General features: G+C 43.5%; 1 long non-coding RNA gene and 1 pseudogene across 1 annotated transcript; both read right to left on the minus strand.

Annotated features, from left to right (window-relative positions):
- Window positions 1–53,140: 53,140 nt before the first annotated feature.
- LOC135966122 (uncharacterized) lies at window positions 53,141–201,118 on the minus strand. The gene is made up of 3 exons (XR_010579226.2): window positions 201,007–201,118; window positions 154,542–154,690; window positions 53,141–53,376 (listed from the first exon to the last, which is right to left on the minus strand). It is a non-coding gene; the product is annotated as an uncharacterized lncRNA (long non-coding RNA).
- Window positions 201,119–239,992: 38,874 nt separating this feature from the next.
- On the minus strand, window positions 239,993–240,390 carry LOC102120111 (ubiquitin-ribosomal protein eL40 fusion protein-like; annotated as a pseudogene).
- Between the last annotated feature and the right edge of the window lie 47,968 nt (window positions 240,391–288,358).

Here is a 288,358-nt window from a genome sequence, read left to right on the forward strand (position 1 = left end):
GTAGCTGGGACTACAGGCATGCGCCACCATGCCCAGCTAATTTTGTATTTTTAGTAGAGACGGGGTTTCACCATGTTGGTCAGGCTGGTCTTGAACTCCTGACCTCAGGTGATCCATCCACCTTGGCCTCCCAACGCGCTGGGATTACAGGCATGAGCCACCACTCCCGGCCTCTATTTTTAATTTTCTGAGGAACCTCCGTACTGTTTTCCATAAAGGTCATACCAACTCTGCTGTTATTTTCAACAATGAATTAGCTGATGGCAAAATATTTCTGCATATTTATTTCTTCAGAAAAAAACCTAAAAGTAGAATTAGCCAGTTAAGAAAAATGAATGCTTTTAAGAGTTTTGCTATGCAGTGTCAAAATGCTGCCATAGAGCTTATACCAATTCAGATTCCCATCAGCATTCTATGAATGTCCATTTCATCACACTCTCACAAGAATGGTAAGTAGGTTTTAATCACAAATTTGAGAGTAAAATATGTTATTGCAATTATGGCTTGTGTTTCTCTGGTAACTAATGTGTGTGAATATATACAGTTTTAAATATTCATTAGCGAAATTTTCATTCCCTTTCACTTATTAGTTTATGTCCCAGTTCCATTTTATTTTCCTTTGGGGTTTTAGAATTTTGCTTATTCTATGACTGCTTTATGTAAAGGAGCACTTAACCCTTTGTTGAATACATATGTAGCTAAAATTATTTCCAGTATGTCACTTGCCTTTTAGTTATCTTTTTAAAAATAAATAAATAAATGATACTGGGGAGATCTGAATTGGTGTAAGTGCTAAGGGAACAATTTGACAGTGTGTATTGGAAGTTTTTAAAACTTAATACTCCTTGAGTAAGCAATTCCACTTCTGGAAATTTTTCCTAAGGAAATCCAAATGAACCTGCCAAAATATTCAGGGACCTGGTTAATCATTGTAGTGTTGCAAATGATAGCAAAATGAGCCCTTTATTTTATTTAGTGAGACCTGCCCATTCTTTCTTTCCTTGTGTTTCCTTTTTATTGTTTATATTAACGTTATACTAAGAGACATAAAGATGATGTCATTTTAATATTCTTTGAAGTTTTCTTTTCTGCTTAATTAAAAGTGGATAGATAAAACAAAGATGGATAGCTAGATGATAGCAGATGATAGACAGGTAGGTAGATTAGATAGATAGATAGATAAACAGCTAGATAGATACACAGATAATAAGTAGGGTGAATGGATGGGTAGATATCATATATATAATTATGTATATAAATACTGTGTATATAGATACACAGATACATATTGGTATGCATGTATGTATACACACACACACAGAGCGAGAGGCAGAAAGGGGGAGAGAGAGAGAGACAGAGACAGAAACAGTCAGAGAGAGACAGAGGGAAAGAAAGACAGAGAGAGAGATCCTCTGGTTCCCTATATTGAATGTACATCAGGATCACATGCAGAGCTTTAGTAACTTACACAAATCTGGGGTTCCTCCTCCAGAAAGAATGATTCAGTGGTGTTGGGTGGGGCCCAGGCATGGAGGAAAGAGCGTGAGCAGTGGTACTAGGAACAGAAGCCAAGAATCAGAGGAAAAACAAGGAGGCAGCTGAGTCACCTCTAAAGCAGAGAGCTAGAGTTCAGAATGAGCAAGCTCCTGCCTAACTGAAAGTAAAATCCACACTCCACAGAATGGCACTGAGGCTCCATTCCCATCCGGCCCTGGAGCATAGAACAGAGCCCACCTTGTCCCAAGCTCCCCAGCCTCAACCCACCCAGTTCCACTGGCCTTTGTTTTTGTTTCCCCAAAGTGCCAAGCCGGTTCCTGTCCCAGGACCTTTGTTCCTGAGCTTCTCTCTGCCTGAGACATAGCTGTCTTTCATTATTTATTTAACAAAGTACAAAAGGCACATCCTCAGGGGCACCCTTCCTGGACCTTCTCTTCCAAACACCACCCCAGTTCCTTGTAACCAGGTACTTCCTGCCTCACCACCACATCCTGGGGCTCTCTCCTCCATCCCTCTCCATGGCTCAGTTCTCTCCATCTCTCTCACCTAAACAGGCGCCGCACCCCCCTCACCTCTTCAGCTTCTGCTGTGGGTTGTCAGTAATTCAGGTCCATCAGGCTCATCTCTGGAAAGGACAATGGGGATGGTGTCACATCACCTTCCAAGTATGACTTTCAGTTTCTCTTCACCTATCGATGTGCTATTACGCTAAAAGCCTGCCTGCTCGCTCGCTCTCTCTCTCTCTCTCTCTCTCTCTCTGCCTTCAGTTGTATTGCCAAATGTGCCTTTTATTGCCCTATCCTTGGTGTATGCCATTCTGAAATGCGGGTGGGAAATACTGTACCCCACATATGAATTGTTCCACTGATCCCTTGAAAACCTAGAGTGAGAATATATTGAATGCGGACCTGCCGTGTTCTAGGTATTGTGATGGGCAATGAAGATTAAGATGTTCTCCCTTTACTCAAGGATCTCTCAGGCATTCTTCAGTTTGCCATAGTCCCTGCGACTCCCTATCGTTACCCTTAGTCTGCTTTACACATTTCTTACTTGCCATGACCCTGTCACCATTTGAGATTCTAATATTTGTTGTTGAAATTGTTAAGAAGTTTACAGCAGGTTTTAAGCAGAGATGTGACAGAGATCTGTTTTGTTATTTATAGGGGAGATAGACATGTAAACACAATTCCAGTTATGTAAATGTCATTAATCATGTACTATTTGTTGAACACCTTCTATGCGCCTCGTCCTATTGAAGCCCCGGGCACTGTTTTAGGTGCTATGATGAGGGTAAGGCAGAATGCCTTAAGAATGTACCAGAGGATTCCTTTACTCACTTCAAGGATTCAGATGGGATTTCCTGATGGAAGATGGTGACTAAGAGCGAAAGAGTCTGCAAGGGATAAAATGCTCCAGGCAGAAGAAATAGAAAATGCAAAGCTCGGGGTTAAGAACATGGGGAGTTTGAGGAGGTAAGAGCAGCTCAGTAGGCAATGCAGGGGGTCATAGGAATTAAGAATCTGGAAGGATAAATAAGGGCCAGTGGTTCCAAACTGCAGATTCAAGAGCCAGATGCTACCTTTAAAATGTGTGTTTTGGGGCGTTCGTGTACTGTTGAAAAATATTTTTGAAATAGTTATCATTTAAAAATTGGCAGATTTCACATAAACATATAAACTTTCAACTTATTTTTTAAATGGGGGAAAATCTGGCCACAGTGGGCCCAGATTTGCATGTGTCACCTGTCAGCCAGGAACATGTATCTTCTACTTCTTATCTCTGTAATTTGCCATAGTCTCCACCCATCTCTACTGCCTCACACTTGCCTTCCACTTCTCTTATTTATATTCTCTAGCTGGTCTCTGCACACAGTTGTGCTTCTGATACCCGTTGTTGGGATAGAGAAGTCAGCAGAGGCCAGATCCCCTAGACCCTTGAAGGCTGTTTGGTCTTTATCTTTAAAGCAATGAGGATCTGTTAAATCATTTGAAAGAGGGGAACAATTGGAGTTTTGTGATTTGAAAAAGAACTCTCTGGTGTATAATACGCTCACCAGAAGATAAGACCTAGACTAATCATAGTAGTAGTATTTATACGAATTCCTGGCTGAGGTGCGGTAGCTCATGACTGTAATCTCAGCACTTTGGGAGGCTGAGTTGGGCGGATCATGAGGTCAGTAGTTCAAGACCAGCCTGGCCAACATGGTGAAACTCTGTTTCTACTAAAAATACAAAAATTAGCTGGGCATGGTGGCATGTGCCTGTAATCACAGCTACTCGGGGGGCTGAGGCAGAAGAATTTCTTGAACCGGGACTCGGGAGGCAGAGATTGCAGTGAGCCGAGATCACGCCACTGCACTCCAGCCTGGGCTACAGAGCGAGACTCCATCTCAAAAATAAATAAATAAATAAATAAATACATACATACATACATACATAATTTTTTATAATTTTATAAAAATCAAGAATTCCTAACTGAAAACTGCCCAATGCCTGCAGAATTAAGAAATAATTGAATAACTGTGGCACATTCACATAATGAGTCCTATACAGAGATGAAAAAGAATGATCTACAGCTAAACACAGTAACACAAATGACTCTCACAAAAATAAGATACAAGAGAGGGCATGCCTTAAAATTCCACTTAGGTAAAGGATAAAAAGAAATCAAACTAGTTTATTGTGTCACAAGTCCAGATACCAGTTGCCCTCAGGCAAAGAGGAGTACAGGGGTTTGATGAGGTTCTGTTTCTCATGGGTGCTGGTTACACGATGTGTTTAGTTTGTGACAATTTATTAAGCTGGACACTTGAGACCTGTGCCATTCTCTGATGGCACATGAATTTAAATATTTTAAAAATGACCTTTTTTGGTACCATTTTAGAAATACTGGTGACTGGCCCAAGATAGTGGTTCTCAAACTTTTCAAGAATGGAGTTAAAAAATGATAAATAGGAGATAAAACCTCTAAACTTGGATTTGCAGAGATGAATGATGAATGGGGGTAGAGGGAGATTTGGGGGCAGGAAAAACATCATGAGAACAACCACAAGAGCTGGAGATTTCCAGGTATGTTCAGAAGAAAAAGGGAAATCATTCATCTCGACTCTATTAATAAAGTGGAGTGAGAATAGCAGGAAACTACACAGATATCCCCCTACACCAAGCCAGGGAATCAAAGGAACTCAAAGGAAAAAGAAATGCAAGATTTTCTGACGAAACATTTACTTGCTTAAAAATGTCACATGATTTAAAAACACATGTAATAAGAATGGATGTGTGCCATGGAAACTTGTCCCGCATAAATTTCCTCTAAAGGTGTCTAAAGTACCCTTCCCTTCCTTCAGATACCATCTGCTTTAGGACTCTCTCTGCTTCCTCCTCTCCTCTCCAACCTCACAAATATCTTTATCAAATTCTTGTTGAAACATGGAAAAGAAAAATATTTCCAGCAGTGAAAGCTTTAACTTGTCACCTCCTGTTCTTCTCGAATTTCTAAAGCACGGAGGCCCAGAGAATATGTTTCCAATATCCTCTCGTCTCTCTCTGTTAGCATTTTGCTCCCTTCTACACCAAGGAGGTTCTGACCCCTGGCGTCTCTTGGGGACGAGGGGTTTGGAGTGGGGTCAGGCTTGTCAGAAAGGGAGAATCCACGGCCGCCTTGAACAGCCCACGTCCCCCCGCTCCTTTAATACATTTAACCTGGAAGAGGCATTGCTCCAGCCAAGATTAGATTACGGGGTTGGTGAAGGTGGCCTAACAAATGGCAAATGGTGGCATGTGAGGCTGAGCTAATCTCTGTTGACATGCATCTAATGCAAGGCCCGTGTTGAAGGCAGCGGGTCCCGTCTGCAGCTCCAGTCTGCCTTGATGACCAAAGGGGGAGGTGAGGCCCAGGGAAAGCCACTGAGATGCCTGTCTCTTTCAATCTGAGAGCGCCTGGAGTGTGCACGTCATTATTTAAAGGTCTCCCGGTACCAGCTAAATGTCTCTGCTTCCTATGGGCGATGAGGTCGATTTCATCTTTTCTCAGAACGAGCTTTTGATGATTGGAATTCTCTAAAATGATGTTCATCTCCCTGGAAGTCTGGGAATTATATCATTCATTCATTCAAAAATTTGGATTAATTTCTCTTTTGTGCAGAGCCCTCATAGAGGTGCATCAGGCTGCACCTCTTTGTTCCCTGTGAAAGTCACATAGATAAATCCAACTCTACTATCTCCTATGAGAAGTTGGACAGATTTAAATTTTTCAAGTCTCAGTTTCCTCATCTAGTGCTTGTCTGGCTCCTACATTTACTCCAGGACCCTTGATTTGGATTTGTGTCCCTGCCCAAATCTCATATTGAATTATGATACCCAGTGTTGGAGGAGGGGTCTGGTGAGAGGTGATTGGATCATGGGGGTGGATTTCCCACTTGCTGTTCTCATCATAGTGAGTCCTCACAAGATCTGGTTGTTTGTAAGTGTGTAGCACCTCCACCTTAGCTCTCTTCCTCCTGCTCTGGCCATGTAAGATGTTGCCTGCTTCCCCTTCACCTCCCATCATGATTGTAAGTTTCCCAAGGCCTCCTCAGAACCTGTGCAGCCTGCAGAAATGTGAGTCAATTAAACCTCTTTTTTTGGTTTGTTTTTTGTAAATTACCCAGTCTCAGATAGTTCTGTACAGCAATGAGAGAATGGATGAATACAGCCCTGCACAGGCTAGTAACTATTTGTAGAACAGGATCATCTATAGAATAAACACAGCTAACTAGAAATACCAGTGCACAGCAGAATTCAGTAGCCTAATCATGTATCCAAATGCCATCTACACGTTATATTTTGTGGCAAAAAGTTTGTCATCTCTACTTTCCCCCTGCTTGCATCCCACTAACTAGAATGTAAGATCCACAAAGGCAAGGCTTCTCAAACACCTGGATTAGTGGCTGAATTGTTGTTAGGAGTATAATAAAAATTTGGAAAGCATCTAACAAATAGTGAATTAAATTAATGAGTAAATGAATGGATGAATAAATGAATGGAAAATTTTCTTGGATCAGTCCTCCTGGAAGGTGGACCACTGACCTATTTAACATCTCTGCATATCATTTTATTTCCCTTCTTTGTTTTTCAATAAGATCAATTCTTCTGCCTTTTAAATATTAATTAAGCTACTGCACGTTTGGTACCATGTACCTAGGCTCTGTGGCCAGACAATCTGGGTTTGAATTTTACCTTCATCACCTGTTAATTGGGTGACTTCAGGCAAGTCATTAGGCCTCTCTGTGTCCAATAACTCAGTTGTAGAATGGGGGGAAAATACCAACTACCTAATTAGGTTGGTGTGAGGTTCAAATGAGTTTATATATGTCAAGTGCTAAAAACAGTGCCTCACACATTGGTAGCTGTTACTAGTATTCATAAGTATTGAATAATGTTGATATTTAGTAAAGTAAATCTATTTGAGAGAGGCTGGGTGTAATGGCTTATGCCTGTAATGCCAGCACTTTGGGAGGCCAAGGCAGGAGGATTGTTGAGCAGAGCCCAGGAGTTCAAGACCAGTCTGGGTAACATAGTTAGACCCTGTCTATACAAAAAAATCACACACACACACAAAACTAGCTGAGAGAATAAAGACACTACAAATAATATTAGAGAAGAGAAAGAGAAAAATATAAACATGAGGGTTAGTTTTAATCACTTTAATGAGGTATGATTGACGTTCAAAAACCTGCACACATTTAATGTATACAACTTGAGAAGTTTGGAAATAGGCATACATTCGTGAAACCATCACCACAATCAATGTCATAAACACATCTATCACCTTCAAAAGTCTTCTCCCACCCTTTTATTTGTTATTACTATTTTTTGTGATAAAAACAGGTAACATAAGGTCTAATCTCTTAACAATTTTTAAGTATGTAATACAGTATTATTAACTATAGGCACTACACTGTACAGTAGATCTCTAGGACTTATTCATCTTATATAACTAAACTTTGTACCCTTTGACCAACAGATCCCCATTTCCTTTCCCACTAACCCCTGGCAATCACCATTGTACTCTCTACTTCTATGAGTTTGACTATGTTAGATTCGTCATATACATAAGATTATGTGGCATTTGTCCTGCTGTGCCTGGCTTATTTCATTTAGCATAATGTTCTCCAGGTTCATTGATGTTGTCATAAATAAGTCTCAAAAAAAGTATATGTATACACCACATTTTCTTCATGCATTCATCCATCAATGGGAATTGAGATTGCGTTCATGTCTTGGCTATTGTGAATAATGTTGCAATGAACATTACATTGTAATGAAGTGCGGACATCTCTTTGAGATCTTGATTTCAATTATTTTGGATATATATTCAGAAGTGAAATTGCTGGAGTTTATGGTAGTTCTATTTTTAATTTTTGGAGGAACCTCCATATTGTTTTCCATAGTGGCTGTGCCAATTTACATTCCCACCAACAGTGTACACAGGCTCCCTTTTTTCCACATCCTCACATTTATTATCTTTGGAGTGAGATAATAAGTAATACATAAAAGATAACAGTTGTGAGATGCTGTCTCATTGTTGTTTGGATTTGCATTTCCCTGATGAAGATTAATGATGTTGAGCGCCTTTTCACGTACCTGTTGGCCATTTGTTTATCTTCTTTGGAGAAATGTCTACTCAGATCTTTGCCAATTTTTTAATCAGATTATTTGGTTTTGGGTTTTTGGTTTTGGATTTGTTTTACTATTGAGTTGTAGGAGTTTCTCATGTTCATTTGTTTGTTTTGAGATAGATTTTCACTCTTGTTACCTGGGCTGGGGTGCAATGGCCTGATCTCAGCTCCCTGCAACCTCCGCCTCCTGGGTTCAAGTGATTCTCCTGCCTCAGCCTCCCGAATAGCTGGAATTTCAGGCATGCGCCACCATGCCCAGCTAATTTTTGTATTTTTAGTAGAGATGGGTTTCACCATGTTAGCCAGGCTGGTCTTCAACTCCTGACCTCAGGTAATCCATCCACCTTGGCCTCCCAAAGTGCTGGGATTACAGATGTGAGCCACCACACCCGGCCTATATGTTTTGCATGTTAACCTTTTATCAGATATATGGTTTGTACGATGATAATGTTTAAAATAAAAAGCACACTATATAATTATACACACATAATTTACATCACAACAAAATAATCAATATTCTGGAAGTAGAAGTTACCAGAATGAAGAAACAGAGGAGAAGTGTCATTAAACAAGCACCATAGAAGACAATATTCAAAAACTTCATCCCCCAAAAAGATTCAGAGGCCAATTTTAATAGTCAGTTTTTCAACACGGACACACTGGTAATTTTCATGCCATACATACACATTTGTTTTAGACCATAGGGAAAGATGAATCACTGCGTACTGCATTCTTTGCAGCTATGACAATGGCAACACAGCGGATGACCAAATTGATATAAGAAAAGAAAGCTACGGACTAATCTCACCTAGAATCATAAATGCAAAAATCCTTACTAATTAACTTAAATGTTACATTAAAAACACGAGTCTTCATGTTCAGTGAGGGCTTATGATAGAATACAATATAAAATAGCTCATCTGTATATCAAAGTAAAAATGTATAATAATTTCAATAGATGCATAAAAAGCATTTAAAAAACATCAACATCATTTTACCAAAACATCTTTCAGAAAAGTTAGGATAGGTATTTTTCATAAAACATTCTAAAGATTGCCTATCTTAAAACTACATGCAGAATGATATTTAATAGTGACTTGTATTTTTGTTAGAATTTAAATATTAGGTTGGTGCAAAAGTAATGGCAAAAACCACGATTACTTTTGTATCAGCCTACTGAGACAATGATGTTCACTATCATCATCAGCATTTAACGTCTTTCCCGGGAGATGTAGGCAACATAAGAATTCATAAGACAGAAATAGATTAATAGACATAAAAAAGGAGAAAAATGACATTTGCAGTTGATATAATATTCTACCTGGAAACACAGAGGAAACAATGGAAAATCATCAAAACCCAATAAAGAGTTCACTTGCATTGCCAGATACTACATAAAACATTCAGAAATCAGTAGTTTTCTTAAACGGCAACAAATGGTTAAAAAATAAAAGGGACCCAGCTTTAATAGCAACCATTTTTATTAAATGCCTAGAAAACAATACAAAATGCATAATACCATATGCAAAAAATTACTAAACATTCCTAAAAGGCATATGAAAATATTTGATTGAATGAAAAGATTCAACATTGTAAAGATGTCAGTTCCTTCCCATCGTTTAAGATGCAATGCAATTCTAAAACAAAATACCAGTGATTACTTTTGTGAGTTGCGACTAAGGGGTGGGAGGGTGTCAAAGTAGTTTTCAAGTTCCTTTGGAGAAGTAAATGTACAAGTTTAGCCAAGAATTTCTTCCCAAGGATGAAAGTATTTGCCTTTCCAGATGATAATGTTAACTAGCAACAATAATCAGATCATATGCATTGGAGGAAGAGTTGAGAACATGTGCTCAAAGAGATAGAAGAGTGAACACAGAAATAGGCTTTATTCAATGCTTTAGTGTTTGATAAAGGTGGCAGCACAGATCAGGGGAAATGAAGGGTTATTCAAAACAGGTGCTGGAGCAATAGATCTCTGATAGGTCCTCATCCGCTCTAAAGGCTGCCTTTCAGCTTAATCATATTGCATTAACCTCCATGGTATCTTTTGCAGAATCTGCCTCACCAAATTGCCTTTTTTTAGGGCTTTTCAGGGGTACAAGACGAAAGATAAAGAGAGAAAGAAGAGCAAGATCCTATGAGGGTGAAATGCTGACCTCATTGCTTTTGCTGGTTCTCATTTCAGGTCATTTGAGGCAGCAGATACTCAGGTGCTAAAAATCTCTCCAAACATCTCAACATTTCCTCCCCACCCCCTGCCCGGGATTAGCATGGTGTCATGGGAAGAAGCGTAAAGAATGAATAGCGTGTCCAGCCATCCCACCCCGTCTCCAATCAGCTTCCCAGTTCTACAAAACTGGACTTCAGGTTGTCATGTAAAGAGGTTTTCAATCACTATCAGCTTTAGTCTTTCACAGTATTCAGCAAAGAACTAGCCCACATACTGTAGTGAAGACACCCTTAGATTACATGACAGTATTTGAGACTGGAGATGCCACGTAGTGAGTTTGTTCTTTTGGAAATGAGAAGCGAGACATCAACTTACGGGTAAAGTACCCATAGCTATTATTTTTTCCCTCCATTCTCCCCTTCCTTCACCCCAGCTAAAGACAGAATTTGACTTCAAATTAATTTGAGGCCATGTTTTTCATACTGTTAGTTCTGAGAGAAGAAAGGCAATGGCCTCTCACCCATGTTAACTTACAGTGTCTCTTAACCCAAGGAATTAATACTGTATCACTTAGTCCTGGGCAGAGAGAGTAAAGGTAGTTGCCTGAATGAACTTTTGGCATTGATTTATCTATGGAACCCTCCAAAAACAAAATTCCTATTGAAGGAAACCTGTACAACACTGGCTTGTACCTTGCACCTATTCTGTTAAAGTCATTCAGAGCAGAATATATCAGAATAGAGAAACATATTTTGGTCTGCAATTAGTCTATTTAGCATTAATTGCCTCAGAAAAACAATAAGAGGGAGAGAGATAGAGAAATACATCCAGAGATATCATAGGATTTCTGGAAAGAAGGAGAAAAATTATCTCAGTCATATAGCATGGTCTTCCTTCCTTCAAAAAAAAAAAATGCCTCTCAGAGCTAGACATTACCATTGAATAGCTCTATTAATGTTTTTCTCCCATGAGAAAATGTTCTGTTGGATTGGATTTCAGGCAGTGAGAAGTCCAGGTTGCCAGAACTAGCTTGAGGCTGTAGTGTGATAGGGCTGGGGGGAAAAAATCAAGAGAAGTATTGGAGCACTCTCCCGCATGCACAAGCTGCTCCTGCCTCACTCTCCAGGCCAAGGTAAACGTGAAATCCAATGCTCAGAAAAACCTGAATGCTTGGTCATTGCTCTGAGAGAAAAATGTAACAGGTCCAGAAAAAGACTGCATTCACATTCTATGGGGAGCTTATACATTCAAGAAGCATGTACTGAGTAACTGGCTACATGTTCCATGCTGTTTGCATTCACCCTTCACAGATGAGAGACCATCTACTGTCCACGTTTTACAGATATAAGTCAGAAGTCAGCCAGTCCCATGTGGTTTCTCTGTTTTAACTGATGTCAGTGCTTGTGCAGACAACTGCTTGTATCAAAAGCATTCAGTGGTGAGCTATGTAGATTTTGCTGAAGTTTCCACAGGGCAAAGGGCAGAGGATGCTTACCTCACACATTCACAACACACACACACACACACACACACACACACACACACACACACACAACAAACAAAAAACAATGAAAGCTCCTCATTGGGGAAGTCCTTTCTATAGCTGACTCCTCCTTGTGCTCCCATCAGTGGAAAGTGTTCTCCATCCTCTGCCCAATGTGGTACCTGGATTCTTTCCCCTTCCTCCTGCATTTCCTCTGATGGAACCTCAAATGCCTCTTCTCTGTATTATGTAGTACACTTCACCGCCATCCTAATTACACTTCCAAGTATGTGCACCAACTCCCATCACAGGATTAACCAACCCTTCCTACTAAGACATTCCCCACTGTACCTGATATGGTTTGGCTGTGTCCCCATTCAAATCTCAACTTGAATTGTATCTCCCAGAATTCCTATGTGTTGTGGGAGGGACCCAGGGGGAGGTCATTGAATCATGGGGCCAGTCTTCTCCATGCTGTTCTCGTGATAGTGAATACATCTCACGAGATCTGATGGGTTTATCAGGGGTTTCCGCTTTTGTTTCTTCCTCATTTTTCTCTTGCTGCTGCCATATAAGAAGTGCCTTTCACCTCCAATGATTCTGCGGCCTCCCCAGCCATGTGGAACTGTAAGTCCAATTAAACCTCTTTTTCGTTCCAGTCTTGGGTATGCCTTCACCAGCAGTATAAAAACGGACTAATACAGTAAATTGGTACCAGTAGAGTGGTGGTTTGCTGAAAAGATACCCGAAAATGTGGAGGCAACTTTGGAACTGGGTAATAGGCAGAGGTTGGAACAGTTTGGAGGGCTCAGAAGAAGATAGGAAAATATGAGAAAGTTTGGAACCTCCCAGAGACTTGTTGAATGGCTTTGACAAAAGTGCTGATAGTGATATGAACAATAGGGTCCAGGCTGAGGTGGTCTCAGATGGACATGAGGAACTTGTTGGGAACTGGAGCAAATGTGACTCTGATTATGTTTTAGCAAACAGACTGGTGACATTTTGCTCCTGCCCTAGAGATTTGTGGAACTTTGAACTTGAGCAAGATGATTTAAGATATCTGGCAGAAGAAATTTCCAAGCAGAAAAGCATTTAAGAGGTGACTTGGGTGCTGTTAAAAGCTTTCCATTTTAGAAGGGAAGCAGAGCATAAAAGTTTAGAAAACTTGCAGCCTGATGAAGCAGTAAAAAAGAAAAACCAATTTTTTTTAGGAGAAATTCAAGCCAGCTGCAGAAATTTGCATAAATAGCAAGGAGCCTAATGCTAATCCCCAAGACCATGGGGAAAATGTCTCCAGGCCATGTCAGAGACCTTCCCGGCAGCCCTTCCCATCACAGACCGAGAGGCCGAGAAGAAAAAGTGGTTTTGTAGGCCAGGCCTAGGGTCCCCGTGCTGTGTGCAACCTATGGATTTGGTGCCCTGTGTTCTAGCCACTCCAGCCATGGCCCAAAGAGGCCAATGTACAGCTCAAGCTGTGGCTTCAGAAGGTGGAAGCCCTAAGTCTTGGCAGCTTCCAGATGGTGTTGAGCCTGTGGGTGCACAGAACTCAAGAATTGAGGTTTGGAACCTCTGCCTAGATTTCAGAAGATGTATGGAAATGCCTGGATACCCAGGCAAAAGTTTGCTGCAGGGGCGAGGCCCTCATGGAGAACCTCTGCTAGGTCAGTGTGGAAGGAAGATGTGGGGTTGGAGCTCCGCCCCCCCCAACACAGAGTCCCTACTGGGGCACTGCCTAGTGGAGCTGTGAGAAGAGGGCCACTGTCCTCTAGACCCCAGAATGGTAGATCCGCCGACAGCTTGCACCATGTGCCTGGAAAAGCTGCAGACACTCAATGCCAGCCTGTGAAAGCAGCTGGGAGGGAGGCTATACCCTGCAAAATTACAGGGGCAGAGCTTCCCAAGTCCATGGGAACCCACCTCTTGCATCAGCGTGACCTGGGTGTGAGACCTGACATCAAAGGAGATTATTTTGGAGCTTTAAAATTTGACTGCCCCACTGGATTTCCAACTTACATGGACCCTGTAACTTCTTTATTTTGGCCTGTTTCTCCCATTTGGAACGGCTGTATTTACCCAATGCCTGTAATCCTATTGTATCTGGGAAGTAACTAGCTTGCTTTTGATTTTACAGGCTCATAGGCAGAAGGGATTTGCCTTGTCTTAGGTGAGACTTTGGACTGTGGACTTTTGGGTTAATGCTGAGATGAGTTAAGACTTTGGGGGACTGTCGGGAAGGCATGATTGGTTTTGAAATGTGAGGACATGAGATTGGGAGGAGCCAGGGGTGGAATGATATGGTTTGGCTGTGTCCCCATTCACATCTAAACTTGAACTGTATCTCCCAGAATTCCCAAGTGTTGTCGGAGGGACCCAGAGGAAGGTAATTGAATCATGGGGGCCGGTCTTTCCTGTGCTACTCTCATGATAGTGAATAAATCTCATGAGATCTGATGGGTGTATCAGGGGTTTCTGCTTTTGTTTCTTTCTCATTTTTCTCTTGCCACCACCATGTAATAAGTGCCCTTTACCTCCCACCATGATTCTGAGGCCTCCCCAGCCATGTGGAACTGTAAGTCCAATTAAACCTCTTTTTCTTCCCAGTCTCAGGCATGTCTTCATCAGCAGTGTGAAAACGGACTAATACAGTACCTTTTGGGGATTGGTGTGGGTAGAGAGGCAGAGTGGGGCATGCTTGTCTCTTGCCAAGCTGAGTAAACAAAGGCCAAGAGGAGGGAGGCAATTATCTTGCTGTTAGGGAATAATAAGTTTTCAAATTCAGACATTCTAGTGTCTTTCACCTCTAGATCAGCCCACCTCTCCCAAAACTCTGTGAAATTAAACAATCATGATTCTGGAAAAGAAAACAGAAAATAAAGGGTAGGGTATAAAAATGCAAGAGTATTAAGACATCAACTATACTAGATCTAAAAGGGAAGTCAGAGGTCAACACTGGTACACAGTCTAGAATTTCCTTTAATAGCCAAGCACATTGGTTTTTGTGCCTTGTCTTGGATACTCCTAGTGGCAGAGAGCTTAGTATCTCTTGAGACAATCTATTCCACTCTTGGACAGCTCTGGGCAATTTTTCCTTTTCACTGAGCCAAACTCAACTTTCCTTCAACTTTAACAATTGCTAATTCTTCCTTCTGGATCTATATAGCGTAAATCAAGTGCCTGTTTAACTTGATGTCTTTCTAATATCTGACGGCAGCTAAGCCACGTTATCTCATTCAGAACCTTCCTGACCTTCTTGTGAGGTAGAGGTATTTTTCACACCCATTTTACAGATGAGAAAGTAGTCTAAGTGAGGTGAGGAATATCTGAAAACTTAGAGCAAGGGAGTCTCAGAGGCTGGGCTTGATCCCAAGACACAAAGATTTGAGTCTCACAGCAAAAGGCAATTTGAATGGCTTCTCGATCTATTATTGTAATTAGGCTAAGTTAACTTTATTAGCTGTTCCTGATGTCAGTAAAACTGAACCATAAAGGAATGTGAAGTGTTTATGAAAAGCATTCAAATAAGAAAGGAAGGAAAGAAACACAGAGGAAAGAAAAAGAAAGGACACAGGCAGAGGCAGAGAAACTTTAGGATGTAGATAGAGAAGAGAAAGAGAAGGAGAGGAAGGAGAGAGGGAAGAGAAAACTAAGACGCCAGTGATTCAAAGATGGTGACCAACCCTGAGGCTGCTGGAATCCTGGAGGTCTTCTGAAGGTCTCCGTGACTGGGGATTCCAGGAATTGAGACTTCTGCATCAATATCAAGAAAAGATAAAACGCTTACAACTTCTGGGTCCTGAATATCATAAATTTACAAAAGAAGGTAGAATATGCTTTTCTGTTGGACACAAGTAGAAGACACTTCAATTTGATATTGAAGAATATTTTAAAATACATGGGTATTATTTTCCTCTAAAACGGGGTTCTTAATATTGGATCCATAAATTAAACTTCTAAGCTAAAGGGGTCTTTGAACCCCCCAAAATTATGTATAAAATGTTGTATGGGTATTCAATTGCCTTTCTTTGTATTCTCAAATTCTTCTTCTTTTTTATTTTATTTTATTTATTTATTATTTTTGAGAAAGTGTCTCATTCTGTTGCCCAGGCTGGGGTGCAGTAGTGTCATCTCGGCTCACAGCAACATCTGCCCCCCAAGCTCAAGCAATCCTCCCACCTCAGCCTTCCAAGTGGCTAGGACTACAGGCATATGCCACCACACCTGGCTAATTTTTGTATTTTTTGGTAGAGATGGGTTTTCGCCATGTTGCCCAGGCTGGTGTCAAACTCCTGAGATCAAGTGATCTGCCTAACTTGGTCTCTCAAAGAACTGAGAGGCATGAGCCACTGTGCCCGGCCTCAAATTCTTATTTGTTACATGACTTTGTGACATTTCCATGATGGAGTCATAACTGATAAAATAGAGCAACCCCAGAGTTTTGGAAGAATAAGCCCTGGATCTCAGACTTCAGTGAGCCACTCACTAGTTTCAGTTTGCAAAGTGAGACTTTTGCAAGTCATTCCTTCTCTGTAGGAGCAGGGCATGAACTAGGACTACTTAAAATGTATTAGATGTTGTTTGGGGTGATGCTGGGAGCTTCCACCAGTCCCCCACTTTCTCCTCTCCACTTCCAACAAGGGTACTTTGTTGTATAACAGTTGTGCATGTATATGTGACCATATGGCGATGTCATAACTGATTAAAGTAGGGCACACTGGATCCTCTCTTGTTGGTATTTGGAATGGAATTCAAAGATACTGGTCATTCTCCACTGGTTGGTGAAACTAAGCAGATGGAGAGGTGAGAGCTATGGATTAGCCATGCTTAGTCCACATGGAGAGCACAGACGCTGATCTTAGGAGTGGAAGAGAATACAGATGTGACAAGAGGATCAGAGAGAGTGTATGGGTGTGAGAGTGTGTGTGGGAGAGAGAGAGGGAGGGAGGATATGTATCATATGTATATGTGTGCATGTGCACACAAGAAAGCTCTGAAAAGATAACACATCAAGCTAACAATAGTTACTCTGGCTGAGAGATTGAGTGATTGAGTGCTTTTTATCCTCTTCCTCCTATTTCTCTGTATTGACTGCAATTTTTTTTTTTTTTTTTTTTTTTTTTTTTGCAGCAGGCACACATTAATTTTATAATCAGCAAAAACGATGAATCTATTTCCATTTGGGAAAATTTTCTTTAGAAGGAATGCATCTGGGGATACTAGAATTTTCCCCATGCAAAGCCCAAGGGAGAGAGGGAGCCAGGGCTTAGGCCTTTGTAGTAAATATCTCCAGACCACACTAAATCCAATCTTCTCATTTGGGGTTATTTGCTTTCCGGACGGCAAGGCTGTGATGGATCCCAGATTCAGTACTCGTGGCATCTCAATCAGCTGTGTTTAGATGCCGCTGTGACACAAGATTATGACGTTTTGATGGGATTAGGAGATAACTTTGCTTTAATCTATAAAGCCCTGTATGCTTTGGGATCTGATTACCCCGGCAATTCCCTTCCTCGGCCCTAGCAATTAAGATTAGCCAGAATGCTCCTGTTAATGATCCCCATATTGAAAACTCAGGAAATCAGAAATCGGTGGTTTTGTTTTGAGTTGTTTTTACTGGTTTTGTTCTCCCTTTTCCTTTTCTGCGGAAGGCTCTGAGCTCTCTCTAAGGCTCTTGTCTTCACATCCTAGTGGGCTGTTTTACTTCCTTCTCTGTTTCTAAAGAAGCCATCTTTGGGAGCCCTCCTTTGTGTTCTTGTTTCACTGGGAAAAGTTTGCTTTTGTTTTATGCAATCAGTGGTCCTTGTGCTTGGTACAATTTGTCTCAGCAGTGATGAGTGAATTTTTAAATCCATCCGGAAAATGACAGAGCGTAAACTTACAAAGACTATTTAACAAAACTCCTGTGCCTAAGGAGGTTTCGTGGGTCCACCATAACCGCATTGGCCCCAGGTCATATTTTCCAGAGAGATCTGCTCCCAGAATCTTTAAACTACAGGAATTTATGGTCTGTGGTCAAAATGTTGTTAAGTTTGCCCACTCTCTTATTTCTACTGAAATACAGTTGCATAAATACAGTACAAAAAACAACCATTGAAAGGTGCCGGTTTAATCTGTTACCATTTAAATTAGGTGTATATGAGAGGCAATAGGTCACTATGCTGCATATTCTAGCTTACCTCTCCAGCTCAACCCTGCACCTCAGCTTCCACCCTGGAAGGCTGTCCTATAAGGTCAACAGGAACAGGATACCTTGTCTTCAGAATTCCTGTTGTGTTTGACCAATGGCAGCCATTCACAGGGAATAGGAAGGAGGAAGAAGGCAGATATCAAAGTGTTTATTCCCTCGGTTGTCTCCATGCTGCGTCTGGGATGGGCAATGACTAAGGCAACATATCTTGTCTGGAGACCCTTCCCTGTGGCTGTTGCTATGGTTCTGGTAATGTCTGCCTCCCTATACTAATGTCTTCTAGCCTAGAGTAGGTAACTCTTCAGGCTGTCGTCAATCCCAGGTTGTTTCACTAGGCATATGGACTTCACCCTGCCCACATTTTTTGCAAATGTTCCCTTAATTAAATTTTCTTCCATTTCTCTTGTGGAGTAAGCCTCCTCTCTCCTACCAGAACGCTGACCAATAGCAGCGTTGTGGTTGGCAGCTTCGTTTCAGGAAACCTTTAAACCTAGGGGGTCCATCCCTTCCTTGATACAAGAACTTGGCAAGTGATGTCACATTCCTGAACTTCAGTTACCTCTTCTATAAAATATGCACAAAAATAATACTAAGTTCACAGGATTGTTGTGCTAGTTAAGTGAAATAAAAGGTGGTAGCGTATGGCACACGGTAGTCATTCACTAAATGTCAGATTCCCTCCACAGCTTTCCATACCCAACACCCCTTTTTCTCATTAGGCCTGTTACCCATTCATTTAAGTCTTCCCTTCTCTGAACAAGTTTTTTCTCTAGCACCTGATATGATGATGACAAGCTGGAACCACTGAGTAGCATATGGTGAAAAATGAGGCAAAAAAGAAAGCGCATGATGGGTCATCCAGAGGGCCATTGATTGCCCACTGACTTTTGCTAACAGACTAAACATGAGACTTGTCAAAATAACAATAGTGATTATTTATCGAATATAGCTCTTCCCAAACTGAGCCTATCATTCCTTCTCTATGTAACCACAGTACTCTGTACATTGCCAAACTTAGCACATGTTACACTGGATCATAATGTCTATTTTTTGTTTCATCTACTGTCTTCACTAAACTTTAAGATATTATGGCCTGGGATTTGTCTTCTTCTAAATACTCAGTGCTTAGCCTAGAGCAGTGGACATTCATGGAGGTGCTCATAAACCCTGTGAAAGAGAATGAATGAATGAAGAAACAGATGACAGAGAGATACTGAGGCTTGAGACTTTAAAGATAGGTGGTATGGGAAGGCTTCACCAAAGAGATGTAGGCTGGACACAGTGGCTCACATCTGTAATCTCAGCACTTTGGGAAGTCAAGGCAGGAGGATCACTTAAGCTCAGTCGTTTGAGACCAGCCTAGGCAACATAGCAAGACATCAGCTCTACAAAAAAGAAAAAAAAAAATCCCCTATCTCAGCATCCCAAGTAGCTGGGAGCACAGGCATGGTGGGATCGCTCAGGCCCAGGAAGTCAAGGCTGTAGTGAGTTGAAATTGTGCCACTGCATACTCCAGCCTGGACAACAGAGCAAGACCCAAAAATCAAAAACAGGCCAGGCATGGTGGCTCACGCCTGTAATCTCAGCACTTTGGGAGGCCAAGGTGGGCAGATCACGCGGTCAGGAGATCAAGGCCATCCTGGCTAACACAGTGAAACCCCATCTCTACTAAAAATACAAAAATTAGCCGGGCATGGTGGTGGGCAGCTGTAGTCCCAGCTACTCGGAAGGCTGAGGCAGGAGAATCACTTGAACCCAAGAGGTGGAGCTTGCAGTGAGCTGAGATCACGCCACTGCACCCCAGCCTGGGCGACAGAGCGAGACTCCATCTCAAAAAATAATAATAATAATAAAACAGAAATACAAACAAAGAGATGCCACTTAGCTTGGGCCTTAAAGATGAATAGTTTAAAATAGGAAGAAAGCAAATGAAGATATTCTAGGCAGAAGACATGTAAGCAGTAGTGGGGGAGATGGAAACTCTTCTGAGCAGCATAGAGATTTTTGAGTATTAGAGTGGAGAGAAATGTGACTGGAGATATATATATATGTTAGGGTAGTGCTAGTTGCTGTAATAAACCCTCAAATCTCATTGGGTCACATCAATAAAGTATATTCTGATCTTACATAAAATCCAAAACAACAGGTATTATTAAACAGCAGGCAGCTCACTTCCAAGAGGGGATTCTAGAACCAGGTTTCTTCTGTCCTGTGGATTTCCCATTGTCTAAGGTCACACAGAAGAACTAAAAAAAAAAAGCATGAAAGCATGGTGGACCCCATATGAACAATGTTTATGGGCGATCCATATGGTAAATGCCACTTCCACCTATATTCATTCTGTGGGTCAGAACTCAGGCGCATGACCCCACCTCCCTGCAGGGAGGCTGAGAAGTGTAGTCTAGGTGGGTGGCCAGGAGGAAGAGAATATGGCTTTGGAGACATGCTGGTCAGACTCTCCCACAGATTAGTAAGGTTGGAAGAGATCCCAAAGAACCTTGAGTACCAGGCTTGGTTCTACACATTGTATGACTGGATCCCATCAACTAAGCCCACAGCTCCCACTGCCAAGTGATGTTTCGGAAAACAGAAGCTGACACAGGAAAACATGACCACAAGTAGAAAGGAGGTCAGGGAAGAGCTGAGGAACATCCTGGGAAGATCCTAAGCCCACAGAGGAGCAAGTCTTCTTTCGTGCATAACCTTGGCATCAGAAAGGGGCTTTCTCTAAACCCAGGCATTGTCAGTTCTAAGTAGTTCTTGATTCTCACAGAAAAGTCACTGCTGGCCCAATCTCTTCTTCTGCAGTAGAGCACATGGGGAAGGAGGGAAGGAGGGAAGGAGGGAAGGAGAGAAGGAAGGAAGGAAGGAAGGAAGGAAGGAAGGAAGGAAGGAAGGAAGGAAGGAAGGAAGGAAGGAAGGAAGGAAGGAAGGAAGGAAGGAAGATGGGAGGAAGGGAGGGAGCAAAGGAGAGGAGGAAGGGAGGGAGGGAAGAAGGAAAGGAAGGAAAGAAGGAAGGAAGGAAGGGGGGGAGGGAGGGAGGAAGAATAGAAGGAAAGAAGTGGGGGAGGAAGGGAGAAGAGAGAGGGAAGAAGGAAGGGAGGAAGAGAGGGAGGAAGGGAGGGAAGAAGGAAGGGAAGAAGGGAAGGAGGAAGGGAGGGAGGAAGGAAGGAGGGAGAGGAATGGAGGGAATATTATTCTTTAAAAATGCTCGGAATTTGTAGTACCAGGGTTGGTCTCATTGTGTCCTCTCCTGATTATAGGACATCCTGGTTTTTAGGAGCCTAACGGGTTTCTCAGGACCTGGGACTTTTAGTGCCAAACCTGGGAAAGTCCCAGGCAAACTTGGACAAGTTAGTCAACTTAGCTCTGACATCAGAGGAACACGGGTCCAAATTGTAGCTCTCTGCTTGGTAAATGTGTGCATTTGGGCAAGTGACTACATCTCTATGAGCTTCCGTTTCATCCTCTTTAACGTATGGATGACAAAATGGCCATCTCCCTGGGTTGGTGTGAGGATTGAATGAGATAATGCATGTAAAACACTTAGCAATGTGTCTGGCATATTGAATACACTCCATCAGTGTTGAATGAGGCTCTCTTCTTACTTTAAGTGGATCTTGGTTAAGCAGAGCCCCTGAGAGATGAGATTCTTCCTGGGAAGAAGAGGCAGGGGTACAGCCAAGGACAGAGGCCTTGCTCTCTCTTCGGGTCCTGGGGGTTGCCGAGCAGGTGGTGCTCAGATGTACAGGGAATCCTAGCTGCACATGGCTGTCAGCTGCTTGTCAGCAGGGAGATCAGGGCGAATAGGGCTCAGATGAGGAGAGAGGAAGGAAGGCAGCCTGCCCAAGAGTTTCTGATCCCAACTCTCACCACCAAGGGAGGAAAGCCAGGGGGTGTGGGTGACACAATAAGAAGGCCCTGAGGAACGTTCAGAGTTCGCCCCTTCCTCCTACAGGAACCAAATTTTAATAGCCAGAGCCAGGGAGTGAAAGAGAAACCAGAGAAGTGAACCATTAGCCTTTAAACAGGCCACATTGTCTTCAGAAGCAGGCTTTGAAATTGTGCATGTGTAACCACAGTAGAGAGGCTTTGGGCTCCCTCTGTTCCTGCCTGAGGGTAAGCCAGAAAAAAGAGAAGAAATGAAAGGGAGGAAGAAAAGAAACTAAAGGAAAAAGAGGGGTCTAGGAGAAAGTCATGGGAGAGGCAAGAGAAGAAGAACTTCAGTACACAGGAAGGAGCCAGCCATGCACTTCTATATTCCAGCAGGTCACGTGTTTCTCAAGGTTGTTGAGGACATTGACGATGCACAATATTTTCTTGAGCAGTGCTCTGGGCCGTCATTCCTGTGCGTGATCATATTCATCCTCATAGTCGACTTCCAACATTAGAGGTGAGGACACTGGGGCTCAGTGAGCCTCAGTACCTCATCCAAGGATACACAGTCAATAAGTGGCAAAGCCAGAATTTAGACCCAATCTGTGCTGTCTAGTAATAATTTTGTAAATGTGACAATCATTAATAACTTCATCATCCAGGATGATATAAAGGCAAAAGGGAAGGATGGATGAAACAGTATGGGAATATCAAAGAGAGAACATAACGAATGTCCGGTCTAAAGCAGGGTTTCTCAATTTCTGCACGATTGACATTTTAGCTGGGCAGTTTTCCGCCGTGGGGGCCTGTTCTGCACGTGGTACGACGTTTGGCAGCATCCTTGCTCTCCCCACACTAGATGCCAGTAGCGGCCCCTCCCCCAAATGTGGCATGACAACCAGAAATGTCTCCAGACATTTTCAAGAGTCTCCTGGGGACAAAGTCAACCCCTGTTGAGAACCATACACATAATAGTCATTAATATGTGCAGATGCAATGCTCACCCCTATAATCCCAGCACTTTGGGAGGCTGAGGTGGGCAGATTGCTTGAGCCTAAGGCTTTGAGACCAGCCTGGGCAACACAGCAAAACCCTGTCTCTACAAAAATATTTTTTAAAAATTAGCCAGGCATGGTGGCATGTGCCTGTAGTCCCAACTACTCCAGAGGCTGAGATGGGAGGATCACCGGAGCCCAGGAGTTCAAAGCTGCTGTGAGCCATGATGGCACGACTCTACTCCAGCCTGGGCAACACAGTAAGACCCCATTTGAAAAAAAAAATTAATTAAAAATAAAATAAAAGTAGTAATTACTATGAATTGAGAGTCAACTAAGTGTCCTGTAAAAAGCACTCAATTTCATTTAACATCTCACTGAATCCCCTACAAGAACCCTATGAGGTCGGCATTCGTGCTTCCACTTTCAAGATGAGGTAGCTAAGGATCCAGGACCTCACATAACACGCCCAGGTTCACACAGCTGGTAAGAGAGAGAGCTGGGATTTAAACCCAGGTCTATGCACGCCTTTCTCCTGTACAGATCAGAGAGGGAAACAAAAGATGGGAAGGGAGTGAGCCCAGGAAAGAGACAAATTATCGCTATGCCAGGTAGTCAGAAAAGACTCCGAAAATGCAGGGAGAGATCCACCATGTGGCCTGGTAATGTTACACCATTGCCGGGATGAAGCCTATTTAAGCTGCCATATCCCAGGCAGCCCCCAGTTCTCCCCTCTGACCCCAACCCACCGCTTCCTGTGCAGTGTCCTGCACGTGAGTCCACCCTCTCTCTTCCCTCTCTCATATCTCATAAGAAGAGACAATGTATTCTCAATGCCGTGATTTATGGGGAACAGCTACTTCCCGTGACCATCCATCTCTCTTCGCAGGGACACATATGTTGGGTAGCATCCATCCCAGAAACGACCCACATTCATTTTCTGCCAGGAACCAATGGGCTGGGGAATTCAAGAAATGCCCCTAAATTACAAACGAGTGTGGGGGGACCTTCCTCTAGAAACCTTTTCCCCAAGCCTGAGCCTTACTATAAATCACCCTGTAAGCATCACACACCGCCATAAACTGCAGATGTGTGGGGAATGGCAAGGTGAACATCCTCCAGCAAGAAAGCAAGCAAGGTTGACCAAGACCTTGGAGGGGGCGGCTGCTGGAGGAACTCACCTTGACCTTCCCCACTTCCAGCATCCTTTCACTGGATACTGCGTGGCTGTTACCTTTAGTGTGAATAAATTTCACTCAAGATTTTTTTTCGGGGGGTAATCACCCACCCCACCTTTCCAACTTCTGCAAAACAGCATGAGCATTTGTTCTTAATCTTTCAGGGGATGAAGGTTTCCTTTGAAAATCTGATGAAAGCTATGGACTCCTCCCTTCATTAAATAAATGATTGTTTACTTGTGTTAAAGACTTCGAAAATGGTTAAGACTAGTTTATGGTGGTATTTCTAGGAAGATAAAGGGCTTTCATCCCCTGTCATATAAAAAAAGCATTTTTTTAATGTATTGACTTTTGGGGAAACGTTTACTGATGTATAACACGCATACAGAAAAGTGCACAGATCATAAATGTTCGGCTTAATGAATTTTCACGAACTGAACAAACTGGTGTAACCTGTGCCCAGATCTTGAAAGAGCATTCCTGTGCATCTGGAAGCTTCCTTACAGCCCCTTCCAGTTTTGCCTGGTTTTCTTCTTTCTATAAATGGAATTATACAGCATGGTTCTTTGTGTGTAACTCCTTTAACTCACTGTTACATTGGCGAGACTTATCTGTGTGGTCGTGTCTAATTGTGTTTTGTTTATTCTTATTAGCATATGGTTTTCTATTGTGAGAATATGTCACAACTTATCCTCATTCTAGTGTTGCAAGTCATTGGGGATGTGTTCATTTTTACGGAATTGTGTTGAGCTTATGTTCTTTAGAGTTGTAATTTTAACCTTTCCTATGTGTGAGTGTGTTTCATTTTCCCATTTATGGTAGGAATGCATAGTAAATTCTTATTGAAAAAAAAAATCTAACGTTCGGGGAAAAAAACAGGCAGTGAAATTTCTCTCTGATTTCTTTTCGTCTCCCTCCCAACCCAATTAATTCAGTTTCACTGTTACTCGTTTTCTGGGCACCCTTTCAGACATTTCTCTGTGCATCTGTGCACTGATAAATGCAACATTCAATGTGACGCTTCATTTTGTTTTTACATAAATGCAATTGTTCTGCAATTTGTTTCACTTATCAATGGGTCCTACAGACCTTTCTGTAGATTGTTCTCATTGCTTAAGACTGCCGGGCATGCGTCCATTGCATGGACGTGCCATGATTCATTTAACCAGTCTCCTACTGGTGGGTATTCAGGCTGTCTCCAGTTTTCTGCTGCTGCAAGCAGGGTGGCAATGCACATCCTTTTACGTGCTTCTTTATGAGCATTGCAACTATTTCTCTTGGAGAGAAATGGAAAGGTGGAATTGCTGGGTGTACACATTTGCCTTAAGGCGGCTTTTATGAGGTCAAATAGATTGCCCGTACCCCTGTGAATTCCGGATATAGCCTGAAACTTATGTGAAGGCATTTGGCAAAAGGATCGAAATTCACTTGGGTTTTCAAAGACTCGATGGTTGCCTAGAATTGGGGAGAACAGAAGAGGAAGCTCTCTTAGCTTTCACTTAATGACAGTTTGCCAGCACCTCAACCCCACGGGATGCTGATGCTAAACAGCGATCCCATAAGGGAAGAAAGTACTGCCAGCAGATGGTAAGGAGAGTTGGAACTGGGATGTCTGAGACACAAGGGACAGCTCTTTGAGAACAACTGGAATAATCATGATAGTAACACAGCCAACATGCCTTGAGTACTCGCTATGTGTCAAGCACTGCTCAAGGATTGTCTAATTCAATTCTTACCAGCCGGGCAACACAGCGAAACCCTGTCTCTACAAAAATATTTTTTTTAAACTTAGCCAGGCATGATGGCAGGTGCCTGTAGTCCCAACTACTCCAGAGGCTGAGGTGGGAGGATCACCGGAGCCCAGGAGTTCAAAGCTGCTGTGAGCCATGATGGCACCAATGCACTCCAGCCTGGGCAACAGAGTAAGACCCCATTTGAAAAAACAATAATAATTAATTAAAAATAAAATAAAAGTAGTAATTACTATGAATTGAGAGTCAACTAAGTGTCCTGTAAAAAACACTTAATTTCATTTAACATCTCACTGAATCCCCCACAATTTGTTAACTTCATTTAACATCTCACTGAATACTCCTACGGGGAAAGTACCACATTGAGTCCCATTTACCAGCTGGGAAAACTGAGGCTCGAATAAAGTCACCTGCTCAAAGTCACACTTGTTCACTATGTGAATTAATTGCTTGGAGATTAAACAATTGAGCAAGCTCAACATGGCTTTTGCCGCCAGGCAGCTCACTGTCTATGGGTGGAAACAGATAAGCCACCAGGTGGTTACAGTGCCGCTCTGCTTGGAGCTGTGCTCAGCCAGAGCAGTGTGCCCTGCAGACGGCTTAGATACACGACCTGGAGACAAAGGGAACCTAAAACCACTCCTATGAGGAAGATAGAACCTCTCTGGCTCTCTTGTCCTTCCATGTGGATCACACCTCAACACCCTGGCCAGGAAGGCAAATCTTAAAGCTAATTAATATTAACGTCACGTAGCAGGTGTCAAGTCCATGCTAATCGCTTCACCCCATCAATTCTCGCAGCAGGTTTTTTAGGACACTGAGGCTCAGAGAGAAGTGACTTGTCCAAGGGCCACAGTTAATAGGGTAGAAGAGCCAGGATTTGAGTCTGGGTCTGTGTAATATTTCTGAAGCCTGGAACCTCTGAGCATGCAGCCCCTACCTTCCTGCCCTTTAGAGAGTCACAGTCCAACATTCCTCAATCAAAAATATTCCAGGGCCAAATCCATCCATCTGTGTGTGCTTTGGCAGTGGAGTGTGCTGAGAGCACACGTCTCTTGGTTCCAACCCCAGTTTACAATCACCTCACTTAACAATTAAATATATAAAGTCACAGCCCATTGTCCTCATGTCAGATTAATGCATTACATCTTTCTCCTTTTGGATTGATGCCTCCAGATTTTCTGATGTGGAAACGATTGATTATTACAGTTTTTAGGTTTTCTTTTTTTTCTTTTAATTTTCAAGTCAGTGAACCAGGCAATCATCCACACTGCCCGCGCATTATGGGCCTAATTCTGCAGAGGTCTGACAAACCTGCCCAGAGACAGAAGATTAAGCTATTCCAAATTGCCCAGACGGAGGCAAGCCCAGATTGGGCTCTCTGGGACAGAGGTGGGGGTGGGGGGACCTTTCATTTCTGCCCTTTGGAGACCTCCAAGACTAAACAGTTTAGGCCACATCTTGAAGAAAATTGCTTTATCCTTTCACCTTTAAGTGGATTCCGGTGCAATCAGTTGATTTGGGAGCACGTGGAGGTCAGCACACACACGCCAGGACGGGGGTGGGGGGTTGTGGGCAGAGTCACGAGAAGACAGGCGGCAAGTAAAATAAAGGAGGATGTAAAAGCTAGGGCGGCCGGTTTGTAACCTCTAACATCTGGCGCCAAATAGGAGGGTACACGGGAAAGTATTCGAACCAGGGACGGGGGAGTGAAGTGGAGAAGGAGATCGGGCGGGGAAGACTTTCAAAGGTTGTAACTGTGACAAACCAGGATGCTAGCCCCTCTCAGATGTCACAGGAGGAAGTGAAGGAGGGAGGGAAGAGGAAGAGAGAGGGAGGAAGAGGTCAGGTCTCCAATCCCCATAACTAGAGGACATTCAAATGCTTGCAGATGGGATGCAAGGAAGGGTAGAGGTAGAGAGTAAATTGTATCTGGCTGCCTGGGAGTACAGCACAGAGAAAACTGATTTTCCTCATGCTGGCAAAGCCCCCTTGCTGAGAATATCTCCAACTCCAGCTGGCTGGTAGGGAGGGGCCCTCAAATCAGAGGAGCTCCCTCTACCCAGTTTCCTAGTCTTAGCTTCACTGCCCCTGGCCGGGTATGATTTCATGAACCCTCCCCTTATTGTGATGGTCCTGGCATCCGAAACTTGCATGCTGAGAAAATATACCAAGGGAGAGGTGCTCATGCTTTCTCAAGGCAGTAGGAAAAGTGTTTCGTCCTGCTCTGGCCTGAGTGAGAACCAGACATTGACTCGGATGGCCAATTTCTACACTGCTATTATTTGGGAGGTTCTAGATTTGGATTGTTCGAAAGCCTTTTATCATTCAGTTCCAGCAACCACATTCAAACCTCTTCACTCTATTCTCCCAGCACAGTGAATAGTTTGCCTCCACCTTCTCCTTTTGCCACTTCTCTCTTTTTTCTTTTCTTTTCTTTTTTTTTTTTTTTTTATCATGATCAGGCAGTTTTCACAGGGACTTCCAATGCTTAAGAGACCAGAGACTAAACTTACATCAGCATCAGTTAGGATGCCTTCAGACGCAATTAACAGAAAAGCCAGTTCACCTTGCATTAAACCTTGGAGATGTTTAATTTGGACATCTTCAGACACCTATAGACAGGCAGTTGCTTTCCAGGTTTGGGGCAGCCACTCCACTGGACATCAAGGTAAGCCCTGCCCATTCATCTACTCCCCCAAGCTCAACGCATTCACTTCCCTTCCTGTTCATCAACTCATGCCTTCAAAATGGTGGCCACAGCTCCAAGCATCATGAACTCCGTTCGAGGTAGAAAGTCTAGGAGAGAGGCAAGACCTTCTTCTGGAATCACTTTCTCCTTCGATCAATAAATAAGCAACATTTCTAGAGTCATCATAGCCTCCATCCAAGTCTCATTGATTAGAATTGGGTCACAGGCTCACTTTTAGAGAACAGTCCAAAGCAGGGGCAAAATCTGTTTGTAAGAAATAAAGGGAATGGCTGCTGGGAGGATAATCACAGTATCTCCTCACCAGCTCACCTCCAGGTATTTTCTTTCAGTGTCCTAATCTGGTGAATGGTTCAGCAAGCAGCATCCACATCACCTATTCATCAAGCCATCTCTGGATCTTCCCTGTCCTTCACTCACTCCTTTCCCAAGTCCTGGCCTGTAATACCCCTCTCTGACCCTCAAAAATCCCTCCTAGGATACTGGACACACAGCAGGTACTCAGCACATGGCAATATTCATTTTGCTGCCCCTATCATCCTGCAGCTCTAGAACCAAATTAGCAAACTAGAAAATTTCCTTTGAGAAACTCAACTTTCTAGGCTCCACTCATTATTTCAGAACAGAATACTGGTTAAATGAGCAGGTATTGGAATCATAGAACCTGGATTCAAATCTCTGCCCTGCTGTACCTTAGCTACTATGGCCCGGGGCAACCTGGTAAGACACTCTGAACCCCAGTTTTCTCATCTATAAAAGGGAAATAATTATACTCCATACTTCCTAGTGTTGCTGTGATGGTGAAGTATGATGATGCATCTAAGCACTTAGCACAGTGTCTGGTACATGGGAAGGGATGAGCAAACGCCTGCTACACTTGCTACCATTTCCCAAACGGTCAAGCCCATTGTCAGTGAGCTTTATCTTCCACTGCCCCACCAAGTCAGACTCACCTCAGGAACTTTTCTTCCATCCTGATTTCAATGGATGTTTCCCCTGCCCAACCCCATCTTAAGGACACAGGGGACTCTAGGCAAGATTTAGAGAGCCACTGGCTTCCCCTTGCGAAGTGGAGATCACACCCCAGTCCTCACGAGTCCTGGGGCCAGCCCGAAGCCTCAGGAATTGCGTCTGATTTCTACTGGTTTAGATGGAAATCAGGCAAGAGACTTCTCAGCAGCGTCTTTTATATTTATTTCTGGTCAGATCAAAGGTCCTGTTGGCAACCTGTCTTGACATCTTAATTCCTGTTTTCCTTAATTTTTTTTTCCTGGATGGTGTTCACTCCAAATAAGCTACCGAAAGGCCCTCTGGGGGTGAGAGAGAGATAGACAGAGACTGAGTGGGTGGAATTTAGTTATGTCTTGCTATAAATAAGTGTATAGAATTATACAGATCTCGATGGCTGGAGATCAGTCACTTATTTTCATGGTTGGAAAAAGACAAGCTTGTGGTTATTTCCAGATTCCTAGTGGTGCCCAAACTCACAAGGACACCCAGTAAAGACCGGCTTGATAAAATTCTAACAGGGATCATTTATTGAAAGGGAGTATTAACTATAATTAAGGACATGAAATTTGGAGTCTGGCATCCTGTAAATACTGGCTTGACCACTTACTAATTGTGTATCCTTGGAAAAGTGATCTCACAGCTCTGCCTCAGTTTCCACGTCTGTAAAATGGGGACAATAATAACACAACCTCATGGACTTGTTGGGAAGATTAAATGAGTTGATAAATGTAAAGTGCTTGGAGCAGTGCCTAGCACACAGTCAGCACATATGAGTTTATTAATATCTGTTGAATGGATATTGGGCATACATTATTGTGTGTTCAATCCATACAACAGTCTTTCATAACAATGTTGCCATCTATAGGTCTAATCTACTCACAGATCATTTTGCAAGAGAGGAACTAGAGAAGCATAGAGACTTGAGTAATTTGGCTACAGGTACTAAGTAGCAGAATCGGAATTCATAACCAGGTTTGCCTGATTACCAGAAGAAGCTCTTCACACTCTGCCTCACCTGGTTAGGCAGGACCAACTCTGTCAACCAGATAACCAGCAGGATGCCATCTCTTGACTGAGGGCAGATGGAACAAGGCTCACCTTGCCTGCTTAACTTTGAAGGGGGTTACCCCAAGCACGCAAATGAGTTGCTTTAAGCACCTCACAGCCAAAGAGATGAATCACTCCTTGCCCATCATCTCCAGCTCCCTGATGATGTTTGCAGGCAAGTTTTGGGCCTGTGTAAACGTGAAGTAGGTCAGGCCACAAGCCAAGTCTGCAAGGAGCACAAGGAGTGACTGACTGCACAGTCAGTGAAAGTTTTGGACAACTTACCAGTTCAGGAAAACTACACCTACAACACACTGGTTGCACCACCTTGGTTAGAACGAGCACCCACTGCCTATACCACTCATGGAAGTGCTGGAGTTGACATCTAGGAAAACATCGAGGCTCCTGGGGACTTAGGAAGGGGACACGCTGGTATGTTTACGTGTTCCTTGATAAAAATACAGCCCAAAAGACATGTTTACCACTGAACTTCAAAACCGTTCTGAAGATATCAGTCACTCTTCTACTACAAAGTAGACCTTTGAAGACTTCTCGGAGAATAAAATCTTGAAGGGCCTCAGTGTTCTCTCTGGGGATGTCAAAGATACTTGTCAGAACTGGACAGGGCAATGATGAAGCAGGCTGGGATGTCTTCCTATACCCAGGGGGAAAAAAAAACCAACTTTGTTTTGTTTTCTGTCTTTTCTTTCCCTGATTTCTGATATGAGCATGTTCCCTGTGATTCGTTTTTTCCCTCTTAAAAGATTTCTTTGGCCACCTGTGTTCCCATGGAAATAGCAGCCACGCACATTTATTGAGCAAACCCTATAGCTAAGAAAAATGCAAATCCCTTTGTATGTGTCATCCCCTTTAAATCCACAACATTCCAGGCCAGGTGAGGTGTCTCACACCTGTAATTCCAGCCCTTTGGGAGGCCGAGGCGGGAGGATCACTTGAGGCTGGAAGTTTTGAGACCACTCTAGGCAAAAAATCAAGATGTTATCTCTACAAAAAGTACAAAAATTAGCCGGGCATGGTGCTATGCACCTGTAGTCCCAGCTACTCAGGAAGCTGAAGTAGGAAGATCGCTTGAGCACAGAAAGTCAAGACTGTAGTGAGCTATGATTGCATCACTGCACTCCAGCCTGGGTGACAGAGTCAGATTCTATCTCTTAAAAAAAAAAAAAAAAATGTGCAACATACCTGTGAGTTGGTACTAATGGGTAACTGTGGCCATTTTACAAATCAAAACACCAAGACACTTGCCCAGTGTCAACTCAGCGCATGAATGGAGGTGCTAGGTTTGGAATCAACATCTATCTCCAAAGCCCATATTCCTACCCTCTGCTATCCTGTCTCCTGACACTTTATTCAGATCTGTTTTTAAAAGTCCTAACATAATATATCATAATTTTTCCTATTATGTGTCTGTTTCATTTGGTAACAGTAAAATTAATTCTAACCACCATGTATTAAATAAGCACTTACATATATCAGGTACTGTGCAGGTGAATTTATACGCATTTTCTCTGATCCTGCTGACGGTCCTGTGAGTTGGGTGTCAGGTGTTCCATTATACAGATGAGCAAACAAGTTCAGAGAGGTTAAGTGTGTGGCCCCAGGCTAAGGAGCTGGTGAGTGGTAGAGCCAGTTTTATGAATCAGGTTTGATGGGCCCAAGGCCCATGTGCTTTGTCCTGTGCCTTAGCAACTCCCACTGGTTGTCAGCTTATCAAGGGCTGGGCTGGCATTTTATGTTCTTAGTGTCTCTGGAACCCAGCAAAGTGTCTGGCTGTGAACTAGGTGGACTGCAAAAAAAAAAAAAAGTAGAATCAAGGGACCAAGTCAGTCATCCCAGTGCTCTACTAAATGTAGAGTTTAAAGTACAAGATGGTACATAAACAGTGGAAAAAAGGATGTATATTTTTTAATGGATCAATTAGAGAAAGTTGAAAATAAGGAATCGTGCTCATCTCTTATATGCAAAATGACTGAGTCCTGGATATGTACTGGAGCCCAGCAAATACCTGTTGAATGAATACACTCATATAAAGAGATCAACACTCAGATATTTAGTAGGCACCTCAAACTTGCTATTTCCACAACTATACTGATTATTGTCCCTGCATAACCACTCCTTCCACCATCTACCCTATTTCCATAATTGCAAACTCTATCCTTCTCATCATCCTCAACTCCTCTTTCTCTCACCCCACATTAATCCAGCAGCAGGTCCTACCTGCTCTACTTTCAGAATATCACCTGAAATCTGACAACGTCTCATCTCTCCCACAGCTACTTCCCTGGTCCAAGCCATCGTCACCTCTCACTCGGGCTGTGGCACCAACCTTCTCACTGGTCACTCTGTGGCATCCCGTATTCTCCTCTTCATAGCCAGGGGGATCCTGTTACATCCTAAACCAGACCATGTCTCTTCTCTATTCAAAATGAGCAGCATGCTGCAGCCTCATGACATTTGCACTACAGCCCCCTCTGCTTGGAATTCTCTGCTACAGAAATCTGAAAAGCATGCTCCCTCTTTCCCTTCCTTCAGGCTGCTGCTCTGCCATCTGTCACCTTCTCAGTGAGCCTTCTCTGAATACCCTTTATAAAATAGAACCCTCTCCACACCCCAGCACCCAGCCTTCTCTATCTTCCTTCACCTGCTTTCTTTTCCCCCATAGTCATGTTCCATTTGTATCTATTTAACACCTATGATGTACCAGCACATAAACTTCACAAGGACAGAAATATGTCTATCCCAACAAAATCTTAGGCACCCAGAACAATTCTGGCAAGGAGTAAATATTTGCTGAATGAATGAATAGTTTCTCTTTGCTCTGGAATGCGTAGGGGTTAGTCCAGAAGGGTACACTATTACTGAGAGCAAAGTTGTTCCATAGAACTTTCTAGAATGATGGAAATGTTCTACATCTGTGTTACTCATCCAATACAATAGCTACCTGTCGCTATGTGGTTAGGAGCACTTGAAATGTGTGTAGGACAACTGAGGAACTAAATATTTTTTAAATTCATAGACTTCACTTTTTAGAGCAGTTTTAGGTTAACAGAAACACTGAGCACAAAGTACAGAGAAAAGGCAGTATTTTGTATTTTGCGTTACTTTATTTGAATAGCCATATGTGGCTAGTGGCCACCATACTGGACAGAAGTGACTTAGACTGAGACTAGGAAGGAAGGCTACTACCTCCCTCACCGCCTGTGTATGCATCAGTCCCAGGAGGGAGCCTATGGAAGGTCTGCCAGGTTTTCCTCCTGAGGACTCACCAGGGCCCCAAAGGCGGAGTCAGTCTTCCAAGCAGACAAGTTTGCAGATCAAACTTTAGGAAAGAAGGAAGCAGAGAGTGCAGCATAGAGAATCTTCAATGAAGATGTGCCAGTTGCTAAGAGAGGCCCCTGGCCAACTCAAGTACATGTATGTCTTCTGATGATTCAGCCTTAGTGGGCCCCATCAAACTCATCTTCTTCCCACATCATCCTCACCCCCTTCCACTCCTTTATGCTCTTCCTCTCATCTCTCCTCATCATCCCTGGGGCCCAAAATTGTTTCCTCTGCTTCACAGCTGGGCTAAGGGGTACCTTGGGCCCTTCTGCTCAAATCTGGCTTTTGGTTTCCATAACAACCAGTAAAGCACACAGCGCTAAATACAACAAAGATTTCTCTCTCTCTCTCTCTCTATATATATATATATATATACACACACACACACACACAATCACATCTATATATATGCACACACATATATATAGCACACACATGAATGAATGCAGACATACACACACACACACACACACATATATTCACTCACATATTTAGGGTAAAGTGTAAGATGGGTAGGAGGACTGAAGTCCAAAAAAGAACGTAAATAAACCTCGACAACAAATAGAGACCATTCTAGGGAAGAGCAAAGGAACATGGAGCTGCCTATAATTAGCAGCTGCCACATCCCAAAACAAAATCAGACATTCAGGCCTTGCAGCTTTGTTGCCATAGAAATGGGGCCCCAGATCCCTCAGGCTGTCTTCCTAAAGCGATTCTGTCCCTGACCATGCCCACATCAAAGGGAGCCTCCCCAACTTTCTTTGTGTTGTAGATGATACCCAGGACCCTACCATGTCTCCAAAAGGGGCAGGCAAGAAAAGGAAAAGACCCAGTAGAAAAAAAATTAAGAAGTGTCTCAATCCAGACAAGCTGGCTTCTCGTGAGATACAGCAGGAGAAGGATTTTGCCAAGTAGCATCTTGGGGACTTTCTAACTTGTGGATATGTTTATTGATTATTGGAGGCTGCCACTGGTCACTTTTTTTACATTTGTTTTTATTCTTTTTTTCCTACATACTACAAACAAGCTTCCAGTCATATTGTTCTTACAGTTTTACTTCCTATTTTTACCCATTTAATATTAGAAAGTAAATGTTGCCACATGTTACATGTATTTTTGCATAGCTGTCTCTATCAGTCAGGGTCCAGGCTAGAGACAGATAGTACCCCAGTTATTTCAAGAGAGTGATGTGGTTTGGATTTATCTTCCCGCCCTAATCTAATGTTAAATTGTAATCTCCAGTGTTGGGGGTGGGACCTGGTGGGAGGCAATTGGATCATGGGAGTGGATTTCCCCCTTGCTGTTCTCGTGATAGCAAGTGAGTTCTCATGAGATCTCGTTGTTTCAAAGTGTGTAGCATCTCCCGCTTCACTCTCTCTTCCTCCTACTCCAGCCATGTAAGACATGCTTGCTTCCCCTTCACCTTCTACTATGATTGTAAGTTTCCTGAGGCCTTCCCAGCCATGTTACCTGTACATCCTGCAGAACCATGAGCCAATTAAACCTCTTTTCTTTATAAATTACCCATCTCAGGTAGTTATTTATAGCAATGCGAGAACGAACTAATACCAAGAGAGAATGTAACATAAGGAATTGTTAAGCAGGCAGTAGAGGAGAATCTTATGTATCATGTCAAAATTACTTTTACTCTCTCCTGGAGGTGGCTAGCTCATTGACTGTCACCCCAAAATTTGCTAACTCACCAGCAGCAGGAGAAGGATAAAGTTTTCTCTGCAATGTGAATCATCCTACATGACTTATTGATCAATCACAGTAAAGTGAAAAGACATATAAGGCATAATGAGCTATCACCAAGATAGCCACTTGAGAAGCAAACAAAGGAAAGATGTTGGTACCATTAAACTGGATTTGTAAGGCTAAACATAGGCACAGCATAGCAGAGACCCAGACTTCTGAAAATAAGGCACGATCTGGATGGTTTACTGGAATCCTTGAGGAAGCCCAGTGAGATTAGTTCTGATAGAGTGCAACACAGCAAAGTCGATTCAGAAGCTGCTACTGAAATTAACCCTTCGACTGGGGTGACTCTGACAGCAACAGCAAGCAACCAGGAAGAAGCAAGACTCTTCTTTTCCTCCAGGCTTCTCATTGTTTTTCACACCCACCTACTGACACAACTTTTCACAGAAAAGTGGGTACACAGTCTTATTCCCAGGATCACAAAGCCAAACATAGAAGGATGGGATTGAAGATGAGAGGCAAGAGCTCATCATTAAGCGGATGTTACATACTTTAACCAGTCCCCCATGTTGAACATTCAGGTTGTCTCTAACTCTTTGGTGTTATAAGTTGGGTTTCAGTAGGGCATCTTCTGCATCGATAAAATATTATTTCCTCGTAATGTGTTCCCCAAAGTAGAATTAATTTGCTAAACATTATGGGCATTTTTAAGGTTCTTGATACCTATGACCAAAACATTTCCCTTAAAACTATCAACTTCAGTTCTATCTGTCAATAACCATTCTAAATCTAAATACATTATTGTGAAATTATGTAGAATTTCACAAAGTAGAATTAATTTGCTAAACATTATGGGCATTTTTAAGGTTCTTGATACCTATGACCAAAACATTTCCCTTAAAACTATCAACTTCAGTTCTATCTGTCAATAACCATTCTAAATCTAAATACATTATTGTGAAATTAATTTACTGATGCAATCCTTTCAGGTCACCAAAACTTAACTGCCTTTCTCTGCTTATCACCAGCCCACAGTAAATGTTTCTCTTCTCTGAATCTGCATAATATGGTCCCTCTTATTCATTTGCCACTCACTTCATTCTCTGTGATTCTACTTTTCTTATTTCTCTAACTAGTCAGCCAAGCACACTGTTGTTAAGAGAGCTCTGAAGCAGACTACCAATTTGCATACTAGATTTCAACCTGTACTGGCTGTGTGACTGCAGGCAAGTAACTGATTCTCTCGAAGCCCCACTTTCTTGTCAATATAATGAAAAGAAATAGTTCTATGTACTTCAGAGGATTATGAGGGTCAAATATGATATTTGAGCAAGGAATCAGATATAGCATGATTTCAGTAAATGATACCTATTGCTGTTGTAATTTTTGATATCATTCTTATTAGACAGCAAACTGATTGAGGGCAAGAATCATGTCTTAGAATTCTTTTCTATCTCTTTTCTTATCTTAGCAACCTTTTATTAGATTTTAAGAAACTGACACTCAGACAAGTTAGCTTAAGCAATGAGGGTTTATCATAAAATTGAGGAATCTCAACAAACTCAATTTTAAGAAGCAGAATGCAATTCTATGGGACTGTCAGTCTTTCTCTTATGGGTCATGTGTTTGCTCATCTCTGCTGTATCACACTTTGATTTCTCTTCCCTTGACCAGGTTACTTTATACATTGGCTCTTTTTCTGCATGCTCTGAGCCATCAGGAGACATTGGGTTCAACCATGCATGACCTTACAGACTCTTTGTCCTTAGTCCCATGTCTCTTAGTTTAATTCCTGAAAAGAAAAAGAAAGATTGACTTGAGTTGTATCTATAAACTATCACTGGCCCAATCAGATAAGGCCAGGGATCACAGATACCTGGCACAATTATGGATGCCTCAGTTTACTGTGTCAGGAAAGGTGGGAAAATGGTCTTCAGGGATGCTAATTGACATGCCTACTTCTGTCATGCCTCATCCAGAACACCGAGGAAGCCAACACAGTTAGATTGCTTGGGAGTAGCTAAAAACAAAAAGAAGCAGGGCCTCTCAACAATCAGCACACAGATCTCAACAGCTCACTTGCAGTCCCAGTGGAAGACCTGTCCTTGACCACTGGCAGCAGGACCACGTGTCCATACCCTCCAGGAAGAGGACCACCTGCAGATGCCAGCAATAGGCCCACCAACCTGCAGACCCCAGCACCAAGCCCTACCACCTGTGGGTCCAAGTACTAGGCCCATTTGCCTACCTGTGGCCCTCAGCAGAAGACTTGTTCGCGCAAAGACCCTGACAGCAAGTTCACTTGCAGAGGCCAGCAGCAGACCCACCCATAGACCCAGGCACCAAGTCCATCTGCCCACCCACCTGTGGATCCTGGAAGTGGGCCCCACTGTGGTCTCCAACAAACAGCTCACTCAGAATCTTTAGCCAGGCTGACTAATAAAGGGCCTCCCATTCCAGACTGTAAAGACTGAAAGAGGTGACTACTTCTTCAAATGCACAATCACAAACACAAGACTACAAGGATTACAAAGAATTAGGGAAATACAACACTACTGTAGAAATAAAATAAGTCTCCAGTAACAGATGCTAAAGAAATGAATATCTAAAGAAATGAGAATGTCAGGTGCCTGACAAAGAATTCCAAATTGTTGTCCTAAAGGAGCTTAGTGAACTGCAAGAGAACACAGATAGACAACTGAATAAAATCAGAAAAGCAATACATAAGCAAAATGAGAAGTTCAACAAAGATAAAGAAATAATTAAAAGGAACCAAACAGAAATTCTGGTGCTAAATAATACACTGACTGAACTGAAAAAAATTAATACAGAACTTCAACTGTAAATGCAATCAAGTATTTGAGTTTAATCAGTGAACTCAAACAGAAGTCATTTGAAATTATCCAGTCAAAGGAACAAAAAGCAAAAGAGTGAAAAGAGTGAAGAATATCTATGGGACTTTTGGGACACTATCGAACCAAAATAATTATGGATTATTAGAGTCCCAAAAGAAGAAGAGAAAGAGAAGGAAACTTTATTTAAATAAATTATGACAAAAAACTTCCTCCATCTGGTGAGGGAAATGGGCATCCAGATTCATGAAGCCTAAAGAATTCCATATAGGCTAATCCTAAAGAGATCTACACAAGACACATTAAAATTAAATTATAAAAAATCAAAGACAGAGAGAGTTTTGAAAACAGCAAGAGAAAAGAGGCTCATTTTGTACAAGGAAATCTGCCTGATACTATCAGTGGATTCCTTAGCAGAAATCTTGTAGACCAAGAGACAGTGAAATGATATATTCAAAGTATTTTTAAAAAGCTAAAAAAGAATGCCATACCAAGATAAACTGTTCTTTAAAAAAGAAGGATTGATAAAGACTATCTGACAAACAAAAACTGAGGTTTATCACTTCTAGACCTGCCGTAAAAAAAGTACTAGAAGTTTCTTTAGTTGAAACAAAGGGAAGATTAACAGTAAAATAAAAGCATATGGAAGTATAAATTTCACTGGTAAGGGGAAACATATAGAAAATATAGGATAATGTAATACTGTAATGGTGGTGCCTAAATCAGTTTTTAACTTTTATACTCTCATATAAAACTTAAAGGACAAAAGTATTAAGAGTAACAATAGCTACCAAAAAATGTTAATGGATACACAGTAGAAAAATAAGTAAATTATGACACCAGTTATACAAAGTTGTGGCAGGGGGACAAAGTGTAGAGTTTTTGTATGCAATTAAAGTTAAGTAGTTATCAGCTTAAAATAGACTGTTACAATTATAAGATGTTTTATGCAAGCCTCATAGCAACCAAAAGAAAAAAAAACTGTTTCAGATACAAAAAAGATAAAGAGAAAAGAATCAAAGTATGTAGCTACAAAAGCAAAATCACAAAAGAAGATAGCAAGAGAGGAAGGGAGGAGCAAAAGACTTACAAAACAAACAGAAAACAACAAATATGGTAAAGTTGCAGGATACAAAATCAACATAAAAAATCAATAGTGCTTCTATACACTAACAATAAACTATTCAAAAAAGAAATTAAGAAAACAATTCCATTTACAATAGTATGAAAATAATACTTAGGAATAAAGTTAACCAAGATGGTAAAAGACTCATACAGTGAGAACTATAAAACACAGATGAAATGAATTAAAGCAGACACAAAAAAATGGAAAAATATTCCAAATTTGCAGATCGAAAGACTTGTTATTGTTAAAGTACCCACACTACCCAAAGTTATCTACAGATTCAATGCCATCTCTATAAAAATTCCAATGTTATTTTCTTTCTACATTGTTTTACAAAAATAGAAAAACAATCCTAAAATTTATAGGAAACCACAAAAGATCCCAAATAACCAAAGCAATTTTGGGCAAGAAAAATAAAGCTGGAGACACCACAGTTCCTGATTTCAAAATATATTACAAAACTACATTAATCTAAACATTATGATATTGGCATAAAAACAGATATATAACCAAATGGAATAGAATCAAAAGCCCAGAAATAAACCTATTATGTATGGTTGACTGATCTTTGACAAGGGTGCCAAAAATACACAATGGGGAAAGAACAGTTTCTTCAAGAAACAGTGCTGGGAAAACGGAATATCCACATGCAGAAGAATGAAATTGGACCACGATCATACAACATTCACAAAAATAATCTTGAAATGATTAAAAATGTAGTCATAAGGCCTGACACTCTAGAGGAAAAGATAGAGGAACAGTGTCTTGATATTGGTCTTGGCAATTATTGCTTTGGTATGACACTAAAAGGCAACAAAAGCTCAAATACAAATGGTGCTGTATCAAATGAAAAAGCTTCTGCACAGCAAAGGAAGCAATCAACAAAATTAAAAGAAAGCAATCAACCAAATTACCTCTGGAACAGGAGAAAATATTTAGAAACCATATGTTTGATGAAAGGTCAATAGCTTGATACATAAGGAACGCTTACAAACTCTCCACACACACACATATGTAATATATATACATATCATATATATACACACATCCATATATACATATATATAATTTTTAAATGAGCAGTGGAACTGCATATACATTTTACTAAAGGAGATACACAAATGACCCAGAGATACATGAAAAGATGCTCAACATCACTAATCATCAGGGAAATAAACATCAAAACCACAACGAACTATCACGTTACACATGTTACATCTGTTTTGGCTATTATCCAAAACAGAAAAAAGTACAAGTGTTGGCAGGGATGTGGAGAAAAGAAAGCCCTGGTATACTGTTGTTGGGAATGTAAATTGGTACAGCCACTATAGAAAACAGTATGGAGGTTCTTTAAGAAATAAAAAGTAGAACTACCATAAAATTTTGCAATTCTCTTCTGAGTATATGTCTAAAACAAATAAAATCAGAATCTCAAAGAGATATCTACACTTCCTTGTTCATTGCAGCATTATTTACAACAGCCAAGTCATGGAAGCAACCTCAATGGCCATCTATGAATGAATGGATGAAGAAAATGTTTTATTTTTATGAAATATTTTATATATATTCGAATATATATTAATATTATTTGGCCCTAATAAAGAAGAAAATACTGCTGTTTGCAACAACATGAAAAAATCTGGCCCATCTACTTTATAATAGAATTAACATGTCAGCTGCTTACTATTGAGTAAAACTGTGTATTACTTGCACTACACAGTGCAGGTAATTTATAGGCTATCAAGAAGTGGGGGAAGAACCTTTATCCTTTTTGGTCACCATGGTATTCCCTATTCCTTGCACAAGATTGAGCACATTGCTGATTAACATACCTATTGGGTGGAAGAATAAATAAACCAGTGAGTGAGTGAGTGAGTGAGTGAGTAATGGACAGATGGACGGACGGATGGATAGATGGATGGATGGATGGATGGATGGATGGATGGATGGATGGATGAGTGAATCAGTAAGGAACTATGAGTATTCCATTTTGAGCTGCAGTGATTTAAAGTTTAGCCTGCTCACCATCTCAATTCTCAGGGTAATTTTTTTGTTTTTCCAGAGCTGAGGCAAATAGTATCCAAACCAAGGAACAGCTGTGATACTCACCAATGACCTCCCTAAATATAGATATCCTTTCAAAGGAAGAACTGAACTGAGGTCCCATAGCACTGTAATCCTCTGATTTCATAATATGAAAAGAAATAAATGTGGTTTACATATGCTGGGCAAGCCAACAGAGAGAGGCTGGTTTTCCTCTTTTTCCCAAAACCAAGAGGAAGATAATGGAGGAGGAGGGTGAGAAGAGAGAGGTAAAGGAACAGAGCAGAGAAGGGAGAGTGAGCAAGGAAGAAGAGAAAGATGGAAACAGGGCCATTTCCTGAGCTTTCTAGATGTCATATGCTGTACACATACGATGTCATTTATTTACTCAGCAAATACTTCTTGAGTCAGGCAGTCTCCTGTGGCACTGGGGACACAGCAGTGAATAAAATGAATATATTTCTGCTTCCATGGAGCTTATATTTTAGTAGGAAAACCTGACTTTGCTCCAGTAAGACCTGAACTCAGAAAGCTAGATTTTAAGTGCAGACAGCCTTCACATATGAGAAAACCAAGATACAAAAAGTTTAGCAACTTGCTAGGATAATTATCAAAGCCTTTACAAATGAGCTATACATAAGAAGAGAAAAAAATTGTGTGAATGCATAAACGAAGGAAAAATGCATTCATGTCCCTCCTTTCTATACAGAATCTTACCTCCTTCAGGGCAAGGATCAAGCTCACTTTACTGTATAGATCACACACACACACACACACACACACACACACACACACACACACACACACTTCCTGCAAATAATCTATCCCTGTTAAATCGACAGTGTGATGGTAGGGAACTTCATATATTCCAAATAAATTCATATCATTTTGGCTCTGACTTGACTCCCCCAGGGAGATAAACAACTTTTCTCTGATTAAGCAATACTCACACTCTTGATTGTTTTTAGATGAAATAATTAGCATCAGCAAAATGACACAGAGATTTATTTTGCACCCAGGCCTTTTCGACATGCTAATGAAATCTTTACACAGTGTGTTAATTGGGCTCAGTAGCTAGGCAAATCCTGAAATGTCCTGCCCAAGGGAGGCGAAAACAACCCCATAGAGAAGATGGGATCGAAAGGCCAACATTCACATGAGCCTTCAAGCTCCCCAGACTGATCCAGTGGTTCTGATTCCCTTAAAAGACCCAAACCACCAACTTCTTCCTTCATTTCAATAGATGGTCCTGTTTTCCTCTGTATATGTCTAATCCGTCATTGAAGCCTACCCACTCGACCTCAAAAATATTCCTTGAAAGTGTCCAATTTTCCATAAATCAACTCTCACTTCCCAGTCCGAGCCACCATGGCATCTTACTTAGCAGCCCAAGTGGTCTCCCCACATTTGCCTTGCCCTTCCAATCCATCCTTCACACTGCAGCCAGATGGGCATATTAGAAAGCAAATTTTATTAAGCTCTGCACTTCAATTTTTTTAATTTAATTTTATTTTAAGTTCCAGGATATATGTGCAGGATGGTTACATAGGTAAATATGTGCCATGGTCATTTGCTGGATCTATCAACCCATCACCTAGGTATTAAGCCCTGCATGCATTAGCTATTTATCCTGATGCTCTTCCTCCCCTTGCCCCCACCCTCACAGGCCCCAGTGTGTGTTGTTCCCCTTCCTTTGTCCACGTATTCTCATTGTTCAGCTCTCACTTATAAGTGAGAAAATGTGGTGTTTGGTTTTCTGTTCCTGTGTTAGACTGCTGAGGATAATGCCTTCCAGCTCCAACCATGTCCCTGCAAAGACATGATCTCATTCCTTTTTATGGCTGCGTAGTTTTCCATGGTGTATACCATATTTTCTTTATCCAGTCTATCATTGATGGGCATTTGAGTTGATTCTACATTTTCGCTATCATTGACTCCTCAGAGTCCCCAAGATAAGAGCCAGAATCTCTTCCATGGCCCATATGGGACTGCAAGACATGACTGGTCTTACCTTCCTGACTCAGTTCTCATCACCCTGTATTCATTGCATCACACTGGTCTTCCTCCATGTTCAGACTATTTTCTTTGCCTCCTACATGCATATGGTTCTCTATGCCTGGAACACATTCTTGCTCACTCTTTGTATCCGTCAGCTGTGCTGCATAACAAATCACCCAGAAACTTCGCTTAAACAAAAACTAAAAGCAAAATACATTTATTATTTCAAAGTTTTTAATGGCTCAGGAGTCTGGGCCTGACTTAGCTGAGTCTTCTGCTTTGGGCTTCTCAAAAGGCTGCAATCAGTTTGTCACCTAGGACTGGAGTCTCATCTGAAAGCTCAGCTATGGGAGGATCCACTTCCAAACCGTTGGGCTTTTGACAGGATTCAGTTCCTCATGCACTGTTGGACTGAGCCTTCATTCCTTGCTGGCTGTTGGCTGGAGGCTACTCTCCATTCCCTGCCACATAAGCTTCTCCAACATAGTTGTTTCATCTAAGCATGCAAACCAAGATGGTAATAGAGAGAATCTGCTTGCAAGACAAAAGCTGCAGTCTTATGAAATGGCATCACAGAAGTGCCACCATGTCACCTTGGCCTTATTCTATTAGTTAGAGCAAGTCACAGGTTCCACCCACATTCAAGGAGACAGGATAACATGAGGTATCCAGAGGCAGGGATCACAGAGACCATCCTAAAGTCTGTCTGCCACATGTCCCATTAGCCTGACAGGAGAATTTTTCCCCTTGAATCTTTTCTGACATGTCACTGCCTTAGAGGAGCCTTCCCAACTAAAATTATTCCCATCTGTTATATGCCCATGCAGTGGTCTGTATTTTCCTTCAATTACACCTGTGTACTTTTAATGACTTGCTTCATGGTTGTCTTCAGGGAACACATCTGTTTAGAGCTACATATCCAAAGTCTAGCTCAGAGAGTAACTGCCCTATTCTGATGCTCAATGTATATATGAATGTGCTTTTGAATGAATGACCAAACAGAAGTGTCCTGAGTGTCATGATCTGTTCACACATTTGTCCTAAACTGAGCAACTTAAAAACTACCCAGACACTCACATACTGGCCCTCTCAGTATCTCTGCCTGACTTGGTCCTCCCTACTCCATTATTAATACTACGGTGGGAGAACAAGATCCTGGAAAACTTTAGGAACATTCCAAAGTAGAATTATTCACCCTGGGAAACACTCCCATGCTCCGTCTTAAAATGTATACTCTTTCCTATTCAGTGATGTTGATACATCAATCCATACATTGAAAGGAAAATTGAACCCATTGTTAACTTTCAGTATTAGTCCAGGAAGAAAAGAGAAGCCCAAGTCACTCCTGAGCGCCTGCCACATGCCCAGCACCATGTTATGTTAATACTTGTGAAATCTTTGCAGATAAGGACTTATGTCTCCATTTTTCAAATAGGAAAACAAGTTGAGAGGGGACTTGAATTTTGCAGTGGTGTGCTGGTAAACTTGATGGTGTGAGCGAGCTTGATTCTAGTCTTTGCTGATTTTCTCCATGCAGATATTCTCACCATGGCCAATCTTAACCTACTCATGGCTTCACAACTAACTCACACAATTCTTGAAAATTTTTCCAGCTGATTCTTGCAAGCCCATGAATGCTGGCTCCAGCTTACCGTTAGACCTCTTTAGGAACAGGCCAGTGGGTTAGATTTTTTGTTTTTGTTTTTGTTTTTGTTTTTGTTTTTCTCATCTCTCATCTTCTACCAGATGGAGACGCCACTAAGATATTAAGCTTCTGGAGGCTGAGGGTTTGCCCAGCCCAGAGCCTTGCTAGAGAGTGATGCTCAGTAAATATTTGTTCTGTCAGTGTAACTGGAATTTTCAAGGGCAGTCCAGAAGAAGCCAGATCACCCCCTGGCGGGATCTAAATGGGGACACAGGACACTGCAGGGACAAACACCTAGTGATACTAGAGAGCTCCCTGGTGATGACCTAGGGGACAGACGCCTGTGACAACGGCCTTCCTCTGGCTGAAGCAGCTGAACAGGAAAGAAGAAAACGAGGAGATGCCAGCTTGGTGGGGGATTGGCAAGTACACCTCTTGCTTTCCTGCCCTCCCAGCTCCTGCTGCCTCTGAGCTGTTGCCTACCAGGTGCATTTGTGGACTTAGTATCTTGGGAGTCCCAGAGAGAAGGCTGATGTCTCAGAAGTACTGGAGACACACCTGGAACCTTCTTACCTGCCCTAAAGCTCCAGAAATAATGAAGCAGAAGGAGCTAAAGCGAATTTTCGAGAGCATTCATCTCTTTGTTTATTCATTCAGCGATCACATATTGAAGGTTAGATGCTAGACAGAGTGGAGTAATGACGTTAGGCAGAAGTAGTCTTTGCAGATACCTGCACTCCCATGTTTACTGCAGCATCATTCACAATAGCCAAGATATGGAATCCACCTAAGCATCCATGAACAGATGACTGGATCAGGAAAATGTGGTGCGTATACACAACGAACTATTATTCAACCATAAAAAGCATGGAATCCTAACATTTGCAACAACATGGATGGAACTGGAGGACATTATGCTGAGCATCTCAGTCACCTTGATTTGATCATTACACATTGTATGCATGTACAAAATATCACATGTACCCCATAAATATATACAACTATTATGTATCCACAACACTTAAAAACAACAACAGGCCAACAGTAGTCCTTGCCTGCAATGGAGTCTACTATCTAGTAGGAAAGAGAGAAATAAAGTATAACGTTAGGATATTTCTGATGCCTGCTAACCAAGGTAGCGAGGGAGGACCAAGAGGGAGGCATCTCAAAATCCAGTCTATAGCATCAGGGAAGGCTTCCTGGAGGAAGTGGTGTCTCTACTAAAAATACAAAAAAATTATCCAGGCATAGTGGCACGCACCTGTAGTCCTAGCTACTCAGGGGGCTGAGGCAGGAGAATTGCTTGAACCAGGGAGGCAGAGGTTGTAGTGAGCCAAAATTGCGCCACTGCACTCCAGCAAGGCTCCATCAAAAAAAAAAAAAAAAAAAAAAGGCTGGGTGATTCCATTGCAGATCCTCAGTTTCTCAACAAGCAGAGGCTCCATAGAAACCAGAAAGCCCAAGTCAAAGATCTAATTCAAATCTCAACTTCATACTTCATCTTTGTGAACACAAGGAAATTAGCTTCAGTTAATTTCAGCTCAGTTCATCAGTAAAATTGGAATAAAACAGCACACACGTTGTAAGAATGTAGTGAGAATAAAGGAAGATAATGTGTGCAAAACCCTAGCACAGTGCCTACCAGAGACTTTTAAAAGTCTGTCCCCCATTCTTTTACATTTTTCAACTTACTTGTAATCCTGCCATCTTGAGGAGTTCGTATATTTACGTACGAAGCTTTATGGTAATTGGCTTTGGTGAGTTGTTTGTGTAATTGGTTAGACACAATTCTGTATTGACTGTTAACAAGACTTTTTTTTAAATTCAGTTTTTAACCAATTCTAAATGAAACCATCCTTCTTCCCTTACCTGAACAATAATAGATCATGCAGACACTCAGTCCCCAAAAGAGTCTTAGCGTGACTGAAGAAAACCCAATGTGAAAAATCCAACTATCGTAGTTCCACACATCTTTAAGTCCTTATATTTCAGTTCTGAGCACTAGATGTCAAAATCTTTACCTCCCTGGCAAAATAATTATTTTCCCCTTTCTTTGGATGCTGTCATTTTCTCATTCTCAAGAATTCCTTTTCAGTTCCTCAACATTTTCCTTCTCCTCTTAGGTACTTCTAAGTCTGAATTCATTTCTAGAAAGGAAAATCAGTGGGCCTGGAATCAAGGCAGAATTCGACCGAGGATTTATCCAAAGTATCTTGGCCTGAAAAGTCTTGAGGCTACTTTTTTTCTCTTGCCGCAGTCTACTGCCTGTCTCTTCCACAACCACATTTCTAGTACACCCCATATTTGTGTTTTTGGGGGTATGCACACTTAGAAACGTGGCATTTGTATGGTTTTACTTGGGGAGAATTTAAGTTGAAACAGCCCAACAGCATGACTTTAAAATAAAACAAAACACCAGCTTCTGAGGGTCTGCAATGGTACCGAGGCAATGTTAGACAGAAATTAAATTATGACCATTTTGAAGGAAACGTGAGGAGAATTCTTTGGTTTATCTATCCTTTGAGAGAGCCTTGCTCCTCAGCTGGGTGAAACCTCTGGCCTCATTCCGAAAACACTGCAAACTTTGCTTGGTACATATTTGCTGAGGAAAGCACACGGGTGTCTGTCCTCTGCTCAGCCTAGAAGCAGCATTAAGGGACAATGATCAGCCCCACACGAGTCATGAATTGGACTCCCTGCATCAGTAGCTGGGGACATTAGTTCTGCTTTGACATGCCTGCTCAAATTCGAGGCCACCTCTTTTTTTATTTTAAAAAAGGAAACAACCATGCTTACCTTTACTCTGGAGACTTCTGGAAAGATGGGGCGATGCAATAAGATCTCTAAAATAGTGTCTCCAACTTTAATGTGCACATACATCTCCGGGGGATCTTATTAAAATGTACATTCTGACGCAGTGGCTCTGGAGTGCACCTTGAGATTCTGCATTTTACCTGGCTTCGAGATGACACTGCGGCTGCTGGTCAGGGACCACGCTTTGAGTAGCAAGGTTCTAAAGCACTTCAGTGATGAAGGATTGAGAAAAAAACTTTGAAGTCCCTTGCAAATCTTTTCTCCTTAGAAATACTTTCTCCTAAATGTTGAATATTTTCAGTAAAGCTTTCGAATCCATTGTAGCTTATTTCATAAGGCAGACTGCCTAAAAGTGAGCAACCAATCACCAATCAGCCTGCAGTCTTCCGAGTTCCGAGGGCACCAAGTCTAAGAGTCAAAGCTAGGCAGCAAGCTGAAGGACTCTTCTCGTATGTGTCTGTCTTCTGTGGCTGCTGTGACAAATAATCACAAGCTTATTTGCATACAACAACATAATTTTATTATCGTACAGTTCTGGAAGTCAGAAATCTGGAAGTGGGTTACACTGGGCTAAAAATTAAGGCATTGGCATGACTGCATCCACTCTGGAGTTTCTAGGGGAGAATCCACTTTTTGCCATTTCCAGTTTCTTGGGGCCTCTCATGTTCCTTGGCTTGTGGACTTTTCCTTGATTTTCAAAGCCAGCAGTGTAGCATTTTTCTAATCTCTCTGTGAGCCCTGTTTCCAGCATCACATCTCCTTCTCTGACTCTGACACTTCTGCTTCTCTCTTATCCTCTTCCTATCTCAAGGTTCTTATCTTAATCACATGCACAAAGGCTCTCTTGTCATGTAAGATAACACAGTCACAGTTTTCAGGAATTAGGATGTGGACATAGTTGGGGGCCATTATTGGACCCACTATGTCTTATTTCCATTGGTGAATCCTAGTGGAATAGTTTTGCTCGAGACAGGGCTAGAGTGTATACAGATCCTCTAAGAGGTCATCTTACAGCTTTGACTTTAGGAGTTCTGGGAAATATCTTCCTAAAACTAAAAACTCCCCAAGAGACCAATTTATTTGATTTAAAATCAGGTGGCTGATTGTTTTCCGAACACAACAATATTTCCCATTCTATATGTTCTTCTACAATATGACCTTGCACCCTCCCATCCAGCAGTTGAGGTTTGTGTTCCCATCCTTTAGACCTGGATGGGTTGTGACTATTTTGACCAGTAGAGTCTAACAGAGTATGGCAGAAGTTACATTGTGTAACTTCTTTTTATTTTTAATTTTTATTTTTTTGAGATGGAGTCTCACTCACTGCTCAGGCTGGAGTTCAGTGGCACGATCTCGGCTCACTGCAAGCTCCGCCTCCAAGGTTCAAGCCATTCTCCTGCCTCAGCCTCCCAAGTAGCTGGTACTACAGGCACCTGCCACCATGCCCGGCTAATTTTTTGTATTTTTAGTAGAGGCGGGGTTTCACCATGTTAGCCAGGATGGTCTCGATCTCCTGACCTCATGATCCACCTGCCCTGGCCTCCCAAAGTGCTGGGATTACAGGCGTGAGTCATCGCACCCGGCCTGAAGTTATATTGTGTAACTTCTAAGGTTAGGTCATAAAAAGCAATAGAGCTTCTGCCCTGTCCACTAAGACACTCGTGCTAGAACCTCAAAGCACCATGTACGAGGTCCAACTAACCCTGAGGCTGCCACACTAAGAGGAAGCCCAGGCCACATGGAGAGGCCATAGGTAAGTGCTAAGCAATGGTATTTTTAAGTGATCCCAGCTCCTGTGAGTAAATCTGCCTTGCAGATTTCTGTAGCAGAGAATTCGAAGCAGAGGGGGCTGTAGTCCATGAGGTTGGAGTGTGCTATTCATGGTCTGGTTCAGGATTTAACAGGTCCTGGGAGCTGGGATCATCTAGAAATGCCTTCACTTAGCACCTACATATCCCAGCCATTGAATTCTATCCAGATTAGACCTTAGACATCTTGGAGCAGAGAACACCTCTCTTCACCTTCTCCTGTCAAAACTTCTGAGTCACAGAATCTGTTAGGTAATGAAATGGTTGTTGATGCCATTAAGTTTTTGGACACTTTGTTACACAGCAAAGATAACTGGAACAAAGTGGATCTTTTTGGATTGCAAATGTCTATCAGTATGAGAAGTATAAACAATCAGAATTGCAGAGTATATATTTACTTATTTATTTATTCACTTACTCTCTTACATGCCTGTTTATGAACACACGCATGCTCTCCTAATTTATTCATGTACTTATCCAAAAGCACGACACATTCTCACTATGTACTGAGATACCCTCTGAGAGTTCACTTGGCAGTGGGGATTCATTCATTCATTTCATAGATATTTATTGCCTGGGAAGTGTTCCTCAGAGATGCATCAAAATAGGAACAGAGAGTCTTTCCTGCTTTGGTTGGAAAAATCCCAGGGAAGGCACCTCATTGGCTCTGTTGGATGGTGTGTCCAATGCTGCACCAATCACCCAGTCCAAGAGGGTAGGGAGCTAATCTGGGCAGCCTCTATTCAAACCGTATGTTTAGAGAGGAAGCAGGAGCAATTTATCAAAGGAGTACCAGTCCCTGAATAAGTGAGAGTGCTGCCAGGTCAAACAATGGCTGTCCCCTACGGAAGACCTACCTTGCCTGTTCTCCATTGACATCGTGCACCACCTTCGGCAGCTACCAGTGTTTATCCATCTGCTTTGGCTTTAACTTCCAAACTCTAGAGGCATTTCTAATACTCAGAAGCAACAACTCAGATTTTTAAAAGCTGCTGCTTGTATCATTTACCATCAGATCAGCCAGGCTATTAAAAAGCATTCGAGGATTCCCAGAGGATGAGGGAGGACCAGAGGTAAAGAAACTCTTATTTCCCTAGGCAAGGCAAAATGTCAACCCTCTGATGACTCAGTTCTCTGGTGTACCTCGACTGCAGATGACATAAAAATAAACCTATTCTATATCTCAGTCCAGTGACATCATGGGAATACCAGGAATTTTTTGGCTGCACACAAAATTCCTGTAAGATTCTTGGAAAACCTTACACAAATCTATAAGTAACAGGGACTTGATTATCTCAAGGCATCTTAATCAACACCAGGGGATAAAAGGAGAATATATTTTGGAATCAGGCAGATCTATACTTGAATCTCCTTGTTCTGCTAATTATCAGCCATGTGAACTTGGGCAAGTTACTTTTCTCTAAGGCTCACTCTTTCTATCTTTAAAATGGGCATTATGATGCTCACTTCAACAGTGTCCAAGGGCTGATATGAAAGAATTAAATCAGTTAATGGATGGAAATGTGTGTCACGAGGTCTTGCACACGTCTCGGTTATTATTATTGTTGTTGTTGCTATCACTTTTGCTGATAAGTCATAAAGGTGCATGTCTTTTCTGACATGGGATTCGGGGGTATCCCAGGAATAGAAAAGAAGGCTGTATGATGTGAGAAAATCAAAGAACAAAATGATATATTGTATATCTAGATATATTGTATATCTAAATATGGAAGTAAAAACAATAAAACTTCTAGAAAATACTATAGGAGATTTTTTTTTAATTTTTATTCAGGCAGGGAATGATTTCTTAAACAAAAACAAAAGACACCCCCCAAAAATCAAATTTAAAGGAAATATATACATATATGTGTGTGTGTGTATGTGTATATAAAATAAGAACTTCTGTTCATAAAGACACACTATTAAAACAGTGAAAAGTCAAGTAACAGAAAAGAAAAAGATATTTGCAACACTTATCACCTAGTAAAGACTAATTTTCAGAATATGTAAACAGCTTCAGAAATCAGTAAGAAAAAGAGAGATAACCCAGTTTTTAAAAATGGGCAGAAGACTTAAACGGCATTTCATAAAAGATCTCCAAAAGAATGGCAAACATATAAAATGTTGGTCAGCCTCAATAACAATCATAGTAATGCTAGTTACAGCCACAATGAGATACTACTACACACTTACCAGAACTGCTACCAATTCAAAATACAGACGATGTCAAGTGCTGACAAGTATGTGGAACAACCTGAACTCTTACACATTGATGGTAAGAATATCATTTGGTGTAAACACTTTTGAAAACATTTTGACATGCATAAAAATATACATGCATGCTTTAACTGAGCAATTCCATTTCTAGGTATGTACCTAACAGAAATGAGCGTACTGAGAGAGCAAAAAGAATATTCATAATGATACTATTCACATTAACCCCCAAATAAATCAAATACCCCTCAACAGAAGAATCAATCAATAATTATATCATTATGCAACAAAATGACATTCGGTGATAAACAAAAGCTTCAGACACAACAGAAAGGAAGCTTGCATACACAGTGTTTGGGAAAATAAATCGGCCACAAAAGAATGCATTGTATTTGGCCGGGCGCGGTGGCTCAAGCCTGTAATCCCAGCACTTTGGGAGGCCGAGACGGGCGGATCACGAGGTCAGGAGATCGAGACCATCCTGGCTAACACGGTGAAACCCCGTCTCTACTAAAAACTACAAAAAACTAGCCGGGCGTGGTAACGGGCTCCTGTAGTCCCAGCTACTCGGGAGGCTGAGGCAGGAGAATGGCGTGAACTCGGGAGGCGGAGCTTGCAGTGAGCCGAGATCGCGCCACTGCACTCCAGCCTGGGCGACTGAGCGAGACTCCGTCTCAAAAAAAAAAAAAAAAAAAGGAATGCATTGTATTTATATTAAGTGCAAAAGCAGACAAAACTGATGTTTATAATCCAGAAAGAGGTCACTTTTGGGGACAGGGATGGATGAAGGATAACAATTTAGAGAGGGCAGGAGGGAGATTTCCAAAGTGCTAACATCTTAGGTCTTGATCTGGGCAAACGTTTGCAATTTCACTGAGCCATTCATTTAAGTTTCCTGTTGTGTTTTTTCTGTAGGTACAGTATAATTCATAAGACAGTTTAAAAAAAAATCAGAAGGCCTGCCTTGTACGCGCCTTGTACCAGCCACTTCAATGGGCCACGCCCTCCCTGTAGCCAAAGCCCCAAGCGCTGTTTACCTTAGGATTGGAAGGATATGTACTCGAGGCTCCATCACCAGACCTCCCTCCTTGGGCCCAGCAAGTCTGCTACATCCGGTTGGCCTCAGGCCAGCTTCCTCCACTCCTGGGGTCTTTTGTGCTCCTCAGGTGGAAGTGATCTCCCAGCATGCTCTGCACCGCTCGGTCGGAGGCCGGAGGGCCTGGGTTTTGTTTCCTCAGTGTCACCCGTCCCTGTGGGCTGCTTCAAATGAATCCTTGGAGGACAGAGAAATAAGAGAGTATTAAAAATGTCAGAGACAGATCCTGAGATACACAGCTGGGTAAATAGAGCCGGTGGAGATGTTTTTATTAGTGGCTTTCTGGTCATGCTCACTTAAGCTATGGATGTAAGGTGGGGGTGGAGGAGAAAAGGCGTGAGGGTCTTCTACCCGTTTCCAGACCTGCTCAGTCCCAATCATCCAGTACCCTCAGGTGTCGGGTGGAGGGGAGGGTGCGCTCTCTCGGTTCTGAGGAGACTCACCATGTTAGGAAATTGTATACCCGTTCATTACGCCTCTGCAGAGAATTTTCCTTCCTGGTGACAGAAACATTGAGGGCCTTTTCTCTTTAATTTCTCTAGGAAGCCTCACCCCACCTGGGGAAGAACTGATGCCACATGATTTCTCTGGCAAAACCTGGTCAGTTTCATATAAGAAGTAGGAAAAGGGGTTGTATTTTTGAGAAGTAGAGGATGGAAACTTCTCTGATCTATTGTCTCATGGTCAATGTTCTCCCAGGTCACCGGAAATGAAAGTCATCCCTAGCACTGTATGCCCAGAACGATCATTTTGTGAATACTCATTACGTGGGTCAGAGAACAGAGTTCAAATTCAGGCTTACCAACTTGCTGCTACTTGACCTTGGGAAAATTATTCAGGCTTCTGTTTCCACATCTCTAAAATATCAATCAAATAGTATCCACCTCATAGTGCTATGGTGAGGGATAAATGACTACATCCCTGGAAAGCAGTTTGCACAGTACCAGACCCACAGTAAGCCCTCAATAAATGTTAGATACTATCAATGGTAGAACGCCTCTTCCCAGAAGGCATAATATCTGTGTTGTACCAAAAGATAAGAGTGATATGAATAGTATAGGGTGGTCTCATTTTTATTACTGCATAATAATCTGCTCCCAAATGTAGTAGTGTCTGTGCTCAGTGGCTCACACCTGTAATCCCTAGCAGTTTCGGAGGGGAAGGTGGAAGGATTGCTTGAGCCCCAGGCATTTGAGATCAGCCTGGGCAATAAGTAGACTCCATCTCTAAAAAAATTTTTTTTAAATAGTCAAGTGTGGTGGTACATGCCTGTGATACCAGCTACTTTGGAGGCTGAGGTAGGATTATCATTTTAGCTTGGGAAGTGAAGGCTACAGTGAGCCGTGATCACACCACTGCATTCCAGCCTGGGTGACACAGAGTGAGACCCTGTCAAAAAAAAATGTAGTAGCATAAAACAAAGGTCATCCCATGTATTCTGTGAGTCAAAAACTTGGAAACGGCACAGAGGAACTGGGTGAGCTCTACTCCACTATGTCTACAGTTAGGTGGGAAAACTTTAAAACAGCTGGGACTAGAAAATCTACTTTCAAGTGTCTGGTGCCTTGACAGGGATGGCTGGAAGGCTGGATTCAGGAGGGATTGTCAGCTGACATAGCTCCCAGTAGCCTACCCACTGTGGCAGCCTAGAGGTAGTTAGATGTCTCACCTGGTGGCTCAGTGGTGCCCCAGCAAGTAAGGCACAAGTTGCATTGCCTTTTATGACCTAACCCTGGAAGTCACATAGTATCACTTCGGCCATACTTCATTGATGAAAGCAATCAGAAGCCCACCTAGATTCAGTTGGAAGGGTCATAGACTCTATTTTCTATTTTCTCATGAGAAGAGTGTCAAAAGATTTATGACTTTTTTTTTTTTTTTTTTTTGGTAAACTACCACAGGGTTTACTCTGTGTGAGGTCCTGAGCTACATTCTTACTACACGTGATTGCATGTGATCTTCACAATGAGCTAATGAAGTCAGAATTATTGCTTTCATTTTCTAATATGTACATAAGGAAACTGAGGTGCCAAGTGGTTTCTTGCCCAAAGTCAAACAGCTAGTTATTTGACCCCCATGTATTTGTACCATGTTGTCTGACTTCAGAGTCAATGTTTTCATTAACCCTATAGTATTGAATCCCTCCCAAAATAAACAGATAAATAGATAAAAGAAGACAGGTAACTAGACAGAGAGAGAGATATAGATATATAGGTAGATGATAAATTATAGGTAGGTAGATAGATGATTGATAGATAGATAGATAGATAGATAGATAGATAGATAGATAGATACAGATGCCAAGCCTAAGTTGAAACCCGAATTCTTAAGGTATTGCAGGATCTTTGCAAACCTGAATCTATACCAGCTCTCTGAGCAAGGAGAACTCTTAGGAAACTAAAATAACACAAATACACCTGAGAACACTAACAAAGGCCTCCTAGGTGGTGTCTACAAGATGCTGAACATCTGGCTACTTCCAAATATTTGGATAATGGACTACCAGATTTCATCCAACTTTCCTTGCATTTGTTTGGTAAACACAGCTGGCTTGAAAATTAGTCATGGAATCTTAATAGTGGTAGAATCCTTAGATATTTTCTCATCTAAACCCCTCTTTATACAAACGCAGGTAAATATACACTCATAGAGAGGAAGGGTTCTGAGAAAGTTACCCACCAAGTGGCTTTGACATCCTTCTTTCAACATGACTTGAATAAAATCTATTCTGATTTAAGTAAGATATGTCTTAGGATCCAACAGTCTACTTCCTGGGAAAATCTTACGCAGATCTGTATGGTGGTAGCAGTGGTGGAAAGGAGCTGGAAACAACATAGGCATCCACCTGTGATGGCTAATATTAAGTGTCAACTTCATTGGATTGAAGGATGCAAGGTATTGTTCCTGAGTGTGTCTGTGAGGGTGTTGCCAATGGAGATTAACATTTAAGTCAGTGGACTGGGAGAGGCAGACCCACCCTGAATCTGGGTGGGCACAATCTAATCAGCTGCCAATGAGGCCAGAATAAAAGCAGGCAGAGGGAGATGGAAGAACTAGACTTGTTGAGTCTTCTGGCCTCCATCTTTCTCCCATGCTGGAAGCTTCCTGGCCTTGAACATCAGACTCCGAGTTCCTCAGCCTTTGGACACTTGGACGTACACCAGCGGTTTGCAGGGGCTCTCAGGCCTTCGGCCACAGACTGAAGGTGATACTGTTGGCTTCTCTACTTTTGGGATTTGGGGATTCAGACTAGCTTCCTTCTCCTCAGCTTGCAGACGGCCTATTGTGGGACTTCACCTTGTGATCGTGTGAGTCAATACTCCTTAATAAACTCCCCTTTTTATATACATCTACCCTATTAGTCCTGTCCTTTTAGAGAACCCTAATACACCACCTCTGTAGGAATGATGCAGAAGCTGTAAAGAATGTGTAGCATGAAACTCTCTGCATTAATTGGAAATAAATACACACACACATGCACAAAAGATAAACACATATTTTAATATATTCATTCAGCAACAAGAAAGGTCTTAAAAACATGATGCTGAATATTTTTATATTGATTCTCTGCTGAGTTCCAGACTGGGACAACAAAAGCAAAAACCTGGGGCCAGGAGCAAGAGGTATACCGAGTGAACCTGAGGTGGAACTCTGTGCATTGCCCCTGTGTGAAATCTGGTCAGACCCTGCATAGAACCAGACACCAAACAGCAGCTAGAATCAAAGACAGCCAAGGCAAGGGGATGGGCAGCGTGTATCAGAGGTCTCTGAATCAACCTCTTACCAGCTGAGTTCAAGAGCCAAATATTAGAGAATAATTTTTATTATAGATTTATTACTTTCAAGTGGGAAAGTAAGGTTTATAGCTCAATAACTTTTATGTAAATCAAGCACATGCACAAAATCATACTGTATGTTTTAGAAGGAAAAGAACTTAAGGGCATATTTCAGACATGTAAAAGAGAATGCCTTCAGATGCTTTCAGTGAGTGAAGGAGAGAGATAGGAGTGGGGACTGGGATGAAAGAGGGAAATACAACAGATACAATGCAATGCAATACCATATAAAACAACAGAACGCAATGTAATAAAATGAAGTAAGGGCGGTACCTTGCGTATGTTAAGATGATAACATGTTATCAAATGAGGAGCACCTCTACCCTGCAGATTACATAAAAAAAAATCTATCCTGTATCTCAGTCCAATGACATCGTGGGAAATACCAGGAATTTTTTGGCTGCACACAACACTCCTGCTTTTGGTCAAAAGTTCATTGAATGAAGCTGAAGAGTGAAAGAAGCATGTCTTTTAAAAATCTTGTTTTCATCAGCGATAATGGGCTTAAGCTACACGTGAAATATGGCACAGGTTTCACCTTTCAGGGCCTCCAGGAACCCGGTTTCCCTTCGCCTGTCTCCAGGATTTACATCTCAGCGGGTGATCACACTGTGGTCAGCTAGGGAGATCACTTTTCGGAAATGGCAGATGAATTTCCATCTTCCAAAAGGAAAGGCCTTTTTTCCAGCCATCAGACATGCTTTCTCGACGGTGCCATCCACCACCAATATCACAGAACAAAATAAGGCGTTTTCATTTTTAGCGCTGTTTATGCTTTGTAAGATCCTCTCACCATTATCACATAAATTGTAGGTAGATTAGCAATTATTGTCCCTGTAGAAAGCTAGTTAAAAAATAAAGGCACATTCAACGATGTGGCCAAAGTCATACATGTGTCTTTCAAATCCCTTCCTAGAGCTTTCTGATATATTATTTCTCGTGTAATATCTATACTTCTACTAAGAATAGTAATTTCAATGATTGATTTATGGCTATGTGTCAAATACTTTACACGAAGGGTGTCATTCAACCCTCTATGTTTGACATACTATTTCATCCATTTGACAGACAAGAAAACTGCTATATGGAGGTCAAGTAACTTGCCCAGGATCACACAGCTAATACGCAGCAGGGCTGGTATTCAAACTGTGCTGTTCACTTCCAAAGTCTCGCCCGCCAACCACTGTACTTTGCTACCTAGATCCAGAAATCCAATTATTTGTGTAATTTCTTATAGATACAAGCATCTTGTTAATTTATTCATGCATTCATTAAGTATGTATTTATTACTTGTTATGTGCCAGACACTGTGCTAGTCTCTTTAGTGAGGGATAGATGCACGGGTGACAGGAGGAATAATCAAAGATCCAAATTCTAGAATCAACATTATTTAAGCCTGGGTTCCCCAAAAAACAGGCTGAAACAGAGATATATGTGTTTTTACTTTGTTGGCAGATGTGATCCCAGGGAACAAATGAGAGCTGGAGGAGCAGAGTTGGGGATGGGGCCGGTGGGGGGGGAGGCGGGGGGGTTGCAGGGGGAAGAGAGCTAATACAAGAATGTGTTGTTATTGAGTATGCCACCATGAAAGGACAGAACTGTCCGAGAAGCCACTGGGAATGTGCCTCAGCTCGTCTGCCTTGGGAGAAGGAAAAGGAAGCTTTCATCTCCTGCTTACATCCCTTATTCATCAAAGGCTCATCCAAACAGGCATTAAATTCCCGCCATTTCCAGGTTACACACAGGTGGGTGAAGACTTGATTCTCTGCTGAGTTCCAGACTGTGACAACGAAAGCAAAAACCTGGGGCCAGGAGCAAGAGGTATACCGAGTGAACCTGAGGTGGAACTCTGTGCATTGCCCCTGTGTGAAATCTGGTCAGACCCTGCATAGAACCAGACACCAAACAGCAGCTAGAATCAAAGACAGCCAAGGCAAGGGGATGGGCAGCGTGTATCAGAGGTCTCTGAATCAACCACTTACCAGCTGAGTTCAAGAGCCAAATATTAGAGAATAATTTTTATTATAGAAATAACTATATTAGTATGAGCATGGTACTTGCCACAAAGGACAGATTGCAGACTCCATATGTGTATACATTATACAAAATGTTAATGCATGTAGACAACCTCACCAATCCTCACCAGGATCATATGAACCAAGTGTGGAGATGAGCATGTTTCCATGGACAGATGAGGAGCAGAGTTGAGTGGTGAAGTTGGTTGCTATGGTTACCCAGATGAGTATGATGGATGAGCTGGGATTCAAACTCAGATCTCCAACTCCAGGGTTCTTTCCCTGGTATCTGAAAATTTAGAATTCTTGTCCTATCCTATTTCAGGAAAAGACAGCTGAGTGAGAAGGAAGAACAGCTGCCATTAGCTTCATAAAAGATGAGTTTCTTGCCTCCCACTGCTACAGAAGGAAGGGAATGAATTCTTTGGTTCTAACTGGAAATAAAGAAAACTTAGCTAAAACATTGTGAGACAAGGAAAGAATATTTTTTCAATTTCATTCAGAAAGGGATTTAACCCATTTGGACATTCATGACCAATTACTATATGTGTGATTCTAAGGGTGAGTTAGTTTTCTTCATGTCTCAGTTTTCTTATCTGCAAAATGGAAATGATAATAGCACCTAAATCAAAGGATTGCTGGAAGGATTTTTAAACAATCAGAACTGAACACAGCAAGGGATCCAGGAAATTAGCTCTTATTAGCATCATCTGTAGACTACCACCTGTCACTAGACTATTATTTATACAGGTTATCTAAACAGTTTACATTATCTTATTTTCCTTCTCAAATACCTTTAGTAGTTGCATTCAAGGGCCTACAAAATAGGATCTTATCTCCCTCTTCATTCTTTTTCAAAACTTGTGTGCTGTTCCCCAAGCACACACTGCAGTTTCCTGCTTACAGGATTCTACCCATGCCCTGCCTTCCATATGGAATACTCTCTCATCCCCATTCATCCAACCACTCATTCAGTACTACTCAAAGCCATCTAGGAGTCAAGGCCATGGCTTAGCCTTGGGGATGTAACAGTTAGCAAGATAGGTACCTGCCCTAAGGCACTTTCGCCCTTTCACTGAAGGCAGGTGAAAAGTGTTTCTCTTCAGAGCCAACTCCAGTTCACCGTAGCTGGTTGGGCTGCCCTTAGTGCTGTATTGAGGTGGATACGCCAACTTCAGGCTCAGCTGTAAAGTCAGCTGTGGTGGTTTATGGATATCCACCACGGGCAGAAGATATGGAGTAGGAACATTCCATTTGCCATTTCTGGTCAAGGGGAAATTTAACTTATCTTTTAGGGACTTCCTAAAATTCTACCACTTCTATCAAAATGGCAGACCACATTCATCTATTTCCACCCCCAACCAGTTGTGCATTGACTCTCCATCTGGCACTAATAACTTACCCCTAGAAGAGCACCCATTTTAGCTTTATACACTTGACAGTGAGACCTTTGAAGACAGAGACCATTATTACTCATCCTTAATTCCCTACCACCTAGCACAGTGCCTTAAATACAGTTAAGAATTATCTTCAGGGCCAGGCACGGTGGCTCATGCCTGTAATCCCAGCACTTCGGGAGGCTGAGGCGAGTGGATCACAAGGTCAGGAGATCAAGACCATCCTGGCTAACATGGTGAAACCCTGTCTCTACTAAAAAAACAAAAAATTAGCCGGGCATGGTGGTGGGCGCCTGTAGTACCAACTACTCGGGAGGCTGAGGCAGGAGAATGGCGTGAACCCAGGAGGCAGAGCTTGCAGTGAGCCAAGATCGTGCCACTGCACTCCAGCCTAGGTGACAGAGTGAGACTCCACCTCAAAAAAAAAAAAAAAAAAAAGAATTATCTTCAGGACAGAAAAGTGAGGTTTCCTGGTTTTCTTTACGTTGTTATTGTTATTGGTGGTGGTGATGGTGATGATGGTGGTACTGGCAAAGATGTGAAGGCCATTATTATTAACAATGTCAATAGTGGTTGTGTTGATGGGTTAACGCTCATGGCGGTGGTGATGGTGTTGCTCTTGGTGGTGGTGATGGATGTGGTGATAATAATGGTGATGGTAAAGGTAATGATAGAAGTAGTCTTTTAATAGTGGTGGCTTTTTTCCTTCACATCCCCACAAATTGATTGAAATACATTATCATATTGCATTAGAGGAACCGACCCCATGAATCTGAAATGATTTTCCCAATTCTCGAATCCATACATTAACAACATTTCAATACCTTTCACGGGTAGGCTGGTTTTCAGGCAATTTACACAAATCAAAAGAAAGAGGTGTAGAGGATAGTCATCATAAACCCAGATGCATTGTTATACCTGAAGGTAACTTTTTTTTTGTTTGCAAAATACATTGTACTGTGAGTAATGGATTGTCCTGCTGTGCTTTCAAGGAAAGCATATGCTGTATACTGAGAGTCTAATTTGAAAACGCACAGCAGTAAACATGTTAACCCTGGTATCTCCATTAATCTTAAAAACCACCTGACAGTTAGGTCCTATTTTACTCATTTTGCAAATGAGCAAACTGTGGCTCAGAGAGACTGAGAGCCTGTGGTAGTGCTTAAAGGCTGGTGTGTCTGATTCCAATGCCACCAGTCTAATTTCCTTGGGCTACAAGGTCTCAGAGGAACTTGGATCCTGGAGGTGAGAAGTGACCTATTTCAGATCTCCGCTAGAATGTCCCTTGGTGGTCCCAAGGCTCATGGGCCACCAAGGCTATTCTCATTCTGACACAGCCTAAGACCTCTCCTTTCTGCCCCCGATGATCACAGGCCACACACCTGGAACAATATACTTGAGGCCCCCGTCTGTGCCTCACAATATTTTTGCCTCTGTTTCCTGCACTGATGAAGGTCCTGTGGGAAACACATCTATTGCTGCCCTGGTAGCTCCTGTATTTCCCTTTTCCTGCATCTCAGCCACTTCCTTATTTCCGAGTCGCTCCAGCATTTTACTCTACAGCCAAGATCGTGCCACTGCACTCCAGCCTGGGTGACAGAGCGAGACAGAGTGCCAACCTAAGCCAGATCCTGGACACGTCCCCACCCTGCCTGTTGGCATAACCGATCACAAAGCCCCCACCCTCTTAAAAAGAATATTCACATTCCAGTTCTACAGGATGGGCAAGGATCATCAAATCACATTTAAGTTCATCCTTCAGATGAACTTCACAGAATTCAGCAGCATACATGTCAGGTTAGGAACAACACATTTGGGAAATAAGTCACCACCCAAGACCTTCTGATCTCATACATTTTTACTAAAGACCATTTTGGAAAGTAATTTTGATGTAGATAGTTCTTTGTACTTACCAAGACTCATTTGCTACTGAGCATGTAAGATGTACAATGCATTTAAATAATGTAATTATTTTGTCTATGCTATTAATATTTTCAATTTTAAATAACTTATTTTTAAATTACAAAGATGATTGTTTATTGTTATAAAATACAGGAGCATTGGAGACCAAAATTACACATAATTCTGTCACCCAGATATTGGCATAGTTGTATATAATTAATTACAAACTTGTAAACATAGCAATAGATATAAACATTTATTAGTATCTTTTTCATAAAATTGGTATTGTATTCTTTATTCTGCCATCTTAATTTACTGTATCATGAATAACTTTTTATTACATTTAGAATTCTTCAGCAGCATACATTTTATTGGCTGCATAGCATTGTAAGAATAAACCATGATTTTTAAAATCAACCTCTTTAGTCTTATGCATTTTAGTTGTTTCCATTTTTTTAACTGTTCTACACAACAATGCAATGAACTTTCTTGACAGTAAACTGTTGTAGCCATCCATGATTATTGAGCAAGACAAATTTCTAACTGAAGCATTCCTAGGTCAAAAGAAATGAACTTTTAAATTATAACTGCTTTCAAATTTATATTTAATAATAGGTACTTTCCACTAATTTTTATGACATGTATAGTCTCACTATTATTTCAGGTTAGTGAGATTTTATGACCTATTTTCATAATTATCAGTGTAATAAAGCAAATTTTCCCTTCAACTACTTTTCATCAACCTTTCTTTTGCCCTTGTAGATCATCTTTGCCTAAGAAAAAAATCCTCCTCCCTTTGAGAAAGTACATACAAAGTTTATGTTTTAAAAAAAACGGAAAAAAGTATGAGAAAATAATGTTCATTAAATGTTTATCTATAGGTGTTTGCGATATTTATTCTCTGTATGTATTTTTCTGTGTGCTTGAGTTATTACATGGCTAAAAGGAAAAGGAAAATAAGTGTGTAGTGAAAATAGTGGAGACACCAAAGAGGGAATCAACATTTCTCCTTGAGAAGAGCTTAAAAGAATCCATAGAAAAAGAGAGACTTTATCTGAGCCTTGGAAAAATTGGGGAAGTGTGCGCCCAATTAACAGGATGGGTGAGGAACAAGGCGCTTCAAGCAGAGGAAGCAGCCTGAGCAAAGGCAGGGATGTGAAACGGTATGGCACAGCCAGGAAAACCATGGGGACTCCTGGGCCTACCTCTTATAAATACATTACTTACCTTCTCTGCTTCTCAGTTTCCCTTTCTCTAAAATGGGACTAATATAACTACAAGCCTCCCCAGGTTATTGTCTTGATCCAACTGTGCTGCTATACCAAAATACCACAGACTAGGTAATTATAAGCAACAGAAGCTTATTTCTCACAGTTCTGGGGGCTGGGAAGTCCAAGATCAAGCAGGCAGTTTTGGTGTCTGGGGAGAACCCTATTTCCTCTTCCAAGATGGCACTTCATTGCTGCACCTTCCAAAAAGGATGAATGCTATGTCCTCACATGGCAAAGTATGGAAGGGCAACAAGGTGTTCCTTTCAACCTTGACCCTTTTTATAAGGATGCTAATCTCATCCATGGTGACTTAATCACCTCCCAAAGGCCACACCTAATACTCTTGCATTGGGGATTAAGTTTCAACACAAATTTTAGAGGGGACACCATCATTCAAACCATGGTAGTTATCACGAAGATTCTGTGGGATAAGCACCTGACAGTTGGTAAGTACTCAAAAATTATGAGCTATGAAAAAGATAAACTATGGTGAGCACATAGTGTACAAGTGGAGTAGGCAGGAAGAAAGAGAAAAGACACAATTCATTCATTTATGCATCCATTCATTCAAAGTTGACTGAGTAGGGGATACAGCTTTAAACATCTTGCTACCCTGTCCTCAAGGCATATCAGTCTACAGGGGTAGAGAGAAAGGCACAATCCCTTCAATACTGGGATAAATATGCATGTTCATGTGAAAAGGTATGGTCTCCAATCTGGAGGGAGCATCCAAATGCCCTTACATAGCTTGTAAGACCCTTTCCTGTATTCGCAGAAAATGTTTGTGTGTAATGTTTGGTAGACATGTTGCAAGAGTAACAAATGTCACTCCAACCCAGGGTTACACATCCCCACTAGGGAGCTATCATTCCAGGTAATAGCTGGTAACAGATCACAGGAGACTGAAGGACAGTACAGTGCAGTGATTAGAAATACAGACTCTGGAGCCAGACTGTCTAGATTCAAGTCATATAATCAAAGCACATATTTATACCACAGTAGTTCCAACCTCATATTGTATAGCTGTTGGGAGGATTAAGTGAGTAAATATTTGCAAATTACCTAGGACACGACTTAGAATATAAGTGCTTTACTATTATTATATCTTACCAAATCTTAATATTTGATAATCACTAGATGAATGAATTAATGATGAACTCTTTTAAGCCAAAGAGTGACAGGATGTACTCAATATTTCAGAAAGAGCCAAATTTCCTTATTATTCCTCTGGAAATTGGTTGAACCTCTCTTTGGAGGAATTTACCTATGGATGAGTTCAACAGGGCTACTAAAAATTACATTCTCTTCAGTCCCAGCAGTTTTCTGGTCTTTCTTCTTCACGCCAGGACCTCTATACCATCTAAGAAACATTCTTAGATGAATACCCTGAGGTTGAAATTGTGCAAAGGAAAGGACTTGGCTTACACAGCTTAGTAACTGATGGTAAATACTGTTTTAGAACTAACTTATGTAGGAGCAAGAACCACTTACCTTTTAGAAGTGCCTTGTTTCCTTTGATCCTGACAATAACCCTGAAAGAGGGGTCTAATCAACCCCATTCTTCAGATGAGGAAAATTAGATGCCAAGAAATTGGGTGAATTCTAAAAATGTTGAATTGTGCTATAGTTAAGATCAAGGGTGTAAGAATCAAAATGTAGTGAGAATTCCATTTTAGCTCTTTGCCAGGGCAACCTTGGACAAATTACTGAAATTGCCTAAACTTCAGTTTCCTCATCTGTTAAATATAGACAGTGATTATTCTTGTGTCTTTGGATTCTTGTTATGAGCTTATAAAAAGAGCACTTAGTGCCCAGCATACAGTAAACAGGAGCTGTGACTATTTCTGCTCAGACTCCTGTTAAATTGTTCATCTACCCTCAGCCCATTTAGTTGCGTTGAGTGAAAAAAAAAAAATGTACAGATAAAGCAGAGGTCAATGTTTCCAAAGTAAAAATAGAATATCTTTGCCCATGAAAGATAAACCCAATCTTTAGGAACATAAAATGGAAACATGGAGAAGGAGCTAACGAGCCATTTTGCTGACTTTAAGTTGTTTCTCTAGACAGCCTATGAGATGCTCAGAGGTGCTAGAAGAATATTGCATACAGTTGCGAGTTCTTGCTTTTGCTAATTTTCCCCCACAAAGTTTTGGCTCAGGACAAAACAATGTTATAGCTTACCTCACTGAAACATCATAGCTTACCTCACTCAAAGAATCAAGAGAAAATATTGCAATTCAATCAACAAAGCGCATACCCAGATGATCCACCTTCAGATACCCAAATGAGAACTTTAGAACTTCTTAAAGCCACAAAGCCAAATGAGACTCTGGTAAGTCCGTTACAATTTGGCTAAAGACCAAAGCCATCAAATCCAAGAGAGAATCCAGAAGAAAGAAAAAGTCATTAGAGCAGGCACTGCTTTCAGACCGGTGAGCAGGAAGAGTAGCCACTGACCACTGGTTGCCTATGTGTTGGGGAAAAAAATGTGACTAAAAGTTCTACAAACCAACATTAACATCCAGTGGGGTCTAGAGTCCAGCCTGAAATGTCAGAACAATGGTAGCTTTCATTGACTTATGTACTTATGTGAATACTTATGTGAATAGCTATATTTTAAGATTTCTAATTGAAGTAGTATAACATCCCAAAAGGAAAAAAGTGAACAGATCATAAGTTTACCATTTGATAAATTTTCCAAAATGAACACAGCATAGAACAGACACATAGATTACCCAAAAAGGTCATTACCAGCTCCCTACAAGTCCCTCTCGTGCCCCCTCCTATTATTAACACCTCCTCCCACAAGATACCCCTTATCCTGACTTCCAACATCATAGATTGGTTTTTATCTGTTTTCACACTTTATATAATAGAATCATACACTGTGTCATCTTTTGTCTTTGACTTTGTTTAGTCAACACTGTTTGTGATATTCACCCATGCTGTTGTGTGAATTGGAGATTATTCATGGTCATTGCTGTGTAGTATTCCAGTGCATGAATCTACCACAGTTTATCTGTTCTACTCTAGATGGGCATCAGGGAAGTTCCCAGATTGGGCTACTATAAATAGTGCTACTATGAATATTCTGATATATGTTTTTTAATGACCATATGAGCACATTTCCGTAGATTTTCCACCTTGGTGTGGAATTGTTGCATTAGAGAAAGACACATATTCCACTTTCATAGATTCAGCCAGTTCTTTTATAGTACCAATTTATTCTTGCACAAGAAAAATAGCTGCGATGTTTTGAGCACTTACCATGTGTCTAACATTGCACTGGGCCCATTACGTATGTCAACTTACTAAATCCCTACAAACCTGAGAGTAGAATCATGTTATTATCCCCATTTAAAAGACAAGGTAACTGAGTCCCAGGGAGGTGATATGATCTGGCCAAGTTCACACAGAGAGTAACTGAAAGAACTGAGTTATGACCCAAGGCCCAGCTGACCCCAAAGCTCACACTTGCGTTGTGTCAGTTACGGCAGCTTCTGTTTGGAGTGTGATATGGTTTAAGATAGAGTTTTGAATCATCATATATTGGAATACTCACAAGAATGAATGGCTGTTTAATATCCATCTCCTCTGGCTGGATTACTTTTCACACTGCTCACCCCACTTTATCTAGCTAACTTTATTTGCCCCCTCTCCAGATCTCAGAATAGATGCCACTGCCTCTGAGAAGCCTGTCCTGATGTTCTGTGGCAAGGTGCTTCCTTTAGCCCCAAACTTCTTGTCATGACCCTTTATGTAAATTATTTTACTTACCTCTCTAATGACATTTGATCTCATTAGAGTGCATACCCCACAAGGGAAGACTGAGTCTTCTTTGCACAAAGCTAAATCCATAGTACCTGGAAGACAGCTGGCCTTCAACAAATATTTCTTGAATGAATGAATAATACTTTCTGGAACCCCACAGGCTCACCATCGAGAAAAAAAAATAAAGAAAGAAGGAAACAAACACTTTTACTCGTGGTAGATGTTTAAGACTGGAGTAAAGACCAATAACGCATCAGCCTTCAGCACCGTGGGTCCCCTCAGGACTGCACGTAGGATCCTGTATAGCCTGATATGTGTTTCCCTGAGGCCTGTAGCTCTGGGGATTTGGTCTAAAACACTCGTGTAGCTTCAGGATATCCACACTGGAATGTCTTTTCCTTCTTTGCCATGTAGATCTGCTCTGATTTCAGAAACGTTATTATGATGCTCAGTAAGAGGAAGGTTAGATGGAACTGAATGTGTCTTCCGTACCTTTGTGTGAACAAAGACCTTACACATAGACTTAGCTCTAATATCAAGAACACCTTTTAGGTCCTTTGGCAGGTTCTTTCTTTTATTCATCATTTTTATCTGCCCTTTGACTCCTCTAGTAGCCCGTAAGTCTTTGCAGGCAAGGTCTCTGTCTTGTTGATCATGATATCTGGCACCTGCCTTCATCTGCAACCTTATCTCATGTCATTCTGCCCCATTCACTAACCTCAAACCACACAATATTTTTCTGCCTCGGGAGCTATGTATTTAGACTCATTTCTGCCCCAGGCCTTTTGAGCTGTCTATTCTTCCTGCCTAGATGGCTTTTTCTCTTTTCTACATGTGACTCAGCCCGTCTCATTTTCCAGGTTCAGATTACATGTTTCTCCCTTAGAGATGCCTTCCCTGGACACTATTTTTATTTATTCTCCTTTATTATTTTATGGTTTTATAAGACAGCTGGGAAATGTTTTGCTTGTTTCTTTACATGTCTGACACCTGCCTCCCCATCTAGAAGTGAGTCCTTATAGGGGCTTAATCATGTCTATCTTACTCCCTTATACTTTTTCCAGCTCCTAAAATCAGAAAAGTCATTGAATGTCTGTTGAATGTACTGATATATTTCACAGCACTGAGCACAGAATCTGACACACGGTAGACAATCGATCCATGTTTGTTGAATGTATCAAAAACTCTAAGACAATCCCCCAACCCTTCACCCCACCCCCCACCAAAATAGCTTTCATTCATTCATCCGGTCAGCAAACATTAACTGAGCAAACACCAGGTACATGTACAGAGTCAACACTGCAGTATTCCTTATCTCAGCAGACAGAGAAACCATTGAATCGGTTGCTTCAGCGCAAATCCTTGGTTTCATCCTTGATTCCTCTCTTTCTCAGTGCACACTCAAACCATCAGCAAATCCTATTGTATACACAGAATCCTTCCACATCCTCTCACCTCTACCATGACCCCCCGGCCCCGAGCATCATGATCTCTCACCTGGACAATTACAACAGCCTCCTAAATGGGCTCTCTGCTTCTGCTTGTGCCCCGCTACATTCTGTCCTTCACAAGGCAAGCAGGAGGTCTGTTACACCAATGTAAGCCATATTATACCCTCACCCTGCTTAACACCTCCAATGACCTGCGGTCAAATTACAATAAAACCCACACCATAGCTTGCAAAGTCCTGTGGAATCCGTCCTTTGCTCACCTCCCTGACCCCACTGCCTCACACCTTGTCCCTGCTTTCTCTGCTCCAGCCACACTGACCAACTTGCTCCTCCTCAGATACCCCAGGCACTTCTCGCCTTTGCATTTTCTCTTCCCTCTCTCCAGAATGCTTTCCCCTGAGAACTACATGGTTATTTCCTTCACTTCAATCACATCTCTCTTGAAAAGTCCAAAAATGGTCCCTGATTTTTTAAATAAAACAGCCCCCAATCAGGATGTCTTGTCCCTATCCCACTTTATTTTTCGTCTTAGCATTTACAACTGCTTAACACACTTGCTTGTGTCTCTACAACCTATTGGAAGCATCATGAGAGCAGAGTCTTTAGTTGATTTATTCACTGTCACATTCTTCAGCACACAGAAGAGTTTTTTGCATGTAGTAGGCACTCAGTAAGTAGTTTTAAAGAGAGAGAAAAAAGAAAAGAAGGAAGAAAGAAAGGAAGGAGGAAGGGAGGAGAGAAGGCGGAATAGAGAAGGGAAGGAGGGAGAGAGAAGGAGAGGGGAGAAAGAAAAGAGAGAAGGGGGGAAAGAAAGAAGGAAGGATGGAAGGGAGGAAGGAAGGAAGGGAGAGGAAGGAGAGAGAGAGGAAACAGGGAGGGAGGAAAGAAGGAGAAAGGAAAGAGGGAGGGAGAAAGGAAAAAAGGAAGAAATGAAAGTGGGGAGTAAAGAAGGAAGGAAAGAGGGAGGGAAAGGGAAGGAAGGAAGGAACGAAAGAACGAAGGAAGGAAGGAGAAGGGAAAGAAGGAGGGAGGGAGGAAGAAGAGGAGGAGAGAGAGGGAGAGAGAGGAAGGAAGGAAGGAAGTAGGGGAGGGGAGGGGAGGGGAGGGAGGGAGGAAGGAAGGAGGGAAGGGAGGGAGGGAGGAAGAATGGAGGTGAGGGAGGGAGGGAGGAAGGAAGGAGGGGAGGGAGGGAGGAGTGAAGGACTGAAAAATGAGATGAATGAATAAATACAGAAGTGAATGAATAAATGATTGAGACCCAGTCCCTGCCACCTACAAACTCACAGGATAAGTCCAAGTTCAGCTCCTTCAGAAGTCCCCTAACCAGTCCAGTGTAACCCACTTTGCCTGCACTCATCATTGAGGGAGCCCCTGCCCAGCACTGCCCTTCCTCTCTCCACATTTCTCCCTTTGTCCTCCTCCTCCCTCCCAACCCCACCTCTGCCTCCCATGTTACAGATGAAAAACAACAGCCAAGCTGGCATTTACTGACTGTCAAACACCTCTCTGAGTTTCCTCAGAACAAACAGACTCAGCCGATTTTGTTTGTTTTCTTCCTTTTTCTAAGCTGCTGAGCTGTCCCTGGAATTGTGCAAGAGGTCACACAGAGGGACTGTCAACAGCTCCCTAACATAGGTTTCTAACCTAGAAAGGGAGTCCAGGTTTTACAGGCCCAAGCGCCCGGGCAGGAACACACACACACACAGAGGCTGCTGTTTGTTTTCTCCGACAGGTCTGGCACTTCCCCCTTGGGAGAGAGGAAGCTTAAAACACAGAAGGCCCCCTTCTCTAATTAGACATGAAAAACAGTTTGGATAAGCAGAGGCACGTCACCCAACTGTACAATCCCTTCCTGGAGAGCGGGAGGGTTGAAGGCTTTCAGAGATTTTTTTTTCCACTTTGTTTTTAAATTTTAAAAGTTTTACAATAAAACATTTCATGTATTTGACATAATATAATGAAAGCCAAAAGTCCCTAATAAAACCTTAAATGCCATATCTCGCAAAAAAACAACACTTTTCTGTTCAATCATGCATTCACTGATCCATTCAACAAATATTTATGAAGTGCCTACTACGCGTCAGACACTGTTCTAGCTTTTTGGGAGTGCAAAAGCTGACCTTTCCAGAAAGTTTCTCTTTGCAGCCAAAAATTTAAAAATGATCTATTACAAATAGGGGAGAAACTGATCACATCTGTGTCATCCCACATAACCCTCGCAGAGTGATTGTACTAGACACACTGTTTGGGGCTTCATTTTCTTTATTTAAACATGTATCTTGAGTTCTTTTCCATATCAGTTCATAAACTTCTACCTTATGCATTTCAGAAGCCGCACAGTGCTCCATTGTTTGGCGGTACTATAACGTATGGAAAGTTCTCTGTAGTTGGATACTTGGGCTGTTTCCAAGCTGATTTCTAGAAGTGAGATTGCTTGAAAAAAGGAAAGGGTTGAAAAACTGACAGATATTGCAAAAGGAGTGAAAGACTTTGGAAAGTGAAGGGTTAACTGGAAACTGAGGCATCTACCCTCAGTTTCACATATTCTCTCCATCTCATCTTAAAAGTAAAGAGGGTTTTTCCTAAGACGCTTGGGGAGTTGGAGATTTCACTGACATTTACTGGACGCAAAGGTATGCCCAACCTTATGAAACCCTGATTTTCACTTGTCTTGCTGGATGATAATTGTCTAATTATATATTGGTTTCTGCCATGAGACCATGGGCATCTGGAAAGCCAGGGACTTACCTTTCTAGTGCTTAGACTAGAACTAGAGACAGGGAGAGTACTCAGTAAAAGCCTGCTGAAGGAATAATTAATTTGAAAGGAATGAATGAGGTATCTATCCAAAAGAAAAGAAATTATTATATAAAAAGATACCAGCACTTGAATGTTTATTGCAGCACTATTCATAATAGCAAAGATATGGAGTCAACCTAAGTGTCCATCAATGGATGGCTGGATAAAGAAAATGTAGCACATTATATATATATACACACACACACACACGTATATAATACTTTACATATATAGTACTATAATGTACTATATATGTAAAGTAATATAATTATAACCTTTTAATATATAATATTAATATATATAATGTACCACATTATAATATATATAAAGTTCTATATAATATGTATATAAAGTAATACACACACACACACACCATGGCATACTACACAGTCATAAAAAGAATGAAATCATGCCTCTTTGCAGCAACGCAGATGGAACCGGAGGCCATTATTTTAAGTGAAATAACTCAGAAACAGAAAGTCAAATATCACAAGTTCTCACTTATAAGTAGGAACTAAATAATGTGTATGCACGGGCACACACAGTGGAATAATAGACACTGGAATTGGGAACAGTGGGAGGGCAGGACTGTGGTGAGGAACAAAAAGTTACCTAATGGGTACAAGGTACACTATTGGTGTGATGGCTATACAGAAATCCCAGACTTCACCACTACGCAGTCTATCCATGTAACAAAAATTCACTTGTACTGCCTAAATTTATAAAAGCAAAAAAAAATAAAATAAAAAAGTTTTTAAATGAGAAAAAAGAATGAATGAATAGACAGATGTTGGGTGGATAAATAGATAAATGGGTTGGTGGTTAGAAAAATAGAAGGATAGATGTATGTATAAATGCATGGATGGATGGATTAAAAGTGAATAGATAGGGCTGGGCACAGTGGCTCACACCTGTAATCCCAGCACTTTGGGAGGCCGAGGTGGGCAGATCACTTGAGGCCAGGGGTTTGAGACCACCCTGGCCAACATGGCAAACCCCCATCTCTACCACAAATAGCAAAAAAATAAAAATAAAAAAAAATAACCAGGCGTGGTGGCACATGACTGTAGTCCTAGCTCCTCCAGAGGCTGAGGCAGGAGAATCACTTGAACCTGGAGGCAGAAGTTGCAGTGAACTGAGATCACACCACTGCACTCCAGCCTGAGTGACAGAGTGAGACTCTATCTCAAAAAAAAAAAAAAAAAGTGAATAGATAGATGGGTAGATGGATAGATACTTAAACATATGGAGGAACAGATGAATGACTATACAGATGAATTGGTGAATGAATGAATGAATGAATGAATGAATGAATGAATGAATGAACGAACGAACATACAAAGAAGTGAGTGCATGAGTAAGTGAATGAGTGAAAGGGTGGGTAGATAGATGATGACCAACAGATAAATTTACACAATTAACAAATTATAAAGATAATTACTTAGCAAAATAATAGATTATTGTAGAATTTCCCATAAGATTCATTTTAATAATAAACTCCTTGCATACATTAAACATTATCATTTGATTTGCACATTGCTTGTGAGCAACACACCAACTGTGATCAGTGAACTCAACTACAACCCATTCTAGATCTTAGTGCTTAGTTCACCATGGGAGTCCAACACACAGTATTCACGAAGGTGATGAATAAGAAGGAAGAGGTTATGTGGCTCTCAGGGCACCAGATGTGATGCCCCATTACCAACATCTGCCATCTAACATCTAGAACAGAGGGAATGTGATGCCAGGGACTCTTTGGGCCTGGAAAATCACTGCCTAAAATTGCCTTCTTCATAAATACACATCCTCCTGTCTGGAGTGTTTAAATACTCAAGCCATCACCAAGGAATGAAAAAGCTCCATCTGTCTTCATAGGTGGCACATAGAGCCATCTTTCCAAAATCAACAGAGATTAACAAGTCACTCCACTTTCGATCAATGCATCACTAGACTTCTGTCCCAACTTGTCTGTCAAATCCCTTTGACCTGACCAGGAGCCTCTGGGTCTCCTGATCCCTTGCCCCAGCCCTCAAAGGCCATCAGTTAAACAAACCACCTTGGGAGCCATCAGCACATCTTCCAAGGCAAACAAGCCTTGGCCCCAGTGAGGTCAGCAGCAAGGAGGGTGAGGCAATTAAGCCAGCATGTTTGTCTGACACTGGTCTCCTGCTGCTGTTCTTGACAGCCACTGGAGCAGTAATTGAATCCCCTGCTTCTGGGAAGAGGAGCAAGTAATTTTCATCAAGCACCTGCTTTGTGCCAGGTATTACGCTGGGCTGTGGACAATGTCCTATTTTATCCTGAGAGGGGGCAATTTTCATATGAGAAAACAGGGACTCAGAGAAGAGAAGCATCTTATCCATAGTCACACAGCTATCAGGTGGCAGATGGAGGATTTAAAGTTAGGTCTGCCTTTTGCTAAAGCTGTTTTAAAATATATATTGTGACTTGTGGCTGAAAGGATAAACAATGAGACTTGTCCTCCAATTTGGTGTCCTCATGGTGGAAGTTTTAAATATTAATGCCTATAAATGCGTTTTTTAATCAAAATAAGAAATACGTCAAAGAATGAGGTATTCCATTGCCCAGAGAAGAGAGAAGAGGAAACTAATCAGTTTTGATTGTCTCAATGAGCCAGGAACCCCAGCCCTACCCTCATGGAGCTTTCAGTCTAGTAAGAAAAAGAGCTACCAAGCAAAGACTCAAACAAATACACGTAGAACTGCAAACAATGAAAGAAAAGTCCAATGGGAAATGCTGGTACGCAATGGGGGATCCTGAAATGTTATCTAGGTTTCAAGGAGAGCTTCCAAGAGAAAGTAACATTTGAATTGAGATTGGGAACACAAGTAGGTATCAGTCAGATTAAAACAGGTAGAAAGATCATCTCAGACAGAGAATGAGCAAAAGCCCTGGGGCACAAAACATCATGTGGCACTTGAGGCAATGAAAAGAGGCTAGGGTGGCTGGAGCAGAGAGAAAAGTCAGTAAGGTGAGAAAAGACTGGGAGTTCTTCAGGCCCAGATCAAGCAGGGTCTAGCAGGCCATTGAAGTGGACACAGAGATATGCTTGGATCCCTCCTTAAGAAAAAATGTGCTCTGGCTGATGAGAGCACTGTCAGCAGTTGGCCTTCATCCATCAACCCCTTCAAGGAGTCCCCCAGTAGCAGAGAGCAGCTTTGCAGCCACACCCCTTCTCAGAGAGACCCACATCCCTTGACTGATTCACGTGGAACTATAAAGATCTGGCAATCCCAGTCCAATGAGGGACAATGCTGAAGAGCATTCTAGCTCCAAAGCTCCCCATGGGGCTGGCCAAGGCTGTTGTCAACTGCAGCCCTATTCACTTCTGTTGCTATCCACTCCTGCTCCTTTCCCTGCCATTGCACAAGGACTGATGGCAAGAACACACCTGAAACATCTTGTGCACTAGACTCCATCTCGGTGTCTGCATTCAGGGGAACTCATAAAGCAAAGCCCATGCTAAGGAGCTCAGCTTGCATCATAAGAGCAAAGAGACCCAAGGGAAGATTTAAAGAGAAGGTGGTGTATTTTCCCATTTGTATTTTCCAATGTAGAAATGGCTACTGTCCCGAGGTCTCCCACAATCAAGCATCTTAGACCCTGCAATCTTCTTCAAATTGGTGCATGAAGGAGAGAGATGGCAGAGGGTATGTGTATCCTGACCTTGAGTAACTCTTAAGGCCAAGCCCAGCCAAGCCAGACCCTGGACTTGTTGAGCACAGAGAAGTCCCTTACCAACACTGTCGGGGACATGGAGCTGGGAGGTCACGAGGGGTCAACGAGGCTCACATCCAATTGTCCATCCTTCTCTCTAGGTTGTTGTCCACCTAACCTTTCATATTTGGTCCAGATGGACCATCACCCACCCAGTTATGCAAAATCATGTTGATGTCCCCAGTGACATGCTTCACCAGTTGGCCATGCTGTCTATATTTGGAATATATTGCAATCTATCTGTCCTGCTACCAGCTACCATAAGGACACTGACTAACAGAGCACTTTCTACATGTCAAGCACTGTTCAAGAGTGGTTTTACATGAATTATAGACTATAAAAATCATAAATTATGAAACATTTCATAGAGCATTTTACATGAATTATCTCACTTACCTCTCAAGTGACTCAATGGCATGAATACCATTGTTAGAACTATTTTGCAGATGAGGAAACTGAGACTAGGGAAGCTTAAGTAACTTGCTCAAAGCTACACGGCTATTATAGTAAGTATACAAACTTTGATATAGATGCAGACATACTAGTCCCAGGGCCAAGACCCTCAGCCAATACACTTGGCTCCTCTTAGTTCTAATGCTCTTTTCTGAACTATTCCTCCAGCCTCCTACCTTTCCTCTTCTCCCATCTGTTTCTGTCCCCATCCTCCATCCTCCATATTGTTCTGCAACCAGCATTCTAAAGTTTAGAAAAGAAATATAATCTGAGTATGCCTCTCCTACTTGACAATCCTTGACAAATAACCAAATATTGTGGAGGCATTAAAATAATACTTACAAATGTTTACTGACATGGGAAATGTTTTGGGATATATGTTTAAGGATATACTCTTTATAATGTGATCTGAACTACAGAATAACATGAATAGGAAGATAGTAATGCCCTAGAACATTACGAGTGGTTGTGAGGTGTTTTGGAGTTAGAGAGTTAGAACACCTAGAATACAAGCTATACCCAAAGTGGATGTCCAAAGATACAACATACACAAGGACTATGTATAATTTGAAAGTACTGAATGAGTCTACAATACACATTAGATGGCTGAATGAAAAATGGATGGATGAATTGTTTAAAGCTAGACAGTGACAGGGTGTACTCAGCATTTTAGAAAGAACTGTCTATACTCGCCATTCATCTGGGAAACTCTCTCAACCCTACTCTTCAAAGGAATTTGCCCATGGAGGTGTTCAACAGGTGAGTTCACACAGATCTTGCTGAGCAGAAAATACCACCTATAAAAGGTAAAATAACAGTTTTGTTTTGGGTAAAAGGAAGGATATCAGGGGCCATTGATACAAGGCCCTGAAGAACATCTAGGATTCCCAGCCTTTCTCGATTGACAGCTGCCAGACAGCATGTCCCCATGACAACAAGGGATATGGGGGAGCTGAGCCAGAAGCCTGCTTCTTTGCAGCCTTGGGCTCTGTCCTGGGCTCAAGAGCCCATGATACAAGTGAGAAATGTGGTTGTTCATGGACAACACAACTTGCTAGTCAAACATGAGTCTGATGTAGTCATTGTCTGCAGAAACTTCTTTTCTAAATTCTTTTCCACAAAACATTTCTGTACCTGGCTCAAGACTAGGTATTTGAGAATAATGTCTAAGATATGGCCCTTCTTCTCCAGAACCTCTGCTGAAGATGGGCCACCATTTCTGAAAAGATCATTTAAATAGACTATGGTAAGTGCAATTCATTTTTCAGACATTACCTCCAAATCCACAGGAAAAGAGTAAAATCTATTTAGATAAAATTGGAATGCAAAACTGTTTGGCATATGGTAGGTGTGTGATAATATTGAGTCAACAAATGAGCTAACCATCTAGGGCAGAGACAGATTGTCTGCCCACCCAACTCACTTCTTATTCCTCTTGGGTAGACAATGAGATGGTATTTGCCAGCCTCTCTTGCAGTTTGGGGTAGCCACGTGACAGAATCTGGCCAATGGTATTTGGCAGAAGTGGAACGCGTCACATCCAGGTTTGGCCCATAAAAACTGCCCATGAGGTCCTCTTCTGGCAAAACAGAGAAACTGGGGCCTTAGAGGAGGGTAGAATCACAAGACGGAGGGAATACGGGTCTCTCAAGGACCACATAGAAGACATCCCACTAACTAGGACCACCCAATTGGCCTTTAGTGTGAGATGAATGAACTTCCACTGGGTGAAGCCACTCAAGTGTTGGGGTTATTTGTTACAGCAGCAGGCTTATCCTGCCTGACCCCATCCAAATCCCTCCCTACCCATGGCCCACTTTAGGCCCAGAGCTAGCACACGCAGAACCCTCATGTGACTCGAAAAAGACACCACTCCGTCCCCGCGAACCCTGTCCTCTGTCTCTTCATTTTCCACCTAGACTGATGTTGACCCCAAACATTAAGCATTCTTGTATTACCTTCACGATTTTTGTAACATCTGTGTGCCACTTATACCATGATACTTGATGCTCCTCTTTATGCCAACTCACTTTGTTGTTAAATATATGCATTTCAAAAGGTAAACTCTATATTACTACAGTAATTGGAAATTTATTTAGAGTAAAATCCTTTAAATAGAAAGTCACCTTAAAAATAAAGATAGCCAGTCATGGTGGCTCATACCTTTAATCCCAGCCCTTTGGGAGGCTGAGGCGGGAGGATCGCTTGAGCCCAGGATTTCGAGACCAGCCTGGGCAAGGCAGTGAGACCCTGTCTCTGCATAAAAAGTAAAAGATAAAAACAAAACAAAACAAAACAAAAACAAAACAAACAAACAAACAAAGCCAGATGGTGGCACATGCCTGTGGCCCTGGCTACTCAGGAGACTGAGGTGGGAGGATTGCTTGAGCCTGGGAGGTTGAGGCTGCCATGAGCCATGACGAGCCTGCTGCACTCTAGTCTGGGTGACAGATCAAGACCCTGTCTAAAATAAATCTTAAAAATAAAGACAAAGAATACAAAACATTGTTGCTAAATTCTAGCTGGATGATTCCGACAAGGGCCCAAGGCTTGAAGGGTGCTCTCTTTCTAAGAGAGGTTAGCAGGTGCTGGGGAGGAAGTAAAGAAGTATTAGCATCCAACTGAAAAGTGCCACTGAAGAAATCTAAAGGTGTGAGTAGAAATAAAGAAAAAGGAATATATTTGTCATGGTGTGGTTTAATGTTAGATATGACATTGTGCCTCTCCCACATAAGGGTACTTTGTTCTGGGAGACCAGTGAGATGAATTATGGTCAGTTTCTGGGTCCTAAATACAGGCTTAGATTAAATACAGGCATCTGGAAGGTCTTTGGCGTTTTGTTTGTCACGCTGGGCTTACCCTGCCTCACCTCTACCGGCCCTGGCATGCAGGCTTTCAGAGCCTCTGGGGCTATCCTATTCTTGGCTGGAAAACTAGGAAACGATTCCCCTGAAGTGCTCCCAGGTAGGATCACCCCTGCTCATGTCTCTGGGCTGCCCCCATTCATCTGCTCCAAAGTCCTTTCTCCACACCCTCCCTGTCCTTTGTCCATGCCTTGTATCAGAAAACTAAACTTGGGGGTAGCCAAGATGCTTTGCTCTAGTGCATCGATCCCACGACCATCTATGGGGAAAACACACACACACAGGCACACACCAAATACCAAAGGGCCACCCAAAGAAGGAAGAGGAGTGTGCATTGTGTGTGTCTTATATGCATGGTGTTGTATGTTCTGTATTGTGCATTGTGGGTGTGTTATATGTGTTATGTGTGAGTTGTGTTATATGTGTGAAGGGTGTTCGCAAATGCCGCTTCCAGTGTGCTTAACTAGTAGTTATTATTTTAATAATTTTACAGTTTGATCTGTACAGAATGAAGTGTGCATTTATAAAAGGTCTCCAAAGTCCATTCCAATTTTTAAAATAAGAAGAATATCTTTAACTATTTACATACAATAATTATTGTTATTATTGTTCCACAACTCTGCCAGAAATTCCCCCGCTAACCAGCTATATATCCTTAGATGAGCTGCTTTGCTTGTCTGGGTTTGTTTCCTGACCTATAATATCTCAGCTGGGAGTTCCTTGCAGCCCCATCCAGCCCTAAATACTTCTGTCTTTATCATTCCACAAGGTATTTACGAAAGTCACTGCTGCTGGGGAAACAGCATAGAGATCTGCCACCTACTAGCTGTGTGTCTTTGGGCAAGTTACTGAGCCACTCTGTCCCCCACTATTCTCTACTCTGTAAATAGGGATCATGCTAGCAACTACCTGGTTAGTCCATAAACAGGATTATTTGAGTTAATCCATGTAAAGCATTTGGTAGGGCACCTGGTATAATGCAGCCATGAAACACTAGTGCTGGAACCCACGCTGAGTGACTTCTCTGTGACTTAGTTTTCCTAGCTGTCATATGGGGATGTGAGGGTGCATCCCTCGTGGAGCTGTATGAGGATGGAGTTAATAGCAGTGGCTGGCATGTGGTCAACTGGCCATATGAAGTAGCCGTTACTAACTGGTGTTGCTGTTGCTATTATTTCCAGGCAGTGCCCTGAGACCGGATGAGGCAACCTCAGCAGGTGAGAGGGCTCCTCCTACAGGGGCTTCGATTCCCTCAAAACTAGAAAGTGCAGAACTCCTGAGATAGGTGGGGCTGATCCGCAAAACCACTGCAACAGGGCTCTGCCCCATTCCCGGTCACCGGGCGGCCCTGGAAGCTTAGAGGGCTGAGCGGGGAGAAGAAGGGGGAGGAAGGGAGGGTAAAACTGGGGAGCAGGAAGGGCTTCAAGTTCATCAATGCCACTCCGAAGATTACAGGAAGACTAATAGGGCCCCAAGGCCTCGGGGATGAACAAACACGATCTTTGTGGTGTGCCTTTGCTGAGTAACCAGGGCAAACTCTCTCTGTGTGTCTGTCTTCCTTCCTTTTATTCCACTAATGAAAGAGAAAGAGAAGAAAGATTTCCCTTCAGAAAATCAGACGACAAGGAGAAAACATCAAATGCTGAAACCCCAGAGGGCATCTTCAGCATCTACCCACACAAGGCAAGTTCCTTGTCTCTCTAAATCCTTCCAACAGTTCAGCGGGCCAGGTGTTGATGGCTAAGTGAATGATTGTCACACTGGAGATGAACAAGTTCAGGTTGGCTCTCAGGACCCATAGGTGTCGGAGCCAAAGACAGAGACAAGCCCTGTACTCAGTGATGTTCTCAGGCAGGGCTGCCCGATCTTTTGGCTTCCCTGGGCCTCTGGAAGAAGAAGAATTTTCTTGGGCCACACATAAAACACACTAACACTAATGATAGCTGATGAGCAAGGAAAAAAAAAAATCACCAAGAAATCTCATAATGTTTTAAGAACGTTTACGAATTTGGGTTGAGCAATATTCAAAGCTGTTCTGGGCTGCATGTGACCCGTGGGGCTTGGGTTGGACAAGCTTGTTCTAAAGGATTGGTATGAGACGCATCCAAGGACCAGGAGGTCTGACGGAACAAATGAAGCCAGGGAGCAATTTGGAGCAGAAACCCTGATCTGGGAGCCTGAGCTCTCGTCTCAGTTTGCCACCCACCTGCTACGTGACCTTGGGCAAGCCCCTTCACTTCCCTGGGCTTTGGTTTCCACATCTGAAAAATAAAAGGGAAGACACTAATGGTCTCTAGGCTATCTTCTTATCATTTTGTACTAAGGAAACAAATTTTCTCCGAGGCTTCATGAGGCTTCTTTCACTTAGCCTCATGTTTGCAAAGTTCATCCACATTGTAGCATGTATCAGAACCTAACTCATTTTCATGGCTCACTAATATTTCATGGTAGGGATATACCACATTTTGTTTATATATTCATCTGTTGATGGACATTTGGATTGCTTGTGCATTTTAGCTAGGATGAATAATGTTGTTATACACCTTTATGTACAGGTGTTTATATGGACATACGTTTTCATTTCTTGTGGGTATATATCTAGGAGTATAATTGCTGGGTCATGTTTTATCTCTACGTTTAATTATTTGAGGAATTGTCAGACTCTTAGCCCAAGTGGCTTTACCAGTTTATATTCTCATCAGCATTTTATGCGGGTTCTAGTTTCTCCACATCCTTATAAGCGCTTGTTATTTTCTGACTTTTTGATTCCAGCCACGTTAGTAGGTGTGAAGTGGGATATTGTTGTTGTTTTTCTTTGCATTTCTCTGATAACTAGTGACGTTGAGCATTGGCCATTTGTGTATGATTTTATTTTATTTTTTGTTTTTGTTTTTGTTTTGAGATGTAGTCTCGCTCTGTCACCCAGGTTGGAGTGCAATGGTGCAATATTGCTCACTGCACTCTGCCTCCTGGGTTCAAGCAATTCTCGTGCCTCAGCCTCCCGAGTAGCTGGGACCACAGGCACATGCCACCATGCCCAGCTAATTTTTGTATTTTTTAGTAGAGACGGGGTTTCACCATGTTGGCCAGACTGGTCTTGAACTCCTGGCCTCAAGTGATCCACCTGCCTCAGTCTCCCAAAGTGCTGGGATTACAGGTGTGAGCCACCATGCCCAGCCTGTGTATGATTTCCTTGAAGAAATGTCTATATAGATCTTTTGCCCATTTTTCATTATTTATGTTGAAGTTATAACAGTTCTTTATAACTAGCCCCTGACCAGATATATGATTTGCAAGTATTTTCTACTATTCCATGAGTTATAATTTTATATCCTTGATAGTGACCTTTGACATACAAAAGTTTTTAATTTTGATGAAGTCCAATTGTCTATATTGCTTGTGCTGTCAGTGTCATTTGAATAATTATTTAAATGAGAAAATAATACATATAAAATTTTTAGCACAAAGCCTAGCTCATAGTAAATGCCTGATCAATATTGAGCTGCGATTATTTTTTTTTTGAGACAGGGTCTCACCCTCTTGCTCAGGCTGGAGTGCAATGGCATGATCATGGCCAACTGTAGCCTCAACCTCCTGGGCTCAGGTGATCCTCCCACCTCAGTCTCCTGAGTAGCTGGGACTATAGGTGTTCTGCTATTATTAATAATATAAGGAAGTTCTAATCCAATTTCTGCTGTACTTACATGTTCATTCTCCCATTGGTTACTTCTAAACCACTTTTAAAAATTAGTTACTATTATCTGCCACGTAATGGACAGGTAACCTGACAAGAAGACCGGAGAGATGGAATGATGATAGTCAATCATGCTAGGATACACACCCAGAGTCCTGTTAGACCCCAAGGCCAGTGATCTGCCCTGTACCCAACAGCAGTCTTGACACTTTTCTTCACCCTCTGGCCAACAGAGTACAAAGTCCAGACATCAGCACCTGATTCAGGAGAAGACCATTACTCGGGAAACAGGGTACACTAATAGAAGGGCGGTATGGTACACCACATGCCTATTTGACCTACTTTGCCTCTTTGACCTACACCTATTAGTATGTGTGCCATACTACGCTACTATTAGTATGCCCGATTAGTAGGGTTGGAGAAGGGACAATGACATTCTGGAAACAGGGCATACTCATGGCAGCACAGGATCCTGTGATGAGGTCGCTGGCATAGGCTGGAGTGACTTGGAGATGGGAAACAAGACCATGAGACCTAGAGAAACCAGGGAAGGCTTCACGAAGATGGCAGCTCTTGAAAGGCGGTAGAATTTGGATGTTCGAAGCAGGAAGGTCCTGAATAAGTAAAGATGGGTAGGTAGAAATGACAAAGAGATAGTACTGACTCAAAAGAAAGGTTTATGCTGGACAAAAGGAAAAACAGCTTCTAGTAGGAAGTGATGACAATAATAGCAGCAGCTATAATAACAATAATTGTTCACATGCCACATGTAATTGTAAGCTTATATGAGCTCATTTAGTCATCATGATTGTTGGAAGCAGGTAACATGATCCTCTCCTTTTACAGATGAGAAAACTGAGGCACAAACAGATGACACAATTTGTCCCAGATTAGAAATTAGAACTGAGAGAAAATAAAATCAGTCAGCAAGGTTATTATGACTGGTAGAAGGCAATAGAACAACAAGATTGTTGGAGAATGTAAGAGAAAGGACTACATCCAAGACATTCATGAATTGACTCATGAAGGAACATAGACATGAATGAACATAGACATTTTTGTACCTAGACATTTTTAGGTTCAAATCATGACTCTACCCACTCCCTGGCTATAGAATCTTATCGAAGTTCCTTCACTTTCTCGAATTTCTGTGCCTAAACAACAGGGTTGGAAATACCTAGTTCACTCCACAGAGGGTTGATATGAGGATTTCCAGAAATAAGGGTTGTCTAAACAGGGAATCAATAGATATTTAAATTAGTGGGTGGTGAGGGGTGTTGACATTATTTTCTTTCAGAGCAAGGGCCTTTGCAACACTGGATAAAAGTCAAGTGAAGCCCAAGGGTGTGAGCACGTATATAGCAGAGGTTTCGATGCCACCTTTGGACGCAGCTCTCCTTATGCAAATTCTAGCCACTTCCTAGCTCGGTGCCTAGAAACAGGTCACTCTGCCTCTTTGACCTACACCTTCCCTACAAAGAAAGGTGGAGGAAATAGGCCCTGCCTCCAAGTGTCCTGAGGATTGAATGAGTCAGTATGCTGCCCAAAATGCTTGGAACAGGGCCTGCATGGGAGAAGCTCCCAGTGACAGCCCAGTCTTTACTGTGAGAGGTCAGGCCAAGGGCATCCCCTAAGACCTCAGAGCACACTTATGTGAGTGTTTTCCAAGGACGGCCAGACCTGGTGCATCAGACAGTCTCAGTGGGAAGGCCACGTGTGCCTGCTCTTATGTTGCCATCAAGAGCAGCAGGTGTCACGGCCTTGGAACTTCCTGCCTCATACATCAGAATCCCACATTTTACTTCTGTGTGCATCTAAGCATTCAAAAAACAAGGTGGGGGGCCTCATTCTGCAACTGAAAAGACCCTAGCAACCACCCCCGGCCTTGCCAACACACATACACACACATGCGCGCACACACACACTCACACACACTCCCTCCAGGAACCTGCCATTGTGCGATGCAGTCTGAACTTTCTACTGTTCATATTTGAGTCAGCACCAGCCAGTGATTGCCTCCCAAGTCCTATTTATGGCAGTTTTGTTTTGGAGGAGGGAGTTGGGGAGGGTGTGGATGGCAGGCGGATATTGTTGTTTTTCAGAAAATCTATTTAAAAAACAGAATGCCGTGACTGGTTAGCTTTGAAACAATGAGGATAAACATACGATGTCGGTGATGGTTTTCCCTTCATTCATTTGGGCTTTTGTTAAAATGGCAATGGACATTGATATCCTACTGTTGAGATAGGATTACCCCCACTCTTCATTTGTTAAAAAGATAAAGAGATCTGAAAAGTGATCCTAAATATTTGAGTCAATTCCTCGATGAATTCACCATAAGCTTCTACACTTGTCCACAGCAGCTCTACTAAAATCACAATTAGTTCATTCTATACATAATTATGTATTTAACTCCTGTCTTCCTCCAGCCAGGCAGAGGATGTCAGTTACCTCAACAGGGCCTGTTAGCTCAGGAGACAGACAGAAGAAGAATCAAATTTGGATCTGCCTTTTATTTGCAGTGACAAATGATTCAACCCTTCAGAGCCTCAGTTTCTGTAAAACAGAAGTCATACATTCCTTTCATTCACTTGTTCATTCACTTATTAAAATAGTATTTGAGTGCTAATTTTGGCTGAGCAGTGGTTTAGGGACTGGAGATAGGGCAGTAAACAAGTGAACAAAGCAAACACAGATTCCACCCTCACTCTTGTGTAGGATGATAGACCATAAAGAAATAAAATAAATAAGAAAACTACATAGCAAATTAGACAAAGAAAAATTAGAGCAGGGAAGGAGGATAGGAAGAGACAGAGAGAGAGAGAGCGTGTGTGTGTGCATGTTTGTGTGTGTGCATGCTTGCGTGTGTGTGCGTGTGTGTGTGTGTGATAGTAGCAGGTTTAGATAAAGAGCCCAGAAAGGACTCACTGAGGAGGTAACATTTCAGGACAAGATGTAAAAGAGATGCAAACCATGCAGATACCCAAAGAAGGCTGTTTCAGGCAGAAGAAATAGCATGTGCAAAGGCCCTGAGGTAAGAGTTTGCCTAGTGTGTTGGAGAAACAGCAAGGAAGCCAGGAGTGGATGGGAGGTTGGGGAGTAGGAGATGAGGTCAGAGAGATAACTTTGCAGAGTGGTCTGAGAGTTAAATCATTATAGGAGCCATATATATGATAGGATTGCAATGACCAGGTTTTAGATGGTAAACCCATGAGAGTGAGTGAGTGAGTGAGTGAGTGAGTGAGTGAGTGAGTGAAGAATGAATAGATATCTCATTTATCCATCATGACACTAGGACTCAGAGAAGTCCATTGACTTGCCTAAGGCCACTAGCTGGCTTGTGAAAAATTTAAGGCTAGACTTCAGGACCATCTTTTCCAAGGTTTTCCAAGAGTTAATCTTTCTTTCCTACATTATTGACACAGATGAAATCTTCATCAATGTCCTCCCCCAACCCAAATCCAAATGCCAACAGTTGCCATTGTGAAATGAAGGGATGTTGCTAAACATCCTACAATGCGCGGGGCAGCGCCCACTGCAAAGAATTGTCCAACCCTAAATGTCAATAGTGCCAAGGGTGAAAAACCTTAGCTGAGGGGAAGAACCCCAAATCTATTGTTTTGTCTTTCCTCTTCAAACCCCATTGTTTTAAACTCTACATGGTGATTCTCAAGGGTGTGTAGAGAGCTGATAGTACCAGAATGAATGAAGGGTGGGACCTACAAGTCCCTCCACCCACTGGGAGAGGGAGTGCGGATTCCTGGCTAGGATGAACTCAATTCTATTTCCCCTTCCAGGGATCTTTGTTGAAGGCATTAGCATGGACTTGCGAACAAGGGTGGAGCTAGGAGCACAGTTTTCCAAAATAAAGTCACAGATAAGAGATTAAGATCCACAAGACTATTGCTCTGCTATTCAGAGCACAAAGCCTTTCTTTATCCAGGGCTTCCCTTAGGCACAGAGGGCTAACAGATATTATCAGAGTAACACATGAAAATAATATTGTCTTAGTGCAAAAGGGTAGCTCTTCTCTCCTACATGGAGCTCAGTACACTTCCATCCAAGCTAGCTCATGCTATTTCACAAGGATCAGGCTATACGGATAATTTATTAAGCCAATTTGGAAGGAGGGATTGAAACTGAGAGCAAGGTTAATGACACACCCAGTGGGAATACAATGGGGACAAGGAAGAAGATACCTTTTCTTGAGTCTCAGGCTGTTGTTCCATTCATTCACTCATTCATTCATTCATTCATTCATTCATTCATTCATTCAACGTCCTGGGTGCCCATAATGTATCAGGTTCTATGCTAGAACTTGGAGACCCAACTGTGAGTAAGATGTGATCCTCGTTCCCCTGAAGGAGAGGGGGATTCACAAGCTAGAGGGGAAGGAAGACAAAGATATAGGTGCCATGACATACAGGCTCTTCTGGAATCTAAGGACCATGCAGAGTGATGCAGGCTGCAATGGGAATGATTAGGGATGTGTGGGAACTGAGGGATGTATCTACTCAATCCAGAGAGCTCAGGGAGGGCTTCCTGGAGGAGGCGAGGTCTCTACCAGTTTCTCAACCTTGACATTATTGACATTTAGGGCTGGATAATTCTTTGTGGTTGGGAGCTGCCCTGCGCATTGTAGGATGTTTAGCAGCACCCATGGCCCCTACTGATAAGATGTCAATAGCATCACACTCCCTCAAGTTGTGACAACCAGACATTACCAAACTGTCCTCCAGGAACAAAATCACAATCCCCCCACTGAGAACACTAGTCTAGACAGAGGTGCAAAACAGATACGCTGGAAGGCCTGGATCACTATACTATGTGGCCTTGTGCTGCACAAGCCATGATGGGAGTTTGAATTTACTCCAGGATCGGTGGAAGCCACCAGAAGACTGAAACTGGGTGAGTGGTATGATCTGGTCTTGCTTTTCAAAGGCTTCTCATTGAATGGATAGGAGGAGCAAGGATGGCTCAGGGAGATTAGAAGGAAAGTCTTCCCCAATGAACCATTCTGCGGCCTGAAAGTGACCGCAGTGAACCTTGCTTGGCACCAGTACTGCAAAGGCGAGCCTCTCCACGGTCAAGCCTGGGCCCCCGAGCTGACACATCCTCCTGGGCAGTGGTCCAGGCCCTGAGCCAGGGAGGAGTTCCTCTCCCAGGTCCTCCGGCTCCAGGAGACAATGCTGACATCCCAACCATACTGTGACTCAGAGCAAAGGGCCTTTCGCTTTCTGGAAAGATCAACTATGGCCCAGTTCTCAAGGAGGATTAGATGTCAGAGAGAGAACATTGAACCTTCACTTCAGAACCCAGGCACTGAGTTCACATCAGCCAAAGAAAAGGAACTCAAACCAGATACCTACAATACGCCAGGCAGGGGCCACACCAGACTCTCAGCATACTGAACCTCATATTTAAGCATACAACATGCTGTCCTGTCACATTATCTGCTGTAGAAATGGCCATCTTTCAAGGAATTAGAATAACATGGACTGAACACTAAACTATTGAAATGTAATTTCCATGACATTCCTTATAAATATCAAGTATCACTGTTCCGAAGGAGGTGTTGCCATCTTAAAGATGGAGAAATAGGCTTAGAGGAGTGACATGAATTGCCCAAATTCACAACAGCTAGGAAGCTGTCCATCTAAAAATAAAATCTAAGCTTCTTCCTTGTCACTCCCGGGCCTTTCAAAGCCCATGAGACTTCGCAAATCAACATGTAAAACTAAGTATTAACACTTCTTAAAATTCTGGACATTGGAATTATTGGGAACTGTGGTGGTTAATACTGAGTGTCAACTTGATTAGATTGAAGGATGTAAAGTATTGATCCTGGGTGTGGTCTGTGAGGGTGTTGCCAAGGGAGATTAATATTTGAGACAGTGGGCAGGGAAAGTCAGACCCACCCTTAATCTGGGTGGGCACCATCTAATCAGCTGCCAGCACGGCTAGAATATAAAGCAGGCAGAAAAACGTGAAAAGACGAGACGGGCCTAGCCTCCCAGCCTACTTCTCCTGTGCTGGATGTTTCCTGCCCTTGAACATCACACTCCAAGTTCTTCAGTTTTGGGACTCAGACTGGCTCTTCTTGTTCCTCAGATTGCAGATGACCTATTGTGGGATCTTGTGATCATGTGAGTAAATACTTGATAAATTCCCATATATATATATACACACATATAGATAGAGAGATAGAGAGAGAGAGAGATAGATAGATAGATAGATAGATAGATAGATAGATAGATAGATAGATAGATAGATAGATATCTCCTATTCTGTCCCTCCAGAGAACTGACTAGGGTCAGTTCTGTCCTCTCTCTCTCTCTCTCTCTCTCTCTCTATATATATATATATATATATATAAAAATATATACACACACATATATACACACCTATACACACACACACACATATCCTATTAGTTCTGTCCCTCTAGAGTTCCTGATTAATACAGGGACTATCATTATATTTGTCCTTTATTTTTCAAATTTATCAAAAGGAGAAACTTGCGGCAGTAGCCTTGCAGCTAATAAAAACAATAGGAGTGCATACCGGGTATCTGAATGACTATGACTATATTACATGCAATACTCCTCTCCATGTTCAGACCCATGCTATAAAGTCAGGGCTACTATTGTTCACATTTTACAAATGAAAAACTCAAGACCCGGAAAGACCTGACACTAGAAAGTGGCAGGGCCACAATTTAAGGTGAGATCGATCTGACTCCAAAGCCCTCAGGGAACACAGCATGGTTTTTAGTGACGGTCCACACTGTGTGCTTCGTTCTCCTCGGGCTGAAGTCATGGAGACGATTGCAACCAGCAGGAAGAGCACGGGCAAGACACCACCACCTGTGCCCAATGCCTTTTTTCCTGCAGAATCACAGAGCTTTTATGCAACGCCAGCCAAGAATCCCAGGCTCTCAACTTGGCCTTGGAAAGAAAACAGGCTTTTCCTCAACCCTTTCAGATCTGCCATGCTTCTGAAACCTCGGGCACCGAGGAAGGTCACTTGGACAAAACCATCCACCAAGCCCTTACAAAAAGGATGTGCCAGGATTCACGTTGCAGCAGATAGCAATCATCTTAAACTGTTGCAAGATCAAATTGCTTTCCTGCTTAGAATATCTCCTTTTTTTTTTTTTTTTTTTTTCATCAGATCCAAACTCTTTATTCAGCCCCTGCTGATTTGCCCACCCCAAAGTCCCTATCCTTGTCTCCCTTGCTGGTCACCCCAGCCTTCCAGGTGCTGCCCAAACACCCCACACTCTCCATGGGCTTTTGTGCTGACTGTCCACTCTGTCTGAAACATGGTTCTCCCCATTCTCCGCTGGCTCATTCCCTTCTTAGGTCTGATCAGGCCAGTAGAAGGGAACCACACAAGGTTTCAGAACAGAAGATGCCACAGGCGAAAACATTCACTTTTACTGAGTACCTACGATAGAGCTGGCAACATATGGCATTTAATTCAATCCTCTCAACCATCCTTTTCGGTCGTTTTACAAAGAAGAAAACTGAAGTCTAAAGAGGCTTTGTCCTTGCCCAGGGCCAGATAATTTCCAAGGGTGGAGGTGAGATTTAAACCTCTGCTCGTGGTCTGTCCGGTTCCTTTTTCCTCTCCATGCCCTTGGTCAAGGCCCTTTGAGTCATGAGCTTGGGAAACTGATGAAAACTCAGCTCTGGGGCAATTCAATTGTCCCCGTGGAAGCTGGCAGCCTTCACAAAGCATCACTAACGTCCCAGGAGGCAGAATACACCAAAGGTTTGAACTTCTCGTGCAGCTAGCCAATTTGCTGGAGAATAAAAGAGCAAAAGCACCTAGGAGCATAAAACCAACCAGTAAATCTAGGGATTAAAAGCCTCTTAGCAACCCTGCTACCTGTAATTACAGCCCCCAACAAAGAGGAACCCTGGCAGATGGAGGATAAGGAAGAATCCAACCAGTAACTGGGATGGGAGTCTTGCCAAGACGGTTTATGGCCCTACCTTGTGTCTTCCCAAACAACCTTCTGCCTGATCTCTATCCACCTCAGGCCCCAAGGGCAGCTGTGCTCCCAGGTTATCTGTGGATCTGCAGCACAGGGCTCAAGAACCAAACAAGGCTTACGTTCCCACCCAGGACTTGTTGGTGGATTAAGGTGAGACTCCCAGACATCACTCAGGGGCCTGAAGGGAAGTCCACAGAGCAGAGAAAGTGTGTGACCTTTGACGGAATTGTCATCTGACCTCAACAAGGCCAAGAATGCCACCCAGCAAGAGAGACGCATGCCAGATTGCAGAGGCAGAAGGAGGTGCCTCCTTTTCTTAAACTCCAGAGCACCAGACTGACCTGATGTTTCACTCTCTTACCCAATCCTATGGACTGTCTAGAAAATCTAAATGTCTGAGGCACATGGCATTCTCTCCAGTAGGATCTTGGCAAACATTTTCTGGAAAGGACCAGATAGTAACTCTTTACGACTTTGCAGACCACAGGGTCTTTGTCTCAACTATGCAACTCTGCTGCTGTTGCACAAAAGCAATAGCAGCCTTGGACAATATGCAAATAAATAAATGAGGCTGGTTGTGTTCCCATGAAATAGGCAATGATCCAGATTTAGCCACTAGATCACTATTTGTCGACCCCCACTTTACAAAGTATGTGAGATTCTCAAATCTCTGTAACAGCATTTCACGAAATTGTCTTTTGTCCAAGTTTCCGAGAAAGTTCTTCTTAAGGGGAAGCTTTTCCTGAAAAGGTGAATAAATGTGGCTTTGCTTTCTTCTTGTGACCCTGGGCCAGGATGCAACCAATGTGAGCACATCACCCCACCAGAATCCAGAATTGGAGACAATCACAAGTTCTGTTTGCTACTGCATCTCCAGTGTTTCAGAAATGTTCGGCACATAGTAGGCACATCATAAATAATTCTTCAATAGATGAATCTGCTGAGATTCTGGCTATAACCCAAAACATTTGGGACAGATTATTTTTTTCACCCATTCAATTATAGCTCTGCTGTTCCAGCCTGGCCTGTCCCAGGAACTTCTAAGGGGTTCAAACTAGAGTTCTCATGCTTGGCAGCTTTCCTGTGGTTGGCCACTTAGGCAAGTTAGAAATGTTCTTCTCTCTTACTCCCTTAGCTAACCAGCTGTAAATCACTATCCAAAGATGTGTGTTGGTAAGTAGAAGACAATCCAGTGAGCATTTCCAGATGAATCATTCTGTGAATGTTCCGTCTTTAATTACTTATTAAAAGCAGACCAGATTTTCCTAATTGGGTGCACTGAGCATGTGTTAATTTTATAATTAAAAAGAAAATTAAACACTCTTTTCATGTGCAAACTAGGATAGAAATCCAGGAAGAAATTTCCTCTTAAAATACTTGACCAGGTTTCTCAAATTTCAGAGCAAGCACTAAGGTGCTTGTTAAAAATGTCGTTCCCAGGTTAGGTGCTGTAGCTCCTGCCTGTAATCCCAGCATTTTGGGAGGCCGAGGTGAATTGCTTGAGCCAAGGAGTTTGAGACCAGCAACAAAGTCTGACTTGTCTCTACAAAAAATTTTTAAAAAGTGAGCAGAGCATGGTGGCATGTGCCTGTGGTCTCAGCTACATAGGAGGCTGAGGCAGGAGGATCACTTGAGTCGAGGAGGTTGAGGCTGCAATGAGCCATCGTTGCACCACTGCACTCCAGCTTGGGCAATGGGGCAAGACCCTGTCTCAGAAAAGAAAAAAAAAAAAAAAAGCCATTCCCAGGCCAAACTCCCAGCCACTCTTACGGCCATAGGTCTGGGGTGGTGCCTTGGACTCTGCATCTGGAAGCCATGCCTCCAGATGATCCTAAGGCAAGCAGAGCTGGACCACACTTAGAAGAATCACTGTCCCAGTCAATGCTTTTAATCAGCTTTTGTCAATTGATGCAGCTTTTGTCAATTGATGCAGCTTTTGAGAGGAAACTCTAAGACACAAGAGGTCCCTCTAACCCTGTGCCTGCCTCCCCCAAAAATGACTCTACATTTTTTAAAAGGGTCATGCACATTCTGTGGCTGATCCGAAGGACTCCAGCCTGGAATTACCTGTGAGGGCTTTTTCCCCCAGTTTCCCCCAGTATATCTGCTAGGTTGCCTATGAATGGAGGTACCTTCAACTCCAAAGCATCTTAGGCTGTTTAATTGCAGTAATTGCCACCCCAGGCTGTAAGTTTCATGTAAATGCTCTACCAGGTGATTCATGTGGTAAATTACACACTTGAGATTTCACCAAGATTTACCTGCTAATCCTAAACTCACTTAAGATACTACTCATGCCCACACCCCCAGATCCGGCAGCTGGGAGAGAGGTACAGATAGGCCTAGAGACCTCACACAATGCCTTCTTGCATCCTTGTCTCCATCTCAATAATTTTTCTCCTTGTCATCTGTCTTTGGACAATTCTGACACTCCCTACCCTGCAGCAGGCAGGACCCTACTTGCAGATAAATGCCCTGGCCTGGCCACATCCTCAACTCTCAAGGATGGATTACAATTGAATGGGTGAAAAAATAATCTGTCCCAAATGTTTTAGGTTATAGCCAGAATCTCAGCAGATTCATCCATTTAAGAATTACAGTTAATATTCTTTCAACCCTCTAACCACTTCTTAACAGTTGTCTTCACATCTGTCTCTTCTTATTCTATACTTACTTGGTGTAAGCCTTCAGATTAATCTTCCTAAAGCACCACTTTGCTTATCTTGCTCACAGCTCAAACACCTTCCATGGCTCCCACTGGCCACTGTTCAAACCCTTCAGGCTGACTTTCATAGTCCAGCCCTGCTCTGGTTATCTCTTGCTGTATAACAAACCACCCCAAACTTAGTGACGTGAAACAACAACCATCGTGTATTATTCTCATCTCTCATGGTTCTAGGAAGCAACTAGGTTCAGCAGGATGGATTGTGTTAGAGTCAGATAGTGGCAGGTCTGGAGGCATCTTGAAGGCTTTCTCCTTTACATATGTGGCGCCTGGGCTGGGGAGATTAAACCACTGGGGCTCAAATAGCTGGGGCTCCTTGGACATCTCTGTTCTCTGTCATCTCTCTCTGTGTTCCCTCTACCATGGGCTCAGAGCTCCAAAGGCAAATGTCTCAAGAGGGAGCGCCAGGCAGAAGTTGCACCACCTTATGACCTTACCTTCTAGCCTCAGAAGTCACATAGCATCATTTCTACCAAAAGTCACAAAGATCCTTCGTATCCAAGGGGATGGAATTAGCATCCACCTCTTGATAGGCAGAGTGGCAAGAATTGGTGGATGTGTTTTGAAACCACTATGAGCCCCAGGTTTCTTTTTACAAACATGAGCCAGGATTCCATTTTTCAACTGGGCCATCTGCTTCCAGTCAAACTATTCCTTATTTTCAAAGCACACCTAAAACTTGCCCAGTCCATGACTCTGTTCACCCCCTTATCTTTGTAGGGTCACCCTCACCTTGCCACCATCTGCATAACTAAATCCTACTGACCCTGTGACTCCACCTCATCGGAAACATTTCCGCTCCCAAGCTCAGTCTCTTTCTTATGCCAATTATTACGGTACAGTTCATTGGACAACTAATCGTTCACTGCTTTGTGCTATCACTTCTATTTCTATCTTGCTATTTGGCTATGTCTTCTAGAATTTAACATCTCATGTGTGGATAATTTCTCCTTAGTTCCCTTGTCAAGTCTTCATGATATTCACCATTTATTGGATGCTTACTATATGCCAGCCACAGTACTTTGTCTTTTGCTGACAGTAACTCACCTATTCTGGACAGCAAGCTGGAGTCACAAGGGTTATTAGGAACTCATTTTGCTGATAAGAAACCAAGGCACTGATAGGTTACCTTCTGTGGCCAAGTTCACGCCGGCTCAGAAGTGAGAAAAGTGGAAATCAAACCCATTTTTTCAAATTCCAAAGCCTAATCTCTTCTCTCCTTTGTTGAAACACCTCTTACTTTTATCTGCATCTCTTCCATTTTCTCACTCAGGACATCCACAGAAACACTCTCCACCTGATTTTCATTTTTCCACCTTGGCTTGATTTTAATATCTTTACCTGAGGCCCAGGTACAATGGCAGACATAAACCTAGCATGAAGAAATTTCTTAGGAATAAATAAAAGTGTATCCAGGTAATATTGTTGGTGTGATAGAGAAGAATGGATTTAGTTACAGGTTGCTGACACAAGTTTGGAAGACTTTGGAAAGAATCATTGGGTCTTCTCCTGATTCTTTGGTTGCCTTTATTGCCTGGGCAAACCCTTCCTAACCTCAATGTTTTTCCACTTCTCAGAAACAAACATCACATTCTTATACATTCTTTAGGCTTCAACTTTTCTGAGAAGCCTTACAACTCCCCTGACCTACCACCACAAAATGACATCAGTTCTCCCAGTATGCTAGTAGGGGGTAAATTGTGTCCCCCCAAAAGATAGGTTGAAGTCTTGGCCTTAGGTATAAGCATTTGATCTTATTTGGAAATAGGGTCTTTGCCAATGGAATCGAGTTAAGATGTGGTCCCCCTACGGGCCCTGATCTGATAGGATTGGCATCCTTAAAAGAAAAGGAGAACAGACACACAGGGAAAACACCATGTGACAACAGAGACAGAGCAGAAAGTGATGCAGCCAAGGGTTTCCCCAGAAGCCAGGGGAGCAAGGAAGGATTCTACCCGCAAAGCCATCACAGGGAGCGCTGCCCTACAAACACCTTGGTTTTGGACTTCCAGCCTCCAGTGCTGCAAGGGAATATATTTTTTGTTGTTTTAAGCCACCCAGTTGTAATTTGTCACAGCAGCCAATAGGAAATTAATACATAACTTATCCTACTTTACTGCGTGTGTCATACCTAGAATCAAGCCATTTGTATAAGTATCTATCTAATAGCCATTTGCCAAGAAAGAACCAACTCCTTGAGAGCGTCAACTCCGTTTTGGCTGCTGCCACGCCCTCAGGGAGCACGTAATAGCCCCTGCATGCATCCATGAATGCAAGTCTCCCTCCTCCACGTTAACTAAACACTCCCAAGGCCTGTCGCCCCTTCTGGAGGCCCCAGAACCACCGCCACGGCTGGGCTCTTGCTGGAGTCTGCCCTCCCTGGGACACACAGGAAGGACTATGTGGATTCACAAGGACCTGGAGGCATGCGTGTGCTCCATGTCACTGACTTAATCCCACTGCAAGTAGGCTACCCCCGAGGATCATCAGAGAACGGCCCTGTAAGCTCCTCACCTCTGAGCAATTAACTAATGGGTAGTCGGAAGTAATCAAAGACTCCCATCGGAGTCTATCAGCCAAGCCTCCCTTGAAAGTCTGAAAACAAAGATTATCTGCAATGCCTAGGCTTCAAAACCAGGGAAATACACCTGTATCAAATCAAACTCCCTGCCTCCAACTGAAGAATGTACAGGCTCCTGTTGTATAGCCTTCTGGCATTCTCAGGGCAAGAACCGTATTCAGCCACTAACCTTTCTCTTAAATTGCCTATACAAGATAGGCCATTATTATAATGAAATACCTCAGCTGGGAATGTTCTTGGTTTCAGCTAAAAGGTTTCCTTTCTGACTACTGTGCTCATAGGCGCTGCCTTGATTTGGAGGAACTTCCCTTTGGCTGTTTTGAAAGGATTTCGACAGGTCTGTTTACATTTTATTTCATTTGCTTCATTTCAGTGTGCGGGTCAGCATGGCCCAGTCCTAATGATGATGAAAACTGGAAAAGATGGGCCAGCCCCAAGAAAGGATTAAGGAAAGAGCCATCATTTTAGTGAGGGAGAAATGGGAGTTAAGCCTGTGGTTCTAGAAGGCTCCGCGTCCTTCTGCCCTGTGGCAAACCCACCAGCAGCTGGAAGAAAGTGCTCAGACAAGGGGTTTGCAGCCTTAGGACCCTCCGGGCCTCCTTGTTTGAACCATAATGGCCTTTGCACAAGGCTGTCTCAGGAGGAGCTGATTTTAAAAGAAGGTTTAAAGTTCATGCTAAATCCCAAAACGCTTAAAGCTCAAATTCAAGGGAGACTAGGTGGTCAGAGGCCTTGTCAATACTTGAAGAGTAAAATGCTTGCACGTCCATCAAAGGTCCTGTTTGATCTGATATCTGGGTCTGCCCTCTCTTCCAGCATCGCGGCTTCAACCCAGATGTCTCAAGTTGGTGCTTCCAGCGCCAGATCTGGTACATGGATACGTTTTGTTCAACCTGCCCAGTGTTTGTTGGTTTTGTTTACATTCCCTTTAATGCTTTATTGCTGAGTCATCAAGATAAAATAAAATGGGAAATTTCACATTAAAATATCCAGCTTTCCTTGCAACATCAGAAAATCTAGCCCCCTGGGCTTGCATTTCCATGTGGCAACCGTTGACTATACATGGAGAGCAGCCAACCCCTGGCAGATAAGGGGACCGCCTTATTCCCCATCACTCGTGTCTCTGACTTTCCTGGCTCTGGTGAGCAGATTAGTTTGAGGCCCTCCACTCTTCTAACCATTCAGCAACACAACTCTTGTATTTATACCACAGTGTCAAATTAAATGTCACCCTTTCCACAAAGACTCTCAAACCCTCCCAACAGAAAACTTCCCACCTGGCCCCACCATAGGTTTGTGTTTCATTTGCCTAACTTATTTGGGTATGGATCCTCCCATCTGTCTGGGTGATCTGAATAACTTCATTCATCTCTCATGTCTTAACACACATGTCATCTCCTTCAGGAAGCCTTCCCTGATTGCTCCTCCCTCCTCCAGCCTGCTGCCTTTTGCTGCTTCTGCCTATCCATGCTCTTATCATCCTTGCTTCTTCTCTGTCTCCCCTGCTGGGCAGGGAGAGCGCAGGGGCTGAGCTCTGTAAATCCAGCAGGAAGCATGCAGCTTGGCATCTGGGAGGGTCTCTCAGGAAGTGTTTGTGGAATAGAGAGAAAATGGGACAGAAAAGAAGAAAAGGCTCATTTGCTCAGGATATTCAGTTAGAATGCTGACAGCAGAAATGCATCATCATAATAGTAATAATAATAATAGTTCTTAGCACCTACTGGGGGTTTTGTATGTAAGTCTTTTACCTATTAATTTATTGTGTTAGTTTCAGTCCTCTGGGAAGCGGAAGTCTAGATGGAATGAGACATTTACTGAGGGAGATGTCTGTGAAGGAGAAAGGGGAATGAAGCAGGAGTAGTCCAGGAGAACCTGCACATCAGGATGCAGGTCCCACAGGGGAAGGAGAAGGGAAGGAAGGAGGATTGGGCAGGAAGAGCCTGCAGTGATAGGTCTGGTCTGGTCCCAGAAAGTCTCTGCCTGATGATGAGGAGGGGCCCGCAAAGACCGCCCATCAGAGCAGTCCCAAACCAGGCAGGAGAGGCTGGGGCTAGCACCTCTACCATGCCCAATCATTGGTTGGGGGCAGCTGGGACAGCAGGTCCTGGCTGGGTGCATGCTTGGGTGGATCTTAAGGTGGGTGATCTGGAGGCTCTCAGCTTGCAGGACTCCACACAGGGAGGTCCGAAAGTCCCAGCTCCAGGGCTGCAGCACCCAGATAATCCCCACAATGCCCCTAGGCACCACTGTTGCTATTGCCAAGCTGAGCCTTAGGGGAAGTGACATGACCTGGCCCAAAGCTACAGAGCTCTTAGAGATGGAACCAGATATCAATACCAAATCAGGCGTGTAGCCACCCTACCCTTGGATCCTCGGCAACCCTCCGGGAAAGACAGGTTATTGGAGTCGGGGTTGATGGCCCACGGCCCATTTTTCGGAGAAGGACTATGGGACCTTGAGCCAGGAGCTGACTTGGCCATTCCGCAGGGCGGCCAGCAGACACACCCAGGACTCCTGGCCTCCTGCAGCTCAGAGGAAGGAGACTCCGAGGCACCGATCCTTGGGGTTAGCGGGAGGTGGAGGTCCACCAGCTCCTTTGCCAACCCCTCCCCAGCCCCACTAATGATAACACCAGCTCAGTCCTACAGAACAGCTTCTATGTGTTGGGGACTGTTGAACCACTTATTTCTTTGCCTGTCTTTAACCTCCCGGCATCCCTATGACCCAGACACTTTTATTCTTCCCGTTTCCCAGGGGAGAAGACAGAGACGCAGAGGGGCAAGACACTAGCCCAAGGCCACAGCTAGTAAAAGGCAAAGCTGAGATGCAAAGCCAGGTAGGCCCTGCTATTCAAGGCTCTGCTAACTTCAGCCAAGCAAGTAAAAAAAGAATGGATGTCCTGTCAACAGTGGCATCTTTGGAAAACGTCGCTGTTTTTATTAATCTCTCTCAAGATAGATGTTGCTCAAACACAGCAGCTTCGTGACGATGCCAGTAGCCAGCAGTCTCCTGTCCGCGTGGGTTGCGAGCCCAGGGCGTGGACGGGGTTGGGAGCGGAGGGCCGCAGGTGCCAGCGGGGCCCGCCTCTCCCTGCAGGAAGCCCGGGCAAGTTCACGGCCGGCCCGGGGCGAGCGGCGCGCGGCCGTGCGGCTCATTCTACCGCCCTGCGTGCGAAGGGGAGGCCGCGCCCCCGCGCCCCCGCTCGCGCTGTGCCTGCCGCCGCCACCCGCCCGGCCTCCGGGCCGGCCACTGAGCGGCCGCTGCAGACTCGGCGGCGCCGGCGCACCTGCAATCAGGCCCCGCGCCGCGCCGCCGCCTCGCGTCCAAGGCCGCCGCGCGCCGCGCTCGCCGCTGATAAGAGGCGGCGGGGGAGGGGCGCAGGATGCTGGCGTTGGGGCGGGGGGCGGGCAGCTGGAGCGGGCTCCCATCCCCTCCCCTCCCCTGCCCTTCCTCTCCCTCTCCCTCTGCGATGTCTCTCCCGAAAGTGTATGACTTGCCCGTCTCTTTTTTGCGACCCTCCCCTACATTCCCTCCCTCCCCAGACCTTGCCGCTGGCGTGTGTGCGCGCGCGTGTTCGTGTGTGTGCGCGTGTGCATGTGTGTGTCTGTGTCCCCAGTTGCCCCCTGTCTCCTGTACTTGTCTCTGTGCACTTCCTGACCTTTCTGTCTCCCACTCCCCACCTCTCTGATTCTCTCACCTCCAGCTTATTCTGTGTCTCTCTTCTTCTTTTAGTATCCCCTCTTAGTTTCTCCCTCTCTCCCTGTTCTATTTGTCTCTTCCTCACCTAACTGGGAGCCAGTCCCTCCCTTCTCCCTGTGTCTGTCTTCTCTCTCCCTCTCTCCATCTTTCAGACTCTGACCTGCCTCTCCCCTTCTCTCTCCCTTTCCTGTCTCTCCGAGTCGTTGCCTGTCCTCCTTCTCTCTCTGCATCTTTCTCTCTGCGTCCCCAACTCCCTCACTTCTCCGTTCTTTCACTCATTTATCTGTATCTTCCGTTTCCTTTTCTCTCCTCCCCATAACTCTGGCTGTCCCCTGCCCTATCTCAGCGTCCTGTGGCACTTTCTCCGCGGCCGGCCTGCCTGCAGGGCAAGGCCTTCAGAGCCAGCGGTTGCAAGAACAGCTGGACCCCACAATGAGCCAGGCTCAGCAGGTGTCCTGACTTCAGGGGGCAGGACTGTGCTCACCTGGGTGCCTTTCATCTGAGGCTCTGGCGCACTTCACAAACAGTCATTAAGGCCCGCCTGGGGGCAGGTCAGGGAATATCACAGCCTAGGCTGTTTAGTTATCTTCATTATTCATACACACCCCCCTGCCTTCAATGAGTTTAGTGCAAGGGACAGAATCCCGACTGACGCCCAGAGAGATTAAGGTTTGCGAGGGTTGCACAGGCCAAAGATGACAAACTGATACAGCAGGGATGTTTCTGCTGCTTCCTTCCTGCAGCGCAAGCCTCTGTCAGGAGCTTAGAAACCACCCTTTCTGAGACAGCTCTGGGGGTCAAGAGATGGGGCTAGATTTCTCTTAATGGGTCCTGGCCTGGTGGTCTGCTTTGCACCAAACATGCAAGCAGGGGTCTCCGTGGGAACCAGCCCCTTTTGTGCTTGAATAAATTCAGGAGCGATGGGAGAAGAACGGTGACATAGGGTTTATTTGTGTATTCATTTTTCTGATCAGGGGATGCATCCAGAAAGTATCAGTAAACAACAAGGGGGCTCAGGAGTTGCCAGGCATCAGCATCTCAGAAACTGCATCTGGGGCAAAGCCACTGGGCCAAGAAGGTCAAAAAGGTGGTGCCAAAAGAGCATTCATTGGGCAGCTTTGCTTCATGAAGGCAGCTCAGATCCACATTTAAGCCAATTTGCCCAGCCAACACTTTCTCCCCCACCAACTCCCCAAAAGGGATATTTCTTTCTTTCTTTTTTTTTTTTCTTTGAGATAGAGACTTAATCTGTTGCCCAGGCTGGAGTGCAGTGGTGCGATCTCGGCTCACTGCAACCTCCGCCTCCAGTGTTCAAACAATCCTCCTGCCTCAGCCTCCCAAGTAGCTGGGATTACAGGCGCCTGCCATCACACCTAGCTAAGTTTTGTATTTTTAGTAGAGACAGGGTTTCACCATGTTGGCCTGGCTGGTCTTGAACTCCTGACCTCAGGTGATCCAACCACCTTGGCCTCCCAAAGTGCTGGGATTACAGGCGTGAGCCACCATGCCAGGCCCCAAAATGGCTATTTCTGGGACCTACTCTGGTGGCAGCAGTCATAACTAATGCTCACTGTTTAAGCTCACATGTCCCTGTAAAGAAAGAAAGAGCCTGTATGTCGAAGCCTCCAGGATGGTTGGAATTGGGGGAAGGGGGAGAGACAAAATGCTATGGACGTTTGAGTATTTTTCAGCAACTCTGCCTCCAGTATAAGAAGTTTTGGCCTAGTTGGAAACCATGGTGTATGCCAGTAGTCTGTTACTCGGGAGGCTGAGGCGGGAGGATCGCTTGAAGCCAAGAATTCGAGGCTATTGTGAACTATCATTGCACCTGTGAATAGCTACTGCATTCCAGCCCAGACAACATAGTGAGATCTTATTTCTAAAAACAAATAGATAAATAAGAAAGTTACTGACCTAATACTGTCAGTGAAAGGCCTTTGCTCTGTGACTTGCCATCTCTGGGCCTTATCCATAAAAGAAGACACTTAATCTAACAATTTTTTTGGCCCTTTCAAGTCTCTGGTCAGGCAGTTTCTATCTTTTGACTTAATACACACTTCCCCTAAATGTGTATGAAGTCACTAAGTATATATAGTATCCTTAAAGTAAGTAAGTGTATCTTTATTCCAGGGCTGCAGGTAGGCCACACTCCCTGTTCCAAATCTCTGGGTTTTGCTGTTTGTTTTGGAGAGGGGGTCTTCTCTTTTAAAAACTAGACCAATCTAGTGAAATGCCATGACATTTTATTTTTAAAGACTCATGCTAGGTTATATACTAAGCATGCAAACATTCTTGAAATCTACCGTAACCTCTCTTTGGTAGCAAATACTAGTCTACTGGTGAGTTGAAAGACTTAAATTTTTTAAAACCATTTTTTAATCATTTGCAGATATTTAAATAATTTTTAATAGCATCACTTACTTCGACTATCATTGTCAAAGGTGACAACTTCACCTATCTGCTAAAAAAGTAGTTCAGTTAACAAAGTACAATAAAGTGTCTATTGTAGAATCTAGCTCCTAAGCATACAGGTATTGACTAAAATTCTTCCAGCTTTCCTGTTTATTTGAACATTTTTATAATAAACGCTAGGAACAAAAGTATAGAATGTCCGCCAGCACCTAGGAGAATATTTAGTCTGTAAATCAAACTTCTTGTCATCAAAGATCAGGATCAGGCTAATAATTAAATCCCATGCAGAATCTGGATGCTTAGTAGCTCTCTTTGAGAAAAAAGAAATGCAGCCTGCTTGGCGGCCCAGCCCAAAGCTAGCCTGCAGGAGCCGCAGGAGGGGCCAGCGATGGAGAAATCTAGAATCTGATTGCACGCAGGCCACTGACTCACACTGTGATCTTCGGTAAGTAGGTTTACCACTCAGTGTCCTGTTTTTCCATCTGTGAGATGGGAATGATAACGTAGGGCTGCTGGGTCAAGCCAGCAGATAACTTCCAGAAAGCCCTTTGAGCTTCTTGGAAACAGCACTCGAGATATGATTAGGCGCCAGCGTGCTGCAGAGATGTGTGCCCGGTGGCAATTGGAATGATACAGGTTCAGTCTGGGCAGAAGTGGTCATCGGACTGTAAACAGAGCTTTTCAACTGCTCCACCTGGTGTCATGCATCTCATCTCCCCTTCTCCCTGCCGTCCCCCTGCTTTTCCGCCCCTCCCTCCATCACTGCCAACACAGCTCCAGCCTGAAATACTTTCCCCCTCCTAAAACCTCCTGCTCTCACAGCCTAGTCATGTCTTACATCAGTAATGTCGATAAGAAGCAGTAATTACTATTATAGAAGCTTCCATATTATTTTATAGGCCCTGTACTAAGTGAGTGTTTTAAAAGCATCGTGTCTTTTAATTCTTACAAAAAATCACCAAGGTAAATATTCTTATTATTTCTGTTTTACAGATAATTATAAAATTGATAGCTACCAAATCCAAAACACTTTTCCTAACTTATTCCATTAAGAGACAACTCATGCTAGGTGCTTTACATACATAGTATCATGCAGCCCTCACCATAGCCAAGCAAGATGAGACTTCCTTGTCTTTGCTTCACGGATAAGCCCCCTCTGAGTCTTCATCAATGTACTCTCCCTCACACTTCAGTATATTTTCTTTGACTTTATCAAGAAGCTGCTTTGTCACTTTTCCTCGTATTTCAAGGGTGCACAAACACCTGCAAGGTATGTTTTATTTGCTGTAAAAGCAAAACTCTGAAGTCTCAGTGGTTTATCACAGTAAAGCTAAATACAATGCAAGTCGGCAGAGGGCTCTGTTCCATGCAGTCATTCAGGGGCCCAGTATCCTTCCACTTAGTAGCTCTGCCTTTCTATGTCTTTAAAGTCTTCTTCTTTTGGCAAGTAAATGAGAAGAGAGAGCATGAAGGATGATGTGGGAGGTTTTTAGGGGCCAGGCCTGGAAGTTGGGAATACCACTAATGCCCACCATCCATTAGCCATAACTTAGTCACAGGGTCTTACTCAACTCCCAGAGACACTGGGGAACATAATGTAGCTTGTGCCCAGGAGGCAAAAGAAGAGAATTTTGGTGAACATATAGCAGGCTCTGCCACAAAGTCTCAAGAATACATAGATGGGGAAAAGAGATGTCCTTCTTCTGTAAAAGGTCCAAAATTAAGTATTTTCAGAACTGTGCACCTCACCCCTAGCCATGAGAAATCTCTCTACAACACACCAGGTGGGATTTCCAGCCCCTTAAATAAAAATAGAAATAAAAGGGACGGGTACAGTGGCTCATGCCCGTAATCCCAGCACTTAGGAAAGCCAAGGCAGGCAGGCAGATTGCACGAGGTCAGGAGTTCGAGACCAGCCTGGCCAACATGGTGAAACCCCATCTCTACTAAAAATACAAAAATTAGCTGGATGGGGTGGCACACGCCACCCAAGTAATCCCAGCTACTTGGGAGGCTGAGTCAGGAGAATCGCTTGAACCTAAGAGGCAGAGATTGCAGTAAGCTGAGATCATGCCACTGCACTCCAGCCTGGACAACAGAGTGAGTGAGACTCCATCTCAAAAAAAAAAAAAGAAAAAAGAAATAAAAATACCTGCCCTAGAAGTCTTGACTCCTTGCTAATAGAACCTCCTTAGAGGAACAACAGGAAGTCTGACCACTTTCAGGTTTAAACCTGTCAATGACTCCCCAGGAATAAATCTCCTCCTCTTGTCAAGTTACACTTACCCTTTGGGATGTGGCTCTGCTCACCTCCCTAAGCTCCTCTTCTATCACTACTGCAGTGCCGCTTGCTCTGTGAACACGCTAGGCTCTTTCTCATCTCCAGGTATTTGTACACGCAGCTCCCTCTAGCTGAAATACCCAGCACTGGCCCCTACTAACAGCTATAGAGGGAGCTCCTCTTGACCCTTCGTAAAAACGCCACTGTTTCTTGAATGCCTTCAGTGCCTTCATAGGCTCCTACAGGCCTTGCTACATTGTTATAGCTATTGGTTTGCATTTTCTCTCAAGCAGTGACCTACCCCACCACGCCCAAGCTTCAGACATAACCCCTTGGAGGGCACAGTGTTGGAGGAAGGGCGGCTGGGGAGATGGAAATAGTAGTCTCCGTGGTCCTTTAGAACTGGCTGGCCTCTCCTCACTTACTAGTCTGTAGCAGTTGCTGTGCTTGGCCTACCCAACCACCCCTTTCCACATCTTCCATTCTAGAAGAGCCCAGTTTTTCTTTCATTGCCCCTAAGTTGCTGAAGAAATCCTGATTGGTTAAAGCCAATCATGTAACCGCCTCCTCCCATTTTCTTGCTAATAATTGGATGAAGAGAGAACATGTGACCCCCATGAGAAGCCATCTGCTAGGAGCTACTTGGAAAGGTTTCTTTGCTCTATAAACAAACACAGAAGGAATGAACCTTGTTCTGGCTTCAGCCGTGGGTGTATGAGAGAAAGTGACACCTGAAATGGCACAATCAACAGAGGCAGAGGCAACCTAGAAAGGCTGGTGAAGGAAAAGACAGAAGGAGCTTCTGACTTCAATGATACTGTTGAACTGTGGAATTATTCAATCCTGGAACCATCTTAACTGCATTTCTTGGTCGATGAGATTGTAAAATCCCTGATGTCTAATTCTTCTGAATCTTTGTTTCTTGTAATTTGAAGCTAGTAATGTTCTAATAGGTGACAATATAAATTCTCATCCCAAGGTAATTTCTCATCCTTCACCTGTTCCCTTCCTCCCACCCTTCCAAGTCTCCAATACTATTATTCCACACTCTATGTCCATGTGTACACGTTATTTAGCTCCCATTTATAAGTGAGAACATATGATATTTGACATTCTGTTTCTGAGTTGTTTCACTTAAGATGATGGCCTCCAGTTCCATTCATGTTGTTGCAAAAGACATGATTCCATTCTTTTTCATGGCTGAATAATATTCCATTGCATATAAATACCACAGTTTCTTTATCCAATCATCCAAAGACGCTATTACCAATTACATCAAGACAACATAAGTAAATTGTGGGACTGAACAAAGTAAAGGGAGAGGTGTGCTCATCTTAATCCTAAATTAGATACATACAAGGCAGTATATATGTTGGATATGAACTTCCATTTCGTCATCTACAAAATGAAGATGAAATTATCCAATTTGTATTGTTAGCATGAGAATTAAATAAGAAGGAGCTGGGCACAGTGGCTCAAACCTGTAATCCCAGCACTTTGGGAGGCCAAGGCAGGCAGATCACTAGTGGCCAGGAGTTTGAGACAAGCCAGGCCAACATGGTGAAACCCCATCTCTACTAAAAATGCAAAAATTAGCTGGGCGTGGTGGTGCACACCTGTAGTCCCAGCCACTTGGGAGGCTGAGGCAGAAGAATTGCATGAACCCGGAGGTGGAGGTTGCTGTGAGCCAAGTTCACACCACTGCACTCCAGCCTGGGTGACAGAGCAAGATTCCATCTCAAAAAAAAAAAAAAAAAATTAAGAAGGGATGTGAAGTACCTCAAATATCTCCAACAGTGCTTAACACATAGCAGGCATCTGTCCTTCTGGCTACACACAAAGAGAATTCTGGTCTACCCCTTCAGCTTATTTCCCTTTCTCTCTTGGAGGCTTCAACTGTTGCTCTACTGAATATTCAGATTTTATTATACAGAATCACAAGAAGAGAGAATAGAAATAAGAGAAATGGTCGATGGCCCATAGGTTTTATGTCTGTTTCACAGTGTACAGGAAGTACAAATAAAGAACTTGAGTTATGGGAAATTAATTTTTGATTGTTTGTTTCATTAACAGTGATAGAGACTAGAGATTGAACCACAGGGCTCATGAACTTCTTAGGACTATAAATGAGTGAATGAATACATGAATGAATGAATATTTTATGAGGATCAATAACCAATCAAATGCCTCTCTGCCAAGAATATGGTGGCTATAAGGATGAATTTGAGAAAAACTATATGCTTAGAGAAATGTGCTTTATGCATCCCACATTCCATTCTTTACCTATTTTTCAGTGGCTATACCTTTATACTGAGCATTCCTATGTACTCTTGTTCTTCACATCCCAAGTACAGAGTAACCCCAGAAATCAAATCCATTACATCTATTAGATAAAACTAATGTCATAAACAAAGTTATTTTGTACTGCTGGTGCCTTCGATTCAATTCAAGGCAACCAATATTTATTGAGCACCTTGGAGGTCTCATACTGTTACCTCTTCTAGAGGTATCTGAATTATGAGAGGAAAGGAAAGGACAATTTTTAATCTAAAACAATTTATTTCAAATGCACTGAGAAGCCCCCATAGGAAAATATTTATGGATTGGAATCTCTTTTGAGCCTTTATCATCCCACTAAACATTCTGCTTATCCCTGACCTACAGATTTGACAAATCTTAAATAACATAGGTGAATACTCATGTGTTAAAAATGAAAACTGCTCAAAGAACAGTCAGGTTGTTGATCAGCCAGATTGAAATTATTTTTACAACATTTTTAATGTTTTTCTTATGACTAAAGCAGCAACACTTAAGAATTCAGGACATTAAAAAATTGTGCAAAGAAGAAAATAAAAGTCACCAATCAGAAAACCATGCACACTATATGCTTTCTTCCATCTTTACACCCTTGCTTGGTTGTGGATACCTATATATTTGGGGTTGTGGCAAAAAATGTTATCATGTTGTTTAGATTACTCTACAACTATTTTCATTTTCATTTTATCTATCACTAATACTTCTTTCTATTCTTTAAGATCATGGTTTTAATCACTATATGTGATTGTCCTTTTTTTTTTTTTTTTTTTTTTTTTTTTTTTTTTATGGAGTCTCACTCTATTGCCCAGGCTGCAGTGCAGTGGCAATCTCGGCTCACTGCAAGCTCCGCCTCCCAGGTTCATGCCGTTCTCCTGCCTCAGCCTCCCAAGTAGCTGGTACTACAGGCACCTGCCACCACTCCTGGCTAGTTTTTCTGTATTTTTACTAGAGACAGGGTTTCACCATGTTAGCCAGGATGGTCGTTATTTCCTGACCTCATGCTCTGCCTGCCTCCACCTCCCAAAGTGCTGGGATTACAGGGGTGAGCCACCACGCCTGGCTGTGATTGCCCTTTTTTGCATTATGACTTTTTTTTTGGTAAGAATCTACTGCTGAACAGCTAATTTCCTTTTTCCCTATTGTAATTTTATGACCATCTTTGTATATATATATCTTGATGAGTATCTTTGATAATCTGATTCTTATTCCCATCACCTCAATAATTATTATTCTATATTGTTTTTCTATTTGATAGGCAAAAGACCAGTATCTTCTTGTTTTAATTTGCATTGACTTTATTATAATGCTGCTTTTGATTACCTTTTTATAACTTTAATTGGCCATTCATATCCCTAGCCTGATTTTTCTATTTATACATTTATCTTATTAATTTATAGTAACTCTTCATATAATAAAATAATCATTTTACTTCCATAATGTCTATATTTTCAACTTACAGTCCTCTTTATTTTGATTTGTATGATATTTTCTGGTTTTAATTTTTTCTTTTGTTTAGTATATAACTTGTGATTTCATCTTTTATGATTAAAAAAGGCTCCTCCAATCTGAGTTTGATAAAAGTTCATCTATATTTTTTCTAATTCATTTATAATTTTAATTTTTATATGTGACTCAATCTACTTATATTAAGCTTACTGCAGGACATAAAGTAAGCATTTTATTTTGTCAAATTATTTATCTTTTGTCACAGCATTATTCTTCACCTGCTGATCATGTCTCCATTGATTTTAACTGACACCTTTATCATGAGACTTCACAAATGATTTTATTTGAACAAAGCTTCTTAAGCAAACAAATAAAATATTCTTATCTATACTTGAGACTATTCATGGGATTTTTATATGGAATTTCATCGGTCTATTTGTCATTAGACCCATATTGTTTTAATTACTGTAGCTTTATAATATGTTTTAAATTTGGTAATGTAAGTTTTCTTATTTTTCACAGAAAACTTTATGGCTACTCTCATTTAATTTTAACTTTAAGATCATTTTTGCTTAATCTTGATGAGTTCTTTGAAAAATATTATTCAAAATTTTTAGGCTTTCAGATTTTGTTTCCTTTTTTAACTCTCTTATTCTTAAAGTTTTCCATTGATTCAATCAGATCATCTGCAAATAATTATATTTTTATGTCTCTATTTCTTATTTATCTTCATCTTATGTAGTTTTCTTCCTGCCTTATTGCATTGACTAAAACTTCTTAAAAATTACTAAAAGGTAATCATGAGCATCCTTATTTCTGCTTTCAATGGGAAGGACTCCACTATAAATGATGTTTCTATTGATTTGAAAAAGAAAAACAGTATTATGTTAGAGAAGCATACTTCTACTTCTAGTTTAATGAAAGCTTGTTTATTATTCTTGTTGTAAATCACATGGACTTTGAATTTACCAAGTACTCCTTTTTGACCTGCATCAAAATAACCTTGTTGGACCATCTTATATTCCTGGTATAGACCCTACTTCACCTTGGTGGTTATCCTTCTAATGTAGGATTTCCAGCTGTGCTCCAGAAGGCACTGGGAGCTCCATGGAGCCCCTCAGGAAATACGTGAGAGTGGGTTTAGGAAAAGATTGGGGAAGAAAGAAGGGGAGGTTGGGATTTTGGAAAAGAGAGACTCAGAAGACCCAGAAGGATGATTTACTCACAGCACCACTGTTGTAACAAATTGAGACTTCACAAGTGATTTTATTTGAACAGAGCTTCTTAAGCAAACAAACAAAAACATTAGCTTTATATACAGCATGATTTGAGGTCGATGGTTTTTTGTTTACTACGTCCTTATTTATAAGTGGGTGTGGCCTGCAGTTTTTCATTTTAGTGCTGCACTGGTGTATTCTCTGCCATTATCTATGGGGAAGTTTTAGGACTGTCCAGATTTCCCTAAGATTTTCCAAGTTTTATCACCAAAAGCCCCACATCCCAGAAAACCACTCTGGGAAACCAGGACAGTTGGTCACCTTGGCAGTTTATAGAGAATGATGACTTCTTATCTCTTGAAGATGGAAAGTCCTTCCCTGATAAATTCCTGTGATTCAGGATTTTGTTTTTTAAGGATGACATATTGATAGTTGTGCAAATGTTTTCCCTAGTTTCTCTACATGTATAGAGACACATACATACCTGTATACTTATACACATATATTAATTTTTAATGAATTTTATAAAGATTTCCCTAGAAAATTTGTCACGTCATTACATTTTTTAAAAAGTGATTAATATAGAAGAGCGTTTCTCAACAGCAAGTGATTTTTGCCTCCCAGGGGACATTTGGCAATGTCTGGAGACATTTTCAGTTGTCACAACTTAGGGATGGGAGGTACTACTGGCATCTAGTGGGTAGAGACCAGAGATGCCGCTAAACATCCTACAATGCCCAAGACAGGTCCTACAATAAAGAATTATCCATCCCAAAATGTCAATAGTGCTGAGGTTGAGAAATCTTGATGCAGAAATATATATAACACTCCTATAACTTTAAATATCCCCTTCATATCTTCATATCCTGTTTCTCACTGCTAACTTGGAGTATTTAGATTTCCTCATTTTTTCTCTTTGTGAAGCGTTTCTGTAACTTGCTGTTTGAAGATTTGTTTCTCAAACAATAATCTCTTAAGTTGACTTACCAAATTTTGATCATTTTTTTTGTCCTTATTGTTTGATTTTATATTAGCCACTTCTTTTCTTCTGCTTTTGCATGGTTTGCTTTGATGTGCTTTCTCCAAATTCTTTTGTTGAAAGCTATTAGGTGCGAGGCAACAAGACTCCTTTAGGGCTACGTTCAGTGACACAACTGTGGCCCAACATTATTTCAGCCGTCAAAGTCATGCCAAATTGTGGGGGAAAGTAGTGAAAACATACGTCCTGACCTGTCTTCTGGCAAAAGTCCTAGTTCTAACAGCTGGATCGATTCAACTGATTATATTTTAATTAAGCCCACTAATACCCACAGGTACAAAATAAGACTTTCTTTCAAAAATACACAGAAATTGAGATTTTTAAATAAAACGATTCATAAGGAGAACCAGGTTAAGTAGGATATCGAGCACATGAATGAAAGAAGAAAGATAAGGTTACGAAGTTGGAACAGCTGGAAGGAGGGATGCAGAAAAAAAAAAAAAAAACACCACAAGTGAGTTGAATTGATGGTGGTGGTGAAGAGATGATGAGAGAGGAGAGAGACCTTAACAAGAGTAGGACTCAGGATCCGAAGGGAAGACGATGCATAACAATAACAGCTGTGCTCTCGGCATCCTACAGGACACACGTGGTCACTTGCACTTTGTAGATAAGGATATGGAGGGGAATCCGAAAGGTTAGGGGACATGCCCAGAGTCACAGGGCTACAGGAGGCAAACTCTGTGCTCTTCTGATTCCTGAAGCCAACGTCTTTTCCACTACACCACATCACCTTGCAAATTATTCCTCGCAGGTAAGAACTAGTCTAAGAATCTCACTACAAAGCAGTTTCTCCAACGTCCTCTGCTTCACACACTTCCGCCTGAAGGAACACACCCACAACTAAGAATTCAGCTAAGCTGGGAAAAGTCCACATGAGGAACATAAATCTCTAGTTTACAGGAACAAGGAAAATCCCCCTTGGGAAGATTCTGGAGACAGCTCAAAAAGACAAAGTCTGGGAATTTAGAAAGAAAGGCTAAAATGTGTTCAACCACAATTTTCATGAGTTGTCACATCCTGAGGGCACCCACATCCATGGAGATTGATGGCGAGGAAGCTTATTATTTGATCACGCGAAGGTTGCCAAATGCCCAGTGGGGCAGTGAGGGTGGAAAGAGGGACAAACTTTCCTTCTACGTGGCATCTGCATACAGGATTTGGCAGCTTTGCCTCTGCTTGGCTTTGCCTGTGAAACCGCTTTAATTCAACACCATAAATATTAACCCAGTGTTGGAGATCTAGAGATCATAAAATAACAATCTCTGAAGAAAACTCACAATTAGGTAGAGGAGGCAGGTCCACAAACAAATAACTACAGCAATCTGCTCCATGAACAGGATGTTACTGCCAAAGAAATGTTGGTTGGCAGGGGAAGTGTTCCATTGTCAAATACGAAATACTGTTCTCTTCACTGTGGGACTTCTCAGGGCCTTTACTCTGTGAGTGTCTCTTTGGAAACTTCCCTGAGTTAGCAACATAGAGTTAGCAGCACTCCCCAACTGTATTTGACCCTGAAAGCTCTTTCTACCTAAGGAACGTCTTAGAGAACTAGTGTGGTTCCCCTCTCCACTAGAGAAATGTAGACAAAAGGAGACTAGAACTAGATAGAACTGGGGTTCGTGAAGTGCACTACCGGAGGTGACAGGGTAGAGTTTGGGGAAGCTTGGGGATAATCTGCAGAGGCAGTGAGAATTTGAACTGTCATGAAGATGAAGAAGAATTGGTCAAACAGGTAGTAGTGGAGGTGGAAGAGAGTGGAAAGGGCTTTTGAGAAAGAAGAAATAGCGTAAGTCAAGAGAGTCATGGATCACGTAGTGTATTCAGAAAACAGTGGAAAACTGGGGGCAGGTTTATGCTTCCAGAGCATAGTATGATCCATCCTTCACACATCACCTTCTCTTGCTACCTACCCATGCTTGCTTTGGTGTAGTAGAAGAAATGCAGCCCTTGCTCAAGTTTCCTGGAGTTCTCACCTACTGAGACCACATTTTTCCTGTTATTTCTAAGATAATAAAGTATTATGGTATGCGTTCATGCATGGGTTCAGAATCAGAAAGTCCTGGATTAAATCCCAATTACTCTCTTTCTATTGTCTGAGTTTGCATAAGCCATTATCTCTTGTTCTGCCTCAGTTTCCTTGTCTGTATGGTGGAGATGAGAAAAAGCACCTACCTCTTGTTGTACTAACAAGCAAATGGCCAGAAGCTGTCGCACATATAGAGACTGCTCAATGGTGGTAGCTATTAGTATTGATGATTATTGATACTTTTGTGCCATTTGAGAAATGAGTATTCTTTGGGAATATCAGCCCCTTGCATAATAAATACCACATAGTAGCATTTATGGGAATGGTCACCCAAGTGCCCCTTCATCTTTTGCTTTACAGGTTATAGAGAATGCCTTAAAGGAGTAAAGACCATGGACTCAAGCCAGACTCACAAGATCTGTGACCTTGAGCAAGTTACATGACCTCATAAGTCTTCATTTTCTTATCTGTAAGTTGGGGATTAAATGATACCAACCTCATCGAGTTGTTGTGAAGTATAATTGAGTTAATTACGCATAACATTTCAACAGAGAGACAGGCACAAAGTAAAATGCTATGTGCATGTTTGCTATTAGGATTTGATAGTTTCTTCATCTGCAGATATTCTCTGGGACCCAAATCTGAAGCCCCTGGGCTGCCCTTTCTCAGTGGGACTGACTGGAGCAGTTACTGATGGCACCAGCTTAAAGAGGAGACAGAGAGTGTGTTTGCGTGTCTTCTGCCACGAATAGGCATCCTCAGACAATCTCTTTATAACTGATGCAGCCCAGCCCTCCGTACTGAAATTGCTGGACTCACACGAGGCCCAGATGTGGTTGAAAGAGCATGTGAGGAAATTTCCGTAGGAGCAACACGGATCTCTCTATTCAGAGTTTTTCTTGTGGGCAGCTTGCGTTTATTCATTCTTTCATTCCAGAAGTATTTATTTAGCCCCTGCTATGTGCCAGGCATTGTGATAATAGTTGCAATGCAGAGATGAATAAAAGAGTATGGGCTTATCTATATAAATAAATATATATGTATATGTGTGTGTGTATAACACCTATTATATATATTATTAGTGTATTATGTGTGTTGTATATATATGTTTATATATGTGTGTTTATGTATATGTACATATATGATAAGAGTTTATAATCCTATGTGAAGACAGATATATTAAAATGGCTTTTTTTTTTTTTTTTTTTTTTTTTTTTTGAGACAGAGTCTTGCTCTGTCCTCCAAGCTGGAGTGCAATGGTGCGATCTAGGCTCACAGCAACCTACACCTCCCATGTTCAAATGATTCTCCTGCCTCAGCCTTCCAAGTAGCTGGAATTACAGGCACGTGCCACCACACCCAGGTAAAATTAGTAGAGATGGAGTTTCACCATACTGGCCAGGCTGGTCTCGAACTCCTGACCTCCACCCACCTCAGTCTCCCAAAGTGCTGGGATTATAGACGTGAACCACTGCCCCCTGCTAAAATGGCTTTTATTCTGGTGGATAAATAAAGAAAACAGACCAGGACTTCTGCAAAATAATTTTTTTGCTATGGGCAAAGAAAATATAAATTTTTTTTACTATAATACGATTTAGCGAACATTCACTGAGCATCTGCTATGTGCATAGCACCATGCTCGGTTCTCTGAGGATACATTCGCAAATAATAACCTACCCTCAGAAAGCTCATACTCTCATATGATTATGAGCCAAAGATATTCATTTCTTAAAGTGTCCATCACTAGCTAGTGGAGGGAGCAGTATGGACTAGTGGGTGATGAGTGCCTACAGCCTGCTCTCAGGTCACCTGAGTCTAAGTCACCTGCATCAGGCACCTCCTAGCTGTGACCTTAGGCAAGTGATCTGACTGAGCCTCAGTTTCTTCATCTGTCAAGTTGTGCATAAAAATAGCACCTACCAGGCAGATTATAAGGTCAGGAGTTTGAGACCAGCCTGGCCAAAATGGTGAAACCCCATCTCTACTAAAAATACAAAAAGTAGCCAGGTGTGGTGGTGGGTGTCTGTAATTCCAGCTACTCAGGAGGCTGAGGCAGAAGAATTGCTTGAACCCGGGAGGCAGAGGTTGCAGTGAGCTGAGATTGTGCCACTGCACTTCAGCCTGGGTGACAGAGCAAGACACTGTCTCAAAAATAATAATAATAATAATAATAATAATAATGCCTACCTTTTGGGGTAATTGTCCAAATTCAATGAAGTTTTGTAGGTCAGGGGCTGAGCAAGGAGTCTGGCATGCATTAAACACTCACAACTTAGTGAGTCACGGAGGAGTAGAAGAGTATTATTTTAAAAGCACTTTTATTGAATTAGTAAGTGCTGGATTCGATGAAGAAGACTTGGTGAGGTTGTTAAAAAAATTTTCTTTTAATTTTTCCAATGAGGGTTTTTTTTTTTCCGATAGTCAGAATTAACCTTCCTGCATTCTACTGCATTTTTCTGTTGCAGAAACTGCTTATTTTTAAAGGCCCTGAACTTAGCTTCCCTTTGCCTTTAGACAAGTCTCACCTGAGGAGCTCTATATAGACCAAGGGACCAATTTAGAGTGACCAACTTGCCCCGGTTGCCAGAGCCTGAAGGGTTTTCTAGGACATAGGACTCTCAGTGCTAAAACCAGGACAGTCCTGGGCAAACCAGAGTGGCTAGTACCCTCCTGGGTACATAACAAGAAGGTGCATATGTAAAGTCTCTCTGGGTGTGCGCAAGTGTGGGCCTCAGAAAATGAAAGTGACACCTGGACAACACACAGCTGTGTCTGGCACCCAAAGGACAAGGTCCATAGGACAGAGCCCCGGCAGCCTGAGACCTGCACACATCTACCCCCGCTAAGGCTATCTCTGCCACAGCACAGCCTGCTGGTGACTCAGCAGCCTTCTAGGTCCCGAGCCTCAGCTTCCAATCACTCAGAGCAGCTCTTGCTCCTGATGTTAGATAGGACCCTTGAGTCACTCAGAGAGGATTCGGAATGGAGGTAGGAAGGAAGAATTAGCAACTGCAAGCGAGGTACAACATGGAAGCCATGGCTTTGTTCTTAGGGTTTGTTCTGGATTCAAGTTTGGCTCTGCTACTCTCTAGTGACATGACTTTGGGCAAGCTACCTACCTCTTCTGAGCCTCAGTTTCCTATTTGGAGAACTACATGACATAACACATGTCACCTGCTTAGTGTAGGGAAGGGTACACAGACATGACTTCCTAAATGGCACTCATCAATGACAGTTGTTGCTACTATTGTACTGGCATGATCGCGAATGGCATTGACATGATCATAAAAACACATTATTGTGACTAGTATCGACGGGATCATAAATAGTGTTGACATTATCCCAAATTGGGAACATGGCTATTCCTCCCTCCTCATCCTTTAAGTAAACCATTTAAAATGCTGCAAAATCCAGACCAACACTTCAAACACAAACACAGTAACAATAATTTAGAAGTGGTGGTGAGTCTCTTTACAAGTTCAAACACACAAACAGAAAAAAGATGTTCAAGTAGGATACATTAAAAACACATAAATTCGATTTTTAAAATCTCTATTTTTTTTCCAGCTTTGGAAGAGACAATTCTTCCAAATTCTCATGGTCTAAATCAATGTCTCCCAAAGTATGTTTAGATAAAAATATGTATTCTTTTAATGAAATAATAAAATAATAAAATAAAGGAGGTAGTCCAGGAATTAAATGGGTTTGGGGAATACTGAACTGAATTAAATGTAATGAGTTTCTTTACTGCAAGACTCCTCAAAGCTTTTACTATATGGATCAACTTCCTGACTCTCCGGGAGGGGAAGCACGTGCTGCCATCCCCCTATTGACTTAGTAACGCCACCCTTTGTTCATGGAAGATGGACTAGAGTTGGGTGGAATGGAGTTGAAAAGTTCTAATTCAGATGCTTCTGCCAAAGTTCTAGATTCTTCTTCATCTCAGTCCACACCGCATCGCATGGCTTCCTAGGGAATTCGTACTTTATTCCTGGTCTCTGAATCCTTCCACTTGGCCACTCAAGAGCTCTGACTCATCCCTGAGCTTTACTCCTAGGTGAGTCTGGATTCTCCCCACTGACCTCCCAAGGAATAGGACACTAGAATCTGAGCAAACATGGAAACCTTTCTCTGTATCTCACCCCTCCTTTCTGGGAAACTGGGTGTTGTTATTGTCTGATCTACCAAGATGTTTCATTTCTCCTCAGACAACATTGCTATTTGATGAAGATGATGGACATGTTGATGGTCCTCATGATGATAAAATAAGAAATAGCTTATCTTTACAGAGCAGATACTATGTGCCTGGCACTGTGCCTCATCCCTGTGCAGTGGGTACTATTATAAATGAGGAAACTGAGGTTACAAGAAGGTCTGTGACTTTCCCATGATTACCCACCTAGTAAGGTGTAGAACTTGTCTCTACATGAATGCTCTCATTCAAGACCACCAGAAAATTGACTTAATTCAGAACTGATTTTCTTCAACTACATAATGCTGATTTTTCTCAAAAACATAAGTAAAGATCCTAAATGAGCTCCAACAGGCAGACCCTCATCAAAATGATAACATCAAGTAGGTTTGGGAAATACTGAACTAAATTAAATTTAATGAGTTTCTTTACTACAGGACTTCCCATAGCTCAAATGAGGGCCCTGTAAACCCTCAGTTTCCTTCAAACACTAACTTAGGATGCCTCAAAATATAAGATGAGCTCCCCAAGCCCCATACAATATGGCAGCCAATGACATGAGCCTTGGATAACCATCTTCCACCATCTGCTTCAGCTTGGCAGGGGAAACAAAGGCGTACAGCCCCAGGTTACATGCTGATGTGACCCACAGACGTGTCGGCTTTACCCTGTCTCTGCCATTGGCATTCTTTTATTCCAGCAGCATCTCAGGGTTTTGTTTTGGGGTTTTTTTCCCAACTAAATAATGAGATAATTAAGCAACCCTATCCTATGCCAAAAGATGCTTTCCTGACCTGGGGTACTCACAAGTCCAACCCTTCAAGTTACTAATTACAAGCCCAGAATCACCTCCGCCCGGTCCCCCACCCCAGCCAGCAGAGATAAGGTGCTGCCCTACTTCCTCCAGCAAACTGTCTCCTTGTCACGTCGTTGGCGCCACTGAGGTGACTGGCGCCCGCCGCACCTCCCTGCCCACCCCGTGAGGTGGCAGCTTATCATCTGAGAGTGAAGTGATGCGTGTGTCCACACAGGGACTGGTTGCAGACAGTATTTGCAGGCTTGTAAAAGGTGCTATATAAATCAATTATTAATACTAATCAGAACATGATGGCCTCACGAGCAGGAGAGGGGAGGCCCAGACGTGGGGGCCACACCCTCCTTGACACAGTCAGTCAGGAGCCAGGTATCTCACAAGTTATAAAGAGATGTGAGGAGAGATGCCCCAAGAGTGATAAGAATTAACCTCTTCTCCACAGGTCCCATCTGGCCCTTCAAAAGCCTCTGCCTGACAGCACTGCCTAAGTTAAAGAAAGTTCTGGAACTTTAGAATGACCCGACTTTGAGAGCAAGGCCTTGGTGCCAGTACTTAGTCCTACGCTCTTAGTTGAATTCAGTCAGGGCTGTAGTTTATCCTCATTGGGCTCTAGAGAAAATGGTGCCACCAAGACATATTTCTCACAACCAGGTTGTCACTTCTTGACATTGGGTAGCGCCATTCATGGACCACGGAGCTGGGTTTATTTTCTTAAGCCACTTTCTGTTTCTCCCTTGGGATCCACCTTGTGAGCTTGGAGCCAAAGAAACCATTTCTTCATGTAGTAGATGTGATTAATTGATTTCAGGTTTATTCTCAGATGTTCCAAGATCCTGGTCTAGTTTGATTACCCTTCTAAGAGTATTCAAATTATCTTCATGGGCGGTACAAAAGTCACACAAACAAACAAAAACCAAAATAAGTATCATCCATCACCACAAAATAATATCATGTATCCCATGACTGTTGGAATCGGCTCTTCTCAAGGTGGCATATCCAAAGTGGACAATCTTAGTTGATTCATTAGTGATTGACAGTTAGTTGACAATTAGTGATTAACACTAAATCCTAAAGGTTGGCTATCCCTGTCCTAAAAAACAATTGATAATAAAAATGAATATTTGTTCAGCATGAATATCCTAAGAATCTAAAGTACCAAGAAAGGTGGCATAAAAGGGAGGGAGGATCCTGGAGGAAATGAAATGGAAGAGAGCCAGAGTCATCGCACAGAAAAGGCCTGGGATAGATGAGCAATGATGGATCTAGACAGCAGATACCACTCCAAGGAGATACCAGCCTCAACTCACTTTTATTCTGGGGTAGGCAGTAAAGTCAGTGTAGCCAGAATAATGCCTCACCCCTCAAAGACTTCCACATCCTAATCCCTGGAATCCCCAGAACTTGTGAGTATGTGACCTTACATAGCAAAAGAGACTCTGTAGCTGTGATTAAGCTAGGGATGCTGAGATGAGGGGATTATGCTGGATTACCCAGGAGGGTCCAGTGTCATCACAAGGATCTTCATAAGAAAGAAGCAGGAGAACCAGAGACAGAGGAGATGTGAAGGCAAGCAGAGATCAGAGCAATACAACTACTGGCCTTGAAGAATGGAAGGGGGCCATGAGCCAAGGCATGTGAGCAGCCTCTAGGAGGAAAAAAAAAAAAAAAGCAAGGAAACTGATTCTCCTCTAAAGTATCCAGAAGAGATGCAACCCTGCCAAGACCTTGATTTTAGAACTTCTTATCTCCAGAATTGTAAAATAGTAAATATGCGTTGTTTCAAGCCACTGCATTTGTGGTAATTCTGTTGTGGCAGCAGTACTAAATTAATACAATGGGTAAGTTTGGGCTGTTCTCCAATCTCAGTCCTCTTAGGCACCCTGAAGAGCTTGTGGTCAGTTGCAGGGTGTGACACAAAATTTATTTCTAATCAATGTTCAATCACTAAAGTTTGGGAATTATTTACTTAAAAGTTTAGGCCAGGCGTAGTGCCTCACACCTATAATCCCAGCACTTTGGGAGACTGAAACAGGAGGATCACTTTAGTCCAGGCATTCGAGACCAGCCTGGGCAACATGACAAAACCCCATCTCTATAAAAAATAGAAAAAATTAGCCAGACATCGTGGCACATGCTTGTAATCCCAGCTACTCGGGAGGCTGACAGAGGACTGCTCAAGTCCCAGAAGGGGAGGTTGCAGTGAGCTGAGAGTGTGCCACTACATTCCAGTCTGGGTGACAGGGTGAGACCTTGTCTCAAAAAAAAGGTTTAGAATAGGTTTCTGCATTTATTCATTCATTCGATAAATATTTACGGAACACCTCCTACGTGCCAGGTCTCTTCCTGGTGCTGGGATGTAGAGGTAATTGATCCAGGTAAATAGCTGCCCCCATGAAAGCGACAGTCTAATGGAATGACTCTATGGTGAAGATGTGAATGGTTGAATGACTCATGTCATTGCAGATAATGATGAGGGCCATGAGGACGCTGGAGAGTGGACCAGAAACTGACCCTAACCCCACCCATGCCTATAACAGGGCACGTTCTACAGGTCAACATCTCTGCTTAGGAAGCACTGCAGGAGATTCTATGCCAAGGAACGTTTGAACCCCGCTGATGACTTTAGGGAAGACACTGTAGGTGACAGCAGAGTCTTAAGGGGGTTGAAGAAATGTGGGGTCAAGCCACTTAAGGGGTGCTCAGGCTACCTCCTATGGGCATCTCACAGGTCTCCTCAACTCAGTGACTTCAGGGTTACACAATGGCACTGCCTGGGTGGCTTTTTACTTGTAATTTTAATTATGCCAGTGGAAAGATAGTTTGGACATATAAACAAACACTTCTCAAATTCCAGCGGGCACATAGATCTCCTGGAACCTTGTCAAAATGAGACTGGTTCAACAGGTCTGAGGTGGGGCCTGAGATTCAGTATTTCTTGCTAGCTTCCAGGGTATGTCCATGCTGCCAGGCCATGGACCACACACTCTGGATTAGCAGCAAGGGGGTAGACAACCAAATTAGCCAAATTCCACCAATAGCCCCCAAATGGGTAAATCACCAAGTGCAAAGGGTTAATACTTATCTTCTTGTAACACTGCAGTGGTTTTCTGCACACGGGCTAGAGGGTACACTTATACTCTGACACTTACTAATTATGGCATCCGGGGTAAATTACTTCATGACCCTGTGCCTCAGTTTTTCCATCCATAAAATGGGATCATGATGGTCTCTACCTCAGAGAGTTGTTATGAGGATTCAATGAGTAAATACAGGAAAAGCACTGCACATCATAAGTGTTCAATGTGTGGTAGCTATCCGAATTAACATTTCTTCCCCTCTTTAGACCATAGCTTCATAAGGACAAATTTTGCATCTGATATTTTAAATATGCTCTATGCTGAGCCTGGATTCTGGCACTTAGTAAGTGCTTTATATGTCTGTTGCATGAATCAATGGCTTAATGAATGAAAGGATACAAGCAAACAAAATTAATTTAGTTTTTGTTTTGTTTTGTTTTGTTTTGAGGCAAAGTCTTTCTCTGTCACCTAGGCTGCAGTACAGTGGTGTGATCTCGGCTCACTGCAACCTACATCTCCTGGGTTCAAACGATTCTCCTGCCTCAACCTCCCGAGTAGCTACGATTATAGGCGTGTACCATCACACCTGGCTAATTTTTGTATTTTTAGTAGAGACGGGGTTTTGCCATCTTGGCCAGGCTGGTCTCAAACTCCTGACCTCTACTGATCCGCTCGCCTCGGCCTTCCAAAGTACTGGGATTACAGGCATGAGCCACCGCGCCCAGTCTCCAGATGAGTTTATTTTCAAAGGCACGGTCAAAGGAAGAAAAGGGGAAAGGGGGTAAAGGGGGAAATTCACATTTATTGATTAGCTACCCTGTGCCCAGCATGGCACCAGTTGCTTTTCATACATCATTATAGTTCACGCTCCCAAGAGGCCTAAGGAAAGAGAGATCCCGCAGGTTGAGGCTTAAAGAGGCAAAACACTCAGGATCTCGTGGCTGTTAAGTGATGAAGGCAGGGTTCAAAGCCATGCCTGCCCAAGCTGGTTTTCCTCACCAACCCTGTGACACAAAACCTTCTGTGACCCCCGGTATTTCCCATTAAGAGAATTAGTCACCGTTGGCTTTGATCGGCTGGGCTGGGCTGGCAATGCAGTCCTGAATGGCATTTCTCTCAGGCCCTTATCTTTATTAACTGTGAATTTATCTTTCTCCAGAGATAGGGCTCTGGGTGAAAGGCCCCCTGCCCACACCTAGGCAAGTCTTACCTGCTCTGAACAGGCCAGCAGGTGACTGGGAGTCCTTTAATTGCCTTCTTCCTCACCTAACCCCTTCCACTAAGTTCAAGCTTGCACTGTAAACATGATCTCCAGGACCAAAGGTAAGGGAGGTGAAGCTTGTGGATATTAACCCATAAAAACCCTTGATAAGCCCAGTGCATTTCATAGCACCATAAATTAATCCTTGTCCTTCATAGCCTGCGAGGAGAGCAGAAGATGAAGAGCAAACTGAGGAGTCACGTGAGACCAATGATTGCACAAGTGGCGCCCAGCGATGCTATCTGAGTCAGAACAGAGGAGGCTGACCCCATAGTGTCCCCTTCTGGCCCGTGAAGGGTTTGGGCCAGACCATCCTGTATGGATTGTGACATTCTATGAATTCGAAAACAAAAGAAAGCAAACGCTCTGTGAAGGGTCGTGAAAGGGCTCGTCCAGCCTGCATTTCATGGCCTGAGACAGTTCCTCTTAGAGTCTATGAAACATAAACAGATGACTTTTATTTTTTTGTCAAGGCAGAGGTTCCCCCCAGTTAAGATTGAAACCCCCCTCCTCAGACGGAGCCCAGAATTAGTGTTTTGATAAAGTGACCTCAAAGAGTGATTGAACTCATTTCAGTCATGTCCTCAAAGTTCTGACCCCAGAGGCCACCTAAGTTCGCCATTTTCTGCAAGTCTTATGGTTCTAAAAAGTTAGCCCTTATAATGCCTGAAAAGAAGGTTTAAGAAATTTTCCATTGTATGATGGTTCCTAACAAGCAGACTCATCTCTCAAGAGTTGTTTTTGCAAGGCTGTCTATGACTGGGTTTCTCACTTGTTTGCTTCCTTCTAACACCATTTTCTGAATACCTGCCATGTGCCAGATACTATATTATCAGCCACCGTATACCAGATGTACATTTATGGCTTCCTGAAATTCCTGATGTACTGGAGGATAAAGATGAATCTACAAGAAACTATAATACACTGTGACAAGTTACATGATTAGAGAGAAAATTCAGGTGGGATTTTAAACAAACCACTACATGTGCTTGCTTTTGCTATACAGCAAATATCTCTCAAATTCTTCATTCATTTGGAGTCAGCAAATATTTGGAGAATACGAAACCACTTCATTATTAGCCGAATGCAACCTACAAGGTAATTCATATAACATACTCCAAGGCCAATCACCAAATACATTTGAATATTCCACTTCTTGGGGTTTCCTGCTCATCAGTTCCCTACATGTATCGATGGTATGAGATAGCCCATACTTCAAATATTTCAAAAATATTATTTGAGTTGTCAAACATTATGAAATAAAAAACTCACTTAGGCAATGTAGAAAAGAAGACGAGTCAAGTATCTTTAAGAGTCTGACTTTGAGAAATTGGCGTAGGGCAGAGATAAGGTAAAATTCAAAGACTCATTTTTGACCTGAAAAATATGTTCCCCTCCCTAAGACTTTCCAAAAACAAAAAGAAAAAACAAACATATCGAACTCAGATCCACAACCTGATTTTCGAAATCAGTCTACACAAATATTCATGTTTAAAGATGCCCTTTACAGTGTTATTTATAATACAAGAAACTTGAAAGGCCCTACAAGTTCATTAGTAGGAGAATGGTTAGCTAGCAATTAAGTAGTAAATAAAAATATTTAGAAAGCTTTTACTGACATGTAAAAGAAAGACTTCTGATGCTAGAACGAAAGGCAGAATAAAAAAATATTTAATAGTTTTAAATAAGTTTTAAGGATCAAGAATAAAGACAGACACCAAAATGTTAACAAAAGTTGTCTCTGGGTAACGGAAATGATATTAAACAAATGAGATTTGGTGCCTGAGACCTTTGGATTAAATCCTGGCTTCACTATCTTTTACTTGGATTTCTTTTTCTTTTTCTTTTATCCTAAAACATTTGTATTTTATTTTTATTTTTTTTATTTCCATAGATTTTTGGGAAACAAGTGGTGTTTGTTTACATGAGTTACTTCTTTAGTGGTGATTTGTGAAATTTTGGTGCACCCATCACCTAAGCAGTATACATTGAATACAATTTGTAGTCTTTTATCCCTCACCCCTTCGCACTCTTTCCCCCTAAGACCCCAGGTCCATTGTGTCATTCTTATGCCTTTGCATTCTCATAGCTTAGCTCCTACTTATAAGGGAGAACATACGACGTTTGGATTTCCATTCCTGAGTTACTTCACTTAGAATAATAGTCTCCAGTCCCATCCAGGTTGCTGCAAATGCCATTAATTCATTCCTTTTTATGACTGAGTAGTATTCCATTGTGTGTGTGTGTGTATCACAGTTTCTTAATCCACACGTTGATTGATGGGCATTTGGGTTGGTGCCACATTTTTGCAATTGCAAATTGTGCTGCTATAAACATGCGTATGCAAGTATCTTTGGATTAATATTCTCTCTCAACTTCTTTTTCATCTTCTAAAAAATGGGCTCATAACAATACCTGCCTCAGAGTGCTGCTGTAAGAATTAAAAGAAATAATGCAAGTATGGGAGGGTAAATTAGTTCCGCCATTGTGGAACACAGTGTGGCGATTTCTCAAAGAACTTAAAATAGCATTACCATTCAACCCAGCAATCCCATTACTGGGTATATACCCAAAGGAATATAAATCATTCTACTATAAAGACACATGCATGTGTATGTTCATTGCAACAGTGTTCACAAAAGCAAAGACACAGAGTCAGCTTAAATGCTCATCAACAGTAGACTGGATAAAGAAAATGTGGTATGTATACACCACGAAACACTACACAGTATAAAAAAAAAGAATGAGATCATGTCCTTTACAAGAACATGGATGGAGCTAGAGGTCATTATCCTAAGCAAACTAACACAAGAACAGGAAACGAAATACTTCATGTTCTCACTTATAAGTGGAAGCTAAACAATTAAAACACCTGTAATCCCAGCACTTTGGGAGGCCAAGGCAGGCAGATCACGAGGTCAGGAGATCGAGACCATCCTGGCTAACAAGGTGAAATCCCATCTGTACTAAAAATACAAAAAAATTAGCAGGGCGTGGTGGCGGGCGCCTGTGGTCCCAGCCACTTGGGAGGCTGAGGCAGGAGAATGGCGTGAACCCAGAAGGCAAAGCTTGCAGTGAGCAGAGATCACGCCACTGCACTCCAGCCCGGGCCACAGGGCAAGACTCCGTCTCAAAAAAAAAAAAAAAAAAAAAACCACCATGGACACAAAGAGGGGAAAAACAGACACTGAGGCCTACTTCAGGGTGGAGGATGGAAGGAGGGAGGGGATAAGAATAAATACCTATCGGGTACCATGTTTATTACCTGGGCAATGAAATAATCTGTACACCAAACCCTTGTGACACAGTTTACCTATATAACAAACCTGCACGTGTACCTCTGAACCTAAAATAAACATTTTAAGAATAATATACACTAAATGATTAATAATGGAAACTATTATATGTGAACATATGTAATACAATATTATGGGTATATGCTTTAATAAGCTTTCCACAATTTAAATTTACTACACATTGCATCAGAAAGAGATTGATATTAAACGTTTTAAAATTTTACAACTAGAAGCAGAATTTCAGATGTCAAACTGCCATCAGGTAGGCTCAGTTCCATTGTTCCAGTGCTTTAGCAATGAACAAGGCTTGGCAGGGGTTGTGGTGATTCAAAACTCTGAGCAAGGTTTACGCTGATAGGGATCATTTCTTACCTTTATAGAGAAATGTTCATAAATCATGAGAGAGGGTTTGAAGCTCTGTGTATTTGTCCTAAGAGTATAAAGTAAGGCTGTTTTCTTGTAAGTAGAGAAGATTTTTACTGTTCATATAAAGTGAATTTATGGAAGCTGGGCACAATAGCTTGTCCTACCTGTAATCCTAACTACTTGGGAAGCCAGAGCAGGAGGATCCCTTGAGGTCAGGAGTTCAAGACCAGCCTGAGCAACATAGTGAGACCCTGTCTCTAAAAAGAAGAAAAAAAGAATTTAGAAGAAAAAAAGAATTTTAAAGAAAAAATAGGAAAAGGGTGGGGGGGGAAACCAAAAAAAAAAGTGAGTTTATGAATAGCTGAAAAATACAACGAACCAGCATCCAGGGTACAAATTCCTAAAGGGCTAGTACTTTCAATTAACAGATAGTCTTTTTTTTTTTTTTTTTTTTGAGACAGAGTCTCGCTCTGTTGCCCAGGCTGGAGTGCAGTGGCACGATCTCGACTGCAGGCACCCGCCACCATGCCCGGCTAATTTTTTGTATTTTTAGTAGAAACAGGGTTTCGCCGTGTTGGCCAGGATGGTCTCGATCTCCTGACCTCGTGATCTGCCCGCCTCGGCCTGGGATTACAGGTGTGAGCCACCGCACCCGGCCAATTAACAGATATTCTTTGTCCTGCTCAAATTTTAGAAAACAAATGGGGAGAAAAATGATTGCCTATTAGAAGTTTAGTAAACAGAGAGATAAAACTTCCAGAAGTAACATCCACATGTTCTTTCCCTGACTCCCAGAATCCAGAGACCCATGGATAACCAACCATAGTGAAAATGGAGGCAAAATGATGAGCTCATATGAGAAATCTCATTGCCTTCCATCACATTCTCAAAGCAACTTCTGACTCCCAAATGTTTGGGAAACTCTGTCTTATATCTTCAAACTTGGATGAAAGGAGATATTTTAAATGATGAGTCACAAGACACAACAAGGAAATATGCAGTTTCATAGACTTCTCTAGGCTAGCATAGCTCACTACTCTCTGCCTGGCACACAGCAGGCACGAAATGAATGAATGAATGAATGAGATACAATGATTACCCACACAAAAGATTGGACATGCCAGGTATCCAGATTTCATGTTAAATCTCAGTTACCCACAAAAGCCACTTTCTTTAAACACTCAGTCTCCTGAATGTACCAATTAATATTATAATATTTGAAGTGTTCTTTTCACGGAAGCTGCAGAGATGGAAGTTCTGACAATCTATCCAATGTCAGAGGCGAGGAAGGACCAACAGGTTGGAATCGTGCAGAGTAAATATTTAAACATGGGTAGTTCAATAGCCGTGAAATAGGTTCAGTAACAGGCTCATTTTTAAACATCAATACTCTTACTAATGGTAATGCACTAGCCTTCGACAGAAGGGAGGCAAGTGAGTTGAAGTCATTTTTAATCAGAAGTCAACAGGAACTAGTGTCTCAGACAAGCCCCCACCACCCACCCACCAAATTGGTATCAACAAAACAAAACATGAAATGCAGTTTTCTCTTCTGTTTCCCAGAAGCCGAGCCTTCATGGATTGCTGAAGCTGATGAGGTCCCCCGATTTTACCTGGGCAGGGTGAGGATAAGGAATGACTGGGGAAAGACAAGTAAGGCAAAGGAATACGGAACCCATGGGTTTTCTCTCGGATTATTTTTGTTAAGGGGAACTTCTAAAAACTTTCGCTTTAAGTTCAGGGGTACACATGCAGGTTTGTTATATAGCTAAACTCATGTCATGAGGGTTTATTGTACAGATAATTTTGCCACCCAAGTATTAAGCCTAGTACCCATTAGTTATAATGTATTTCCTGATCCTCTCCCTCCTCCCACACTCCAGTCTCTGCTGGCCACAATTTGTGTGGCTCTCCTCCTTGTGACCATGTGTTCTCAGCATTTAGCTCCCGCTTATAAGTGAGAATATGCCATATTTGTTTTTCTGTTTCTGCGTTAGTTTGCTAGGGATAATGGCCTCCAGCTCCATCCATGTTCCTGCAAAGGACATGATCTTGTTCTTTTTTATGCCTACGTAGTATTCCATGGTGTATTTGTACCACATTTTCTTTATTCACTCTACCACTGATGGGCATTTAGGTTGATTCCATGTCTTTGCTATTGTGAATAGTGCTTCAATGAACCTATGCATGCATGTGTCTTTACAGTAGAATAACTTACATTCCTTTGTTTATATACCCAGTAATGGGATTGCTGGGTCAAATGGTAGTTGTTTTTTAGGTCTTTTACGAATTGCCACACTACTTTTCATAGTGGTTGAACTAATTTACACACCCATCAACTCTCTCAGATTATTTAAACAAGCAAAGACTTGGCTTTTTAACCTGGCTGCAGGTAGTAGATGTGTAGCCTTGAGGAAGGAAGTTAACCACCTGAGTGCGGTGAATGCCATGTGCCCTCCCAGCCCCCAGCTCCCTGAGTCTCATATTTCGATTTCACTTTCCCATTTCAATGCAAGTAGTCAGACTCACAGCTGTCAGCACCTGGACTCTTCAGCCTGAGGTTCTTTTCTGCCTGTGCACAGGCCGTGGAGGAAGTGGCCTGAATCAGTGCTTCCACCCAGTGGCCCTCAATCACTGATGGATAGGAGCTGCCTCTTCTCTGCAGTGCCTGCTCTGCATTGACTCTCAGTGTTCCTGGGGAGGATTGAGCCCCTGTTTCCTGCAGGGGTGACCTGCTCACTTCCCACCCAGTGCTCCGGGATTATCTCCCAAATAAAGCACTTTCACCTGATATCTTGTCTCAGGTCAGGACATCGCTTCTGGGACCCCCCCCCAAAAGGCCAGAAGTGTCTGTCTCTCTTCTGCAAAATGAGGACAGTAATAGCACCTACCTTGGAGGCCCGATGTGTAAATTAAATGTGATAATCTTATGAAGCATTTGCACTATGCCTGGCACTAACCAGGAACTCAGTAAGTATCAGCTCTGGTCATTATTAATCCCATACGTCAAAATAAGCATCCTTCAACTTACTCAAAAGATGGTAGGCTTTTACTTTCTTCTTTCTGCTTTTCTATGTTTATGACATTTTGAAAATAAGCAGCTCTTGGAGGCAGCAGGGCACTGTAGAACCCAGACCCACCCAGGTCCAGATGACAGCCCTGTCCACCATTAGTCATAGTGTCAGTGGACTACTCTGTGCCTCAGTTTCCTCATATGCAAAATAGGGGGAAAGAGCACTTTCCTCCTAGGTTTTCAGGACATTCGAATGAGAAGTGTTCAGCACAGTGGCTGGCACATAAGAAGAGATGAATAAACATTAGCTGTTGTAAAGAAAAGGGAATTAATAAATATAAGAGAGATACGTAGATGGGTAAGCTGGGTGCAGTGGCTCACACCTGTAATCCCAAAACTTTGGGAGGCCAAGGTAGGAGAATTGCTTAAGCTCAGGAGTTTGAGACCAGCCTGGACAACATAGCGAGACCTCATTTCTACAAAAAAAAAAAAAAATTAGCTGGGCATGGTGGTAAGTATCTGTGATTTCAGCTATGTGGGAGGCTGAGGTGGGAGGATCACTTGAGCCAGGAAGTCAAGGCTGCAGTGAGCTGTGATCAAACCACTGCACTCCAGCCTGAGCCACAGAGTGAGATCCTTTCTCAGAAATATATACATACATACATACAAATATACATCCAAAAATACTTTAAAAAGATAGGTGACGGATGGATAGATAGAGAGATACTATTTGTGTTAGATGCGTATATAGAATATTTCCTGGATCAGGATTAAAATACGTTAAATAAGCTTCCTATAAAGAATTAGACAAATAGAATTAGACAAATTAAGATTCCAAGGAGTTGGGATTTTTTAGATTTTATTGCCTTCGCTTTAGAAAAAAGACCGAAATAGTTTCTCAAAACAACATATATTAGTAATAAGCAAAAGGAAATGGCTAGGAATAAATATTTTCAATATGACCTATTTAAAGAAAAAGATACAGCAGATGTAAAATAGAAACATTGGCTTAAATACAGGAGTGGGGTGGGGTAAACAGAGATGGGGGAGAGAAGGATAGAGAAAAAAAAACATTTGATCTTGTAGTTTTCGCTCCTATAGAAACCCTAATAAAGGAAAATTGGACCCAAATTGCACACAGGTGTATAGTAGAAAGATGACTTCAGAGAATCAAATCAAGGAAATGATGGCAATGGCCACAGACTTTAATCTGCAGATTACTCTGGAATTGATTGCTTTCCTTCAAAATGACAACTCATCCATTCTTCTGTCTATTCAGGCATTCATTCACTGCCCGGGTTGCAACCATCTACACCCCAAATATAACAACAATGATACAACACCAACAGTAGTGGGTAACATTTTATTGAGCCCTTACCGTGGGCCAAATAGATTATCTTAAGTCCTTTACTTGTTATTAACCAATTTCATTCCTGCAACAACTTACAAAGGGTGTGCTGGCATCCTTATTGTATGGTTGAGGAAACCGAGGTACAGAGAGCTAAGTGACTTGTCCAAGATCACACAGCTTAGAAGTGGGAGAAGCAAGATGTGAACTCAGGCATGTTAGCTCTAGATCCCCTTCCTCCACCCTCCTTGACCACTGTGCTCTATGCCTCTAAGCCCCTGGCATGTATTTGACATTAGTAATATTCTACCCCACCCCCTACATTGGTCCTCCCCCAACACTTCCTCTATGCAAGTACTTCTAATTGAGTGCTACACACTTCGCAGTTTTTGGATGAATCCTCTGAATCCTTCTTAACACAACACTCCATGTAGCCATTATCAGTTAATTAGAATTGGCACAGTGATAAAGCCAGTTTGACAACTGAACCAGCTGTGACTGTTTGATTGCAAGCAACAGTAGCTGACTCTGGTACCATAAGCCAAAAGGGACTCCACTAAAAGGATATGGGAGAATTCTAAGGACTAAGGTTTAGCAACTGGGAATTTCTCCTGGAGCCCTTGAAAGCAGGTACTTAGTAGGCTGGCAGAGTTGTCTGGACTCTCCCGCTGAAGTGAATGTGTTCTAAGTCTATTTTTTTCTCTTACCCTTGCATCTTTTTGCTGAAAATTTTAATTTCTAAGAGAGTGTCTCTTGGTTTCACACATAGACTCTCTGTCCACTGGAAGAACACAGAATGAAGTTGGGTGAGTTGCCCATAAAGGAAACTGAGGGACTACATTAAGGAGAAAAAAAATTCTGGGTAGCCCAAAACACCACCACCAGCACCACCACCAAATATACACTGCACTAGACCTGATCTGCTCAATTAACCAGGCCCATGAATTCTAGCAGAGCCACAAACTGCTGAACAGGTTAATTGGTTGGACTGTAAGCCATCACTAAAACAGTTTTGCTGATGATTATAAATCGAGGTTAGGTGTCCTCACTTGGGGAACTAACTCATCAACCAGAGAAAGAGCCGGCAACCTCCAGGATGACTCTTGGAAAGTCTCTGATGAAATCAGCTTGTTGATTAATGCAATTAGCACCATTAGGAAAGGAAGTTGTTAACCTAAATCAATTATCCACAGACATCTATCACGCTAAGTGTTCCTTCTTTGTCTTAAGCATATTGCACTGTTTGGTGTTTCAGTGGTGATGACCATTAAAAATAAATGATTATTGTTGATTTTCTATTGATATAGCTATTAATGTATTGGTGCCTGTGTGTATAGGCCGCTTACATGTAGTGTACAGAAAATAGATGTACTAACAATAGGAAGTAAGTATTGACTCCCATTTCTCAGCTCAGGAGGTAAATATTGACCAACGAAAAACAGCTACTAGCTTATGATGAGCTAAAAGGGAAAAGGCTCATCTCAGCTTGATTTTTCTTTAATTACTTCTATCATTCATCATCTGTAGTGCAGAGGTTCAGCCGGAAGGATGTAATTCTTTATCTTTGCTTTGGTATCTAATTCAGTCTCTCCAATCATGGTCCCAAAGTACTTTCTACCAGTCAGTTTCCACCTATGTGAAAACTCTTGTTCCTCTTGCCTTTTCTAAATGTTTCCACCACTTTGGACCAGCAAACTGAAATCCTCTCTATCCATCTTCCACACTAACCGTGATCGATCACATTTTCTTAAACCCAGCCCCAAATGCATAGAACAATTGTCCATGATAATAATAGATAACATCTACTGTATTCCTTTTACCACCCAGTCCTTTGCATAAATCTCTAATGATCACCTCCATCTTACAGAATAATAAAAATGATAGCTATTGCTTATGCATTTAAACACTTTGCACATATGAACTAATTTAAAGTCCCAGCTAGCTCTAAGGTGACATTATTATGACTATTTTACTGATTAGGAAACACAAAGACAGAGAAAAGAAAAATTCTACACAGCTGGTAAAAAATAGCATAACCCATTAATTCTGACTATACCTTTTCCCCCAGTCATCCATGCTTCTCTGGATGTATTTATTTAAGTTTTGTAGCACGAGCCAAATTTCAGGAATATATTTTTGCTGTCATAGATCTTTGCCCTGGTGTGTGTGTGTGTGTCTGTGTGTGTGTGTGTGTGTGCATGTTGTGTGTCTCCACCTCACACCCCAAAAGGGAACTGAAATTCAACAAGTTCAAGTAATTTACTAAAGTGTACACAGTCAATAAAGTGAATCAAGAGACTTAAGCCAGGCTCTGTCCCCAGACTTTCCTTTTTTGAGCGAGATAGAATCTGAAAAGTTCGATCTTGTAAGAGAAACATAGTCAGGGTTTTTAAGCTTTTTGTTTTCAGATTTCTCCATTGCAGCAGTGCCTGGAATGAGCACTACAGGAATAGAGACAACGTATAATGCTTCATATTCCCATCGGGGCCTGGAATTTGATTGCCACATCCAGAAATATCTGCTTGATCGATGGGAGTGACTGGATTTAACAGAGCAAGTAAGGCTCTGCAGGGAAGGAAAGGACTGTTGCTGGGGGCAACCAGGGAGAATGAATATGAAGAAAATCACAATGCAAAAGAGAAAGAACGATTGTTCCAAGCACCTCGCCTGCCGGTGCCCGAGAAGGTCAGACTTTTACGGAGTCATCAAAAGGTTTAAACACGGCAAACCAGAAAGGCAATCTGGATTTTCCCTTGGGAGCTGAATTGTCAAGAACTTATTTCAACATGCTTTAGACTTTCTGCTAAGACAACACTTCTTCAGCCAGTTAATTAAAACTGGGTGTCAGCAATGCTTCCGAGTCACCAGGAGAGGTGTCAGCTTCGGGGCACACTGGGTTGAGGAAACCTCACAGGTTTTGATCTTCAGGGAATTGCTTAAGGGCCAGGGCACCTCCTTGTAAAAGCAGCTGGAGAGGAGCAGAGAGGAGTGGGGGCGAGGAGGATGAACCGGAAGATTCCGGTAGTGGAAGAGGGGAGGCCGTTGAGATGTGGACTCAGGATGGATTTCTGTCTTTAATTTATTTAGAATGACACCCTGGTTCCCCTGGAAAGATTGAACTTCAAAAATAAAAGTTCCATCTCACTTTTGTTCATTGTTCCTGTTAAGAGTTCGTGAAAGATAATTACTACACTACCTGATGAAAATCGCAGGTCACCAGGTACCACTTCCTATCAGGAGTAACTTAGATGACTGATAAGCTGATGTAGTAGGCTGCATAATACCCTCCCTCCTCCCCCAACCCCCGAGATGTCCACTTCCTAATCCCCAGAATCTCTGGCACTGGTGACTACGGGACCTTATGTGGCAAAACGGACTTTGCAGATGTGATAAATTTGAGGATCTTGAGACGGGAGATGATCCTGAATTATCTGGGCAGGACCAATTCCATTGTAAAGGCCTTTATAAGGGAGAGGCAGGAGGGTCAGGAAGAGGAGATGCAACAACAGAAGCAAAGAATAGAGTGATGTGGGGCCACAAGCTAAGGAATACAGGTGGCTCCTACAAGCTGGGAAAGACAGGGTACCTGTTTCTCCCTAGAAACTCCAGAAAACCTCACCTTGATTTTAGCCCCATAAGACTTACTTTGGACTTCTGATCTCTCCAACTGTACAAGCCACTAAACTTGCAATAATTTATTATTACAGCAAAAGGAAACTAATACAGTTAGCTCATGTATTGCCTTACTCCAGAAAGGTTTTCAAGGCACTTTCGATGCTATGTAAAATGCAACAAAAATAACCCAAAGTAAAATGGAGTTAGGCAACTTTTTTCCCCTGAAATTACTATCAATGGCGAGGGCATAAAACAACAGAAAAGGAGGCTGAGATTTCTCACATGTTCTGTTGATTCGCCAGGATGGACCCTCAGCTTCCTGCCAGCCAATGTGAAAAGAGGAATTACAAAGTTGTGTGATTCCAAATAACTGCACAAAACCAAGCCAACTGCTCAGAAGAATAGCTATTCTTCATACTAAAGCTAGAAATCTTCATTTCTTGGGGTTCTCCTCAATGTTCTCCTTGTATGATGAGATGAAACAGAAATCACCTGATCATTCATTTCCTTCACAACATTTCTTAGAATATCTCTAGATCTCTATGGTCTAGGTGCTGAGACACAGAGATGAAGGGCAGTTGCAGGAATAAAGTTCTTGTGGCATTAAGGGAAAAGCAAAATAATAAGTACAGTGCTGTAAAATCAGGGTGATAAAATTAGAGAGGAAGGAGGAAGCCCAGAAGAAGTTTAGATGGGGCAGTGAGAACCAACTTGGATAGAGCAGGTGGTTCACAGATGGACATTGGGCAGAAAAAGTGGATCCAAACCACATAATGGAAAGCCTTGAATCCCAGGATAAGACGCATAGAATTTACTCCAAAGTTAACAAGGAGCCATGGAAGGTTATTGAGCAGGATAGTGACATGATGGAGGAAGATTTGGGGGACTCTTTGGGCAGGTGTTGTAAAATAAATTCTCTATGTTATTATTGACCCCGAAGAAGCATAAATCCAGCCTAGGCATACAGTGAGAAAATCATTCCCAAGTGCTGCCCAGGTTGAGCCTTGAAGGCTGGAAAGGAGTAACCAAGTAGAGAAGGGATGAATATATGTGTGGAGGTTGTATGGGAAGCAATTAAAGTTATGGTGGAAAAATAATGTGAAATAAATACAGATATCCTGGAGCTGGGGGAAGCCCAGCACCGGTCATGAGTTACGTAGACCAGCCTCAAAGATGCCCGTCTTTGCCCTCCCGCTTTGAAGCAACAATCATGGATAAGAAAAGATTTCCACAACCAACATTAATTCATTCATTGATTCATTCATTTGTTTATTCAGTAAATATTTATTCAGGACTTACTGTGTACCAGGCACTGTGAGGACAACAAGGAGTAGACAACACCTTTTGCCTTTGTGGAGATTAGATTTCAGGAAAGGAAGACAGTAAGTTCACAAATAAATAATGATACGATACATCAGGTCAACACCTGATGCTACATAATATACATAATGCTACATAATATACAAAGCCCAGAAAAGGGCAAAAATCCACAATGGCAGTGATGCTTGGGTAGAGTTGGGGTCAGGAAAGCAGATGGGATTAGAGCAGGGAGCAGCAACAGCTCTAACAGCTGTGACATGTTTCAGCTCTTCAGTTGAGTGGTAGACTCAAAGGTGTGATTTTATTATTGGGTCTTTGTAACTTAAGAGACGCTACATGTATTCTATTGAATGTCAAATATTAACTGGCTTAAACAATTTAGAGGGCTAGGGGCTGCTATTTATTTTATTTTATTTATTTTTTTATTGTGGTGGTCTGGGAAAGCCTCTGTAAGGAGCTGGTATCTACAGAGATGTAAAAGAAATGAGAGAGTGAACTCTGCCTATGGGAACAGCATCCAGGTAGCAGGAACAGCAGCTGGCAAGGTCCTAAATTCTTGGAGTGTTTGCAGGATCAATCATAGGAGAAAACCTCGGAAACACAGAGCTACCTAGAACCTCTTTCTGATGGCTAAGGCTGTTATGCCTATTTTATATCATTCTCCTCCTGTCCAAGGACTTCGAAAGAGATCATTCATTTATTCATTATCATTTGTTAAGCACTTACTGTTTGCTTATCAGTGGAGATAAAAATAACAGTGAAAATAAGGTCCACACCTTTAAGGAGCTTATCATTTGATGAAGGAATCGAGGGGAAGAAATTGAGGAAGGCGGAAAAAGCCCTGAGCATTCTCCATGTTCAACTCGCCCCTTCCTAGGATCCCCACCCATGAAGAACTTGACTTGGGTTCCTCGTGGAACCTCAGTTAGCATGACAGGGTGCTGATTCCCGGCTGAGAACACCCTCCCAGGTCAGGAAGTTCGCTCCGGGCCCAACAATTAGAGGTGGCGACGCTGATGTTCCACAGCGGGTGGCTTCCCCGCCCTGAATGGAGCCACAGTTGTGCACAAACAGAGGTCAGGTGTGGGGCAGCTTCTGCATGCACTTGATGGCTTTTCCAGCCACCGTAGGTCCAGAAAGTGCCAGACTCCACATCAACTATTTGCACCAAAAATTTGTGTAAACGCCTGTTTCATGTAGCAACAGGCAGGATCATGTTTAGGACATTCCCCTCCATCTGTAAATTCCCAAGAAAATTAGCCCATCCTTCCCAATTCTCTGTTCACAAACGACTACTGGGAAAATCAATAGAGAACGAGGTAAGGGAAGCACTTTGTACAAAATGGAAAATTCTGTATTTCCAGTGTAAACCTTTCCCTGGCACTTACAGCATTAGAGAAGTTTGCAATAACGATAATAACGCCAACTTTCTTTGGCTACTCTTCCTCCTTGCTCAAGCAAGAGCTTAGTTGACTGAGCTCTCTCCACCCCAGGTTTTTCTGAGAGTCCACCAGCAGTGGACCACATGTGTGTACAAACAGATTAGTTAGTTCCTCAAAAAGTTAAACATAGAATTACCATATGATCCTGCAACTCTGTTGTCTATCCCCAAAAGAACTGAAAACAGATACTCAAACAAATGCTTGTACATAAATGTTCATAACAACATTATTCATAACAGCAGATAGGTGACAACAACTCACATGCCCATCACTGGATGAACAGATAAAACGTGGTCTATAAATACAATGAAATATTATTCATTCATAAAAAGGAAGGAAGTACTGATAATGCTACAAGGTGGATGAATCTGAGAACTTGACGCTTAGTCAAAGAAGCCAGTTACAAAAAAGTCACATATCGTATGATCCCATCTTTATGAAATTTCCAGGATGGACCAATCTATAAGGACATAAAGTAGATTGGTGGTTGCCAAGGGCTGGGAGCAGGAGGGAATGGGAGTGGCTGCTTCATGGGTGCAGAATTTTCCTTTGGGGTGATGAAAGTGCTTTGGAAGAAGACAGAGATGATGGTTGCACAACAGTGTAAATATACCAAGTGCCAGTGATTATCCACTTTAAAATGGCTTAATGTATGGTATGTGAGTTTCACCTCAGTTTTTTAAACGTCAGCTTATTTGTCTGCTATAACTAGCCCACACTTTCTCACTGGGTACTGTAGTCTTCCATTAACCACTTTCAGACAACCACTGGGTACTGATGGTTGATTGGGTGCAAGCATCCAACATGTTATTAGATGCAACTTTATTTTGCCAGCATCCATGGGGTCCCATCATTTTTTGTTGGATGACCTGCACAGCTAAAAAACTGGAATCCCAAAGACCAAAGTTTTATGCTCCCTTTATTCAGCACCCTTTTAGAGTATGCCCTATTTCTTACAGAGTTTTAGCGAAACCTTTGGATTTGATTCCAATCAGAATGCAAGCAGGCACTGCTTGGAAACGGTAAGATCAGTAAAGCAAACAATAGATTTTTAGGTTCCACACCAGAGTCCTTTCAACTTAGAACCTGGTAAAAAGGATTAGCTGTTTGTCATCCACAAGGCCACATGAAAGCTACTCAGTCTGTTAAAAGACTCCTGTACACACACCCTGGTCCAAGGGCCCTATACTCTCTGCCCTTTGATAAAACCAGACCCGCTTATATGGATGTTTGGCAAGGGAATAATAAACACCTGCTAAGAGAATAAGAGAGGTTTACTGAGGGGAGGGGAGCGAGGCTAGACATGAGCACTTCGCATTGTGTATCATCTACACAGCTGATAGAGAATGAATTCTTTCTTTCCAATTCGGCGCCATCATCCATCACAGTCAATTTTCAGCTCATCTGGAAGGTTTCAAGAAGCCCAGAATGGGATCAGTGCTACAAAACAGTCACAACAGCCAGCCTTTCTAAATGGATTACAGCGAATGAAAGTATAAAAATAGCTCCCAGTTTAGAGGAATTTACTCTGCTACACCCTACACTCAAATTTCCTCATTCCATCCTCACAACAAACCTCTGAGGTGGGAACTTTAATTGTTTCCATTTTGCAGATGAGAAAACCGAGGCTCTGAGAGGTCAAAGGAAGGGTCTGTGGTCACAAAGGTAGAAAGTGGCAGGTCTAGGAAATGAACATAGATTGTGTCAACGCCAGGTCCTGCAGCTCGATTGCAATGCTAATGGTACAAGCTCAGTAAGTTCTACACTTCTGCCTACACTGTCTCTGCCTGAAACTCACTTTGTTTTTAGTGGAGAACTGAAAGTGCATCAGAAAAGGGAATTGCTCCCTTGGAGTCTTTTGTCTTTTCCACCTTTCTTAGACTTATTCTCATAGCTGAGCATAAAGGTGACTTAGAAGACACGTGATAGAGACTTGGAGACAAAGGAAAATACACATTTTCAGTGTATTGAACTTGGTTCCTCCCAGTAGCACTAGTTCATCCCGAAAGTCCTGGCATTTGCAGGCAAAGGGAATCCACTGGGGAGAAGAAGTGAGCGTGTGAGGCTGAGAGGAAGATGCAAGCTTCTTCTTCCCTGGGTTAACCGCCCGGGACCTATCGGAGAGGCTGGGGGCAAGGAATATTTGTTCATTCTCTAAATATTCCTCAGTGCCTCCTCTGGCCTGGCCCTCTGCCATAGGCCAAGGTGGAACAGCAAATAAGAAAAGACATAGTCTCTACCTTCAATGGCCTGCACACTACTGGAAATGTACATTAAATAACGATTGTAAAATAAATAATACACTCTGGCTATGATGAGTGTCATGAAGAAAACATACAAGATGCCGTAAGAACATTTAAAAAGAGCCAGAATCAGAGCAAGTACAGGAGGAAGAAGGCTGCAAGTGACAGAAAAATCCAACTTGACAGTGGCTTAAACAAGGTAACTTAGGCTGGGCACAGTGGCTCACGCCTGTAATCCCAGCATTTTGGGAGGCCAAGGTGAGTGGATCGCCTGAGGTAATGAGTTCGAGACCAGCCTGGCCAACATGGTAAAACCCTGTCTCTACTAAAAATACAAAAATTAGCTAGGCATGGTGGCAGGTGTCTATAATCCCAGTTATTTGGGAGGCTGAGGCAGGAGAATTGCTTGAACCCAGGAGGCAGAGGCTGCAGTGAGCATCATTACACTCCAGCCTGGGCAACAAGAATGAAATCTGTCTCAAAAAAAAAAAGAAAGAAAGGAAAGGATAAAAAAAGAGGTAGAAGTTTATTTCTTCAGCATTTAACAGAAGTTGAGAGGTGGCAGATCAAGGCTGATATGGCAGGTGAGTAGTGACATGGGGAACCCAAGACTCAATTTTTGCCCTACTTTCTGGCACATAATCTAGTCTCATGGCTGCCTCCTGGTTCAAAATGGCTGCTAGAGCACCAGCCATCACATTCAAATTGCAGCTTAGAGCAGAAGGAAAGGCAGAGGGGCAAAATAGGCTTCTCCTAGCCACATCAACACCCCTTAAACTGTCTTCCCAGGGCTGAGCAGGTAGCTCACTTCTGTAACCCCAGCACTCCAGGAGGCTGAGGCAGGCAGGTCACCTGAGGTCAGGAGATTGAGACCAGCCTGGCCAACATAGTGAAACCCCATCTCTACTAAAAATACAAAAGTTAGCCAGGCATGGTGGTGTGCACCGGTAGTCCCAGCTATTCGGGAGGCTGAGGCAGGAGAATCACTTGAACCTGGGAGGCAAAGACTGCAGTGAGCTGAGATCGCACCACTGCACTTCAGCCTGGGCAACAGAACAAGACTCCATCTAAAAAAAACAAAAAAACAAAAACCCGTCTTCCCAGGAGTTCCATATATCAGCTCTTCTTTTATTTCATCAATCAGAGCTTAATTGCATGGCCGCAGTACAAGTAAAGTTGGACAATGTAGTTGTTTGTCTGGTGACCCTGTGCTCAGCTAAAAAGGGGGATTTCTGACACAGTAAGTTCAGAGTATTTGAAAGTGCTTGGAATTTGGGGAAAGAAAAATTCAGTTCAAGCCCCTTCTATGTTACTTACCTTCTGTGTGAACTAAGGCAATTCACTTAACCTCTCCAAACCAGTTTGCCCACCTGTGAAATGGGATCAACAGTATTCCCATCACAGTGGTGCTGGAGTCTTAACTGAGAAATGTAATTTGAGTGTAAGAGCTTTGCAGAGTCTAAAGCCAAATATGCATCGGAAGAACCATTTTACTGCGCGGAATATTTTCCCTTACTCATTTGAGGCTCCGGTATCTGGCCAAACTAGAATATTTCCTGGGGGGTGCCTGTTCCCAGCTTTCCCTTCTAAAGATCCTGACAAGGACCTTCCTGCTTAAAAGGCTGCTCTTGGAGATAGAATTCAGGAACTTTTGACTCAGGCTTTGAATCATGATACTGGCATAGGGGTCAAGTAACAGACATCTTACAAGAACAAGAGATAAGGCACACTAGGGAGGATAGCAGAGGCCATAATCAATAGGGCAAATCACACTCAGAAGGAAACCCCCGGGGGCAAGAGGGGTCTAGTCTGCTTGGAAAGCCAGGAAAATATCCATGGTGACTGGCTGCTGGACGGAGCTTCAGGGAGGCAGTTGCTCTTAGAGCTGTAAGGAGAGAAGAATCAAAAGGAACCTGAGTTATAAGTAAAGGCGCTTAGAAAGGGAGAAGGATTTTAGCTATAGCAAAACCAGTAACTGCTAACTGTGAGTTTCCTGTACATGAGGCACCCTGCTTTGCTCTTAACATGTAATATTTTGCTGACTCCTGGATAGAGCACCCTGAGTATGTCATTTTATGATTCCCCCATTTACGGATGAAAAGTTTCATGTAGGTGGCAAAGTAGCTTGCCCAAGGTCATGTAGCTAGTAAGTGGTACAGATAGGACAAGTTATGATAGATGAGCGGTAACAGAAAACGCATTTCGTGTAACAGGGCTCTATGAGCAAAAGCCAACAGTCTGGAAGTGCGTGGTATAGCGGAGCCATGAAGAAACCAATTCAAATAGATCGGGTGGTTCATAGAAGGGGATGCAATAAGAAAAAGTAGGTCCAAACCACATCATACAAAGCATTGAATTCTGGGGGTAAGATCCTTAGACTTTTACTCCAAAGGTAGCAAGAAGCCATGGGAAGTTATTGAGCAGGATTGTGACACCATAAAGGAAGACTTGGGGGACATTTTGCCTGGGAAGGCTGCTTAAAATGGATTCTCCAAGTTATTATTGGCCCCAATGAACAGATGAGGAAACTGAGGTTAGGAGAATTTCATTAGCTTTCCCAGGTCATAGAGCTAGGAAGTGGCAAGAACAGATTGGAACCTCAGTTATACGTTTATTCCACTGCATGGTAGGCAATGGTATTTCCAAAATTTAAGAAGTCACATACGTTAAGTCAAAATGTCATTAAACTCTTGGCATAGGACGTCATGCAGGTTACCATGATGTCAGGTGAAGGACAGTCAAGAAGCAGCCAAGGTTTAGCCGTGGTTGCACGAGCAGGCCTTTTTCCAGGGGCCTACATGTGGGGCACAGGTGTAGGTTAAATTCTGAGGGCAACTTTCTGAGGGCTACCTGCATGCATCTTTGCCAAGACTGATCCCTCAGTGACCTATAGCCTTACGTGCCTCTCATCCCTGGGGAGGAGGAAGAATCAGAGAGCTGTCTCCATTTTTCACCCTGGTAAAGCGAGCAGGGATGTGAAAGCTCCAAGACCGGGGAGGGCCCTAGAGGCCAGCATTCTAAAACATAATTGCTCTATTATTTAAGCAAAGCCACTTAATAGCTCATTAAAGGGGCAAAGGCGATAATTACCCAGGTTTTTATCTGGGGAATCTCATAGAAATGCCGGAGTAGTATTTCCAGGTAACCTAAGAACCTGAAGAGCACAGCAAAGTGAATCACAAAAAGCCAGGTCACTTTGGCAGAAGTCTGCTTTCCCCTCTTGAGGGGTTCACTGTACTTGGGAATGACCATAAATGTAACCAAAGTTATCGAGCATTTCATGTTCAACAGGAATTGTACTAAGTGCATGCCCATCATGTCTTGAGGCTTCACAACAGCCCTACACAGAAGGTGCATTTAGTAGACCCATTTTACAGGTAAGGAAACTGAGACTTGAGAAGGTGATGTCATTACTTGCCAAAAGTAATTAGGTTAGTAGGTAGCAGAACTGGGACTCAAAAGTAGATGGTTTGTCCATTCTGTTCTCAACAGATCTTAGCTTCAAAGCCCAGTCAAGGGGATCTTCAATAAATTCTGGGGGATAGGTGATCATAACTTTCTGTCATCCAGGGCTGAACTTACCAAGGAACATGACAACAAAGAACAGCCAAACCGAAATGGATGTGGAAAAGGGTAATAGACCTTGTGCTTTGCCAACCTTCATTTGGTAGCTCTCTGCATTGAGAGTCACATTCCACCCAGCCAGGATCCTCCCTCTTCAAGTAGCCTTCTCTGATCCACTGGAAAGAACTCACATCTTCACCCTTGGAAGTACCCATGTTACTTACAACCTTGGCTCATTCATTGCAGACTGGGCTTACAGCTGGAGAGACGGGAGAATACAGAAATATACACAGATAGGTAGACACTATTTGCTGAGCACTAACAATATGCTAGGCACAGTGTCAAAGACTTTATGCCAGGGTAAGCATTGTCAGCCCATATTTTGGAGGAGAAAGCTGAAACTCAGAGAAGGAGGTCAGTTGCCCTCATCCCCCAGCCAGTCAATTGCAAAGCAGAGATTCTGGTCTCCAGGTCTCCTGGGCAGGCTGCAGGTCTGTGTGCTAAGCCCACGAAGGGTTAAGCAGTTGCCCTTGACACTCAACTCTCACCAGTCAGGAGGAGGATAAAAGAGGGATGCCCATTCCATATGTATAGACCTGGTGTCTGCAAACTAAGGCCTGAGGACCAAATCCACTTACTGCCTGTTTTTGTATGTCCCGTGAGCTAAAAATAGTTTCTACCTTCCTACATAGTTTATAACAATGATAATAATAATATTTTGGCCGGGCACGGTGGCTCACACCTGCAATCCTAGCACTTTGGGAGGCCAAGGCGGGCAGATCACCTGAGGTCAGGAGTTTGAGACCAGCCTGGCCAACATCGTAAACCCTGTCTCTACTAAAAATCAAAAACTTAGCCAGGCGTGGTGGCATGTGCCTGTAATGCCAGAGACTCAGGAGGATGAGGCAGGAGAATCACTTGAACCTGGGAGGCGGAGGTTGCAGTGAGCCGAAATTGTGCCACTGCACTTTGGCCTGGGTGACAGTGCAAGACTCCCTCTCAAAAATAAAAATAAGTAGTATTTTATGGCACATGAAGGTGATATGAAATTCAAATTTTAGTGTCCACAGATTAAGTGTAAGTGGAGTACCACTACACTCATTCATTTATGTATTATCTGAGACTGCCTAGACTTTACAAAGGCGGAGATGAAAGTCATTATCACAAAGACCATGTGGCGCACAAAGCTTGAAATATTTCCTCTCTTACCTTTTAAGGAAAAGTTTGCCAACCTGTGGTGTAGATCATGAAAGTTCAACCTATTGGTATCATCTGGGCAAATGCAAGGATGTGCAATGGCAGAAAAATCCTAGCCTCTTGGGAGAGGAAGAGAGAGAGAAATACACAGACCTCCAGGAGTATCACACAAGGGGTCACACCCTTAGAGGCAGTCAGGAGCACACGGATATCTAGGCATAAACCCACAGAGAAAAGCAAACATCGAGAAGACATGCAGAGACACACAGATACGGATAAACATCCTAGTGTACACATTCAAAAGCTTGGAGCCATCCCGGTGTAGTAGACACACAAGCATCTAAGTAAACACACACACATACATAGAGGAAACCCACACCTGCATGCACACAGACACAAACTCCCAGGGCCCCAAAAAGAACATGCCAGCTACCAGGTGTACAAATATATATGACACTACATACGCATGGAGATACATACAGAGCCATCCAGGCATATATATACACACACAGAGGAAACCCACAACTGTCCAGCTATCATGCTGTCACAGGTAAAGAAAGCAATGTCAGCTGCACGTAGAAAAACACAGTAATTCAGAGACAGCAAGAGAGAGAGGAAAGGGAAGGAGGAGAGAAGAGGAATGGGGGGAGGGAGGGAGGGAGACAGAGAGAAAGAGAAAGAGGAGGAGGAGGAAAACAGAGAAAGAGATGAGGGGGTGGGAAGAGGAAGGAGAGAGAGACCCCCAGGGTCCTTCCTTCTCACCGTTTATTTAATGTCTCTTCTGGAAGTTCACATGCCAGGGACTCCTTTGGGAGCCTATAGACCCCTTCTCATAATAACATTTCTAAATGATTAAAAACAACGCCTGTTCCATTGACATAAAGTTATCTTCTAGAGTTGTGCAGAAGAGCCACCTCCTGCAATGACCCAAAACCCCTTCCTTCCTTCCAGGGCCTCCTTGTTCCTCATGACCTCTTTCCTCTGGCCACTCTTGAGAATTCCATTCGAGAGATATTCATAAAGCACCTACTGGGTTCCAGGTACAGGAGAAACAGATGAATTGATGGGGTACCTGCTCACAAGGAGCTCTGGTTTGAGAAGGGATTAAGAAAGAGTATATCATGGTGATGCAAATCAGACATCAAAAAGTGCTTAGATTCAAAATACTCTGCAAACCCAGATAAGGCCGGCAAGATGTGATATTAACAACAGCTAATGCTTCTAGAAAGCTTAGGATTTGCCTGCTATAACTCCAGGTGCTTTATATGGATTGTCTCCCTGGATCCCGGCATGCCCCTGTAAGGTAGGTGCTATTATCTTTATTTTAGAGATGAAGACACTGTGGAGAGGGGGATGGGCTCAAGGTCACACAGCTGGGCTTTGTGGCTGGCTGGCTGGCTCTAGGGCATGTGCTCTTAGTCACCACACTTTATGAACCCCACATTACTACGCAGAGATCTTTCATGGAGATGTTCTCTAGACTATGAATGTGGAAAGAGGTCATTCTCTGCACCTAGGGCCTGGAACTTACCAAGGGACACGATTTGCTAAGAACAGCCAAACAGATGTGGAAAAGACTAATAGACCTTGTGCTTTGCCAACCTTCATTTTGTAGCTCTCCACATTGACAATAATATTCCACCCAGCCAGGATCTCCCTCTTCAAGTAGCCTTCCCTGATCCACTGGAAAGAACTCATGTCTTCACCCTTGAAAGTATCAATCTGAGTTAGAGCCTTGGCTAATTCATTCCATACTGGGCTTACAGCTGGGGAGACAGGAGAACAGAGAAATATACACAGATGGCTAGACACTATTTGCTGAGCACTAGCAATATGCAAGGCACAGTGTCAAAGACTTTATGCCAACGTAAGCATTGCCAGCCCATATTATAGAGGAGAAAGCTGAAACTCAGAGACAGGAGGCCACTTGCCCTCATCCCCCAGGGAGTCCATTTCAAAGCAGAGATTCATATTCAGGTCTAACTGATCACAGGACCACCCTCGCCCCCGCCAATCATGCTCCTCTCCACTGGGGTCATGGGGACCACCTTAGAGTCTGTCTTATTATCGTAATCATGACTATTATCTCTGTTGCAAGCACTGGAACATGATGAAATCTCACTCTCTTACTTTAAGACATGAGCTGAGAAAGATGAGGAGAGGTCGCCTAGATCTTGCAACCCAAGGTAAATATTTTCGTTACGCTTAAAACAAAGGGCACTATTAACACATTTTAAGCAGCCAATTGACATGATCGTGATGTCTTGTGACATCAGCTGGGTGGCCAAGGAGTCAGTACAGCAGAGGGCCTTTCCTCTCTGCTTCCATAACCTCAACTGCATCTCCCCCAGCCCTTCCCACCTTGGTCCCCCCCAGTGATTGACAGGCTTCTGAATTATGAAAAAGGAATGAGAGATATTGTTATCTCTGCTTGGGCCTTACCCCCATCCTTCAAAGGAGTGGGAAGGTCTTTCTGTGCAGGAAAATCTATAAAGTCATCAAAAGAACCATGTTTCTGTCCTTCTCAGCTGCCTCTTTCAGCTCCATTCTCCTGCATCAGACAGCTGTCTCCTGCTGTCTATCCAGGTGGCAGGCTGGAGGGTGGGGGCAGGGAAGAGAGGAGGGTAATGGAGTTGGGGAGAGAGGAAGTGCCACCTGTCAATCTCCGTCACCTCTGTACCCTCTTGCTGCTGCCTCCACTGGGAAGTGCTTTCCTCGTTTGTATGTTGAAGGATAGCCAAGCTTCTGGGTATTAACTACCCGCCTGGATAATCATCTCCTCTTTTAACCTCTGTGACCATTCTTCCCTCTGGGTCAATGCAAAGCAAAAACACAGCACTCAGACCCGGTTCTGGGTGCTCAAGTTCACGGTTGCATTCAGTGTTGTGGTTTCAGGTCAGAGCGTCCATGGTTCAAACAGTGACTCCACCATTTACTAGCTGGGTTCACTTTGGGCAAACGATTATAATGGACCTCAGTTTCCTTCTTGTTATTGGATTGAATTGTGTCCTCCCAAATTTTATATGTGGAAGTTCTAACCCCTAGTACTTCAGAATATGACTTTATTTGGAAATCGGATCATTGAGATTTAATTAGTTAAAATGAGGTCCTGCTGGAGTAAGGTGAGCCCCTAATTCAATATTAACGGGGGAAATTTGGACACAGGCCTGCATACAGGAAGAACACCACGTGAGGACTGAAGTTATGCTCACACAAGTCAAAGGACTACCAGAAGCTAGGAGAGAGGCCTGGAGCAAATTATTCCTGCTGTGTTCAGAGAGAGCATGGCCTTGCCAACATCTTCAACTTGGACTTCAAGCCTCCAAAAGTATGAGATAATACATTTCTGTTGCTTAAGCCAACTAGTTTCTAGCATTCTGTTGTAGCATCCCTGGGTAAATAATACACATCTCTTGTAAAATGAGTAGTCTAGAACAGTCCTCGGCATGTAGTGAATGATATTTAAGTATTTGCTGTTACTGACTGTGTGGTATTTGGAGGAGTCTTCTACATCTCTGAGCCCTTTTTCTTCCTCTCATCTAAAGGAAGACCAGTAGCTTTAACTTTCTAGGACCTATATATGGCAAAGACAGTGGAAGAAACAAACCTCTCCTTTCTTTTCTTAATTTTTTAAAATTTTAAGATCTGGGATACACGTGCTGAGCATGCAGGTTTGTTACATAGGTATACATGTGCCATGGTGGTTTGCTGCACCTGTCAACCTGTCATCTAGGTTTTAAGCCCCGCATGCATTAGGTAATTGTCCTAATGCTCTCCCTCCCAAACCTCCCCTTTCTTATATAGATTATTCAATCCTTCGCTCTTTTGTTAATTCATTCAACAACCACTGGGGATACAGCATGTATATAACAGTCAAAATCTGTGCCCTCAGAAGCTCACATTCGAGTGGTGGAAAACAAAATAAATAAGGTGAATAAAGGAATATGGTAGACGAGCTGCATTCAAGTGGAAATGAATGGCACACAGAAAACCAAGACTGGAGAATGGAATCTATTTTTGTAGGGAGAGCAGTGCAATTTTAAGTGGAGAGTCCAGAACGCCTGTTATCACCGTAGTGTTCATTTGAGTAGAGACTTAAAGGAAGTAAGAAAGTCATTCATGTGGATATCTGGGGGAACAGCGTTTCTGGCAAAGGGAATTGCATGGGCAGGAGTGTGTTTGGTGTGTTGGAGGAATGACAGACAACGAAGCCCTGCAGAAACGATAGCAAGGATGGTGGGAAGCAGGGTGAGTTACAGAAGCACTAAGGATTCTGGATTCTCCTGGAGGGGGAAATTAATAAAACTTGGAGCTACTACATTTGAGCACTTACTATGTGGGCACTATCGTTTTTAACCTTCAAACAACCTTATGGGTTATAAGTAGAAACATTATCCCCATTTTAGCAGATGAGGAAATTGAGTCACAAAGAGGTCATAGATCCTGCCTGAGGTCACAGATCTAGTATGTGGTGGGTCCAGGGATTCTTCCTTACATATTCATAGGGAACTCAGAAGCAGAGGCCATTTCAACACAGTGGGGTTGAAGGCTTGGCTTACTTGCATGGATGGAGAAACAGGGAAGAGTATTATAGGACAAGAGAACAGCATAAACAATGATAAGCAGGGATAGATGTGCTAGATCTCACCATAGAGCCATAACCATAGGAGCTAGATTTCTAGATAATCATGCAGTGAAAATTCCTTTCCTCATCTAACTATATTTAATGAGCAACTACTGTGTGCCAATATTTGCTGTAGTACTACAAATGTAATGCTGAACAAGGCAGAAAAGATTCCTGTCCATATGGTGCTGATGTGGGCGTCCCCATCTTACAGATGATCCAATGGATGCTCAGTGAGTTTAACTGGTGGCCCCAGGTCAGTGGGTTTAACTGGTAGCTCCAGATCATGTAGCTCGCAAAGAGAGAAGCCAGGATTCTGGCAGTGCCGGGTTTTCCACTTCTATGAGGTCTTTTCCTCAAGTATTTGTAGCTCAGGGGTCAAGGACTTGCTCTCAGACCTGTCCTGGCTCTTCCTCTCCTGCCCACACCCCACTGATGGACAAGTAGGAATGGTATCTTGAGAAAAGTCTGACTGGAGAGGGGGCCTTGGAGACAAAGCCAATGCGTCTCCCATTTTCCCACTCGATGTCTCAGTCTTTGGGCCTATCCTTTGCCTCACCAACACCTCTACAATGATTTCAGAGGAGAACTTCCATCTGTCAAGCCTTTTACATTTTCCTATTCATCCTCATGCCTCTCACTTCCATGGTCCCACAAGCCCATGAAGTCGGTATAATGATTGTCCCCCTTTCACAGATCTAAGTACCTCGGAGCTAGGAGTGGGGCAGGGATTTAGCTAAGATGGTGTAACCAAAGATGTCTTATTTCTTTTTTATTTTATTTATTTATTTATTTTTTGAGACGGAGTCTCGCTGTGTCGCCCAGGCTGGAGTGCAGTGGCACGATCTCCGCTCACTGCAAGCTCTGCCACCTCCCGGGTTCACGCCATTCTCCTGCCTCAGCCTCCCTAGAAGCTGGGACTACAGGCGCCCACCACCGTGCTGGCTAATTTTTTTGTATTTTTAGTAGAGACGGGGTTTCACCATGTTCGCCAGGATGGTCTCGATCTCCTGACCTCGTGATCCGCTCGCCTCGGCCTCCCAAAGTGCTGGGATTACAGGCCTGAGCCACCGCGCCTGGCCGATGTCTTATTTCTAATCTCAGGTCCTGCGCTCTTGTGGCTGATATAAACTTGACCGTTTTTCTTTTTTATCAAAAACCTTCAATGGCTATCACCACCCTAAGGAAGAAGCCCGGTCTCTGCAGTATAACCTACAATGCCCTTATGGAAAGTGACCCTGGGATGTCTCACTCCTCATCTCTTACAACTCCCCAAGAGGAACTCCACGCTTCAGTTGTAGTAAACTCCATTATCTCACCCCTGGGCCTTTGCATATGCTGTTTCCTGTTCTCCAACTGCTCTTCTCCAGTCTCTCAACCAGAATAACTCTCCTCATCCCCCAGTCTGCACAAGGACCCCTTCCGCTGAGCTCTCACAGTCCACGTTCTAACCTCACTTGCCCCCGAGGCAATTGCTCCGTTGTTCATCAGTTTTCTCCTGGCCTGGGAGCACCTTGAAGGCTCTGGGTCCCTGGTGTGTGGTAGATGCAGGACACATCAATCAAGGCAGAATGCAGAGTCTAAACTCAATTCCTGTCTCCATCATTTACCACAGGGTGACCAGGGTGACAGCCTCCAAGATGGCCGTCAGTATTTCCCACCCCTTGGCATTCTCAACTTTGTTCAATTCCCTCCCTTGTTGTATCAAGATTGGTGTGATCCATAGAATATGGCAGAAGTGATAGTATGTCACCTTGAGGTTAGGTCATAAAAGAGTATGGCTTCTGCCTTCTCTCTTGAATCACTTGCTCTGGAGGAAGCCAGCTGCCATATTGTGAGGATGCTCAGGCAGCTCTGAGGAGAACCTTACATGGCAACAAATAGGCCTCTTACCAAACAGCCAAGGCAGATCTTTCACCCCCAGTCCAGCCTTCAGATGTGGGCCAATCATTTACCAGCACTTTAAAGTTCTGGTAATTTGTCAATGCTTTAAGGAATTAATTTATGTAAAGTGCCTGGTACTTAGAAAGAATTGCTAATACATTTACTATTATTTACAAAATTATTTTATTTAAAAACCTCAATCCCCTGAGAGAAAGACTGTTATTCCCATCTTACAAATGATTAGACTGAAGCTTAGAGAGGTCAAGCAAATTACATAAGTTCATATAGTTAGCTATGACCATTTCACAAGTTAGTCCAAAAGTTAGCCACTTAAAAAAGAAGAAAAAAAAACTTATCATTTCTGTGAATCAAGAATTCTGGAGTGGCTTAACTTGGTGGCTCTGGCTGAGGGTTTCTCAGAAGGTTCCAGTCAAGATGTTGGATTTTATTTTGAGACGGGATTTTGCTCTGTTGCCCAGGCCACAGTAAGCTATGATTGTGCCATTGCCCTCCAGCCTGGGCAATGGAGTGAGATCCCATCTCAGAATATAAAATAAATAAAATAAACTGAGGCTTACTTTAGGTAAGTAAAGTAACTTACCTAAGACCAGACAGCTGCTAAGTGGCAAAGCTGGGATTGTGAACCAAGTGCCCTGAGAGCCCCGCTTGTCACTATGCTCTGTGCTGTCTCATGTATCAAGGATTTAGCTGGTTCCAGACATGTAGAAATTGCTCAGTCAACATTAGCTAGTATCACAAAATGATTTTTGCTATTTCTTAATAACTCTTGCTGGTATTAATTCTCAAGTAACTAGTAGTTCATTCAGTTGATCATTTAATGCTTTACCATGGAATTCTTTTTATCTCTGAGACCTTCCTTGATTTGTTCTAAGTTGGAGCTCCACCAGCCAGGAAACCCAGAGCTCACACATTACCTATGCATGCTTCAGGCACTCTGCTACACACTTTACTCATGCTACCTCAGTTAATCCACCACCAGCCTCTGGTAAAATCATGATCTTCAGTTTACAGATGGGGAAACTGAGGCAATGAGGCAGCTGAGCAGGAGTTCCCAGTCCAAAGTCATGTGGCTTTCACTGCCCATGCTGTAACCTACCATAGTTGCAGACCTGGCCCAGAGGCATATCAGAAGGCCAGGGGAAAATCTTTCAATGTAACCACACCAAGACACTCTCTGAATCTGGTCCTTTCTAAGCATATCTAGTGGTTTCCACCAAAACACATTTCCCAAGGCCTTCAGAGCAGCTTCTTGGCTCTGTGAAACCCCCCAGCTGGGGCCTTCCTTCCTGTTTTAAGAAGTGAAAGCATAGAGACACCAGCCCAGGCCCAATATAGTTTCAGATCTAAATTTAACAACAATAACGCGGCTCCAGCCTGACCCTGCAGAGAAGAAAGGGGAGCAGGGGCAAAAAAAAAAAAAAAAAAAGCAACGACTAATTCTTCACAAATTAGGACAATAATAAAGTTCCTTTCAAGTGTCAGGGCATATTCTTAGCAACAGTGTAACACCTAAATCAAGTCCAGGCTGTAAAAATGGCATAATAGCAGGAAGCCAGGCTACAGGCCTGACTTCCTCCGGGGAGACAGGGGATTTGCGGGGGTGTCGGGACGCTGGACAGGCAGGGCTGGAGCCAGGCAGGGCTCACCTCACTGCGAGGCACACACCTCTGTCTGGTCTCCACACTGAGCCCCATCTGGGGTTGCCCATACAGCCCCCTGCATAGGCCTTTGGCACTAGAGCCTTTAACGGTCATCAATGTACCTCTTGTCCACCCTCTCAGCCTGTCTTCTTGGAATGGCCCAAGTGCACATCTGAAAATGCAAGTCAAGTGGGGCAAAATGCACCTCATGGGACAAGAAGAGCAGGGAGCCCAATGGCCTGAGGGCCTAGCTGCTGGGCTCTGGAACTCCCTGCCCTGCGTGAACAGGAGGCAGTCTGTTCTGTGGGCCACCCCCAGCCAATGTCTGAAAATGGCAGGATACGAAGGCAGGCCCGTTCCTGGGAGACAGAATTCCTTAAATAGTTCAAGGACTCCCCAGGGCTTTGATGAATCTTTCTTGGACAGCTTGGCAGCCTGGGATGCTTCCACCCAAGCTTCTCTGTGTCTCCTTCACTGGAAATCAGGCCTGTGTGCCAATCCTCCAGCTAGCTCTTCTGACTTTCCCAGCTCTCTCTCCACTTTCTCTCCAACAGGTACTTCCCCTACAAAAACCTTTCCACATTTAATCTCGTCTTGGCACCTGCATCTTGGAGGGCCCAGATGAGCACACTGGGCCAGGTTGCTTCTCACTGTAACACCCTTCCAGGAGTTTCTTTTTATTGCCATAAGAAAATCTAAATTCCTTTCACTGGCCTACAAGGCCTATGACACTTCTCTAACCTTAAATACTCTTCTCCCCTTGATGGTATTCTTGCTGTTCCTTGAACATCCCAAATTGTTTCTGCCTCAGGGCCTTTGCACGTGCTCTTTCTGCTGCCCAGACCACCCTTCTCTGGGCCTGGAAGCTTCTCACTCATCCAGCAGGTCTCAGCTTCAACATCACCTCCTCAGAGAGGTCTTACTTGATCGAAACGGGCTTCCTGTCTGTGCTTCCCAATCAATACCCACTCCTTACATTGCGAAAACACATCGGACTTTGCACTTAGTTGATTTGTCTGACAGCCCTTCTTGAATGTAAGCATCTTGAAATATCATAGCCAGCATTTACTGAGGATCGACAAGGGGCCAGGCACTGGGTAAGAGCATCACATGTTTTAACTCATTCGATCCTCTGCCAATCCCTGTGAGGTGTAGGTACTACTGTTGTTGCAGATGAAGAAACTGAGGCACAAGAATAAATGAATTTCCTGAGGTTATAAAACTGGGCAGCAGAAGAGCAGGGCCTGGATTCAGGCTATCTGGCTCCAGCATCTGCCCCCTTTGTGGGGATGCCGTTTTGCCTCTTGTGAAAAGATGACACCATTGTATACCGTCCTGTGTCTGGCACTGAGTACACACTTTGCAAAATAGAGCTGCCAGAGGCGTTTAAACCAGAGCAACTCCATCTTCAATAGGGGCTGGGTAAAATAAGGCTGAGACCTACCATGCTGCATTCCCAGAAGGTTAGACATTCTAAGTCACAGGATGAGACAAGAGGTCAGCACAAGATACAGGTCATAAAGACCTTGCTGATAAAATAAGTTGCAGTAAAGGAGTCGGTCAAAACCCATCAAAACCGAGATGGTGACGAGTGACCTCTGGTCGTCCTCACCGCTACACCCCCACCAGCGCCATGACAGTTTACAAATTCCATGGCAATGTCAGAAAGTCACTCTGTATGGTCTAAAAAGGGGACATATGAATAATCCACTCCTTGTTTAGCATATAATCAAGAAATAACCATAAAAATGGACAGCCAGCAGCCCTTGGGGCTGCTCTGCCTATGGAGTAGCCATTCTTTTATTTCTTTACTTTCTTAATAAACTTGCTTTCACTTTCTTTACTCTATGGACTCGCCTCAAATTCTTTGTTGCAAGAGATCTAAGAACGCTCTCTTGGGGTCTGGATCAGGACCCCTTTCCAGTCACAGAACTGATTTATTGTGTGCCCCTTGCAGACCAGATGCTTTCCATTAATTAATTAATTAATTAATTTAAAAAAAAAACCAGAGCCCTATTCCCTTTGCACCAGGACCCTGGAAGATGGGGCTGCAGTTAGTCTCCATTTGCCAGCTCCGCCTATTCTCTACCCTTCTCTGTCCTGTGCCGCCGAAGCTGACCCCTGTGGATGACACCTCCTGGCACCCCTGTGGATGACACCACCTGGCGCCCCTGTGGATGACACCTCCTGGCGCCCCTGTGGTCTGCTTCTGGCTGAGGTCATCTAATAGGAAGCACTGGCAGGAGATCAAAGGGAAGAAGGAGAAAAGCCAGGTGCTTCTTCCTTGTTTCCTCCCTAATTCAGAACCACATTTCTGGCGGGGTGTGTCCGTCCCTGCTCTGTGCCAGGTGACTCATCCACCATGCCCCCAGCCCTGCCCGGGCTCCTGAACCCTTTCCTCTTCTCTTCCTACTTCAGCTCACGGATGTGAGCAGCTCTCCACTGTTGCTAGACTCCTGATGCCTCAGCACCTCATGTTCATGTGATGAACCCCATCCACCCTGCTGTAAGTAGTCCCTGAATTAAACTCTCATAGTTTGAACATCGAGGGCGGAGTCTGTCTTCTGCAGGCAGATGGATGAGACTGCACGCATGAAGACGACTTATCCTATTTCACAGATGAGGACAAAGAGGCTTAGCGATTACAGGCACCAGCCCAAGGTCACGTGACTCAACTTAGCGGCAGCACTCTAGTGTGCCTGCCCCCAGTGCACTTCCTCTGTCCATTTCTCGTGCTGCTCAGTTACAAAGAGCCATCTGAACCCAGTGGTTAAGAGCACTGGCTTTTGGAGTCATACAGACCTGGGTTCATGGCCCAGCTCTGTGACCTTGGGCAACTTATCTGCTCCCCCCTGAGCCTTATTTTCTTCATCTGAAAACTATGGAGAGTTACAATAAGGATGCATAGTAACTGATATAACAGTTTTCATCTTCCAAGGTTGTAGTTAGGTTTAAATGTAACTGCAGAATACCCAGAACATGGTAAGTGTACCATAAATATAGCCAGACATCATCATCGTCATCATTATCAATTATTATTATTGTTAGTAATATTCCCTGTCCACCAACATCATTTCCAGACTTGCTACTCCCAGAAGATAACAGGAGAACAATTCACAGAAGACAAGATGAGCTAATAAGCCCAAGCTATTCATAGCCTCTGCTAAGAGTTTATTCTTACCAGGGCAGGACAGCAGACCCCAGAGTGAGTAACTGGGTCAAAGTTGGACCCGACCCCTCCTTTCCTGCCCCCCTCCCCAGCCCTGGCACAGGAATTATCACATCGCCCATCGCCTCTGAAGGCCATCCCTGCTGTGAGGCTTTGATAGGGAAAGTGTGAAGAACAAAGGCCATTGTTCACAGAGGCGGCTGGTGCCTCTCAGGCCCCAGGCCAGCTTCCCAGGGGTGAGGTCTGGCTCCGAAGACACAAAGACGAAAGTCATTAGGACCAGGGACAAACAATGACGGAATCTCTTCTATTTACCTGAACCGGAGGGGGCTGCCAAGTGGAAAACAATGAGGCTGAGATGCTGGACATATTCTCCCTCTGCCCTCTCCTCACTGAGTTTCTTCTGAAATGGTGGGACAGTGTATGGCCCAGGAGGCTCAGCGATTGGCTTTCAGATCCTGTTTCTGGAAAGAGAACATATTGACCGGGTTTAAGAGAGTGGGCTGGGGCACCCAACTGCCTGGGTTCCAATCTTAACTCCATCATAATCAGCCAAGTAACTTGGTCTTCGTGACGTAATTCTCTCAGCTTCAGTATCTTCATCTGTAAAGTGGAGATAATAATCATACCTCCTTCTCCTAAGCTGCATGTAACTGCGACCTAATCGAGGGCTCCTTACAAGGTATCAACCATTATCACCATAAACAGCAGCAGCAGCAGCTCTGTGTGGCTTGGGGTAAGTTCCCTGCCCCTTGCTGAAACTGCGTATTTATACCTATCAAATGGGAATAAGAAATCAGCTCCAGAAATCAGGTGAGAATTGATGAGGAGATAAAAGCCACTTGGAAACTGGAAGGCTATACCGAACTGGAAGCAAGATCTCATGAAAAATCTAGTCCTGGCTCACCTCTGTGTGGCAGTCCACGAACCTTGACCCATGTGTCCTTCTCCCCTGGCTACTGCCCCCATATGCAAAGGGGAGATAGGGACGGCATCTCCCTTGCGGGGTGAGTGCCCTGAAGATTCAAGGGGGTAACAACCCTGATAAAGCACTTAGCATGTGTTTGTGCATATCGAGTGCCCAACACATTACCGATTATTTTACTATTAAGACATTGAAGTTTTCAGTAAGGTCAGGAGTAGACACAGGGAAGTAACTAACAGAAATTAACAAGCTGCCCAACCGGAATGACTGCACTGCCCAAGCATACCCATTTTATGGAAGGAAAAACTGAGATCTAGGAAACAAAGTGGGTAGGAGAAGGAGATGCACTTTCTAATGTCCTGTGGCACCTGGTGAGTTCAGGTGTTTTTTACTAGAGTCCTTACCAGCCAGGAAAAATGGCAGTGGCAGGAAATGTAGAGTGGATCTTCATCACTCCTTGATCCCAGCATCCTCCCTCCTTTGCTGTCACACACCCAGGTGGTGATGTGGTTTAGAACAGACATTTCCTAGTCCCTGAGTAGGGAAATCAACTCCGACTGGCTGAAGGCATCTCTCAGGCCTGCTTGTATTGGCTTAATTCTTAAGTAGGTGTATCTCATGGTGGCAAGATGTCCACCAGCAGTTCCCAACAGATGTTCCACCAGCTCTGCAATCTCAGTGAAAAAGAAAAAAAAAAGAGTTCTTCTTTCCTGTTATTTCCATCCAGAATTCTAGTATTGTTGGTTGCCATTGGACTGCCTTGGGTCTTATGACCCTGAATCTATTCCTGAGGTCCAGGGGATGAAATTTGCTGATTGACCAAACTGGGACAAGAAGTAGGTCCCTTCCCTTTGGAAGTCAAAGACTAGAAGTGAGGGAATGAATGGCATCCTGAGGGAAATCAGGGTGCAATCACCAAGAGAGGCGAATGTACTGACTCCCTCCCTAGAATCTAGTTTTTACCTTTATCACTTTAAATATACAGAATCATAGAGCTGTACTCTTCTGTGTCTGGGTTTTTTTCTCCATACTATGTCTGTGGGATTTATCCATGTGGTCGCATGTAGCAGCATTTCATATTTCACCACCAGACAGTATTCTGCCGTGAGAATACGTAGTAATTCATGTATCCATCATGCTGTGTGGGTATTTCAGCTATTTCAAGTTGTTTGCTCCTGAGAACATTCTGGGTACATCTCTTAGTGCACATGAGGACATGTTTCTGTTTGATGGGGTTATAGTGCTAGTTCGAGGCTCCTAGTTCCTTTTTAAAATTCCAAATTCCTTTCTACTAAATTCTTCTACAAGCGTCAACTTCTACCCGAGTTTCTAACCTTCCAGCCTGCCCTCCAGATGATGGACTTGCCAGCCTCCATGATTATGTGAGCCAGTTCCTTATTAAAATCTTAAAATAAATGTCCACACACACACTATTGGCTTTGTTTCTCTGGAGAGAAGATTCCAATCCAAATCAATACTTTACTCTGTTAACAGGAATATACCTAGGCATCATTGATAACTTGCTTGAGAATGATGCCTGATAAGAAAAAAAGTGGTGGTGACATAAGAAAACACCATAGTAAAAACAAATTCAAAGAAAGACCAAAATGACCTCTTGATTTTTAACACTGCAAATACCTAAAACTGGCAGGAAATACTGAATGAGCACTTACTGCACGCCACATTTGTTCTCATTTTATGGAAGAAGAAAACTGAGGCTCAGAAAGAGGATACAGGTTCTGTAATTTGCACAACTATTAAAAGATAAAGGTTGGATCTATTTAACATCAAACGGATGCTCCTAACCAATAAGCTCTGCTTCCATCTCCTTTTGAAGGGGCAGTTTGGGAAACCCCTGAAGGCTAGCTTTCACCTTTGAGATCAGTGTCTTCTTGGTGTACCTCTAGGGAGAAATATGTAGCCTCACACCCACATGTGCACCCAAAGCCATATCAGTCATGGAGAAATTGAGTAATGGATCTAATTGTTAACCCCAATCTAATCCTAACCCTCTGGTCAACCACCCAGCAATGGCTTTGACCACCTGACTCATGGTTGTATATTTTAATGTGCAATGCTAATAATTGAAACACAATTATCCCCAGTCTCTGCCACCAGCCAGTAGCAAGGCAAGAAGTCAACAGTTTATAGAAAGGGCTGAGACCCTCATTCCACATTTCTAACCACAGAACCAAGGTTGACCTGAAGCCAAGGTTGACCTCACATGCCATCTTGTATGCGGTTTCCAGACTCATCTCTGTAGTCTTACCTTTCCAGGTTGTCATCTACTCAGTGGCCAGAGTGCTTTTGACAAAACACAAACCTGATCATGTCACTTTCCTGCTCACAGTCTTTCTATGGCTCCCTATTACTTTTAGAATAAACTTCACAGTTTGGTCTAAAAGCCCCTCCATGATCTGACTCCTGTTTCTTGTTCAGGCTCCTGTCTTACTGTTTCTTGAACTTTCTGCTCCAATAACCCTGTATTATTTGTAGTTGCCACAAACTCAGTTTACTCTTTCAAGCCTCCATGGCTTGGCTTTGCTGTTCCCTGTGTGTGGAAAGCCTTTCCCCTATCCTGTCTTCCTGCGAGCTCCTCTTCAACCTTCAAAACCCAGCTTAAGCAATGTCATTTCCTCTGCCTCTGAAGCCTGGCCTCCCTTATGGAATTAATCCCAACTTCTCCTGCCTACTTTATTATTGCCCAGTGCCCCACTCTCATGCTTCCAATGTGAGCACCCAGGGTTCTCTGTACTTCATAGCCCTTAACACACACTTTCTCATGTGGCTTGTTTACTGCTTTGTCTTCCCAGCTAGACCTTGGCGTCCTTGAAGACAGAATCATATCTACTGTGTCCATTATCGTATCCCCATTGCCAGCACAGTGCCTGGCACACAGTAGGTGCTCATTAAATATGGTTGGAAAAAAAGGAAGAAAGAAGAGAGAGGAAGGGAGAAAAGAATCAAGTGTTCTAACTATTCTGTTAGACTGTGGATTTGCATATTGATCTCCATCTTAACAGACCCAGGCACAAGTCAAGACACACAGTAGGTCTTTCATAAATGTTTGCTAAATTAAAAAAGTAGCACTGCAGATGCCCCTACAAAATCCACCATGGCCCCACCACTTTAAGCTAGTAGCCCTCATGCCTTCATTTCCCATTAGCTACAGCTCAAGAACACCCCCCCAAGCCTTCCTCTTCCCCGCCCTGCAGTCAGAGCGCCTTTGTTTTCCAACACAAGACCCCTTCAGTGATTTTGTTTTTCATGGAAAAGCCAGGCAAGTTCATTACATTGTGTTCCTGCCTTGGAGATCATTGTCATTCATCCAACATCAAAGTCAGAGTCATGATCAGCTCATTTAAGACTTGTTCCACCCATATTTTCTTACAACCAGGAAATGGGGAATTTCCTTCATTTTTTAACCATCCCAGTGAGTCTCTGCCACATGGCTTCCTTTACAAACTTTTCTTGAAACACAAGGATGGAATCATACCTCCCTCACCACTAGTGGTCATTAGGGGCCCCAGCCTTCCTCTGATCCTTATCAAACACTTGTCCAGCACATTGTAATGACAGTATTTTTTATTTACATAACACCTTTCTTTGGAGGCCAGGGCTGGGCTGTAAGGGAGTGAAAGCCAGATTGAAGCCTTACATAGATTTTTGCTCCATTTATCCTGCAAGGCTGGCGATGGTGATCTTTAATGGGAAAACATAACAAAGCTCTCTAAACAGTTAGAGAGAAGAGTGATTTGCCTACAGAGTCAAGGCATGTACCAGGATGGAAAACAGCTGCCTGGCCTTCTATGCCTATGTTCCATGCTGGTTGTTATTTGTTTCCCAGATTCTTAAGTCTCTAGGTTTGAGTTAACATTCACTTGAGAGCTAGTAATTCGAATAAGTTCCTGTTACCCGTGTTCCCTGCTGAGTTTCCAATTTTTCCTCCATCAGCATCTATGGCACCACCCTCTGCTTGTTGACCTCTTACCTCCTGTCATCAGCCTTATTTGGGGATTCCTCCTCCTCCTTTGTCTGTATCTTAAATGTTCTATTCCTGATCATTCACGTCTCAAGCCTTTCTCGTCTCACTCTTGGTCATTCCAGGCTCTCTCTCAGCTTTGATGGATAATTCCAAAGTCTGGAACTATAGCCCAGACCTAAATGAGCTCCAGATGTAAATGACGTGTTAGGGTAGGCTAAGCTGCTGTAACACACAATACCCAGATCTCTTTGGCTTATAACAATAAAGATATATTTCTTATTCATGTCACAGACGAGTGCAAATCAGCAGGGCTAGCTCTGCTCCACATAATCATTCAGGGCCCCAGGCAGCTTCTGTATTATGGCTCTGCCATCTTCCAGGGCAGTGATTCTCACACAGAAACATTTGGCAATGTCTAGAGATACTTTTGGCTATCTGGAGTCGGAGGCAACCTGACATTTAGTTAGGAGAGTTCAGTGATGCTGCTAAATACCCTGTAATACACAGAACAGTCTCCCGTAATAAAGAATCATCTGGCCCACAATATCAGTTGAAAAAATCTGCTCTAGGGTATGAGAATCCTCTACTGGATCTTCTGCATCTGGCTAGCAGGTGAGCAAGGAGAAGTCCTGGAAGATTATGTGGGAGTTTTAGAAGCCAGCCCTAGAAGGGGTATATGCTATTTTTACCCATATTTCACTGAACAAAATTCAGTTACATGCTATTACCTAAGTGCAAGAGAGGCTGGGAAATGTAGTCTACTTGTGTGGCCAGGAAAAAAATGACCCAACTTTAGGTAAAGATATGATGTGTCCCTGTTATAGATAGCTTAAACTCAATGTGTCCCACCCTGAGTATGTCACCTTCTCTAGGTCTCCCAAACCTCCCCTTTTTTCTACATAACTCACATTCATTTACATTAATTCTCATCTGTCCTCCATTCAGATTCAATCTTATCTCCTTCCATGGACAATAACTGTATCTCAAAGAAACAACTTCCTCATGGAACACCCCCGTACCCCCAGATTATCCAAGGCCAGCTCCAGAACATCTAAGTAGTACCCAGCTGTTACTACCACATTGCTCTGTTCATTTTCCTTCATAGCATTTAGCACCACTGTGTGTGTGTGTGTGTGTGTGTGTGTGTGTGTGTATTCGCTTTCTTGTTTGTTATCTATTTCCCACACTAAACTGAAAGCTCAAGAATGGTGGGGTGCTTATTTGTCTTGTTCACTGCTATTCCCAGCAGCTTGTAGAATGCCTGACACATAGTAAGAACTCAATAAATACTTGTCGAATAAACGAATTAATCCTTCCTGTACAAAGCAGTTAGATTGGTCTTTCTAAAATACAGCTGAGGCTGTAGCACTTCCCCGTTCTAATCTCCTAAAAATATTTAAGTCTGCCATTCAAAGTCATTCATGATCTGGCCCTATTCTATCCTTCCATATTTTCCTCATATATTCCTAGCTATGCGCCTTATACTTTGAGCACCCTACACTTCAGCTCACAAATCTTTGTCTATAACACACCCAATATATTTTGTTTGTTTGTTTGTTTGTTTGTTTGTTTTGTCAAGATGGAGTTTCACTCTTGTTGCTCAGGCTGGAGTGCAATGGCACGATCTTGGCTCGCTGCAACCTCAGCCTCCGGGGTTCAAGCGATTCTCCTACCTCAGCCTCCCGAGTAGCTGGGATTACAGGAGCACACCACCACAATGCATTTTTTAAATTCTCAGATCTATATCTTTGCATATGCTATTCCATTGCCTGGAATACTTCATTTTCCTTCCCTTGGCAAACTACTACTCATTCCTCAATACCCTGTTCTTTCTGATGACCCTGGTAGTCATTCACTCTCTCCTCTTCATTCCCTGTGTACTCTTTGAAATTTACACTGCAATTGTTTTCTCTGTGACTGCTTTCTCCCCCATTAGACCATGGGTTCCTCAAGAAAAGGGAGAATGTTTTACTTGATCGTGTGGCCATTTCCCACCACAATGCCTAGTAGAGTGCTGGGCTCCAAGCAGGTGCTCAGAACATGTGTGAGGAAATTGAAGGAGGATGGATGGATATTCTGGTCAGAATCCCCATGTTCTCTGGCCATCTTCTCAAAGGAGCCAAGAACTCAACATGGTTATGCTGTGCTTTCCCTGGGATCACAGCCATATTCACTGCAGAACCAACTGGTGCTCAGAAACATCTGCTGCTGGATCCAAAACACCAGATTGAGTGCAACTGGCAATCAACTGATTGATCACTGGAAGCAAAATGAGTGGAGGTGCTAGGTCACAGGGGAGCAGGGAACAGCCAGACCCAGCACTGCTGGCTACACCCCTGATGGCAGTCAGCAAAGGGGCTCCAAAAAGTTCAGCTGGGCTGGCCACTGCCTCCTGGTTGGGGAATTCTAAAACTTCTCTCATGCCTAACTCTTGTTAGGCATGTCAGATCTCCGCTTAAAAATGCTACTTACTCAAGGAGTCCTTCCTGATCCCCAGGACTGTGTAAGAGCTCCCAGGTGTACAGGGCTCTGTAATGCCCTTTTATGGAGCAATCACTGTTGTAAGCCTGTCTGCTCCATCAGAACGTAAGTTTTCATGGGAGCAGACCTGGGTCCGGCTTATTCTTTGCTGTATTTCCACAGTCCCTGAAACAGAGTCAGCTCTCAATATCAGTTCGCATCCTATCATGGAAACAGAAACCACTCTGGGTATGTGAAACTGAGGGACTTTAATGCAGGGAAGGGATTACCCAAGGGATGGAAAATCTGAGAGGCCAAAGGGGATGGTGAGAAACTCATATATTAACCAAAGCAGGGAGTTCTTGCCACCCCGAGACTGGGGGACAGAAGGAAAAGGAGATGTGACTGAAGCCCAGAATTGGGGTTTCCTGGTGGGAAGTGGAACCACAATGGGTCTTGTGGAGACTGCTGAATACAAGAAGATGATGCAGTGACCTGAGACAAAAAGTAAGGTGTATTAGTCTATTCTCATGCTCCGAATAAAGACGTACCCAAGACTGGGTAATTTATAAAGGAAAGAGTTTTAATGGACTCGCAGTTCCACATGTCTGGGGAAGCCTCACAATCATGGCAGAAGGCAAAGGACAAGCAAAGGCACATCTTACATGGTGGCAGGCAAGGAGAGCTTGTACAGGGGAACTCCCCTTTATAAAACCAGCAGATCTCATGAGACTTACTCACTACCATGAGAACAGCATGGGAAAGACTTGCCCCCATGATTCAATTACTTCCTACCAGGTCCCTCCCATGACAGGTGGCAATTATGGGAACTATAATTCAAGATGAGATTTGGTGGGGACACACCCAAACCATATCAGAAAGGGAGGAAATACTCTGGGCATTCCCTCTCCCCTGCCCTCCAATATGTCATGAGTACCATCAGTGCAAACAAAGTGATGGAAAAGCTGGGACCTGCAGCTTGCAGAGGCCAGCTCCTGAGACACAGAGTCAAGTAAGAGAAGGGTGAAGAATAGGTCTGACAGCAGATGGGTTTTGGACCCACTCTTAGGAGACCTGGATGACCTTCTGCCTTGGGACTATGTATCAATCATGAGTCATGGTGAATGAGGTTAAACTGCAATAACAAAAACACCCCTAATGTCAGTGACTCAAAACCAGAAAAGTTTCTTCCTTGTTCATGCTACATGTAAGACCCTCAACAGGAGTGTCTGCTTGTCATTGTTCAGTGGCCTATGCTGACAAAGGCACCCTGTAGACATGTGCTTCCATGACCACTCTGGTAAGAGAAGAAAGAGCTGTAGAGATGTGCACTGGCAATTAAGTGCTTCCATTTAAAAGTTACATCTATCACTTCTCACATGTCACTGGCCAAGCAAGTCACATGGTCATAACTAATTTTAAATGATAGGGGAAATGTGATCACCTCATATCCTCTAAAGAAGAAGACAATTGGAAATATAGGTGAGCAGAAATAGTTGTTTATCACAGCTCTCTTACCTGGCTCCTACCCAATTCCAGAGTGTCTGCCAGTTAGTGTCACTACCTAAAACACCCCCACCTATACACAACACATATTTCCAACTGTCTCCCCAGAGACCCAATAAGAATGATGCTATAAAATTATATTTATTTGCAGTAAGAGGTGATCATACTACACTGATTTGGAAAACAGCAAGTCATAGAAACTTAGCACCTTAAAACAATAAGTGTATTATCTCACAGTGTCCATGGGTAAGAAACTCAAGAGTGTCCTGACTGGGCAGTTCTGTCTCTGAAGTTCTTCTGAAGTTGCAGTCAGATGTTGTTGAGGACACAGTCTCATCTGCAGGTTTGACTGGGGCTGGAGGATCTGCTCCAGATGACTCACTCACATGGCTGAAAAGTTGTTCTATATACTACAGCACTATATTTTGTTTAAAAATTATGGATATCATATATTTTTACAATGGTAGCTAGCCACCAGCATGGACCCTAAGGATCCTTGCCTCCTAATCCTTGGGTCGTCTTCATCCACATTCCCACACTATGTCAGAGGTGGTCTCTGTGATCAATAGAATATGGTACACATGAAGGAGTATGACTTCAAGTCTAAATAAAAAATGTCATTGCTGCTTCTGTTTTACTTCCTCTTTGATCACTCATTTTGAAGGAAGCCTGCTGCCATATTGTAAGGGTACTCAAGCAGCCTATGGAAAGAAAGTTCATCCTGGTGAGAAACTGAGGTCTCCTACAAACACCTAGAACCAACTTCCCAGCCATAGGAGTGTCCAAACTTGAAAGCAGATCCTCCAGAGCCAATCAAGCCTTCAGATGAGACTGCAGTCCCAACAGCATCTAACTGTAACTTCATGAGAGATCCTGAGCCACTACTGCTCTGATAAGCTGCTTTTAAATTCCTGACCCATGGAAACTGAGATAATAAAATTGATTAAGTTGCAAAGTTTTTGGATAATTTTTGAGATATTCACATAGACATCTATAGGGTATGCAATGGCTTGAATGTTTTCCTTACATTTCATGTGTTGGAAACTTAATTCCTAAATTCATACATTGATGTGTTTAGAGGTGGGGCCTTTGAGGAGGTAATTTGGATTAAATAAAGTCATCAGGTGGGGCCCCTAGGATGAGACTGATGGCTTTATAAGAGAAAGAGAGATCTCAACTAGCGTACTGATTCTGTCTCAGCATGAGATGCCTTCTACCATGTCATGACACAGCAGGCAGGCCCTCACCAGATGCTAACACCATGCTTTTGGACTTCCCAGTCTCTAGAATCATGAGTTAAACAAATTGTTATTCTTTATAAATTACCCAGTCTGTAGTTTCAGTTATAGCAAATAGACTAAGTTATAGAAAATAGACTAAGACAGGATATATGTATATATCTTCAGAGAAAATTTTTAAAAGGACAATATTATGGGAGGAGGTATTTATTTTCTTCTTAATGCTTATCCAATATTTACGTTTTCTAAAGTGAACACATATTACTTGGAATAGAAGAGAAGACAAACAGGAAGAAGAAGAGGGAGAAAGAGAAACAGCAGCAGCGATTGGGTGATAAAGAGTCTTTTATCAGCTGCTTCAAGCATGAAAATAAGCTAGACTGTGCTAATGAGTCTGTATAGCTGCCAGTGTAGATAATTTGTTAAGGAAGATGATGGAGCCAAAGGAAGAACCTGCTAGTGTTCATCTTGGGCTTCCCCATCCAGTTAGCTCTGCTTTGAGCTGCTCAGAGAATGTGTTTGGAAGCACTATGATGCTGGAGACCCATCGCCTACAAGGGGCGGGGATGTTGCATTTGGAAAACCTAAAGGTTTCTGAACTGGCAAGATATGTCAGCAAAAAGCCCTTGCCTGTCTAGACAAAAGTTTGATTTTGAATCAAAAAGGGAATGTTTGCAAATAGGAAAGCAGTTTAAGCATTTTTTCTTCTTTGAAAATAACCATGAATTTTTAACTATCAACCCTAAAGAGAGACAGTGAGACTCCAGCAGTGACACCAGGGATTTTAATCGTGCCCACCCCCTTGGATGGATTGTGAGATGGGGCCATTTCTGAGATTGGGCATTGACTCCTTGCACTGAAGAGAGAGGTTTAACAAGTCCCCAGGGCATCCAGGAGAAGAGACAGCTTTCTATAGCAAACATCTAAGGCTTGGGAATTGGCATTACTCAGGCAGCCTGAGAAGATGATCAATTTGACTGCTGACAAAGGGAAATCACTGTGCCAGGTTTCACTGACCTTGTGGGGAAAGAAATCCATGTTGGTTCACCTGGCTCCGATAGTAAGGGTTCTTGTAGGCTGCTGTCTGAAACCACAGTTTCAGCTGAGCCTCAGGGTTCAAGGGAAGGCCTGCTCTGGATGTGGTCCTCCTGAACATTCGCTGGCTCTGTTGGCTTGACCCAGCCTTTGGCAGGGAAATTGGGCATTTGAGATCAAGCCGGGTGAGTAGGTTAGATTCGTGTGGTTCTAAGTGATGGAAATGTGATGGAGGTTTCTTAGGTAGGAGATACTCGAAATAGCTAGGTTGGAAAGTAGCTGAACTTGTGGCAGGATAGAACAGGAAAAAAGATCCTTGGGGACCCAGGTGGGACCTTTTCTTTACCCCGTGTTTCTGTCTGCGGCTACAGGCTGGCTACACCCCTCTCTCTTTAACTGCAAACAGACTCCAGTTGCCTCTCCGACCTGCATAGCAGGCATCCCACTGTGCCCAGGTTTGCAGGTTACTTATTCTACCACTAAAAGGGAATGAATCGATATGCATGTGAATGGGTATGTATTTTATTTCCTCTCTCTTTATTCTAAATTATCAGGGAGAAACCTCTAATTGGCCATCTTGGGTAAGGTAACCACCACGGTCTAAACAGGTTAACTAATGAGTTTGGACTTATCAGGCATACAATGGTGACTAGGGCCCTTAGCTGAGAGTGAGGCAGTCACAGCACCTTGGGGATTTTTTCCAAAAGAATTCTGCTCCCCTATGTAAGGGACTCATGCACCAGTGCGGAGGACTCTGAGCTATTATTCTCACTCCAAGCAACTGTGAATCGGAGCCTACTTGTCATTCTTTGATGCCTCTCCTCACAGCACAAGTACCAGCACGAAGATGTATTTTTATTTTTCTGTAAATCTTTCCCCCACTAAACTTAGCACAATGCCAATGAAACTACAAGCTTAATGTGATGAGAGGCAATACCAGACTGACGGGGTTTGAATCCAGCTCCGCCACTTCCTCGCTGTGTGACCTGGGGCAAGTTGATTAACCTCTCTGTACCTGTGTTTTTTCTTTCTTTGTTTTTTTCTTTTCTTCTTTTAACAGAATATTTATTAAAGTGGTACAATGTACGACTTCTTATTTGTCATTTGGAAGTCCTTTATTATAAAGGCAATTCTTTTGTCTTTTGACAAACAGCTGCCACAGAGCTTATTCTGTTTTATTGTTTGTTTGAATTTTTTAATTTGTAATTTTTGTGGGTACATAGTAGGTGTATATATTATGGGGTACATGAGATGTTTTGATACAAGCATGCAAAATGAAATAATCACATCCTGGAGAATGGGGTATCCATCCCCTCAAGCAATTATCCTTTGTGTTACAAACAGTTGAATTATGCTCTTTTAGTTTTTTAAAATGTACAATTAAGTTATTCTTGACTATAGTCACCCTGTTGTGCTATCAAATAGTAGGTATAATTCATTCTTTCTATTTTTTTGTACCCATCCTCTGATTTTTTTAACTATTATATAAAGTAGGCATAATGGTAGTAGCTAGATTACAAAAATGTTTTGAGAATTAAACGCAGACATGCTTAATATCATGCCTGGCATTAGCTAAGATGATTCTTAGCTAGTAGCAGTAGCCATAGCAGTGATAGTGATAGTAATATTGCCATCATTATCATTATGCATATACTATATGCTTCATCATATCAATGACATGAACACAAACACAGAATTTACAAAGGACTGCCTATGTAGTTCATCTGGAAAGAAAGTGATTCCTGACATAAATTCTCCCTAGCGGGGTTCTCCGCTGTGTAAAAATAAACTTTGTATAAAGCTAAGGATCTATATTTTCCAGGTCTGTAGATGAGAGTGTGGTGAAACAAGAGGAAGACAATTAGATGGTGTAATAGATGGGCATGGAGGGCAGGACGGAAGGGCAGGATGAGAGGGCAGTAGAGGATCACGGTTAAAGGACAGGCTCAGCAGTAAGGCCAACTTGAATTCAAAGCGTGCACCCATAGTATAATTTTGGACAAGTAATATATCTATATCTTAGTTTTCTCAACTGTAGAGTAGGAATTTTAATAATACTCCTCTCTTATAAACACCTGTTGGTTTTCAACATCCATTCGCCCTTCTAAAAAGCAACACAGCCTGGTGTAGTGGCTCACATCTGTAATCCTAGCACTTTGGGAGGCCGAGGCAGGAAGATCACTTGAGCCCAGGAATTCAAGACCCAACCTGGGCAACATGGCAAGACCCTATCTCTACAAAAAATAAAAATAAAAATAAATACAAAAATTAGCCAGGCATCATGGCATGCATCTGTAGTCCCAGCGATTAGGGAGGCTGAGGTGGGAGGATCGCTTGAGCCCAGGAAGTTGAGGCTGCAGTGAGCCACGAGAGTGCCATTGCACTCCACACTGGGTGACAGAGTGAGACTCTGTCTCAAAAATATTTGTAACAAGAAAAAATAAATAAAAAGCAGCACTCTGAATTTCTCTGGGAAAAAAATTCCCTTCCCAATTTTCACCCCTGTGGTTTGGGTGAGGAAACCCTGCTGATTAGCATGATTAGCACAATGCATCCTGTGGTCTCAGGAATTCTTGACTTTTCTACCACTAAAAGGGAATGAATCGATATGCATGGCCACATGAGTCTTCAAGAAGCCATGAGATATCCTGAGACTTTTGCTAATGCTTCTGAGAAAGAACTCTTGCTTGGCTTTTCTGGAGTACAAAACTAGGGAGAAATAAGGATTGAAGTCCTGGCAACCATCCTGTGTCCCTGTAGAAAGATGCAGTGTGAGAAAGGGGCCAGCGCAGGAGAGAGGAAATCAGTCAGACACCGAGGACAACAGCTGGGTGCTGGATCCAGTCGTTCCTGAAGCTGCCTTACCCCAGGATTTTTCAATTTCAGAAGCCAATAGTGTTGACAACTATAAAACCTTCAATTATGCCTTTTTGGCACAAACCAGCCAGAACTGGGTTTTCTAGCCCTTGCAACAGAAGCCCTAAATGTTCCTCTTACTGATCAGATTAAATGAGAAGTTAAGTCTCCCGACATACTTAGCACATAGTAAGGCTCCCACACAGGAAGTTACTGGGGTTTCAAGATGGCTAGAAGGAAATCTTAGTACCAGGCAAAATGACATGCCAGCTGAATCCTAAACCTTTTCTTCCTTTCTAAAACCAACATTTTTTCAGCCTATCTAAGAGTTAAACAGACAACAGCCCACCAAGCCAATGACCTGCTAGGCTAATGAGCCCAGCGTTACAGGCGTTACGTAGGCTTGCTGGACTTGCCAGGAGATGCTGTTCTGCAAATTTGGAGTGAAATATTTAATTAATCAAAGCTGCTCAGCCAGTTGTCATACCAAGTCAGCCAGTCAGCCTGCACCCACCCAGGCAGGGGCCAGGGCTCTGAAGGAAGACGCCAGTGCGAACTTGTCCTGGGCCTTCCTTCTCCTTCACCACGGAAACCGATCGAAAAATATCAGCCATGATGATGAATGTAGAATACTCGCTGTTGGCACCTGACATTTCACAGCTCCAGGGTGTTCGGGGTGTTCAGGGCATCTGGTGGCAGGCCGGCATCTGTCCCCAGGGTTTCCACAGCGCCATGCTAGAGCGGTCAAGATTACATGCTTTGGAGAGGGAACACTCCCGCCGATGGACCAGCTCAGGGAAGAAAGGACCAGGTCGTGGCTTTGTTTTAGATGTACATATAGCAATTTTTAACTGTTATAATGCATATTTTCAAATTTAGTTTATTATTTTGCACATTTAAAAATAGGGAATATCTTGCATATTTTGATTAAAAATAAAAATAATAACAGAAACTGCTATAGTAGGCAGGATGCAGCGGCTCACACCTGTATTCCCAGCATTTTGGGAGGCTGAGGTGGGAGGATAGGTTGAGGCCAGGAGTTCTAGACCAGCCTGGGCGACAGAGGGAGAACACATCTCCACACAAAAATTTAAAAATTAGCCGGCCATGGTGGTGCATGCCTGTAGTCCCAGCTATGTGGGAGGCTGAGGTGGGAGGATCCCTGGAGCCTAGGTGGTCAAGGTCACAGTGAGCTATGATCATGCCACTGCATTCTAGCCTAAGCAACAGAGTGAGACCCTGTCTCAAAAAAAAAAAAAAAAAAAAATTGCAATAATGGATTTATATGTATGTGTTGTATTTATTTTTACAAACACATATACACACATACATATAAATCCATTTAATCCTCACAACAATCCTAGGAGCTACATCCTGTTACTATCACATCTCTTCTACCAATGAAGGAGCAGAAGCACAGAGAGGTTAATCCATTTTACAAAGTCACACAGACAGCAACAAACCAGGATTCAAACTGAAGCAGTGTGCCTTGGAATCTGTGCCCTCAACCTTGAGGCTGAATTGCCTCTCACTGCTTCTACGTCATGATTTAGTTTTCAAATCACAAAAATAATATGCTCATTGGGGGGGAAAAAAAATAGAAAGTACAAAAGACGGAAAAAGCGACTCCCAGAAATTGCACCACATCCATATATTTTGTTGTATATTTGTCCAGTTCTATTCTGTGTGAGTGTGTATATGATTTTATGTAAAAATAGGATAATATTTGGCATGCATTTTTGTGTCCTGCTCTGTCACTAAATAGACAGGAAATATAAAAGGATATCCAGGGATTCCCTGTCCCCAGTTTCTTTCTAAGAGGCTACCAGAAAAATAATCTATGTACATACTACCAAATACACACACAGGTACATACACACTCAAGTTTTTTAATATAAAAAACTATATGTATATATATTTCTGTTTTTACACATATGGTGGCCTCTTATACACAATATTTATTCCTTTCGTTTTTTTTCTCTTCTTACATTAGATTTTCTTGAAGACTATTCTTTATTCTTAAGGAAAGAGCTTCTTCATTCTTTTATAAAATGGCATTGCATTGGCCGGGCATGGTGGCTCACGCCTGTAATCCCAGCACTTTGGGAGGCCGAGGTGGGCAGATCACCTGAGGTCAGGAGTTCAAGACCAGCCTGGCCAATATGATGAAATCCTTCCTCTAGTAAAAATACAAAAAATTTAGCTGTGCATGGTGGTGCACACCTGTAATCTCAGCTACTTGGGAGGCTGAGGCAGGAAAATTTCCTGAATCCGGGAAGCAGAGGTTGCAACAAGCCAAGATTGTGTCACTGCACTCCAGCCTAGGTGACAGAGTGAGACTCTGTCTCAAACAAAAGAAAAAAAAAGAAAAATAACTGCATTGCATTATATTGTGTGCTTTTACCATAATTTATTCCACTAGTGCATATTGGTAAATGTTAAGGTCATTTCCATTCCTAAAAAGGTAACATTTGAACTGAGATCTAAAATAAGGTAGAAAGGTAAAAGATGGAGAGAAAGGAAAGAAAACAGACTCAAGATGTAGCAAACAGCACGTGCAAAGGCCCTGAGGCCCATAAAATGGAAAGGTTTCCAGGGCAGGTGCCCACACCAAAGCCAGGCACCAGATTCTGGACATTATTGGTTCTGGCGAAAAGTCCCACTTTCCTTCTAAGAGTAATGGAAGCTACTGACAGGAATGCATTTTGGACAGTTAAATAGGAAAGCCTCACCTAGGCTAAAACCTGAGCTTCCCCACGCCCCCCACCCCCACAGTGGGAATTCATGGCCATGGGAAGAAGCTTTGTCCCTCATCCTGTTCCAGGCAACCAATGCTTGTCTACCTCCTTCCAGTTAGCCCCACCATCAGAACTCAAGGAACTTCCTTCATCCTGCCTTACCCCCTTGCATTCTCCCCCAAGGAAAATGCTTACGAATTCTTGTTATTTCCCTCCCAGGACTGGGTATATAAAGATACAGGAGAGGTGTTAAGCCTTCAGTAATTATCACCTCTGTAGAGGGAGGAGGGAGTCCAGATGGGGTCAAAAGGAGAGTGAGTTTATTTTCCCAGTGGATTCCATGTTTTCATTAAAGCCCAAAGCCCAAGCTCGGGGCGTGTATGTGTATCCCTGGATTAAAAGGAAGGGAAATCATTGCCATGGCTGCCTGGTCTTTTGAAGGAAGAGACAGTCTTCAGCACCACAGGAGCGAGTTGGGTTTGGCCTAAGCTGGGTGTACTGGCAGCATCCTCATCATTTAATTGCCAGTTTCCATTTGATTGGATCAGAATAACCCTTCTCCATGTTTATGTGACTCAAGAATGCTTCCTCCTAAGCCCCAGTTCCAAAATGAGAAATGTTCACGTTTTGATTAGGATTTTCCCATTTTTTGAGCTTCAGAGTCCCCTGAAATGCCAAAGGAAAAAAAAAAAGGGGACTGAGATAGAGGCAGAAGTAGATTCTTGACTTTATAACTATTCTAAGATCCCGTGAACCCTACGGGGTCTGGGGTAAACTCATATACTGGATTCTAAACCACATTTTAAAAATTATCCTCTCTTCTAGTCCCCAAGTCTTTTGCTGAGAAATGCCAGCAACAAATGTCTGGCTGGTGTACCTACAACCATGCCTGGCCTGTCTAAGTGATTCTACACCTTTGACACGATGATGGTTGTTTTTAAATAGTTATGATAATTGATACTGTATGTTTTGAGCTCTTTAAACGTATTAACTTATTCAGTGCTCTCTACAGCCTTGTAAAGCGGGCCCTATTGTTATTTCCATTTTACAGATGAGGAAACAGAGATTCAAAAACTTAGCCAAGTTAAACAGTTATGAGTGGCAGAGCTGGAATGTGAACCTGGGTGGTCAGGCTTTAGAGCTGTGCGGTGCAGTCCAGCACGGCAACTACTGGACACACTCAGCACCGGAAGTGTGACGAGTCCCCATTCAGATATACTGTGTGTATGAAATACTCACTGGGTTTTGAAGACTTACAGGATGTTGAAATACTCACTGGGTTTTGAAGACTTATAGGGTTTTGAAATACTCACTGGGTTTTGAAGACTTAAAAAGCAAATGTAAAATTTTCCATTCATGGTTTTTTATTTTAATCTGATTACATGTTAAAACGAGGAAACTTAAAACATATTAAGTCCCATAAAATACCTAATTCATCCTGTCTCCATCTTCTTCCCCGCCCCCTCCCCCCTCCCCAGATGGAGTCTCATTCTGTTGCCCAGGCTGGCATGCAGTTGTTTGTTGAAACTGGTTATCTCAAAGGTAGCAACTAAAACACGCTGCTACCAGCCCTAGGATTAGGGACTAGAGGGAAGATGTCAGAATGATTAAAACTTAGAAATGTAAAGGAGGGGCCCCATGAAACTGAAACTTGGCTAGTAATTCTGAGTTCAGAAAAGCGCTCCCATTGGCTGGATCCCTGATTTCTGAGGAAGGGGCACTGTCGGCTGGTGCTATTGTTTCCAAGGGGGAACACCCTTGGAAAAAAATGCAGATCACTGGGGAAAAATGCCAATGGGATTTACCTGTTGATATGAGAAAGCACCACTGCTGCTGGGAATAGAGTAGAGGAGGAAACCCGGTACTCATAGGAGCCACATGTAGACGGGAAAGCACAAGTCCCTTCACATCTTCAAAGCCATTCAATCTCCCTCTATTGCTCTCCATTGGCAAAGCCCAAGAGGAGGCCTCCGGCAAAGCATAGATGACATTTTCAGAGTCCCGGCCTTAGCATTACAGGGCAGAGCATAAAGGGCGAGTTTGGAGCTCAGACAGTAATGACTGGCACCGTGGCTAACATCCCCACCAGCCTGTAACTGCCATGAGCACAAGGACTGAGCTTGTCCATTGCTCTTCTCTTAGTGCCTACAACACAGGGAACAGAACACGGGAATGAAAGGTCAAAGACCTGCACCTTGGAATGGGGGTAAAAGGGAAGTCACTTCTAAGTCCCAAGGCCCAACAAACTGTTGTTTGGGGAGTAACTTAAGGGTAGCTGCAGAACAAGAAATGATAAAGTGTGTCATTGGTTTCAACATTCCAGTCCACAGCTTCCCTTTACTATGGAGATATATGTCCCCAGCTAAGCTGGTGTAAAAGTAATTGCTGTTTTAGCCATTAAAAGTAATGATAATTACTTTTGCACCAACCTAATATATTAAGCACATTTTCTAAACCCCAGCTGGGATCATTGGCTTGACTAAGGAGAAGACGGACCACTTTAAATCCAGACTCGATCAGAAAGTTGGGAAGTATGGCAACTACAGCTTATATTCCATCTTGTCCAATAACTAGCACATACTAACAGCCAATATGTATTTGTTGAATTAAAATGGAAGAATGGGTGAACAGCATGCAAGAATGGATCCATCTAGAGGATTTCCAGATCATTCATGCAGTAACAGGATGCCACATGCAAAGAAAATCTTGGACAGGGTTGAAAGAACCAATGAGGCTTTCTGAATGACTCAGAGTAAGGATTCAGCAAGAGTGAGCTCCCACCTTTATTATCAATATTGTTATTTTTCAAAAAACTTTTAATGCCTATTAAAGACTACAAAAGTGAGACTTTTCATAATGTAAATATTTAATTTGCTCCTGCCTAATTTAATAAATAATGTAAGAATAGTGTTTTTTTACCTTAAAATCTTATAACTGTTTCTGTAGATTTTGAGCCCTTCGAATATATTAATGTATTCAACTCTCAATTGCTCATTGATTTTAATTCACTCTTTTTGTTGTTGTTGTTTTTTGAGACTGAGTCTCACTCTGTTGCCCAGGCTGGAGTGCAGTGGCATGATCTTGGCTCACTGCAACCTCCACCTCCCAGGTTTAAGCAATTCTCCTGCCTCAGCCCCCCTGGTAGCTAAGACTACAGACATGCACCACCACACCCAACTAATTTTTTTATTTTTAGTAGAGACAGGGTTTTGCCATGTTGGCCAGGCTGGTCTCAAACCCTCAACCTCAAGTGATCCACCCACCTCAGCCTCCCAAAGTGCTGGGATTACAGATGTGAGCCACCATGCCCAGCCACTTAATTCACTCTACTTGTTTTTTAAAACAAATATGTGTCAGAGATGCATATTTACATCTAATATATTTGTGCACACACACACTGTATTAGTCCATTCTCATTCTGCTAATAAAGATGTACCCGAGAGTGGGTAATTTATAAAGAAGAAGAAGTTTAATGGACTCACAGTTCCACATGGCTGGGAAGGCCTCACAATCATGGCAGAAATGAAGGAGGAGCAAAGACATGTCTTACATGGCAGCAGGCAAGAGGGCGTGTGCAAGGGAACTGCCCTTTATAAAACCATTAGATTACATGAGACTTACTATCATGAGAACAGCATGAAAAAACCCACCCCCATGATTCAATTACCTACTACTGGGTCCCTCCCACAACTTGTGGGGATTATGGGAGCTACAATTCAAGATGAGATTGAGGTGTAGACACAGCCAAACCATATCACATCTGCGTATGCATACACACATATATACATATACATATATAGATGTGTGTGTGCGTGCGTGTATGTGTGTGTATGCGTGTGTGTATCCCATCCCATAAGCTACTCATGACAAGAGGCACCAAGCTGATAAGAGATGATGAATTGTTAAGTTCTGGCTTACAGCTATTCATGTTAATCCCAGAAATTTGAGGATGAGTCTTCATTCTCTTCTCACTGGCTGTATTGCAAGGATGGCCCAGAGTTAGATTTATCTGGGTGACTCAGAATGCTTGTTCTATGCTCCTAACATGCTGTGTGACCTTGGACAAGCCACATGAACCCTCAGGGCCTCAGTGTTCCAATCTGCAAACCGTTAACCCTCTCAAATGTTTATTTTAGCCATAAACAACTGACCAAGTAATTGGACTCCTCAGCCCCTGATCCATTATCAGAATTTCATGGAATTCCATGGGTCTTCCTCACTCTTAATGATAAGGACAAAGTGATTTCAGAGGTCCAGAAACAAGTTTTTTGCCAGGTACGTGCAGTAATAATGAAGGAATGGGACTCACACACAAAGGAAATGAGATTCCAAAGAAATGCCCCCATTCATGTAAGGGCAGAAGAAAAAGAGAAAGACTTTTCATACTGCTGAGGTTTAAACACTCAAGAACATTACGCAGGCATCAGATATCTCGGGAAACAAGGGAGCTGGCGTCCCATTAGGTTAATACACATATGGAAAATGTTAAATGGGGAGGTGAGGGAAGTGGGAGTGTACATGAGCTCAAGAGACACCTCGGTTTGTTTCCAGGAAAGGAAGAAATTGGTGCATATGATGAACAAGCCAAAAGGTTGGATTAAGCTAAGTCCCAACAGGGGAAATTGGCACAGAATGGATGAGCCAGAGTACATTTTTCTTTCTCTCTTTCCTGTGCGCGTGTTAGCGTGTGTGTGCGCACACACATACAAGGGCATCATTATTGTTCCTTTCCTATTAGTAAAATGTATCTGCTCAAGATACTTGACCAACATACCCTAGAAACTAAGGTGTTGTAAGTTCTAAATCTAATGTCACCGCTAGCTTACTGAGTGACCTTTGGCAAAATTAACCTCTACGGACCTGAATTTCCTATAATGGCATCTGGGAGTGGCTGCTTATGTAGGTCACATTGGATGGGGGGAAGAAGATGGGTTTCAGGTCCAAGATGTTTGTTGCAGGGGGCGTGAGTCAGCCAAGTTTCCATCTACACATCCCAAAGTTACTCTAAAATTCATTCTGTTCCCTAAAGAGCTACATGCAATCTGCACAGTTCTTTCCCCATAGTCTGTGGATGAGGATTGTTCTGGGTTGGGGATGAAGACAATGTCAGAATTCTATGGAACTTGTAAGAATCTTTCTTTCATGTAGAAGGTATAGATTAAATTTCACCACAGCATTGTCCCTAATAGCCAAGTAAATGGAACAACCTATACTGCAAACTAAAGGAAATTGTTAAAGAATATATCATGGATACTTACACACTGAAATATGGAACAGCCATTAAAAAATAAGGCTTTCATCGATTTGGTGGCACGGGACAATGCCCAGGTCCACGAGTGTCACAAAAAGGGACTCGGAACTATACATATTGTTAAAATCTAAGTGTGCAATGTATGTGTAAAGGCCTGCAAATATTTAGGTGCAGGTTTTTGTGAATTGGCTATGATCTATGGGCATCATCCAGCTTACTGTCTTGAATAGCCTATGAGCTAAGAATGCTTTTCTATATTTGTAAATGATTGAGGGGGGAATCAAAAAAGAATAATATTTCACAACATATGAAAATTACACGAAATTGAAATTTTAGTGTTCAAAAATCAAGTTTTATTGGAACACGGCCATGCATTATTAATGGCAAAGTTGAATCTTTACAACAGAGAGCAGATGGTTGTAAGGCAGAGAATATTTCTATCTGGCCCTCCACAGAAAATGTTTGCCAACCCATGCACTAAAGGACAGCTAGAAAGGACACATACCAAAGAGTTCATTGTGAAAATGGTTAGATTGGATAGGTTTTTCATTTTATTCTTAAAAATTTCTTGTAACACCTACCTTTGCTAACAATTACTATTAGATGACTTTTTTTGCTAATCAGAACATGCCCATTTACTAAAAATTCCGCACATTTGCAGAAAACAGTCTTCTGGAACTAGGATGAGTAGTGCGAGTTTCCAAAGGATGCCAATAAAACTATCTTCTTCCTCCAAAATTTATAGTCACAGTCACGGGACTGCTATCATTAACTGAGTGCCTACTATGTGTCAAAATTGTGCAAACATTTTTTTCTTTACCTCTGAGACCTCATTCAAATTTCACATACATCCTGCAAGAAGACTGCTATTGTTACCTCACAACTGACTAAACCAAGACTCAGGGACATAAACGTACTTCTTCAAGAATGCACAAGGAAAGATTTGGAATCCTAGCACTGATTTTTCTGACCCCAGAGCCTGATTTGTAACCATGAATCCCTGCCTCACATAGGGAGGAAAAAGGATGTGGAGGCTGCAAGCTTGATTCAGACCCTTCTTCCCTTAGACGGCAGGACAGGCAGCCATCAGGCAAGAGCTAAATAGCCCTCCTGGTGCACTTGCCAGTGTGTACACAAAGGGTGTGCCTCTGTTTGTCACAGCTACGTGAGCTGTTCTGTCATTTGTCCTTTAAAACTCTATTCGGCGATCATATTGCTTTTCCATGTAAGATGGGTAAAAAGCTCCAGCCACAAATTGCAAGCAGTGAGCTGAGCTGCTGACCAGATGTGGCTGGCTTAGAGCACTTGACCTGCTGGCTCATAATAGTTAACACGGGCTCCCCTAGAAAAGCCTGTAGTTAATAACATCCCCTTCTTCAATCCCCAGAGGCCTCTGCTTCCTCCAACTCCTATTTCTAATACCCCCAGCGCATGCCAAACACAGAGCAGCCGAAAAATAGAATGGGCAGATGCCCACACAAACACATGCCCATTTGGCATCTATATTGAGGGCAAAAGAAGTGAACCTTGGCATGAACATCAGCAGGAGAGATGTGAAGTAGAAGATAGAACAGATCATCAAAAGGTGGCTAAATGTTATGACGAGAGATGGAGACAAATGTGAGGTATTCTTTAGAGAGGCAGTATCCAGCGAAATTAACAGGTTCTGGCTATGTTAAAGGGTAACTGAGTCACCTGTATTGCCCCTTGCCCCTCCAGACCCCAAAACTCATCATTTCTCGTATCCAATTCCCATCCTCACCCTCATCCCATCCCCACCACAGCCAATGGTCCCAGGGATGTGTATCTAGCATCAGATACACCTGGGGCAGTCCCAGCTCTGGCATTTACAAGTCCTGGGACCTTGGGTAAGTCCCTTAATCTCTCCAAATCTCAGTTTTCTCATGTAAAATGTTATTGTCACTTTCTTGGGCTGGTATGAGAATTAAGTCAGAGAATGCAAGAAAAAAATTGAGCACAGTGTTTGGTACATGCTAAGCACTCAATAAATAATAACTATATTATTATTATCATTTTTTGTCATTATTATAGCAGTAAGCTCTTTTGTTTGGAGGTGATTTTAATATCCAAGTTTCCTCCTGATTCAAGTGACAGGATGAAAGAGAAAAACTCTGGAAGCCTTTGAAATCATAGGAGGAAACACAGGGAAATGTGGAGTCCACGTGGCCCTTTGTATCATCAACTCTGGCAATCCAAATCACATCTCTGCACCAAGCAAGTAACGTCTCACTTTTCTGAGCCTGTTTCCCCATCTGCAAAACAGTGAGTGTAATATTGCCCTCATTAGGTTGTTGTAAATGTTGTAAAACACAGAGTAAAATTAAAGCATCTCTACACATCAGCTATTTCCTTGTGGCTCTGAGTAATGCGATTTGTGAAAAGGGTGACTGAGTCGAATATATTGCCTCTTGCTCCTCTAGACCCCAGAATGCATCACTTCTGTTATCCAATTCCCATCTTTCTCCTCGTGCCCACCATAGCCAACGGTCCCAGGGATGTGAAGTTTCTTTCGTGTTCCACCCTGTCTTGTCTCTGAAAGGTCTGTATTGTGCTGTGAGTGGCTTGTGCTGGGTAGGTTTCCTTGCAACAGTTCCACCACCCCAGTTCCTTTTGACGACTACAAAAGGAAGTGCCCAGGTGCAAATGAGAAACAGATTTCTCTCCTTTTGAAGCCTCCCAAGGTTGTAGACTACTGGGTTGGTCTGCCATATATATATATATATAATTTTTATTTAATTATATATATATATATATTTTTTTTTTTTTTTGAGATGGAATTTCTCTCTTGTTGCTCAGGCTGGAGTAAAATGGCACAATCTCAGCTCACCGCAACCTCTGCCTCCCTGGTTGACGCGTTCAAGCTATTCTCCTGCCTCAGCCTCCCCAGTAGCTGGGATTATAGGCGCCCACCACCACACCCAACTAATTTTGTATTTTTAGTAGAGACAGGGTTTCTCCATATTGGTCAGGCTGGTCTTGAACTCCCAACCTCAGGTGATCTACCCGCCTTGGCCTCCCAAAGTGCTGGGATTACAGGCATGAGCCACCGCGCCCTGGTCTGCCTTTAATATTCTTGATTATTAGGTCTAGGTTTGGCCCACAAAGGAATATTCTTCAAGACAAGAATGAGCACATAGAGAGAGAAAAAGGTAGAGAGAAAATAAGGTCACATCTCAGAAAACTTATCTCAGGGACAGCTTCTCTTGGGAATGGTGAGGTTGGGGTAGACTTGGTTGGCCACTGGGATTTGAATGAAAACGTTTTGGAGGCCAGGCGCAGTAGCTCACACCTGTTATCCCAGCACTTTGGGAGGCTGAGGTGGGCAGATCACCTGAGGACAGGAGTTTGAGAACAGCCTGGCCAACCTGGTGAAACCCCATCTCTATTAGAAATACAAAAACTTAGTTGGGCACGATGGCACGCACCTGTAATCCCAGCTACTTAGGAGGCTAAGGCAAGAGAATCACTTGAACCTGGGAGGCAGAGGTTGCAGGGAGTCAAGATCACACCACGACACTACAGCCTGGGCAACAGAGCAAGACTCCATCTCTAAAACAATAAAACTAAAAAACAGGAATATGTTCTCGGGGAGAGAGCATCACTGAGGGTACTTTGAGAGTCAAGGAAGAGAAGGTCCAGCTGATGGTGCCCCAAATGAATGGAAGATTGCTTTTCTCACATAGCAAGAATCTTGTCTTAGGCAACTCTGGAGTTTTGGGGCTGGCTGGTGATGGCAGGGATCTGGACAACCTCTCTAGTCTCCTGGCCCTCCCCTCATGGTCACAAAGTGGCTGCTGCCTCTGTTGACAGCAAGCCCTCAGAAGATAGAACTCAAAGTAGGGAGAAATGGGACTGGTGGAAAAGGGTTCTGTCCTTATAGACATCTTTAATTATGGAAGGAAATCTTTGCTGCAAACCTATATCAGGATGCTGCATATATCTCACTGGCCAACTTTGAACCAATTGTCTATTCTGGACCAATCATTAGCCAAGGAAAAGGGGTTTGCTGATGTTGACCTAGATCAATTGTGATCATTCTCTGGGGCTTGGCTCAATGTCCCTTGAATAAATTGGGGGTGTTGTATGGGAAAAATAAAGAAAAAAGTGGTGAGCAGCTCAACAACAGCATCTGCCCCCAACAGAGATGCTCCTCAGAGACCACATGAGATCCTCGTCTGTGTCTCCCCTGCCTAGTGTGGCACAAAGTCAGGGCTCTGTAAATTATTGTTAAAAGGAATGAATGAATGTATCCAATCTGGCTTCTACCACAACAACTAGTATTTAGTAGGTACTCAGTAAACATACATTGAACAAATGAGAATGCTTGTCCCAGTGCCTTGAAAAGAACTGAGTATACTCAGTAACGATCTGTCAAATGAACTCTAATATCAGCTTCTCAGTTTCCTTACTTCTTAAAGAAATAGATGGAAACTAAGGGTAAATGACAGGTTATTTACCCAGACTCTATTGAAAGAACCAGATGTGTTGATCTTGGGGTGTTTTCAGGTGGTCATAAACATTATTTGTTAACAGTCAGTGAAGAGATATAATATTTTCGTCTTTGAAGGCCATATGATCTCTGCTGTGACTCTTCAACTCTGCCCCTGTAGCACGAGAACCCCTATAGACAATAGATAAATGAAAGGGCCTGGCTGTGTTTTGATAAAATTTTATTTGCAAAAATAGACAGCAAAGCCAGACTTGGCCCATGGGCTATCATTGGCAGACTCCTGCTCTAGGCCACAAAAGCAGGATCTGAACCTGGAACATGGCCATCTAGCTTTCAGATGCCAGCAGAAGGCATGGATGTTTTGGCTTCTGTCTTAGGATCCTCTGAGAAGTAGACTCCAAAGCAGGGTTAGATGTGCAAGCAGTTAATTGAGGGAAACATCCGTGAAGGATTAAGAAGAAAAAGCAAGAGTAGGCAGGGAGACCCTTCAGACCACAGTGCAGGCCTGACACCTCCGAAAGGAGAAGGGGAAGGAAAGACTGGGAGGGAAGAGCCTTAGACCACTGTGCACTCCCAAGTCTTGTCCAGGCTAATGGGTAGACCTCAAGCTAACACCCTCTGTTAGAGAAACCTACAGCCTGCAGGCATGGCCTGAGATTATATCCCGTCCCCAGGCTTAGTCACTGGCTGCACACAGTTCAGGAGACACAGTATCTCAGCAGGAATGCAGTAGAGGGTCCAAAGAGGCAACTACTCTGAGGTTTTCTGTCAACTCTGCTCCCAAAAGCAGGAAATCTGTGGGGCTCAATCTACCCACAACCTCTCCAAAGGTCACTACTGGAGACATCATCAGAAAAAGACATCCACAGGCAAGAGGACACATGGAAAATACCCGGTGTCTTCCCATTCAGCTGAGGACCAGGGGCTAAGATGCAGAAAGCCCCAGACATAGTTGGTGGCACTTGCAAAGTTCCCCAGAAGCTTACATTTACTACTGTTGTTTTAGGAACCTTAATGTAGTCTTGGGATATCCTAGTGCTGAGAAAGTCCATCCCCATTCTGCAAGACCCTGGAGGAGTGAGAGTCTATTGCTTTCCCGGGAGAGGCTTGATCCTCTAACCACCTAGATGGAGCAGGATTTCTCAGAGTGTATCTGTGGAATCCCCGTCCACAGGAAGGGGAGGCCATATATAATATGCCAAACAAAATTACTCTACATTCAACTAAGTATGAGAATCATTTCTTTAAATAAAATTAAACAAATTCTTTTTCTGCAAATCTTCTCAGAGTCTTTGGTCCAAAATTCTGAGAGTTTTCCAAACTTATATTACCATGAAGGTTGTTTTTCTGTTCTTTTCTTTTCTTTTCTTTTTAATTCAGCAGCTTATAGATCTAATACAGTGGAAAATCCAGTGTAAAAATTACAGGTCCAGAGTGAATCTGTGGAAATAATCCTGGTTGTCTCTTTGATGAGTTTACCATACTCTTAAGGAATATCCAGATAATAAGAATTACTACCAACCCAGCGCAGTGGCTCACTCCTGTAATCCCAGCACTTTGGGAGGCCAAGGTGGTAGGATCGCTTGAGTTCAGGAGTTTAGGACCAGTTGGTCAACATGGCAAAACCCTGTCTCTACAAAAACAGAAACAAAAATTAGCCAGATGTGGTGGTGTGTGTCTGCAGTCCCAGCTACTCAGAAGGCGGAGACAGGAGAATTGCCTGAGCCCAGGAGGCAGAGGTTGCAGTGAACCGAGATCACACCACTGCATTCCAGCCTCAGCAATAGGAGAGACCCTGTTTAAAAAAAAAAAATTACTACTGATCTTTGATGGTCTTCTATAGAAGTAATGCTGCATCATGGCTTACAGCATGGACTGGGAGACCAAGCCTATTTGTCTCAGTTTGCTCATCTGTAAAATGGGGACAGCAATCATCCGTACCTCACAAGGTTAGTGTAAGGTCAAAATGAACTATCATGTGTAAAAACATTTGAAACAGGCACTTAGAAAGTAGTATGTGTCACTCACTGCTACGTGCTAGGAATTTTATATATGTCATTTTTATTCCCCTAAGAGCTCTCAGAAATTGTCTCAAAATGCTAAACAAAACCAAGTTTAACATTTGTGACTTTGAAAGGGTTTTAGTGAAATTCAGGACCTGAGTTGAGGCGAGACGATTTCCTGGACAGACAATTAGAGGTCGCGAAACCACCAGAGTATGTGTTTGCGGCATGAATCCAGGTGGTGGCTTGACAATTTTCTCCTGGGCCCAGATGCATCGGAAACTCTACAGAGAAACACGGAGAGGCCAGAGCCCAATCCACACTTGGTGACATTCCCCAGAATCTTTCCAAAGTGTCAAAGGATATTGGAACCATGCTAGGGAATGCAGTATCGTTTTAAACATCGTGAAAATTGGCCACTTTGGAAACAATTTAGTTCTACTCTGTGTATTAAATCATTTCCCCATTTTATGAGTTATATAGAAAAATAATAATGAATTATTTCCCCCCAAGGTACTAGGAGAAATTGTGTTGCAATATTAGGTTATGATCTCTTGTACTATTTAATAGGTATTCAAGGCTGTTTTATTTTAATACACAAATAGAGAGATTTAGTGAAAAGGTGTGACGGGAAATACATGTTCCTGGATCATTGAGGTTTTTACATTGGGGTCCCTTCCACCTAACTCTTTATGAGAAATTACATCTCTGTTATAGCAGTATTTAGGGAACCAGGTACCGGGTAAGTAAATTACTTTGGGCATGAGTTAAGTGTTTGGGAGAAGTTCACTGACTGTGCTGTGGGGTATTTCAGTGAATTACAGTCCCAGGGACCTGGTGATGGGTGGGGGGGATGGCAAATCCTTCTTACAATCAACTCTTGCTTTACTCTGTCAATTGAAAGAGCAGCAGCAGCAAGGATACCACAGAATCTGAGATGACTCTAAAGTTGATTCTGGTTGACTCAGGAAAGTACATTTCATGCAGAGGTATTTGGCTCTACACTGATTTTACTATTAAAGTGGAATGAAAGAATGAGAAAAGACAGAACAATGGAAACAAAGGAAGGGAAGCAATATTGTGGAGTACCTACTACGTGTCAAGTACTGACAACTGCAAACATGGTCATACACAAAACCTAATGTCTGCTCACATAGAGTGTGGCATGCAAGACATGCGAGTAATGTTCAAAATATTTGACAACTGCAGTTGATAGACTTCTAAGATTATCCCAGTTATCCCAACCTCCTGGTATTCACAATATTGTATAACCCTCTTCCCTTGAGTAAAATGTTTCTAACAGAATGCAACTTTGTTGAAGGGATGTCAGTTCCATGATTAGATTACAGTAAGTTGGGACTGTAGTCACACTGGCCAACTCTTAATGTGCACACCTTCTCAGTTTGCATTTTTTGATACAACAAGATGACAATTTAAGAGGTCCATGTGGCCAGGAGCTGAAGATAGCCTCCAGCCAACAGCTGGTGAGGAACTGAGACCCTCAGCCTTATAACTCACAAGGAACTGGGTCTTCCCACCATCACATGGGCTTGAAAGCAGACCTTTCCCCAGTTGAGCTTTTAGATAAGACCCTGGCCTTAGATGACACCTTGATTGGAGCCTTGTGAGAAACCTTAAGATAGATCACTGAGCTAAGCCCTGCCCAAATTCCTAACCCACAGGAACTGAGATAATAAGTACATGTTGTTTTGAGCCACTAAAGTAGGGGGGATTTGTTATGCAACAAGAGATAATGAGACAGTCAACATAGCGCTTTCTTTGGGGAGTCAAATCAGGCAGAGACACTCAAGAGTAACTGAAGTGTCAGGGATTAACCCAACAAATTAATGTGTCACTGTATGGTCTGGAAGTCATAATGGAGGTGCTGAGGTAGCCACTGGGTAGAGGGGGACACTTAAGGAAATGAAGGACATAGTTGCCTACTAGGTGATATGATAATATTTCAAAATTGTAACAACTAAAATGGTCTCACCACTCCAAACTTATAATTCATATATGTATAAAATTTCTGCACCAAATCTGACTTTTGTCTGGGTATAGGGAGGTGGAAGAAGGAGGAAACAGGAGTTAAATTTAAAAAAAAAAAAAAAAAAGCATGCTACTAGTACTTGCTGTATGATTGATATTCTGAATCACAAATGTCCAGGGGTGCACTGGGGCCAGCTTGAAAGTCTCACAAGAGTCAATTGTTCCATATTCAGGAAATATACAAGCCAGTTGTTTATCATCACCATTGGTAAAATTTAAATTATATATACTTAATAATTATTTCTCAAAAATCAGCACTTTCTGATCATTTTATACACTTTTCTATTAGTTATTTTCCTCTATTATATCCGCATAATAGAAATACAGAGTAACACTGTGTTCCTACGCATCTCTCCCCAAATTTGTGTTCAGTGCTATTACATTGGTAGTTTGAACGTGGTCACAGTGGTAGCAGTATTTACACCACAGAAATGGGCAGACATTATAAATCATGGTCTTTTTTATTCACCTCTCTTAAGAGAGAACTAGTTGGTAAACATTTATCAACATGCCACTGGCAATGGTAAACCAAAGTAACTTCTATACTCAAGTTAAAAATCAGGGTAATGGAGAAGTAAGCAGTTAAGTACCGTACAATGGCTGGTATTGTGAGATAACAAAACACATAGGAACATGGAGGGAGGGCCCTAACTCAGACAGGAAGAGTGAAGTCAGGGAAGGCTTCCTGGGGAGGAAGGATGAAAGTAAGAAGTGGCTGAGCACAGGCCAAAAGATCTCAGAGGAGCCAGGTGTGGTGGACTGCAGCTGTAATCCCAGATACTCAGAAGGCTGAGGCAGGAGGATCATTTGAGCCCAGGAGGTTGTGGTCACCCTGGGCAACAGAGCAAGAACCCTGACTCCAAATAAGAAAAAAATAAAAATAAAAATAGAAGCCAGCCATAGTGGCTCACACCTGTAATCCCCGCACTTTGAAAGACTGAGGTGGGCAAATCATTTGAGCCCCAGGAGTTCAAGACCAGCCTGGGCAACATGGCAAAACCTTATCTCTACAGAAAAAGCACAAAATTAGCCAGGCGTGCTGGTATGCACCTGTATTGCCAGCTTCCCAGCTACTCGGGAGGCTGAGGTGGGAGGATTCCTCAGACCCAGGAGGTCAAGGTTGCAGAGAGCTGTGAGCCCTGAACTATGATCATGCCACTGCACTCTGACCTGAATAACAGAGTGACATTCTGTCTCAAAAAAAAACAAAACAAAAAAGATTTCATTGGAAAAAAATACTAACATGGAAGTCTGGAGTTGTGGATTCAATTTTCATGTCTGCAGTGTGACACAGATAAGTCTGATAAGGAGATGAGTTGGGAGCAGGATACCATTAACAATTTTGTTGGTCTAAAGGCTGATGACTTGTATACTAAAATGAGTGTCAACTCCCGAATATTTATAAGCCTTTGGCATGTGTAGAGAACAATGGTTGTTGTGAGATATAAAGTAAACAAACTTGTAAACAATCACAAAGGAAACAGGTCTCAAGAAATCATATTTTCTCAGAAATTCTCACTTCTCCATTCACATACACGTATTATCTCCACTCCCAAGATCTAATAAACTCATAACAGAAAACTTATGATTTTGTCTATCTTTCATCCTGTCTTTGTAGCCCCATCAAGCTTAGCTGAACTTGAGTATATCACGCCTTAATGAGTAAAGACTCAGTCATGCTTTGGCCATTTAAAAGCCTTTTCCTGTCCTCAAAGCCTGCACCTCCACGAGGCAAAAGGCACAAAGAAGTCTGTCTGGCCATTGGCTACCTCCAATAACCTAGCAACACGTGAGCCGCTTCCAGTCATCAAGACCAATAGCCTGGCAACCAAGAAGTCCCAAGGTCATAAGGCATCCAAGCACAAGGACTTCGAATATTGTCAGCTGGTGGGAAATGAAGGGAAACATTAGGAGGCAAAAGATGAAGGATCTGGAGAAGCAGAACCAGAATTCAAGCACGGAAAGAAATGCCAGATAGACGGAAATCAATTTTCCTCTTTGACCTCAAAACATCATCCCTGTTTTGGCTTTCCAGGGCAGGTAACTGGTGGATAGTTAATGCACTATTCTGGAGACTTTCAAGAAGCAGGAAAGACTGTGAGACATTATAGTTAAGTAGTTTTTAGCATGATTTCAGAGCTGGAAGGCAGAAAGGAGCCATTGTGCCTGGCTTAGACCAGACATGATTCAGGGGCCCACCTTCTTGTGAAATGGGAGCTGAGGAGAGACTCGTCTTCTTGTGAGGTGCGTGACTGACCAAGTACTTCACGGAAAACATCATAGCTCTATTTCTAAGGCAGAAAGGACGGAATGGCTACTGAGTAGACAACTAACAGCCATTTATATCTCCACCCTCTTAGTCTCCTTCCTTTCTCAGATTTTGTTCCCTACCATTGAAAGTTTCAGTGCCATGCATCACGCTAAGCACTTCAATACATTAACATGTTTAATCTTCACATTGACATTAGAGGTAAGTACCATTTTCAACCTCGTTTACTGATGAGGAAACTGTGGCTCATAATGGTGACACAGCTTTCCTAATACCTTAGGAAAACCACAGTTACAAAGTGGTAGAGTCAGGACTCTTGAAATTGACAAACTCTAGGGTTGTGCTGTCTAATACAGAAGCCACTAGGCACATGCGACTCTTTAATTTTGAAGTACAGTACAGATGGTCTCTGTCTTACAATGGTTTGACTTAAGATTTGTTGACTTTACGATAATATGAAAGTGATACACATTCAGTAGAAACCATACTTTGAATACCATACTATCCTTTTGTTTTTCACTTTTAGTGTAGTATTCAACAAATTCCATTATTCAATGCTTTATTATAAAATAGGCTTTGCGTTAGAATATTGCCCAACTGTAGGCTAATGTAAGTATTCTGAACATGTTTAAAGTAGGTTAGGCTAAGCTATGCTGTTTGGTAGGTCGGGTGCATCAAATGCATTTTTGACTCATAGGATATTTTCAACTTATAATTGTTTTATTGGGATGTAACTTCATTGTAAGCCAAGGAGCATCTATACTTAAAATTTAAAATCCAATTCCCTAGTCCCACTGGCCACATTTCAAGTGCTCAAATAGCAGTTTTAGTCTGGTAGCAACCACACTGAAGGGTGCAGATACAGAACATTCAAATTATCATAGAAAGTTCTGGGACCCAGGTTCTTAATCTTCCACTAAAATGGCTTCACATGACTTCTGTCTCAAGGACTGGCGATCTTTGTGAAGGTTTCCAAAGCCACACCTTCAAAGACAAGAAGATTCCACCTCTTCCCACCCCACTTACAAGGAAAAGGCTCTACCTCAGCTTGAGGCTCCTAACTCTTTTCTGCAAAACTTATCAACAACCCACCTAACAGATGAAGGGAAAAATTGAAATCCTGGGAGTGACTTGGAGTAGGAAGAATAGAAAAGCAATAATACAGTAGTAGCGTTTGAACTTGGAGACACTCATAACTGCACTGTGGTTTCCCTGTTTCCCAACACCCTCTCCAGCAAAACCCCTGCCAGGGCCACAATCCCAAGCTCCTCCTAGTTCTCACCCAAACTGCCAATCCACAACAATTATGTTTCCCAATTCATGACAAGAAGACATTGTGTCAATAGCAGGTGACATTGTAGTGTTAGGTACAACACCCGATGAAAACCCAAAATACTCTCATTGTTCCACCCTCGCAAAAATTCCTCAAGGGCCAGAGTACATGACTCAGTTTGTGGTCTGGTTAATTCCATTTCCAGACACTAGTGAGTTAGGGGACTGAGAATGATTCTTCTTTAAAGGTGTTGTAAAAACCACAGTAATATTTAAGATAACACACAACTCTTTTCCTTTATTCATCTCCCTTCCTGCTCTGTAGGGTGCCAAGTTAAGGCTGCCAGGACTAAGCTGGCCTCAAGAAGTCGGGTTGTGTCCAGGAAAGAATATATACTCAGAAGACCCAGACCTCAGCTGGAATCCTTCCCCTGCCATTTATCAACCTTCCAAGAAAGGAAAGTCACTGTTCTTTTAGATTCCATCTCTATAAAAAGGAGCTAAAATGCCAACCTTACGTGGTTATTGGGAGGATCAGAGGAGACGATGGTTATAAAGTAGTGACACATAGTAGGTCTTCAAGTAAATGTTGCTTCCCTCTTCCCTCTAGTTATTGGATATTTACATTAGAAATTTTTGTAGAACTGAAGATAAATTTAGCAAATATTCTGGACAAGGAACCAGAAATACCAAATCCTGATAGTTGCTCCTTCCCAAAAGAGTGTCATTACAATGCCAGATGAATGGGAAGCAAAATAGCATTGTGTTATTAGTTGAGGCTTTGGTAACAAATCCCACGGTAGGGCTTAAGAGTCACCAGGGCTGGGTCATACCACTGTGAACGGCTTCTTTTCTAAAGCTTGCAGTCTAAACAGCCTCAGGCCAAAGTCAACCTTGAATCCAGCTCTCCTTCACCTTGTATTGCCTCAGCTGCAAACTGACACTAGACATGTAGAGGCGGGGAACAGTTTCTAAGAGGCGAGGCTGTAGCTCTGTGTTACCTAGCCAGAAAGACATAAAAGAGAAGAAAGACAAACAGACAGAGGATAATGCCCTCCCCTGAAAGCTCCAGCCCCAGAAAATGAAACCCAGCCAGAGTCCTCAAAGATCACGAATCAGATCCAAGTTATGGCTGGTAATAGAGGCTGTGTTTCTTGCCCTTATATCTGATGAAGAGCATTGTGGTGGGGTGGGGAGGAGCCTCAAACTACACTTAGAAGGCTCTAATTGGCCTAATTACCTAAAGACTCATCCTGTGATAATTCCAGGCTGGCTTTACAAAGCCCCTGAGGATGTAGGTAGCTTTGTACAGCTATCTACCTCCAGTACAGATTCTTGAGTCCAACCCAGAAGACTATGAGCAGAAGGTCCAGAGTGGGCCCTGGGAATCTGCATTTAACAGGTTGGATGCATAGTCAGGTGCAGGAGGCTCTTGTGATTGGTGATTTGTTTATCCAATTGTTTAGTTGATCTTCTGATGACTCATCCGTTTATCAGTCTGTTCCCTTTTACGTTTTCCTCCTAGGTCTTGCCACTGGCCCTTTCCTTAATAACATCCGCTTCTTCTTGGGTCCAATGCCATGGCCTCCTCTTAAGAAATCTTTCCCTTCCTATCTACTTGACATTCAAAGCCACCATCTTGGTGAAAGTGGATTTTAGTAGGGAATACCATTTCTGGCTATGTTTCTTTGAGATGGTCTTGCGACTTGGGAAATGTGTGTCCATCTGACGACTGAGTATGTTGGAAAAGTCTGGTAAGAATTTATCATGGAAATATGTGCATAATAAAAGCTCAAATGTAAGTTTAAGGATCAAAGAACAACAGACCAAATGTGTAAATTCACACACGCACACACGTGCACACACACAGAGAAAATACAACCAAAATATGGAACATTCTGTGCATGCACATGGAACCCACATGGACCACGGAAAAGTCAATACACACATTGACCTACATTTCTCTAGGCAGGCTGCAACCCCCACAGAGGCATCTAGTTTCCTTCCTCGGGGTAAGACAATAGAACATCAGCATACAAAGCCCACCAGCATAATTCACTGTAACCCCCATTCTTTGCTCACACTCAACCTTAATCCATCAGCCTATCCCTGACCTTTTACTCTAAATTCCTTCTTGAACTACTCTATCCTTGACCACCTCTCCAGCCATCCTTAATCCTCCTCCATGGTGCAGGAGGATTATTAAGTAAATCTCAGGGATGACATGACCACATCTTTCAAGTAAAGTCACCTTCAAAGGCTTTCTATAGAAAACATTATGACGAGAGAGACAGAGAGAGATTAACTGATGAACTATCTATCTATCTATCTATCTATCTATCTATCTATCTATCTGTCTATCTCTATCTATCTATATCACAGAAACTGCAACCCATCTCAGGAATATCAATGAAAGTAAAATATCCTAGGCTTTTCTGTTTAATATCTACCTCCAAAATGCTCAGTCATGTCAGAGATAAGGAGAGATGTCATCTGCAGTCTATGATGGAAGCATGGAGGTACACAAGTACATGCTTTAAATTGGAAAGTAATGTAGAGAGGGGAAGGAGTAAAGCAGTGCATACATGTGTGTCCCACATGTGCCAGCCCCCTAAGCTGTCAGCAGAGCTCTAGCTCCAGGTGCCGAGAGGAGACTGCGCTGTCTCAGCTACTGTGTGCTCATCTGCATGTGTTCTCTTGCAAAGAGACATACTGGAGATGCTCCTTCAACAACGTGCACTGAGATGTGTTTCTGCCCAGGGGTCAGGCATAGCAGCGCCCCCATAGATTTCCAGACCCATGAAATGCTAAAATGAAAAGCACCAGAGTGTCCCAAAGTATATCCTAGGGATTATCAGCTGCATTCCATGTAAAATCATATAAAAGAGGGAAACAGAGAGATGGAAAACTCTGCCTCAAATAAAGTGAAACTTGTTTCTTTCTTACAGGACTTTTCAGAAGCTTCAGTGTCTAAAGTTCATTGTGAATTCTGAAAGGGAGATAGAACGGTCAATGTTTCCCAAGCTGGCTTGAGCACAGAATCTATTTCTAAGATTCCACTTTCAGGACAACTGTCTCGAAAAACATTTTGAGACAAAATGCAAATTCAATCTAACTCTTTTCACCCACTCGACAGGTGGAAAAACTAAGGTCCAAGAGCAAACAGATTCGTTGTAAATGGCACACTGGTTAATGGAAGCCCAGGTCTCCTGACTTCTGGTCTAGGATCACATCTTCACCTATCTCTCATGACATATGAGATTCTGGGTGAGGAATTTAAGTCACTCATTCACTCAATGAGTGTTTCTTAGGCACCAGTTCTGTGCCAATTTCTTGGCTGGATTCTGGAAGCACAAAAACAAAAAAAAAGGCATGATTCCTGCCTTCAAGAAGATTATAATTTACTGGAACTGGAACACATAAGAATGCAGTCAATTATGGCACAAGAAGTCCCCACTTAGTTTCAATATGCACAGTTCCATATGCACAGTTCCAGTATGCATAGATTCTACTTATTGCGAATTTTAAATAACATCAGTTCCCCAATGACATGGTTCAAATTTAAGTTACTGCAGTCTATTAATTGTGTGATTGTATAAAATACAACCTTTGCTGCCTTTCAGTCACAGCAGAAATAACAGATGTGTATCGTGAGCAGTGACTGATCATGCCACTCTGTTCCAAGTCTGCAGGCAGCTGGTCACTGTGGGTCTGTTATTCAGGTCAGACATGGACAGCAAAACATGTCACTGTATTGCTTCCTTGTCCCTTAGGGATCAACCTGCATGTCATTTTATACAACTGGATCATCAAAAGAAGGACTTGACCAACAAAGATGAAAGTGCAGCAAGAAAGCTGATAATGCTGGAAGTTAAATTTACATAAAATGTAAACAGAGTTACAGAAAACATATAGCTGACTGTGGAAATGTGGACACTGCCATCATGTGAGGGACCTGGGATAGAACTTGGTGGAACTTGGTCAAGGTGAACTTATTGACATAAATGAGGAAAGTGATGAAAAAGCTGAAAGTGTCCTAGAAAAGGTAGTATCAGTAAGAAATTTCACATTAAAGGAACTCTTGTAGATATTCCACCGCATTGAAAAGGCAAAGAATAAAACGCTGGAAGTGAATTCAAACCTTGAAAGGAGTCTGACTTGTCAAGGTGTTGAAGAGACATTCACTTCCCTTACAGATCAAGTGAAGGCAAGCGTTGTTCAAACCACTAGATAAGATCGGTGGCTCAAGCCTGTAATCCCAGCACTTTGGGAGGCCGAGGCGGGCGGATCACAAGGTCAGGAGATCGAGACCACAGTGAAACCCCGTCTCTACTAAAAATACAAAAAATTAGCCGGGCGCGGTGGCGGGCGCCTGTAGTCCCAGCTACTCAGGAGGCTGAGGCAGGAGAATGGCGGGAACCTGGGAGGCGGAGCTTGCAGTGAGCCGAGATCGCGCCACTGCACTCCAGCCTGGGCAACAGCGTGAGACTCCGTCTCAAAAAAAAAAAAAAAAAAGATTTTAACAAAGAAATAAAATGTAGTTCTCAACATATTTTATGTTTTGAAGTACAGTGTACAAAATAAGAGTTGTAATTGTTTGCATTTTTCTATACACTTATATTCAACAGTAAAAGGATTTTTACTGTTTGGAGAAAAAAAAAATCAAAGGTCACGGCACAATTGTAATTTTTCCTATTGCTTCAGATTGCTTTGCATGGTTTCAGCCCTCATGTGTCCGCACTTTTGTGCAAAGAGATGGCACCTGTATGTAAACACACTCTGGGCCTCAATTTCTCTGCTTTAAGAGAAAATCCATTAGCGTACCAATAGAAAGGCAGAGGCACACCCAAATGAAGATGATTCCAGACAGGTTTAGTTTTGAAGGTTCTATACTTAAAAGCAGAACGATGTAGGTGGAAGGCAAGCACAAAGTGTAGTACAGAAACCTGGGGCTAGCAGCGGCTGACCTGTTACCATCCCTGGGCCCCCAAGGACAATGGAAGGAAGCTAACCAGAACCCGGAGAAGAAAGTGATGTTGAGCAGTGTGCCTCTGTTTGAGGAAGAGGGCCAGCCTGAGAGACTCTCCAGGAACGGGGGCAGGGGACTCAATACCCCACCCTCACTCTCCTCCTCCTTCCCTATTCCCATTGGCTGAACTCACTGTATTAGCCTGTTCTCATCCTGCTGATAAAGACATACTCGAGACCAGGTAATTTATAAAGAAAAAAGAGATTTAATGGACTCACAGTTCCACATGGCTGAGGAGGCCTCATAATCATGGTGGAAGGCAAAAGGCACATCTTACATGGTGGCAGACAAGAGAGAATGAGAACCAAGCAAAAGAGGTTTCCCCTTATAAAATCATCAGATCTCGTGAGACTTATTTACTATTATGAGAATAGTATGGGGGAAACTGTCCCCATGATTCAATTATTTCCCACCAAGTCCCTCCTACAACATGTGGGAATGATGGGAGCTACAATTCAAGATGAGATTTGAGTAGGGACACAGCCAAACCATAGCACTCACTTGGAAGCCAGAAGGCTTTGTTGACTGTATATAGTCAGCAAGTGGCAGCCCCTGGGACACAGAATAGGGTACAGAAGGGTAATAAAAGATTAGAAGGGCCAAAAGGAAGAGATCTCAAATAGGGCCCACTTTAAAGAAAATTATTTTATATAATAGGTAGCCAAAACCTCCCAAACTAGCTTAAACTCCAAAGGGGAATTAGGAGAAGGAAAGACAGCTGTCTGGCAGAAGCCAGTGCAGGAAGGACAGCTTGGCTCTAGGAGGAACTAGAAAGGCATCATGAGACCAGACAACCTCTCTCCAAGCTTCTGTCTCTATGACCACCTGGTCTTTGCTTCCTTTTGTCTCTCCATGGCCAAGAGGCTTTCTCTGTCCCCCGACATCATAACAGAAATTAGCATCTGATACCATGCAACCACCAACAGAGACTAGCTAATGTCTCTTTGTCCTGTGAGAAAGAACTTGATTGGCCCAACTTGGTTCTAAAGCTGATGCCTGATCCCGTCAGCTGCAACCAAGGAAGATCACATGATACTAGCATGGCTGCTAAGGCTCATTCTGGTGGATTCTCAGAAATGAAGATTTATGGAATGGGCAGCAACCCAAAAGGTGCTCATAACTGCACTTGTTCTATTTTTACTCAATAAACTCTTATATATACAGTATTTTTTAATGTGCCAGGCACCATTATAAGTCTTTCCTTCATTTACAACAACCCTATAAGACGCAGCCTATTATTGGCTCCTTCTACAGGTGAGGAAATTGAGGCATAAAGATAGTAACTAATTTTCCAAGGTCACATAGCTGGCAAGTGGCAAAGCTGGGATTTGAACCCACACAGTGTGATCCCAGGATTCATGCTTTTAACTAGTATGTTCTATTATCTCTGAATTTTAAGTAGAGGGAAACAATGGTCTCTATCCATTTGCTTCTCAAAACTTTTCAAGACTTAAGATAAATGGGTACTCAGTAACCCTAAAAAGTTGTATGTTGAACTAACGGAGTAAGCTATGAGCCTACAATGGCGAAGGAATTGATCCTCCCAATCCACCCCATCTCTTCCCAAAACCCTGACTTCTGTTTGCATGTTCAGAGAACAGAAATGAAAGTGAGACCGAGAGAAATAGAATTCTCACTCTACTCACCATCTGAAAATAATCAGCTATCATATAATTCAGAAAACAAAGCATCACAGCAAACTACAAAGAGAATACAATGCCCAAGAGCCGTAGAGTTTTATCTTCCTCTTCCAATAGGTGGCATGACAGCAGATCTACGCTGGATCTTGGCACCTTTCCCACATGTTTCTGTTCAAGGGCCCTGCATCTACTCTGGGCAATTTGGGCCTGTCCTCTTTGAGGCAAACCAGTCTTCTCTGGGAAGGCTTCATTAAGTCCCATTGCTGCAATTAGGTAGCAGATGCTGGTGACTCTCAAATCTCCCTGCTGTTCTGAAGACTAAGGAGCCAGCTGCCCCCTGACCATCTCCACTCGGAGGTGCCACACAGGCCCTTCAAATGTAACATGTCCCAAACCAACTCCATAATCTTCTTTCCCAGACTCACCTTTCTCTATTGGTCTCCACCTCAAGGAATATCCATCATGTATCCAACCACCAAGTCTGAATTGTAGGAATCATTCTTGACCTCTTCTTCTCCCTAACTTATGTTTCTCACATCTATTTAGTAAGTCCTGCTTATTTGACTTCCTGAATATCCCTGAAACCCTTCCACTTCTTTTTGTCCTCTCCACCACTTTCCCACTTGAGGCCAACATCTTGGTTGCTTGGATGACAGCAGTAGTCTTCTAGCAACAACCATTGCTTCTCTTCAATCCATTTCACAAGCTGCAATCAGAGTGACCATGCTGAAGTGAAAATCTGATTATATCTCAGCTTTTCTTAACTCTCTTCACAGTTTCTCTATTATTGTTGGATCAAATCCTAAATCCTTAAAAGGGCTTATTTGCCTGCACAATCTGGTGTACAGTCACCTCTCCAGTCTTCTCTCATACTACTCTTCCTTTCACACAGTGTACTCCATGTAGACTAAACTCTCAATCATTGGACACGCCTCTGGTAGGCAGCCCCGAAAATAGCACCAATGATCCTTCCTCCTGGACTCACACATGTGACTGTGGACTCAATTCCCTTTGAGTGTGGACTGGACTTAGTGACTCACTTCTTTTTTATTCTTTAAGTTTTAAAAAGTATAATTTCAACTTTTATTTTACATTCAATGGATACGTGTGTAGGTTTGCTGCATGGGTATATTGTGTGATGCTGAGGTTTGAGTTATGACTGATCCCGTTACCCAGGTACTGAACATAGTAGTCACTAGTTAGTTTTTCAACCCCTTCCCTTCCTCCCACCTCTAGTAGTCCCCAGTGTTTATTGTTGCCATCTTTATGTCCGTGAGTACCAGTGTTTGGCTACCACTTATAAGTAGTGACTCACTTCTAATGAACAAAATATGGCAAAAGTGATGGGATGTCATTCCAAGATGAAGTTACAGAAAGACTCTGAAATTTATTACATACTCATATTCTCTCTCTCTCTCTCTCTCTCTCTCTCTCTCTCTCTCTCTCCTGCAATGAAAGCAAGCTGCCATGTTGCTAGTAGTTCTTATGAAGATGCCCAAGTGACAAGAAATTGATATCTCCAGCCAACAGTCAGTGAAGGCCTCATGCAAAGAGACATCAGATTCCAAACCCATAATACTGATATAATAAATGTTTGTTATTTTGCTCTATTACATTTTGAAGTGTGGCATTTTTATGCAACTTTGTGTGGCTAATAAAACTCCACAGACTCTCTTGTTTCTGAGCTACTGGCCACACTCTTCCCACCTCCTAGATTGCTCTTCCCGCTCCTCCAATTCCAACCCATTTCCCCTAACTCCAATTCATTCTCAGATCTCAGGTTAGATGACACCTGGTCCAGGAAACCTACCCTGACTTTCCTCATCATAGTGTGGATTATAGCAGCCAGCAAGCTCTATAAGGGCAGGAACCATGGCTATCATGATTCATCTTGGATCCCCTGTATTCACAAAAACACATAGATGTGTGATGAATCCTTCCCAAATGAATGAAGGCCATAGAAAAGCTTTTCCTCTCCGTGCTGAGCTGAATTGTTTCCTTGTGCCAAGTAAATGACTCAATATCATGTGGACACTGACTGTGTCCTGAGTTTCTAGAAGTCGTGTTTTTAATGTATGCAGTTGTAATACTGACCCCAAATCTAATATTTACACTGACTTTAAACAGCTCTTCTCCTTCATTCTTTTTCACTTTCACAATAACCACGGGAGGCATGATGATCCCCATTTTATGCATAGGAAAAGTTAAAAAGGACTTCAGCAAGTTTCATTGACAACCAAGTGTGAATCCCAGATCTCAGAACTGGTCTCCAAACTCAGCACAGAACTGCCTTCAGGAGAAGGATACCAGATGAACATACACCCTAATTACCAAATAATTTTTTCTAAAAATAAATGCAGATTGCCTCCACATATATGACTGATGGCCATACTTCATCACCCAGGCATGTTGGTAAGCAAATAAACTACAATATGAAATTTCTAATCTCTAAGGGGGTCAGACAGCAGAATCAAGGAAATAAAGTAAAACATAATTAAATCAGATCCGGAAAAAGGGAAGTTATGAAAAAAATCAGTAAAAAGTAAAGCATTTGAAAAGAAATTAATTGTGATGTTTTCAGATACGTAGTGGTAAGCTTATAAATGGTTAGGAACAAACTAAAGTTTAATAAGCAAGATAGATTTTTTTTTTCTTTTGACACAGAGTTTCATCCAGACTGGAGTGCAGTGGAGTCATCTCAGCTCACTGCAACCTCCACCTCCCAAGGTTCAAGCAATTCTCCTGCCTCAGCCTCCTGAGTAGCTGGGATTACAGGCATGTGCCACCACGCCCAGCTAATTTTTGTATTTTTAGCAGAGATGGGGCTTCACCATGTAAAGGACCATTCGCACTTAGGCTGCTTTGCAGATCAGTGTATCAACGATGACGTTCCAGGCTGGACTTTATGTCTCTGAGTAGTTTGCACGACACTTGGTTTGATTTTATTTTTATTTTATAAAAACCCTACTCACTTCCTACGAGTAAAAATTTTAAATCACAGTTTTGAATTAAACGCAGTTCAATTGAAAAATCAGAATAACACCAGTTTCAGAGTCTATACGGTTGGGTAAATACCTTGTAAACAATGACTGTTGCTTCGTTAGCACTTAAATGCCTGTGAGTAGCTCACACACATTTGCCTTATGCTGAATGCCATTCAGTTGTTGAAAAGGTTCCAGAATCTATGCCAAAAACTGGAAAAGTGAGCCACAGGGTGCAGCAGATATGCAAGTGAGCTTGTGTGGCTGTCACTATATTTTAAAGATTAGTTATCAGTACTTATTTAGTTTTATTTTATTATTTTTATTTTTTTAACTAGAGTTTCACTCTGTCACCTAGGCTGGAGTGCAGTGGTGCGATCAGCTCACTGCAACCTCTGCCTCACAGGTTAAAGCAATTCTCCTGCCTCAGCCTCCCCAAGTATCTGGGATTATAGATGCTCACCACAACGCCCAGCTAATTTTTGTATTTTTCGTAGAGACGAGGTTTTGCCATGTTGGCCAGGCTGGTCTCGATCTCCTGACCTCCAGTGATCTGCCCGCTTTGGCCTCCCAAAATGCTGGGATTACAAGTGTGAACCACTCCGCCTGGTCGGTTATCAGTATTTAGATATTAAAGAAGGTTCATTAAAATCCAGCTTTACAGCATCTAAAGCCACATCCTCTTATGTCAAACACTGGCCAGAGCTCAGTAAGGACTTGCCCTCCACCCAGGGCACGTGGCCTCTGCTTCTCCAGGATTCATTGCTCCTGGTTTCTTCTGTGCCCATCCTGTACCAGGCATTTACAGTATCTGCCTGGCTCCCATGGGCATGGGGTTGAGATTCACTGAAAACAATGACTACCATTTTCTTAAAATCCTATTGGTTGAAACAGAGATTTATTTTCTCAAGTGACCTACAGGAAAAGTGAATTTTTTTGTTTGTTTTTTGTTTGTTTGTTTGTTTGCTTGTTTTTTAATACAAAATGATACCTGGGTTGGCCAGGTGTGGTGGCTCATGCCTGTAATCCCAGCACTTTGGGAGGCCGAGGCAGGTGGATCACTTGAGGTCAGGAGTTCAAGACCAGCCTGGCCAACATGATGAAACCCCACCTCTACTAAAAATACAAAAATTAGGTGGGTGTGATGGCAGGTGCCTATAATCCCAGCTACTTGGAGGCTGAGGCAGGAGAATCGCTTGAACCCAGGAGGCAGAGGCTGCAGTGAGTGGAGGCTATGCCTCTGCACTCCAGCCTGGGTGACAAGAGCAAGACTCCATCTCAAAAAAAAAAAAAAAAGTGACACCTGGAACCCATCAACTGCCTTTTCTTTTGCTCTCTCCCTTCTCCCCAGGCCCCCAACCTCTCCATCATGCATCTCCACTTCTCTTTGTGTCTCTTGGCTACTTTTTCTCCTCTTCTGAGGTCAATTTCTCCATAACATCAGTTGTCAGTGGCCCAAAATGGCCACTTTGATCTAGCATCTATTTCCTGGTCTTTCAAGTTAGCTTTCACAGCTCCCCTGGCACAGCGTCTCCTTGTCCCAAATCCAATTTGATGAAACAGGAAATGGACTGGTATCGTCATCTATTCAACTCAGGCCAATCAATTTCTGGTCACAGTAGCTGGTCACTCAATGAATCAAGGTACCTGGGACCCTGTCCTAATAACAAGATAATATTTTATGGCACAAAATACGGTCGCTCAAGGCACCAGGGATTCTAGGCAAGACACACTTCCTTCAAGGGTAGGCAGGACCTGACCACCTCCCAAAGCCCTCACCCCTGCACCAATACAGCCACCAGCTTCCAAAACAAGGTCCCCAGTGATTTGTCTCTCTGCTCCCAGGAGGTGTGGCCGGACCAGGACCTGGCTTCCAGAGAGCAGAGTCACGGACAAAGGAGTCATACACTTTACTTGGCCACTGAGTCCTCTGCCACATGCACAAATGAAAGCAGTTAGTTTCTGTAATGAATTTGTAACGCTCCTTTGCTTGTTTCCTCTCAGTGCCTGATGGCCTTTCAAAACAGTGTGAATCCACTGAGAACCATAATTGTGCTGCTTGTTAGCCAATCTAGGGATTCATGCCCACTGCATCCCCCGACCCGGACAAGCCGCTGTGCCTTCTCTGAAGTGGCCATAACAAATTTGCTTTATTGGCCTGAATTTGGGAACTCATGTTATTTGCCTTTGAGATAGAACAAAAAGACTCTCTATCTTCTCTGGCTCCTCCCACCATTGAGATGGCCAAGAGCAGAGCATGTTTTCCAGGTTTCAGTTCACCCTGCAGAAACAAGGAGATTCTAGCAGTGTGAGAGGCAGACAGGTCTAGTGGTTAAGTACACAGGACCCGCCTCTTATCCCAGCTCTGTCACATTCATGCTGTGTGGCTTTGGGCAAGTCATTTCACCTCTCTGAACTCCACTTTCTCCATTGATTCAACAGGGAGAATAATACCTCCTTGGTTTGTTGAGAGGATAAAGTGAGAAATATAACATTTCCCATCCCTGGCCAGAGCTAGGAATGTATCAGTTGACCCAATCTGAGTGAGGGCCTCAAAGGGTGAATGGAAATTTTCTAGGACAGAGAAAAGAGGATAGGTGTTTCTAGTGGAGAGGATAGAAGGAGAAAAATCACAGAGGCAAATGTACCTGGTATCACAAAGAAACGGTGATGGGTCTGGCATCTTTAAGGCTGCAATTTGTTATCCTTTTTGGGGGAAGCTTAGAGATGGACCTTTGGAAAATCAGATAAAGCTGTCAGGACCTCCCAGAGGTAGACCCACAAGGTTTAGGTGTAGACTTTTAAGAAAAGTTGTCAAAGAAAAAATACAAGTGATTCAAACACCTGCATGTTTGGGAGCAAGGGAGACAATGAAAAAATACAGTGTTTCAGAGAACCTATGTGTAATACTTCTTCCAAAAATGTAATAATTTGGGGGATTCTTTAAGTTTTTTCCTCTAAATTCTTTAAATTTTACTAGGTGCAATGAAATGCAACCATGGGTGAGATTTTTCAGACGAAAAACATACCATTGTTTCAAGTAGATAAGGAAAGCCATTTGGGCTGACCTACCCTTGTTGAAATATAGGACTCACAGTGGCCTGGTCACGCTGCCTCTTTGTCCTGTTTGTCCCCTCTCATTTCCTTTGCAGAATTCATAGCTGCCCGTAGGTACTCCGCCTAGATAGGAAAAAAGATCACCGTCCACCATTGGTTTAAGAACAAAACTGCAGCCTTTGTTGTGTTGACCAAGTAAGGACCACCAATCCTACTGACCACTTCCATGCTTCTCTGAGTTGAACAGAATACATTTGACCAATAAGGCGAGTTACGAGTTCCACACTGAACGGCTGAAACTGGAAGCAACATGAAGCTGGAAGGTGAGAAGGTAGTTCATGTGCTAATGGCAATTAATTTACGTATATATTTGTACTAATAATGTCAAATTAGACTGTGGTGGGCTAGCACGGAGTCACAACTAGCATTCAGATTGGTTACATCCATGTGCACTGATTATATTTCAAGATTCAAGCAATGATCAGCAAATAAACTTTTCTACAATTTCTTGTATGCAAGCAGGACTTGAGATCTGGAAATAAAATGACAGGTTTTTACTTCATTTAAAAAAAATATTTTTCCCCTCCAAGGGCTTTGCCTTGCCCAGGAGCGTCCCAGGTTGATGTTTTGAAGCCAAGGGCTGTAACATGAGGTGGGAAGGATGGGCTAGAACCATTTGCTGAGGACTTAGGCTGCATGGTGAAGGTGCAAGACCATGGGAGGTTTATATGGCGACAGGAGCCAGTTGTTGGGCCAGAATCTCTCTCCCTCTTTCTCTCTCTCTCTCTTTCTCAACCTATTTCTGTGGGCCTGAATGAAACCCGGAGTCCTTGATTGAACTTTATGGCTGATTATTTAAAAATACAATTTTATGTTCTTAAAATATTCCAACAATGAGGAACACTAAAACCTAGAAACCTACAAGCATCATAGCCCTCTTTTAGTGAGTGTTCATTATTTCAGTATGTGTATTAATTTCTTGTGGCTGCCATAACAAAGTACCACAACCTGGGTGGCTTAAAACAACAGCTATTTATTCTCTCACAGTTTTGGTGACCAGAAGTCCAAAATCAAGGTAATGTCAGGAACAGTTCCTTCCAGAGGCTTAGAGGAAGAATCTGTTCCATGCCTCTCTCCCAGTTTCTGTGGCTCCCAGCAATCCTTGACATTCTTGGACTTGTAGATGCATCACTCTGTCTTTACATTACTTTATATTCTTTCTTAGTTTTTCCTCTCTTTCTCTCTCTTTTCTTTTCTTTTCTTTCTTAGACAGAGTCTCACTCTGTCGCCCAGGTTGGAGTGCAGTGGCACAATCCCAGCTCATTGCAACTTCTGCCTCCTGGGTTCAAGCTATTCTTCTGCCTCAGCCTCCCAAGTAGCTGGGATTACAGACCTGCACCACCATGCCTGGCTAATTTTTGTATTTTTAGTAGAGAGGGGGTTTAACCATGTTGGCCAGGCTGGTCTTGAACTCCTGACCTCAGGTGATCCACCCACCTTGGCCTCCCAAAGTGCTGGGATTACAGGCGTGAGCCACCATGCCCAGTCTGTCACTTTATTTTCTAGATTATCTCCCTGTGTCCAAATCTCCCTCCCCTTTCTCATAAAAACACTAGTCAATGGATTTAGGGCCTACTCTAAATGGATGATTTCATCTCAAGATCCATTTGCAAAAATCTCATTCCCAAATAAGGTCACCTGAAGTTCTTGAATGTGAATTTTGGCAGGTGGGAGGACACAATTTAACCCATTATAGTATCCTTTCAGAAATTACATTATATAGACCTGCCTTTGTAGATTTAAAAAAAGAAAGAACGAAATTACATTATAGACAGAACGTTCTATTCCTCATATTTAGTTCTTTACAAAAAAGATTATATTACCCATCATGTCAAAGTCACACAGCTAGGAAGTGATAGAATCCAGACTGAAACTTGTGCTTAGGGACCTGCATTCTTAGCGGCTATGTTCCCCTGTCATTGTGGGCCATGAGAGGTTCTCTTCCTCCCTTTTTTGCTGGCCTCGTAGGTCGTGTCCAGTTTGGGCTCGAACATACAATGCTTTATGAATATCCCATACATATAACTTTGTGGCCGGGCGCGGTGGCTCACGCCTGTAATCCCAGCACTTTGGGAGGCTGAGGCGGGCGGATCACAAGGTCAGGAGATCGAGACCACGGTGAAACCCCGTCTCTACTAAAAATACAAAAAATTAGCCGGGCGCGGTGGCGGGCACCTGTAGTCCCAGCTACTCAGGAGGCTGAGGCAGGAGAATGGCGGGAACCCGGGAGGCGGAGCTTGCAGTGAGCCGAGATCGCACCACTGCACTCCAGCCTGGGCGACAGAGCGAGACTCCGTCTCAAAAAAAAAAAAAAAAAAAACTTTGTCCTGGTGTGTATTTTTGTTACATAAATTCCTAGTGGTGCAATTGCTGGGTCAAAGGGTTTCACTCCTTAATGCCAGGTTCTGCAGGGCTAATTAAAACCCTATTGGTTGATCGGGGGACCACCCCCCAGCCCCATCAGTCACCCCATCCTCAGCCTTCTTTTCCACAGAAGGAGGCAAAAGGGACTGATTTCTCACTTCCTGCAGCTGACAGAAGGTAGTCAGTGTTTATGCCACAGACTGGGCTCGGGCAGAGGTCTTGTTTCCAGGAGAGAACAGGTTTCAGATTTGGACAGTCTCAACTCAAATCTTAGCTATACCTCTCACTAGCTGTGTGACCCTGGGTGAGTCACGCAACATCTCTGAGCTTTTATATCATTATATACGACTGGGGCGTTGGCTCACGCTTGTAATCCCATAATCCCAGAACTTTGGGAGGCCGAAGTGGGCAGATTACTTGAGGTCAGGAGTTCAGGACCAGCCTGGCCAACATAGTGAAATCCCAGCTTTACCAAAAATACAAAAATTAGCCAGGTGTGGCAGCGCACACCTGTAATCCTAGCTACTCAGGAGACTGAGGCCCAAGAATTACTTGAACCTGGGAGGGGGAGGTTGTAGTGAGCCGAGATCTGCACTCTAGCCTGGGTGACAGAGTGAAGCTCGATCAAAACAAAAACAAAAACAAAAAATAAAAAACAAAAACCAAACAAGCAAAACAAAACAAAAAACCCAGAAAAAAAAAGAAAGAAAGGAGGTCAAAATGTGTACCTACAGAATTGTCAGGACACTTGGAAAGAATGGATATAAAGTCCACAATACAGTGCCTAACACTCAGGCTACTGTTTTTTCTCTGCTCTTATATTTACTTGAGCGTAATACACTTTTTCCCCAGGCCTTCCGCCCCTTCCTCTAACATTTGATGGAGAATGCTGAACCAGGAGCATGGGAGGAGACATGCCGGGCTCTAGAACTGCCTTCCATGTGAACGCCTTTGGGTCCATTCAAACCCTCCAAACTCTCTCCACTTGAGATTCAACAGCTGAGGAGGTCAACTCACTGACAATGAAGGGCAAAGAGCACATTTATCTGACTTAGCCTCTACATAGCTGTCAGGAAGCTAAAGGGTCCTCTCTCTCCCAGAGCTGGAATATTATGTTATCATTATCATTATCATCATCATTTTGACAGTGGTGATGGCATCAGGGAGCCATTCTCACACACAAGCAGATAAAGGCATCATGGACCCAGTCTTGTAACTCCAGAGGAGCACTGTCCCCTCTGAGATTCCACTATTGGACCGGAGCCTGCAGTAGAAACACATGTCTAATATTTACTTCATAGCACACAGGCTGCTTATTAAGCATCTGCTATATGCCAGGCCTCATGCAAGATGCTGGACACTCAGCGAGCAAAACAAAGACCCTTCCCTGGCAGCGCTTAGGCCAGGAGAGACAGACACGAGTAAGGGTTTGGTTTGGTTTTTCAGCACATGAACACAAAATGTGATTTCTGCTATAAAGAGAACAGTGTGTTGTGTTGAATAACAAGGGAAGGAGAATAGCAAGGGATAAGATCTGGGGATGCCCAGTGGATTGGAGGAGGCCTTAGAAAGCTGTGTGATGTTGGGCTAAGTCCTCACGTCTCTGAGTCTGTTCCCTACTATTTATTTACTTATTTATTATAGAGACCGGATCTCCCTCTGTTACCAAGCTGGAGTGCAGTACAGTGGCATGATCACAGCTCACTGCAGCCTCAAACTCCCGGGCTCAAGCGATCCTTCCACCTCCACCTCCTAAGTAACTGGGATTACAGGGACTACCCTGTCTTTACAAAAAACTGAAAATATGAGCCATCACATCTGGCTAATTTTTTAAGTTTTTTTCGTAAAGACAGGGTCTCCCTTTGTGGCCCAGACTGGTCTCAAACTTCTGACTTCGAGTGATTCTCCTACCTCGGGTCTCCCAAAGTACTGGAATTACTGGTGTAAGCCACTGCTCCCGGCAGCCCGCAATTTAAATGAGAGGATACATTACTTGTTCCTGAGTTGCTGGGGTGGGAAATGACATCTCTTTTTTTTTTTTTTTTTTTTTTTTGAGACGGAGTCTTGCTCTGTCACCCAGGCTGGAGTGCAGTGGCCGGATCTCAGCTCACTGCAAGCTCCGCCTCCCGGGTTTACGCCGTTCTCCTGCCTCAGCCTCCCGAGTAGCTGGGACTACAGGCGCCCGCCACCTCGCCCGGCTAGTTTTTTTGTATTTTTTAGTAGAGACGGGGTTTCACCGTGTTAGCCGGGATCGTCTCTCAATCTCCTGGCCTCGTGATCCGCCCGTCTCGGCCTCCCAAAGTGCTGGGATTACAGGCTTGAGCCACCGCGCCCGGCCGGAAATGACATCTCTTATGCAATGGCACCAGCACAGAGCCCGCCCTATGGTTGCCTTTAAGTGGGACTAGTTCCACTACATTGTCTGATCCTGGATTTAGGCTTCCAAACCCCTAAGCCCTTGGAACATTACAGTCTGTGCTGAACACTTGGGGAAAACAAAAACAACTCCAATTTCCTATAACCTCAGGCAAGTGTTTTGGAGTTTAGAAAGTTCCCAAGTAGGCTTTCCAGGGCAAACTGTAACTTTAGGAAGAGATTCTACCTGACTTTTCTTTTTTTCCTGAAATATTATATCCCAGCAACATGAGTGAAACAGCTCTTTTGCTTTTGCATTGTTGAATTTACTGTTGCTATGGTGACTCCTAATGATAATGATGATGGTAATGATGATATTGAAGCCTGTCTGCCCAACCAATCTATTAAGCCTTACCATACAGCATTTGTGACTATCATCTGCATGCTGCAGGCCTTAAAAAGGTTTTCATGTTGCATATAGCATATGTAGAGGGTAATGCACTCTCAATTCCTTCTTCTGTACAATGTGTCAGTCTGAAATGACCTCGGTCAATGTTATTTATAGAAACTTGTAAGTCACTTGATGGAATCACTTAAAAAGAGAGAGGGAGGCAAAAATATTAACACAGATTTAGTAGATAGTCACAAGAATATGATCTACCAAGGGAAAGTGTTAGAAATTGTTGCTAATAAGCCTTTGTAGAAGAGACAAAATAAACATAAATCTATAGGACAAATAAAACAAATCTATCATAATGTGTAGCGAAAACATGAGTGGGTTCTTGTGGGCTACAATAACATCTCTCATGATGGTGTCATGCCGAGATAAGAAAAAGGGCTGTGTCACCAACAACACAGATGGACATGAAGGTGATCCATCGGGGCTACTAGGTGAGGCCCGAAAAAGCATCCCCAGTGATGAAAAAGACACCAGTGTGAAGATGCGTGGGAAGAGTTCGAAGGAACAGTTTTTTGAAACCTGATGCGGGTGGGGGATGGTAAGGAAGTGATATTTGTAAATTAATGTATTATGTTACATAATAAGAAATCTATTTCTTTATTTATTTTTTATTTTTTACTTTTTTTTTGAAACCGAGTCTCACTCTATTACCCAGGCTGGAGTGCAGTGGCGTAATCTCGGCTCACTGCAGCCTTCGCCTCCTAGATTCAAGCAATTCTCATGCCTCAGCCTCCTGAGTAGCTGGGATTACAGGCGTGTGCCACCATGCCTAGCTAATTTTTGTGTTTTTAGTAGAGATGGGGTTTCACCATGTTGGCCAGGCTGGTCTTGAACTCCTGGGCTCAAGCGATCCACTCTCTTTGGCCTTCCAAAATGCTAGGATTACAGGTGTCAGTCACTGTGCCCGGCCACATAGTAAGAAATTTAAAATATAGTTTCCACAACTAATTAATAGATTAAATATTGCAAGTCATTTGATTATTTCATCTTCTCAGCCTTATAAACTGGGACATTTAAGTTGTTTTAAAAATTATAATTTCTTTAGGAAAATAGGTTGAGGCCTAATTGGCATCATCTACTTCATTTTTAAAGTCTAGGCAGGGCTGGGCATGTAGTGGGTAATAGTGAAGAGAATGAATGAATGAATAAGTGAATGAATGAATGATGGAAAATTTGACCACTCCCTGTAAGACACATCACCTCAAAGAGACTCAACTCCTAGCCATAGAGGAGATTCACTCTCATTCGGAATTAACTTAATCTTTGCATGTAGGTCTTGCCTTTCCCAGAATTTAGCACCCTAAGTAGGCAAGAGGAAGCCAACTGGTCCCTCAGCCACAAGGCACTTGAACCTCAACTCCTCCAGAGCAAAACAATCCAAGCTAGATGAACTCTGCCCCCATCAAAGAGCTTGGGGTTGCGCACATACAAGGGTTTGGGGTGGGATTCTTGAAATCCTTTCTTTTTGGGAGAAACAAGTGCAACTCAAGACAGGGACTGTCCTTTCAGATCCCCTTGATGACTTAGCATCGAGGCCTCAAAGGATAATGGAGCAAAGCAAGAGACAGAAAGGGAGGGAGAAGGTGAAGGCTTTCACAGGAAGGCAACTGATAATAATCCAAGCTACCACTATGCACAGAGGCCTCACCTGTGCCAGGCACTGTGCCCAAAGCTTTACCTGCACCATCTGGCCAAGACCATTAGCCTTATCCAATGGCAGAGCCAAGCCGTTGGGCAACACAGATCAAGACCACACGGCCTGCCCAGGGAGGAACAGGGACTGCACCAGATCTACCTGACTGCAAAGTGCGGGCTTTTAACAATAGTATTCAAACTGCTTCTAAATTTTTGAACTGGCAACTGCAACAGCAATAACAAAATCAGTCAAACTAGCTAACTCATAGACTTACTGTAAGTCAGGCACTGTTCTAAAATGCTTTACACACACTGGAAACACTATCATTATCCTCACTGTACAGATCAGGAAACTGAGGCACAAAGAAGTTAGGTTGCCCAATTCAGCCAGGAGCTAGGAACTTTCTTAGGACTGTCCCACTTTTAGTACTGAAAGTTAAGACCCTTCAGTCTCAGGCTAACTAGGAGAGTTGGTCACCCAAGCCAGGAATAGGCCCCAGTTAGTATGGCACCAAAGGGCATGCTCTTACCCAGCTCCTGACCCTGTTCCAGGAAGTGGCTTGGTGTAACTGTGATGTGCATGAGGTTTGAAGTCAGGACAAGTGCCAGGCTAGAGTCCAGACTTTGCTTTGTATTAGTTAGAGAGCCTCTAAAGCTTAGTTTTCCTTATCTGTAAAAATAGGAATAGTAGAATCTGTTCTATTGTGTTATTTGAAAGGCTCTCAGGAAGGTCATCCCTGCTGGGCCCAGGGCTGGACACAGGGTGGATGCCCAGCAATGATTAGATTGCATGGTCATCCCCATCACGGTAAGAAAGATAATCACATGTTACTCTGGATGAAACAATGTCAGCACAGGCAGGCAGATGTGTTGAGAAAGGATTAATCCAAGGAGCTGCTCAGGCAAAGGGAAGGGGAGCTGGTGTGACCTTTATGTCATAGCAGATGCTGCCATCTCTCGTTCCAGATGCCAGATATCCTGGAAGGGCAGGCCCAGCTGCCTTGGAAAGGAGGCATCTGTGTTTCCCACTGGATCCTGTCTCCGAGGCTCCAGCATCAGCCTTAAGTCCAGAGCCCAAGGACAGCTCCCCTGGCTTCCTCCCTCTTCCCTCTGCTATTTGTGGTCCTGGTGGTGTTCTAGGGACCAGCGATTCTGTTCTTATCCATCACATATTCTCTTTCCAAACACTGGGAATCAGGATATTCAGCCCATCAAACCCCTGATTGTCCCACCGTCTCCCGGAACTGCAGGATGGAGAACCCTGCTCAGCCTCAACATTCCATTGCTAACTCAACCAGCATCTACAACAAATGCTGCATTTCTTCACCTCCTGTGTTATTCTGATTCCAGCTCTGTTGAAAGCCATCAGTCAGTCACTCAACAAATGCTTAGGGAGGCACAATGAGTAAGTGTGTGCTCCCAAGCCAGGCTGCTCAAGGTCATGACGGCAGCTTCACTACCTACCAGCGGCCAGATCTGGGAGTCAAGTTCATTAGCTCTCTGTACCTCAGTGGCCACATCTGAAAATGGGCTCAAAAATAATACTCATCAGATCATGTTGCACAAATCCTTGGAACAATGCCAGGTGAGTAGTAAGTACTCAATAAATGACGCTTATCATTATTAGTTGTATTAGAAATATTAATGATAATATGTCTTGCACTTTCTAGAAGCAACCCTTTCATTACATCCTTGTTTCTGGGCCATGATTAATGGAAACACCCCCTAGGGAGAAAATATTACAAGGAGATGAGTATTAAGATTGAAAATCCAGAGGTGGGATAAACACAACTTCCTCTTGCTGTCGCTGTCCACCCTGCCCAGGACTAGCTACAAGAGCATGTGACCGGTGCATTGGCACAGGGCCCTGCACTAGGAAGGCCCCATGCTTGAGGCTCATATCTTATGGTTCATGCTGAATTGAGCGGTCTGTGTAAATCAAGTCCAATAGACAAGCGAGCACACATGGTGCTTTGGATCCTGGGCTCATGAACTATCCCACCTCCCGCCACCTCATCCTTTTCCTGGTGTGGCTCCTTGGCCATCCTCTCCTCTGATTTCACCTCCACGTTTTCCTCCCTGCCCTGCCCAGCAGTCACTTTACCTTCCACTCACAGTGGAGCCTGAGTATGAAGAGAGTTAGGGTAGGAGCATGCACCTTGCTGCATGCCCAACTGGGTCATGGCGACTGCCATCTCACTCTGAGCTGGCAGTACCACCCTCTGCCCAGCTGGAGACTGGCCAGAGGCTGCAATTCAATAGGGACAAGCCTCTTGTTTACGCTGATTCAGGTATCTAGTGCATCCTGGTGTAGAAGTTGCAGTACCCTTGGGGGTTGCCCATCCATCATGAGTTGGGGCAATGGGAAGCAAGGATGGCAGGAGGGAAGAGAGGATGGCGGGAGGACCTAGCAGCCATCAGACCTGAATGAGCTTGTGCACACCCTGCATGGCAGGGTAGGGTCCCTGGGTGCCTGGGAGAGTCTGTACCCACCTAAGAATACCGTGCCTAAGAAGCATGCCCTTGAACTGGCTCTGTCCCTAGTGTGACCCTCTGTTCCTCCTTCCAACCTTCCCAAGTCTGGCTTATGTTGATCTCTTCCAGTCAGCTTCAGGCACCCTCCTGGAAGAAGCTACAGTGCACAAATTGGGCAATTTTGGTGATTCTGCATCAGAGTGAAATGCCAGGTGCTCTGGTATCTGCATTTAAAACTGGCTTTGCAGAATCAAAATATGAATTCTAAAAAACTTATTCTAATAATGTAACTTTTTTTTTCTTTAGATAGAATGCATTTTCCTAGAATACCAGGATGAGTCAAGGGAAAGGAAGGAAACTGCTTTATATTTTTGTAACTCGAACGGCCCTTTTCCCTGCTTTTTGAGCAGGGACTCTGCATTTTCATTTTGCACTGAGTACCACAAATTATGTAGCCAGTCCTGCATCCGCTGTACTGAGGAATTTAGAGGTGCAATTTTGCTAGCAGAATTTATACCTCTCCTCTCAGTGTTAACAAATATTCCCTTTCCTGTAGAAGCAAAATGAGGAAAGAAAATGAAAAATGAGAGAAAGCAATGAGAAAGGAAGAAAACCTCATCCTGCCACCAACATCATCCCGCTGCACCCAGGGCTGGAAAACAGACTGTAACACTTGGGCAAGTCAATTTACCTCTCGGGGGCTCAGTTTCCTCATCTGTAAAATGGGCACAAACATAGTCTTTCTCACACACTCTTCAAAGGATTTAGTGAGATAGTGCTGCACTGGATGCTGTGCTTGGCACAAGTGCTAAATAAGTGGTATTTCTAGCCTTTACATTATAATGGTAATGATAGCAACAAGAAGAAGCAAATCTAGTTGTACTAACTATAAACAGGTGCTAGGACCTGATGAAAATTATTTTCTCTCCAGGCTCAACTTGTGAACAGATTCTTCTGCTTGTGAGGGATACAGGACCTTCCTTATCTTTCTCTCGTAACTTTTCTGTTGTTATTTCTTCTCCAGGTCACTTCCTTTCCTGTGCAGCATTTGTCACCTCACGGATTCCTGGCCCCAGCTAGTCTGGGCCACTTCTGTCTCAGGCTGTGCCACTCAAATCCTGGCTTGTAATTATAGCAACACTCACCAAGCCCACATTTCATCACATACCCCGGAGAGGCCAATGGCTGTGTTTTATGTGATTTTTGTATGATTATTACAACAACAAAGAAAGATACCATGAGAATACACCTGAATTTATGAATTAAGGCAAGGGATATTCACCAGGGTCAGGCACTGAGCTCTTGTTTATGCAAGACATTAACTCAGCAAATCCTTTTTACGGCTTCAGTAAAGAGCAAAACTGCAGTTCAGCTTTCAAGACCGCAAACTCTCAACTAGGAATGAATTTTCATCCTCACTTCACATTTGTCCGGTCAGAAGACCACGGTACTTAAGGCTCCCTCCTCCAATTCCTCATCTTCCCTTCACAACTCAGAACCAGCCACACTCACATAACTAAAAAAAATACGTCAAAGTGCCCAAAGGGGTGGACTCTCATTCACTGCTGGTTAGAGTATAAATTGATTCAACTTTTAGGGAGAGTAATTTGGGAGAGTAATTATCATAAATAGATTCATTCAATTTCTGAGAGAGTGATTTGCCAGAATAGTTATCATAAGCCTCAACAATATCCAGACTCCTATAGATCCAACAACTTTGTAGCTAAGGAAATAATCTGAAAGACAGGCAAGGGTGAATACACAACAATGTTCATTGTAATATTATGCTTAAGAGTTAAGAAGTAGAAACAATTGAATTGCTGATATCATGGGCGTGCTAAGTCCATGTTCTGGTTATCTCTTGCTATACTAAAAAAATAATCCTCAAACTTAGTGACTTAAAACAGTAAAAATTACATATATTTTAAAACGAATCTTCCATGTGTGCAGGGTTGTATGGAATGCCTCCTTCTGGTTCTTAGTAACTTGGTCCTCAGAGGGACTGACCCACAAAACTAAGGGCTGGAACCGCCTGAAGCTCTGGTCTCTTGATGTAGTATTTCCGATATGGTATCTTTAGGGGAGTCTGAGTTCTTCAGTGTGGCTCAGGACTTCAAAGTGAATTGTTTTAGAAAAAAATAATTGTTTTATTTTCTTCTTTATATTTTCTGAGTTGTCTAAGATTTTCACAGGCCATATTGGGCTGTGTTTGGCTCCCATGTGACTTTAAGAACGTTCATGTTCAAATCATCACTTCCAGCTTCAATGAAGAGTTCTGGCCACACACAGCACAGGAGGCTGGTGCAGTACCGACGAATCGACCCCCGTAGAGGGGTCTAGACTCTCCAGTTTGTCTTGCCCCAGCTGGCCTGCCTTCCTACATTTATAATCCCTGTCTGCCCTCCGGGGGCATTCAAGTTTGCAAGCCCCCAGTCCATATTTAGAACTGAAAAGCAACAATGACGGCATCATGGGACAAATCTAGGGGAAAGCACATTGAGACAATTTATTTGTGGGGAGAAAAATGGTGTCTTGGAAAAAAAGGGAACAAGAGACACTGGGCTACTTGAGAGTGGAGAGAAGGAGGAGGGTGATGATGATTAAAAAACTACCTACCCGGTATTGTGCTTATCACACGGGTGACAAAATAATCTGTACACGCACCCACCCCCAACACACAATTTATGTAGAGGGCAAACCTACACATCTTCCCCTGAAACTCAAATACAAGTTTAAAAAAATAAAATTAGCAATATTATCCTCTGAATTACTCCTGCCGGAAAACCAAAACTCCACAAATAGACCCATTTTTACATATGGAAAAATCTACTACCCACTCTTAATAGTCCCCAGTTTTAGGTTGTAATAAGACCAGTATTTTGCTGAATTTCTACTCTTTTTCTTAGTCAAGGTCAGTTTATTCAGAGACTTTTAGAAAACAAGATTTCAAAATAATTCTAAAAGCCTATACGTCATTATAGAAGTGTATGATTTTTCATGGGACCTGATACTTGAAATTGATCAATGTTTTTATTCATTTTCCAGTGAAAACTATGGGTTATATTAATACAGCTTGAAAATACATGCAGTGTTCTAGAACCATCGTATAAAATACAATCTATTGGGAATATAAATATTTTCATAAATTCTATTATGAATGTAGTTTTTTTTTTTTTTAATGGTGTCTTGGATGTAAAACATTCATGATTTCCCTATACCTTGTGTAAGCTGGTCCTAGTTCAAGTCAAGGCTCCGTCACTACCCTCAGGGGATCTTTCCCACCTCACTCTTTCTCCCCAAAGCGTATGGTAGGTGGCACATGGTAATAGGCCACTGGCACTACCAGCAATGCAAACAAGTCCAGAGAAAGGTAGAAGAGCCAGTGGAAGGGACAGAAATACGAGAAGAAAGATGGAGATTGTGACTCCAAGTAGGTGCCTTGGGTTGGGAAGAGGGAGAAAAAGGACAAAATCATCAGTAAAAGAAAAGGGTGTGAAATGGCCATTTCATGCCTTCTAGCAAGCAAGGTAGAGTGCAGTGAACTCTGGCCACCCTACCTACTCCCACACTTGCTCATTTGCTAGCAACATGTGTTGCAGATACCCAGAGGAAGACTGCAAGCCTCCTTCCAAATTACAGTTAACCCTTGAACAACATGGGAGGTTGGGGTGCTGACACTAAACACCGCGTATAACTTTTAACTCCCCCCAAAACTTAATGACTAATAGCCTACTGTTGACCAGAAGCCTTACTGAGAACAGAAACTGCTGGTTTTGTTAACACACATTTTGTATGTTATATGTATTATATACTGTATTCTTACAATCAAGTAAGCTAGAGAAAAGAAAATTTTATTTTAAAAAATAATAAAAGGACCAGACATGGTGGGTTATGCCTGTAATCCCAGCACTTTGACAGGCCAAGCTAGGAGGTTCACTTGAGGCTAGGAGTTCGACACCAGCATGGACAACACAGCGAGACCCCAGTCTCTGCAAAGAAAATGTAAAAACTTAGCCAAGCGCAGTGGTGCATGCCTGTGGTCCCAGCTACTTTGGAGGCTGAGATGGGAGTACAGCTTGAGCACAGGAAGTCAAGGCTGTAGTGAGCCGTGATCTCACCACTGCACTCCAACCTGGGTGACAGAGCAAGACCCTGCTTCAAAAAAAGAAAACGGAAAAGAAATCATAAGGAAGAGAAAATACATCTAGAGCATTGCACTGTATTTATCATTACCATAAGTTTATGTCATCTGTTTATAAGATGAATTGTCTGTCTGAAATGGCGGGCAATTGCAGCTGCAGACCGCAATCTAAGATACATAACAAGCAATTCAACTTTTTCTTGTAATGTCATGACCTTTCTCTGCTCCTTGTGAGCACTTCCAGCATCACTAGCGGCACTTCATATGGGTCCCATGGTGTTTTTCAAGGTTTATGGTATTGCACTAAACATAAGGAAAAATACGTGAGAACCGGGAGAGAGCACTTTTTATTGCAATCTGCAGTTTACTGGAGAGAGGCACTGCTCACTTGGAGATGACGATTAGTGTTGCATAGCATTTTAGGTGGATACTTACAACACTCGAGTTCATTGCAATAGCAGCAGGGGTGGCTGCAAAATTATCCCAGTAGCAAAGTATGGGCAACAGCTAATTTTTATGCAGTTATGACTTAATACCGTATCTTTATTATTTATATTTCTCTTGACTATGAAACGTACTTTGTATGTTCTTTTTGTTTGCATAACTTTTGATAAATTTTAACTTTTTGTAATAAACACTTATATTTTATGGTAGTAAATGATAAAATCGACAGTATCTACATATATTTTATGTATTGTTAACATATCTAACTTTTTCTTAATTTCTTTGATACTTAGGCTATGCAATTTTTCTGTGAGTTTTTTCAAGTTGCAACAAGTCTCCAAAACGTTTTTCAATATACTTACTGAAAATAATCAGTGTATAAGTGGACCCATGATGTTCAAATCCATGTTTTTCAAAGGTCAACTACCTAATCCTTTGAGTAACACCTTCATGATATTTACTACACGTACAAATCACCCAGGCCATTTTCTATTCAATATTCATCTTTGTACTGATTTTAAGTTGAATTCTTTTTCAACTGAGTTTTGTTCTATGCACTCCCTCTGAGAAATCATGGAGTTCATGGGCAGCGTGCTACACACACACACACACACACACACACACACACACAATGAGGTGCTGGGTCTGGCCTGTACAGGTACATGAAAGCCACTGTTAAGTTTTCAGAACTTTTGGTAGCTGTTTATTAACTGCAGCCATCATGAAAAATTAAATTATATGAACTTACAATTAAGTTTATTCCAAAGAAAAAATGATAAATACTTAAAACTCATTGCCTCATGATTATTTTATATTATGCTATTATCCCTACACTTGAGGTTATTTTCATCTATTGTGTTTGTATGGTGGAAATACTGTATAATAATTTGCTAATCCACATTTCTTCCAAACTCTGCCTTTTGTGACATCACAGTGGCAGCTTGGCATCTACTATGGAGGCAATATTTACACCATGGAAATTAGCAATTGCTATAGTTCACGATGTTTTCCCCTGGAGAGCTAATTGTTAAGCATTGACCAGCACACCACACCTTTGTGCCATTACTAAAAACACAGTATGTGTTAGGATAACATAGTAATATACATATATTTCAGAGTAAGCAGAACAAGATTAGCGGCAGACAGGGCCTGGCTGCAAATTTAAATATATGCATATATTTGAATATATGCATATATTTAAACATATCGATATGTTTAACTATATATTCAAATACATGTGTATATTGCTACAGCCTCTAAGAAGATCTTAGGTGCACAGTTGGAGGATATGGAGTATTTTAACTCTCACTAGCCCAATGGTCACTTGCTAGGGAAACTGAGACCCAGAGGAGGTAGGTGAGTTTCTTGAGACCACGTGATGAGTTCAAGGCCATCCCCAGCTTCCCTGCATTTCCCTCTGCTCAATGCTGCCTCCCTCTGTGGCTGAAGTCAAGTCTCATCACTGAAGCACAGTGTTCAGAAACAAGTAGAACAAGAGGGAGCAGCTCAAAAGGAGGCGGGGGTTGGGGGCTTGGGGGAGGAGCTAGGGGACTAAAAGGGTCATCAGAAATTCACACAATTAATTAGGCAATGCTGGGGACACAGCCGTCTGGATAACCCATTGATAAGGATGGCAGGGGGCCTATTCCCCAGGCCTCTTGCGGGTTACCGCAAGCAAAGCTCCATGATCCACCTCCCCCTCAATATCCACCCCAATCCCGCTTAAATATTTGATGCAAAATTAAAGCCTGTTCCAACTTTTATGAATACTGTACAGTGTCTGCTGATGCTGGATGCCCACCACCCCCACCATTTCCCAAGGAGCCCCCGCCCCTGTCCTGCGCAGCTTCGTCCTCCATCAAGCAGAGTGCATTAGGACAATTAGCACCAGCCCACTGGCGCCAATTAGCAACCAATAGTGTCTATATTATGGAGAGGGGGCAGCAGGGGCGCCTGTGTCTCCAGCCGGCCTTCACACTCAATTACATTAAGTGGAGGCTCCGAGCTGCGGTTGGGTGGGCAGTTGCTGGAGTAATTGTGTCTTCTCAGTTGCTGCAGGCGATCTTCTCCCGGCTCCCTGATCCCAGGACTGACTCCTCTCCTTGTCCACTTACATCAGTAGACAGTCTTTCAAAAGGGAAGGGTGGGGGAGGGATGAAGCGGGAGAGGCAGCAACGGCGCCCACAGAGGCAGGCAGAAAGTCATGGAGCTAAATCATGATATGAATCATTCATTCAGTCAACAAATACAGAGTGTTTACTGTGTGCCTGACCTGTTTCTATAGTCAGGACCGGCTTCGTCATTGGCAGGGCTCAATGCAAAATGAAACCATGAGACTCACTGCTCAAAAATTATCTAGTAGTTCAAAATGGTGACAACAGAGCACTGAGCCAAGTACAGGGTCCTTTTGGGCAGGGGTCCTTCAGAGCACAGGGGCCCTGTGCAACCACACAGGTCGTGCATTTGGAAGCTGGATCTATCTGGGGCTTTGGGGTCCAGAAACGAACAAAGCCGAACAAAAACATCTGCCATTGGGGACTTCCCACTTTAATGGAAGGAGACAGTCAGTAAGTGATCAACAGAACAGATTAGGAGATTAGCTCGGTCTTTAAAAGGCAATGAATGCTATAGGAAAATGAAAAAAGTAGAACAGAGTAAGAAGGGTCAGGAGGTCCAAAGGGAGTGGGGCAAGGTACAGGATTAAGCTGGGTGATTGGAATAGGTCTCATTGAGATTGGAGTAGAGGTTTGAAGGAGGTGAGAGAATGTGTCCTCTTCTTCTGGGAAAAAAAGCCTTATCGGTTGGGAATCAGCCAGTGCAAAGGCCCTGTGGCAGAGATCTACTTGCCATGTTCAAAGACTGGCAAAGAGGCCAGTGTGGCTGAAACAATGTAAGCAAGGGGGAGACCAGAAGGTAAAGGAGACCCCAAGAAATAAGAGAACTGGGGAGTGGATTGTGTAGGGCCTTGATGACCATTGTGAAGATGTCAGCCTTTATTCTGAGTCACTCAGGAGACACTGGAGAGCTGTGAGCAGAGGAATGGTGATCAGTTATTTTTATTTTTAGAGACAGAGTATCCCTCTGGTGCCCAGGTTAGAGTGCAGTGGCACGATCATGGCTCACTGCAACCTCGACCTCCCAGGCTCAAGCAGTCCTCCCACTTCAGTCTTCTAAATAGCTGGAACTACAAGTGCGCTCCACTTTGCCTGGCTAATTTTTAAAATTTTTGTAGAGATGGGGTCTTGCTACATTGCCCAAGCTTGTCTCAAATTTCTGGGCTCAAGCAGTCCTCCCGCCTCAGCCTCCCAAAGTGCTTGGATTACAGGTGCAAGCCACCATGCCTGGCCTCATACCTCCTCATTTAAATGATGACTCTGAAAACTATGTAGGGACCAGATGGTGGGGCAATAAACATGGACACAGGGAGGCCCACGAGGTATCTGAAACAGGGGTTGACAAACATTTTCTGGAAAGGGCCACATAGTAAATATTTTAGGCTTTGTGAACGATATGATCTCGGTCACAACTGCCCAATACTGTTACTATAACACAAAATCAGCCATATTCAGTGTGTGAATGAACGGGCAGGGCTGCATCCCAATGAAACTTTATGGATGCTGAAACTGGGGTTTCATATAATTGTTCTGTGTCATGAAATATCATTTTTCTTTTGTGTTCCCAACCACTGAAAAATGTAAAAGCCATTCTTAATTCATGGCTGTGCAATAAAAGGGCAGCAAGCTAGATTTTTCCCAGGGGCTATAGGCTACCGATCCCTGCTCTATGAAGTAATCCACGGGAGAACAGCGTGGAAACAGGGAACAACATTCAAGTGGGGAGAGGGTAGACTCTGGATCTATTTTGTGGTATAGCCAATAGGTCAGCAGTGGTGTGTAAGAGAGAGACGTCAGGCCGGGCGCGGTGGCTCAAGCCTGTAATCCCAGCACTTTGGGAGGCCGAGACGGGCGGATCACGAGGTCAGGAGATCGAGACCATCCTGGCTAACACGGTGAAACCCCGTCTCTACTAAAAATACAAAAACTTAGCCGGGCGAGGTGGCGGCGCCTGTAAACTCCCAGCTACTCGGGAGGCTGAGGCAGGAGAATGGCGTGAACCCGGGAGGCAGAGCTTGCAGTGAGCTGAGATCCGGCCACTGCACTCCAGCCTGGGTGACAGAGCGAGACTCCGTCTCAAAAAAAAAAAAAAAAAAAAAAAAGAGAGAGAGACGTCAAAGATGACTCCCACGGTTTGGGGTCTGAGCAACCAGAAAGATACATTCAACATCCATCCAACTGGAGAAGGCAGCAGGAGGTACCAATATAGGGGAGGTGTGGGAGAGGATGATAATAGCCATAATAGCTATTGATTGCTTATGTAATTGGGCATTTAAGATGTGCTCAGCTCTTTATGAACACTGTTTCATTTAATCCTTACATAAACACATTTTGTAAGTTTGACTCCATTGACATCTCAGCCCATTTCACAGATGTGGACACTGAGTCTTAAGATCTTCAGCTGGTAAGTTGCAGAGACAGGGGTTTCCCCCTCAGGAGCCTGGGCTCTGCCATATGACACACCCCACACTGCTTTGGACATCTTGTTTGAAGCAAGAAACTTTCAAACAGAAAGCAGAAGTCTTCCCAGGCCCAAGTTTTGGTTTTGGCTTTAACTTCAGAATTGGTTCAGGAGTGTATGTTTCAACAAGCCCCTCCCCTTCCCTGTGCCTCTGTCTCCCTTGTCTTTTCAATGCGGCTCTGGGACCAGGGCCTTCTCCAGGTTATTCTCTGATCTAACACACACTGACATCATGATTACTCAGTTCCAAGTCAGGCAACCTGGGCAGGGAAGGTCCAACGGCCTTAGGAAAGAGTTAATTCTCTGTAAAATTACTGGGAATTATTTACATCTTTACACGTTGTTTTATATCTTTAAGTGCTTTCTGATTGCTTCAAAGCTAATCCCAGGTGGAGGCCAGAGGCCTAGGAGAAAGCCTTGTCAAGTTGAAGCTGGAATCTGGAGGAGCTGAAGGATCTGGCAGGCCTGATGCAGGCGTCTGCTGGAAACACAGTCTTCCCCACCCACCTCCCGCAGGCTGCCTCTCCCGAACCCCCCAAAACTGTTACCCAGTTACCTTGCCACTGGCCTCCAGCCTCAGTAGCAACTAGGCAGGTGCCAGATACCCTGTGTGTACCTGACCACGGAAGGAGACAGATGAACAGCAACAAAATACCTCCTGCCCTTGGGAAGCATGCGCTCTGGGTAGGGAATATGGGACTACATGTCCTGGAATCAGTTTCCGGGAGCTGCTACTGATGGCCTAATGTAAAAAGCGGCCACTGAGCCACTCAGCATGTGATTCTGACTCTGGAGATACCCAGTGGTGGACAGCCACGTTTCTGCCAGCATGGGACTTTCTGCTACTCTGTGCAATGGGGGGGCAAAGGACTCCAACCCTATCTTCCTGGGAAGAGGACTTGAGCTCAGTTGTGAAGGGATTCCTTCATGCGCCAGCTCTTTCACTGAACTCCTTTGCTGGGCCAGCCAGGGTGCCCAAGTCTCTGCTCTGCTGGAGAGTTGGAGGTCAACAGGAGTGTGCCTGTCCTTAGGAAGGAGAGTGGGAAATACACTTATTATTAGGTTGGTGCAAAAGTAATTGCAGTTTTTATCATTACTTTTTAAGGTCAAAATCGCAATTACTTTTGCACCAACCTAATAATTCATGGCCCTCCCCAAGAGAAACTATAAAAGAAAACTGAAAATTGACTCAGCTAGAATTTGTAGACAGAACCTCAGCAACACTGGAGTATCTTTTGTGGGTTGAGGGGAGTGTAGCATGTAGGAAATAATAGGGAGGTTGAAAGGTCTTCAAGAACGGGATGTCCATCCTCATATATCTCCACACCTAGATATTATTATATTCTCTCCTGGTGCCTGTGGGTATGTCTTTAATGCTCCAGACCCTCAGTCTCTCATCTCTAAAATGGAGATGAGAATCTCTCCTCCGAATGGGCCATTTGGGTGAGAGAATAAAATAAAATAACAAAAGCGAGTCTAGTAGTCATTGCACCAATAAAAAGAGCTCACATTTATTGAGCACCTAGTACATGCCAGGAACTCTGCAATACTTTCCATGAGCTATGTCATCAACTCTTCTCAGCCACCTTTTGAAGCAAGATTTCGTACCAGTTCTCTTTTGCAGATGAAGACACTGAGACTTAGCATGGTAAATGATGTGCCAAAGTTACTTGCCCAGTTAGTAAGGGCCACAGCCAGCATGTGAACCTAAGCCTGATGTAAGAATACTGCAAAAAAGCACCTGAGTTTTAAAAAATCTGTTTTGTATAAACTCCTCATGATCTGTATTGACAGCCATCATCCTGACAAATGTCACCTTTATCATCTGCTTTTGCTGCAGGAATAAGTGTAGCCTTTTGGGGAAAATCAGTCAAGGCTTCTTTTTGCTTCTCAGTGAATTTGGGGCAGACAGAAAACAATCTCCATCCAGCACATTGTGGATATTCGTCAGCTGTGTTAGCTTTGGTCCTCCAAGATGTAGTTGCCAAAAATATATGAAACTTACAAGGACCTTTTTAGCAGAAAGATCTGTGAGGGAAAACTAGGGAGGAGCTGGAAAGGTTGGGATTGCTGTCAGGCTAAAAATAAGTCTGTTCTTAAGTGAAAGGGAAAGAGAAAGGAGGCTGAAAAGCAGAGTGCTAGGCTCCTGTGTCACCTAAGGAAGCTTCCTCAAGGTTGTCATGGAGTTCTCCAGCCTGAGTCGGCCATCAGAGCAGTCCCAGGCCTCCTAGAACTGCAACTGTCTAAGACTTCCTGCAGCTGGGAGCCATAGTGAGAAGCATGGTCTCCCTGTGAATGGAGCCTTGGATTTCAGAGCAGCCGCCTGGCTCTCCCATGGTGCAAGATCTACAAAGCACATCACCTTGACCACTGCACCTGTCACTCCCTGCAGATGCCACATGTTTGAACACTCACAAGGAAACACAGAGAGCCAGAGGACAGTGAAAGGAACGGCCAGTCATGTCCCCCAGCTACCACGGATTGGCTCAGTGAAGAGAGGCTGTGGTCATCTCTGCATGGTTTCCTGGTACAAACACAAATTTCCTTTCCTCTGGCTGCATTCCTAAAATTAATTAAATATTGGCTCAAGAAGGCTTATGCCAGCAAGGTAGGCACCCAAGTAGGCCATGATTGGTCCCTTCTGACCATTTATCGAAGGGCAGCCTTCCAAAACTCAAGGCCAGATAAATGATGCAGCAAGTGAGCCACGCCCACCAACTTATCGCCAGACCTCAGTTTTTCCACATGAGAAATGGAATTTTGCAACCAAAAGTACACAGGAATTAGTGCCTAACAGAAAGCATTCAGTCCCGGCGTCCCTGCCTACCCCTGTTCCCAATCCCAAAGACTGGATCGCTGTGCGCTTTTCTTGTTTCCTTTTTCTTTTCATTTTTTTCTTCTTTGAGACAGAGTCTCACTCCGTCACCCAAGCTGGAGTGCAACGGCGCAATCTCGGCTCACTGCAACCTCCACCTCCCAGATTCAAGTGACTCTCCTGCCTCAGCCTCCTGAGTAGCTGGGATTACAGGTGCCCGCCACCACATGCGCCCTGCACGTTTCTTTTGTAGGATGTGTGGCCACTGCTGAAAGGCAGTTTGCGCAATTATTTGTTAAGGATCAGGTGGTGAAGATTTAGGCCTCTAGTGTGCTCCTGCCTGAGCTGGTATCCCAGCTGTGTCACTTCACCACTCTGTGCCTCAGTGTCCTCTCCTGTCAAATACGCATAATAGTAGCACCAGCCTCCTAGGGCTGTTGTGAAGATTAAATGGATTCCCATAGATGAAGCCCAGGGATCTGATGGGTACATTGTAAGATACATTAGAAGGGAACAGTAGCTGTTAGCTTTTTAAAATGATTACTGTCTCCCATTTGGAGATGGGGCTACTGAAAGTGAAAGAGACTGAATAAATACACAGAAGTCAAATAGGCAGCCCGTGATGAAATCTGGATAGGAATTCAGGTCTCTGTGGCTGGCATTTGACCTTCTCAAATTCTGGGTGGATCTTGGAGGTGCGCATGTTCCCGTGTTCGTTTCTCACTGTACTCTTTTATGCTCAGGGCCTCTCCATTTTCAAATGATAGATCTGATCTCAGGGCTCTGGATTACCCAGAGGAAGGACAGACTGAATGGGCACCTCCTTCTCCGTGGGAAGAAGCCATGGACGCCTCATGCTCTGGCCCAGCCTAGGCTTGGAACCTTCCAGACCTGCCCCATTTAGAGCCCCCAGGAGCCCCAGGCTCCTCCTCCCTGCTCACATCTTCCTGCTAAGTCTTGGTCAAACTTACCTCCTCTGCCCTGTATTTTAATTTTTCAAAGTCCAGGTTTTTTCTCTGTCTTTCATTCTTTAAGGCTCGGTCTGACTTTTCCCCTCCACTTCTGTCTTCCTTTCACTCAGCTTCCTGTGCAAATACAAGCTTTCCACACACCCACAGACTCTGTGTGCTCGAGTCTGGACTCCCACACTTGTTCAGCTCATAACCAGCACAAGTACACATCCCATGTATATATCTACTCTGCACCAATAGGCATATTGCATGCACTGTGTGCACATCTCCTTGATCACCCACACTGGCAATGTGTGCTAAACCTGTGCATGCCTGCCGAGCACACCCACAGAGTCAACACACATGGGCACACACGTGCACATACACAAGAATGTCACTACAGTAGCTAACATTAATTGAGTGTTTACTACATACTAGGGACTTTTCTATGAAATACCTTCTCTAGTCTTCACCACAACTCATGAAGGAGGTAGGATCATCATCTCCATGTTACAGATGAGGAAACTGAGGCTCGGAAAGGTTAAGTAACTTGCCCAAGGTCACACAGCTAGAAGGCGACAGAGGTGAGATACGAGCTCAGACTCTCTAACACAGAGTCAGCAGTTTATGGCCCGGGGTCCAAATATGACCAATCATCTGTTTTTGTAAATAAAACTTTATTAGAAAACAGTCCAGGTCCATTCATGTAAATATTGCCTACCTCTGCTTGTGCTACAAGGGCAGAGTTGAAGAATAGTGACAGAGACCAGATGGTTCACAAAACCGAAAGTATTTGCTCTCTTGCGCTTAATAGAAAAAGTCTGCGGAACCCTGGCCTCATCCCAGAGTCTTCCTCTTATCCACTGTGCCTGACGGCAGTCTTCCTGGTAGAATACTGATACACAATTGCCATTTGAACTAAACTTGCAGGTACAAAGTGGGTGGGGAGAGTTGTTCTGGCCCAGCTCTCTTTTGCGTTACAGATGAGAAGATTGAATGCAGAGAAGCTCAAGGTCAAAAGCAAGGTCAGCCTGTCCTGAGTATGAACACACACACATCCCATGTTCTACTTCTTGTGCTCAGGTCTGCAAAGCTGGAACATGTTCCTAATTCCCACCCACTCTGGCTGAGTGCTCACATGCAATACATGTGTGCACACAAGCTCACATTTACATCCGAGTGTGGGTGCCCTGGCACATACCACCCCCCCCCCACACACAGTGGGTTCTGTAACATGCCCACACACTCAGCTTGCACATAGACACCCTATCACGCTGCTCTGCTGGTGAAAAGCCGCCCTGTCCACAGGCACCCGCAGTAACGTACAGACAAGACGCCTCCTTCCTGTTCACTCAACAAGCACACACAATTGATGGGATAGAATGCTGGCATGTGTCCTCCCCAAGCAAAGCTTAAGCTGGTGCAAAGAGGCAGGGGCTGGTGATCAGGGCATCCGTTTGGTAGCCCCACATCTGCCTCGGGTTTCTCACGACCCCCAGTCTTTCCATGTGTAAAATAAAAGGGGTCAGCCACCTCTTCACATTTTTTAGGTAAATTCATTTAAAGGTGAAATTCACAACATAGTTCTTACTGGAAAACCAATATCACTTGTCAAAAAAGTAACTACAAAAAAGCAACAAGTCAAAAAAGTGACAAGACAATGCATAGAATGGGAGAAATTATTTGCAAATCATGCATCTGATGAGGGAATTGTATCAGAAGATACAGAGAACTCTTACAACTCACTCGATAATACAAAGGACAAAGACTCCAATTTAAAAAATGGGCAGGCCGGGTGTGGTGGCTCAAGCCTGTAATCCCAGCACTCTGCTCAGATGCTCTTCCCCCAGGAAACGTGCGTGACTCACTTTCTCACTTCCTTTGAGTCTCTGTTCCAATGTCACCTTAGCAGGGAGGCCAGCTCTGACCACCTATTGTCTACTCCATTTCCAGCCTCACGCAGTTTTACCCCCTTCCCTGCTTTATTTTTCTGCCTAGTCCATATCATGAGCATATTATTTATGCATCTGTTGATGATTTCTTTCCACCAGGATGTCAGCTCCATGAGGTCGGGGACCTTGCCTGTTGTATTCACTTCTGTCTCCTAGAACAGCAGCTGGCACAGAGTATGTGTTTTAAATATATACATTTCAATGAATGAGTGAAAGGCTGAGTGATCGGAAAATCCTAGACTAGGTGACACTTAAGTATCCCTCTCATCCTAACGGTCTATAATTTAATTCTTGGTGATGGAATGTGATTTAATAATTAGAGCTAGGAGTCTGGATACCCATCCTGTATCTGTCACTGCCGGGTCCTGTGATTTTTTTTCCCAAATCGCTCATATGGTCTTCCCTACGAAGACCATAGTCCCTTCAATTTCCCAATAGGGGTCAACCCTTCCTGCCCAGACCTGTGGAAGATTGCTTAGATGGCATTACATATCTTTTATTGAGCTCTGTGGGTGTCACATCCTCTTCACGCATCTCTCAAAGAAGACTAATAATATTAATAATAAAAAACAACAGTAATACACCATGATTGAGCACTGACCACAGCCAGGTTCCATTCTAAGCACTCGGCATAATTTATTTAATTCACATAACACCAAAAAATAGGCAGTAGTATTCTCCCCACTTCATGGATGAGGAGGCTGAGGTATAGCGAGGGGAAGTAATGCCCAAAGACATACAGCTGGTAGGAGGTGGAACCAGGATTTGAACTCTGGTTATCTGATTCCAGCGATCACATGTCTAACTTCTCACAACACTGGGAGGTGCTATTCTTGCCCTGTGAGAAAATTGTAGCTAACAAAATAAATAAGTGATCGGATATTTAAAGCCAGGTCTCTCCAACTCGAATGGCTGTAAGGAGAAGAAAGAGGAGGTGGAGAAGAGGAACGCTGTTCCTAGTGCTTAGTGTGTCCCAGACCTTACTGTCGAGGCTTCAGGTGCATTGTTTCGTTTGAATTTCAGAGCAAGTCAATGCAGAGGAGAACACTGAGGCTCAGAGAAGTTCAGTACCTTGGCCAAGGTCACACTTTCCTATTTCCACTTTTGGACTAGTAGTCAAGCACGTATCCCCCAGAGCCTCCAAGAAAAGGCTGTTGGACCAAGATGCCCCGGTTGGACAAGGTCTTGGCCAAACATCCATCTCCAAAGGCCCGGGAGAAGGAGCTGGTGGGCAGAGATGCCCCAATTCAATCCAGTTGAACTTCCATCTGCCTTTGCAAGGACTCAGGGCTCAAGGGCAAAACACTGGTAAACTCCTGAAGCTGGGGCAAGGACAAAAGAGAGCTAATTAAGACTGAAAGCAAGACAAGGACCCCAAGCACTGCCTCCTTTTACTTTAGAGAGACCAGATAGTCTTACATTTCACTCATTTGTTTGCAGACATCTATAAAGGTATCTTCAAGAGACCTGTGTATACCTTGTCTGAGTTTAAGGAGATACTCTGAAGAGGATCCGATTATGAAGGACCAAATGCACATGTTAAAATTAAACATCACACAGTTCTCAAATTATTGGTTATTAATGCCCAGTGGTCTTACTTGTGCTGGGATCCACATTATTTCTGTGCACATTTGGAAGACACATTATCATAGCAAACTGCTAGGCTGAGACGAACTGTGGGTTCATCCAATCATCAAATGGCTCATTCATTTATCCCTGAGACAATTTCCAATTCCTTCCATCTTTCATTCATTCTCAAAACCCATCCCTGACCTCCTGTTCCATCGGCTTTCTTATTTTGTAAAACAAACAAACAAAAAAGATAAGACTTTATTTCTCAGCCTTCCCTGAAGCTACATTAGTTTTGTGGCTCCACGCTAGCCAATGAGATATAAACGGATATCTGCTAAAGGGATTCTAGAAAAGCATTTTCTTTCTTGATGAAAATGGGAATGGATATGGCTAGTTGAGGCCTTTGGTCTCTTTTCTCTCTTTCTCATCTGTAAAGATGCAATGTCTGGAGGAACAACAGCTGTCTTTTGACCATGGGGCATTATTAAGCATGAAGAGAATTAACCCAAGAACATCACAGCATGAGAGCATCACAACATGAGAGCTGCTAAACAATTTTAATATCCACCTACTTCTGGATTTCTTGTTATGGAAGCAAAATAAACCATTGTTTGTTGAAGTAATGTAAGAGTTGGGTTTTCTGTTACTTATAGCGAAATGTATTCCTAGTATGATTGCTTACTATGAGCGAGACAGCACAATGCTTCTCCCAGGATGCTCCTAATCTAGAAAGGGGAGGAGAGAAAGAAAATAAAAGAAATAACAATAAAAGTAGGTTCCATGTACCTACAGATCTGCTGCTACCATCCAGAGAGACGGAGGCAAGGACATTCTCTGCCCAAAGCATGTTCCTAAAGCTCTTCTCACTTCCCTACCCAAAAGTGCCCCACTCTAAGAGCTCCCTGCAGCTGAAGTCACACACAGGCCCTGCTCTAATGTGCCCGCCTGCTTCTGTCCTGTAGCTACAAGGTCCAGAGTTCAGACCACATGCAATGAAAGACTTTCTGGATTAATACTCATTTTAGCTCAGCCAGCACTTTTGCTATTTAAATCTACTTAGCACCAATCTTAGCTTGTTTTCCTTCCCAATCTCGTTTTTGTTTTCCCCCTCCCTAATCATATGCCCACATAATTCCTCCTATTTACCCTGGCCGGTTGAGGACAAGATTTCTTTCTGTTGGAATCCCAGGTTGACCCCTCCGTTCCAAGGTACAATGTCCCTCAGTTCCAAGATACAAAGTCACAAGCAGGAAAAAGGATGACAGTTGCAGATGCAGTGCTCAATAATAAGGAAAATAATAATGACTTTTTATTAATGAAAATAATCACAGGCCGGGCACAGCGGCCCACTCCTGTAATCCCAGCACTTTACAAGGCTGAGGTGAGCAGATCACTTGAGTTTAGGAGTTCAAGACCAGCCTGGGAAACATGGCAAAACCCCATCTCTACCAAAAATACAAAAAGTTAGCTGGGTGTGTTGGTGTGTGCCTGTAGTCCCAGCCACTCAGGAGACTGAGGTGGGAGGATCAGTTGAGCCTGGGAGGCAGAGGCTGCAGTGAGCCGAGATCACACCACTGCACTCCAGCCTGGGTAACAGAGTGAGACTCCATCTCAAAAAAAAAAAAAAAAAAAGAGGCCGGGGGTGGTGGCTCACGCCTGTAATCTCAGAACTTTGGGAGGTCGAGGCCGGCAGATCACTTGAGATCAGGAGTTCCAGACCAGCCTGTCCACCATGGTGAAACCCTGTCTCTACTAAAAATACAAAAATTAGCTGGGCATGGTGGTGGATGCCTATAATCCCAGCTACTTGGGAGGCTGTGGCAGGAGAATCGCTTGAATCCGGGAGGCGGAGGTTGCAGTGAGCTGAGATCGCGCCACTGCACTCCAGCCTGGGCAATAGAGTGAGACTAAGTCTAAAAAAAAAAAAAAAAAAGAAAAGAAAAGAAAGAAAATAATCATGAACATGTGAGCACTGCTGGAGTGGCCCAGGACAGCAGAGCCTCACTCTCCTGACCTCCCAGAGACTGTAGGCTCCTGGCAGACAGAGGCTGTGCTGTGCTCATCCCACTGAGTACTCAGTGACTGATACACACTGGACACTCAAGATTTATCAGATGGATAACTCCCCACCACGACTCAGTGAGATAAGTATGATTATCAATCCCATTTTACAGATGAAGAAACAGTCTCAGAGAGGAAAAGGCACTTGCCTAAGGTCAACTGCTGGTAAGTGGCAAAACCGAGGTGTAAACTCAGGCAACCTGTCTCTAAGCACCTCACACAGGCGGTGCTTCGGTCTGTTTGTGTGCTCTCGGACACTTTCAATGAAATGTTGCCATGAAAAGGTACAGCGATTGCAATGTGAGCTAAAGGCAGTTATTTTTCCTCTGCTGAAACATGAAGATTCATCGCTGATTCTATGAGTTTGTCTTTGCTGCTCTTGGTAAGAATGACCTCTCAACCTGTGTAGGGAAGGTAGGCATCACGGAGTCACTGAGATGCTGGAAGTTTCACTTTTTTAAGAGCATGAATGAAAGGCAGTTATTCAGATGACCAAAAACCCTTCACAAAAGGATTCTGTGCAAGTGTCTCTCAATAGCAAACTTCCTTCCTCTTGCCTTAGAAATTCATTCACTCATTCATTTAGCAAATGTTGATCAAGCCGCTAATGCATGTCTGGGACTCTTACAGGCACTTGTTCATAACTGTCAACAAGACAGATGAAATCCCTGCCCTCAAGGGGTTTATATCCTAATGGGGGAGACAGATAACATGGTAGGCTGAGAAGTAGTGCCCCGAAAAATATCCACTTTTGAATCCCTGGAACTTGTGAATGTTAAATATTTTTTACCATGTTTTACCCCACGTGATAAAATAGAAATAAAAATAAAAACATCTTTGCAAATGTGATGAAGTTATGGATCTTCAAATGGGAATGATCCTAAACACATTAATTGTAAGAGGGAGGCTGCTCAGGTACAGTGGCTCATGCCTATAATCCCAGCACTTTAGGAGGCCAAGTGGGGTGGATCACTTAAGCCCGGGAGTTAAGTAAAGTTAACTGAGGCCAGCCTGGGCAACATGGTGAAACTGTGTCTCTACAAAAAAATACAAAAATTAGCCAGGTGTGGTGGTACATACCTGTAGTCCCAGCTACTTCGGAGGCTGAGGCAGGAGGATTACTTGAGCCCAGGAGGTTGAGGCTGCACAGTGAGCCATGATCATGCTGCTGCACTCCAGCCTGAGAGACAGAGCAAGACCCTGTCTCAAAAAAAAAAAAAAAGAAAAAAAAAGGAAAAGAAAAAGAGAGGCAGCGGGAGATTTGACACACATAGAGGAGGAAGTGCTGTGAAGATGGAGCAGAGAGACTACAAGCCACCACTGCCAAAATTGGAGTGATGCTAACACAAGCTGAGGACGCCAGGTATGATTATCAATCCCATTTTACAGATGAAGAAACTGAGTCTCAGAGAGGAAAAGGAACTTGCTTAAGGTCATACTTTTGGCAAGTGGCAAAGCTGAGATGTAAACCCAAGCAGCCTGTCTCTAAGCACCACACACAAGTAGTTTCTCAGTCTGTTTGTCCCTCACCAATTATAGCCTTCCTCCAGGAGTTGAAAGACACACGGAACTAATTCTCTCCTGGAGCCTCCCGAGGGACTGCGGCCCTGCCGACACCTTGACTTCAGCCCAGTGCTACAGATTTCAAAGTTCCTACGCCCAGAACTAGGAGAGAATACGTTCCTGCCGTTTTAAGCCACAACGTTTTTGGTAATTTGTTACAGCAGCCCTAAGGGTACAAACATAGAGCATTTCAAAAATCTGCTGCATGAACAGTACCGCGCCGCGTGCTGTGCAAATGGGACTGAATGCTCACGGGACTTTTCAGAGGCATCCCCTGCATCCAGTGGGGCGCTCCCGTAATGGAAAGTCCAACGACCAGGAAAGCCTTCACTTCCTGGCTCCACTTTCCTTCTGCTGAAACACAAAGATTCATCGCTGACTCGACGAGTTGGCTTCTGCTGCTCTTGGTGTGCCCCCTGGAAGCACAATCCCAAGGCCACCGTGGAGCCCCGATGGAGCCTTCTCCCTGCATCCTGTTTAAGCCCAGCGACTTCCCTCGCCAATTAGAGGCTTCCCCTTCAGCCGGTCCGGCTTTCCCCACACCTGCCGAGGGAAGCACGTGCCGGCCATTAGTCTCTCTCCGTGCCACGGCTGCGTGTCACTTCATTGTTCCCCAGTTGGCAACGGCTCTGCAGAAATGACCCCATTTGGAAATGTTTGTGGGAGTCTGAGCAAAAGATCTACACAGCCCTCTTCTGGGGAAACACGAGGGTTATCAGAACTACCTCTTCTCAAGCACCCATTTCATGCCAGAGCTGTATCTCCTTGCTGCTCAAGATGCGGCCAAGGCACCCCCACATCCGCATCCGCTGGGGGCTGAGGAACACAACTCTCGCTCCCTGCCCAGACCTGCCAACTCCGAAGCTGCATTTTTAGTGTATTTTGTTTGTTTGGTTTGACACAGGGTCTCAATCTGTCACCCAGGCTGGAGTGCAGTGGTGCAATCATGGCTCACTGCAGCTTTGACCTCCCAGGCCCAAGCAATCTTCCCACGTCAGCATCCTTTGCAGCTAGGACCACTGGCACGTGCCAACATGCCTGGCTATTTGAAGATGTATTTGAATGAGATTTCTGGGTGACTCATGTGCTAGTAAGAGTAGGAGCTTTCCCAAACTACCACTAGGGATAAGGCCGGAGACTGGGAGTCCTGGTTTCCGTTCTCAAAGTGACTGATAGTCTGGATTTGCTTGGCTGTATGGAGCTCAAAGCAATATTCCCAAGGCCCAGGATATCTCAGTTTTGCTCGTTTTCAGTGTCCTGGGAGTCTTTGGGAGTCCCCAGGATCCACTTCCCAATGTTCCAGTAACTTTCCTTATTTAGGGATCAAGTCAGGTTCACCCCTAATATGTGAGGTCTCAAGGTGCAGAGGCCATGAGAGTGCACCTTGCAGACCTCTAACTACAGGAGGTGAAGTTGACTGAGGACCCCAGCACTGAACTATGACATTCATCACTGTTTTGCTCAGGAGGGGCTGCATTTCCCATGGCTGCCCCCAGCCAGTGACTGACAAGGCAGGGACACTAAGCCAGGTTTGTTCCTGACACACATGGGACTTTATGGATGGTGGACTTTGGCTTAAGGATCTGCCTTCCTCCCCCATTGGCTTTGCTGAATCTCCTTAGGCTGCACTATGGTCTAGATCACTTCCACCCTGCCTTCCTTTCCTCTCTCCTTTACTCTGGGTCAGACCTGCATGGCTCACCCAACCTTCCCCAGCTGGTTCCATCTTTATTTCCTCCCATAGGTATTTCTCTTAATTAAATGCTTGCACATTTAATCCTACCCTGGTATGGGATTCTTGGAGGACCCAATTACACATAGGGCAGGAGGACAAACTAAGTCCCACAAGGTCCTAAGGTTTCTCTCCACCTCTCCAAGTCCAAGATGGGCAAGCTCTGCTCATAAGATTCCCCTAGCGTGCATCTCACTAGACTCAGCCTTTATGTTCCTTGAAGGAAGCTGAGGCCGGGGGAACAGCTTTGAATTTATATTTTTCAGGCTTCCAGAGTTTCCCGTAGGAACATGAAGTGTCAGGAAAGCAGCCCAGCTTCTTTCCACCGCAGTTTTCCATACCCCTAGGCCTCAAGTACACTCAAGGGGTATCCTGGTTTCTATATCCAAACTGCATCCCTATCCCACCACTCCCTTAACAACTGTCCCTCGGGTCTAGCACCAGAGGCATCAGAATCTGCCGGGAGGACAGATGCAGGGAGGTCTATGCAAAGCCTGGAATAAGGCCTGGAACTACTAAAGTATGGAATTCAGGAACTCCACGTACCCAGAGCAAAGTCTTCCCTTAGGCCCCATGGACTTCCCATCCTGTGGGAAGGGGCATAGCCCAAAGAGGCCAGAGTGGAGTCCCCCAAGGCTAGGCCTAACAATTCATTGTATTCAACCTTTAGCCTTTAGCCTTTGTCCCCCACCTTTAGCCCATGAAGCTAGCAGGGGCCGCACCCCAGCTCCCAGGGCAGACATATCACCTAGATAGTAGCCACAGTGATTGTTTCTTGGATGGCCAGCTGACCTAATGAGCCTCACAAAACCGCTCGGTGAGACAGCTAGGAGAGAAGCACGTGTTCCACATGCTGACCTTGGGCTTGGGGAGATCGAGATTCCCGGAGCACTGCAGCCATCTTTCCCCCTTAGGAGATGGCTTGTAGCTCCCAGAGGCAGCTGTAGGGAGTCCAGGAATGAAGCCAATACAGCAGAAGGCAGAGTCAAGGGAGGGGAACAAAAAACCAGAAGCAATTGCAGCCAGTACCAGTCTGAACCCTCAACTTCCTTCAGTCATACAGGTTCATCCACCACTCAAAACAGAATAAATCCAAACACACATATATGGCCTCTACCTTGAACTCCAGTCTTATCAAGGATAAGAGTAAGTGGCTTCGTGCAAACTCTGTTCTCACCCCTAAAACACCCAAAAGCGCACCAAAGAAGAGACATATTTGCCAACTAAGCATATGAAAAGATGCTCACCATTAGTAATCATTAGGGAATTCAAATTAAAACCATAACGAAATGAAATGAAATCCTTATCTACTAGAAAGGATAAAATTTTAAACCAAAAAAAGTAAATGAAAGAAACTCGCAATATGGAATACTGGCAATGATGTGAAACAACTAGAACTTTCAGACACTGAAAGTAAGAATGCCAAATGGTACAGCCCTTTGAAAACACAGTTTGGCAGTTTCTTTTGTAGCAAACGTACTCTTACTAGTTACCCAGTAATGCTATTCCAAGGAATTAACCCAAAAGAAATGAAACATACATCTACAGGAAGACTTGTATGTGAATGTTCACAATAGCATCCTTCATAATCACCGAAAACTGAAAACAGCCCAAATGTCTCTCAACAGGTGAATAAATAGACCAAATATGGAACAACCATACTGATATGGTTTGGCTTCATGTCCCCACCCACATCTCATGTTCAAATGTAATCCCCAGTGTTGGAGGTGGAGCCTAATGGGAGATGATTGGATTGTGGGGGTGGATTTCCTCCTTGGTACTGTTATCAAGGTAGTGAGTAAGTTCTTGAGAGATCTGGTTGTTTAAAGGTGCATAGCACCTCCCCTCTTGCTCTCTTCCTCCTGTTTTGGCCATGTGAAGTGCTGGCTTCCTCTTTGCCTTCTGCCATGATTGTAAGTTTCCTGAGGCCTCCCAGGAAGCCAAGCAGATACCACCATGCTTCTTGTACAGCCTGTGGAACTGTGAACCAATTAAACCTCTTTTCTTTATGAATTACCCAGTCTTAGGTATTTCTTTATAGCAACGCAAGAACTGACTACCACAGTGGAATATTACTTGGCAATCAAAAGGAGCAAACTCCTGCACACACAACAAAATGGGTGAATCTCATAAGCACCATGCACAGTGAAAAAGGTCAAACGCAGGAGGCTACTCGCGGAATGAATCCCTTAAACGACATTCTGGACAAGTCAAAACTATAGGGACAGAAATCCGATCAGTGGCTGGCAGGGGTTGGGGTGAGGGCAGAAGAAAGAAGAAACCTCTCAGGGTGATGGAGGGCTTCTATAGCTTGGTTGTGGTGGTGGTTACATGCCCATAAATATTCGTGAGGAATAATTGAACTGTACATTGAAAAAGTACATATTGTATTTCACTGAATGTAAATTATACATCAATAAACCTGACTTCATATATATACTGATATGTTTGGATATTTGTCCCCTCCAAATCTCATGTTGAAATATAATCCCCAATGTTGGAAGTGGGGCCTGACGGGAGGTGTTTGGATCATGGGGGCGGATCCTTCATCAATGGCCCAATGACATCTCTTTGGTGATGAGTGAGTTCACACAAGATCTGGTTGTTTAAAAGTGTATGCACCTCCCTCTCTTTCTTGCTTCCATGCTCAATGTGTGACATGCTGGCTCCCTGTCACCTTCTACCATGATTGCAAGCTTCCTGAGACCTTCACCAGAAGCTGAGCAGATGCTGCCATCATGCTTCTCGTTCGGCCTACAGAACCGTGAGCCAGTTAAACCTCTTCTCCTTGTAAATTACCCAGCCTCAGGTATTTCTTCATAGAAATGGAAGGACAGTCTAACACATACACCAACTGAATACCAGTACTTATCATGTGTTTTAAATCCTTTACCTGAATTAGCTCTTCTAACCCGCCTAACAACCCTACAAGGTGTGAGCTATTATTATTACCATTTTACTGATGAGAAAACAAACAGAGAGAGGAGGAGTTACCTGCCAAACATCACCCAGCTAGCAAGTGGTGGGCTTGGGACTCAAACCCAAAAAGTATGATTTGGAGCCCATGCCCATCCCCACTGTACCACAGTTTGCAAATGGGGGCATGGAGGCCAAATCATTTGCTTACATTCACCAGCGAGGTCAGAGAAGGGAGAATGGGAGCAAATCGGATTTAGAAAAAAAAAAAAAAAACCTTGTTCCAGCCCCAAACATGCTGATTTTCCCACAGTTGCTGCTCCAATTCTTCTGGCTAATTCTTCAATGCCAGCCAACTCCCTCTGGGCCCCTAACTCGAAAGCCCAGCAAGATTCTGCGAGAGAAAATGACTGCTTCCTAAAAGCACCGGGTGGATTTCCCTGACACATCTTGTCGGCACTCAGAATGCCCATGACAGCTTCTCCCGAAATATTTTCCAGGTGAGCTCTCTGACTGCCCCACAGCCAGCCTATTGCCTCTGATTACTCCTGTTCCCTCACAGCTGGAATGGCCTGTTGACAAGACCTCTCACTCCTTCCAGGCCCAGATCTGACCTTCCCTAGTTTCTTAGATCAAATGCAGAAGCAGGTGCTTAAGGAGAGTCACTGGATGGTGTTAAAAGCCGATTTCTCCCCCTCTTAACAACGCAAGTTGGAAGGTGGTGACCAGAGGGGAAACATTTAGAGGCAGTGTTCCTCCAGGTGCCGTTTCCTCGCAGTGGACTTGGAGCAAAGGCTGCTCCAACAGCAGGGGAAAAAAACCCACTGGGGCTGCCCGCTGGGGCTCTGGGCCTGACACAGGGGCACATTGGATGGATACTGCCAGGTCTGGAACTTTGTAAGGGGTTGCAAACATCTGTGCTGCAGTGTTCTTCCCAGCTCAATTAGAAAGATGGACCAGACTCCACACAAAGGCTCCCCTAGGAAGTAGTTGAAATGCAGTTTCCACAGACCCTTAAAAGTGGCAGAGTAAGAACATCTGCCAAAACAGGAAAAATGTTTAACAACTTGACAAGGAGTTTTTAAAAATCTTCCCCAGGGTTTGTCTACTGTAAATCTGTTAAAGCAGGGTTTTAGCCCAGGGATAGGAAGGAGTTGGGAATCTTGGTTCTAATTCCATTTTGAACTTGTCTGTTCTCAAACCTCTTTGTCATTCCTCCGTTCTACTTTCTTCTGACTATCAGAGCAAACTGGTTTCCTGTTGAGGGTTGCCTGTGGTTGATTGGTTGTGACTGTTGTATGTTAAGAGGGATTCTGAGTCATGTATGGACTTAGTGAGAAAGACTGTTGTGATTGATTAGTGATGTCTGCCGGGACTGAGGCAATAGGGAATCATAAAAGGCAAGCCACCTAGTTCCCATCTCTATTATATACAAAAAGGAAATGATAATAGGAGGAAGACATCAGAAAAAAGTATCAAAAATAAATGCAATTTAGTTTACTAAAAACCACCAGTTACCTTTTAGAACCTGTTTCTGACAAACATAGCCCCAGCTACTGACTCCAGTGCCACCCCAGAGAGTCCACTAAACACTCAACACCTGCAAAGCATAAAGCATGTGGTCGTCTTCTGAGAAGAACACAGTTCCTTCTGCATAATGATGTCATTATTGCACTCTGTGATCCCACCACCCTGGCCACAGTCAATTGGTTAAAACAGTTGGAAACTATAGGCCACAGGCACCTGTTTGGGTAAATAAAGTTTTATTGAAACACAGCAGCCGGGCGCGGTGGCTCAAGCCTGTAATCCCAGCACTTTGGGAGGCCGAGACGGGCGGATCATGAGGTCAGGAGATCGAGACCAGCCTGGCTAACACAGTGAAACCCCGTCTCTACCAAAAAAAATACAAAAAACTAGCCGGGTGAGGTGGCGGGCGCCTGTAGTCCCAGCTACTTGGGAGGCTGAGGCAGGAGAATGGCGTAGACCCAGGAGGCGGAGCTTGCAGTGAGCTGAGATCCGGCCACTGCACTCCAGCCTGGGCGACAGAGCGAGACTCCAACTCAAAAAAAAAAAAAAAGAAACACAGCAACACTCATTGGTTTGTGTATTATCTATGGTTACTTTTGTGCTCCAATGATGGAACTGAGTCACTGTGACAGAAACTGCATGGCCTGCAAAGCCAAAAAGTTTTACTCTCTGGCCCTTTTCATTAAAGTTTGCTGACCCTAGGATTAAAGAGTTGCCATTCAATGTAAATGTAATTGAAATGAGGGGTTCATAATAAAAGTCAGCCATCTATAAGTTATCTTGAGGATAACCACTGTCATGCTATATTGGCTGACGACAAATTATTTCAGTCATCAGATTCTTTGTCTTTCCTTCTCTCTCTGAGGGAGATACAGGTTGAATCGAGGTTACTAGAACTACTGCTGGATCCGGAATGGAAGTGAAACACTGGTCTTGTTTTCCATGAGGCTTGCTCTATAGCCTAGTCTTGGAAACATTGTGTTATTCCCTATGCTTTCACGCTTCCCTGCATTTTTATAAAATAAACCCTCATGACCTAAGGGTAGGAGAGTTAGGGGATTTCACTTCTCATGCTACCTCTGGTAGTGCCTGTCTAGTACAGTGTCTGCAAACATGAAGCCTGGACAGGAAAGAGTACCACGATGGATTAGTGATGTCTGCCATGGGTCATGGAAGGAGAGGAGAGAGCAATGTGTGATGTGTATTTAGAGCTAGGGCTTAAGTTAATCTTCGGTGCCTTCTCTTTGCAACCTAAGAGTCTATGTTCTATGTCTACCTTATTAGCACCTTCTCTCATCTTCCTTGGAAGTTAGATTTAAAATACATCATTCTGTTTGTGAATATGCACCCTTGCGCCATTTTCTCCAGAGAGTTTCATATATAATCTTTATTTCCTCAGTCAAATAACAAGCATCTCCTCAAACATGCTATTTCTCTTATTTTAAAAGACTCCTGGCCAGGCATGGTGGCTCACACTTGTAATCACAGCACTTTGGGAGGCCAAAGCGGGAAGATCACATGAGATCAGGAGTTTGAGACCAGCATGGCCAACATGGCAAAAACCCATCACTACTAATAATACAAAAAATTAGCTGGGCCTGGTGGCACACATCCTGTAGTCCCAGCTACCTGGGAGCTGAGGCAGGAGAAACACTTGAGCCCTGGAGGCAGAGGTTGCAGTGAGCTGAGACTGCGCCACCGCACTCCAGCCTGGACAACCGAGCGAAATTCCATCTGGAAAAAAAAAAAAAAAAAAAAAGACTGCAGCAGCAGGTGCCAAGCTGGGCACATAATACTCATTTCATGAATCCATGAAGCTTCTAATTTGGGGATTGAAGGTGCCAGCTCTCCTCTTAGAGCTCTGATTCTCCATTTATTCACATCAACTTTGAGGAAGACATTCCCTCTAGTTCATCTAAAAGTTTCCCTTAACAACTCAATTGCCTTTATTCTTGTGCAGGGCAATGGATATGCCATGCCCCACAAGTCCAGCTGGTTTGGCTGGGAGCCACCTTGCTGCAGAGTCACTGTCTGTCCGGGTGCAGTGACTATCCACAAGAAGTTGGACTTACCCTTTTTTTCCAAGTTCTCATCCTGACCCCTGCCTGCTTCCTTCTTGGCTTCTCTCCACCTCTAAGCTTACCTCACTCTCCAAGGCCTCCTCCCACCCACTCTGTGACCTTTCTCTCTAAAATATGGCCTACAGAGAGTCTCTATATAACAAAAGCTCATTTGCTGGTGACAATCGTTCCAAGCCTTCCCAGGACTTTCCAGCCTCCAGATCTGAAGGTTATGTTAACTTAAACACCCACAGGTCTCTAACTCATGGCCCCTACCTGTGGAATTGCAGACCCTCAGAATCATTTCCTACTCACCTGCTGTCACCTTCCCTAGTTACTGCTTAGATTGGCCAGGGATAGCCCTCATTAATTAAGTTTATTCATGATCTTCTTGGTACATGCTTTGTTTTTTTGAGACAGAGTCTTGCTCTATCACCCAGGCTGGAGTGCAGGGCCATGATCTCAGCTCACTGCAACCTCTGCTTACCAGGTTCAACCGATTCTCATACCTCAGTCCTGCAAGTAGCTGACACTACAGGCACCTGCCACCACACCTGGCTAATTTTTGTATTTTTAGTAGAGATGAGGTTTCACCATGTTGGCCATGCTGGTCTCAAACTCCTGACCTCAAGTGATCCACCCACCTCAGTCTCCCAAAGTGCTGGGATTACAGGTGTGAGCCATGGTGCATGCCTTTTGTCACCCAAGGCCCTAAAACAGAACTGCCTGGACCCCAGTCTTATACAAATCTCCATAACAAAAACTCCTTCTCATTTCTCCTCAACTCTCCTTCTACCCAGAAGAAATGCAGTCGGCTCTCAGGAAGGTGGTCTAGAGCGTGGTTAAGAGGACGACATTGCACTAGACAGGTGGATTTAAATTCAGATTTCCACTCTTTCCTGGCCACTCAGATGTTAACTAAACTCCCTATGCCTCAGTTTCCACATGTGTAAAGTGGAATATTAATACAGCAATCATTAACTTATAGAATTGTGTGGGCGTATTCATTTTCTAGGGTTATTGCAAGAAACGGCCACACACTGGATAGTTTGAAATAACAGAAATCCATTCGCTCATTGTTCTGGATGCCAGAAGTGGGAAATTGAAGTGTCCAAAGGGCTAGTTTCTTCTGAAGGCTGGGAGGGAGGATCTGCTCCTTGCTCCTCTCTTACCTTCTGGTGGCTGACAGTAGTGACAGTAGTCCTTGGAACTCCTCGGTTTATAGACACATTACCCCAAACTCTGCCTCCATTTTCTTGTTTTTTTTTTTCCCCTGTTCCAGTCAGTGAAAGGGACACTTTATTGAGCCCCAGGGCCATGGGGCCCTTCGCGGAAGGAAGAGCCTTATTTGACCTTCTTCTTCTTCTTGGGGCACAAGTTGTTGGCGTGGCCACACTTCTTGCAGCAGTTGACAGCACAGGGGTGAGCAGGGCACTGGCGCAGATCCCTGAGAGTAATATCTAGTTGCAGTTGTATTTCTGGGCAAGCCAGTGGAGGGAAGGCTCGATAATGCCACCTCACAGGCGCAGCACCAGGTGCAGGGTGGATTCTTTCTGGATGTTCTAGTCTGAGAGACTGCGGCCATCCTCCGGCTGTTTGCCCGCAAATATCAGACACTGCTGGTCAGGCAGGATGCCCTACTTGTCTTGGATTTCGGCTTTGACATTCTCAGTGGTGTCCCTGGGCTCCACCTCAAGGGTGATGGTCTTGCCCATGAGGGTGTTCACAAAGATCTGCATCTCTGAGTCTGCAGCTCGGCCGCCTCACTGAAGAGAAAGAGCACCTCCGTTTTCATATCACCTTCCTCCACGTGTATCTCTCCTCTGTGTGCCTCTTACTAGGACTCTTGACCCTCAGGGCCTACCCTGATCATCTAGTATGTTCTCACCTTGAGACTCTTAACTATATTTACAAGACCTTTCTTTCTTAAAAAATTAAATTTATTTTTAATTTCCATAGGTTATTGGGAACAGGTGGTGTTTGGTTACATGAGTAGGTTCTTTAGTGGTGATTTGTGAGATTTTGGTGCATGCATCACCTGAGCAAAAAAACTAAACCCAATTTGTAGCCTTTTATCCCTCACCCCCTTCCCACCCTTTCCCCTGAATCCCCAAAGTCCGTTGTGTCATTCTTATGCCTTTGCATCCTCATAGCTTAGCTCCCACCTATCAGTGAGAACATATGATTAGGTTACTCCAGGTTACTAAGAATGCCATTAACTCATTCCTTTCTATGGTAGTATTCTATCATACACACACACACACACACATACACACACACACACATATATATATATCAGTTTCTTTATCCACTCATTGATTGATGAGCATTTGGGCTGGTTCCACATTTTTACAATTGTGAATTGTGCTGCTATAAACACGTGTGCGCAAGTATCTTTTTCATATAATGACTTCTTTTCCTCTGGGTAGATACCCAGTAGTGGGATTGCTGGATCAAATGGTAGTTCTACTTTTAGTTCTTTAAGGAATCACCACACTGTTTTCCATAGGTCTCGCACTAGTTTACATTCCCACCAGCAGTGTAGAAGTGTTCCCTTTTCACTACATCCACAGCAACAGCTATTAATTTTGATTTTTTGTGTATCTGCAAGACCTTTCTTACAAATAATGTCACATTCACAGATTGTAGATATTAGGATGTAGATATATCATTTTGGGGAGCACAGTTCAACCCATGATAGTAGGATTATAAGAGATGGTGCATATACTATGCTTAGCACCATGCCTGGCACATAGCAAATAGTTTTGTTCTTATCATTCTTTAAAGGGCCAGAGCTAGGCTCTAGATTTAAAAACAAGTATCTCTGATCCTCTCCATTTCCCATCTCTCTGTCTCTCCCTGCTTAGTCTGAAATCCACCGGAAGTTGAGCCTGAAACAAGGACTTGGATACAGGTAGTTTTATTGGTGGTGGGGGTAACATGTGGGGGAGGGTCGGAGTAGGGAGGTCAAGGTGACCTCAGGACTCAGGTGCAAGGGAATGAACAGAGTGAGCCAAGGAAGAAGGAAAAGCCAATAGGAGGTTCCTTTTTTTTTTCTTTTCTTTTCTTTTTTTTTTTTTTCTGACAGAGTCTCGCCCTGTCACCAAGCTGGAGTGTAGTGGCACAATCTCAGCTCACCGCCACCTCTGCCTCCCAGGTTCAAGCGATTCTCCTATCTCAGCCTCCCAAGTAGCTAGGACAATAGGCATGCTCCACCACACTCAGATAATTTTTGTATTTTTAGTAGAGACAGGGTTTCACCATGTTGGCCAGGATGGTCTCCATCTCTTGACCTCATCATCCACCCGCCTCAGCCTCCCAAAGTGCTGGGATTACAGGTGTGAGCAACCATGCCTGGCTGAGGCTACTTCGTATATGAAGCAGCTGTGTAGACAATGGGATATAAATACCACCGGAAGCTGTGAGAAGTGTACAGAATACATCCCAGAAATGTCCCGTTGATGGATCTAGGTGAGGCATTTATACCCCAACTCCACCTGCCACTGGTTGAGGGTCACCCCCAGTGTCTCCTGCTCATGGCGTCGGCAGCCTCCTACAGCTTCACAGAGGTGGGGTACGCACTTGGATACCATACTGTCGATTTGAGTCTGAGCTTGCAGGAACCTCTGCCCGGCAGCTGCAGCTGCATTCAGAGGTGAGCAGGTGTGATAAAGAGCACCTTAAATCTGCTTAAGGGGTATGATAAGGAACACCTTAAAACTCCTTAACTCCTCACTAGAAGCCAATGCATAGATATCTTCCATGACAGGCTTATTTTTTTCATGTTGTCACAGGTTGAATTGTGTCCCCCAAAAAGATACATTGAAGTCTTAACTCCCATACCAGTGCATGTGATTGTGTTTGGAAATAGGGTCTTTGCAGATGGAGTCAAGTTAAGATGAGGTCCTTAGGGTGGCCCCTGCTCCAATATGATGGGGGTACGTGCCTTAATAAGAGGAAGAGAAATGGCAGAGGCTGCCATGCACAGGGGAAAAATGTGAAGACACACAGGACAAGGTCCACATAATGATGATGGCAGAGATTGGACTGATGCATCTACAAGCTAAGGAATGCCAAAGATTGCCAGCAAAGAGAAGGACATGGAGCACATTCTCTCCTAGAGCCTTCAGAAAGAGCACAGACCCGCTAACACCTTGATTTGTAACTTCTAGCCTTCAGAACTGCAAGAGTATCCATTTCTCTTGTTTTAAGCCACCCAGTCTGTGGTACTTTGCTATAGTAGTCCCAGGAAACGAATAAACATGCTCATTAATTCATTCTAGCAATGCCTCGGTATGTTTTATGGGATAGAAAGGGCTCACAAGTTCATTACTTAAACCAATCTTTGAGCCTCATTTTGGCTCAAATAGGACCCCACTGACCATGGGAGTGTTCAGGCGGGATCTGGGTTGGAAACATGTGTCCTCTTCCAAATTGCTATGCAGCTCACCCACACCATCTGCCAGCATTCTTCACCCCCTCCCCTACTGCAGACCTGTTCCTGAGACAGCTCTGCTCCCAACATCGCTGAGAGTAGTATCTTGACCAAATCAGGGACCACCTTATAAAAGACTCAGGACTTCACCTGCCAGGTACAAGCACATCCATTTGCACTTCTTTAAACTGCATGCTATTCAGCTTCCCTTCCATCATCACAGTGGACTCCACTTTGAATCCTCCCAGGCTATAGTTGTAGAGTGCAGGGGCCCTTGGGATTATCAAAGCTCATCCTTCCCACTTTACTCCTGGAGAAACATTATAACTTTACCACCTATCACCCTAGGCCTGAGCCCTGCTCCAGGGTGGAATAGGAGTTCTGGGTTTCTCGTCCCAATCCATCTGCTCATTTTGACCTTGGTCACATTCTCTTTTGTTGTGGGGGAGTGGTGCTGGGAGCACAGGGTCTTCATGCCATCTCTTCTGCTTGTGCCTGGATTGTAGCCTTAAAGATTTCATCCAGAATGTAATGTAGGCAAGAAATTCCCACCAATACCAAGGGGCTAATGAGAGCCATTGTGTTTCCTTATGAAAAGCAGGGGTCAGCACCTTTAGTTGAGGAATGAATTATGAACTTGTCTTCAGTGTGTTTCTCACAGTTCCTCCTACTGTGCTGGGTGTACTAAAGACAGACGACACCCTACCCCAAAGTCAGTGTAGAAATGCAGAGAAGCTTGAGAACATGAAATAGGAGATAAGAACAGAGAGAACGGGGCAGCAGAGGGAAGAGGAAGAGAAAAGAAATCGTCAAGAACACATAGAAAACTATCTGCTGGTTAAATTCCAGGCTTTGAAATGCAAAGAATGGCATGTTTCAGTAGTTTTTTACAGACCCGTGCTCTACAATATTAGAAACAACCAAGGCGGACACATAATTTCATGGTTACATCGCGATTTGGTTATTTCTGCCAATGCAGCTAAGGGATACCCTGATCAGTAAAATCCAGATAATTTCCAAAGCTGTTGCATCAAATCCTTTGGCTTAGTCCTTCCTGCAAAACACAGGATCACTACCTGACGCTACCAGAAAACTGTTACTGCAGACGGGCATTTCACCTTCTTTAAATGATTCTGACCACTTTCCCCAAACACAGAGGTGTTTCCAAAGTGGGAAGAACAGAGAAATGTGCCAGGCACAGCATGCCTGTACTCCCAGCTACTCAAGAGGCTGAGGCAGGAAGATTGCTTGAGATCAGGAGTTTGAGACTAGCCTGAGTTTGAGAGCTAGCCTCATCTCAAAAAAAAAGTTATAAAAAATTATAAAACAATAGACTACACTCCGTCTTCACCCACCTCCAAAACACACAAAGGAATTATTGTCTTCATGGTGCATGCCTGGGTCATTTCTGCAGGTGATTCATTAAAACGCCTGGTTTGGAGTCATAAATTGTACACTCATAAGTATAGTATGTTAGTTACTGCTGTGTAACAAACTAACCCAGAACTTGGTGGCTGAAAGCAACAACCATCTTACTTGAGTCTACAAGTTGTCTAGTTCCACTGATGTGGGCTAGGTACAGCTGTCTTACTCATGCATCTGTGTAATCAGGGGGCAGGTTGGCTGGGGGCTGGCTAGTTTAGGATGTCCTCAGCTAGGATGACTCATACCTTTCCAGCAGGGGGTGTTGTCATGGTGGTGACTAGCAGAAAATAAAATAAGTAAATCACTGTTTCCAGTGTCTGCAGTGAGATTGTTACCACCTCATTGTCCACAACAGGCCACATGCTCAAGCCACAAACTGTGTGGGAGGGCCCTACCAAAGTTATGGACACAGGGAGACATGAAAATGAGATCCATGTGTACAATCAATTTACTAGAGGGTAGAAACCGCACAGGTAACTATTCAACAATTGTATACTAGCTACATACAGAAAACAAAATGAAAAGTTTGGAAAATTATCTGATCATCCCCTTGGTCAGTGATCTGACATTTTAGTAAAGAGCTAGGTAGTAAAATTGTAGGCTTATAGAATGTGCAGTCTCTGTCACAGCTACTCAAGTCTGCCACTGTAGCATGAAAGCAGCCATGGAGGATATATAAATGAATGGGTGTGGCTGTGTTCCAATAAAACTTTATTTATTAGCAAAAACAGGGGGCTGGCCCATGATCTTGGTCATCATTCATCACACTGACATTTGCTGGGGCCAGACTATGGGCCAGGCACTGTGGATGTGAAGATAAATAAGACATGTCCCAATGAGCTTTCAGCCTAATATGGAGACGGGCAGACTGTAAGAGCTCAACAAATACGCACTGAGTTAACATTAATGGGAAGATAGATAATAAAGAAACACAGTGGAAAGAAATGTTGCTGGGGCCATGGAAGTCTAGACAGGGTGCAAGGGATAGGAAGAAAGAGGCTTCCAGGAAGAGGTTAGGTTTGAAGACTGGCTAGGCATTCTTACAAGAATATCTAGGGTAGAGTTTGGAATTCCAGGCTGAGGGAACAGAGAGATTAGAGACCAGGTGATGAAAAAGAACTTGGCGAATATTTAAGCGGGGCTGAACCAAAGGGTGTTTCATTTAGCTTTCAATGTTTTTGGCTGGGTCTAGATTCTTTTAAGTCTAAATTATTCAAAGGTTCACATTTCCGCAATCCTTGGGGAACACCCAGTACCCGAGGTGTTATGACAGCATGTCTTTTCGTCCTACCCAATTTAAGGAAGCGATCTGGTGTATAGAGAATGAACCGGATTATGAATCAGCAGAACCGGGCTCTAATTCCCCTCACTCCTCTCATTGCTCCCTGGATAACCTTAACCATTTCACATGCCTCTTTATGCCTCAATTCCCCTAACTACACAATGGGGGAAATAATGTCTCATAAGGTCGCTGTAAGAATTCCAAGAAGTATCTACGATGTGCTTAAACACACTGCCTGGTTGGGGATAAACACTCAGAAACGCTAGCTAGCTATCATCCTCACCTTCATTGTTTTCATGGTTGATCATCATTGCCATCTTGATTAACTCTTCTCTTTATCCAATCCGTCCTTGAAACTCCCTGCCCCAGACACTGAAGCCTCCAGAGATGAACCCAGAACTGGCTCCGGAAACAAGTCCCCCACCCCCTGCTGTTTGTTGGGTGGGGTGAGTCGGGGGACGCTGTCTGAGTCTCTGCTGTGTGCACAGCCAGCAAGGAGGCCTGGAGCAGGGTCGGAGACAGGCACTGGCGGAGGCTGCGAGTTGCTCGCCAACAAACAAAAGTTGCCTTTCATCTGATCCAGTGCTCCCGAAGAGGAATCACTTCCTCCTGCCTGGGCGTTTATGAAAGCCGACAGCAGAGGCGAGAAAACAGCCAGCTCTTTCTGCGCGTGATAAAACCATTACAATCAATTTAGGCAGCTCGCAGGCGCGCAGACAGACTCTGTGTCGACTGGATTCTGTTACCGGGAGTGGGGTGGGGGGAGCCGGGGCGGGGTGGGGGGCGCAAGGGGGGCCTTCTGGGAGACTGGAGCGTTCGGCCTTCCGCGGATGGGCCCCATTACGGCTGCAGGCTGGCGCCACTGCTGCGGGGGCTCGCTACCCAATGAAAGTGTCATCCAACTGGAAGATGGGGGGGCTACCAGTGTTAGCTTAACTCCTGCGGTCTCGCAGACTAATTGCTCACGGTGGAAACACGCCTCAAAGTGCTTTGGCCTCGTCAATAATAGGGTATCAGATGCTTTCCATTCCGCAGTGCATTGATCTGTTTCCTCCCCAGGCCTCCTCCTGGCTCCGCTCCCTGGCGTCCCCCCACCGGTGCTGCCCTGGCTTCTACCTCTGATGACTCTTCTTCCTTTTTTTTTAAGTGTTTTCTAAGCGTGTGTTTAGCATGAGTGGTGCCTAAGTGCTAATTGTTACACCACAGATTGATTGGCGACGAGATGGCTTGCCAAGTTCCTCCAGTCTCCTGGGGGGAGGAGGGCAGAGGCGGAGAGAGGAAGGGTGGGGAGGGTTTAGGGTGGGGGTAGCAGCGGTTGTTGGAGGGAGGAGGAGAGGGGAATCCTTGATACTTCTGAGTTCCCTCTAAGTCTATGTGTTTCTGGGCTGGAAACTCGTGCCTGTCGTCGGGGAGATTCAGTGAGGGGGCAACCTCTACTGATATTTTGTTATTTGAGAAAGTGGCATCGGTTTCTTTGCCAGTGCGGAATAAACCCTGGAACAGGCTGCGGCTGATGGAATCGAGCAGGGAGGACAAGCAGTGGGGTCAAACGTCCTTGCTGTCCCGGGCAGGGAGCACATTGTTTTATCCATGAAACCCCCGCAGTAACCCCCAGTCCAGGTCTAGGTTAGGGTCCCTGCTATATGCCCTGAGAACTAGAAGTCTGTACTTAGCCCATCATCCCGTTTTGAAGTTACTTATTTAATTATCTGGTGCTTTCCACTGACCTGTCTTCCACAATGGTGGGAACCTAACGCAGAGCTTGTCAGGTTCATGTTGCCCCCAAAACATTTACTGTCATTCATCCAGACCACTGGGTTTTGAGGTCTTTGGAAAATGGGGTTAGCTGAGCCTGTCAAGATTCCCGCAGGTGGGACTCCTTTGACACCTAAAATCCTTCCAAAGGCAATGCCGGTGGCTTCCTTATAAGGCAAAGAAACTCTGTCTTGGCAATGAACACGCTGAAACACTTGCACCTGACAGGTGAACCTAACATTTCTGGGTGTGCGCCTACTTAAAATGAGACAGCACGGAGTCTATTAATCCAGTTGTGAAATCCAACCAGTTTTGGGAGAGCAGCTTCTGACCCACTTGGAAACTCTATCCTCCAGGTGGAAAGTGGGGGGCCTAAGCGACACAGGTGGTGAGGTGCACTTGGAAGGCAGACAGCCTGAGCTCCACCTCTCATCCATCTGGTGACACTGGACAAGGCACTTAACTTCTTAGTGCCTCAGTTGGCTCACTTGTAAAACAGGGATAATGGCAATGCCCAACCCATATCAGGAGGGCCAAATGAAAGGCCATCTGGTGATTTATAAATATTCCATCAGCAGTGGCTGGTACAATCGCTGCTTTGTCATCTTTCTTCTTTGTTCTGAAATACTCCGCATTGTATGGTCTTGCCGCTCAGTGTATGCTGCGTGAGCAGTGGCTTCAGCTCATCTGGAAACTTTTTAGAAGTACAGAATCTCAATGCTGCCCCAGACCTACTGAATGGGAACCTGCATTGTCACAAGATTCCCCAGGAGATTTGGGAGCACACTGAAGTTTGACAAGTACCAACTTATACATACTGGAACCCTTCTTCCCCAACCCAGAGCATAGTAAAGGCACAGCTGATATTTGGACTTCTTGGGGAGGACAAGTATGACATTTAGCAGCTCCCCCAGAATGAGACAACTTCACTTGCTTTACAGTGGACATGACCATGAGCTGTTGTCGGAGTTTTACCCTTTGGCCAACCAAGAGCTACAGGTATCTAAGGCTTGGTTTTGCAACTTTCTCTTGGGACAAGCATCCTTGGCGTTTTCTTAAGAGATTGGCTGGCTTCCTGGGAAATGACAGCTCTGGACCATTCTTCCCTGAAAATACCCAGCAGAGTCACAGTTTACCTGCAGCCTTCCTCAGTTGATGGAGTATCCAGGCAGGCAGTAGAATAGGATGGTTCAGAATATCGGTTATGGGAACAGCACTGAGTTCAAGTGCAGAGAACCGCTTGTGGAACATAAACCCCTTAATCCACCTGTATCCATTCTGTGCCTACCCTGGGACCTCCGCATGTGCAGCTTTTGCTTGTCTCTGCCTCTTTCTCATTATTCAAATTTGAACTAAATGTTACCGCCACAGAGACACCTCCCTTGCTGACCTCCTAAAGCAGTCATCCTCTATGTCATGACCCTATTTCTTCTTCTAAGGCACTTACCAGTGACAGAAGTTACCTCATTCGTTTCTGTATTCCTAATCTGTGTCCTCCCATCCATTAATTAGAACATAACTCCTTGGGGGACAGTAGTTCTGTCCTTGTTACCAGTGAACCCACAGTGCCTAGAACAGCAGATAGTACAAAGTAGATGCTCTGGAAATTATTGTGGACTGACTCCTTCAAATTTCTCATCTGTAAAATGAAGATAAAAGAGTGACTTATTTGCTTAGAATGGAAGTGAGGTGACCATGTAAAGCTCATAGATCAAGAACATATACCTGGCCAGTGCTCGATATATAGAAGTGGTTATTTATAGCAGCAATAGTGGTATAATTTAATACTGAAAACAAGCTCAAAGAGACATTTCCTTACCTCTATCTTTGACATAAATACTATTACTAGATTCTACTAGCACAACTAATAATAATAATCTAACAAGACAGTCACAAATGTGAAAGTCCACTCTTATTTCAAACTGGTATTTTGGTTTCCACATAAGTTTGTTTGGGGACAGAAGTTAAAACACACAGAGATGTGAATTCCACAGTACCAAATAAATAGTTGGTGAATTAACAAATGAATTGTACTTTCCAACTACCTGCCCTTGGTCAAGCTACTGCACCTCTGCAAGCCTCAGCTTCCTCATCATGTCATTTGGGGTAATAATAGCTATTTCATGGAGTTGTGGTTGTAGTGAGGATAGAGAGAGATAATGTGTTTGAAAGCAGTGGTTCGGGTATATAGAACTCCTTCAGCAAATATTGTCTTTTCTAATTTTATTCTCTTTCCAGCGCCTGTGGTGGAACCATACTTGGAAGTATTTGCCTCATTTTATAGACAAGGGAATGATGTTCAGAGAAGTTTGAAAGCTTTTCAAGTTTCTCTCCCTCTTTCTCCCCCTCTTCCTCCCTCCCTCCTTCCCTCATCCCCTCTCTTTCATACACACACTCTTCTTAATTAGGGAAGTAATGAAAACTCCAAAATTTTTTATCCCAGATCATTCCCAACAAGAAAAGACAGTAAGACTCCAACCCAGTTCCAGCTATCAGCTTTGAAATTTTCTAGGTCTATAGCAATGATATTGGTTAACACCACAGGGGTTTTTTATTTGTTTGTTTTTTGTTTTTTTTGTTTTTGAGACGGAGTTTCTCTTTTGTCGCCCAGGCTGGAGTGCAGTGGCGAAATCTCAGCTCACGGCAACCTCCGCCTCACAGGTTTAAGTGATTCTCCCCCTTCAGCCTCCAAGTAGCTGGCATTACAGGCACCCACCACCACATCCGGCTGATTTTTTGTATTTTTAGTAGAGACAGGGTTTCGCTATATTGGGCAGGCTGGTCTCGAACTCCTGACCTCAGGTGATCTTCCCACCTCAGCCTCCCAAAGTGCTGGGATTACAGGTGTGAGCCACCACGCCCAGCCTGAAAGTCACTTTAAGACCTATAAACAAATCCTGGAAAAATAATGACGATCTGGGAAGGACTGCTGATCATGCTGTCTTAGGTCACCGGTTTTCAGACCATTTCTTTAGCTTTAGTGCGATTTGGCCATGCAGGCTCTTACTCATATGGAGCCACAAATGATGATAATGATGACAACAATGATGAAGACGATAGCTAAAATTCTGCTATCGCTGCACAGCCTTGGGCAAGTTTATTGAAATTCCCTAAACCCCACTTTCCTCTTCTGCAAAATGGAATAGGTTTTCTTCCCCTCTGGTACAGTGATAAGGATTAAATGACATCATGTGAGGTGGCACCTATCACTGAGCCCCATGGCCACTACTTAGTCTCTCTCCTGTCACTCAGTCCCTCTCAGTCAGACTTTATTTCTACTGTAACAGAGTGCACTATCAGTGTTCACGTGGACAGGTTAAACTGTCAGTACTCATCCCTCTGCTGAGCCATTTGTTCATCCATCTATACACCCATCCATCTATGCATTGTCCATCCATCCATCATCTGTCCATTTATCCATTGTCCATCCATCTATCCTTCATCCACACATCCATTCATCCATCCATCCACCCATACACTCATCCATTTACTTACTCAATCACCCACCTATCCATCCATTTGCCCGTCATCACAGTCACCTACCCACTTATACCTCTATCTCAATTTTGCACTTATTAATTCACTACTCCGCCTGACTACCACCCATCCTATCCTATCCCAGCCTGTCTATCTTTGTCATCCCATTCATCCATCCATTCATTCCATACTTCCCCATTGTATTCAATCTCACATTTATCTACCCATTCCATCTATTTATCCATCCATCCATCTATCAACCCATCCATCCACCTATCCATCTATCCACCACCTACCCATTTATCCATCCATCCATCCATCCATCCACCCGCCCACCCACCCATCTATCCATTCCTTCATACTTCCATTTACTCATCAATTTGTCACTGATTTACCTATGCATCCATTCATTTATTCAGACTGGTTGCATAATAAATAAGATTGGCCTAAATTATACCTTATCATAAAATTCTACTGGAAATTTCTAGAAACAGAAGAAAGAAATAACAATCACCACAACAGCAATATGATTTTGGAGCCGTAGGTCCTTCTATTCAGTCTCCTCATGGAGCAGGTGGGGAGGAGGAAAGGGGTTTTGCTCTTGAGCCCAGGACACATGCAGTTGGGTAGCTTAGTGGTTTTTATACTGGGTCACAAGAATCCAAGGATTCTGTGGTTGTGTTAAAGGGGTTATTGACAGCAGGGCTGCTACGTCAAATAGAATGGCTCTCCACCCTGTCTTCCTTTTATATGGTCTCTGTTTAAGATTTAATTTGAAAAAAAAAAAAAAGGTGACTCAGCTGTTATGGAAAATTTTTAAAGCCAGGTATAGTCACACATTTTAGATACTAAAGAAAAGTTCAGAAAAAGCTGTCTTTTACCTTATCAACCATAGAATAAAGAGGTAATCTCTCACTCATGTAGATTTTTTTTTCTTTTGGAGTGCTTACCATAAGCCAGGTAATGGGCTAACAATTAAATGGACAATCTCATTTAATCCAATAACAACTCAGTGGGGTTGGTATCATTATCTCCATTTTTCAGATGAGGAAACTGAGGCTGATAGACATCAAAGTACTTGCCCAAGGTCACACAGCAATTAGTACAGTGGAGTTAGGATCTGAATCCAGGAATTTTCACAAAAATGCACCCTGCCTGCAATGGGAGGCTAATTACCCTCTAAGTTGTGGCCAAAGGGGCCCTGGAGAAGAAATAGCAATAGGGCTTGTGTTCTTAGGTCGTTCTTGGTTAGTTCTTCATTTCCTCCTTCAGCTTTTACAGTGAACACCAGAGAGGATGATGAGACTCAAATACCCAACAAACTACAATGGTAGATTCTTGGATTTAGAAAGGACTGAGGTTAGTGCTTTTCAAACTGGGTTCTCCAGAGACAAAAAGTTCCCCAAGATTCTTCAGAGGTTTCTACTGGACATGATCAGATGTCACTGTGTCATGATGGATGTTAAACAGACCTGGCTTCATGTCTAGGGCTGGCCAGTTACTAATTCTGTGACCTTGTAGAAGTGACTTTTTTTCTTGAAGACTCAGCTTCCTCATAGGTAAAAGGGAGACAGAAATAATACTTGTTATAGGGTTACTCTGAGAGTTAAATGAGAAAATGTGTCTAGAATTTACATAGAGTTCCTGGCATATGGTGACTGCTCAGAATTTTAGCTATCGTCTTCATCATTGTCGTCATCATTATCATCATTTGATAATAATGGCAAACCCAGGTCCCTGTTACAACACCATCATACTTTCTGCATAGGGATTCTCCACCTGTAGATAATTTTCCAGAAATGTAAAAGAAAGTTATTAAAAGCAACATGGCTAAAGGAAAAAAAGGAACAGAGAGGAAAGGGAAAAGGCTTAAGGGTATGAAAAGACTAACATTTATTGGGCACCCATTTATACCAGACTCTGCTTTACATATGCTTTCTGGCTAACTTTGACAGTCAGCCCATTAGGTTGAGATTTTTAACTTCATTTTGTAACAAGTAAATTGAGGCTCAGTGTGGTTAAAGAGCGCTGCCAGAGTCCTATTCTAATTTGTCAGGTGCAAAGCTGGGATTTGAACCCTCATCAGGTTGGGACTGGAACCTTGATGAAGCTGCCTTGAAGATCCATCCTTTTGCTACCAATTTCATGAGATGGAATTTCGGAAAACAAAGGAAGAAGAGGGGAAGAAAGAGAGAGGAAAGGAAAGAATATATACAAATATCCAAATAAGGAAGAGAAGAAAAAGAAACATGACCAAAAGGAGGAAAAGAGAGGAAACCAATTTTACACAAAGAGAAATAAAGGGAAGATGAAGAAGAAAAGAAAAGGCAAAAGAAGACAAAGGACCCTTTTCTTGATCCGCTCTTGTCCAGAGAAACCGCAGCACAAATTGCAATGGACGGTTCCCCCTCTCGCAAAGTGCCTTTTAGCTTGCGCGCCTGCCTCTGAGGGCCGGGGCGAGAGAGACGGCTGGCGTCGGCTGCAACGAGTCTGAAGGCGCTGGCAAGAAAATCCCAAGGAAAGCTCGGTGTCTGGGGTCATCCGATTAAAGGAGGCAGTGAGGCTGCAAATGGAGGAGACAGGGGGAAGGGGAGAGAGGAGGGGGATGGCGGGAGGGGGGCCACCGACCCCTATGACCTTCTGCCTGCGCTAACCTGATATAACAAATAGTCCTGGAAAACAAAATAGTATTAACCCTTGGAGCCAGGTCAACCCCTTCTGCATTTGCCTGGGCCTGTTGGACTGTGCTTCCTAGAAGGTTTAACTCTTTCGTGGTGTCCTTTCGTCGCCACTTTATTGCCCCACTCTCAAATTCATCCAGATTCACCCGATTAGATGCCCACGGGAGGGGCGGAGGTCTCCATGTAGTCAATGCAGACACAGAGAAAGTGTCTCCCGATCATCAAAAACTGGGCAAGAGCTTCTGGAGAGAAAAATGATCTCTAAATTTTTCATCAAGTCCGAGATTGTATATTGACTCGATTCTACTAAAACAGTCATCTTTCTTCCTATTCTCCCTCCCTAGTCTGAAAGTTAGATTAATATAAAGCCTTGCTAAGTGTGGTTCATGAACAGGCGATATCAGGATTACCTGGGAGCTTGCCAGAAATGTAGGACCTCAGGACCCCACCCCAGACCTGCTGAACCAGAATCTGTATTTTAATAACACCCCTAGATAAATGGTATGCAAATTTCAGTGTCAGAAGAACCCATAAACCCATTATCCAGCTTAAGAAATAGCTTTCCTTGGCCGGGCCACCATGGCTCAAGCCTACAGGCATGTATTACATACAACACTTTGGGAGGCCCAGGCAGGCGGATCGCTTGAGGTCAGGAGTTCAATATCAACCTGGGCTACGTGGAGAAACCCTGCCTGTCTCTACTAAAAGGTACAAAAATTAGCCAGGTGTAGTGGCACACGCTTGTAATCCCAGCTACTCAGGAGGCTAAGGCAGGAGAATCATTTGAACCTAAGAGCGGAGATCGTATCACTGCACTCCAGTCTGGGTGACAGAGTGAATGAGACTCTGTCTCAAAAAAGAAAAACAAAAGAAAAGATAAAGAACAGAAGAATAGCTAGAAATAGGTTTCCTCTTTAGAACATCTGCCTGAATCAGAAATTGAACACACACGCACCTCAAACACAACAATGGCAGTCTTTTTGTTGTTTGTTTTTGAGATGGAGTCTTGTTCTGTCACCCAGGCTGAAGTGCACTAGTGCAGTCTCAGCTCACTGCAATCTCTGCCTCCCAGGTTCAAGCGATTCTCCTGCTTCAGCCTCCCAAGTAGCTGGGACTAGAGGCATGTACCACCACACCTGGCTAATTTTTGTATTTTTAGTAGAGACAGGATTTTACAATGTTGGCTAGGCTGGTCTCGAACTCCTGACCTCAGGTGATCCACCAGCCTTGGCCTCCCAAAGTGCTGGGATTACAGACATGAGCCACTGCACTTGGCCAATGACATTCTAACTTGACCAAATTATCAGGAGTTTTGATGTTTAGGGGAAGGTCAAAGAAGTAATCATGTTAATTGATCAAGTACTATAACCAGAGTAAGTATTAAACTTGGTGGTTTCTGTAGAGTAGACAGAGGTTGTTTTTGTTATTCCAGCCTCACTTTCCTTGTTATTCTGGTAAAAGTGCCCCCCTTCTTTGAGGCGCCTCCTGCTCACTCCCTCCAAGTGGTTCTGATGAGACCGTCACCCTGACCTCTGATTGGATGACTCAAGCCAGGACAATTGGAATCCTTCCGTAGGATTTTGTATGCTGTGTGGCCACATAGGCTGGAATATGTGGAGCCTGGGATTCCTGTAGCCAGTCACCTCTCCTCCTGGCTGGTGGTCAGAATGGTCCACAAATGGATAGAAGGCCCATCTTCTCGTAGAGAGAAAAGGAAAAACACAGAGCAAAGCCAAACCCAGGGAGAACATGGGTCCCTTTGGGTCCCTATAGCTTCTGAGGTCAGTCCCACTCTGGACTCCTGAATATGTGTGTTCAACAAATCCCCTTTGGGGCCCAGGGTAACCCAAAGAGGCTTTTGTTTTTTGCATCTGAACTAGTCCAGACTCAGCCATCAGCTTACTCTGCGACCTTGAATTTCTTGGACTCAGCCACCTCATTCAAGCTGCTTCCAGCCCTGCCATGATTTTCTGTTCTCCTGAACTATTAACCCCTGTGGTGAAGCTGCCTTGGCACAGAAACCATCCTCCAAATCCCAGGGCCTTGGAGGTCTCAGCTGCAACACCTCCTTCCTGGGGAGATTCCCCTGACTCCCAACCTCCAGACTGCCTGACAGTCACTCCCATAACATAACACTACCATTTGCAATACCCATGATGATGAAAAAACCTCTCCCTGCAAAACTATGAGCTTCAACTACAAGCACTGGTTGTGTCTATCTTGGTTGCCATTAAATGTCCAGGGTCCTGCCCAGAGGAGGTACTTCGTAACTCCTTCTTGAGCCAATACATTCTAAATATGTAGACTTGTCTACATTAGCAATGGATGGAGAAGCCAGAGAGAAGTGGCTGGCCGGGGAGAGAATATGTCTCCTAAGCTTTCCCTTCTGGGCAGTGCATGATAAGCAAAGTCTTTCACAACCAGTATGGCATGGGAACTAATGAATTGAAATGGAATCTAGCCATATACAACCCACATGAACAAAATGTTTCTAGAGATTATGTCCCTCTGCCTGGATTCCAACACAAAAGGTCTCAGAGTACTAGGAGCGAGTTCAGACCCTGAGGGGTACTCAGACGATGGGCTGAATCCCCCTTCTGCCAATATCCACTCTATTTGTCCTCTCCAAGCAAAACCTCCACTTCAGCACCTTTCGTGCAGAAATGCCATGTGCAAAAAGCAGACTGGATTCCAGAGCTGGAAAGGTTTCTTGTTGAGTCCAAACCCTTTATTTCACAATATGCTTAATAGGTTCAGAAGATGATGCAACTTGCCAAAGCCAAGTAATAGCAAAATCAGAACCAGAACCCACCTCTTCTAATTTTTTCTATCATACTACCCCAGGAGGATGGACAAAGGATGTTAACTCCGTTTGAAATGAGTCCAGAGAGCCAACAGGGCTTGCCTGATGACTCGCAGTGGTTAGGGCAGAGTGAGAGCAGGGATCCAGGTTTCCTGACTCCACAGGCCATCTGTAAGCACTTCTCTTATACTTTCTTCTCTTCTTTATCAGTCTTTGTTTTTTTCCCTCAATCTGCTTTCCCTGATCATTTCCTGCTTCTCTCTTTTTCTTCTTCAGACACTGCTTAAACCCTCTGAGAGTCAAATACCAGAGACTCTGCCTGCCTCTGGCAACATGGACAACTAATACTGGTAATGATTAAGATAACAACTATGCCAGCGGTAGTTATTTACTGAGCCCTTGCTCAGCTCCAGGCACTATGCTGAGGGCCTCCATAGATTATTCCATTTAACCTACAAAGCAACCTTATGGAATAATATTATGTACTCACGCACAAACAGCTATTTATTAGATGTCCACCATGCCAAACATTGGGCTAGGAGCTGATGACAGGTTAGTGAGTGAGTTCTCTATTGTTGCATAACAGATATTCCCAAGACTTAGTGGCTTAAAATAACAAGAGCCATTTATTTTCTCACATCGTCTGTGTGGACTAGGAACTCAGGAGTGGCTTAGCTGAGCAATTCTGGCTCAGGATCTTTCATGAGGTGGCAGTCAAAATATCAGCCAGGATTACAGTCCTCTGAAGGTTGGAGCTGGGGGATCGGCTTCCACCATGGAAAACCCTCATGGTGGACAAGGTGATGCTAACTGACGGCGGGAGGCCTCAGTTCCTCATAAGTGGACTTCTCACTAGGGTTGCCTGAGTGTCCTCAAAATATGGCATCCGGCTTACCTCAGAGAAAATCTCCTAGTCTGTTTTGTGTTGCTATAAAGGAATAACTGAGGCTGGGTAATTTATAAACAAAAGAGAATGATTTGGCACACAGCTTTGAAGGCTGTACAAGAAGCGTGGTGCCAGTATCCACTCGGCTGCTGGTGAGGGCTTTGGTGTTGCATTGAAACATGGCAGAGAAGGTCAAAGGGAAAGTAGGAACGTGCAAAGAGAACCCAAACCCAAGGGGCATCCTGGCTTTATAAATGCCTCTCTTAGAAATGAATCACTTCCCAAGAGAACGAATCCAGTCTCACCAGAGCATGAACTCACTCACCACTGCAAGAACAGCACCAAGCCATTCACGAGGAATCCCTCCTCATGATCCACATATCTCCCACTAAGCCCCACCTCCAACACCGCCACACTGGGGATCAAATTTCACCATGAGATGTGGTGGGGATGAACTAGATCCAAACCGTAGCGGCATGTGGTCCAAGAGAGGGCAGGTTGAAGCCACAGTGTCTTTTGTGACTCAGGATCAGCAGGTACCAAGATGATTTCCACAGTATCCTATTGGTGACCCAGATCAGCCCTACTCTGTTTGGGAAGGGACTGCATGAGGGCATGGATACCAGAAGATGGGATTATTGAGGGACATCTTTGAGGGTGGCCACCAGAGTCAGTGAATGGCCAGGTGCAGCGTCTCATACCTATAATCCCAGCACTTTGGGAGGCTGAGGCAGGAGGACTGCTTGAGGCTAAGAGTTTGAAATGAGCCTGGGCAACAGAGTGAGACCTGATATTTCCAAAAAGATAGAAAAACTAGCAGGGCTCGGTGGCTTGCACCTGTAGTCTCAGCTACTCCAGGAGGCTGAAGTGGGAGGATTGCTTAAGCTTGGGAGTTCAAGACCTGTCTGGGTAACATAGTGAGACCCTATCTCTAAAAAGAATAAAAATTTAAAAAGACACACAAATGATGTTCATTGTGCTATCTACTGGACCACCATCAAATTTTAACATTAGAGAAATGAAAGTCCACAGATAATAAACAATTGACAAAATCGATTCAAGGTCCATATTTAGGAGTGTAATAGTGGAGAAGTGAAGCTGCCCCGACCTGATACCCTAACAAGCATTTCCCATCTTCCCCACCACTGGGCAGCCAGGCTTCTGGAGTGAAGCGAGCCACTGCGATTGCAGCTTGGCAGGATCCAGCACCCAAGGCTTGGCCAACCTCCAGCAAGCTCACCCCTCCTGCCCTCTCCTTGGATCATTTATTCCAGGAGCCCTGCTATAAATATCCACTTAGTGAAATGCCTTGCTCCTCGGGCACCCTCGTCCCTGCTTCCCGGCCACCTGCACCCCGCTCAAGCAATGCCAACTTGCAATCAGTCTGCAATCTGAGTCCGCTTTGCACACCGAGCACCAACTGGCTGCCCAGGTTAGTCTGCGGGAGCATGCTGGCATGCCCCCAAGGTTGCTATTGTAAGTTAATGGCACAGCAATTGGTTGTTACAAACACTAATTGACGCTAAATAGGTGATGTTATCCGATAACTTACAGGCTGCTCCTATTCTATATTTTCTTCTTTTCTTTCTCCGTTCCTTCTAATGCCTTGCAGCACCCACAGAGGCCAGGAGTCACCTGGACATAGGCAAGAGCTTAGGGCCAGAGGACAAGTACACTCCAATTGTCACTGCCCCCCATCCACAGCACAGATAAGCCCAAGACTGATGGCCTGGCAAGAAGGGTAGGGCTGGGGCTGGACTCAGTTTTTTCCTTCTGGGCTTCCTTCTGTGTTTCTAACCTGAGGATCCAGGAGGTTCTGGGAGAGTCAAAGATGGAAAGGTTGGGAGTTCTCTCTTCTGTGTGCAAGTTAGGTTCAAGCTGTGTTTGCTTTCTATGTGTAAGGCATCATTGAAAAGAAACCATGGTATTTCTTTAGCACGGGATGCTACTCAAAGTCATTTTTTACTTTTCATGCTCTCTCTGCTTGGTGGCTAATCGTAAGTAATTGCTTATAATTATTGAACATAACTGATGGAAGTCAGATACTGAGCTAAGTCCTGGTATTGGTTATTCCAGGGGATCTTTCTCCCTACTGCAACCAGGAACCTCAGGCTCAGAGAGCGGATGTTACTTGCCCAAGGACACACAGCCAGGGAGCCCAGAGCAGAGGTTTGCATGCAGGCAGCCAGTTTCGCAGTCCAAGAACTTCTCCCCTGAACCACACCGAGAGGTGGTGGCAACCCAAGGACATCTCTGCGGGGGCAATGGTGGAAGACCACCGTGATAATTTTCATTCATGTCCTTCTTCCAGGACTGAGTGAAGCAAAACCTCATACCCTCTTACTATTGAACTCAAGCTTGCTCCTCAAGGAAGACAAGTACTTTTCTCTCCAGATCTGTCTTTTTCTTTGCTCCAGGTTCATGGACTTGGGGGTTTGGCATTCACCGCGCCACAATACAAAGCCAGCGTGGCCTCTGGAGAAGTCAGATGTTAAGGGACTTTAAGACAAGCCCCAATGGAGTTTGAGAAGACAGACCCAAATGTGTGGTTTTCTTGGTTCAGTCTACAGCTTCCCCCACCCATCTGCTGGTTCCAGGTTTGAGAAAAACTCTCAAGAGTCAGAGTCAGGGTTAGCGCCAAGGGAAAGAGACCTTGTAAAGGTACCAACAGAACCTGGTCCCAGACAGTATGCACTTACTCTATGCATAATTCAGGCGCTCTACACGGTTTACTTCCGGCTCTCTCAGTAACCCTGCAAGGGAGGCCATATCATACCTATTTTATACATGAGAAAGCTGAGCCTCAGAAATGACTAGGTCCATGGCTTCACGATGGGTACCACCAAGGGTTTGGTGAGGGAATTGGGGGATGGGGGCAGTGCCAGGCTAACAGGTCCCCCATCCACTCTTCGGTCTGAGCAATGCCCATAAACTTGACTGACCTTTTTGGACAAAAGCTTGCATGGCGAAAATTTAAAGATTAGAAAGCTCCCTTGGCGCTAACACATTTGGATCTTTCTTCTCAAACTCCATTGGGGCTTGTCTTAAAGTCCATTAACATCTGACTTCTCCAGATGAAGAGGGTAAGAAACTTAGAGGGTAAGAAAATTAAAACCATAAATCTGTAACTCCATCCTTGGGCAGGGATTGGCTACCTTGTTCAGTTTAGATTACCAATGACCACCAAATAACAAATACTCATGGAACATTAAGTCACCTAGAAATGCCAGATCTTTCATTTGTATTATTTCATCTGCCAGTGACCCAGGAAGCCATCTCTTACAGCCCCCCGTTGGCAGAGGCTGAACCTCAGAGAGATGAAGTTCTTACTAAAGGTCATAGAGTTATTAGCAAGTAACAGAGTCAGAGAAAGTCTGTTCAAGGCCATGAGTGATAAGCCAAATCATGGCCCTCCAAAAATGTCTGCATCCTCATCCCAGCAATATGTGCATATGCTGGGTCATATGGCGAAAGAGATTTTGCAGATGTGGTTTAGTTAAGGATCTTAAAATGGGGCAATTACCCTGGATTATCCCCATGAAATTACAAGGGTCTATCAAACAGTCAGAGAAGGAGGTGTGACCGTAAAACCGGAGAGAGAGGCGAGGATGCTATGCTGCTGGCCTTGAAGGTGGAGGAAGGAGCCACAAGCAGTGGCGTGCAGACTGCCTCCAGAAACTGGAAAAGGCAAGGAATGGATTCTCCTCTAGAGCTTCCAGAAGGAAAGCAGCCCTGCTGACACCTTGGTTTTAACCCAGTAACACGCATTTTAGACTTCTGTCCTCTAGAACCTCAAGATAATCATTGCATGTTGCTTTGAGCCACTACATGTGTGGTAAATTGTTATTAATAACAGCAGCCATAGAAAATTAGTGCACCAGGTCACACTCTTAACAGCCCGAAGTGCAATGCTCCTGCTTGCATTTTATTGTCACTGAGTCGTTTAAAACCCTGGAGCACTAAACAAATTCTTTTTTCCCTGCTAGAGCAAGATACTAGAAGGCATTCTCAATATCCATCACCTCCACTGAGAGGTGGGATTAAGTGGCCTCAGTAGCTTTGGATGTAGGAACAGCTGGGGTAAGAAGAGTAATAATCCACATTTCAGCCTCGTCAGCAGGACCACTTCTATCCCCAGTCTCGGCGTCCAAGGAGCAGATGGAAGGGAAGGTTCCACGTTGTCACAGCTGTCTCCAGGGGATTACTCCAAGGCTACCTGGGGTCTTTGCCCACCTCCTCAGAGTCCCCAGACGGAGAGGCGCCTTGCCACCCTGTCATCTGGGTCCCCTGGCAAAAGGAGCCTGGCGTCAGGCCTTAATGGGGTAATGAGTTGGAGGCGTCGGAAACAATGAGTTCAGCTTGTTAAAAGGACTGGGCTGGCACCATGAGGTCAGAGGGACCACAGCTGGAGACAGAGAAATGGGTCTTTGGGGACCTGGTGGTGCCTCTGTGGGCCCCAAGGGGGCTGGGTGGCCGGTCTACCACTGGCCCTGTGCCTCTTAAAACCCATTACTTGCTGCCTTTGGCTTGGGAGCTGGGAGCTGAGCGTTTCATCAGTGCAGATTGGACCCAGCGGATCAATGGCTCAGTCTATGGGCTTTTTCTCCCCCTCCCCTCCGCCTGCCCCCCTTCCTTAACTAGATGTGGGCGCCAGACCCACAACAGGTCCTCGGCAGTTGTCAGTCAAGGGCTATGAAATATTCATCTTGTTTAATCTTCTTCAGGGACCTGCCCAGAGCCCTGATAGGGACAGAGTAGTCTTGACAAACTTGTAAAGACTGGAGAGAAGGGAGGGGAGGGGAGGGAAGGGAAAAAGAGGGGAGGGAGCCGAGGGCAGAGATAAGGCAGAAGTCCACTGAAAAGCAGCCAGGACCCCTCTTCCTGATGCTTTCTCCGAAGACATCCATTCAACCAGCATTTCTGGAGCACCCACTAAGCACCCAAAGTTGCCAAGCACATTTGCATCCATGATCTCGGTGATCTCAAACCTTGGCTGGCGATGCATCTACCTTTCCATTTTCGCAATATTCATGTATCACCTGAAATATCAGTATTTTTTTCTTTAGCCTCAGATTAGATAATACCATCAGTGAAATCACAGTGCTGGTTATATAGTTTTGAAAAAATACATTTATATATTGTAAATAATAAACAAATATGATAAACCTAGAAATGTATGTATAAAATGCATTCAGTTTTTAAAAATTGCCTAGATACAGGTTCTGTCCTGGAGCACATATCTTAATTACTCCTCACAACATCTCCAAGAAGAAGGCATTATTTCTTCCAATTACAGAGAGGAAACTGGCTCGGAGAGGTGCAGTGACTTGCCTAAAGTCACACAGCAAGTAAGGGATCCATCCTGAGTTCAAACCCAGGCATTTAAACTATAAGCACAAAAATAGCTTTTTGAAAAAAAATCACTAGTTTTCAGGACATTTAGGTAACGCTTATTAACTAGAACTTCTACCTCCTGCTTTGCACTTTTTAGTAAATTGTGACCCTTTGTTTCTATGTGAAATTATACAGCTTATTAAAGTGTGTGTGTGTGTGTGTGTGTGTATGTGTGTGTGTGAAACAGTCTGTCACCAGGCTGGAATGCAATAGCTCACTGCAACCTCGACCTCCTGGGTTCAAGGGATCCTCCCATCTCAGCCTCCTGAGTAGCTAACATTCCAGGTGATGCCCCCATGCCCAGCTAATTTTTAATGTATTTTTCATAGAGACAGGGTCTCACCACATTACCCAGGCTGGTCTCGAACTCCTGGGCTCAAGTGATCCTCCTGCCTCGGCCTCCCGATGTGCTGGGATTACAGGTGTGATCTACCACACTTGGCCTCATGCAGGTTTTAATTGGAGAAGCCCTTTCTATGTTAATATCCCACAAAGTTTCAGGAAGTGTAAAGTCTCAATGACCATTTCTTAGTGAGTACACAAGCAGCCAAGAAACCTGGGACACTCAAATCCTTTGTTCCCCCACCACCACGCCCCATCGTTAGCTCAATCATCCAGTTCTGCACAGCGTAATCCCCCAACATTCCCTCTGCAGTTTGGCCATCACACCTCACTCTCCACGGTCTAAGCCAAAGCCATCTCTCTCACCTGGGCACCTGCAGCAGCCTCCTGACCCTGACCCAGCTTCCTTACCTAGACGTGAACGCCAGGCCCACCGCAGGCGCAGCATTCTCTCTGTGCATTCTCCCCATGATGGCCAGGGTGACGTCTAAATGTAAGCCGAATCACAGCACCCTTCAACTTAAAACATTCAAATAGGGATCCCTCCCATTTAGAACAAAATCTGAACTCCTGCCTGGGTCTAGGGCAGCAGCCCTGTCCTCCCCACTGACATCACCTCTTGACTGCCTGCACCCCTCTCCCTCATTGACCTTGCAGGAGACCCACTCTACTTCCATCAGACACTGCAGGCCCATTCCTGTCCTGGGGCCCTGCACTAACCCTTCCCTCTGTCTGGAAGGCATTTCCCCCAGACTGTCCCACCACCAGCTCACTAGTGTTCCCTCTGAATACCCTAATCCCAAACTCCCTGCCAACCTGGTGTCAGATAATGCACCACACCAGTTTATCTGAGAGTCAGGAGACGAAATTCTAATCCCAGATCTGTTGAGTATTTCTTCCACTGACCTTGGGCATTCTTTTTTTTTTTTTTTTTTTTTTTTTTTTTTTTTTTTGAGATGGAGTGTTGCTCTGTCCCCCAGGCTGGAGTGCAGTGGCATGATCTTGGCTCACTGCAACCTCCGCCTCCCAGGGGCCAGCGATTCTCCCGCCTCAGCCTCCCGAATAGCTGGAATTACAGGTGCATGCCACCATGCCCAGCTAATTTTTATACTTTTAGTAGAGACGGGGTTTCACCATATTGGCCAGGCTGGTCTCAAACTCCTGACCTTGTGATCCGCTCGCCTGGACCTCCCAAAGTTCTGGGATTACAGGCGTGAGTCACTGCACCCGGCCTGACCTTGGGCATTTCTTTTGTTCTTGGTTCTCAGTTTCCTCCCCTTTAAAAAGAGGTGACTGAACCTCCATAAGTTCAATGCATTAGTCCAAATTCTCCAGGAAGCAGACTAAGACAGGATTAAACATTCAGGGGTTTTATTAGAGGAAGTGCTAATGAGAAGGAAAATAAGGAGGAAGCCTGACCAGGCTGAAAGAGTTATCAGACCTTGAGTGAAGGGGAGAGGGAGAGAGAAGGTTGGGTGGGGAGAGTCTTGAACAAGGACAATGACGATGGGGCATCCTCACACCCAGGTCAGCCATGCTGGGAGCCCTGGGTCTCCTAGGAATGGGCAGGCCCACCTTAGAGCCCCTATACGTACACTCATTGGCTGGGAGCTTCCCTGGAGGCGTGGCCTTGGCTCAGCCCTGTAGCTGGGGCTAAGGTAGGTGCATTAACTACGGTCTCCAGAAGGGGGGCCACAAGGTGAGTCCTGTTGGCCTCCACTGTCCCAGATGGTACCATGGAAACAGTAACCTTAAACAGCACTACATCATTCCTCTGCGTCACCTTCTTCCTCTGTAAAACAAGGATAACAATGCTAAATGGCCTGCCTCCCACAGCCGTGAGGCTTGAACCCAGGTACTGCATTATAAAGACAAGGTGTTACGCTTGCCAGGACATGAGCCCCTTGGTGCAGGGATGAGTTTTTAGTCTTTCCCTCTCCTCAAGGGCAGGACAAATTGCAGGCTACTGAGAGATAAGACAGCACGGTGTCCTCCATAGCGTGACAAATGCAGGCTATTCAGAGAGGAAGGACAGCACGGTGGTTAAGAATCCAGCCTGCCCTGTGCGTTGCTGGTGGGAATGTAAAAAGGTGTAGCCGCTGAGGAAACCAGCGTGCAGGTTCCTCAAAAACTTCCACATGGAATTATCACTTGACCCAATAATTACTTCTAGCTATACACCCCAAAGAAGAGAACGCAGGGATTTGAACAGATACTTGTACAGAAATGTTTGGAGTGGCAGGATTCACAATAGCCAAAAGGTGGAAACAACCCAAACGTCCATCAACTGATGCATGGATGGACAAAATGTGGTCTATACACACAATGGAATATTATGCAGCCTTGAAAAGGAAGGAAATTCTGACATATGTTACAACATGGATGAACCTTGAGGACGTAATGCTAAGTGAAATAAGCCAGGCACACAATGATGAAGACTGTATGATTCCACTTATAAATTCGTAGAGACAGAAAGTAGAATGGTCGTTACCAGGGAATAGGGGCGAGGGGAATGGGAAGTGCATGTTTAATGGATACAGAGTTTCAATTTGGGATGATGAAAAAGTTCTGGAGATGGATAGTGGCACCTGGGGTGCACAGCAATGTGAATGCACTTAATGTCACTGAATTGTATGCTTCAGATATTTAAAATGGCAAATATTATGTTATGTCAGTTTTTCCACAATTTAAAAACAAATACAGAATGAGGCCCTCAGAGTCAGCCCACCTAACTCAAATCTCAACCTTACCATTTCACCGAGGAGTCAACCAAGGCAGGTGGCTGCTTCTCACCGTGCCTCCATTTCCCCATCTGTAAAAGGGGGGAGTGATATCCTGGGTCGTAAATGAGATGATGTTCATGGAATGCTTAGCGCCATTCCAGGTGTCAGTGTGTGATCAATAAATGTGTCCCATGATGCTAAGGAGTGGGGAGGACCACATGGATGGTCCCAGCTGTTCAGGTGGCCTTGGGCATTGTAGTGGACTGCAAATGCTCTCTAACCCTTCCAACCACGGTGATTGACATTCTTCCCTGCAACTACACAGACAGCTCCTGGTAAGTGGAAATTTTCCAACTGTTGGAGCAGTCCCTTCCCCAGAACTCCAAGAAAATAAGGTCTGGCCTGGCCACACGTGGCATGTCTGCCCCTGGGGCTGGGCTGAGAGGTCAGCCTGACCTCATGTGATTGCTCCCTGACACTTCCTTCCCGCCTGCCAGCCCCCCACCCACTAACCCTTTGCAGATCTCTGGAATAAGCAAGGCTCTGTTAGGCCGAGACCTTCAGGTGCCGCCACCCCAGCTGCTGAGTCTGCCAGCCCTCCAGGCAGGTGGGCCTGAGTGCCGGTAAGCACCAGCACTTCCTCCAGCCCTGATGGGGTCAGAGATGGCAGCTAATTGGAGGATGCTGAGCTGATGCCTGTCTCCGGCTTCCTGCCACCTTGCCTGGGGAGGTCATTCACTGTGGGCAATATCGCTCCACCACCTACCCCCAGCAGCTGCAATGCAGACAGTTTATTACTCAATGCAAGTGCTCCCCCAGCTCACGGTGTCCTGTCCCATCCTTGCCATTGCACTCTAGCTCCTTAATGTTCTCCAAAACTCTCATGCTAAACCTGTAATAACAGACTCCAGCTTTTCAGTACCTAGTCTGCACCAATTACTTTAAATACTAGCTGCTATAACAAGCAAGCCCCCAACTCAGTAGCTTATCTATGGGGCAGCAAGGATGTGCTCTACTTCCTCAGCGACCCAGGCTCCTTCTCACTCGAGTTTTTGCCATCCTCCAGGACAGCAGTTCTCAAACTTGGGCACGCATCAAAAACCCCAGAGGGCTTGTTAAAGCACAGATTGCTGGGCCCCACTCACCCCCATAGTTTCTGATTCAGTAGTTCTTGGGTTGGAACATAGAGTTTGTATTTCTGGCATATACCTAGGAGATGCTGCTGATCCAGGGGGCCACACTTTGAGAATCAGGGCTCTAGGGCATTAGAACCCTGGATATTTGCATCTAGCTGATAGGGGAAGGAAGAAAGGGCATGGAGAATTATGTAGGAGTTTGTTAAGAGGCAGGCCCACCTTCCATTGGCCAGAACTCCATCACACAACCCTGCAAGGGAGGCTGGGAAATGTAGTCTATATGTGTACCTGGGAAAAGAGGAGAACCAAGTCTATTGTGAGCCCCACAGCACCCACTGCCACAAATACTCTCAAATAATCCTCGTGACACCTAATAAGAGAAGTGGCATTTTTAACCACATTTTGACATAAGGGAAAACAAGGTCAGAGAGATTATGTTGCCTGCCCAAGACCACGGGGCTAGTGGAAGGCAGAGCTGGAGTTCAAACCCAGGTCTACCTGATTCGAAGACTTAAACAGGAAGCACACAAGTCTGGGCACAAGTCTTTGCTATGTGCCATGATGATGCTTGGTCCACACTTTTGCATCTCTTTTCGGTGCTCACATAAACCCCATGAGCTCAGCAGTGTGTCCACACTTTACAGATGTGCAAACCGAGACTCCGAGAGAGGAAATGACTGTGCCACAAAGCTAGCCGGTATGAGGCAGAGCCAGATCACACCGTTATGCAGCATGGCACACAGCAGGTAGGGCCTGGCCTGCAGGGTGAGTGGGCTGCCAGCATGAAAGATTTGAGAGGCTCCAGGACTTGACATCCAGGAGATGGCAGATGATGGAGGAACTAACCCCAGGGAATATGGAAAGTCACTCCCCATCTGGGCGTGTTAGCTGGAGACAGAGGGGTCTTAAGTAGGAACCAGAGTGAGGCTGTCTATGATCCCAAGGGGGCCAGGCTGGGGCTCCTGGGGAAGCAGAAAAGGAAGTCTGGAGAGAAGATGAATCCTGACCGTGGTTATGAGGAATGTGGCTGATTTTAGCAGATTTAGTAAAAGTAGAAATTTGCAAAGTATGTGTGATGATTGCCATAATGCAGATGGGGAAACCAAGGCTTAGCAAAGCAAGTTTTTGGCCAAGGTTACACAATTATGAGCTGCAGTGTCTGCCTGCAGCCCCAGCTCTCAGTTCAGTGCAGCCGGCAGCTTCATCCCTGCTGACTGGGCAACTGTTTCCCACCATGCCTTACAGCAGGCTTGCCAGGTTGGCACCCTTCAGTCAACAGCAGCATTCAGCCAGTCAGACAGAGAGATAGGCCTGAGTTCACATCCGGCTCTGCCACCTCCTCACCCTGCAGATGTGGACACGTGACTTAAATCTGAGTCTCAGTTTCCTCATCTGTAAAATGGGGTTTAATACTAGTGTCCACTTCAGAAGGAAAATAAAATAAGTAACTTAATGAGCTCATGCCTTCAACAATTCTTTCAACTGTTATTTGTTGAGTCCCTACTATGTGCCAGCACTATTCCAGGTTTGGAACTAAGCCAAGTCCCCGCCCTCTTGGAGCTTACAGAAACAGACATCAAACAAAATAAGTCAGTCAATATCTAGGATGTTCATTGACGCTTGGTGAGGCGCCAAAACAAAAATAGGGTTAAGGGGCCGGGCGCGGTGGCTCAAGCCTGTAATCCCAGCACTTTGGGAGGCGGAGGCGGGCGGATCACGAGGTCAGGAGATCGAGACCATCCTGGCTAACCCGGTGAAACCCCGTCTCTACTAAAAAATACGAAAAACTAGCCGGGCGAGGTGGCGGGCGCCTGTAGTCCCAGCTACTCAGGAGGCTGAGGCAGGAGAATGGCGTAAACCCGGGAGGCGGAGCTTGCAGTGAGCCAAGATCGCGCCACTGCCCTCCAGCCTGGGCGACAGAGCGAGACTCCGTCTCAAAAAAAAAAAAAAAAATAGGGTTAAGGGGGTCCTGACTTTGATGGAGTTTGGGTGTTTTTTTGTTACAGGTGGTCAGGGCAGGATGAGGAACGGATACAGGGGCTGAAGACAAGACAAGAGACAGTGAGAAAGCAATGGCATTTGTGAGTGGCACCAACAGCTCTCTAGATGGCATTGGGCAGGAGTTCAAAGTAAGAGAATCAGCACAGTAGAGGGCTGTGGTGTCATTCAGCGTTCTCCAGAGAAACAGAACCAAGAGGAGATTTATTTTAAGGATTTGATGCACCAACTGTGGCGGCTGGCAAAGTCCAAAGTCCATTGGGCAGGCTGGAACTCAGGCGGGAGCTGATGCCCTGGTCTTGAAGCAGAATTTCTTCTTCTTCTCCAGAAACCTGTTTTCCCTCTTATAGTCTTCAACTGATTGGATGAGGCCCACCCGGATTATTGAAGAGTCTCCTCTACTTCAAGTCAGCTGATTGTCAGTGCTCACCACATATCATGGCAACAACTACATACGTGTGCTGTTGAATATCTGGGTGCTGTTGAATATCTGGGTGCTGTTGAATATCTGGGTGCCGTTGAATATCTGGGTGCTATAGCCTAGCAAGTCGGTGCAGCAAACTCACCATCATGGTGGTCCCCCAGCAATTTGCAGCCCCAGAAAAGGACAGAGGAGTGAGGAAGGTCAGATGGGTTAGGTTTTCTCCAGGCACTCTAAGGGAGGAAGGGAAGGCAAGTACAGCAAAAGTAGAAGCAAGGAGACTCAGACTTCTGGGTCTTAGAAATGGTGGGTTGCAGTGGAAAGTGAAGAAGTGAAGGATAGGAAGAAACCAAGACACTAGAATCCCCTGTGAGGTCAGGAATTGTTGGAGGTGGCATTTCAGAGAGGGTGAGCTGGAAAGATGGTGGGCATCAGACATCAGGATTAAGGGGGCTGCAGTTTCGGTAACAACAGGATTCGGGCATAAGTGTGGTAGAGAGAGGCAGGCAGAGACCCTGGCCTCTGAGAAATCACAGTAAGCACTTTGTGCAGCTTGCCTTGCTGTGTGACCTCAGACAAGCTGCTTTTCCTCTCTGGGCCTCAGTTTCTCCATTCTGTGAAATGGGAGGATGGCCAAGCCACTGCACAGTCTGGCATGACATCAGACAAAAAACACGTCATCCAGAGCTGTATTATCCACTAGGGGAATCACCAGTTTAGGTGGCTATAGAGTGCTTCAAATGAGTTGGACTGAACTGAGATGCCCTGTATAAGTATAAAACATACCATATTTCAAAGACTTAGTACACACACATACACACACACACACACACACACAGAATGTAGAATATCCCATTAATACTTTTACATTGATTATATGATAGTCTGGGTGCACATATGATAATAAGTAGCCTGTAATCGCAGCACTTTGGGAGGCTAAGGCAGAAGGACTGCTTGAGCCCAGGAGTTTGAGACCAGCAAGGGCAACATAGTAAGACCCCATCTCTACAAAAAATAAAAAATTAGCCAGGCATAGTGGCAGGTGCCTGTAGTCTCAGCTACTTGGGAGGCTGAGGCAAGAGGATTGCTTGAGCCCGGGAGGTTGAGGCTGCAGTGAGCTAGAATCAGACCACTGCACTCCAGCCTGGGCAACTGTGGGGAAAAGAAAGATCAGCCTGTTACTGTGTCTATATAGAAAGAAGTAGACATAAGAGACTCCATTTTGTTCTGTATTTGTGATGCTGTTAATCTGTGACCCTACCCCCAACCTTGTCCTTTGCAAGAGACATGTGTTGCGGTGACTCAAGGTTTAATGGATTTTGGGCTATGCAGGATGTGTCTTTGTTAAACAAAATGCCTGAAGGTAGCTTGCTGGTTAAAAGTTATCACCATTCTCTTAATTTCAACTACCCAGAGACACGTACACGGCCAAAGGTCGCAGGGACCTCTGCCTAGGAAAGCTAGGTATTGTCCAAGGTTTCTCCCCATGTGATAGACTGAAACTATGCTGCCAAAAGGTTTATGGAGATGTTTGCATATGCATCTCAAGGCACAGTTTTGTCCTTTGAACTTATTCATGTCACAGAGGTTTTTGTTCGTATGTCTTACTGCCGATTTCCTCTTTTTTCTTTGTTTATATTGTCCTGCCACTCCCCTGTCTTTAAGATGGTAAAGATAATTATCAATAAATACTAAGGGAACTCAGAGACTGGGGCCGGCGTGGGTCCTCTGTAAGCTGAGCGCCGGTCCCCTGGGCCCCGCTTTTCTTTCTCTATACTTTGTCTCTGTGTCTTATTTCTTTTCTCAAGTCTCTCGTTCCACCTTACGAGAAACACCCACAGGTGTGGAGGGGCAGGCCACCCCTTCAGGCAACAGAGTGAGACCCTGTCTCAAAAAATAAAAATAAGTAAAAAAGTAATACTTGTATATACTGGGTTAAATTGATATTATTAAAGTACATTTCATTTAGTTTTTTCAAAAACTTTGCTTCTAAATATAGCTACTAGAAAATTAAAAATTATGTAGGAGGTTCACATATTTCTAAGCAACAGCACTGTCCTAGAACAGGGGTTTGCAAACTGCAGCCCTCAGACCAAATTTGACACACTGCCTACTTTTATATAACCTATGAGCTACAAATAGTTTGGATATTTTAAAGGATTGAGAAACAAATCAAAAAACAAAACTATTTTATGGCATGTGAAAATGATATGAAATTTAAAATTCAGTGTCCACAAATAAAGTTTTATTGGCACACAGCCTGGCCCATTCAATGCATGTTGTCTGTGGCTGCTTTCATGTGGTATCAGCAGAGTTGAGAGGTTGGAGGCCGGACGCAGTGGCTGACACCTGTAATCCCAGCACTTTGGGAGGCTGAGGTGGGCTGATCATGAGGTCAGGAGATGGAGACCATCCTGGCTACCACAGTGAAACCCTGTCTCTATTAAAAATACAAAAAACTAGCCAGGCGTGATGGCGGGCGCCTGTAGTCCCAGCTGCTCTGGAGGCTGAGGCAGGAGAATGGCGTGAACCCGGGAGGCAGAGCTTGCAGTGAGCCGAGATCGAGCCACTGCACACCAGCCTGGGCGACAGAGCGAGACTCTGTCTCAAAACAAAAAACCAAAAAAAGAGAAGTTGGGACAGTGTGGCCGGCAAAGCTGAAAATATTGACTCTCTGGACCTTTAGAAAAAAAGTTTGCTGACCTCTGTTCAAAGCATTGCTTATCCACCTTTATTGTGCTTCTGGCCCTGGTGTAGAATCTACACAATGCAGATTCCTTAGCTCCAGCCCACAGGTGTGGGGTTGGTTCAATGAATCTGCATTTAAAGTAGCTGAGAGCATTGTTCGGGTCCCTACACTGCTCCAACCCAGGTGCTAAGCCTTTATGAGCACCATTCCACGTAATCCTGGTGAGTCAGACACTGGAAAATCCCCATTGTACAGAGGAGGAAACTGAGGCTCAAAGAGGTGAGAGGCTTGACCTCACACCCAACGCAGGAGGTGCGGGGTGATCCCCTCTGTTGTTGTGCAGAGGAATGTGCCCACCCATCTCCTCTGACGCCTGGGCCTTTGTGCTGGGCCGGAACGGCTTCCTGCCTTTCTCTGGTTGTGTTTTCCCCGGATCCTGTGGGCTGAGCTTTATCCCAGGGGGCTGCCTCGAAAAGGGCTGTGTGTGGCGTCCCGTGGGGGAGGAGAGGGGCAGAGCCGTGGGCTCCAGGCCAAGCTGTGATTTAATAAGCAGACACTTAGGGCCCTGATGCTGAGCCCAGCCCGTTTGGGACAGCCCTCTCCGCTAATTGTCCATTGGCTGCCGCCGTCCTGCCGGCGTCTCCGGGCTCATTAGGAAAGGGAAGGGGGGTAATCTGGGAAGAGCCTCCTTGAGCTCCAACGGCTGCAGAGATTTTTATCACACTAGACAGCACAGTTGCATTCACTCCTCCCAAGGAGGATCAAAACAAGGCTGGTCCAGTCCTGGGAGTCACACTCCAGCTATGGCTTAGAAAGGACACAGGATTTGAGTTCAAATCCCAGCCCTATCACTGTTGAGCTGTGTGATTTGAACAATTGACCAAACTTCTCTGTGCCTTAGTTTCCTCATCCCTAAAATGCAAAAAATATAAAAGGCAAATAGCCCTAACAGGGTTGCTGTAGGGGTTAAGTTACTACAGTCAGTGCCATATGCATTTGCTCCTCCTATTGCTTCAAAGTGTCATCAGACTGAAAAAAGGCAGAACATGGAAAAGGGCTTGACCTGTGTCAAGGAGCTCAGTAAAGGGGTTTATTTTGAGTTACTGCCATTTCTTTGGGGGTTGTTAGAAGATGTAGAAGAGCTTAGCTGGCTGCTCCCCAAAAACCCACTTAGCTTCCTTCCCCTTGGCACCCAACAAGATCACATTTCCCAGCCTCCTTTGCAGCTAGGGGAGACCATGAGTGTGAATTCTGGCCAATGAACTTGGGCAGCCATGAGGTGTGCCCTTCCAAGCCCAGCTGCCCTAACAAAAGTGTCTTTCTCAGGAGCTCCATGCTCTTTTCACAATCCCCAATTGCCATCTGGATTGAGAAGATGCTAAAGAATAAAAGGAAGCAGAGCTCAGCATGGAAGGCATCTGGAACCCTGAATGACTGCATGGAGCAGGGTCTTCCCCACCCCTGCTCTGCCACCAAGCTATAATGAAATGAGCAAGAAACAAATTTGTTTTGAGTTAAGCCATGGACATTTTGAAGATTTTTGTTGTGGTGGTGGTTTTAGCAACCAGTCTATCCTGAGTAATAGAGAGGACAAACTTGTCCTAGACTGAGAGGAAGAACAAATGGTTAGTTTCTGTAGACAGCCATTGTCATATTCAAGGAAACCAGAAACCATGTCAGAAGACACTCAAACAGCCCTAAAACACTCACATGCGGCCCATGTAGTGAGCAACTGGGGTCTCCTGCCAACAGCCATGGGAGTAAGCTTGGAAAGAGATGCTTCAGCCTCAGTCAAGCCTTCAGATGAGATCACAGCCCTGGCCAACATCTTGACTGCAACTTCATGAGAGAACCTGCCAGATCCACCCAACTAATCCTTATCTGAAACCCTACCCCACTGTAAAATAGTAAGTATTTGTTGCTTTAAGTCACTAAGTTTTGGGATAACATGTTATGCAGAAGTAGATAACTGATACACTGCATTATGGATCAGGTTCCCACAGTGGCCAACAGGAAAATGAATCCTATGGGGAACTCTGAAAGACTGCACAGAACATGCTTGAAAGTTATGTTCCCTGAGTGGGGAAGAACGTGGATATTTTTTCTCTAACATCCATCTGCTGTTGATAAAGGACTGCCCCTGGGGTGTTGACTCCCCAGCATTTCTACCCTGCCCTTCACTGAGGCCAAGAGAAAGCCCTCAGGTGGAGAGTCTCAGGTGCTTGCAGTTGGCACCATAGGCATATACTTGATAAGTGCAAAGAGAACATTGGTGAGGTATAGCAAGATCTGATACAGTATCATGTGTCCCAGATTTTCAAGATGTAATCAAATTCCCAAACTTCTTCTTTTTCCATAAAGGTGAGACACTAAAGGTGTATAAGTAAAGAGGCTTCTTTTGTGTACCTTTTGAAGATGTTTCATAAAAATAAACCGACAAATCAGAATCCAGGACTGGGAAGAGTGGAAGGCTTTTTGTTTGCTGATTCTCTTAATAAACTTACTAATTAGTGCCATAAAAGCAGAATACAAAATAGCACCTTATTCTGACATTGAATGTGCCACAGTACAATTAAGCAATGGGGCCTTGCAAAATGGCATTTTTATATTGCCTCATAAAATATCTAATATCGAACTTTGTAAATTACATCAATGCCTTTGAACAAACATTGAGTTCTTTTTAATAAATAAAATGTTCAAAATTATTTCCTGGAAGTGCATTTTAGACATTAATAACTGGCTTCAAATGAAATTCTGTTTCATAGCGATAAGCAAATGTAATTGCTGCAAACTAAAACAGTCTGTAAGGCTTACCTGCTCCAGAAAGGAAACAAAATATTGAGCTAATGTAGCCATCAAGATATATAACCTGCTACTCTTTGAATAAACCAAATTCCATCCCTAAACACAGAGAGCTCAGAAATTCAGACCCAAGGACATAAATATAAGGTATTTCCTGGAATTAGTTTCATATGTTTTATATATTGCAGTTATCAATTGATCTGACACAATATCTGAGCCAGTTTAAAAATTACATATTGTGTATCAGAAAAATATACATTTTCATGACATCTGGTACCCTGTGTTATAAAAGTATATACTTATTCATTTTAACTAAAAACATCACTATTTCCACATCATTAAAAATAATAGTAATTTCAATAGTATAAATCTCCATTCCATTCCTTACACCAGAGGTCAGTAAACTACAGCCTGAGAGGCCAAGTCCAGTCCACCACTTACTTTCATATGCCCACAATCTAAGATTGGTTTTACATTTTTAAATGGTGGGAGGGGTTCAAAAGAAGAAGAATATTCTGTGATATGTAAAAATTATAGGAAATTCAAATTAGGGTGCCCACAGATAAAATTTGATTGGCACTCAGTCTTATCCATTTACTTACATATCATCTGTGACTGCCTTCACACTACAGTCACAAAGCTGAGTAGTTGTGACAAAGATCTTATGACCTGCAAAGCCCAAAATATTTACTATCTGGTCCTTCACAGAAAAAGTTTATTGACCTTTACTCCACACCACCCCTATCTCCACTCTAAGGAGTTAAAAAGGGAAGCTGTTAGGAATTCAAAATACTTAAAAGGGTAAACATCAGTATTGGTTTTAGCCACCATTTACTACCTCAGGGTCTCCTTGAAGCCTGCATTGACCTAAGGAAGAAGACAGGAATGGCCATGGGATAAACCATATCCATGGAAACCCCCAACCTGAGTTATTTACAATCAGACAAGCATAATGTGTCTTTTCTTTCTCCCCAGAGTTGATGTGTCTGACTGAGCAAACTACATAAATTACTTTGACTATCAACTTCATTTAAGCCTCTGGAGACACAGATATAAACAAGCAGGAAGAATAAACATGGCATTAATAGGTAGAGTGGGAAGCTTGTAAAATGCAAATCCTTTGGCCTTCGCTGTCGATTACAATCAGCTTTCTAAGTTTGATAAGAGCTAGTTTGGTCCTAATTCACCTGAAATCACTTTTTGAAATGATGCTATTCAACTTTCTTTCAAAAAACTTTATTTTTAAGTTACAAAACCTATTCGAGTTTATTATTGAAAATGTACAAGACAACACAGATAGATAAAAATTACACTTGTTCCCCAAGATAGAGTACTGCTAATATTTTGTTGTCTTGTCTTCTAGGTACCCAAGATTGGGTAACTTATAAACAGACGTTTATTTGACTCAAAGTTCTAGAGGCTGGAAAATCCCAAATCAAGGGGCACATCCAATGGGGACTTCTTGCTGCACTATTACATGGTGGAGGACGTCACATGGCAAAGGATTGTGTGCTTCACAGAGAGACAGAAAATGGGGACCAGATTATTATTTTGCCAGGAGCCCACTCACTTGATAACTAACTCACTCAAATGATAACAGTATTAACTCATTCACAGGGGTGGAGTCCTTATGACCTAATCATCTCTTAAAGTCCCTACCTCCCAAACCATTACATTGGCAATTACACTTCAGCATGAGTTTTGGAGAAGACATGCAACCCACAGCAATATCTTTTCATGCATTCATGCGCTTTTTAACCTGACATGGACACTCTATGTCAATTAGCACTACAGCATTTCACAAATGCTTACATACAGAACCCTTTATTTAATCATTCCCCTATTCAGACATTTTAGTTGTTTTCATTTTTTAATCATAAATAATGAATGAATATCTTTAGAGCTAAATTGTTTCTTAGACACATCCATGAAGATTTTCTTAGAAAACATTTGAGAAACTAATATTGCTGTCTCTAAGTGGACACATACTGTAAAGACTTTTCATATATATTATAAAACTTCTTTTGGGTAAGGTTCTTTCTTCCAGCAGTACATGATGGTGGGTATTTCACACACACACACGCTTATTCAACACATTTTCTGAGGACCGACTTTATGCCAAGCATTTTCTAGGTAATAGGAATATAAGTAAAGGAATGTAGCAAAGAACCAAACAGACAAAATCTCTGCCGTCACAAAGTTTATATGATGGTGGAAGAGAGAGACAATAAATAAAGTATGTAGTATGCTAAATGGTAATAAGTTTTAAAGAGAAAATACAGAGGACAAAGAAGAGGCTTATGAGTTGTGAGGGTAGAAAAGGGGTGGGAATATTAAATGGGAACATCAGAGAAGATCTCACTGAGAAGAGGATATTTGTGCAAAACCCTGAAGGGAGTAAGGACTCCACAAGCATATTTGATGAAAGAGCATTCCAGATGGACAGAACAGCAAGTGCAAAGTCCCAAAGGCAGGACCACGCCTGGAGGATTCAAGGGGCAACAAGGGTGCCCATATGGCTGGAACAGAGAGAGAGATAAGTATGAGATGGGGTCAGAGATGATGGCAGGCCGTAGTAAAAACTAGGCTTTTACCACGAGTAAGATGGGAATCATTGGGGGGTTTGGAGCAAAAAGTGACACAATTTTATATTTTAACAAAATAAATTTGGCCTCTGTGTTGAAAATAGAACTCTAGAGAAACACGGGTGAGGACAGAAAGGCTAGTTAGGAGGCTGCTGGAAAAATCCAGGGGAAAAATGGCGTGAGTTTCCCAGGTGGGAAACCAGTGGAAGAAGTCAGTGGTATATTCTGAAGACACATCACCTATAGATGCATAGATATGGATGGATGGATGGATGGATGATGGATGGATGATGGATGGATGATGGATGGATGGATAAATGGGTGCTGGATGGAGAATGGATGAATAGGATAGGATAGTATATTATAATGTATAACACATAAGTGAACATATGAAAATTTGAGGGGGGGCCAATGCGATTCTGCAGTTAGCCTAGAAAAGGTAGAAATAGCACATGCCTTTCCTCAGGAAATTTACCATTCTATAGTGACCACCCCCCCCCAACAATCCTGGAGGTAGATATTATCATGCCCAATTTATAGAGCAGGAAACTGAGATTCAGAGAAGTTGCCACCCACCCAATGTCAAACAGCTAGTAAGTGGCAACACCAATATTCCAAAATTCTATCTCATTCCAAAATCTTTGGGGCAAGTACTAAAACCTGAGAATTGGGAAGAATGTCCCTCGACCCCAAAGAAACATATAGGGCAAAAGAAAGAAACATTTACAGAGGAGAAGAACTAAAAAAGAATCAAAAGTAGGCAGTTTGTAAGTACAGGAGATGGAAGTAGGGGCAAGCAGTTCATAAAAACAGTCAGCTGAGAGAGATGAATAAAGATCTTTCCGTCTAAGATGACCTGATATGAGTGGAGACTGCATCCGTAGGCGTCATGCTCTTTCTCCAAGGCTGCAGTTATTTATCTGCTTGAGCTCTTGTTTTTTCCCTTGCTTTAAAGTGAAATGCGCAAACACTCCCACTTCAAAGGGAAAAATCCTCATAAATGTCATTTTACTGCCGGCCTAGAAGAATAGCATCAACAGATCCTGAAAGCAGGATGGGTGCAGGGACCCCAGGCATGTCTGTGACTAAGAGGGAAAATGGTCACTGGCTGCTGCTATAGCAGAGAAGGCAGCTTTGAATGAACTCAGCTGACTACATGCCTATAGTAGCTAAGATCATGGCTAAGACCATGACACTGCCTTAGTTCAAATCCAAAATATGTCTCTTTTTAGTCAGACAAGTCCCTCAACAACTCTGGGTCTTGGTTTCTTCATCTGTAAAATGGAGTGATTTCAAAGTCATTTTTAGGGTTTTAAAAAGTTCAATGTGATATACCTGGCACAGTGCTTGGCAAGTAAGTCTTTAGCAGATGTGAGCAGTTGTCTTTGGGTATCTCTCTCATGGACAGATCTGGGTCTGATTGTTATGCTGCTGCTTGTGGCAAAAAGTGAGCGGTGTCTTCTCATATATATGGGCATTCCAGATGTGAATTTTCAGGTAAGATGCAGGTCCCCAGGTAAGAAATAGGAACTTGGAAAGCAGGCTGTAGAAACTGGGCCAACACTACTGACTAGAGACCCAAGAGTTATTCCTCCTCCCTTCTCCCTGCCTACCATCTGCTGTAGAGGCTAGAAAACTGAACATGGTCAGCCTCCCTTGCAGCTATGGGACTAGTCCTGTTCAGGAAACAGAAATGAAAGCCCACAAGGGAGGATTTTGGAAACATTGTAATTTGGTAAAAAGAGACAGCCTTAATGTGGACCTTCCCATTTTCCCTTTTCTTCTTTCCTCTCTGGCAATGCAGGAAGTAACCATCTTGTGACCATGAGGGAGAGCCCAAGAGAATCCCAGGAGCTCCCAAAAGAATACTATTGACTTACTGAGCCAATGCCAACAATCTACTGCATATTCACAAGAACTTCTGATATGTGGGTGATTTAAGCCTCTGTCGTTAGGTTTTCTATGATTTGTAGTCATTTGCATTTTTAGCTAACATAAACACAAGAGGGAATAGTCCTTCCTTTCCTTAGGCCCAGTTCCCCCAAATCTCAACTTTAAGCAGCCTAGATGTCATCAGGAGTACCTCCAGCTTGGTGGAAAATGCTGGCTTCTGCTTTATCAATAGCCAGGAAATAGGCAGAAAGATACCCTAAAGACGCTTCAAGCCAAAGAGGAATGTAACTTAGCTAGTGGGACAGATCATCTATTTCTTCTCAACGTCCTCTTAGTTTATTTCCCCTGTGCCATCCCAGAGCTTTTAGAGAGATGCTATTTGACATCCTGTCCTGGTCTCAGATTTGCTACAGGGAATTAGAAGGAGGGCTGCAAGTCTGCCTAGGTTAGATCACTGAATGGAGAATGAGGACTGGCCAAGGGAAATTGGTATCTTGGGGGAAAGGAAATCAGAGCTTCAAGATTTCCTCCCTGCTTTCACACTGTGGAGTCAAGACTGATTTTCTTCAGGGCCCAGCATGTTCCTAACAGCTACAGCAGAATTTTCCAAACAATTTCCTTCCTCAAGGTCTCAGCTTAAAAAGGAAGTTCACAGATAATTGACACCTCAACCCCATTTACATTGCTTGTTCAATCTAGTTCATTTTCACCCAAAACTAAAGCACATATCTATATCAGATGAGTTTCTTAATGCTTATCCTACAGATAAAATACATTCTGCCATTACAGTCCTGAATCATTTATTCATGCATGTATGGGCTGATAGATTGATGAACTGATTGATTCTATTAACATTTGTTGAGCAGCTACTGTAGGCCAAATTCTGCATGGAATGGAATTTTAAGTATGACAAGTGGCACATGCCGGCCTTAGTATGGAAACAACATTCTGGGTTACATCCACTTCCTATGATAAACCTTCTTCAAAATTCATCTAGGGAAATTTCCTCCCAATCTATCCATTCCATAATTTATCACCTGGTGAATATTTTTGTTGGTTTTGCTCCAAGAGAGTCTGGTTGCAGTTGTTCAAACAGTTTTGCTTAGTCAGCCTGCAAATGAATTTTTAAAAATATCTTGGCAAGTGTACCACTTCCATTGGAGAATTCTGCATGACTTTATTGTGCTTTTACAGAGAGTGGGAGTATATAGAATGGAATATATCACAAAACCTTTGTAGTAGTTTTGGAAGATGAAGGACAAATTGCTTATATTAGGCCATATAACCACACTACCACCTGGTGGTAATGTTGTACCTGAAACCCTTGAATAAAGGTGGCCCTGAGCCTAAATTTTTGGTGAAATTTATGAATTGGAGAGAGATTTTCCATGTATGAAATTCAAAGGGCCAAGCATCCATGTAAAACCGTATCTCAGAAATCTGATGAAAATTCAGATCAATACTCCCCGATTATCATCTTTAACTGTCATATTTATGGTGAATCATAACTGTTCTCAGAAGCAAAGTGCTTTTCATATGCCTGACTTGAAATAGCATTACTATTGCTTCCATTTCAGAGCTGAGAAAACTGAGGCTCAAAGAGGTCATGGAACTGCCCAGGGTGTATAGTTAGCAAAATAGGGAACCCAGGACTCAAACCCACATTTTCTGATGTTGAAACACACACTATGCACTTAGGAAGGGTATCGTTATACTTCTGGGAGCTGTTTAAATTGAAAATCAACACATGGGTCAATGACATAACAGAGCACGTTGGCATCGAGGCAAGTAAATAGAATAAAGAAAACAATAGGTAGTGAGTCTGTATGTGTTGACTGATTATACACAGGCCAAATGGCTTTGTCTTCGGTTAGGCCAGATCCCTAGAAGCAGAGCCTGGGACAAGGATTAGGTGCCAGTGATTTATTGAATGACCTTAATAGAAACCTATATTGGTATGGAAGAAACAAGATAGAAAAGTGGAAGAAGTCAGGCAACGATGTGGCTTCAGGTGAAATCTAGCCTCATCCTGATCCCACTGGGAGCCCTGGGGTATTAATTGCACTGCACACCTTGAGATGAGGAGACTTGACTTTTGTAACCCAGCATAAGCCAGTCACTGACTATGGGCTGCCATGGAAGGGAATGTAAAACTCTCAGTTTCCTGCAGGCAAAGTGGCTCCAGTCACTCCAAAACGATTCTCTAAAGAAAGGTTGGAGGTATGAGCAGTTAGCAGCACCCTACACAGCAGTTGGGAGATGCAAAGACTCAGTTGCCAAAGAGGATCCCAGGGAATCAGGTAAGGCACCAACAGCATCCCTACAGATCCCCAAATCTGTAAAAGGGAGTCACAATGAGATGACTGTCAGTGTAGCCTAATTTCTCCAGGAAAGAGCCTATCGACACCACCAGGAAGAAAGGCCTCTGCCCCGTTTCTAAGCACTGTTCAATTCACACAATCTTTCCTAATAGGGTCAGAGAGAATATGATATTTCAGTTGGGAATGGAATTGAAGAAAATTATTCAGGTGGGTTCATAAGTAAGGCTGGGACAGGAATACAAATTGGAAATAATCACACGTCCAATTCTAGAAAAATGACTAGGTAAATTATAACACAGCCACATGACAGAATATCATACCTTCATTAAAAATGAAGGTCGTATTAAGAATTGGTGATCGTCACCTCTCATCTGGCTTGTTTCCATCTGAACTCCTGGCTTCTATCTATGTCTCCTACAGCCTATGTATTAGTCAGGGTATCCAGAAGGACAGAACTAATAGGATCTATGTACATATGAGACAGAGTTTATTAGGGAGAATTGACTCACACCATCACAAGGCAAAGTTCCATGATAGACTCTCTGCAAACTGGGGAAGAAATAAGCCAATAGTAGCTCAGTCTGAGTCCGAAAGCCTCAAAAGTAGAAAAGCCAACAGTGCAGACTTCAGTCTGTGGCCAAAGGCCCAAGAGCCCCCTGGCAAATCACTGATGTAAATCCAAGAGTCCAAAGGCTGAAGAACCTGGAGTCTGATGTCCAAGGGAAGGAAGAGCGGAAGGAAGCATCCAGCTTGGGAGAAAGATGAAAGCCAGAACACTTAGCAAGCAAGGTCATCCCACCTTCTCCTGCCTGCTTTGTTCCAGCCGCACTGACAGCCGATTGATGGTGCTCACCCACACTGGGGACGGGTCTTCCTCGCCAACTCCACTGACTCAAATGTCAATTTTGCATCCTCACAGACACACCCAGAAACAATACTTTTACCAGCTATCTAGGCATCCTTCAATCCAATCAAGATGAAACCTAATATTAATCATCACAGCCTATCATAAACACAACAGCTGGAGATCGGTTTTAAAATCACAGATCAATTCACATGATGCTTATGCTGTCAAAACTTTCCAACAGCTTCTCATCATACTCTTAATGAAAGTCACAGTCCTCATCCTAGCTACAGGGTCTTACGAGCCCTCAGAAATCTGCTCCCTGCTCTCTTTCTGACACCAACTCCTACCACTCTCTCCATCCCCAGCCACTCCCATCCAGCCACTGTGGCCTCCATGAGGTCCCTCAAATGCGCTTGCACACACTCACCCCGGGGCCTTTGCACGGTGGCTTCCTCTGCCTGGATGTTCTTTTTACTCATTCCCTCACCTCCTTCGGTTCTAGGCCCAGGTGCCATTTTCTCATTAAGGCCTTCTCCAACTACCCTGTTTAAAATTTAAACACACACACACACACACACACACACACACACACACACACACACACACGCACTCTTTCCTCCTTTCCTGCTTTATTTTTCTTAATCACATCTAGTATTACCATCTCACACCTATATATTTTATGCATTTGTTTTGTGTACTATTTCTCTGAACTAGAAAGTAAGATCTGAGAGGGCAGGTATTTGGGTTCATGCCGTTCACTTCTGTGTCCCCAGCACCTAGAACAATTACACAGTAGGTGCACCAAAAGTATATGCTGATTGAATGAATGAAAAATAAATGACTAATGGAGACACTGCACTTGCTTAGTGGAAAAATACACTTGTTAGGAAAGCAGAATACACAAATATATACACTCGGAATGAGTTTAATTACACAAAATAAATACACGTCTTGCAGAAGAAACAGACTAGAAGGAAATTCAGCATCACGTAGACAGTGGTTAAATTTAGTGGCAGTAGTATTAAAAATTATTATATTCTTCTCAGTACTTTTCTGCAGGGGCCAATTCTCTACTGTGACCATGTGTGAAATATTTTAGCTGAGGGGAAATGCTTGGTTTGGTCTTGTTTTTTTAAAAAAAATGAAAGTTGAAACATGAAAGAGTTTTGATGGATTAATCAGTTTAATGATCATTTCCACAGCACAAAAGACAGGCAGCATATAAAATGCTTGCTGTGTATGTCATCCTGTGGCGAGACATGAAGGAAGGTACAGTCTTACATTACCCTGTGTTTAGGCCCAATGCCTGGCTTCTCCCACATGCTCGTTAAGAGTATAAGAATGGAAAGAACAGTGGAAAGGAAAGAGAAAGTAAAAGATGGAGGAAGAAGGAAAGGAGGGAGAAAAAAGGAAAGGAGGGAGAAAGAAGGAGAAAGGGAAGAAGTGAGAAAGGGAGGGGAGAAAGGGGACAGGAAGGAAGGGAAAGGAAGGGGAGAGGAGGGGGGAGAGAAGGGGAGGAGGGAGGGAGGGAGGGAAGGAAAGAATATGAGAGAGGGAGAGAGGAGGGAGGAAACCTATATACATCAAAATCTCATCCTCTATCATGATGGAGTCTGAAGGCTTCTGCCCCAGTTCCTGGCTGGGGTGGGGCCACCTAGAAAGGCCAGTTCTTAGGCTGGGGCAATCATCTGTTGGGCATACACTATGTGTCAGACCCCAGATAACTTGGGGTCCAACCATGCCCAAGTGCCTTCAACTCTCTGAGGCTTTGAGCTCCACTGCACAATGGGATGTTCACATCAGCACCCTTTTAATGTCTCTTAGTCCACGTAATGAACTGATGAGATAGGCATTATTCACCCCAATTTAAAGATGTAACACAGAGGCGACAAGAGAGGATACAATCCCTGTCCAAAGTCATACACACAACCATTAAATAGCAGAGACAGCTTTGACCCTATTCTCCAAAGCCTTTTATTTTCCCTCACTATGCATGCTTCCTTGGAAAGGGCATTTGAGTGTGAAAGCAGATCTTGGAAAGAGGGGAGTCTCTAAGGCTAAGAAACAAGCGTGCTGGACCTCAGGCCATTTAGGCGCTGGTTCTCTGTGCTCTGATGGTGAGCAGACGTCTTTGCATCTCCACATCCCCTGGGAGTGAAATCTTCTGTGTTCAAGAGACTGTAGTTCACCCAAGGTCGGGGTAATTGTGCATGATTAATGGTTGTCTCTTTATGAAAGACCCACACAAAAGCTCCAAACCAACTTAGTCGTAATTTCATACTTCTCCCAGTCCATTTAGAAGAACGGGGTTTTATTTCCTGCGTGCACAGCCACAAAATCAGAATCTTCAGCTCAGGAAAAGAGCTTTTAAACCTCTGATTCACAGACCGTGTTTTGCCAAGGCCAGGGCCAGACAGCACGGAATGTGTCTGGCCCCTTTAGGTAAGAAGGAAAAGAGAGGTTATAATAGAAAGAGGGGGGAATTGTCGATTGCTCACCGTGCACCAAGCATCATCCCATGTTTGTTAGATGAGTTAACTCCCTCAATCCTCAAATCCAATCTGTGATTATCTCCATTTTACAGATAAGGAAACTGAGGCACAGAGAGGCTAAGCAGTTTAGGTCACATGGCTTCAGTTAGGGAGCCAGGATTTGAACCTTGATCATCTGGCTCCAGAACCAGATGTTTAGGAAGCCCTGTCCAGCTTCATGTCTTAGATAGGCTCCAAATCTTCACTGTGGTCACAAGTCAACTCACCTTGATTGACAACTGAGTGTAAAATGGTTTCTTTACAAGCAACAACCCTATGCCCATCAAAACTAGAGCTGTCACCCTTCTGATGGCTCATGTCATATCGCCCACCTGTTTTCCTCACCCCAAGATCCATCCAAACTGCTCCTTTGGTATCAGCCATGCCCACTGACCTTCTATTTCCCCATGGGCATGGTGCTTTTGCATCTCTCCACACCTTTGCACCTGCTGTGCCCCCTGCCTGGAATGACGGTCTTGTCCAGCCTTTGCCTACTTGGTCTTGTGCGGCCTTTGCCTACTTGGCCAAATCATCTGGCTCACCTTTTGTGACTCAGGTTGAGCATCTCCCCCAACAAATAGTGACGAGTGGATGAAGCAAGACATTAAATCCAAGTTCACTAACTGATATCCCATGGTCCAGATGTGTCCCTCAACAGAATGTGGCTTGGCCACATGGTGCTTTTAGCAATTTGAATTAGTCGTTATAATTTTTAAAGTAGGAGATATCATCACCTTAAAAAATTTTGGAGTTCTGGAGGCTCTTGAAAAGCCAGACGATCTGGTGACTGGACCTTGCATAGCCACAATTGGCTGGAGCTGAGCAGTGGCTGTCCCCTTTGGTGGATGGGACACGGGCTCTCCAGACCACCAGAGCCCCTCTACCCCCATCGCTGCCTACCTCATTCATGTATCACCCTGTGTGAGTCAGGGTTCTCTAGAGGGACAGAACTAACAGGACAGATGTATATATAGAGGAGTTTATTAAGGAGTGTTAACTCACATGATCACAAGGTAAGGTCCCACAATAGGCGGTCTGCAAGCTGAGGATCCAGGAAGCTAGTCCGAGTCCCAAAGCTGAAGAACTTGGAGTCTGATGTTCGAGGGCAGGAAGCATCCAGCATGGGAGAAAGATGCAGCCCAGAAGACTAAACCAGTCTAGTCTCTCCACATTCTTCTGTCTGCTTTTTATTCTGGCTGTGCTGGCAGCTGATTAGATGGTGCCCACCCAGACTGAGGGTGGGTCTGCCTCTCCCAGTCCACTGGCTCAAATGTTAATCTCCTTTGGCAACACCCTCACAGACACACCCAGGAACAATACTTTGCATCCTTCAATCCAATCAAGTTGACACTCAATATTAACCATCACACACCCCCATCTTGTCCGTGTAGATCTTGGAGTTTTTAAGACTTGCTCTATAGGACAGTCTGCAAAATACAAGTTTGGAAGCAGAGAAAGGGAGTCTCTGCTCCGAATTGCCCCTTTCCATTGTGGTGCCCTCTGCAGGACATATGACATAACAAATCAGACCACTGGCTCCAGAAATGTGTGATCGGAAAAACCATATCCCATTCATTCATTCATTTCACAAATATTTTTTGGAGGACTCACAACGTGCAAGGAATTCTGTCTAATTGGCACGCATTTCAGGGAAGCTGCTAGAACTGACAGTCACCTTTAACCCTGTAACTTTTTATCTTTTCTCCTTAAACCTTTAAAATGCAACTTCACCATGCTGTATCCAAGCTCCTAAGGCTTAGAAATTTCATCTCTTGTAAATAGACCGTTAAAGACCCCCATCCTGCCTCCTCTTGGCAACTCCTTTAGTGGTTTGACGGTGTCTTTCAGATGCTCTGGGTCTCAGCTAATCTACAGCTCGCTTTCATGTGTGCTTAGTTACAGACAATGAGGGGAAGCATCTCAGGACTGTGCCTCCTAGTCAGGCTCATTACAGCGTCCTCGGCCTGTGTAGAAGATGCGGATACCTTGCCCCAAACCCAGCCTGGTAACTTTTATTGGAGCTTAGGCTTTAACTGGGGATTTTGAAGAGTTGGGGGTTTTATGGGAGACAGCTGGAATGCCAATCCCTATAGGTAGCCACAGCCAGAGCCTCCAAAAAGGAAACAGTGGGTTTCCAGGCAGACCAGTTCAGCCTCCTCATGCCCAGGGGAGGAAGGAAGGAGGCGACTGCCAGCTGCCCTCTGATCTTTGAACCTGGGCCTGTCAGCTTCACAAGGGAGCAGCAGAGAATTCAGTCAACCCGAGGATCCCTATTCTCTCCACCTGGGATACCTCACCCAGCCCCGACCTCCACTGTCCTGAGTGCAATAGCCCCACGCCCTTGCCTGTCTGTTCTCACCGGTGGGTAAGGCTGTTCATGAACAAGGACACCACACAGCAGGAATGTGGCGGGTCTTCCAGTAGAATCACAGTGTATTTTCCTGATTCTTCTCTGCCTGGTGATTCCAGAAACCCAGACCACAGGTGGTTGCCATGGCAACTGGGCTCAGGGTTTGTTTTTTTTTTTTTTTTTTTTTTTTTTTTTTAAACTATGTTCTATATCCAAGAGAATGAGGGCACATTTGGGGAAGGGGCGGGGCTGGTGGAGGAAGCACCATCAGATTTACCTTCCTGCTTCTGGCCTTTTATTTCAGGCTGAGACCACAGCCACTGTGAGAGGACCCGGGAGTAATTCCTGGAGGGGATTCAGCAGGGCGCAATCAGAGGGCCTTTGGGGTGTTTCCGAGGCCTCCCCTCTCCATTTCCTTCCTAATTGTGACATCATGAACGCCCTAACAAGTTAAGCATGTGGAAGGCTCCAATTCCTGCCTGCCCTCTCCCTTCCCTCACCGCCTCTCCCCGCTACAGATACTGACCCGGACCTGCAAAAAGACAGAAGGACATTCAGTCTGGAGACCTAGGCTGTGTGACCCTAGGAAATGCACTTTGCTTCTCTGGGCCTCAGTTTTCCCATCTGTAAAGTGGAGTAGGTGGGCCAGGAAAAAAAAAAAAAAAAAGACAATTAGGTTTTCTCTCAGCTGCCATTTCTCAGCTATTGGTAGAGGCTATCTGAAGCACTCTGCCAAGAAGTCAGTTAGCAAATATCAGGGTTCTATTTTGCCATTTTTATAAAACACATCCACAGCTTCACCTGCAGGCTGCAGTTTTGGCTTTTTTGAGGTAGGAAACAAAAGTCACTGCAAAGCAGTCTAAAGGAAAAATCCTTCCAAATTATCAAGATTATTTTCCTGCTAATCTCTTAAGTTTTCTCATCCACACCTAAT

The sequence above is a fragment of the Macaca fascicularis genome, chromosome 11 (assembly GCF_037993035.2).
Source record: "Macaca fascicularis isolate 582-1 chromosome 11, T2T-MFA8v1.1".
NCBI lineage: Eukaryota > Metazoa > Chordata > Mammalia > Primates > Cercopithecidae > Macaca > Macaca fascicularis.